General features: G+C 38.3%; 3 protein-coding genes and 1 pseudogene across 12 annotated transcripts; 2 read left to right on the forward strand and 2 right to left on the reverse strand.

Annotated features, from left to right (window-relative positions):
- Positions 1-404: 404 nt before the first annotated feature.
- CDKL2 (cyclin dependent kinase like 2) lies at positions 405-30576 on the reverse strand. 3 transcript variants are annotated; one of them, XM_081133159.1, is made up of 15 exons: positions 30102-30576; positions 27401-27599; positions 24065-24259; positions 21708-21886; positions 20279-20391; positions 18973-19112; positions 17115-17203; positions 14651-14786; positions 12892-13190; positions 12208-12301; positions 9229-9352; positions 8898-9004; positions 6209-6340; positions 3215-3303; positions 953-3083 (listed from the first exon to the last, which is right to left on the reverse strand). In XM_081133159.1, the coding sequence occupies exons 2-14, from the start codon at positions 27566-27568 to the stop codon at positions 3238-3240; spliced, it is 1842 nt and encodes a 613-aa protein (XP_080989285.1). In that variant the 5' UTR covers positions 27569-27599; positions 30102-30576; the 3' UTR covers positions 953-3083; positions 3215-3237. The 3 variants fall into 3 exon arrangements, with proteins under 3 accessions (XP_080989286.1, XP_080989285.1, XP_080989287.1); XM_081133160.1 differs by lacking the exon at positions 6209-6340 and having other exon boundaries at positions 405-3083; XM_081133161.1 differs by lacking the exon at positions 24065-24259 and having other exon boundaries at positions 30102-30300.
- Positions 30577-36807: 6231 nt separating this feature from the next.
- LOC308564089 (large ribosomal subunit protein uL11 pseudogene) lies at positions 36808-37309 on the forward strand (annotated as a pseudogene). Its single transcript has one exon. The product of its transcript is annotated as a large ribosomal subunit protein uL11 pseudogene (transcript).
- Positions 37310-41122: 3813 nt separating this feature from the next.
- G3BP2 (G3BP stress granule assembly factor 2) lies at positions 41123-114664 on the reverse strand. Of its 6 annotated transcripts, none has more exons than XM_081122955.1 (12): positions 114493-114664; positions 57304-57422; positions 54774-54855; positions 53829-54002; positions 53204-53294; positions 52451-52553; positions 51816-51996; positions 50735-50833; positions 46488-46590; positions 45122-45250; positions 44461-44579; positions 41123-44175 (listed from the first exon to the last, which is right to left on the reverse strand). In XM_081122955.1, exons 2-12 carry the CDS (start codon positions 57396-57398, stop codon positions 43903-43905), a joined length of 1449 nt encoding a protein of 482 aa, XP_080979081.1. In that variant the 5' UTR covers positions 57399-57422; positions 114493-114664; the 3' UTR covers positions 41123-43902. The 6 variants fall into 6 exon arrangements, with proteins under 6 accessions (XP_080979081.1, XP_080979080.1, XP_080979083.1 ...); XM_081122954.1 differs by lacking the exon at positions 114493-114664 and adding an exon at positions 70354-70733; XM_081122957.1 differs by lacking the exon at positions 50735-50833 and having other exon boundaries at positions 114493-114652.
- Positions 114665-114732: 68 nt separating this feature from the next.
- Positions 114733-192992, forward strand: USO1 (USO1 vesicle transport factor). Of its 2 annotated transcripts, XM_081160690.1 has the most exons (25): positions 114844-115081; positions 129344-129430; positions 129505-129569; positions 136095-136171; positions 147916-148016; positions 148370-148472; positions 148629-148684; positions 153201-153321; positions 164776-164954; positions 169492-169632; positions 171480-171568; positions 171965-172119; positions 172529-172740; positions 174437-174457; positions 179770-179880; positions 180206-180324; positions 180478-180659; positions 180939-181060; positions 183827-183965; positions 185091-185254; positions 187701-187781; positions 188313-188411; positions 189972-190079; positions 191275-191490; positions 191970-192991. In XM_081160690.1, exons 1-25 carry the CDS (start codon positions 115016-115018, stop codon positions 192054-192056), a joined length of 2901 nt encoding a protein of 966 aa, XP_081016816.1. In that variant the 5' UTR covers positions 114844-115015; the 3' UTR covers positions 192057-192991. The 2 variants fall into 2 exon arrangements, with proteins under 2 accessions (XP_081016817.1, XP_081016816.1); XM_081160691.1 differs by lacking the exon at positions 174437-174457 and having other exon boundaries at positions 114733-115081; positions 191970-192992.
- Positions 192993-237762: the final 44770 nt, after the last annotated feature.

Consider the following 237762-nt stretch of genomic DNA (forward strand, 5'->3'; position numbering starts at 1 on the left):
TAAGTCTATGCCAAGGGAGGAAATAAAATTTCACTGAGAGCAAAGGAAAATAACATTTTATGGATTTTTTGGGGTTATTTTTGTTTCTTGTTTTTTAAAGAAAATTTTTCAATGTGTGATACATTCAATGTCAGATATCCCCAAACATCTATCAACACAAAGCTCCAAATCACAAGTCACACAAGTTACATACAAGTGATGATGAGTGATGTCAAGTTTTGTAGTCAGGTACTTGGCAGAAGGACATGTTAAGGAACAGATAACACATTTTCAAATTACTTCATGTCTAAAGCTATCAAAAGAAAAAATAAAACCCTTTAAAAAGCAATGTGAGAACATAATTTCTCACTCACAAAGAGGAGTGTTAAGGGCCCATTTCTAACATAAAAACACAACACAAAACAATAGAGAAAAATCCATTTAGTTCATTTCACTAGCAGTTGCCTTAAGGCCTTAGAAGCAATGACCCTGGTGTTTCTAATTCTCTGCCAGTGGCTCAATTACATAGAGGAGGTTCTCAGAAAATAAGGCAATCACATTTTTCGATCTAATCTGACTCACAGCTGAGTACAGATCCAGCTTTATATTGTAGCACACTTAAGATTAAAAACCCAATAATGAGAAAGTCACAAGAGACAATGGGTCTTCTACATTTCTATTTCAATAGGAAGTCAGCTATTCCAATCAAGCAAGGGATTCTCAATCAGGAGAGCCAGGTTCTAAGCCCGAGTCTGTCACAACTTTTACCAGGTAGTCTTTACAAGACATGTTCCTATATGACCAGACAGCTTGTATCACTGGCTGTACAAGAAAATTAACTTGCCATCCCTATATCCAAAATTTCCCAAAAAGAATTAACAGATTATCTCAAACATACTTGTTAAATACCACACAGTGTTGTATATATCGTTTCTAGTTTATTAATTAAATAAATGCAAATAAAAAAACTATGGAGCTCAATAACATATAATATTTATTAACTGTAAAACACACATACACACAACAAGCCCATTTTCCCCACCAGTACATATACATATTTCCTTTTAGTATGTGACTTAATCATATCCTTGTAAGGAAAGACAAAGTAACCTTAAACTGCAAAAAAGAGGATTATTTTAGTTCAGTGTCTATAACCCCAATTTGCAAAATCTCTTTTTCCAGGTAGTTCTGCCAAGGTTCTAACCAGATATGAGTCTCAAGACTCAACTTGGACTTATAGTAAATAATTTTTAGTTCCTTAATTCTAAAGTGCACAAATGTTTTAATAGATAAAAGATGCCAGAAGCAAACACAGAATGAAAAGGTAACTGACCCCTGACCCTCAGACATTGAGGTGACCCTCAGACAAAGGTCATTTGCACACTGACCTTTAAATAGAACTAACACTGAAATAAGCTGGACAGCCATTTGGCTTTTAAGTAGTGTCTGTTTTTTATGCTGTGGTGGCTGTTGACAACATTCTTCAAAGTAAAAGTAATGTTTTAATGTGAGGCCTATTAATGCCTATACACTAATTTTGTTCAGCATGTTAGCCATACCTGGTCTAGTCAAACACCTGGTCAGAGGTTAAAGATAAAGCTTCGAAATCAAGAGCAAACTTTAATTGAGCCACTTAAGGCTTTTAAATTGCAGCCCCTTATTTTGCCTCCTGAATGTCCTACTCTTTTGAGGCTCAAGTAGCTATGGTTAGAATTTTGATAGTAAGCTCCACAGCATAGGTAATAGAGAAAAGTGCTAGTTAAATTGTTGGGCTAAGTTCTAGTTGATGTCTTTTGGGAAAAAAACAACACATTATTAATTGGTTAAGGCAAAAAAAACCCACAAAAATTCTGGTCCCCTTAACAACCATTCTCTAAAATGATAAATGCAGAGCATGACTGGAAACCCAGAAACCAAAAACCTAGGGCCAAACTGGTTTAACTCTTCCACCTAAAAGTTGTGGACCAGTGCATTAGAAAAGATGTGTGTGCTGTAGGTTAATAATTTTGCACCTTGGTTAAAAGCTTTTGGGAAGGCCTAAGTGTTTGAGGAGACAGGAATATCTCTAGGATTTTAGACAGATATTCTGTCTAATATCACCTTCAAACTATCAGTGGATAGGAGTGAAGTCCGGAACAATGGACATTCCCTGCCCAAAGCTGTTGGACTTCAGTAGCAATAGGCCCAGAGAAGAGTAACCAGTCTTAGCCAACTGGTAACCTGCTTGCCATCTCCTAATTCTGTATATATACCTCTTTTGTCACTGAAAAGTTTCAACTCCAAGGTACACCCACAAAATTCTCCTTTCACACTCTTGTTCCAATCACGTTCCTGCTCACAGAAACATTAGCACAAGAATCATATAGCACAGAGGACTATCCAGGACCAGCCGTACCAAACCATTAGAAGTGAAAGGTTTCTTTGCGAAATTTGCATTTAGTGTGGCTCTTAGAAGATCAGCAGAGAGGCAGATTCCCATGATACACTGATCAAACATCACCTATAATCACAGAAACCAAAGAAATACGTCTATCCATAGAGAGCAGTTACATATCTTCTTAAAGCCTAAACACAAGTAAGATTCTTAAATGTGTTTTTATAGTTAAGTTAGAGCAAAGGAAACATTTTCTTTGATCCTAGTTTTTTCATTTTCTTCAACTGATTCTAGTTTTAAGCACCCACATCCACCAAACACACTCCTAAATAAATATACACATTAATGCAGGTAATACACAAAGTTCGATGCATAAGTAACATGAACTTTTATAATGTCTCTTTCTCCCTTTTTTTACTTACTTTTAATCTTGGTTAACTTTAAATAGACAACCTACCAACAGTAAATATACACTCATGTGACAAGAACTGTGTCACTAGTCTTTCATTGGGTGTATCTTGAAATAGCATCAGTGGATTTGAAAGGCGATGGGATAACAGTTGGAGAGGGAAGCTTGTTCAGTCTTCCTTTGAAACACCTGGAAGTCTTTCTCTTTCCTTCTGCAAGACCTTTCTCAGAAAATGCAGGCAGTTCAAAACCACGTGTATCTCCTCCTAGGATATCAGCACTTTTGTTCCAAGAGGATGTCATCTCAAGTGCAAAGCAGCACCTAAAAGCACAGGGGGAATACATGCCACCAAACAGTTTACATAAAATCTTTCTAGGTGTCTATCTCACTTGCTTCCTCACACTGTATATGCAAACACACAAAATATTTCCCATGAAAGGCTATAGACCTACCCAGTTCAGAACTGAACTGGCATTCAGTGCTGGTGTTCCACCCGAGGTAAATCAGCCTCCGAGTCCTCTGACAAGGGAGATCCTGGTACCTGGAAGTCAATAATCCAGCATTACAGATACTCAGTCACTGTAAAAGGCCCACTCCCTGAAAGCCCCAATTCTTGTTGTTCCGATACCAGATGTTTAAAATTAACTATCCATAGTTCAAGTTGCTTGCACAGAAGAAGACGAAGTAAGCAGACATGCTTTGGCCTCTTTGTTGATGCATACTTTTGATGTGCCAGGGCAGTGCAAACACACTACAACCCCTCTCCTACTTATTATCAAACAAACAAACAAAACCCTTTGGGGGGAAAAACAAAAAACACCTGAGGATTAAGGAGAGGAGTCAAAACTTGAAGATGTGCCCCTTCACGTGGGGGTGGTTTTCCAATTTTGTTTTTTATTCCTGTGGCTTTGCCCTAGTCCCAGAGTAGTGAGGAAGTGAAGCAGGCTAAAAGTCTGAAGGAAACCCCATCTTTATAGAGAAACCCGGAAAAGGGGTCCCTGTGGGCCAAAAGGGACAGTGGAATTCTGAAGGGAAGAGAGCTAGAGAAAGGGGCCCTCTAATTCTATATATAAACCCACAGAAATCTCAGTCCACCTCCTGAGATGTGCACATGGATAGCTTCAGACCAGCACAGCAAAGGCTTGGAGAACTAAGCAGAGATTTGACTCACCTATGCAAGCATCCTGAACCACACAAGTATAGGACAGGTGCAAACTAGGACCACGACTTAACTGAGACTTGCATGGCCTCTCACAGAAGCTAAGGCAGAATTTACAATGTCAACCAAACTTGGGTGACTTCCTGCTAAATAAAAAAGTCAACATTTTCCAGAGTATTTTAACAGGACCCAAAGGCTACACAACATAATTTCCACAATGTCTTAGATAAAATTCAAAATTACTGGACATAAAAATATCCAGAAAGTGTGATCAATTCAATCAACAAATATCAATACTGAAGTAGCCCAGATGTTGGAACTTACATATATACTTTAAAGTACCCATTATAACTATGGTACCTGAGATGAAAGAAAATATACTTGAAATGAAGGGACAGGAATTCTTAGCAGAAAACTGGGAGCTCTAAAAAATAACTAAGTGGATACAGTGTTTAGGACTAAAAAATCACAGTACTGAAATCTTAAAACCTCACAGGATGGGCTTAATAGCAGAATGCAAACAACAAAGTAGAGAGTCAAAGAACCTGAAGATAACTTTCAACAATAAAAATAAGTTAAAACCAAAAAAAGAGAGAGAACTTAAAGATAAATCATAGAAATGACCCAAGTCTTAAAAATAGAGAGAAAAAAGATTGAAGAGCATGAACAGAGTTTCAGGAACCTGTGAGGAAATACCAAAAGGTCTAACATGTATGGCACTGGAATCTCAGAAGCAGAAAAGAGACTGTGGCAGAAAGAAAATTTTGAAGAAATAATGACTAAAAACTTCCCCGATTTGCTGTAAGTTTACAGATTCCCCAAACAGGATACAATAAAAACAAAACAAAAACTATGCCTAGACACATCATATTCAAACTAATGAACACGAGAAATAAAGATTAAATCCTGAAGGCAGAGAGAAAATGAAATATTACATACAGGAGAATAATACTTCAAATGCCTGAGAATTTCCCCCCAGAAATCACAGAGACCAGAAAACAGAGAAACAATGTATAGTCCTGAGAGAAAAAAGGTTTAAGACAACCTACCAACTCATATTTTACATACAGTAAAATTCATTTCAGGAATGAGAGCAAAATAAAGTCATTCTCAAATGAAGGAAAACTAAAAGAGTTTATCACCATCAGAACTACTCTGCAAGAAACGCAAGAAGGAAGTTTTTCAGGTGGAAAGAAAATACCAGAAAATAAAACTGTACTCTTTAAGGAAAAAGGAAGATGGAACAGACGGATGTATTTCTGAGGGAAGGGGGGTGGGAGGGCTGGAAAAAGATTTACCAAAGAACTTGCATGCACAACCCATGGACACAGACAACAGTGTGGTGAAGGCCTGGGGAGGGGGCAGGGGCACAGAGGAGGGGGTCCATGGGGGGCGGAAGGGGCATCTGTAATACCTTCAACGGTAAAGATACATTTTTTTTAAAAGAAAGAACAAAATTGGTAAGTAGCTAGATAAATACAGACTACTTTTTCTCATAAATTAAGATATTTATGACTGTTTAAAGCAAAAAGTATGACATATTGTGGTGGAGTTTTCAATGTATGTAACAAAATTCAGGTTGGTGGGAAGGGAAATATGTTTGTAAGGTTTCTACATTTTATAGGGGCCTAATATTTACTCTAAGTAGGCTGTGACAGATTAGTTATACACACACACATATATATGTCACAATATAGAGCAATGGCTAAAAATATAATACAAAGAGATATCCACCAAAAACTAACACTAAAAATATTCAACTACTAAAGGAGACTGGAAAGGGAAAACAGAGGAACAAATAATAAGAAACGAATAATGAAAATAATAAAACAGAGCTAGACCCAAACATATGATAATCACCTTAAATGTTAATGGCCTAAATATTCAGTGCTAGTCAGAATTCTAAAGATATCCCCCTAAGATGCCTATCCCTGCTTGGTCAATTAAACTAATTTAGTTTCTGTGTGAAGGGACTTTGCACATGAAATTAATGTCACTAATCACCTGACCCTACGATGGAGAGATTATCCAGGTGGCCCAATGTAATCACATCGCCCTTAAAAGCAGAAGAGTGAGCGAGAGAGACGAGGCAGAAGAGGTAAGAGGTAAGAGTCAAAGAAGGAAAACGATCCAGCCACTGCTGCTGTCTTTGAAGACGGTAAAACTAAGCCATGAGCCAAAGAATGTGGGTGCCCTCTAGAAGCTGAGAACAATCCCCCGGGGTCAGTCAGCAAGGAAACAGGGATCTCAGTCTCACAACCACATGGAACTAAATTCTGCCAACAACCTGAATGAGCCTGGAAACGGATTCTCCCCTAGAGCCTCCAGAAAGAAATGCAGCCCTGCTGACATCTTGATTTCGGCCTGTGAGACTCTTAAGGAGAGAAGCAGCTTGGCCCAGGCTTCTGACCCATGGAAACTGTGAAATAATAAATGGATATTGGTTTAAGTTGGTAGTAATTTGTTAGCGGCAATAGAAAACTGATACACATTCCAATTAAAAGAATTGGAATTGACAGAATGGATACAAAGACAAGACCCTACTTATATGCTGTTGGCAAAAGGAACACTTTAAATATAAAAACCAGATAGGTTGAAAGTAAATGAAAAATAAAAAATACACCATGGAAACATAAGTATAAGTAGGCTGGAGTGTTTATTTTAATCTCAGATAAAATAGACTTCAAGGCCCAGAGCACTGTGAGAGAGAGAGAGACATCTCATAATGATAAAAGGGACATGTATCAGGAAGACAAAACAATTTAAGTGTGTATGTAACTAAAAATAGAGATTTAAATATGTGAAGCAAAAATAAACAGATGTAAGAGAAAAATAGAAAATTCCACAGTCATCGTAAAAGATTCTGACAGCACTGTTTCAGTAACTGATAAAACTGTAAACAACAAAAAAAATCATTAAGGACATAGAAGACCTGAAGAGCACCACCAATCACCTTAATCTAATTTCACATTTATAGAACATTATATCCAACAACTAAAGAATATACATAATTTTCAAGGGAACAAGTTTAATTTACCAATATAGATGGGCTATAAAACACATCTCGATGAACCTAAAAGAATCAAAATCATACAGAGTATATTCTCTGACGACATGGAATTAAATTAGAAATCAATAATAATAAAATATCTAGGGAAACTTGCAAATATCTAACCATTGAACAAACATTTCTAAGTAACTCATGGGTTAAAGAAGAAATTACAAGGGAAATAAAAAAAATGTTTGGACTGAACAATAATGAAACTACAACATATCAAAATTTGTGGGGAAAAGCTAAAACAGCGCTTACAGGAAAACATGCAGCTATGTATGTAAGTACATAATGTGTGTAGGTGTGTAGGGGGTGGGGGCGTGAAGACATTCCATGGATTATGCAACACTTTACCTAAAATCGACCTTACAGATTTTTCCAGAAGGTACGTAATAGATTTTTATAAATGTGAAAATTTTTGTTATGTACAGAAATGAAACAGTTCAATGTATTATGAATACATAAAGTAAGAGTGCAAGGCAAGTCACAGTGCCTGTCAGGTCTTTTGCTTTCAGTCTCCTGGTGTTTCTCTTTCCATTCAGATTTTCCATGCATAAGCTCATGTTATTTTGGTGTTAATTTGTGTCTTTTGATAAACCTACTTTCTCCTTTACTGTAGTTTAAATACAACTGGAAATTAAACAAGTAAATTGAGAGTAAAAGTGCAGAACCAGTTTATATGTATAAAAGGATTAGTTCAAAACAACAAATAAAAATACTGAAGAAGTGTGAAGGCAGCCAAAGCCTTTTCTTCCATTGACTGGGACTAGATTTGGTTATATCACAGCTGAAAAGTGGTTTTGAACAGTAGTGCATTCTCAAAGAGCAAGTGAAAAATTCTGCACCTTTAAAATCCACATTAAATTTAAGTTTAGAAGTATACAAGGAATTTGTTGAGACTCTGTAGATCCTAAATGTAAAATTTGTGACAGTGGTTAATCTTCAAACACAGGAATTTGTTTAGTTTTTATTACGTTGCTACAGGAATTGTTGGCAAGAGATAAGCCAAAGCAACAGCAGTCAATAAACCTTTTTCTCAGTATCATGGGTAAATGCCTCTTAATCCACCCTCAGCAATATTATTCCCCTTGTTTAGAGAGCTCTACAAAATTATTTTAGGAGTAACAATAGAAAAGAGCATCCCCACAGATAAAGAGGCAACACACAGTCGCTCTCTATGAAATGGAAATGCTTAAGTAATGAGGATGGGGAATTTAATTCCAAAAGTTTCCAGCCATCAAGCAAAGGTGAGAAATCTGAAAAAGTAAAGGGAAAGTACAATGATACATATCCAAAGTTTGTAGTGAGTTATGGTTGGCTCAGGAGATTTAAAAATTTGCTGGTTTTCATAATGTAAAAATGAGTGATATGATTGTTGTTGACATAGAAGTAGCAGAAGCATAAATATTCTTAAGAGTTAAGAGAAAAAAAAAAGAAAAAAAAAAAGAGTTAAGAGAAAGAAAAATTATAGAAAAAGATGACTGTAGAGAATAGCAAATCTTTAACATGGATGAAGTGGATCATCTTGGGGCAAAGTATCGAACAGACAATACATTTTAAAAGAATAAAAACAATTTCAGAGTTTTACTCTTTGAAAGATAGATTATAACTCTGAGGCTAATGCAGTGAAATACTATAAGCTACTACAAAACCTGTAGTTATATGAAAGCCATAGCTAGGCCACACACACACACACACACACACACACACGAGCCCGCAAGTGTGCACAAACATTTTTAATTATAAAAAATCGATTACTACCAAGCTGTGAAATGTTAATATAAATATATATGTCATAAAGGTACCAAGTTCAATGAACCATAATACAAAATTTAACAAGCAAAATTTTATAGGTCCCACCTAAGATGCTTGAACAGGAAGTGTAAGAGTCCCAAGTTCCATGTGACCTAGAGTATTTCTGTACCTGATGCAGCGCAACACTGGCAGCATGCGAGTCAATAGCAGCCAGGGAAGGAATTCGAGATTCTGAAAGATTTTTGTTCTCTTTCCTCACTAGCCTGGAATTCCGAGCTGCATAAAAACAACCATAAGCACAGTGGGAAATTAGACATTTTTGTTAGTGCTTCACATTCTACATCTGTCCCCTGTGTGTACCTACTGAACATTAAGTCTGTACATATTTACATCCTTAAATATGTAAAGTTACTATGAATTTTTAATATTCTGTTCATTCAATGTACATTTTAAATAATGTAAACAAAAGGGCTGCAAAAATAAAAGCATCGTAAACATACCTGTGCCTTCCAAGGCTCTCAGTTCAGGGAGATGGTTATAGTTTAATTCAGGCAAATGGACATCTGTCTTCGAGTACTCTCTTCTTTTCTTATTTGCCTGAAGGAGGCTCTTCTCACTAGTGACCTAATAGCATCAGAATGGTTGACACAAATGAATTAGCTCCCAGGTAAGCTGGGCTTGCCCCTTTTCTAACTACTATATTCATATCCTAAAATTTACGGAATTGAAGGTCCAGAATAACACAAAATTTGAAGGACAGCAATAACATAAAACAGTTTATCTAATTATTTCAAACTTCCTCCTCAGTAAATTTATTTAAGTTGCTGACAAGTGGATTACTAGCTGATATGAGTTTCTCCTTCTCTGTCTCCGTCTCCCAACCTTCAGTTAGGTCCTGGCAGTCAGCAAAAGGTTAGCAGATGGGCATCGGGCCAGCAAGGTCAGGCCTTCTGACAAACACTTGTGAGCTTTTCAGCATATAGCTGCTTAATTTTGAACAGTTCGTCTTGCCATGTAGGTCACATGTCCGAGCTTGTTTTTGGCTTTCCCAATGTAATCTTCTCACTCATTTAAAAAATATTTGTCCTTGTTGTGCTCCTCAGAGTTAGCACATGATACTGTCTCCTAGGAACAGTTTATTAAGAATTACAACTTCAATTATTTTCCTAATCTTAGTATTATTACTTCTTAGTTGATAAAGTCTGAAAAGATAATAAAGTGAAGAATAGGAGGGGCACTTCAACTCTGCTCCTTTATGAATTTGACATGTTTCCAATCTGTTTCACTTGAGAAACAGAGTCTATTATCTTTTCCACATTTTCAAAACAGATGATATATAGAGTGTGTGATTTGCTTAAAACAAACAAAAAAACCCTATATATAATAAAATCATACATGTATGTGTATATACATATGTATGTATGTACAATGAAATACACACACAAACACATGTAATGACAGTGTTAAGTCACTGAGGTTCCTTGATGTCTTAGTAACATCCTGTGAATTATGCCACTCTGCCTCCCACAAAGTCCTCAGAAGTCCTGAAGTTAGCTTTTGAGTTTTTTTCTTTTGGATGTTTCTGTTTGTTTTTTTAATAGAATAAGTGCTAAGGTTCTTGGTTCAAATCGGCTACAAAATAAAATAATTAGTTCAAAAAACCCTATCAGCAAATGCAAATAAAACAAAAATAAAATAAAATAAAATAAAAAAGAATGAGTCCAAACTACTAGATTTACAAATTCAAAGAGTGGCAATTAAAATGCATAAGAGATGTTTATAATAATATTTATTCACATCTCAGAATTAGGGGATGAAGCAAGGGAAAGGGGTATTGATCTTCAACCTGGAAGCTGAAGAAAGTTTAGGCTCAGCTGTGTCTCCCTTAATTTCCCAGCTGGGTCTTCCCCCACTCATCTTTACCTCCTGTTTTGATCGCCTCTCCCAAAGAAGGGTAAACAGAAACAAGATCTAAAATTACTAGCTAGTGATGGTTACGCAGAGCCTGAAAGAAGGCTGATATTAATTCCAGAAAAATGGTATTGAGCCGGCTATTTGGAAAAGCCTCACTGAGCAAAATAATCTTCGAAAGCAGACCAGGAATGGAAAACACAAAATATCCACAAAGAAATCAAAAAGTAGGGTATGTCAAAAGGAAAGTACTATGGGTACAGACAGTGTAGGCTAAGAAAAATTAAAAGACAAGCAAATACAATGTCCAAATCCTGAGAGATGAAAAGAAAAGCTATATTTTTCAGCCCCGAGGATAATGAAAAAAGTAGAGAAAAAAATTGTGAGAAAAATACTCTATTGGGAATACGTCCATACCTCTTTCCCTGGCAGAATTCATCAGCATTTCTTAAGCAGTTTCAAAGGGCTAGACACTGATGTCGGTGTGGGGGAGAGCAGTGAGGGAACAAAGCACAAACCCCTGCCTTGGAAGCTTACATTTTAGCTGGGGAAACAGGCAATGTATAAATAAGAGAATACAGAGGATGTCAAGTATATATGCTGGAAAAAAATTAAGCAAGGTGAGAGGAGAGAAAGTAATAGGAGACAAAAGGAGTAATAATATTAGGGAAGACCTCATAATAAGGTTTCATGTAACCCAAGGAAGAGAAAAAGCAAAATTTTTTTGATTATCTGGAGGATGTTTTCTAAAGCAGAGAAAACAAGTACAAAAACCTAAATGTGGGAGCATGTCTGGCCATGTTCCAGGAATAACAAGGAAATCAGTGTGGTTGGAACAGATTGATCAAGGACGAGAGGAGCTACGAATGGGATACATGGATGGGGAGTGTCATTGGGGGACCTAACGACTCTACAAGGACTTGGGTCTTTACCCAGAGATGGAGGCTTTTGAGTGGAAGAGTGATGATGATTTAACTTAACTTTCAAAAGAAGCTATCTTGAGCATGCATAATAACGCTCCTTGGAAGCTTCAGAAGACATATGAACCTTTTACATGCTTCTATTACAATCTGACACTACGATTTAATCAGATGATCCTCTACTAGACCATGAGCTCCTTGAAGAGAAAGATTGACTCATTAATCTCCAGTGTCTTAAACATAATAGATAATCAATAAATATTTATTGAATGAATAAATATACTTTCACCAAAAATCCAGTGTGGGTAAGATAAGACAATTTACCTTCCCCCTACTCTAAAAAAGAACTGATTGCCAACCATTAGGTTAAGAAAAGTTACTGTTGCCTAAAGAATTAAAACAGATGTCATTTTAATGACATCTTATATTTTAACTTCCAGATTTATAATACTTTATAAAACTTACTTAAACTTTAAGAGTTTCACGTTTATGATTATGGCAGGCTGGGAAGATATATGCATAATTAAGGTTCCATTTTATGATCTGTCCCCAAATAAAATTCTCAGTTCTTCAGTATTATATTTAATATTAATGAAAGTCTAGAAATGGCTTTGCTTGCTCTTCTACCACTGAGAACCGTTCACTTACTGGTGTGGTCACATTAATATTACAGATGCCTGACGGAGCATGTTTATTTGGTTTAACAAATGGAATACAATACTTCTTGGTTTTCTCATCCACTCTGTAACAACGACAAAAAATTTAAGTTAGAACCAGCAGTAATTATTTTTCAAGCACAAAACAAATTACATAGCACCAAGTGACATGCAGTTTAATCAGCATTTAATGCCTGTTCTTAAATATACTAAGCACACAGGTCTGGTAAAGACATTCTGTCCTTTACTGTTATACTCATGCCTCCCACCAGTTCCCAACTCCAACCAAATAAATTACCTTCCTTTCAGCAAAATTCCCAAAAGGAGCTTCTTTGTACCACTAAGTGCCCATAGCCATAACATGCAGCAACAGACCTTCAAAACCAACTATCTCTTTTATTATGACAACCTCCTTTCATGTCATTAGACTAAACAACTGTAGATTCTCTTCACCTTAAACAATGCAACCCTACTTTCTTAGGACTCGGGTTAATTTTTTGACCAAATGCTAATAATTTTCATTACATAGGCCAAAAAGTCTTTTGAAACAGCAGCCTGACAAGAATGAAGAGTACCCAGAAGCCTGAGAGCAATACAACAGGACTGAACTGACGACCACTTACAATTTGCAAATATATCCTTAACAACCTTTTGTTCTTATTTTCTTAATTCATACCTGTAACTCTGAACTCCTGGGATAGTCCCCATTCCAGAATTACTACTGGGAGCTACGGCAGAAAGACTGTGTGTCAGTGGGGGAATGGCCGTGCCTGGATTCCTTGTGTGGTCCACGCTGCCATTGCTGCAATCTCTGAGGCTTGTTGAAGGCACTGTTTTGATGTGGCTAGTCCCGTTGTCATGGAGACAGCTAGCATTTGAAGCTCGACTGATTTTTTCAACTTTTTCTCCATCAATTTTTGACCCTTTTATTTTAAATACTCTAGCATCCTTAATTTTGGGATCAGCGTTGGAATCCTGACCAATAATAAAAATGTTAATAACATTCATGATCTGAGGAGAATGAAAAAATCACCTCTGCCTGATAAAGTACTTGTCAACTAAACTAGAATTCCATAGATATCACCCTTCTGTGCCCGTTTTCTTTATTCTCCCTATGGAATTAAAATTAAACCCAAGATTCTGGGTTTAATCAGACATTTATTTATTTTGAATGGAAATGTAATTCACACTAGCTCTGATGTGCACAGGGTGGGGCAAAAGTAGTTTTACAGTTGTTTGTATGGAAAATAATACAGTAATTAATAAATAATAAAACAAGAATAAACTCTGAGTTTCACGTACTCATACCTATAAGCCTACTATTGCCCCACCCTGTGCACATCAGATTTATACTATGTATATAATTTATATTTTAGTGGGAAAAACCTGGAAGAGGTATCAAGCATGCCCACTTTTGTTCTTACATATTTAGTCAGGAAACACAAAACCAACAAGTTTCTTCTTTTGGTTCACTTGAGAAAACGGGAGTGGGTTGGCTGTGGATTTGAATTACCTTACCAAGAACTAATTCATACCAGGAAAAGTAAACTTCAAATAAATTCAATATCCAAATCTCAATTTTAAAATGTTCTACTTAATATATAAAATTCTAAAAATGACATTTTCTTTCCGATCGTTTAAGGGGAAAAAATGGTGTGCATGTGTGTTTGTGTCCACATATTTGTATGTGGGTACACACATAAGGTTCTATCAGGGATGAGGAACCCTTTTTCTGCCACAGGCGATTTGGATATTTATAACATCATTTGTGGGCCATACAAAATTATTAATTTTGTATAAACTTAAAAATTAGCTAACTTAAAAATTAGGTATGAAAAAAGCTCCTAGATTTGTTGAATTTCGAGTCCCACCTGCGGTTGCCTTGGCAGGGCCAGACCAAATGATTTCATGGGCTGAATAGGGCCCACAGGCTGGACATTCCCCATCCCTGGCAATGTTCTTGGACAAGCCCTATTGCAAAGTCTGGTACACAGCAGGCACTCACTCCATGATACATTAAGATTTTTTAAACATAGAATGTCTACAGAGAAGATACGTTTTTAAAAAAGCTAAAAATTCATTTGTACCCCACTCAGAAATTTTTTTATTCTTCATTTTTTTCCCCCTCCAAAAACTGAAGGGCATATTAAATTTAAAATTTAATACACATAAGCCTTGGCCAGTGTTGCTCAGTGGTTAGAGTGTCAGGGTGTGGGTTCAATTCCCCGTCAAGGGCAGGTACCTGGGTTGCAGGCTCAACCCCCAACCCTGGTCTGGGTGTGTTTGGGAGGTAACCAATCAATGTGTCTTTCTTACACGGATGTTTCTCTCTCTCCCCTTTCCCTTCCACTCTCTAAAAATCAATGGAAAAAATATCCTTGGGTGAGAATTAACAACAACAAAAACTTAATACACATGAAAACATGGACATTTACCTGCACCACAAGTGTGTTTCTCTCCTCGCCTAAGAAGTCATCTTTTTCTTTTTCCTTCTTTCTGTTTTGGGATTTTTTAGTTAAAGAAATATTTCTAGCATCTTTCTGTATTTTTAACTGTAGTTCCTGAGAAAACCTGCATAAAAATACATTTGCCAATAAAATAAGATTGTGTGAGAAAGATAAATCAAGGTAAAAATTGGTTTGCAAGATACTGATTGTTAAAGATGGAGTATTAAACTAGGCTGTGTTGTTTAAAATGAGAAAAATTATGGCCTAGATTAGCAGTTCTCAAGAGGTAGTGCGTATACCCCTGGGAATCACTAAGAACCTTTCAGGAGGTTCAAAAGGTGAAAGCTGTTCTTATCTCAATGCGAAGATGACTTCCTTTCCATCCCGTTAACATCTGTGTGGATGGTCTAAAAGCAACGGTGGGTAAAACCGCTGGCGCCTCAACAAGAGCGAAGCAGTGGTGCTGAGCTGCACCAGCAGTCACTGTATCCTTCATAGCCACACATTCTCAGTTAAAAAAAAACCAAAAAGGCAGTTTGTTAAAGGATGTCCCTGATAAAGTATTAATTTTATTAAATCTAAATCCTTGAACACATGTCTTTTTTCATAGTCTGTGTGACAAGATGGGAATATGCAAAAAGCACTTCTGCTGCAAACTGAAGGGCAATGGTTGTCTTAAGAAAAGCGCTGCCCTAGCCTGGCCAGCATGGCTCAGCAGTTGAGCATCGACCTAGGATCCAGTAGAGATCGGGGTTGATTCCCGGTCAGGGCATATGCCCGGATTGCGGGCTCGACACCCCCACCTCCCCGGCCCCCCGGTTGGGGGCGTGTAGGAGGCAGCTGATCAATGACTCTCTCATCATTGATGTTTCTATCTCTCTCTCCCCCCTCCCTTCCTTTCTCTGAAATCAATAAAAAATTTTTTTTTTTTTTAAAAAGAAGAGCTGCCCTAACCAGTTTGGCTCAGTGGTTAGAGTGTCAGCCTGAAAACTAACAGGCCCCGGATTTGATTCCAGCCAAGAGCACATAACTCCTGTGCAGGCTCGATGGGCCATGCAGGAGGCAACCAATCAATGTGTCTCTCTCACATTGATGTTTCCCTCTCCCTCTCTCCCTTCCACTCTCTCTGAAAAGCAATGGAAAAAAATATCCTCGGGTGAGGATTAAAATAAAAAAGAAGAAAAGCACTGTGTGATTGCCTGAGACACAAACTACACTAGCCACTTTTTTCACAGAACATTTTTAGTTGAAAGAAAGACTGACAGAAAAACTATTGTTATTCAGATGGTGTATTTGGCAGACGGTTTCTTTTAACAAATGAACAAAAGAGACTGTCACTTCAAGGAAAACAATTGTTAATATTTGTGTCAATAAAATTCAAATTTTTATGCAAAATTAGAATTCTGGTAAACTTGTATCCACTACTGTGAGCTTAGCAGATTCCCAATACTTAAAGACTTTCCTGATGAGATAGAATGTGACTTTTTTGTATTATATAATGAAATATGTCAACATTTTAAAGATCTGCATAACAGCAAAGCAGTATTTTCCAAATGACTAATGTATGACGTTACAAAAGTATACGTGGGTAAAAGATCTATTCGAAGCTCAAGATGGATTTTCACGTAACAGGGTAAAAAAAGCTAATTGATGTAGTTTCAGATTCCACAACCAACATTTAAGAAACTACCACTGTCGAGTTTTGGTATAGCATCAAAGTTTTTGGTATAGAATCAAAGAAGAATGCCCACAATTATCTGAAAAACTATTAAAATACTCTTCCATTTTCCAACAACATAGTTGTATGAGATCAGAGTTGTTTCATATATTTCAAACAACACAACAAATCACAACTAATTGAATGTAGAAACAAATGGGAGAACCCAGGTATCTTTTACTAAGCTACATATCAATTAGACTTGTAAAAGTATAAAGCAATGTCATTACCACTCATCTCACTTTTTTTTTTTTTTGCTTTCTCAGCTACAATGATGCCAGGAGCTCAAACAGCACGAGAGAACATGCCAACAGCTCTGGCACACCAAGGTCTCCAGCACATCAGCAGTGTCAGCAGGGTCATACGACTGGGTGTGGGATGAGTTTGGCAGCAACAGGAGATGGCACTTTTGCAAATGCATCAGCACTCAAGATGACGGCATCACACAGCTGGTAGCAACATAGAAATCAGTGGCCTGAGTGGTACATGTCACCACAGGAAGACAGAAAGAAAAGCAGGAAGTGACTGCTTCGTGAAAACCTAGAGCCCTAAGTTAGTGAGTACAGAGCCACTCCTACAAATTCCATGGCTGCTAAAGGTGAATGGAGGTAGGGTGGTAAATATTTGAGATCCTATAAAAGTAGGTGGGTAAAGAAATACTGTCTGTTACTGTTACGGAGACCTTACTTCAACTCTAGGTTGGGGTGACCTCAAAAACTTGAGTCAGTACTATACCTCTCAGCAAATCCATCCATATTAAAGAAATCATGGTGCAGGAGCTCAGCACAGAAGGGCCTTTTGTCTGGATCAATATGTAAGCATTTCTGGAAAACAAAAAAATACAGCTCATATTAAAAAAAAAACTGCCTACAGTTAAATTTCTAAATATAGGAAATACATCTTTATAGTCCATAAACTTTAAACATCTATAATAAATGAAAAAGAATAGAGCACACATCTAGACAATGACCACCAACAGTTGCTAATATCACAAAAAGAAAGACCACCGGATATTGTAATCAAGCTCTAGCTCTACTTTAAATTTATAAGAAATACAGGACACAGAGGAACAAGTTATAAGGAATAAACCACCTAGTTTCTTCAACAAATAAATGGCAAGGTTTAAACAAACAAAAAGAAGAGATGAAGATGAGCTCATAAATTAAGAATCTCAATAACTAATTGCTCAATATGTAGACTTTATGTGAACCCTAATTTAAACTATAAGAAGGAATTATGAGAAAATCAATGAAACTTTGAGCATTAGATGTTTTATGATATTAAGAAATCATGGTGAAATTTTAAAATGTAAAGCCCTTGCAGAGTGGAAGGGAAGGACCTGCTCTGTGCTGATTATTGCACTAGATGCTCTGCACAGATGATTTTATTATGATGCAGGTCTTGTTTTGATTAATTGAAACCACTCAGTGCCAGTAAAAATAAAAGGGACTCAAGAAGTAGCTTTAAGTGAACAAGAAAAGTTACACATATAATTAAGGTATCTATAAGTGAGAAATATAATATCTGGGATTTGCTTCAAATGCTCCAGAAAAGGGTAAGGAGGATATAGACAGATGACAGAAGACTGTCGAGAGGTTGCTAATTGTTGAAGTCAGATGACAGGTATATGAGGGTTCACTGTATTGCTATTCTTTCTACTTTCTTTTCTGTTTGAAAATTTCTATAATAAAATGTTTTAGAAGTTATATGATTCTGCTATAAGGGACATAAGCTAAACAATAATTTTATTTTTATTTCCTATAAATCACTTTATAGATAGATCATAAAGCGGGTCTCAATGAAAAATATTTGCATGTGTAGAGAATTATGTAGAGAAGTAGAAATGTATTACTCTGAGAGCTTATTAAAATTAGTTATAAGTTCACTAAACTTTTTTAATGAGCTATATAGAAAACTTAAAAAGCAAAAAAAGATCCTGGATAAATATTATGTGATCCTGGTGTCTTAGAGGTACTTATTTTATCAATACTGTAGGACAATTCTAACTAATAAGAATTCTTTGAGCTAATAATTCCAAAATGTCCACTTTTAGAGACAATTTGATCCACTGAGACTCCTCCTAATATCTTCCTCAATCAAACACAAGGCAAAGGTAATGATAATATGTAAATTAGCTTCAGCAAATCCAGTGGCTAAGCAAAAGCCCCTCTAACTATACACCACAGATCGCTTCTTGGCCTTCTGGCTAACATCAAGTGTAATAATACACCTTAGGACATAATCCTATGCCCTATACTTTAATTTTCCTGCTACTCTACCTTCTTTTTATTTTCTTATCCTACTTTTCTCCTCTTTTCCACTTAAACAGGCTTGGATTTTAAATGTTAAATATTTTAAAAATCATTATGAGGATGTCATCACACTTAAAACATGCTAGATAGCACTAAATGATTTCTTACGTGAAATTTTCAAGTCTTTATCTCTGAAGTCCACCCCCACCCCTCAACACACACATACAGATACATGAAATTGTTAACCTGAAGGATCAACTAAACAAGAACAAAAAGAATAGAAAGCCAAGTCTCAATAATATAAATTCCCTGTCAGAAAGTGAAAGAACAAGTATGGTTACCTTTGCTAAATTGATCACAACTTCGGAGAGCTTGGGGTAGCGTCTTTCAAGTGGTTCCATTTCCTTAATTTCAGGCAATCTTACTCCAGCAAACACGGGGTTTTTATAAAACAGCTCCTGATGCCTTGGAATGAGATTACCTGGAGGGGAGAACAGCACCCATCTCTGTCATTATGCATTGTGAGAGAAATGTCAGAGAGACAGGTGATGTGGATTAGAGAAAAGCGGAACACAGCTTGTGGAACTGGGGCTCTCTGCAAAATCAACCAAAGACAGCGCTCTTAACGTGGTGGCACCAGCAGTCTTTATAGCAGTTTTGACCTAAGTCAACCCAAGGAAATGAACATTCTTATCTCAACATACCCATTTAGAAAAGTTCACATGGCAGTAAACATAGAACTAAAGACATGAGGAGCACAGGAAAAGCAGAAGTAAAGCATTTTATAATTTTTTAAATATAACTACCAGCACTTCATCTCTAACACCAAAGCATAAAAGTGCTGACTAAAGCAACGAAAATATTAAGAGTCATATGGTTAGAATCTAATCTAGATATATCAATCTTACCGTTTAGGAATTTAATTTTTGGTCAACTGAATTTGTAACTATGTCTAAGGTCTGATTTGAACACTTTTATCTTTTTTCTCAACTTCATACCTATTCAAGCATAAAATACATATGAAACCATTATATTGTTTGTTGAATTTCTAACCTACAGACTTAAAATCCAATAATTAAATAGGCCCCAAGTATTTTACCATTGTTTCGATTTTCCAAGCTCTGTCTCCCAACATGAAGTTGATTATTTCAACAAATGTAAGAATACTGTGACAGTCTAGCTTTGACATTTCATCCAAAGCACTAACAACAAAAGTCATGTCTGCAGCAAGATTAAACTACCTTGGAAGTCTCTGTGTCTATCAATTTGAAGGTGAGGATGAAAGTATAGTCATATTACACCCAATGCTTGGTGACCCATAGGTAATAAGTGATCATTTGCATCCTGTCTGTGGGTGACTTACTGAATGCAAAAGTGCAGAGAAATATGTATAACTTTTGTTCTTTAGTTCAGGGGGAAGTGGGGCTCTCTCTGCAAAATCAACCAAAGACAGTGTTCTTAACGTGGTGGTACCCCGCAGTCTTTACAGGTGGGTGAAAGTATGATTAAGACCATATATCACACAGACCAAGGCCAGACTGAAAATGAAGTTTTCCTATTTGCTTCCTACCTTGCTAAATCAATGCAAACAAGCAAAAAACATAGGAGGAAACCTCTAAAATTTAAAATGCAGGCGTATAATCTTACCTAAACACATCATAATATGATATAGCTGATCAATATCAGAATCTCCAGGAAAGAGGGGTTCTCCCATGAGCATTTCAGTTACCAGACAGCCGATGGCCCACACATCGACAGCCCTGGAAGAAAAGCAATATGGGTAAAATCTGGGGTCCTAATGTGTTTACTGTGACTGAATCTGCTCTGCATATTACTACCGAGTATTCTAGGTATTAAGAAGAGTAGTAGCAAGCTTTATCTTACCTATAAAAACACATTTCTCTATAAAATTAAAAGTACTAATTCCCCATTTTATGTAAGTCAGGTTTCCAGAAACTTCAATCATGTGACAAAGGAAAAGGGCTTCTAAAAAATCAAAACATGTGTACTTTATTCTGAAAATAAGCCTTCTGAGTTTCCATTTAGAGCCTACTCATTCTTTGTTTACACATAATTCTAACAGGTTAATCAGTTTATCCTACCCTACACTGAAAACTACCAGGAGGAGTCATTAGGGACACATACAGTAATAAGAAGGAGAACTGAAAGCTAATAGGGAAAAAGAATAGAAAAACTGTCTTTAAAATCAGTTTAGAATAAACTGTCTTTAAAATCAGCATAAGAATATGCTGGCATTGTTAGCATAGGGACAACTATCTTGAAATTGCTCAAGGTCATAGCTGTATTATAAAATGATATAAGCCCAGCCGGGGTGTGGCTCAGCAGTTGAGCATCAGCGTAGGATCCACGAGATCTCGGTTCAATTCCAGTTAGGGCACATGCTTGGGTTTCGGGCTCGATCCCCAGCAGGGGAAGTGCAGGAGGTAGCCAATCAATGACTCTCTCATCATTGATGTTTCTATCTCTCTCTCCCCCTCTCCCTTCCTCTCTCTGAAATCAATAAAGATATATAAATAAAAAAATAAAATGATATAAAAGTTACAGTATGGCAGTAAAATGAGAACTTGAAGTAACCAAAAAAATATTAAATGATATATACTCTGAAAACAGAAATTATAAAAAATATTTTTTAAAGATTTCTGTAAAAGCAGTAAAAGTTACAACCCCCTCTTCTTTGAAGAATTTACTTATGGAAATAATTTATGTTTTAAAAACATTTCTCAATTATTTCTACCCTGACCATTGCCCACTCCACCTCACCTCATTCCAACAATGTCAGACTTATCCAATCAATGATACCTCTCTTTACAAGTGAAAAATAGTATACCTATTTCCGAACCACTATAAAAAAAAGACCACTTGCTCACCTTGATTTCCCTACCTTTAAAAAAAGTATACTTACCCCAAGTTGTTTCACAAGAATATTTAAAGGGGAAGCACCAAAAATTACAAATCAATTTATAAAGTTCCCTAAATTCAAAACTCCCTTTCAGTGTTAGAGGAATTTTTATTATATTAGAAACATATTAACCCCACCACCACCACCACGTCTTACTTGCCATACTTGACATCACCAACCAATAGTTCTGGAGCTCTGTACCATCGGGTTGCCACATAATCAGTATAAACCTCCCCAGGAGCTGCCAAAGTCCGTGCAAATCCAAAATCACATAACTTAACAACGCCAGACTGGGACACTAATATATTCTCTGGCTTGATATCTCTGTGTATGATCTAATACAAAAACAAAATAAAAAACAGAGAATAGCATATTAGCACATCAAGTTAAACAAATTTATTATTTTTTGAGCACCTGCCATGTGTAAGGCAGTGTTTTTGTCCCTATAATGAAAAGAAATAAAAGCATATGAAATTCTTCCTGGCTTTAAAGAACCGGAAATCTAGTTGGGCAAGCAATAACATTTATGCTTAAAACTGTATATAAATAATCAAAGATACTAGATGATATATATATATGTAATTATAAAACCAATTGTTCTGTTCATCACTGCTCTCAAGACTAAGAGAGTAAAGCTGTAATTGAAGATTGGGTGGTCAGGAAAAATTGTATGAAAGGGGTAGGCTCTGAGGTCTTCAATACTAAGTATGACCTGGATAAATGTAGAAATGAAAGGGCAATCCAAGTGAAGGCAACAAACAGAGCAAAAGAATGAAGACAGAGATAGACCAGGAGGCTCTAGAGAAATGTTACTTCTAGAGTAGGGGTTATGTACTAAGGAGGAAGGATGTCTCAACTGCCAGCCTGAGAAGTCTGAGCATCTGCCAAGGCCATGGAAACCCGTGGAAGAGAAAGGACCAATATGGTGTTTAAAGATGTTGGACATAAACAAGCTAAATCAGAGAGCGGGAGTAGAGTCAAGGAACAGAGCAGTGGGACAACTATGAGGTAATAAGGGCCTAAACTAGGCTAGTGCTCAGAGGAATGGAAAGGAGGAGCCATAGTTCAGAAATATTTTAAATTAGGCATCAGTAGAGCTTAGGAAGTAATTTCAGATATTTATTTAAACCTGGGAATCTAAAAGAATGGTGGTTTCATCACCAAAACTGAGAAGTCTAGAAAAAGTTAGTTTTGATGGAATAACCAGTAGTTTAGTTTTAGCCATAGGGGCTTTTTGTGGATTGCTGAGCACCCAAGTGGAGGCATTATTCAGACAATTAGAAATGTAAAGAGGGTCAACAAGTTAAGATTTGTAAAGGAGAAAATATGAACACTGGGAGGCAATACTAAAATTCTACAGCTAGGCAAAACAATATTAGAACTAATTTTCTGCTACAAGTAAACAGTATTTTGAAAAAAAATTAGATATATATATATATTTTTAAACTCTTTCAGGGGATCAGTATCCTAAACGGCAATCTGCCATTGCTGAACATTTTGTATAGGCTAGAAGTTCTATTACATCCTAGACATCCATGGTGAGCTCATAGGGCCAGCCCCACATCTACCGTCAGCATCTATCACTTTTATAATCACACAAAAAATGTCATTTAAAACATTTTGTAAAACCAGAGGAATAAATGTGTTGTTCTCCATTCTGTACTTTGTGTCATTTTACTTAGAGGTGCTTTTTTTTAATCCCCACCCAAGGATATGTTCACTCATTTTAGAAAGGAAGGGAGAGGGAGAGAGACCCGTCGATCAGTTGCCTTCCGTACACACCCCGACTAGGGATCAAACCAGCAGCCAAAGTATGTGTCCTGACCAGGAATTGAACCCAAAACCTTTTGCTGTATAGGACGATGCTCCAACCAACTGAGCCACCCGGCCAGAGCTAGAGGTGCTTTTATATGATATGCAAAGGATATAAAATTACTGTGACAGACTATAGGGTAAGAGTAGGGATTTTTATACTTCACAACTCAGCAAGAGAATCTGAAGTAATATACATGGATCCTTGGGTATATGTATTTGTCAAAACCCACCACTTAAAATTTGTGCATTTCACTCAGTAAATGTTACCTCAAAAAAAAGCAAACAAATGTTAAACTCTAGTTAATATGCATAACTGAAGTATTCAGAGTTGAAGTGTCCTGACATCTATAATTTACTTATGAATGCATAAGACATTAATAAAGATAAGTATATGAATAGATAAGTAAATATATCATAAAGAAAATACAGCAAAAATATTAACAAGTACAGAATCCAGGTGGTAGGTATATGGGTGCTCATGGCACACTCTTTGAACTTTTCAGTATGGCCTAAACTCTTCATAATAAAATGTTGGAGAAAAGAATACATGTATTGTGACACATGGAAAGCGGCAATATCAAAGTAACAGTTCATTTCTATGACTTTACTGGTCCAAACTTTAAATAAGTATCTCATTAAATTAAGTGACTGCTCTCTGGAGATTCAATCATTGGCAAAATAATTATTTAAATACTTACATTGTGACTATGACAAAATCCAATTCCATTAATAATCTGAAACAAATACTTTTGAACTAGTTGGTAGTCTAGTCCATTTGGAAAGAGTTCCAAGTCATCAAGAATGGTATGGTCAACAAACTCAAAGACTAGGTACCATCGTTTTTTTTTCTTACACACCTCCAACAGATTCACCAGATTTTCATGCCTCAGTTGCTGTTACAAAAAAATACAAAATAGTTTTTACAAGATCAAATGACTAGCAATTAGGGACAATCTAAAATAGATCTTAGCATAAGAAGGACATATAAATAAAATGTATGAACAATATAAATTGTAAGTGTATATTCCAGTTTTTAAATTATAGTTAAAGGACCACATTGCTCTGTTGTCCTCCCAGAGAGCACAATAAAACCAATGCAAAAAAGAAATGTAGCTCCATCTTTGATGAAACTAAGTAGGATCTATGACCCCTACCCACAACAAATGAGGTGAAACTGCCAAATGTAGTCAAGGTCAAACAGGAGTGTAGGAAGGTACCAAGAGATCATCTGTGGCCCCAAAGCTGGCAGAGCAGAGTTCTCCAAAGTTCATGACATACCCTGAAAAGGAAAAACAAAAAACAAAACAAAACAACCCAAACCTTCTTTGATATAATGAGAACAAGGTTCCAGAAAACAAAACTAACTTATGCTGATTGTAATCAGGATAGTCATGACCTGAGTGGAGGAGAAAGGCATTAGCGACTGGGGGGGGGGGCACGCTCTGGGGTTATTTTAGTGTTCTCTTTCTTGATTTAGATGGTGGCTACCATTTAAATGGGGTTGTTCAGGTTTTTTTTTATTCCATAGAGATATATTCTTATGATATGTACACTTTTCTATATGTATATGCCAATAAAAAGTTGACAGGAAAAAAAAAATCCAGACATAAAAGAATAAACTTACAAAAGAGCAGCAATTGGACTGACAGCTGACTTCTCAAGAGCCATAATGGAAGCCAGAGGACAAAACAATGTTATTTTCATTTTGTTGAAAGAAAATAATTGCCAACCTAAAATTCTATACACAGTGAAAATATACTTCATGGATAATAACTAAATAAAAGAAATTTTCATGCAAACTAAAATTGAAATGTTTTATCTACAGTAGGTCCTCACAAAAGGAAATCCTAAACAATAAGAAGGGAAGAGATCACAGATAAACAATCTTAGATGCAGAAAGAAAGAACAAAGAAAAGTGATAAAAATAAACTTAAATGAACACTTAAAAATAACGATGTCTTGTGGTATTTAAATATATAAAAAGGTTGATATATGGCAATGTTAGTGTGAAAGATAAAAGGGAATAACCAGAGATAAGTACCACAAGGTTTGCAAGAAGGATAAAAGTGCTGGATACTGTTTGACTTTAACAAATGTCGAGGGTAACCACAAAAAGAGAGAAACTATCTAATTTTCTAATTATTTGAGAAAAATAAAGGAATGATAAATGTAATCAATCCAAAGACAGAAAGAATAAAAAGGAATACAGAACCAGTGAGCCAAATAGCATATATTAAGGTAGTAGATTTAGACCCAAATATATCAGAAACTATATTACATGTAGATGGACTAACTTGCAGTTAAAATGCAAAGATTGTCAAACAGGACAAAAAGCAAAATGTAACTATATGTTCACAAGAGGCACATTTACACAAGGACTGAGAAAAAATGAAAGTAAAAAGATGGAAAAAAGTATACTATGCAAACACTAACCAAAATTAAACTAGTGTAGCCTTATTAGTTTCAGACAAAACAGACCATAAGAAAAAACTTTACTATAATAAAAAGTTATTTCAAGATGATAAAAAATTTGATTCAGCATGAGGATATAATAACTCTAACTATAAAATACTAATAATATGGCCTTTCTGTTTATAAAGTTAAACCTTAACTGAATTACAATGAAAAAAGGAAAAATCAATAATTATAGAGGAAGATTTTAACATATTTCTTCTCAGTACTGGATAGAACAAACACATACGCACACACACAAAAAAAAATTAGTGAGAATTTAGAAGATTTAATCAATGCAAATAACAAAGCTAACTTAATGGAATACTTTTCAAGTTCATGAGGAATTTTTCTTTGTTTGTTTACTGTATTCCAAACCAAAAAGCATGTATTAAGAAATCTCAAAGGAATAAAATCTTACATAGTATATACTCACATCACACAGGGCAACTGTGTCATAATTAAAGAGGAAAATCAAGAAAATGTCCGCTTATTTGGAAATTAAGGGAAATAAGATAATATTTTGAACTGCTAATCAAAATTTCTATGATACATATCAAACTATTGTGAGAAGGGAATTTATAGCCTTAAATGCATAAATGAGGGGGAAAAGGCTAGAAATGAAAGAAATAAACATCTATGTCAACAGCTTAGAAAAAAACTATAAAATAAACTCACCCAAAATAAGGAGGAATGAAATACTAAAAAATAAAAATTAATGAAATAGAAGAGAAATACATAATAGAGAAGATCAACAAAGCTAAACACTGGCTCTTTCTAAAGATAATTAAATTGATAAACTTCTCATGAGACTGATTAAAGAGGGAGATAACATAACAGACCTGAGCCTGCTATCTTTAGATAGGTCTGCCTGCAAGGTGAGCCCTTGGCCGGCACCTGGGAACTTGGATTTCAGGACGAGTCCCTTCAAATCCAGATTGATAAAAATGGTTCATTGCTGAATACCTGAATTCCTTCTGGGAGTCTGGAATTTTGGTAAGAGCCAGGCAGAGGTGCCTACATGACCAGCCACTAATAACAACCCTGCGTACTGAGTCTCTAATCAATTTCCTTGGTAGACAATATTTCACATGTGTTATCACAACTCATTGCTGGAGGAAATAAGTGTGTCCTATGTGACTCCACTAGATTAGGATTCTTGGAAGCTTGTAACAGGTTTCCCTTTGCTGATTTTGCTTTATATCCTTTCACTATAATAAATCACAGCCATGAGTACAACTATTGCTGAGTGCTGTGAGTCCTAGTGAATCACTGAACCTTGAGGTGGTCTTTGGGAACCCCAATACAGATGATAGCTAGCTTAACTCTAGCTAGCTAGGTAGGTAGACAGATAGGCAGATCGATATAGACAGAAGCAAAAATACTTTAAAAATTATGTTTACATTCATGATATATATAAATATGCATATATAATCATTTTGTTTATGGCCAAAAAGAAGAAATTTATACTTTAAACCCTGTTATAAATAAAACAAATATAAAAACAGTAATTTTCCCCCCCAAAATGTAATCTTGATCAAAAAGCAACTTATTTTTTAAACAAACCATACTTATTTACTCACCTTTAGTAACTTGATTTCCCGCATAGCAATTTTTTTAACCATTTTGTCATCATCACTTTCTAAGAACTTCTTGATAGCTACAATTCTTCCACTATCTTTATTCCTGCACTTCATCACCATTCCATAGCTCCCTTCTCCAACCAATCCTAGGTTCTCATATTTTTCCATTTTAATTCAAAACCAGGAGGATTTTTTCTTGCTGTAGAAACCAAAACATAATTAATAATGTTGGTTACATTAATTTTTTTCCACCCCTCCCAGCAAAATTAATTCTTCCCCACTTGTTTTCCATATTAGAGCAGTCACTGTGTTGATGGTTACACTTTGCTGACTCACAATTTCTTATTGTTTCCAATTCTAAGCTATGTTTTCAAAATATTCATATACATTTCATAATAGACAACACAAGTGTAATTGAAGCCATTAACTTTAAATTTAAATTACTAAATGTCATGTTGATGAAATTCAACATATTTTTCATTCAGATAAAGGAACACTTGAACTATCGTACAAAACAAATTGTACAAAACAATTACAGCCCACTTTAGAAAAATATGATTCCTTTTCATGCAAAGATGAAAAAGGCACAAGTGAATTTGGTTTTAGTGAAGATCATGTTTATTTTTTTTAATCAGGATTAAAAGATTAAAGTTGAAAATCTTTACACACTCTCTACTCAACGGGGGAAAATATTTGTTCACAAAATGAGCACTTACCAAGTAAACACTAAGAACCTTCGATAAACTATTTTTCTTTACTTTTCTTACCAAAGTAATTAAATTCTTATGTTGAACTTACAAAATAACAGCAATGACATCACAGTATAAAGGGAGATTTTTAGAAATTAAATATTGCCTGGCCAGCATGACTCAGTGGTTGAGCCTCAACCCATGAACCAGGAGGTCAGGGTTCGATTCCCAGTCAGAGCAATCCTCATTAGGGGACGTGCAGGAGGCAGCCGATCAATGACTCTCATCATTGACGTTTCTATCTCTCTCTCCCTCTCCCTTCCTCTCTCTGTAAAAAAGAAAAAAAAAGAGAGAGAATGATAATTTGAATTTTGTGTTCAGAATTCTTTTATATTCCTATTACATGTCATTTTCTGGATAAAGGCAATCCTAATAAACTCTTTCCTACTTTACTGATTGATGAAGGTCCAACAATCATTCAACTACGTATTTTGGTACAGAAAAAAACTTTTCAGTCCAAATACAGATAGATTTTAATTCATAAGATTTTATTGCCTATTTCAAAGTTAAATTTATGTTTTAAATCTGGTGTTGAAATTAAATTCTAGAACCAAAAAATAAAAAAATATTAATCTTAATCCCAATATGGTTCTAAAAGTTTGAGAAAAAAGTATCTTTAGCCCAGCTGGTGTGGCTCAGTTGGTTGCGCATCACCCCATGCACCAGAGGTCACTGGTTCAACTCCTGGTCAGGGCACATGCCCAGGTTGTGGGCTCTATCCCCATTAGGGGGTATGAAAGCCGCAGCCAACAGATGTTTCTCATTGTTTTTATCTCTCTTTCTCCCTTCCTTTCTCTGAAATCAATGAAAAAACATATTTTAAAAATATCTTTAGGTAACTATATATTCAAATGATTCATAGTTAAAATTTTTCAATCTGACAATATAAAAATACTCATTCATAAAACTTGGGGGGGAAATATTCTCACCTATTACATTGTTTATTTATGGCAACCTAAAACTAATTTACCCAGATTGTGAACTGTGATGTCTTTACCTGCTTCCCTATCAGTACACTGATGACAAAGACAATACAAATATCCTCTTTGTTCTAGCAAACTATGATAATCCACTGAATACATTTTTAGCATTTTACATATGATAATTTAGGGTTCTATTATATAGATATACATAGAAAACCAGATGATTGATCTGAGGGAGTGAGGGGTGAATGACAATAAATCCCAGTCAACACCAACTCAAAGTATTTCATTACTTTACTACCAGCTTTGATAATAGGTTCTACGATAAACTGTTTACACAGCAGTGTCCCATACATTTCCATACATTTGACATTTTAACTTCCATTTAATGCCTATCAACTATTTTCAAATAAAAACTGTTTGAAAAAAATTCTCAATTTAATTTTCCCTCTCCTTTCCTTAATTATTTTTCCTTCCACTAAGACAGCATGCTTTACCAAGGACTAGACTTTAGGTTTATCATGTCAAGGACAAAAACAGATGGACTCCGTAACCTGCATCATTTACAAACATTTTGCACTTGATGTCCCAGATATTTGAAAATGCCAAGTAAACAAAATTAAAATTACTGTAAGCATCTCTACGATGTTCTGAAGCATATCTAAGCTAACGCTGTGTAAGCCGACTGCTCCAAACTTACTCTTGCAGCCAACTGCCCATTTGGTCCCAGCACGCTGAACACACCTATTTTCCAGGTGGCACTGCCCACAGTTACCTTAGAAGTACCATGGTTGAAAAGGCCTCCTGCTTCCCGACGCAGACACTCGTAACTGGAACTTTTCACGCCTCCTACAAACGAAGCCTGGCCAGCTGGCAGCGCGGTCTTTCTGGGCGTGTGCCATGTCAGCGGCCAGTTCTAATGCCAACCATTTAGATTCAAATAATGCTGATGTATTTTGTCAAAGAAACCGAAATCTCTCCTACATAAGAGAGTGAGATAACAGAAGCCTTTGAAGGGATTATACTTACTGCTTCTTTAATATCCTTTCACGTGGAAAGACCCAACGATTTTCAACTTGGAAACAAATTTGCGGTGCAATTCATCCCTCTCCGGTGTGAAAAATGCTGACTAGCAAACGAGCAACGTCAGGGCTGTTGGGGCTCCCGGTGCGGCCGCGGGCAGGGTCCCAGGCGACGCCGGCGGGGCGGCGACCGGCCTCCGACGGCCCCGAGCTCCCGCCCCGGCCCCCCCGGGCTGCATGCTGCCGTCGTCACGGCAACGCCCTCACTCCGTCCCCAGCCATAGGCACCGAGTCTCGAGAGGAAGAGACGGCGCAGGTCAGAACGCGTCCCCGGCGGGCACCGACGCCCGCTGGGGCCGAGGCTGCGGGCACATCAGCCGGGGCGGGCGCGCCCCCGGCTCCGCTCCGACGGCTCCCGCGCCCGGGCTCCGGGACCCGCTGCGCGCCGCGGCCCTGCGCGAAGGCGTCGGCCACGCCGCCGCAGCGGGGCGGGCCCGCCCCTGCGCCAAGCACCCCGAGTCCTGATTGGCCGGCCCCTGTCGTCGTGAGCGGGGATTGGCTCAGCGCCGGGCACCCTGCGCTTCACCTGGGCTCCGCCCGGCTCCGCTCCCCGACGCTCGCGGGCGCGGGCCGCGGGCCGCACCTGCCTCTGGAGGCGGAGGCTCCTTCTGCCGTCGCTGGGAAACCCCTCCGCGCCCGCGAGGGCAGGAGGCGGCTCACGTGCCCACGGGGAGGGCGGGGAGGGAGGTTTGCAGGGTTTGTTGAAAGTGGAAGGGGGAGACCACGCCTGGAGCTGGAGGAAGCGCTGCCCGCAGCCTCCCCGCTGGGCCTCCCGCGGGAGGCTCGGGCCGGGCCAGCCGGGCAGGTGGGATGCTGCCCAGGTGGGCCAAGTGTGCCCAGCCCGGCGGTCTGCTCGGCCAGTCATGCACACGCCGGTCACACAGAAGCAGGGCTTGCTTCATTTGCAAGGAATTTGGGGTTTGGGCCACACCCCTACAGTAAGGAGGCCTTCCGCGCCGTTATTTTCACGTTCAAATCATGAAAACGAAACGTTTGATAATCATATTGGTCTCTAACTTGACCCAGTTACGAGTGTCCTGGATAGCAGGTGTTTGTACCCACAGTCAATATTACGGTATTGGTTCCTTTTTGTGTACTAAGAAATAAACATGCTGGTTTACAAATTATCTTATGTGAGTTTGGTTAGTATGAATTAACCTTCCAGTATTTGATCACCTTGGTCAGACTTAGTTTCTGAACCTGTAACATTGAGGACAAGACCTGGGACCTAGGTATGAACATAATATAATTCTTTGGTTAATCCAAGGTATGTCTTAATATAGCGAGTAGCTTTATCTTTTGCTGTGACCAAGTTTGAGGAAACCATGCCCAATTTTGTTACCTCAGGCTATAACAGAATCTGATGAACTTCTTTTATGTGAGGGGCAGAGCCCCTTGAATAAAATGCCAAATCCAGGTTTGGGGGGGCCTGAAGCTGGACAAGAATACAAAAAATATTTTGTTTACAACTTTATAAAAACATTCAACAAGATAAACATTTTCAAGGCCCCTCTAAGCAAGAGGCCCTGAAGCTTAAATCCCACAGGGAACCAAAAGGTTAAAGACTCAAAATATTGGATTTGGTGACTAGGGAACACTTGAGAAAACAACTTCAAAAAGATGGGAGTTTGAAAGCCAACTGTAAAGGAGACAGGGCGCTCAAGAATTACACATCCTGGGTAAAGTCACTTCCATGCCTGCTAAAGAGGAGGCAGACACATGCACATGCATGTTTCTTTTTAAACTGGGAAATCTTTGTAAGGAAAAAGAATGGAGTGTCTTTAAAAAGGTAAGAGAAAGGAATAATTAATGAAAAGCCAAGGACATAGTGAAGAGAAGGTAATCGAGTATGAAAAGGGCTCAGCCTTGAAGAGGTTTAGCGAAAAGGGGTTTAAAGAAAAACAGGGAAAAGTGTTGGTCAAACACATGAGCTGGCCTAGATCTTCTCAGTTAAAGAACTTGATTTTTGCAAAATAGCTCATGGTGAAATTAAGTCTTAAGGATTTGAAAGCAGAAACTCCTTGAAATAGGTAGTTATGAGAGAAGTCATTTTGGTGTGAAAGGAATTCAAAATAGTAAACTGTGCCCACTTGAAACTGTTTTGTGGGACTTGGCATCCCCAAGGACAAGAACGGGGAAAATAGATGGTATGTTAGCTACCTCTTGGAGAATTTGTAACGCAGATTAAACAAGTTAAGAGAGGGAGGAAGATGAAGGAAACACTGCTGGAATGGCTTGCCGTGGGTTCCAGCTAAGACAGGACAACAAATTATCACAGAAGTTAGCTAATAAATTGGAAATACGGAGGCACTGAGGGAGTGCAAGTCATCATAGGCATGAAGTAGTTTAATCGGATTGAAATAGGAAAGTTACTGTCAAAGAAGTCAATTTGTGACTAAGATCTTAGAAATGGTACTATCTTCATCAACTGGATTTAGTGCTGTATCTCTGAGGATTACTCAATAAAAGTTGGAACATCAGGAACAAAATTGGAACCTCCCCTTTGGATTTTGAAAAACAGTAGAAACATATTATCATGCAGTTCTGTAGTTAAGACACGTTACCTCAGTAATGTCTATGAAGCTTCTGGTAAAGGTTTCTTAGCAGGTTTCTAAACTGTACAAAAACTCCTGCCTTAGAATGGCAGCGGAGTTCTCAGTAACTGAGGTTATTATTTCCCACCGAAAGCTGTGTCAAGTCTTCCTGGTGGGTGGCTGCCCAGGTTTTGCATGAAAGCTCTAAATGACTAAATAACCAAATAACAATATGATTCTCCCCCACTCCCACCCGGCTATAGTTTCCCAATTATCATTTCTGTGTGTTTGCTTAATAAAGTTGTAGCTAGGAAGAAAAAAAATCTTAGAAATGGCACAAAATGATGACCGGTTCTGAAGGGTGGAATGTTTGGCTGTTCCCTTGGGTAACTGAAGTTTAGTGAAAAATGTCATTGGAATTAAGTTTAAAGAAACTTGAGGTCACCGAATGAAAAGTCATGAGCTTTTCATGAAAAAGCGTAATATGAACTACCCAAGTGTGACAACAGAGAAAGAGGTTGAGACATAATCACTAAAGAAAGTGAAAATGTTCTAAAAATCTAAAGAATAACAGTGTGGGAGTACATGAGATTGGCAAAGAGAGAGAGCTTGCGAGATGGTAAAGAATTAAAGATTAGAAGAGACTAAGGATCACATACCCCAGCAATTCCACTCCAAGATATATACTGAAGAAAAATGAAAACTTACATTCCTACAAAAATGTGTACATGAATGAGCATTGATATTCATAATAGACAAAAAGTGCAACTCAAATGCCCATCAACTGATGAACGGATCAACTTTGTTATATCCATACAATGGAATACTGTTCAGCACAAAGGAATGAAGTACTGATACATGCTACAGCATGAACGAACCTTGAACACTATGCTAAGTGAAAGCAGCCTGACATAAAAAGTCACCAATTATATGAAAGTGTCCAGCACAGGCAAATCCATAGAAACAGAAAGTAGATTGATTAGTGGATACCAGGGACTGAGAGGTAGATGGGAATGAGGAGTGACTACTAATGGGTATGGGGTTTCTTTTTGGGGTGATGGAAATGTTCTGGAATTAGTGATGGTTACACAACTATTTTAGTAAATATACTAAAAGCCACTGAATTGCACTTTAAAGGGGTGAATTTAGGCTGGCCAGTGTGGCCCAGTGGCTGAATGTAGACTTATGAGCCAGGTCACAGGTTTGATTCCCAGTCAGGGCACATGCCTGGGTAGTAGGCTCAATCCCTGGTAGGGGACGTGCAGGAGGCAGCCGATTAATGACGCTCTCTCATTGATGTTTCTCTCTCTCCTCCCTTCCTCCCTCTGAAATAAAAATAAAATTCTTAAAAGGAGTTAATTTTTATGTATGTGAACTATATCTCAATAAAAAAATAGACTACAGGAGGATAAGAAATTTTCAGCCTCCCTAGAAATCTGCCTTTTTAAATAATTTATGTATTTTAGCTTAGAGTAGCCCAATTCTCTTCCTCACATTAGCAATCATCTGTTAAATGACTTTTGGCAACAATCATTTTCTACATATTTTGACATCCCCAACAACATGCTTGGGTGTTTTGTGCCAAATAATAATAATATTAAACCAAACCACCTCTCACTTAGGTCCCATGAGATACTGATTAGTCATGGGTTTTTGGCATTACTTCAGTTGAGTCACCAAGTGAATGGAAAGGGCATAAAATCTTCAGACTACAAAAAGTAAGGTTGTTGTCAGTATAGTATATAGGCCATGCAGCTATGAATGCATTCCACCACTCCATTAAGAAAATGGGCTGATTCACTTTAAAGTTCTGGTTCTTTGATGGAAGGACACTTGACATGGAAAAGAGAATTATGTTCTCAACCTAGTATTTGATTCAATGACTACATTACAACATTTTAAAGTGACTAAGACCATTGGAATTTGGAAATCTAAAATGCAATATACCACTTATTTTGCCAAGTTCAACATATACCATGTTTTGATCTAATAGTCACCAACACATCTATACTATAGCAGTGTGAACATGGGAATCCATTTCTTAAATGTCAAAAATAGTATACATTCTGTTTGCACTGGTTACATGCCTCTTATGAAAACTCTTCCTTAACATTCCCTCTCTCTCTAGCCTCTACGATTCCTCTGTTCATCTTCATAGCAAAACTACAGAAAAAAAGTGTGTTCATTTACCTCCAGTTCTCCTGGGCTTTCCTCCTTATTACTTCACTAAAATAGTCTTCCCAAGTTCTTATGACCTACCTCCTCCCAGAGCCATCTGTGGCAGAGATTACTAGCTACAACAAGCTGTTTTGTTTTTTTTCCTGTGTGGCTTGTTTCTTTTGGGAGATCTCCAATGCAGTTAGGGGTGGTCATGTAACCAAATTCAAGCCATATGGGCACCACTTCCAGTCCTGGTCCATAAATATCTCCAAGATCCACTATGTTCCTTTTCCCTTTCAGCTAGCTACAATGACGACTAGTCTCGGGAGGACCAGACCACTGGCCTCTTCATTATCACTCTTCTATTTTTTTTATATTAGGTGTAAAAAACTATTGTGTTTGAGCCATTAGACATCTTGGGGTCTATCTATTATAGCAGTTAGCCACCCTAATTAATCCACTACCTTATTTGACCTCTTAACAGCATTTGACTCAAAAGCCTATTTTCTTTTGAGATAAACTCTTGAAACTTAGCTGTCCACGATACCAATTTTGTCCTATTTTGTCTTCCTCAGTTTTCTTTGCATGGTTCTCCTGTACTAGAACCCTAAACGTTGGGCGTATCGGAGGGTTCAATCCTCAGCCTCTTCTCCTCTGTACACCCTCTTCCTAGATCTCATCTAATCCAATAGCTGCAAAGACCTATACGGACGACTCATAGTACTGAGCTCTCTTCAGAATTCCAAAATCATACTATGTGACTTTCATTCTTGGACATCCATTTGGCATATGCAACTTAACATGGCTTAAAAAAACCTGTTGATTTTCCCAACACAGTCCACTCCTGCTCCTCTCTCCTGCATCAAAATCCCAGGAATTCCTTGAGTATTATCTTTCCCTCACATTCAAAACCCAATCCAGAAGTCTTGTAGGTTCTATCTACAAAATAAGTCTTATTAGCTAACCATTTATCACCATCTTTGCTACAACTCTAATCCAAGCGATCACCATTAGCTGACATTTTGACAGGCCCCTCACTAATTCAGATGACATAACTTTCCTGTTCAGATCCCTACAATCCCCGTAAGAGTAAAATCCAAACTACAAGGCCACCCTCGAATTAGCTCTTACCTACCTCCTGGTATCATCTGCTTACTCTTATGACCACACTGGCCTTCCTGCCCTTAAATACAACTAGCTTTCCAAAGGTACTCTGCATTTGTCCTTCCTTCTTTCTGGACTGTTCCTCCTCCAGATCTCAAGACTGCCTTCTCTCCCCTTCAGACCTCAATTGTACCTCTTCGTAGAGGCCTTTCATTGCCACCCTTGATGATTAAGGAACAGCCCTATTTCCATCACTACTACATTCTCTGCCTTTAGTTCTACCCATTAGCCATGTGATCTTGGAAAAGTAGCTATCCCCACTGTTCTGCAAAATTAGTACTCCTCCTCGAAGGACTGCTTTTAGTACCAAGTTGTGTTGTACCCAGGGCTAATCAAGACTGATAGTACGCACTTACATATTTTTTGCCTCCTTCCCTCAAAAAGAAATACGTTTCTTGAGAGTAGGCTATACCTGTTGTATTGCCAGCCATCATCCAGGAAGGTTTCTGGTTCATACTAGATGCTAATATTCATTGCACGCTATACAAGTCTTTGCCACGTAACAAATATTTGTTATTTAAGTGCCTGCACTGAAACATCAGAGTCATTTCTGATGTCACCATTCACTGAAATCTCTCACGTTTTCTATGCCAAAGTCACTACCATATCCCCATATGCCAGGCAGTCATGGTTTTTACCTCTCCAAGCTTTAGTTCACCTCTTAAAAATTAACTTGAGTTAGCAGATTAAACGATATAACACATGTAAAATGACAGGTCCTCAAAAAATTTTTTTCTTTCGGCTTGCAGGCAGCTTAGGTGCAACTTTCTTCTGTCATCTCAAATCTGGGTTCATATGACACTAGCTGACCCCAATGAGATCAAAGTCGGATACCTGAGGTGCACCCGTGGGGAAGTCGGTGCCAGTGTCACATCTGCCCTGGCTCCCAAAAATCAGCCCCCAGGGCCTGTCTCCAAAAAGGTTGGTGATGACATCACCAAAGCAAACCATAACTGGATAAGTCTAAGGATTACAGTGAAACTGACCATTCAGAATAGACAGGCCCAGAGTGAGGTAGTGCCTTCTGCCTCTGCCCTGATCATCAAAGCCCTCAAAGAACCACTGAGACAGAAAGAAGCAAAAAATCATTAAACACAGTGGAAATACCACTTTTGATAAGATTGTCAACACTGCCCAACAGATGCAGCACCAATCTTTAGCAAGAGAACTCTCTGAAATCATTAAAAAGATCCAGGGGACAGCCCAATCTGTGAACTGCAACGTTGATGGCCGCCACCCTCATGACTTCACAGATGACATCAACAGTGGTGCAGTGGAATGCCCCACAGCTAATTAAGAACTACAAAGGAAAATGTTTCAATTAAAGGTCATTTGAGAACCAAAAAATGTGTATTTTTTCTAATGTGTATGTATATATGCTCAATCCAGAGATTCACAATATTTGACAGCTATTTGATTTCTGTTCCAAGTCTCTACTCTTATTACTTAACACTGTCTCATTACTTAACGCTGTGCTTCCTGAATAACTGTAGTTCCTGATTAAGGGATCCCTAATTTTAGGCCCACTCATGCTGGAGGCTATAATTTTACAATTTTCTAAAATAAAGCCAGAATAAAAATGAATTGCATTTAAAGTTTAAATTTCTGGTGTTTAAATCCCTTTTCTAAAATTACTCATCCTTTAAAGCAGATCAACACTTTGGCTAATCCAGTATTCCAAATCATTTATCCTTTCTGAGCCTCAGTCTCTTTGGCGGTAAACTAGGTAACTATACTTAGCTTGCTAAAACTTTAAATCAGATGTAAAGCTACCAGCAATGACTCATAATATATCCTCAAATATTGCAGAAAACTCATTTTAGAGATAAAAACAAGTGTAAAGATAACTTTTATTGGTTACACTATTTTCAAGTACAAGTGTCTGCTTTTCATTGATTTCTATCTATATGCTAACTATCCAGAACTTGAGTCATTCTCAATTCCGTTAAAGATACCTCCTAAATTCAACTACCAAAAAATAAGCTAAACCTATTTCCCTCCCTCATGTAGGTCTTGAACAACTGCAACGGTTTATCAATTTCCCTGCTTCTATATTTATCCCATCTATCCTCTACAAAGATATCACTGCCATGCTTAATTCCCTTTAATAGTTTCCTATTGCAATTAGAAGAAAATTCAAATTAACTCCTTACCCTGGCCGACTACATGATGTAGTTCCTATCTCTCCTACTCCACCTCTTACCATTTTGCCACCCTTTTGACCCAACTCCACCTATCCCTGCCTCTTATCATTATCTCCCAAGAATTTCCTATTTTACAGTTTGTTTTACATTAGCTGGTCCTTCTGGCTAGTGTTCCCAAGCTCCAGGTCAACTTTAGAATGGGTGATTGAGGAACACCTTATCACTTCACTGAAATAGTTCCCAAAAGCCATTATGACCTACATTCTGCCACTCAGTTGCTTTGTATTATACTAATATTCCCCATAGCATTTACAACTACTTATCTTCATTATCAAATAAGCAAGCTCAGGGAGACCAATGGACTTCTGATTCATTCATATATGCTCAACATCAAAAACTATGCCTGGCACACACAGGCACTCAATACAATAAACAGTTATATAGTTTGTCTTCATTAAGACAATAATTAACAGTATAATGGAAGAAATACGCACACACACCCCCCCCAAAGTATTTATAGGGACCATCAATGGGTTAGATTGTGGGAGTTTGGTCTTGATTACCTGTGTTTTCCTTAGATTTTCACATTTTCACTACCACCACTTAAGCTACTACCGTGACTCTAGTATCATAGCTATTGACTGAAACACTGCAGCATCCTTTTACCTGATTTACTCAATTCATTACTGAACTTGAATTTTACTCTATAGTCAGACATTTGCAAATAAAAGTACCTTACCTCTCTCCCTCCCCCTTTTGCTCAGGGAATAAAGACCAACCTGCTTAAGGCCAGCAAGGCCCTTAATGTCTTGCCACCTAGCTACTTTCTTAAATATGCATTTATTCACTCTTTCCATAGTTACTCTTTTAGTCTGATAGCAGGGAACCTTTTTTATCATTTACCAATAGTAAGTACAGCAGTGCCTGGCACTTAGCAACTCAACAGTTAAATGAGTTGAATGAACCAGTGGGAGTTAATCACAATAGCATGAACAAGTTTTCTTGCAGGCTGAAAACTGGAGAGGAGGGGAGACAAAAACACTGAGAACAGAAGAGATTTCAAACATTTCTAGGTTAAATTGGTCAGAAAAATAGAATTGTTCATCAGAGAGCCAGATATGCATTAAGTTACTTAGAAAGAGTAAACATTGTTTTGGACTTCCAAATTTTACATGATCTAGACTTCAAAAGGGGATGTGGTAAAAAGAATTTTTTAAAAAGATGTTTATGAAACACAGGATAGGTAGACAGTAGAAATGCAACTGAATTTAAAATATTAACTACTTACACTTGCTAAAGGCCGACTACATTGTTTTAGGTGCTTCATATATCAATGCACTAAAATCCCCGCAATCACCCTACCTTATTTGACAAATGAGGAAAACAGAAGCAAAGAAAAAGGGTAACCACTGAATGGTGGAGTTGTCATTCAAGCCCAGGCTATCTCCAAAGCCCTCCTCTTAACCACTATATTGTTTAGCATCTACTGAATGGACAATATATTGAATCGAGACAGTGCCTGGCCTAAATGAAACCACCCAGAGAAAGTTCGTGGGGAAAGAGACTGAGCACAGACGGGACTGGGGAGCAGAGGTCGTTATGGAATAAGAGAAGTACAGAAAACAGGAGTAGTTAAAATATTATGTCACAAAAGTGAAAGCATTCCAAGTAGGCAGCCAGCTTTGTCAAAACTCAGGAAATCAAAGACAAAGAGATCAGTTAATTTGGTAATTAATAGAAGGGTAGTAATGTTTCTGTGAATGTTTAATTCTAAACCAGCATTTGTATTTTGCCCAGTATTTAGTAATGCTAAAAATTGACTATTTCCTATTAATTCTGAAACATGTTAAACATAAGGTGTATATACACTACATAAGCAGAGTAAGTCTCTACTTGTCCAAAATACCCACTTTATTACTTAGGAATTAACTCAATGGTGCAAATGATTTTAAACGATTACTCTCTATATGACCAACTGAAATCTATTACAAAGGGAAATTTCTTTCATGATTTAATAGATGATTCACTTATCTCGTAACTTTAAATTTAGAACTCTGGCATCAAATTGATCAAAACAGTCTACTACTAAATAATTAGAAAAATACTTATGAACACAGAATGAAAAGAAGGGTCTTTATTCATCTGTAGTTAAAATATAAATTATGATGAGGAGGTTTTCCTAATTTAAAGGAAAAGTATCAACATCTAGCCACTAAATCTTCATTCACTTGCTACAAACACTATATTATACATAACAATTGAAATGAAGCATCTTAACTGGTTAAAATAGTCAAGTATTTTGTTTCATATAAATTTCCTGGACCAACAATTTGCTCCTTCAAATATGGTTTTTTTCAGTAGTAGGGAATATACATTTTATCCCTTCTAAAAAAAATGTTTTTCTGCAGCCATGAAGTTAGGTAAGTCATTACATTATAATTAACATGGAAAGTAAGTTTAATATACATTTATAAAAATCTTAAGTCTTACTTCCTCCTCAAGAGTATTTTAAATAATGGTTATTCTGGCTTCTCTCCAAGTAAAGTCTGCTTTAAGGAATCTTCATTGAATATATCAGGAAGAATTCGATTATACTACCATCCCCTTTAACGAAGAAAAAGTGTCAAATTCCAAAATTATGTATGCTTTAGGACTCATAAATATGATTAAATGATTATTTCTCCTTTAATATTCTTTTAGAACTTGACAAATTTGTTTCAATTTCTGAATTGGGTCATGTCATTACTTTAAATAGTCTCAATATTCCCATCCTTTTGCTCCTGTCCTTCTGAGATGTGAGGTAGTAATCCTTTGGAAAACCCAAGATTAAAAAAAAAAAAAAAAAATGTTTAGTAGTCCTGCTTTAACTCACTCTCACCTTCCTTACTAATTATTATTCTAACATTCTTTAACTTGTAAACCAGCTATCCAACTGAACTGGGATAAATCTTTTAACAATGTTCAAATCTTATTTAAATGTTTTACTTTTTACACATCAAATTTCACAAATAATAAGCATTTGGTTTTAAAACAATTCCTTATTTTTACTTAGGATGTGTGAAACGCAATTGGGAGAAAACATTTTGGAACACAAACCTATAGATTAAATTAGGGACATAGATAAATGCTGCAGACATCAGTAGTTTATTGTTTGTTTAGTCCAAACACATTCAAAATGGAAACTGAAAGAATACTTTCCACCTGAAACAAACTAGATTCTACTAGCATATAATGCTTAACACATTACAGCAATAAAGATGGTAATCCATTGTCTTCTATACCTACTAAAGCCAAGATGGTAAAGCCAATTTGGTTGCAATAGTGTCATAAGGACAGAATATTACCATCAAAAAAAATAAAATAAAATAATCAGCAATTAACAGTAATGGTAGATGAGTATTTTTACTCTGGTTCACTGAAAAGGGGACAAAATGTTAAAAGTCCACAGTACTGCAGGTGAACAATCACCATGTAAACTTCTCCATGTGATGTTTTAATGATTTATTCATGGTATGTAAAGACTGAAGCTGAATGGCTCTTTGCTCTAATTTTCTATTACACTTAACATTTGTCATTACTTTTGGTGCCAGAAGTTTTCATGAATGGCAGGGCAATATCTTGGATTAGAAATTGTATATATATAAAATGGGAAGAAATAAATGAGTAAAGGAAAAATATGCTATAAAAAAACACTGACATAAACCACTCATTTAAAAGTAGCTTGAATAAAGGCTTCAAAACTCAAAATTAATTTTCTGGTAAGAACTTCAAGTACTATACATCAGAAAGTGTAAAAAGTGTTTTAAACAGGAAAAAGAAAAATCCTTAAAAGGCCCCCCAAAAAGGAAACTATTAGATTATCTGTGTCCCCAAAATATATGCAATAGTGCAAGATTTTTCCTCAAACATGGAAGACCTCATTCAAAGGAAAAAAGGGATTTAATTTTACTTATATTGCCCAGTACATGAAAAACAAAATATGTGCATCATTTGCTAATTTACTAAATAGCAAACAGTTTTCATAATTCAAAACCAGTTTACTACTATGTCAAGTGCATTTTTGTTTTACCAAGATAGAATGGAGAAGTCTTCCATGCTAACAAGCAGCTTTAAGTGGTCACACTTATTTACCCCACTCCTAGCTTGAAACATCAGACACTAATATGTATCAAATGCTTCAAAGCACAAAATTGAATATCCTTTGCCAAACTTGTGGTTTACTGGAACTTTCTATAAAGACAGACAATTATCCAGCAGCTACAAACTTTGCTCACAGAATTGTTTAGAGATTCATGTAAAAATAAAAGATGTCGTCCCAGACTTAAATTCAGAGCCACTTGGGTGCTGACATCAGTTCAAGAATTGTGCAAAATGAATGACAGTTCCCTGCCCCCCAAATAGAAAATGCAAACACTTAAGAGCTGCTGTTCTTTTCTCTGAAAATTGCAGTATCCTCACTTCAGGTTTACTTGCCATTTATGGAATCTGACTGCTTTTAAAATGTCACTAAAAATGTACATCAAGTTGATTGACTTTTCGAAGCACCTCTCCAGTGATCCGCTTCAACGTTCACATTCATGCTAAGAGAAAAGTCAACAAGAGACTTACTCAAATAACCAACTTCCTCCTTCCCTCTTCCTCCCAAACACACACGACTCCCTCCCACAGAGAACACAAAGTTGTTAACTAAAGAACAAGGTAAATAATTGCTAGTCAATTTTACTAATTTTAAAGATACTGCAATTTTTATACACTTCAATGATTTTTCAACATTTTGCAGCTGTTTGGCTTTGCAGCACAGCAATTCATACACTATACTGTACAAAATTACCAGCAAGACTGGAATGATGTATTAATAGAAGGCACCATCATGCTTATTACATTACCAGAGAACAAAAATACAGTAAAGACAATTTTCACTGTACACAGCTTAAAGAAAGGAAAAAGGGGAGGAGTGTGTTGAGCAGCCAGCCATCCCTGTACTGAAGAGGGGCAGGTAAAAAAATCTTAGATATGGAGCTACTAAATCTGGTCTAATACTCAAGACCACAGCATCTGAAGTTCTGATTTTTGTTATTTAGTTCAAACTAAATGATTTTCTTCTGGAATATACCTGTAGTCTTGTTAAGGTTTGTGTGTACGCACGCTGGTCACGGCAAGCAGATAAAATGCCCTCATCATTTCACAAACTATTCTCTACTGGAAATAAGGATGAAAGGTTCCCCCTGTTGCCTCCTGTTGCAGATTCAATGTAACTGAGTTCAGAGTGCCCACTGGTGCATTTTGATGAGTGCATAACAAGTTTCTGTTGGTTTGTATTTGGGGGGAAAGGGGGAGCAGGAAAAAAGGCAAGATTCTCCAATTGCACTATTTGTTTCCAACATTAACAGGCAGAAACAGTAACACTTAAACAAAATGTGCAGCAGAGGATTTTTTTAACTCAAAGGACCTGAATTCAGTTGGGCATGTCCTCTTAAAAAGTTCATTTTGTTGTAGATAGTTTAAGATATGGTCATTCCTCAGTCCTCAATTCTCCAAGTCTAGATTTATAAATTAACAATGTGAATCCTGTTGTGAAATTGGGGAAATAATGTCCACCTCAATCTAACTCATAACCAAAAGATGCTTTTCACATCAAAGAAATGATCAAAAAGGCTGTGTCACATTCCAAAGCCAAAAAAAATTAACAAGAATGCAAACACGATGAATAATGTACCACTGCCAAGACTTTCCCAACAGTGGGGCTTCAGCGACGCTGTCCTGTGAAGCGGCCTTCCATCTGCCCGGTTCCTCTTCCAGAGCCAAGTTTCTGTGCCATGCCACCTCTTGGAGGAGGTCCTCTTCCATCCCGGTCACGCATCATTCCGCCACCCACTATTCCACGTGGACCACCAGGACCTCGATCATTGCGCCTAATATCTCTGCGATCATCACCACCACCTCTGGTTTCTCGCTCTCTTGCAGCTCTTGTTTTTTTCTCTTCCACATTTAAACGCACTTCCCCTCGAAACATAATTGGCTTTAAAAAGGGAGAAAAAGATTTACATGGGCAGGTTAGAGAGTAATAGTAAAGTACTGCCTTGTGTAAGTAAATAAAAAAATCCTAAGAAACACATTTAAAATGACCCACACCTCAGACTTTAAAACTAACAAATCTTTATTCTTTGCATAAATACCATTTCATAGTGAACTATTTTCAGTTTTACCATTAAAAAAAGATTCTCTATGGTTTAAAAATGCACCAGATTAATGTTATATACAACAGGAATAACAAAGTCTTGAATTATGCCCTTAAGTCACTTACTTTTGCAATTAAGATTCTCTGAACTGGTTCAGAGTCATCAAAAACCACAAAACCAAAATTTGGAAGCTTTCCGCCAACACCTTTGGTATTGATTCGAAGTTCCACGACATTTCCAAAACCTGTGAAAACATACATTACAGCAAGCGTTCAATATTTTAACATAATACTTTGTGGCCTCAATTGTTCAGAATAAATATACCTTAATCTCCTTGATCCACCTCAAAATAAAAGTTGCAAGTGCCAACGTCCAACAACTAAGGTACATAATTCACTCATATAGGTCTTTCATCTAAGATGCCAACAACTAGTTGGACTGTTTGTTTTGTAACCCTTCAGCACCTTCATTAGACCTTTCAAAAAGAAAGTTATCTACATGGTTTTAGAAAGACAATGGTATTTTCTATTTCTGAATTGTATTTGCCAAATTTAAGACTGATTCATCCAGCTTTCTCCTAACCTCTAGAGAACCAGGCAAGTCAACACTAAGTACAGTCACTGAGAAACATCTGATATAGCCTTCTACTCCCTTCTGATAAGTGATTGGTACTTGGAGATATACCAAGTATACAGAGAGAGATAAATGAAAAAATTATAATTACACTACAGAAAAATCTGTTTTTCTCCTGCTTAATTCTAAGATAAAGCAAAATAAACCACTTACTCATGAAGAACTCTTTCAGTTCATTTTCATCAATATCATGTGGCAAGTTACCAACAAAAAGTTGATGACTATCTGGGTAGCGAATTATTCTACGGTTGTCAGATTCATTCTGTTCTATATCTCCTCTGCCTGAGAAAAGGAATAGAGCAGATATTAAAGTCCACAACATCTTATAAAAACTAGTTCAAAGCAATGAATATAAAAATCACTTAATCAATATTCCTGGTTTAGTTTAATAAGATAGTGAGTTCCCTGAACAGAGGTGGAAGTGCCTATTATTAGTAGGTTAGTTAGAAAACATGTCAAAGTGTAAAGTGAAGGTATTGACTACATGGAGAAAGTCCCTTCTTCTAGATCTACTCATCTGATTATATGAAAGTCAAATGTTAGTAGTACAAGTATTCCTCCTTAATCAAACTCTTGCCATCACCCAGCCAAATAAATTTCAGATAGTAAGATATATTTGTACTAAATATTTGTTTAGTATTTTGAAATACAGAAATTGCTTAATCTTTGGTTGTATGAAATTACAGCCAAGTCAGTAAATTTACTAGCAATACTTCATGTATATAGCCATATATATATGTTAGGGCATTCATATACATTTATACACGTATATATAAATCTTACTTGATCCTCCCAGTAACACAAAAAACAAAGGCATACAAGAAAGGCATTGCACAAGAAAAATTTGTGTAATAACTGAATGGCATAAGAGAAGCAAATAATTTAAGGGGGGGTCTCACCTAAGATCATAAACTCAATCAGTGGCAAAGCTAGGACAAACCCTAGCTCCCATGACTTCTGGTTTAAAGCACAATGCTTGTATTTTACTTTTGTGGAAAAAAATTACATATTCTAAATTTGATGTATACTATCTCCCACCTCCTCCCAAAAGCAATCTAAACATACTTATAGAATTCAAATAGAGTTGCTACATGTATTAGCTAAAAATGGAAACAAGTCAAAAATTATGGCAACTTACTTAAAACCTAAGACAATCAAAATAAGAAGAATCAGGGTGTGCTTATTGTTTATCTGTGAAGAGATAAGAGTGCTAAGTAAGAGAGTAGGTTATTGGCAGCTCGGTTTTGAATTCTTAGAACCAGTGACAATAACCAAATAATACTTATCTCGAAATTATTTTATGTCTTCAAGATACAAGTCTCTATGGCATGACAACTAATCCTCCCCTAAAAGTTAGTTGTTTTGCCCCAGACTGAATTTTAGCAAGTTACTTAAACTTTTAAGCATTTTGAAAATAAAAGAATTTGGGTATAAAAAACAGTTTTCAAGTTCAGTCTTTTCCAACTTTTCAAGAACTAAACAATAAATTCTAAAGGCTACAGAGGAGGGACTGACTCACCTGGTCTTGGTCCTCTAGGAGGGAAACCAGGTCGTTCTCTAGGTCGCTGTTCACGCACACGAGGTGGCTGAGACTGAACTTCTGGTTTAGCTTCAACTCTCGGCTAAAATACAAGGGAAAAAAACACATTATAAAACGCAAGGGAAAAAACACGTTATAAAGAAACACATTCCATAGGAGAAAAAGCAACTAAAGCAACTACCAAAAGTCACTAACAGGCATAATGGTAATTTTAAGTTTAGAATGCTTTTAACACAGTGTCCTATGTACATAAAAGATAAATTTTTATAAAGATATTCTGTACCAATCTAGGACTGTAGGGTAGGTTTTGTTTTCCCACTCAAGGCCAAAGAACTCACAATAAGCTGTTTTTTACAACTACACTTCAAAAATAAAGTTACATACAAATTGAGACAGCATAAAAGGTATTCCTACAAAAATCACAAAAATGCAAGATGAACCAGTCACTCCATGTAAACACATATACAAAAGAAAAAGCCTTATCTTTATTTCAGGAAGACAAGAATATATGACACATACCTTCTAATTATCTAGTTTGCTGCCCTTCAAATATAAGTGCTCAGGAATATCCTCTAAACCTCACCCTATGAATAAATCTTGAAAATCAATTCTTTTCATAGTTCAAAATATACAACTTAGCTTACTCTAGCACCTAAAATACTACTTTTTAAGTCAAAATGCACATGAGAAAACAAGATAGAAACATGTATATAGTAAGTCAAATAGTCAAAGTCCTTTAACTTTCTATTTTTCTTCTTTAGGGGAAAGGTGTGCATTTATTTAAGGACTGATCCCAACAATTTTCCTTAACTGTTTCTTGGGGGATAACGGGAAGGGAGGATGGTAACGGGACATTTAAAATGCCTTCCAAAAGTTTCTGCTAACTGCTGAATTAAACACATTCAATTAAACTATTTTAAAAACAAAATAACACCCACATCTATTACCTTTTCTCTAATACAATGGCATTTTCAGTAATTTCCAACATCTTCAAGTTATCTACTGCCTAAATAATTTGTGGTCCAAGGAAGAGAAAATACATACATCTTCGAAGGATGCTGAAAACACTCAGCAGGATATGAAGAACATGCCCTCAAGTCAGAAAACGAGTAATTTCAATGATGTCTTTATGGCTGCTAAGGACCTCAGTCCGGGCAGTGGCTCAAACTCTTTCATCATTTATATAACTATAGTAGTATAATTTGCAAGGACAAATTTTGATACAAAAAGTTATGCTTCCTTCACCAATGACAACTGTGACCACTGTAATTTCTATCCTAGCATTTAACAAATTTGCCTGACTCTTCCCAAATTCTATTTTCTTCCATGTAGATTCCCATTTACTCCAAGATCAAGTTGTTTCCCATGTTCTAGAATTTTGCTAGTTAAAAATTTTTTAACTCTTCAGATTTTTTCAGTTATTTATATGTATTTATTTCTATAAGGACCATATCTTAATTTATTTCTACACCACACAAAGAATCAAAACCGTGCTTCAAGATATAGATGTTTAATAACTATTGATTCACTTAGAATTTATTCACATTTTTAGTTCTCTAACCCAAACATGAAAAAGAATGTTCCATGCTTGACAAGGGAACCTAAGTTACAGCCCTGGGACCACTGCTATCTTTAGTTGGAATTTAACACTGTAAGATAATTTGACGCATGATCTGATGCCTGAAAAAGGCAGTTATTTAGAAATTTCAACTTAAGGGGGCCTAAAAGCGCAACTTAACCTGAATATTAGACTGTAAAACAGAATTAAAGAATAGATGTACTGTAACAAAATTTTGATGAAGCTAGTGTATTTAGCAAATTCATAAAAATAGCAAATGTACGCTTTAATTTAAAAATCTCAGAAAAAACTCAGACTCATTCAATCCAAATGTTATCAAAGAACTTGAGGCACCCTAATTCAAATTGTTTTCAAAACAGATTACCAAAACAAAACCACAAGTAGAGAAACAGAAAAGTTATTTTCCTTTTAGAACTTCAAAGTAAAAATTATTTAAATAATCTTCAACATCTCACAAATAATTCATAACATTGATTTAGCAAGCAACCTTTTAGTATATATCTGATGATACTAATGCAAGAAAAATGAGACAAAAAAATCTAACAAAATCCTTTCAATAACTGATTAGTATGTTAAGTAAGCCAGCTGTGTAATTACAATTCTCAGGCTCAATTTCATGATTAAAACTACTTACTCTAACTATATAAAATGGTTAATATGCCACATATTATTTTAGGGCCTTAAAATTATTTCCATGTAACCAGAAAGTGTGCTCACATGACAAATCCCACAAATGAAAGTCAAATGAAGTATGAGATAAAAATGAAACCATCAAATCAAGTAAGTAACAGCAGGTAAAACCACAACTAACAAACACATCCTTCAATTTAACATAAGCTATTTAGATGAAATAATTTCCACACAAAACCTTTTTACCAAGAAATTAACTTACCTATTTCTAAATTAATGCCTACCAATACCCTAGAATTGGATTTGACTCTCCTTTTATTAATAACCTATGCTAGTTAAGGAAATGAATAATACACCAAAGTAACAAAATAAAAGTGAACGGTTTATCAAACCAAGTGGAAAAATCACGAATCCATTCTAAACATAGCCTAAAGAGATCAGAAACGTCTTTTAAAGCTTAAATTATAAACATTTAAACATTTTGTTTTAATAAGGATGGGAAATATAATCTAGTCTCCTACAATTCAAAAACTAACAATTTTTTTTTTCCTGGGCAAGAAGCTAGGATATAATGAGATGTAATTTAGACATGCCTTACATACAGTACTTTTCTTCTTAAATGTATAGAGATACATTCCCCTCCAAAGGGCTCAAGAATCCTATATAGGTTTGAATGAGTCACACATGGACTCTGGTGTCCATGGTGTCCAACTGCATGAATTCAAAGCTTAGCCCTACTATTTATATACCTGTCTGAGGTACTACTCTAGGCCTCAATTTAATTAAGTGGGAAACAGGAATAATAGTAGTTAACCACCCTCATACAAAGTGGTTATGAGGATTAGATGAGAATATAAAGTGCTTTGACAATGCCTGGTATTGTAAGTATTAACTATTTTAACTTTTAACTAGTAGTAAGTTTTTTAAAAAGTGTAGCCAACTCCCTGAAATGAAGAAACAATTCAAAGGATTCCTAATGCAAATCTGATAAATCAAGCATTTCAAAGCACATTCAGAAGTCACCTATCAGGTCTTCAGAGGAGTTGAAAAGCACAATCAATATTTTGGTAAATTAATTTTCTTTGAGAATCCTGATTTGTGATCTGAGGCAACTACTCAATACTTCCTGAATATCTAACTGGAAAAAAACCCACAGGTTATCACGAAGCCATGATGTACCTGGTTATGTGTACCAACACCAGAAAGACTGTCTCATAATTACTAGCAACTTTTGAAATCTCAAAGTTTCACTATTTAGAGCATATTAAGAGGTGTATACAAACAAACAATTATATGTGCACTAACCATTTTAAATGTAAATTTTCTAGTGGAATGAAGTTTAACTCAAAATGTAGGTAAAAGAATTGGACATTCTTTTAAATTGTGCCTATAAACTTAATTTAAATTTCATTATTTCTAAAGTATACCTAATATAGTAGACAGTGTCTTATTTTCAATGTTTTGAAAGCTCTGAAATGGGTATGATGACCACAGACAAAAAGCAGAATATTGGAATGATCGGTTAAGGTGAACACTACAGTCATAAGTTGGTACAGGCTTCGATTAAATGGTATGAACCACTTACAGATAAAGAGCTTAGGCAGTATATTTTCAAAAGTATTCTATTTTTTTTAAAACAGTGATTCTTTATAATGCCACACTATTTTGTGCCTTTCCAGATTTTTTTCCTTAAAATATGTTTGCTAAATAAAATTTTAAACTTTTTAAAAAGAAAGTTTTTGGTTATTTTAAGAAGCCTTTTAAATGACAATATTATATATATATGTATATATGTAAAACCAACTTAATCTGTATTTCACACACCCAAACCCCAAATACCACCTGTGTAGATGATGAATGGAGATTTGGCATTTAAAGTGGGTGCACTGACATTTAATACAATTTTTTTGTATAGTTAATCCATAATTTCTGATTGACTCATTTAAAAAAGTATTAAAAAGATAAGCAATTGGCAATGTAACAAGGATACAATCCAATGTGTTCACAGATTGGTTACCTGTGAGACTGGTGCTTTAACATGGGGTGGAATTCCAGAGGAAGAAACAGTACCACTAGGAGGCAGGTTTTTACTGGTCACTGAAGCCCAGGAGAAAGCCTGCAGGAAATGCAACAAACCTAGACTACTAATCATGGAAAACCACCAACATTCCTATAGGGAAACTCCCAAATATATATTTTCTTTTCACTTCTGAACTATTGCTCTATATTGGAGGACTCCTAAAAGAAAGGCACACGTACACATGCCAGTCTATGTGCCAGCCTTCATAATCTCATTATGCAAGATTATTTGATGTTTATTTCTGAACTACTAAATAAATCCACAAGCAAGTTCCTATATGTCCTAAGTAGATGAGCAAGTGGCACAAAACCACTAACACAGGCTAGAAAAGTAAGAGCCTAAAAGAACCAATTTCTTTCCCCTTTTAGAGAAAAATAGGGTGTGTGATGGTGTTAAGGGAAGAGGGGAAGGATAGGAAAGAAGAAAGCACTAGCTGGAAACTTTAACAAACCTTCACAAATTGAACAAGGAATCTTCTCTCACTACCCAAATATACTTTAACCTTCTACTTTTACAGAAAGATAAAAGATGTACTGATTGGCTTAAATGATACATTATGGTGTCACTCATCTTTCCAAGATAGTTTATTGGTGTAATAAGGAAACTGTTCCCATTTAAACCAGAAATAAGAGGTATCTCTTCTTTTAATAAGCCAACTTATGTAAGTTGGGAAATTGCAAGACTCCTTGCATCCGTGTGTAGAGGACTTAATACAGAATGGAAGAGCAACTCTCAGCTTTATAGATGGACCCAAATAATTTCATGTAAGGTACTAAACATTGTATAGAGACAAAGATTAATCTTAAATTTCACTCTGAGGGGTTTGTGTTTTTTTTTGGAGGGGGAAAATACAATGAGATTTTCTCGGGATTACCAAAAAACCCACAGCTTCTTTCATATACACAAAAAAGTATAGTTTACTATATGAAATAATTTAACAGAACAAAGGTCATGCTTCATTAATGGCATCAAATATGAAAGTGTGATGTTACAGATTAAAGAGTTCCTTTCATCTAACCTTCGGTGGTTCTTGTGGCAGAGAAACAGGTTCAGCAGGAGGAGGAGAAGTAGACTTCTCCTCTAACTCTTCTAAGTTCTTCTCTTCCACTGGTGGCTTCAGCTCTTCAGTCTTTGTTTCAGATTCTGGCTCAGGTTCAGGTTCATGAGAGGATTCTTCCAAAGGCTCCTCTATGCCATTACTACAATAACATATTTTATTTCCTTTTCAGTATGAGTAAAATGATCAATTCAAACAAGATAAAATTCAGTATCTTTCTAATCTAATGGGCAAAAGTCCAATAAGAACTAGAAAGCAGAAGGGAGTAATACTCTTAAGCAACATTTCTTCAACCCCACTGTTCTAAAACTGGATTACTAAAAATGTTTACTTTAGTACTAACTATAAGCAAACCCTATATTTATAAAAATAAAATGCTCACTCTGTGTTGTCCCAAACACAATCAGTAAGTGATCACTGTTTCAGGCCAAACCATGATCAATTTTTTAATTAAATAAAACAATTATTTCCAAAATTTTTGCAAAGTATTCAAATACTGCCCTAACAGGTAGCTTTATCAAAACTTATTTCCAACAGTAATTCTAAGAACAAAAACCACCTGACAACAAATTTAACTTTGTAAACACTATTCTTACGTCACAGGGTGAGCTTCATAGTATCCACTGTTAGCATTTTCTTGTACAGGTTCTGGAGATGGTTGCCTTTCTTCTTGTTCCTCTTCTACTTCATCTTCTGATTCTAACAACACATAATACATCACATCATTTTTTAAGAGGCTTGACACACAATTTGATATACATATTTTTAATGATTAAGGCAGTGATGTGATAGTAAACAGTCAAAACAATGGCATGTTTATTACAAAGGCAGGTATTTGCAACATTCCGTATTCTCCTAAACTGAAGAGCAGCAAGACGAAATTTCGTATTTACCCTATTTTTTTTTTTAATCTATTAGTAAGGAGTCAGAAATAAATGATAAAGCCATAATTCAGTTTCCTTTGTCATATCTATTCAATCGATGAAGTAATGATTTTAAAAAATCATGTATATCAACAGATCAGTTAAATTAGGGTACAGCTAAAAAATTAACAGTCAACAAAGGTATTAAGTGAAAAACAAAAAGCAAGCTTTAAGCCAAGTATAGGATCCAATAAGATTCTGTAACAGGCACTAAACTCTTAGTTATCTACAAAGGATGAGATTGAGAATTTTTTTCACTTTCTACGTCTGACTTTTTCATAATTTCATGAACACCTATATCGTTTACAATAAAGCCAAAAAGAGAAAGCGGTTTTGACTCAGTTGCCATACAGGGAAATTTCTGTAAGTCCATACGTTTCCTCAAAGAGTGGTGAAAGAACCCCTCTATATTGAAAGTAACCTCACCTTCATCAAGTTCTGGTTCAGAATCACCAAATACTTCATCCTCATAACGAAACATATCATTGTGAACGTAAAACTTATTCGGAACAGATCCCTATAGGAAAACAACATCCAAGTATGTCTTAAGTACCCATAAAGGTGGTATAACATAAAAAGAACAAATTACATGGCATATGCAATTTCTATTTTAATACTATAGAAATAATGTAGACTAAATATAATTTTCCAAAGTTGAACATGCTATATGATGCTAATAAAGTAAACTACAGAAAATCAATCAAAGAATACTGGAACTAAAGTAATGTCTACCCAATGTCAAAGAATCAGAACGAATTAACAAATGGAACTTTTCCATTCTGTTTAATATGTAACCTATTAAAATATAACATACTTTTTGTATTATTTCTGTAATCTCAATCATCTATTTACACATTAGTATCAATATCTGTATTTTACCTCTAGTCAGAGTGCAAACACACCCACACAAAGCTCAAGTAAATTATATCAACAGGTCCAATACAAATTTCTCAAAAAAGCTATATGTACATATAAACTGGTAAGAAGAAACTCATTGGCTACGTCAAGCAACTAGTAAGAGCCAAATAAAATCATATAAATGAAAACTTACTTCAGGAGCCAGAACAAAGGTTTGCATAAACTTCCTCTCTGGCTGTCCACTGTTAGACAGCAAGCCCATGACCTGGACAACTACTCCATCACTCAAGGTTGCATGAGCATCCACATGACGAATTTTAGTATGACATTCACTGAAGTTCAGAGATAATACTTTGTGGTGTATATCCTTTATTAGGAGAAGGGAGGAAATACAAACTCTTGTGATACTGCATTACCTATACAATACAACAGAACTTCACTGATTTCTTCCTCACAACTTGCAGGATATTTACTTAATCCTTCTGCCTCACTTGAATTCATTCCATCATACTATGTGTACTGTCAGACTGTTATTCCTAAACCACCATTTTCAACATGTCAACTCTCTACGCATAAAATCACAATGGTTTTCTCTTATTATGCAGTAGTATGGGCTTTATACAGCTTTCTGCCAATATTCCATAGTAGGCATTTAGTCATTCACACAAAATGTGTTGACTACTCCTTGACCTCACAGCTAATTTTATTTTACTGCATGTTTACTGAGGCCATTTCTCCTACCTTCAATTTCCTCTTGTTTGATAAGGCCAAATCCTGTAATTCAGAGTCTAGCTGATATCCCACATCCCAGTCTCTACAAAATCATAAGAAGCATACATAATTCTGTGCACTCCTGTTTAAAGTAAGATTCAGCCCACATTTGTATAAAATACATCAAGGATACAAAACATCCCACCTTCTCCTTTGTATTCACCCCAATGTAATACCATGTTTTATACAAAATGGATGATTTTAAGAACTCAAAGCACAATTGACAATTATTGTAACATAAATTCTAGTTACAACTAATGATCACATTCAAGAAATTCATGGGCACAAGAAGGCTATTTTTCATATCTCTATCTTAATGTATACACACACAAGAAAAATCTAAAATGTATATGAAATTGATACTTACATTTTGGCCATAAACAGCCTCCTGGGGCTTTCCACTAGCATCTACTCCACCATGAACATAGGAAGAATTCCTGCCATAAAACCTGTAAAACCAATGATAATGGTTAATATTCAATTGTCAAGAGAAGTCTAAGAGACAGCAGAGTTCTGGTGTCAAAGAGACCTAATTTCCAGGTCCACTCCCTCAGTCATTAGTTGTGTAATTTTGAGCACATGTATGGTATTTAAGTTCACTTTCCTTGATTATAAAACAGTACAGTGACTACCCCACAGGGTTTTTGTAAGGATTAAATGAGTAATGACAAAAAATTCTTAGCATGCCTAGCACAATGAATATACCATATACTCAAATCATTAGCTATTCTCATCTAATTCTTATTACATCTATTTTTTTGTTAAGTGTAAAATGAGGTAGTCATACTACATTCTACAGACTGATGTTGCAGTAATTGACCCATTTCTTTTCCTTTAGATACAAAATCTCAGTTAGTTCATTTGTTTGGGAATTAGATGCTGTTTAACATTCTACTCTGAGTTCCAAATGATTACTAACACTTGCAAAGGCTTAGATGAAATCAGTTTAAATTTAAGTAACTGAAATAATTCAGAGACTACATAAAAAATCTACATTATTTCAACATCCAATTTCTCGCTAATATTTTTATATTGCTCTTAAGTACATGATGTCTCTCTGGCATTACCTAAAGCAATTAGAACCAATATCTTTCTAAATTAAGGTTATCAAACATGCAAAGTTGACTTTTTCATAAAGAGAACTCAAGTTCTATCATAATAAAACATGTTAAGACTTCCTCTATGCCAAGTAATGTTCTTAGTGCATTACATATATTGATTCATTTAACCCCAAAACCACCACCTCATGAAATAAGTACTATTATCTCAATGAATAAACTGAGATTCATAAGAAGTTAAATAAACTCATCTAAGATCACACGCCTTTCAAGTGGGGCAGCTAAGACATGAACACAGTCTGATTCCAGCATCCATGCTTTTAACTGCTACCCGTATTTTAAAGTTTATACTATTTCCTCTCATGTAAAACTGGCAAGCATGTAAACTGCTATTATTTTACTGGAGGACAATATGGCTCTAAGTGTGCATAAGAAAAGCCTTTGGTTTAACATTTCGACTTCTAAGAACTTATTCTAAAGGTGCACAAAAAGGCATGTGTACGGATATTCATTACAGTGTTAGCAAGTGGAAAATTACAAACTGAATTTTCATTACTAGGGAAATTGGTTACATAAGTATAAAACAGAAGTTTGCACTGTTATTTGAAATGATGGTGGAAAGTCTGTTTTAAATTTTACTTTTTTGTCACTATAAAAAAAGTTCCTTGTGAAAAAACTAAAAATGTTAATAGCTACATTGTAAGATGACTAAATTTCAAATTATGAAAGGCCCTATTAATTCTATTCTCCCTCCACAAACACTATCAACAAGAATGCCTTTATTTTTATAATTAGGAAAATGTACAGGTATTTATTTTGGGGTGGGGGGCTGTTATATAAAAATGTCTCCTGCCCGGCCGGGCGTGGCTCAGAGGTTGAGCATCAACCTAGGATCCAGGTGATCAGGGTTCGATTCCCGGTCAGGGCAAATGCCCGGGTTGTAGGCTCAATCAATGACTGTCTCATCATTGATGTTTCTATCTCTCTCCCTTTCCTTTCCTCTCTGAAATCAATAAAGATATATTTAAAAAAAAAAAAGTCTCCTGGGACAACACAGAATATTACTTATTTAACAATGCAGGGCATATTGCAAAATCTAACTTTAGAATAACCAGCATCCTTATAAAGAGGACCTATAGATAATATACATGTTTACCTTTAACTCACTTGGCTAGCGTGTTCTAGAACAAATATTTACAAAGCCGAATACTTACAAAAGTCTCACTTATCTTCCACCTGCTAAAATATACCAGAAAGAACAAAAACTATAAATACTATTCATAATATAAATCAATTTCACTTCACTCTCTGGAAAAACTAAGCTTACAAATGCCAACTTTTACCAAAATAGTAAACAAGGCTCCTGTTGCTGTTTTACCAAGGAAAACTATTTTGCAAATCAATCAAGAAATTTTCAAATGTATAATCACTTAATGGACTCATTTCCTAACACTGCTATAGAGAACTTTAAAGAGAAGACTTAAGCCCAGGATTTCAATTTGCAGACTGCAACTCATTAGTTGCCAAGCCCAAGGTGGTTGTTTTTTAAATGAAACATAAAATACCAGAATATATAATTTTGTGCACACGCATAAGTGTGGGTAAATGTGTTATGTAAAGTGTTTTTCTTACTGTGGATTTCATAAAAAAAACAAAACCAAAACCCCCAAAAATACTGGTTTTAGCAATCAGATGGTCAAAATATTAAATATGGTTTACAAAGATACTGTCAAGACATGAAGAGACAGGAAAGACAGTATGTTAAGTCATATTCAAGAAAATAAAACTAAATAAAAAAGATAAAAAATAAAAAACTAAAATAATCCATTTAAAATTTACCTGTGTAGATATTCTGGAGCTTTATTCAGCAAAGTATAATATTGCCTCACAAACTCCCGCCCTACAAGCAGCGGACTGGGCTTCTCCATAACCATTTCTTTGCTGCACAATGTCAAAATCTAAGGGGGCAAACACAGTAAGTATTAGAAAATCATCTCTGTAAACTTTCATGAAATAAATTTTCTGAGCCATACAAGTGGTAATAAAGAAAATTAATACCATTTATTAAAAAGTAGTTTACAATGGCAAAAGAATAAATTCCCAACAACTACTGGTAACCTTCAACATCTGCATCTCCTATTTCTATTTCTTCAATCTCCCTATCCCTCAAAAGGGGGACGCAGCACAGTTCTTATTCCCAAGAGAGTCCAGTGCTGCCTCAGACTGCAAGGACAACATAACCAAGTATTTCCATTCATAGCACCTTTTTCCCTTTGGAGACCATTATCTCCTATGTTCATGAATTCATTTTTAAAAAGACAAAGGAGGTATAGGGGAAGACTGGGAGATTACACTTATGGGAAAAGTACTGACTTGTGTCTTCTTCATATTTTCTCTCTTTCTAGGAATTTATTTCATTGTTCTCAAAATAATGATTAGCACTAAAAATCAGCAATAATCTCAGTACTCAAAAATCATTGTTTTTTACATTTGGTGTTAGTCACTCCAATCTTTCTTTCCATTGATTAAGCATCTAACAAAAGCCATGTATTACTGTTTATAGTACAATGAAATTTACTGGGGAACATGGTAAGAGACTAGCCCTCAAGGAGTTTATAGTCCATCATGGAATTATAAACAAGCAAACAGAACAATGTCAGGTGCTATGCTAAAATTACTTTTATACTGAAAATCTCAAAGACAAGATCAAGAAACACAAATACAAAATAAAATTAGAAATACCACCTCTCATCATCTAAAATGAATAATTTATATGTTTATAGCCCCAGAACAGTCAAAATTATAAATTTAAGAATTAGAGAGGGGCAAGGCTGAATATTACTTCTTAAAATAATTTATATATATGTATATATATGAAAGCAACCTTTCTTATTACACTTAAAAGTACAAAAAAAAAAAATCACAATATCTGTGTATCTATTGCAAAAATCAGGATGGGACTTAAATTTCTGTCTAATAAATCTCAATGTAAGTTTTTTTTGTTTTTGTTTTTTAAATATATCTTTATTGATTTCAGAGAGAGGAAAGGAGAGGGAGAGAGAGAGCTAGAAACATCAATGATGAGAGAGTCATTGATCGGCTGCAGCCCGCAACCCGGGCATGTGCCCTGACCGGGAATCGAACCCTGATCGCCTGGATCCTAGGTCCACGCTTAACTACAGAGCCACGCCCGGCCGGGCTTTTTATTTTTTGTAAGAGAGCCCACCAGTCATCATTATAATTATGCTGTTTAAAAATATATATATATATATCAGATATCAACCACAGTGAAGCCTACAGATAAGACTAGCTCTATATAATTCTAGTGATTCCCAATTCAACTTTTGTATAATGCTCTATTAGCTTCCCCGTTTTTCCTTTTGTAACTGTCCCCAAACTCTCAGTCTATAAAAACTCTCAAAATATTTTTAAAAATTTTTATAATGCCTCACTTGCTTTCAAAAATAGTTAATTCATTGCTTCCAGTGTGTCAGGGTATGGGGAAGGAGAAGTAGCAAGAAGCTCCTAAAGCAGCCCAAGGAGATAAGAGAAAGTAAGGCATAAAAGGACTCTCATTTGCTACATTTAAAGTAACAAAGCTAAGCAACATAGTATTTTTATTTGGAATGATGGAGAAGGGTGAAGAACAGTAGACTTATCTAATAAAATTTTATAAACTAAAATGTGGAAATTACACACTTTAATATTGTAGTAACTGCTGTTAAAAATTAATACTAAGACATAGAAAGAAACTACCTTACCCTCTGAATAAAAAAATTATGTTCAAAATAAGTTTTGTTCAAATGGTTAAAGACAGAAATTATATTAGGGATTGTTTCTGGGATTAGGGAATCTCATTTTTTCCCTTCTCCTCTTCTATATTTCAAGATTTTCTACAGTGACACTTTGTCATTTATCCCAAATCTCCCATTACATTTTTAAGATACATATTCACCTACCATTTTTCTCACTTACATATAACCAAAATAAAAAAAGATACTGAATGCACCTATCAATATCAAAGAAAGGGTCAAAATACACTAAAAACTTATTGTAACAAAGTTCAAGAGGGGCTTCAAATTACCCGCCACTTAGAAAGTCACTAAAATATCATGATCAGGGTATCATCAGTTTAGATTAGAGTTAGGCAAGGAGATAAGACAGTGGAGGTAACTTTTACTTATTACTCAATAAATTATTTATTCAAAGGGGATAAACTTGAAATGGTAAATGAGAAAAGGCAATGCTAATCTGGTAAAAGCCTAACAAATAGCTATACATAAAAGGCTATGCAGAGCCTCTTTTTTAAGGCGCAGGAGGCACCCACAGGGATGATAAAATGAAATAAAGGTGTCACTCAGAGGATGGTGTTCAAATCAATTATACTGACAAATATAACTTAAAGATCAGTTACTTCTTTACCATAACTCTGATTTGAAGTGAATCAGAATTTAGAAGGCTAAACTATAACTGATTGATAGAAATCAAGCAGAAAGTAAAGGTACTGGTGACTAATCTCTTTTTTAATGACAGACTAATTTATGTGTTCTATATAAGCAACTGCCATCTCTTCCATCTTCCTATTTCCCCCTCTAGAGTAGGGAAATTAACAGTTCAATAAATAAGAAATGCATCAAAGAAGCATTAGGGATAAATTATAGATGAACCACCAAACAAGGTAGTTTGGGACTTGGGGAAAAAATGAGTAATATAGTTTGCGTTTATTATTCATGCACAGCCAGTGTATATAAGAAGGCCAAGAGGAAGAAAGAGCCAAATTACACATTCAGAAAAAAAAGGCATGAACTTTTTGGATCTCAATTTCCTAATTTACAAATTGAGATGTGATCTCTGGTGAAGCGTACAAGACTATGCAGGTCAATAAAGATAGCCAAGATAGTACAAAAAAGATCTTCAGAAGGTTGTTAGCCTCTAGCACCTTAGAAGAGCAATTATCATCTAATATCTTTTTAGAGAAAGTGAAATTCCCCATATTTAACTCCACTTGAGTGTGGGGATTGCTGTCAAACTGAGAAGCACAAGGTAAAATTTATTCTTTCCTTGTCAATTAAAAGCTATCAATCCTATTTATTCATCCAGATGCCAGCATGACTATACTCAGCTTCCTTATTTACAGAGCTGTCAGCTACTTTCAGATTTCATTCAACTGACCAACTATGTCCATCACATTTAAAATCCCTGTGTATCTTCATCAATATCCTTTTATTCATTCCTGTTTCTTAAAATGTTTCCTTCTCCATTTGCCTAGGCTAATTCCTGAAGCACGTATCTAGGGAAACCGCTCTGTATATCAAATGTCACCATTTTTTCTAATTTTTAAAAAATATATATATATTTTTTATTTCAGAGAGAGGAAGGGAGGGGGAGAGAGAAACATCAATGATGAGAATCATTGATTGGCTGCCTCCAGCACGCCCCCACCGGGGATCGAGACCACAGCCTGTGCTAGGAATCCAACCATGACCTCCCGGTTCAGAGGTCAACGCTCAACCACTGAGCCACGAGCCAACCAGGTGATCATTTTTTCTAAATTTCTTAATACCCATAACCCATTGTGAGGGACCCAGAGAAGAGGAAGAAAGTAACCCATATACACAAACAAGATAGTCACACTCGGCTTCATATCAGTATCTACAATATGCTCAGATTTCCTCAATTTCAAAATGAATACTTAAAAAACACACACAAAAAACTTAAAACACAAACCCTTGCCATTTGACCCAGTGATCCCACTTCTAGTAATATATCCTAAGCAGCCAGAAACACAATCAGGAAGAATATATGCACCCCTCTGTTCATAGCAGCGTTATTTACAATAGCTAAGATCTGGAAACAGCCCAAGTGCCCATCCAGTAAATGAATGGATCAAAAAAGGCTGTGGTATATTTTCACAACGGAATACTATACAGCTGTAAAAAAGAAGGATCTCTTACCCTTTGAGACACCATGGACAGACCTGGAGAGTATCATGCTAAGTGAAATAAGCCAGTCAGAGAAAGACAAGTATCACCATAATCTTATTACTATGTGGAATCTAATGAACAAAACAAACTGATGAACAAAACAGATCCAGAGACACTGAAGCATGCAACAAACTGTAGTATTGGGGGGGGGGGGGGGGAGAGATCAACCAAAGAGCTTATGCATAACCCAGGGACACAGACATTAGTGCAATGAAGGCCTGGGGAGGGGGCGGGAGCATGGTGGAGGAGGTTAGTGGGGGAAGAAAGGGGACACCACTAATACTTTCAACAATAAAGATAAATTTGTAAATAAATAAAAAAACCCATTATCAACCAGTTATCTCCCTCTATTGATTTCATGACTAAAACTTCAGCTTTTAGTTAAGTACTTAGGTTTTTGTTTACTTTTTAGTTAAAAGTCAGTGAATTACTAGTACATAATGGAGCTGTCCCTAAAGCAAACAACCTCAGGCTAGTATGGGTGTAATGTCAAAAAACGAGATGACAGTTCTACTTTGTACAAATACTGGTTGAACAGTAAATGGAAATTACAGAAAAGTAGATTTAGGTTCAATACCAATATAATGAAATAACCTAAAAGAGTTACTTCATGAATAGCCAGTCACTGCAGGTATTTATTCCAGAGACTAACTGAACAATTTAGCAGAAATACTGCAAAACTAGTCATATGTGTCTAACAAAGATTAGATTACTTCAATGCCAAGATTCTAGAAGTCTATTAACAAGAACTAATGCCTTTGACTCCTTCTCCAATACTCATTCCATACCTTTCTAATGACTGAAATCCTACGCATTCACATTTAGGTCCAGCTGAAATACTGTCCCCTAAAAATCTTTCCTGTTTGCCAAACAATTATAATTGTCGTTCCTCTGAATTCTCAACTTTGGGTCTTTATCATGGTACTTTATTAATTATATTCTGCCCTAAATTACTAAATGTGTATCTGTCTTAGTCTTCCTCTTCTCTACTCCCTTCACATATTATAATCTCAGCTTTCTCTTGAATGTCATTCTCTAGAAAGTCATGATTCTTCTCAAAAATCCAATGACCTCTCTCCTCAGTTCTCTACCTGTCTGCATTATCACTGTTGACCACCTCCTTCTAATGCGTCTAGATTTCTATGATGAGGTAGTAACATACAACTAAACACCCATAATAATGACTAACATAAAAATCTAAAAGTACTGTTTACAAGGATAGGGAAAATTGGTAGGAATGAAAAAATGTTATAGACACTTCTGATAACAATATGGAAGTTTCTTATATAATTAAACATACATATCCCATATTACCCAGCAATCCTACTCCTCCTACATATTTACCCAAGAGAAATGAAGCATATGTGAAAGACATGTATGTTGTTTATGACAGCTATATTAATAATCACTCAAAAACTGGAAACAAAATGACCGTTAGCCAGGTGGATGAATAAAGAAATTGCGGTGTAAGTCCATGCAATTTAATACTGCTAAGCAATAAAAAGAACTTACTGACTTATGCAACAACATGGATGAGTTTCAAAAACATTATTCCAAGCTAAAGAAATTAATCCTATATAATTCCATTGATAGGATATTCTGTAAAATGTAAAAATTATACAGCTAAATCAGATCAGGGGCTGGAGGCAGAAAGGAAACAACTATAAAGGAACATGAGGAAACCTCAGGTGATGGAAATAGCTTGTATCTTGATCGTGGTGATTACATGACTGTGTGTGTCTGTCCAAAGTCATATAACTGCAAATGAAAAGAGTAGTTTTTACTGTTTGTAAATTATTCCTCAATTACTAACATTTAGCAATGCAATTATGCTTCATTACGTCAATCATTTCACAACCATTTATGGAGAATCTCCCACATACCAAGCACTTGTAAGAGAAACATGGTACCCTGAAATGAACATTATTCAATGGTTCAAAAAAGGCAATTTATTCAAAGTTGCCATCTTTCACCTACTAGGATTAACAAAAATTAAAATGATTGACAATATCCAGTACTGTTGAGAGTGTGGGAAAACAGGCTCTTTCACAAACAATATTGGTGGAAACAGAAACTGTTAAAACCTTTTGGAGATTTAATTTCAGTTTTAATCAAAGTAATAAAAATGAACACATACACAGTAATCGCACTTCAAGACAAATCACAAAGAAATACATGCACAAAGATATGTATTCAAGGTTTTTCATTGCCACAAAAGAAAAAAGTCTAAATACCCATTTAGAGGGAAATGGTTTACTAAATTATGGTACAGCTATAAAATACAAAATTATACACTTAATAAAAATAGGGAAAAATAGGAAACTTATACTCACTACATTGTCAAAGTATTTAAAAGAACATATATTGACTTTGTAGTTTTAAAAATCACATTTTAAATTTTTCACTGAGTTTCTGATAACAATCTAACAGATATGAGTTACTGGTTAGGAAACATGGCTCTAGAATAAAAGTTGAAAGTGTGAAAATTCATTTAGCACTACTAGTTAATCAAAAAAGTACTGACAGTATGCCTACATTAGTGACCAATAATGGTTAAAGTCTAAGTGTCAGGCTGAGATGGGAGAAACAGACCAGTAAACACACCATGCTAGAATTAAAAATAAGAGCTACATAGAGAAAGAGTGTAATGAAAAATCTACAGCCTAGATTATAAGGCACACTCTGCAACTTCAAAGTTTCCAAGAGGTAATTTGAAAAACACTTGTGCTTACCTGATATAGTACTATTTTTTCAGATAACCTCATATTAGTGGTCTTAGGAACAAAAAATGTAATAAACTGAACCCCAACTGTGAAACATCAGTTCATGTGTAGTCCCTATGTCCGCTTTCACCACAACTATTCAACATAGTACTGGAAGTCCTAGCCACAGCAATCACGCAAGAAGAAAAAATAAAAGGCATCCAAATTGGAAAGGAGGAGGTAAAAATGTCATTATTGTAAACCCTAAAGACTCCACCAAAAAACTGCTGGATTTAATAAGTGAATTTGGCAAAGTAGCAGGATACAAAATTAACATCCAGAAGTTGATGGCATTTTTATACATTAAGAGAAACTAAAAAAACACACAACAAAACCCTATTTACCACTGCAACAAAATAATAAGATATCTAGGAATAAACTTAACCAAGAAAGTAAAAGACTTGTACTCAAAAAACTATATAGAGGAAAAATAAAGAGGAAGATACAAACAAGTGGAAGCATAAATTGGAAGAATTAACAGCATTAAAATGTCCATACTACACAAAACAATTCACAAATTCAACGCAATCCACAGATTCAACGCAATCTTAATTAAAATATCAACAGCATATTTCACAGATCTATATTCCAAATATTCCAAAAATTTATATAGAAACAAAAAAGACCCCAAACAGCCTCAGTAATCTTGAGAAAGAACAACAAAATTGGAGGGATCACAATACTGGATATCAAACTTTACTACAATGCCATTGTAATCAAAACAGCCTGGTACTAGCACAATTACAGGCATATAAACCAACGGAACAGGACAGACACCCCAGAAATCAACCCACGCCATTATGGCCAATTAGTATTTGACAAAGGAGACAAAAGCATACAACAGAGTAACAGTAATCTCTTCAATAAATGGCACTGGGAAAATTGGACAGGTACATGCAAAAAAAAAATGAAACCACCAACTTACAACACATACAAGAATAAACTCAAAATGGATAAAAGACTTAAATGTAACTCACAAAACCATAAAAATCCTAGAAAACATATTAAAATCTCAGACATCTCACATAGCAGTATTTTTACCAATACATCTCCTAAGGCAAGAGAAACAAAGAAAAAAATAAGCAACTGGGACTACATCAAACTGAAAAGCTTCTGCACAACAAAGAAATCATCAACAAAATGAAAAGAGAACCCACTGTACAGGAGAACATATTCACCAATGATCCATCTGCTAAGAGGTTAATTTCCAAAATATATGAAGAACTCATACAACTCAACAAAAGGAAGACAGACAATCCAATTTAAAAATGGGCAAGGGACCGGAATAGACACTTCTCCAAAGTGGACATACAGATGGCCAAGAGACATACAAAAAAATGCTCAAGGTCACTAATCATCAAATCAAATTAAAACTACAACGAAGTATCACTTCACACCTGGTAGAATGGCTACCACCAATAAATCAACAAACAAGTGCTGGCAAGGATGTGGAGAAAAGGGAACCCTGGTACACTGCTGGTGGGAATGTAGACTGGTGCAGCCACTGTGTAAAACAGTATGGAGTTTCCTCAAAAAATTAAAAATGGACCTGCTATTTGACCCAGCGATCCCACTTCTGGGAATATTTCCTAAGAATCTGGAAGTATCAATCCAAAAAAATGTATGCACTTGTCTATAGCAGCATTACTTACAATAGCTAAGATCTGGAAACTACCCAAGTGATATTTATACACAGTGGAATATTACACAGCTGTGAAAAAGGATTTCTTATCCTTTGCAACACCATAGATGGACCTGGAGATTACTATGTAAGAAAAATAAGCCAGTCAGTCAGAGTAAGACAAATTCCATATCTCATTTGTGGAATCTAATGAACAAAATAAACTGACGAACAAAATAGATCCAGAGGCAAGGATGCATGGAACAGACTGACCTCAGAGGGGAGGGGATAGGGGAGAAGAAAAAAGAATAACCAAAGAACATATATGCATAGCCCATGGACACAGACAATAGTGTGGTAAAGGCCTGGGGAGGGAATAGGGGATATCTGTAATACTGTCAACAATTTAAAAAAAAAAAGAAAAAACTTTAAACTAAAAAATAATAAAAATTGTCAAAGACTATAAAACCATGGGGGGGGGGGGAACACACTGAAAAACAGAGCATAAAATTTGTAACAAAGGTCTGATTTCAATAATGTACAAGGTATGCACTTCAGCAAGACAATGAATTTTTTAGATCTACTACTATAGCAAAATAATTTCAAAGCAGATTTCAATTAAAAAAAGTAATTTTGTATTCCATCAATTCTTTTTAACCTTAGGTATCTCAAATGACATCTCCATTTTAAAAAAAATATGTCTTTATTGATTTCAGAGAGAGGAAGGGAAAGGGGGATAGGAGGAGCCAGGGAGGGGGGAGAGAGAAAGACAAGTCAATGATGAGAGTCACTGATCGGCTGCCTCCTGCATGCCCACCACTGGGGATCAAGCTCGAAACCCGCGCATGTACCCTGACCTGAATAGAACCACAATCTCCTGGAGCAGAGATTGATGCTCAACCACTGAGCCACACCAGTGAGGCAACATCTCCATTTTTATTAAAGAAACCGTCTATTATTCATATAGTGATAAAATAGCTGGATCTACATATAATCATAAAATCTAATTTCAAACACCTCACTGCAACCACCACCACTATATACAAGTATCAAAATGCACAATCAAAAAATTCACTCCCTGAGGAGTCTGGAGTGTCCTGACCACCATCTATTAAGAATGATAAGAAATTTGGCATTTTTGCTCAAATAGTTCTGAGAAGGAAAAAACAAATTCACTCATTGCAAATTACTGACATAAAAATTCATGTCACACATTGGTGGCTATTTCAATGCTTAGAGAAAATGGCCAAAATGAAAACTGCTAAGAAGTTGAGACACCATGTCATCTTATTTAAAAAATGAAACAAAATAAAAAGACCCCAAAGAAATAAAAAAAAAATCTACAAAAACTTTTTTTTCAGCACTTTAAAGTTATATGTAGTATATCCTGCTTATGAAAATAAGATTTCTACCAATACAACGCAGCTCTTTTTACCAGAAAAAAAACTATATTACCAAAGGCTATGTCTGTGCTAGCTTCTCTCTATTGGATACTTACTCCCTTTCTCCTCTAGAGCTCCTCACTCTGGGTCCATTCAAGTCAGACCCAGGCCCTTTCTCACTGAACCATTCTCAAAAGCTAATCCCAAATTAAAACTAGAACCTTCCGAAATTCCAGATGGGTCTTTGTTTAAAATTACTTTACCAATCAAACAGCAATGTATCTCTGTATCTCTCGCTCGAACAAAAACCTTTCATTTGTTGTGGCAAACCACAGAATGAAAGCATCACAATCAAGTCCAAGTACCAGTGGTGGAAATAAATAATAGCAGGTAAGGATGCAAGTTTTGAGGCTCAGAAAATATTATAAGTGACCAAAGTATTAAGAGAAGAAATGCTGACCAACAAAAATAAAAGTATGTATTTATATAGTTTAACAAGTAACCTATATGTTCCTTTATCTCCTTAAAATAGATAGGATATTAGCTTCACTTACAGAAAAGGAAACTGATGTTTAGAGAGCCTAAGAAAAGGAAGAAGTTCAAAGTCCCTGGTTATAGTTATGAGAGAGACAATCTGAAAGCCGGTCTCCTGCCTCTGGTGATGTTTTTATCACACCTGTTAAAAACAACCACTTTGGAAGAACAGGCAAGTACACAAGAAAATAAAAAATTTTTCAAGTCCAGCTGTTCATTTGATATTGCTGGTAAAGCTAAAAAGCAGGGGACAATAACATGATAGGAAATCTGAAAGAGGCATCCCAACATACTACAAAAGTATATCAAAATAGGGTAAAATATATAGAAATTAAACAATAATAAGCTGAGACACAGCAGTCAAGAAACTGATATACTATTGCTTCTGAGCCAGTCCAGAGTTCTGGGAGAAGAACCAATTTGCCTTATCAGCTCTTAAGTGTCCACCAGTGGAGAGTAACTAAGTCATGATTATCAATTAAATTCTACTGAATTTAAAAGTTCAGAAACAACCCTTAAGTTTGTAGCTATCAAAATCAGACTTGAAAAGTAGTCATTCTCCACCTCCATACTCCCCCAGCATAAATTATGTGGGAAAAGTCTTACTTAAAGCAACCTAGGAAAAAATTTTCAATCCTGATAATGGGTAATCAACAGCAATAATTCTGCAGGATAAGGAAGCTGTTAAAAATCTAAAGACACTATTAGTAGTATTTATAGATTTTCAATAACTGAAGAAATTTTCATTTTTGATTTCTCATAAATGAAATATAGATAATGAATGTTTCCTGCTACCAACTGTGCTAATATTATTCAAACTCAAGAGTTGCCTGCTGGCAAATTCAAGTGCTCAGCTACTTGCAAAATGAACACTCAATTGGATTACCAAATTATTAAAGACTTATTTTTTTCTCTGCTGTTTTACTTTTGATCCCCATCTACCCCACAAGTATTCTGCTTCTCTCCACTCTTAATACTTGTACACAACAGACTAATATTTCAACCTCGAATATTCGCAATAGGAACAGGTCTTAGTAAGCAATCCACTTGCGGTCCTTTTCCTACCTACAATCCCTGATAACTTTTCAGAATTAAACAGCATTTAGAGATTAAATCATAGAACTTCTAAAAATTTAAGAAAACAGAAAGGTAATCAATATCAAAGAACATATCATTCAGTTCTAAAAAATTCAAACTAATCATCCCGTCTATTTTTTAAGACCAGGAATTTTGGCCATAGAAAGCACCACTGGATATTAACAAAGCCAAATGTTTACTTAGAAACTTTGCTCACATGCCTAAAGCTATATTAACTGCCAAATATGGAGCTGGACAAGGAATTCCCATCTTCTTACCCTCTAGCACACGAGGCTCCCTTAGGGCAGTAAGTGGTTTATGGAACCAGGTACATGCAATGCTAACATTTGGGAGACTAAAACGAGGTGTGGAGTCTTGAACCAAAACCAAGTATTTTAAGCCAAGTTAATATCACAGCTATCATGTGGGGGGGGGCGGCGGTTAGAGGGGACTACTTTGCTGTTATTGCACCTTCAGCGCACGTGTTTTGTTTTGCTTAAGAGAGCAAAAGCACCTTTCTTCCAAAAAAAAAAAAAAATTGCTAAAAAATTAAGTAGACCTTGAAGGGGTAAAAAAATACTGATCAATGCGGAAAATTATAGAGGCGAATCTATATTCACCCCAAAGCGGCACATGTGCGGGCCATCTTACGAATAATGCTTTTAGAGACGCAGGTAAAATTCGACCAGATTCGACTAACAAAATCAACACTCTAGGGAAGCGTAGGTTCTTCCCCTTGACTATCCTTCCCGCACCCCTCCCCCCAAAAAGTGGGGTAAGAGGAAGAAATCCATTCCCCAAAGCGCTCAAACATCTTTTCCGTTCCTGGGTCAATAAAGGATCGTTTACATAAAAGGGGCACGGAGAAGCGTACGTCACAGACAGCTCCAGTTTCTGAACACGTTGGGGATAAACCCGAGGGGGGGTCAAAGACCGCGGAACACTAGGGACCGGGGAAGCCAGCGGCGGCCGCCTCCAACCCCGGAGTCGGTTTCCGCGCACAGAAATGGTGCCCGCAGGCCTCCACTTTCGCATCTGCGTCGCTTCTGCCTCCGCCGCCGCCGCTCCTCCCCTCCCCCACGGGCGGGGCGGCGACCGCCTCCCGCTCGCGTGGACCGGGGAACGGGAGCCGCAAAGGAGTCGGCGATAAGGCCGGGAGCTCCCCACCCGAAACGTCCCCTCGGGAAAGCCCACCCCCTCGCCGCCCGGCGCGCCCCGGGAGACGCCGCGTCCCCCCAGCGCGCCGCCGCGCCCCCACACACCGCGGCGCCACCTGTGCCCTGCGCGCCCTCCCGCCGCTCGACGCCGGGCAGTCCGCCTCCCCGCCCACGCGGCCTCCCCTCCCTCACCTGAGAGGAAACGCTCGGCTTCTCGCACGCGTCCGCGGCGGCCGGCACGAGCAAAGCGCCCCCGCCGCCAACCCTCCCGCTCCGGGTCCGCGCGCCGGAGGGTCGCCTCGAGCCGCCCGCGCGAGGGGAGAGCCCCCTCCGACCGCCGCACCGACCTCCCTTCCCGGCGCCCTCACACACCTCCAACCAACAGCGGCGGCGGGTGCGTCGCGCGGAGGTCGGCAGGAGAGGCGCGGAGCACCGGCTGCAGCGGACGCTTCTCCTCGCCGTCCCCGCCCGCCGGCGCACGTCAAGCCTCGGAAGTCGGAGCGCCCCGAGCTCGCGCCCTCAGCCCGCTCGTCCCCGGCGCCGGGCGCTGCGGAGAGCTCCCAGGAACACGGACGGCCCGCCCCCTTTGCCGCCGCCCCCTCTTATTGTTTTACCCCTGCCGACAGGGCTGGGGAACCCCCCGGCACGGCCGCAGCCAATCGCGCATCTCCTTCGCGAGCCGGCCCCAACCTTCTCGCGTCCCTCTGCGGAGCACGCGCAGAACGCAGCCGCGCTCACGTCCTCTCGCGCCCGGAAAGCCGGGGAACCGGAACCGGCCTCGAGCCGGGGCGAGAGTCCGCTGATTTGACGTCACAAGGCGGCTGCCTCTCTCCAGCCGGCGAGCGCCGGCCTGGCCGCCCCGCGAGACCGCGCCGGGCCGGGAGCGGGGCGGGCGCCGGGGCGGGAGCCGGGCGGGCGACGGGGCGGGCGCCGGGCGGGAACCGGGGCGGGAGCCGGGCCAGGAACCGGGGCGGGAGCCGGGCGGGCGACGGGGCAGGAGCAGGGGCGGGCACCGCAGCGGGAGCCGGGGCGCCGGGCGCGCCGTCGCTGCTGCGCGGTTCAGGAGGCCGAGGTTTCTGCTCGCTTTATTACGAACGTTAAAAGGCAGGGAATGGAGTCATTTCTTTGCGAACTAAGCGCCCGCAGGTGGTTTGCTGCTCTAGGTGAGCGGAAGACGCAGACCGTGGATTCAGGGGCTTGCTCTCTGACCTCACCTGTATCGTTCATTAACCCATCCTAGGAAATGGAGGCTTTAAGCTCCACGGGGAAGAGCAATTCACCCCAACAGCTCACAGCAATATACACACACACAGACACAGGACGTCCCCCCAAATCGTATACACACTTGTGATAATTATAAAGGCAGTGTTTATTAAAACGCATTTCATTTTCAAAACTGAGTGATTTCTCTGGGACACCCTATATACTACCGGCCTGCTGGGTGCTAGGCCCTGGCATGCAGAAAAAATAGGATGTGGCTTCCACAGAAGGGGAAAGTCTATTTCTTTGTGTGCCCGTTTTGTATTTAGGTGTTGCTAAATACATACTAAGAATCTGACATACCAAGGCAGCTAAAAGGCTGAAATCCCAGGAGATATCAGGATTACAGTCCTGGCCTAGATCTAGACACAGGCTTGGTCCCTGGGCATTCGCTGGGAAAACAAGAGATACTGACTCTCTCGACCTTGACTAATGGAAAAAGCCAAATCTCTTTACAGTCAAGGAAGCCACTTTGCACCTTAGTTCTGGCAGAATTTCTCAAAGAATATCAAGACAGCAGAAGAACTGTGGAAGGAAGGGCTGAGGGACTGGTGAAAAAAATGAAAGGACAGTTAGAAAAGGAAAGAACACATTTATTAAATGCCCATGTACCAAACATAATGTGGGCATATACACTGCATCAGTTTTCTTCACAATTCTATAAGAACAATTTTTTTACCGGTTCACAGAAGCAATATCAACATTTGAACCTCTGAAATCGACATAGTTTTTACCTTAGGCTGTTTAATCATTTTGTTATATGCAAAATATATAGGCAGACCATCACTTTCATGAAATGAACTTTGACACGTTTTTCCTTAAAGCGTCATAAATGCAGATTGCTCAAATACTTATGTACCAGGCACTCTTCTAATTACTTTACATAATTGTTTAAGCCTCACAATAACCCCATAAAGTCGTTAACTATTTTATGCCCATTTTACAGACAAGAAAACTGAGGCTTAAAGAGGTCAAGTTAACTTGCCCAAGGCCACACAGCTACTATTTGGTAGAGCTGGAATTCAAATTCAAACACAAGCAGTCTGTTTTCACACTCCATGCCCTGAACCACAAGTTATAGAATACTTTCATTGTATTAAATGCCACAATTTATCTCTACTGCTGATTGACCTTCGGTGGTTTCCAGTTTGGGGCTTTTATGTACCACACTGTTATTCCTTACCATGTATCCTGGTGCACAAGTAAACAGTTTCTCTAGAGCGGTGGTTCTCAGAAATTAACATGCATTGGAGTCACCTAAGGAACCTGTTAAAATACATATTGCTGGGTCCCATTCCCAGGGTTTCTAATTCAGCAAATCTGTGTTGAGACCTAAGCATTTGCATTTCTAACAAGTTCCCTGGTGCTGCTGCTGCTGCTCTAACAGCAGTTAAATCACACTTTTAAAACCACTGATCTACAGCATAGGTTGGCAAACTTACACTGTAAAAAAACCAGATAGTATCTATTTTAGATTTTAAGGGCTGCAAATGGTCTCTGTTACACACACACCCCTTTTTTATTCCTTTAAAAATGTAAGAAATATTCTTAACTTAGCTCTAGGACTAGACAAAAACAGATCTCAAGCAACCCCTGCTCTAGAGTATAAGTAGACTTACTGGGGGGAAAAGATTCAGCTATCTTCAATTTTAATAAAATAAGAAAAAGAAAAAAACAAAAACCTAAACTGTTTTCCTAAGTGGTGATTTTTTACTTCCTAAATGTCTCTCAAGTCTGTGCCTTCTGAATGCCTCTCCATACCTATAGCCTCTGGGCAGATTGGGGCCTCTTCCTTCTTTCCAGAATAATTGCAGTAGCCCCTAACTAATCTCCCAGTCCTTCAAAGATAAACTCCATGAAATAGCCCCTCCCATGACAGACTATAAAGCAGGGAGACAAGTGTGAATTGTATTCACTCAGTCGCTCAAGCCAAAAACTTTTAAGTAACCCTTGACTTTTTTTCTCACACCACACAGCCAATCATCAGCAAAGTTCTACTCCCTCTACCTCCCAACATTTATTCTGGATTAAACACTTCTCATGACTAGTACTACTATTATTGTGTCCAGGCCACCATCACCTACTGCAACAGCCTAGATCACTATGTTTCCACTCTCATTCTACTATAGTCTGTTCTCACAGCAACCAGATCCTTGGCAGCTATAAGTTAGGTGACATTCTCAAAACCTTCCAAAGGTAACATAATAAAAAAATCCCAAGTCCTTACCATGGCCTAACAAGGCCTACTTAATCTAGACCTTACCTATTCTACCTCTTTTCTTACCACTTTTTCACTTATATACCCCAGCTCTTCCTTGGACACTACAATCACATTCTCAACCCCAAAGTGGGCCTTGAATGTGAACCTTTATCAAAAGTCCGTGAAAAGTCAAAGTAAATTGTATCTATTGATTTCCCCAAGTACTCATACTGAAACATCTCAATCATTCTAAAGATGAGTTAGGTATGATTTTCCCTTGCACAAACCACACTTCTTAGAATTTCAATCAACCTAATACTGCTTAAATAGTCTACTAGCTTGTCTAAACTGTATTTTGTGGTTATTTTGTATTATCTATATATTATACAGTTTCTAGGTTCTTTTCTAGATTGTTTTTTATCAATAGAAGTCAAATGGTAATCTACAGGTTGTCTGGCAGACTGTCCACTTAATAATAGCTTATAGGATACTTTAAAATTCCTGGATTCATTCATTCAGTAGCCACCATTGAGTGCCTATATATCAAGCAGGCTCAGGATGAGGGGGGAAAAACTGAAACATAATGTCTTCAGGAAATTGGGAGAGGGAGGGAGGAAGGGGGAAAGAGAGACAGAGGAGTAAAGAGAGAAAAATAGAGAAAGACACGGAGAACAAAACAAAAGGCAACTACCCAAATAGAAGATATTTGCAAACAATACCTCTGACAAAGTACTAATATCCAAAATATATAAAGAACTCAGACAACTCAACAATAAAAAAACGTTCGATTAAATAATGGGCAGAGGACCTGAATAGACACTTTTCCAAGGAAGATATACAGATGGCCAATAGACAAATGAAAAAATGCTCAACATCACTAGCTATAACAGAAATGCAAATCAAAACCACAATGAGATACCACCTGAAACCCATTAGAATGGCTATTATCAATAAGACAAGAAATAACAAGTGTTGGAGAGGATGTGGAAAATAGGGAATCCTCATACACTGCTGATGGGAATGTAAATTGGTGCAGCCACTATGGAAATCATTATGGAGTTCCCTCAAAAAATTAAAAATAGAGCTGCCACATGACCCAGCAACCCCTTTTATGGGTATCTACCCCTCAAAATTTGAAAACACTTATTCATAAAAATATATGTATCCCTAAATTCATTGTAGCATAATTTCCAATAGCCAGAACATGGAAACAACCAAGTGTCCTTCGATGGATGATTGGATAAAGACAATGTGGTATGTGTGTGTGTACACACACACACACACACACACACACACACACACACAAATGGAATACTACTCAGCCCTAAAAAAGATAAAGTATTGCTACTTGTGACTGTGGATGACTCTTGATAACATTATGCTAGGTGAAATAAGTCAGACAGAAAAAGATAACCATATGACTTCACTCATATGTGGGATATAAAACGAAACACAACAAACAAATAAAACAAATAAAACACTCATAGATACAGACAACAGAGTGGTGGTATCAGAGGGGAGAGGGGTGGGGGGGACGAAGAGGGTAAAGAGGATCGAACACAAGGTGAATAGAATAAACATATGTTGTATCATAAAGTTGTATACCTGAAATTTATATAATGTTATTAACCAATGTTACCCCAATAAACTTAATTTAAAAAAGAAAAGGGAGGGAGATACAGAAAAAGAGGGAGACTCAGAAAGACAAGACAGAAAAGAAGGAGATTCTGAAACAGGAGCGAGACAAAGACAACAGAGGGTACTGTTATGTTACTTTAGGCATGCAGAACAGCACTTCGTGCTTCTTCATAAAACTGACTGAAATTTTAAATTTATAATTTAATACCTGATTCCTCCCCCACCCACACCGTCAGTTCCACGAGGAAAGGACCGTTGTTCGTCTCTCTGACCCAGCACTGATACTGGCACACTGCTCCCTAAGCTGCTCCATGAATTAGCTGACTGGCCGTACTAAGGGCACAGAGGAAGGGCACAGCAGTCTTTCTCATGGGCTTCTAGCATTTTTTATGTTCTTGCTCTATCTTCTAGAACAACATATGGTTTGTTTATTTTTATTCTTTCTCAATTAATAATAATAGTTTTTAAAACTGTGATTTTCCCCTTGCCTATAGTTTAGGCCACATTCCATAGGTTTTATTCACTACTATTGTATTCTAAATAGTTTGGAAGTGTAGTTTAGATTTCTTTTTTGATTCAGTTATTGGTTAGAGAGAGTTGATTGAGAATGTCTAAGTGGTTTGAATTTTTAAATTTAAACTTTTTATTTTTACTTGTTTTAGTATTTGTAGTCTGTGAGTGTGGCATGTACATTTCTGTACTTTGAGAAATTGTTGAGATTTTTCTTTGTGGCCTAATCAGTTACAAGTATTCCAAGTTTTCTATAAAACTCTAGTTATTGAAATCTTCTTTTACTGTGTTAATATTTTTCTTTATAATAGTTTTTACAATACATTTTTAACTTTGTTTTTAAATCCTCACCTGAGGATACACTTTTATTTTTTTTAGAGAGAGGAAGGAAGAGAGAGTGAAACATCTGTGTGAGAGAGAAACATCAATTGGTTGCCTCCAATATGGGCCCTGAACTGGGATCAAACCCGCAGCCTCGGTATGTGCCCTGACCAGGAAGGGAACCCGAAGCCGTCTGGTGTATGGGACGGTGCTTCAACCAGCTGAGCCACCGGGCCAGGGCTACATTTTAACTTTTTATTTTTAAATAATTTCATAGATCTTGAGGTTGCAAAAATAATAAATGAATTCCCACATACCCTTCACCTACAATCTCATTAATATTTTCTTTCCCCCATCTCTATCTCTATCCCCATCTCTATCTCTCTCTATATCTCTCTCTATCTCTATCTCTCTCTCTATCTCTCTATCTCTATCTCTCTCTATATATCTCTATCTCTCTATCTCTATCTCTATCTCTATCTCTATCTCTCTATCTCCCATAGGGCTGTCAATTCCCTGAGGACACTACATTTCCATTGTTTTTGGGTCATCACTCAATGGTAAGAATAAATCTAGGAGTTCCAAAGAAACCTGTAAGTAGTTATTATGGATACTCTGTCAGACAACTAGTAGATTCGTGACCTCTGTCTATAATAAACCTTGAGACTCTAGTTTAAATTTTTTTCTGACATGATGTTCCTTTATTTTTTTTATTATTATTATTATTATTTATATCTTTATTGATTTCAGAGAGAGGAAGGGAGGGAGAGAGAGACAGAAACATCAATGATGAGAGAGTCGTCACTGATCGACTGCCTCCTCCATGTAAGCCCGCAACCCGGGCATGTGCCCCAACCGGGCATCGAACCGCGGTCTCCTGGATCCTAGGTGGATGCTCAACCGCTGAGCCACGCCTGGCAGGTGATGTTCCTTTATCCCTAAACACTTCAGTGTGTATTTCTTAAAAGATAAAGACATTCTCTTATATAACCACAATAAATTATCAAAATCAGGAATTAACATTTATATAATACTATATAGACATTCACATTTCAACAGTAATCCAACTAATATCCTTTGTATCTAAAGGAAAAAAATTGTTCTCTGGTCCAAGATACAACTCAGAATTACAAATTCATTCGGCTATAATATCGCTTTACTCTTTTGTAGTCTAAAGTAGTCCTCAGTAGTCCTTTTTTTTTTTATGGCCTTGATATTTTTACGAGTACAGGACAATTATTTTGAAGAATGCCCCTGAACTTGGTAACATCTGATGTTTTCCATACATTTAGATATAGTTTATGTATTTCTGGCAAAAAATACCAGAATACAGAGAAGTACTGTTTTGTCCCTCTCAGCGTGACATTAAGAGACACATGATATCCATTTGTCCTATTACTGGTGATGCTAGCTTTCATCTCTTGGTAAATGCAATGTCCGCCAGAATTCTCAACTGTACAGTTACTGTCTTTCCCTTTGTAGTAAGTAGCTTGTGTGGGGTCATATTTTGAGACTATGTACATATCCTATTTCTCATCGACTTTCACCCATCAGTTTTAGCATCCATTCATGATTCCTGGACAAATCAATTTTTGTTACAGTGGCTGCCACATTGCAATTTTTCTAATTCCACTATCCTTTCTACCTTTATTTGCTGAAATGCTACTATAAGGAAGACCTTTCCTTCTTTCCCATTTTTTAAAAAAATTCTTATATCAGTGTGAACTCATGGATTACTATTTTATAATCCATTACTGTCAACATTTATTTTCATGCTCACATTGGTCCCAATTTGGCCAGTGGAAGCCTTACCAAGTTAGCTCTCATGTATTAAACATTTTAAGTTCACATTATTTGGAACATAACAATGAATTAATTTATCTTTCCAAAAAGTGAAAAAAATAAAAAAGTAACAAGGGCCTAAGAGAAGGCAATGGTAAGGAGAAAGAAAAAAAAAGAAGCATATAGCTGGCCAAAAAATGTGGTAATTAACTGGATATGGGGAGTAAGGGAGAAGTCTAGGACAGGATGCTTTGCTGATTTTGTCTGGGTGACAAAAGAGCCATAGGTAATATTCACTGAGAAGGGGAATACAGAACTTTGGTGACTGTTCTTCCAAATGTTTCTCTACCCATATGCTTATGTAAAATAACATATCAACTGCCTCATCCCATACTTTCTGATCTAATGCCACATTAGAAAATTCTTCTCTGACCACTGAATCAAAAGGAGCCCTGGTTACTCCATTCTTACCCAGGTTTTTAACAATTGTTGACCTCCCCAATAAACTGTAAGTTCCATAAGGACTCAGATTTCATTTGTTTTGTTCAATGCTATATCTCTGCCACAAAGGAGACATTAAAAAATAATGAATGAATAAATGTGTGTGTGTATGTGTGTGTGTGTGTGTGTGTAGAGAGAGAGAGAGAGATCGAGAAATGGCATCATAATTAAACAGGATACTCCCTTTTTCTCTTAACAGTATAATTTGGACATCATTTTATGTTAGTACATAGGCCTGCTTCATTTTTCCCAGTGGTTACATAGATGAGGAATGACTTTCTAAGCTTAGAGGCAAAAGAATAAATTATAAAGTTATGAGGATGTAACCAAAATAAATATAAACTATGCACTTGCATATTTCTGCCACAATATTGAGTCAGAGGACTAATAAAACTTGCAAAGAAATCAATATGAAAACCTAATCAATAAACTCACAAAGGATGTCTAACATATAAAAAGAACATAGTATTAGTTAAGCATATATGAAGAGCTATTAAACTGAAACAATGGCAAACCATAAACAGGCAAATATTGTTAAAGGAAAACATTCAATATGCAAAAAAAGCCCCTTTGTCTATTTCTGTTGCAAGTAAATATTAATTCATCCTTTTAAAAACGGAATTTGGCAACATATATCAAAGCTTTAAAATGTTTGTACTTTTTGTGCCAATAATGCCACTTCTGGGTATTTATCTCTCCTAGGATATGTGCCAAGAAGTTCATTGTGATGTTATTTATTATTATTTTTAAAACTTTAGGCATTTAAATATCCAATAATAGTGAATAGTAAATAAACTAAGATATATATTCTTGACACATCTCACATCTAAAGCTGTAAATTTAAATATTTAAGATACATTTTTATGTCACATATTTATGTTTCAATCTTAAGTCAAACATGTTTATGATATAATCTTAAGTAAAAAAATATGGTACTACATTTTCTATTAAGTAGGAACATGTTTCATGTTTTTGATGGACTTATTGTTTTCCTGTACATCCTACTTTTCCACTGCAATATGTTACTTTCACAATAAAAACATTTATTAAACAAATAAGGCATTACCTTGGTGCCTGAAGGAAGGCAAGATTTTAATTTTATATTCTCCCAGCTCTGTTCCCCTTCTCTCTCATTACATATAAATGAACATTTATATCATCTGACTAGAAGTATCAAATCAACACATCAGAAGATACAAATGATAAAACGAAATAAATGAAATGAATAAAGGAGAAACCAGACAAGTGAAACAGAAATCTACCAATCGATGACGAAGAAAAAGATACTGTCAGATATATCATGGGATGACTGATAATTTTTTCTTAATAATAAATATATAACACAAAAAAGAATCAGATTCAATCACCGCAGGTAAATTTTTTAAAAGAGTAAAATTACTAGAATTATATTAGCTGATTTCCAATTTTTATTACAGCACAAAATACTTGTCTGACATTTAATTTACAAGGCTTTTCTTCTACACTCTCTCACTGGACCATTTTCAACCGTAGTAGTAGATCTTAAAAGACCAATCAATTCCATTACCACCATTTTGCTGATGAAGTAAGTGTCTAAGGCATGACTTTACCTGAATGTTTAAGGGCCATACACCCCATATAGTAAGGTTTATGTAAGACCCAAAAATATGAAGACTAGGCATTGGAAGGGAGTCAAATCCAAATCCTTAAAGGATACTCATTTCTCTTGGAAAGTGTCTTACTTATCACAATTTTAACCTTTCAAGATTTACATAGTATTTATCCTTTTGTGACATGCATAGCAAATGTCTAGGATCTAATACCAATTTAGTTAGTAAGGATTATGCTGACAGAGCAGTGTGGCTGGGCTCTGGAGCCAGGCTGCCTGATTTGCATCCCACCTTCATCTCATCACTTATTAGGTATATTACCTGAGTATAATTACCTAGGTTTGTTACCTTAGGCAGGATGCTTAACATTTCTGTGCTTCAGTGTTTCTCATCTGTAAAATGATGGTGAAAATAACATCTACCTTATTAGGGAAATGTGAAGATTAGATGAGTTAATACGTGTAAAACATTTATAACCATGCCTGGCACATGGTAAATGCTCAATAAACATTGGCACTTAATGTTTGGTGTTTGAAAATGTATATACAGCCATTGTGTTCAACTGATTCCTTTCCCACTGCTCACTGCTTTGCTCTGAAGTAACAACTTACATTTGCGTAGCCTTTTATAGTTTTCAAAACATTTGCAAATACATTATCTCATTTCATTTTCACAAGCAATTCACAAAGTAGGCAAGCTACACCGGGCTAAAAAGGGCCAGTTTAGAAAAAGACCCAGAGTGCCCCCCGGCTCATGCTGTTATACCAACTGCTAAATGATGACCCTCTTTATCTTTGGAGCAAGCCCTGCTGATCGAAAACCCAGGGCTCTCTTGTAGCAGACTCCTTTACAAAGCTTTTAATGCAAAGAGAAACCTGCTCCTATGAGTAGGATAAATCCACTCCTTTTAGAGCAGGTGATGAGAATGGCTATTATGGCCGAAAGAAAGAATCAAATGTTAATTCCTCCTGAAATCTTTCCAAGCATTATCTTGGTGATACTGGGACAGGTTAGGGTCTAAGAAGAGGTTCTCCCTCTCCATTTGAGAGTTGTGTGTGAAATATGTCACACGTCCGGAAAGATGCATAAAACGCTTGCAAGGCTGCCCATTTGTGGTCAAGCATAAAATGTAACGTTATGTACAGGGATGAAGAGTACAGCATAGGGAATACAGTCAATAATATTCTAATAACTGGTGTATGGTATCAGGTGGGTACTGGACTTACCAGGGGGATCACTTTCATAAGTTATATAAATGTGTAATCACTATTCTGTACACCCAAAACTAATATAATATTGGATGTCTACTGTAGTTGAAAAATAAAATAAAAAATGTTATGTAACAATATGAGTGACTAAGGTGGTGGTTTTTAGCCATGTAACTTGTTTTGATCATGCCTATTAAAGTCTTCAAGTACAGGAGACCTAAATGCTACCAGAGCTTGAGAGCATAAAGGCTGCAAATGTGAAGGAGGTCACTTCTTTAGAATTTAGAGACAAAAGCCTCATAAAAAATCAACACCCAAAGAATTAGGTTATGGGATTATAAAAGTAACCTACCATGAATGATGGTTTGTAAATTCTAATAGATTCTATCCAACGCTCGGCTAAAATTACCTCAGGCCAAGAGATCTAAGAGATACAGCAATCCTGGAAAGTGTAACAACTAAAGGTAATGTAAATAAAAGAGGATTCAACTGCTCTGAGCTGTCCGGAGTCCAAAAAATTATGACTTTGGAAAGAGGCAAAACTTCACCATGTTTATCTGGCACTGTCCAGGGTAGACTAAATTTGGCAGACACAATTATTCTAGCCATTACTGGGCTACAGAGTATGTTGAATTCTTCAAGCGTTTACAGTCTGAGTAGGAGACGCTGTGAGGTTATCCAGTTCTCTCCTCTCTGATTTTAATGCTCACCAAGCCCTCTGACTCAGAGGAAGAAGCCCTGGTCAGCAGATGACTCTGTATATTGGGAAAGGCATAGTTCCCTCTGTAAAATGACATCTGGTGGGTCACTGATCAGTTTCAGAGGAATTAAGTTAGTGTCCACCAGTGTCCCTGAGCCACATTTCCTCATTTGGGGGGGGGGGGAAGGTTATACTGTAAGAAGCCAGAGCTGAGGAGCAAATTCTCTATGTAAATATAAGAGTAGAAAACACATGGGATCAAGTCCCATTTTTCTTCACTAATTTTGTGACACTGGTTAGGTTAGTTCACTTCTTTGACCTCTAGTTTCCTCGTGGATAAAAAGCCAAGCTTAGGGGTGTGGGGAGGATCACTGATAGTGTTCGGCGCCGTTTCTGGCACAGCAGGTGTGCAGGTGTGACTGCCGTTAGAGAGCCGAGGCAGGCCTTCAGCAGCAGGAGCCCCCAGCTCAGGGCTGCAGAGCCAGGAACGGACGCCGGCCCAGGGCTGCCCTCCGTCCTTCCACTCTCCACTCTCCTTCTGGGTCAAACGCTTGCTTTAATAGTGCAGAGGAACCACGGCAGGAGTCTTTGTCTTAGACAGTCAAGCTCAGAAGGAAGAGGGATAGGATATATACCTCTGAAAGCAAATGTTTCACTGGTCTCTTTGATCAACCAGGCTAAAAAAAATACTTGGGGTAATAAAAGACCAAGCCCATGCAAAATATAAGGCATTCATCAGCAGACAGAAAACTTAGAAGATGGTAGAACAGTTGTGAAACTTCTTCTGACTGGAAAAAGATCATAAAACATTACACAGCTGATACAGCGAAAGCATTTTGGCTTTCTTCTACCTTGGCCAGTTCGACAGCAGAACACAGCCAATCCCTCGTGCAAAGCGTCAGCATCAGCCCGTATTGCCACCCACCCTTTCCAGGTGTAACCACTCCCTTGTAGGTTCTTCCAGGCTAGCTAATTCTGGATCCCCGCTCCGCAGCAACAGGATACTTCACTGAGCTTTACCTCAGCAGGAAGCATACAAGAGGTTTATGACTAAGGCAAGAATCTTCCTCAGAATCAAGATTCATCCTACCCTTCTGATTAGAACATAGGCCTTTGTTTTTTATTTTTTGTTTTTTTCAGAGAACGGTTTATTTATTATTGATTTTTAGAGAGAGAGGGAGAAAGAAAAAACATTTTTTTGTTGTTCCACTTATTTATGCAGCCATTGGTTGATTTAAAAAATAAATAAATATGTTTTTATTGATTTCAGACAGAAGGAGAGAAACATCAATGATGAGAGAGAATCATTGATCAGCTGCCTCCTGCACCCCTAATGGGGATGGAGCCTGCAGCCCAGGCATGTGCCTGACAGGAATCCAACCTCGATTTCCTGGTTCATGGGTCAGTGCTCAACCGCTGGGCCACGCCAGCCGGGCCATTGGTTGATTCTTGTATGTGCCCGACGGAAAATCAAACCCTAAATCTTGGCATATCGAGTCAATACTCTAATCAAGTGAGCTACTCAGTCAGGGCCCATGTTTTGTTTTGTGTTGTGTTGTGTTTTGTTTTGTTTTTTAATATCTTTACCCTCCTGCTTCCAGATTGCTGCTCTGACCTACTCCTTGTTGAGTCACACTATCAGAGAGAGCCCTAGCCGTGGAAATATATTTCCTGGCTCCTGGCAGATGGCTCGCAACTGACAGGCCCTCCCAACTACATTCTCGTACTAGATGGGCTTCCAAGATCCCAGGCCTGATCCCTAACTCCTCAGCCATGGACCCCAAATTACCAAAGTTCTTGGTGGTGACCTGAAAAGGGAAAGACATCTGAAAGTTGTTGACCAAAGGCCTTTTGTGTACAAGAAATCAGTCCCAGATCAAATGTGATTACAGGAGCAATAATGTTGAAGCAGTTTTTTGTTTGTTTGTTTCTGCAATCAACCAAGAGCTGTAGAAATATCCAAGGAACTTTCAGCCCTGTAAGAAAAAAGACTAATAAGAGGGTTTGGGGGGCTTTTCTATAAGTGGAGCTGAAAAAAGACACACACACCAAAAAAACCCCTAATAATTGCTAGAGTTTCCAGATTTAAGTAAATGAATTTACTCTAAGCCAGAAGTCTTTAACCTGTGGTCTACGCACATTTTGGAGGTGGAGATAGAGAATCTTTGTGAAACCATGAATTTGTGTGTATATGCCTTTTTTGCTGAAAGGTCTGTATCGTTGCCTTCTAAAATGCATTTATGTCCTAAAAGAGTAAGAACCAAGATCTAAACCACATTCTTCCTCAATGTATATCATGGGAATAATGTGTTTACTAGAATAAAGGCTTTATACTATAAAGAATGCTATTTCATTCAAAATGCATATTTAACTAAAATTCTGTGGGAATCAATAACCTCAGTTTACCATAACTATGGCTGTGAAACCCTTTCCTGGTTTTGACACTGGACTACTGTTATGCGGGATGTTAAATCGGTGGAGACGGGGTAAAGGCTGCACAGACCTACCCACCTATGCCTTTCCAACTTCCTATTAATCTACACTCACTTTATTTCAAAATAAACAATTAACAAATTTTAAATCTTAGGTTCTGGAACGTGGTAGGATTTGGTTCTGAATCCAAGCTCTGCATTTAAAGCTTGTAAGATGCTGGGCAAGTTACTAAGTTCTCTGAGACTGTTTGCTCATCTGCAGAAAGGCCCACGGCAGCTCCTACCTCATAGAACTGTGGCATATACCGTTCTGAGCAGAGGGCCTAACCCACAGATCATCATATAAATATAAACCATGATGGTTTCTGTCAGGCTGCACTGCTGGCCACAGCCTAGACGTCACCCTTCACTGGGTGACAGGTACACGGCTTTCAGACGCGGTTCTGAAATGGGAAATGAATGGCCTCCTTCAAGGTAGTCTTGGAAACCCAAATCTATAAAGTTAACAGAAAATGTTATAAACAAGGACCTGCCCTTTGGAAATATGAAGAAAATCTAGTGTAACAGAGAACAGTAAGGGGTTAATAATGGAAGAAAGGGAAGCACACACACACACACACACACACACACACACATGCAGCAAAAGCAGGGAATGAGACCATTGTTTCAAATGGGTATTCCAGTCCATATTTGCTCAGTATAAACAGTGTGCTTAAGGACCCTTAAAGTTAGATAGAATTTTCATCTAAATTGTTTCAGTTTAATAGTAGACAAAATAATGATAGTGTGCATTTCACAAAGCTGCATGTTTTCCATTAAGAATTGTTAACTAAACCCAAAGTTTGGAAATGGGCTAATAACATGATTTTTAAAAGAAAAATAAAAGGATGGTCATATAATTAATAATTTTTATTAATAATTTGCTTTCTGGGAGTGTATATGCTAATGGGAGAGACAACTTTAATATCACTGTAACGAAATAAGGTTTAAAAAAGATTTTCATGGGGGGCAGTGAAAACAGACAGAAGGGGCAATTACAGCAAACCAGAGGTTCAGAATTTCTGGAGATGACACCTGAACTGAGTCTTGCCGGTGAAGTAAGAATGAGCCAGTGAAGAAAATGCAGTGATGACAACAGCTATCCCAGGCAGAAGCAACAGCAGGAGCAAAGGTGCACCAGCAGTGACAAGCAGGTTGGTATTGCCACAAGTTCAAAGCCAGGCATATCTCCGAAACGGGGTGGGGGGGGAATAGCATTTACAGAAAAATCTTCTTCAAGCTTTCCCACTGCATATAAATCCTAGAAATAATATTTGTGCAAGCACTTTCATTATAGAACACCGATTTCTGTGATGAGCAAAGATGGCAAGACGTATTACATCTTGGAAAAGCTGGACTTAATTTCCATAAACAAATTCCGCATTTCCTATTTTTCTTTGCAAACTAAGAAAATATACAGTTTTTAAGCATTAAAAACCAGTACTTTTTCCCCCCATTGGAACTGGCAGGGGTCTGATGACCTTTCTTATAAAATGTGGGGCCTTAAGGAAAGCACAGGGGAAGATGGAATAATCCTTAGTCTTAGTAATCTGTAGAAGTGATTGATTTCTGCCTGACTGCTTAGGGATCCATTTTTGGAGCTTTCTGGTCTGAAGACTAAGCACCATTGCTAATTGTATGGGAACGGGGAAGTAGTAACTAGTGAAGGAAACACATTTACTGGTTATTATGTTTGTGGTATGTGTTTTAAACCTCACAGAGCCTCTGTTTTCAATGACTCTGATCTGGTTGGCTTCAAACCAAGACACTGACCTCATACCCCAGTTTTACTGAGGCTTATTTTGAGGAAAGACAGTACAGTACAAAACCTCCCCCCCTCCCCAAACCACCTGAATACTCAAATACATTAGGAAAGCCTGATTCGAGAAGACCTTCCTTGTGCTTCATTCTGAAAAGCAAACCTTTGTTGGTCCATGAAAAGAAATTCCACAGAACCCCTGCTGGGTGGCTCAGTTCATTAGAATGTGGTCCTGTACACCAAAAAAAAAAGGTTGCAGGTTCGATTCCCAGTCAGGGCACATACATAGGTTGAGGGTTCCATGCCGTCAGGGCGCCTATGGGAGACAACCGATTTGTTTCTCTCTCACATCAATGTTTCTCTCTCCCGCTCTCTCTCTAAAATCACTAAAAAGACATATCCTTGGGTGACATTAAAAAAAAAAAATTCCACAGAGAACAAATTTCTGTGCAAAGTACTTTTCCATGTTTAGCAAACATTCTACTAGCTTGCTTGAGTGTGCAGGGAAACAAGAAAGTGCTAAGGAAACTAGGAGTAAATTAAATGGCACTTTCTAACACTTGGGTGTATCAAAACACTACTTCATCCCTAGCTGTATGTTTGGTCTTATACTTAAAGATTCCTAGGTAAAGAAGGGGGATAGTCTACAACATTGGATACTAGATGTGAAAGAGAAAAAGAATTTTAAATAGGAGGAAAAATCATAAGCAGTTCCCAAAGACATGCCAAAATGAAAGGATCCCAGGAAGAAAAGACCTAGATAAGAAATTCAACCTCTTGTGCTTGTTAAATGTTTATAAACATTCTAGTTTATTCAGTTCAAGTTTAATGACTTGCCCAAGTAGCTCTGCAAAATCAAAATGCTATCATTTGCCCTCAACAACACTAATCTTCTCAATTTAAGTTCCCCCCAAAATCCTTCAGGAATGGATTATTTTCATACTGAGCAAGGGAGGTGGCTTATTAAATAAATCACCTAAAGGATAATTTAGCATCTCAATAAACCTGTCCAAATAATTTACTCTAAAGGAAACTGAGTGAATTTAATATCAAAAGATTATCTACAGGCAATAGCATGAGTGAACTTCACAAACATAATGTTGAATAAAAGAAGCCAGACAGAAAAAAAGGACATTCTCTATAATTTCATTGGTATAAAGTTCATATGAAGGCAAAACTAATCTATGCTTACAGAAGTCAGAAGAGTGGTTACCCTTGAAGGAGGAGGGACACAAGGGAAGCATTGGAGATGCTGATAAGCTCTGGTTTCTTGACCTGAGTGCTGATTCCCTAGTAGGTTCAGTTTGCAAAACTGTATTGAGTTATAGATTTATGATTTATGCTTTTCTAGAGGTACATATGTTATGCTTCAATACAAAGTAAAAAATAAATAAAAATAACATAGATCATTATGGCCCTTCATCAGTGAAGCTCTTCGGTTAAAAACCAATGTTTGTGTCCACAACAGGTAAATCTATAGAGAAGGAATGTCAATGAGTGGTTGCTTAAGTTTGACGGTTGACAACTAACGGGTATAGAGCTGGATAAAAATGTTCTATTGGGGTGATAGTAGCACAACTCCATGAATATAATAAAAACCATTGAACTGTGCACTTGAAAAAAAACACACCAACATTTGGAGAACTATTATTTTATACTCTTTATTGCTCAGTCCCTCTGACTGGTCCCTATTTATTCCCTAGACTCCCAGCCTTGGTTTCTGGTTGTGGAATGAGTACAGATGTACACTTCCACTTGAAGAAAGAACTAATTAAAATAACACTACTTGAGTTCACTGACCTTCCTGACCTCTGCCTCTTCACTACTTACTGCTTGCTTGTCTCTGTGAGCAATGCCCAGCGGGGATCAATATTATAGGAAGGACACAATGGTTTCCCACCGTGGCTGCGCACTGGAATCACCTGTGGAACTCTGAAAACTAATGATGCTTCAGTCCCACCCCTAGAGATTCTATTTAAGTGACATGGGCTCCCACTTTGGCATCTGAATTTTTTAAAAGCTCCCCAAGGACTAAACACACACATTCACACACACACACTAACTGAATTCTAAATTCCCGCTCTGCCATTTCTTAGCTATGTGACATGAATAAGCTATATAATCTCTCTGAACTTCAGGTATGACTTTGAGACATACCTAGCACCCACTAGCTTTAAAAAACAAAAAAGTTAGATACCCTTCTTTTTTCCTTCCCTTAAAAAACCAGAGAATTGTATTTAAAAACAAAAACAAAACTATTGTCTTGTGACTATTATTACAAGTTCCATTCTGATCTTTGGTGTCCTGTGCCTTGTATTTGCTCAGATTCCTTAATCCAAGTTACTGAGCTTCTTGTCCTCTGTCTCCTTGTTCCCTAGACCTGTAGATTGGGAATCTGATCCCCACCTTGGGTGACCTCCCTGGAGTTGGCATCTAGTCCACCTGTCAGCCCGTTTCTGAATTGCCTTCCCGACTTGCTCTGTATTGCTGCCGAAAAGTCAAACATGCATGCCACACAGCAGACCTTGAGTTGAATATTAAAGATCAAGTAGGAGTTAGGATTTGCCCAATGGAGAAAACCAGATGTCCAGCTTCTCTTGAAAAAAGATGAGAATTGGACAACACTGGATCCCCACTCCCCATGGAAACCAGGGGGATCAGGAGCTGCTGCTTGCTGATACTAGAGCATCCTCTCTCTAGTCTTCTGCAGTCTCTACCACCTCGTGCTTCACCTCTCCATTTGCTGGCCTGCCTTTCTAGTGTTCAATAATAATTTAGTCAATGAACGAATTAGAACGAAGGAAGAAAGGATGAAGAGGAGGAAGAGGGGAAAGAGTCCCATTAATAACACTAAAGAGTTATACGAAATCCTCACACTGTATACTTTAAACTTGTGCAATGCTTTATGTCAATTATATGTCAATAAGCTTGAAAAAAAATACTACTGAGTAACCGTGAAAGGCCTCAAAGAGCACACCAATAAATGTGGACTGTGGTCTGGGATGAAAGGTACGAGAAGGCATTTTCCCAGGCAGCAACATGATCGAGGTGTTTAAAATATTTTAGGTGCAACTTTAGCTAGCATATATGTCAAAAGAGTGCTTACCGGATCTTATGGGACACTCACAAAGCTAGGCCCTCCAATCTTTCACATGATACGCAGGAGAATAAATAATTTTAAAAAAAGAATGCTAATAAAATTAATAATTTTAAAAAGCCTACTTTAGAGGCAAGTATATCTCTATACTGCACCACGTTCCAGGAAGGATTTAAGACGGCACCAGAAGGCAGGATGAGCTGAAGTGTGAGGACCGCATCCAGAAGTTAACAGTGCGAGGGATTTTCAGTAATTTGGAGCATGAAGTAATAGAGGCCTGAAGGAAGTTGGGGGCAGCAGGACACAGAAGAAGGTGGGATTTTAAGAAGGAGTAATGGTCAAGACCTATGAATGTCTCGAAGAATGACCCTCAAGGCACAGCACCCAGCAGATTCTGCCAGTGAAGGTTGAGACATAGCACTAGTGGGCTAAGAAAAACAAAATAAAATCAAAATGGGATTTGATTGTCTGGGGACAGACATGGTGAAATTAATCAACATTTCAGGGCCTCGGCAAAACAGGCTTCACCCCTTCCCACCCCCAGACCTGGGCAGCAAAAGACAGTAGCACGCGCCTGACTAATGGTCACGCAGCCTGGACTTTGGCAGGCTAAAGATCACATCTTGACCTAAGTTATGTTTCAGCTCCTGAGCCCTAAGGTGGAGGGACCCCCTGGCTATTTTCCTATAAGACCAGACAGGAATGCTGGAAAAGACCACAGAGCTGTCCTCAAGACCTGAAGAAATGATTTATTACCCTAACCGCACCTCCGATCAATCAGCTCCCAGCATGACCCCAAACCCCTAACCCATGGTGTCTTGTGATTTTGCCCTATAGAATCTGCAACCTCCATGCCATTGGGGAGTTCAGACTTTTCATGATTAGCTTCCCATTCTCCAGGATGGCACTGTTCAGGAATAAAATAGCCAATATTTCTCCACTGCAATTCTCAGTGTCTAATGTTCGGCTCTGGTAGCACCAGTGGATGAACTCATTCTGTTCTATAACAGTCTGAGCCTGGAGGTGATGGGTGCTGGTGTCCAGGGCCTAAAGTTCAAGGCAAGAGCTGGGCTAAGACGTGTGAGGTGAGCAAAGATCAACCTGCATATCCCCACAAATCAGGAAGAAACATGGCTGGGAACTCAGGAAAGAAGTTAGGTTTGAAATAAACTTTTGGTAGCAAGAGAATTCAAGCCACGGAGTGCTGAGAGAGAGAGAGAGAGAGAGAGAGAAACATGGGTGACTGTCAAAGCCTACAGAGGAGCCACATTTAAGGGATGAAAAGCAGCTACCAGAGTGGTCAAAGATTCATAGAGAAAAACCTGAGTAGAACAGAATCATTTAGCATCACAGAAGCTAAGAGAGCAAGAAGTTTAAGTAAGGGGGCTGTTAACAGTCACTTACTAAAGAGAGAACACAGAGGCTAGAGCCTGAAATAATGTCTAGGGTCTGGCTGGTAACCTTCAAAAGAGATTTGCAGGAAGCATGAAAACCAGACTGTAAAGGGTTAACAGCAGGAAGTTAGAGGGTGCCACACAAACCCATTGGTATTTCTGGTAGTCAGACCTGAGTGGTGTTTGTTTTGGCTGTGGAGTTGCTAGGCTATGACAAGCACACACTGCGCTCCTGCCCTGCCTTCCCCTTTCCCGTCTGGAAATCTAAGACCTCACCTGATCACCTGTTCTTACCTAGTCCTAAGGAATAACTGTACAGTACTTGTTGCATGCTTTCGTTTTCAAGTAGAAGCCAATGGCTCTCTCGTTGCATCTGTGGTTGCCAAGAGCCCACACAGTGTGGGCTGCATGAAACAAAGGACTGCGGGGCTCATCCCTTTGAGGACGTGAAGGAGTCACCAGGCAGCAGGCTGACTATGAAGACGGGGATCTGGTCTTTCCCCCCATTTTGCATATTTGTTTTTACTTTCCCGTGCCCAGTTGCCTTGGCAAAAAACACTGAAATGTGCAAATGATACAGCCACGGCAGACAATTGCCAGCCGTCCCACAGTTGTTCCCTGTCACCCTGTCGTCATGGAAAGGGGGCTAAATCAGGAGTGCAGACACCAACGGGCAGCCTGCTAACTTCATAACCACAATCCTCATATTCAGTCCCCTGTTCACATGCACCCAAGGGTGACAGAAAGTTGAATTCACAGCATTTTCCACATGGGACGTGTGCAAATATACTTGTTTAAGAAGTCAGAAAATACTCATTCCTAATTTTAAAAAGGAGTTTTTAAAAAAGAAAGCATAACTTCCTAAAAAGGTGTAAAAACTTATAGTCAGACTTTATTTTCATCCCCCTTAAAAAGGCAATGAATTGGACTTTTGGATGCATGGCACCAAAACCAGAAATCTTACAGAAACTAATTTCATAATTTAAATTTTCTTAAATTAATGTATTTTGCTGAAATATTTATGGATAAAATTATGTGATTCTGGGATTTGCTTCAAAATAATAAATAATTTAGAGGAAGTGGGTAAGGGTATAGATAAAATAAGATTTTAATAAGCCTTAAATCGATAATGATTTAAGTTTGGAGATTTAACATACTAGGTCTCTACTTTTATTTGTTTGACATTTTCCACTATATAAATTTTTAAAAGTAATGTACTTTTGTAAGTTAGATAATATAAACAAAATTGAAAGGCAAGCAATAAATTGGAGGAAGTAAGCAAAATGCTGACTATTAAGGTTTATATCCTTAAGAGAGAAAAAGTTCTTACAAATGAATTATAATGACTAACAGCTAATAGGAAAAAAATGTCACGAATGGGAAATTCACAGAAGAAGAAATACTAAAATCTAATAACCATATGAAACATATTCAACTTCACTAATTATGGAAGACAGAATAATGTCACCCCCCTCCCCCAGGATGTCCATGTCCTAATCCACACACGTGTGAATACTGTTACTTTATAGGGCAAAAGGGATTTCACAGATGTAAGTAAGGACTTTGGGATGGGGAGATTATCCCTGATGGTCCAGGTAGACCCAAAGTAAGCAAAGGGCCTTCAAGAGAAGGAGGAAAGCAGGTTAATGTTAGAGAGAAAGCGATGTGACAAAGGAAGCAGCCAGTGAAGGACATTCAACAAGGCTATGTTGCTGGCTGTGAAGATGGAAGAAGGGACCTTGAGCCACGAAATGCAGGTGGCCTGTAGAAACTGGCATAGGCAAGGAAAACGATTCTCCCCTGGAGCCTCCAGAAGGAAGCAGCCCTGCTGACACCTTGACTGTACCTCAGTCACTGTGTCTGGAGGAAAACACAAAACAATGCCACCTGATCCCACTTTAAATTCTTGCCTACTGACTTACAGTGACTCTGCTCCACCACCACCGGCGCTATTACACAACACTTCCTATCAATTTACTCTCCTAGTTAAGTATGTCACAGCTCCTCTGCTCTCAAGTTTCCCAATGACTTCTCCCCACTTATCTTCCCAGTGCATTCCCGTGGCTTGTGCTGTTTGCCGGAGGAAGTGATTTAATCTCACAGCAGAGTTAAGTGCGATCAAGACACTTTCAAACTCTCCCACCTCTACCTGTTCCAGCATCTGTACCCACCCACTCCTCTGTCCCACTTGTTAATTCCCATATACTGTGCTCCTCCCTAAGACCAAACCTCCCCTTTCACCTACTCAAGAACATCACTCGTGCAGTTCTCCATCATCACCAAATTTTCTCTCTTCACTGGATCATTAACATCAACGTGCAAAAGTGCTTTAAAACAATAACAAACTTCCCCTCTAGGGAGGACCCCACTTCTCTGCTTCTCCTTAGAGTAAAACTGCCACTACTTGCTGTCTTTTCTACCCTTTTTGAATCCACTCGATTGGCTGTTAATCCATTCTCGGCACAGATCTGCTACAGTGGGGATCGTTAACTCCATTTACAGAAGAGGGAACTGAGTCTCAGAGAAGTTGGGCAACTTGTTCAAAGCCACACATCAATTAGCAGCCAAGACTGAAAGCTGTGCCTTTCCTGTTCCCTGCTTCGGCCTGGCTCTCTTACTTTCTACTGTATACTGGACAAGTCAACCAGTCTCCTATAATATTGGCCTTATTTACATGTCTTATAAAGTATTTATAAAATTCTATTCCAAATATGAGTCACCACATAACATACTGATTTTTAAAACTAATATATTTCGGATTTCGTCTGTTTCATGTCTTACACTGAGATAATGTTTCCTCTTGCAGTTATTGATTTTAGGAAAGATTCCATGAATATTTCCCTAAGCTATGAAGCTACTTTACTATAATCTATACCATATCACTTATTCATACATTTATTATTTTTATTTTAAGTAATACCTAGTCAATACAAAACTGTAGAAAATGGGAAGCAAAAATATATCAGCCATAATTACAACACCGAATACAAATATTGTTACCACTTTATTCCCTTCCAGGTTTTCATGTGTGTTTTTTCTAGTTATAATTATAGCAAATATGGAAAAGTAATCTTGTGTTATCTATTAAAATATGCAAGGAAATCAACACAAATACTTAGGAACATATGACTCTTTAATTCAGCTTAGAAAAAAATAACGGGAAATAAATTACATGTCTATCAATAAAAGAGTAATTACATAATTTTCTTACTCTTCTGTAAAGTTGAAATAATACTAGTACTCCATTGGATTGTTCTACTCCATTGGATTGAATCAGAAAATGTATGGAAACCACAGAGTATAATAAATGGCAACTGCTCAGAAAGCATATTATTTTTATAACAGCTTATCTCCTCAACCCTGTAGTCTCTCAATTCAGCCTTTTCCAGCTCAGGTCAAAGTTCTCTAACCTGGCACAATATTCTAGAAAATCTGATTACTCTTTCAATTTCTAGATTCCAAAGAGATGAGGTTATTCTGTCAACCAAACAGATACCAAGGAAATTTATTCCGTGTCCTACTTCCCACAGAGATAAGTTCCACGGCATTACTTTGTAGGTATTGAATTTGTCTCTCTGATGGACCTAAATAATTTCTCCAGCTTCAGCCATAATTTACCAGCTCTAACATTTCAGCAGTTAGAGCTGCTTGGCCTACATCCCCGGTTTTTTCCTTTCTCTTTTGATGGCTACTTCACCAGAGTTTTCAGGGTACTGAAAATATACTATTAGAGTTTATTAATACCACCCTTAAATGGGAAAAGACTAAATAAAATTGCACCAATAATTTTAACCATTTGGTTTCATTAAAATCTTTTTCTTATCCCCCTTAATTTGTTAAAGGAAATCTAGCTAAGTAAGCAATATTTTATACTTGGAACAAGTGTCTAATCTGGATCCAGTAAATAATATCCTCGTCCCTGTGTTTGTTTATATTTGTTTTATATTCTAGCCACTTGTTTGAAAGTTTTGGGCTCAAATGCAAATACTGATATAATTCTGGAGAACAATTTCATCCAATTATCTTCTACCCACTGGAATACTCTAGAGTATAGAGATAGACCATTAAGGGGTCCAGAATATGCCAGTACAGCACAAAAATTATTTTGAGCAGAAGGCACTTGAGTTCCTGAAATTTCTTATCTTCCTAAAAGCAAAGCCTCCAAAAAACAAACAAACAAACAAACAAACAAAAACTCAAAAGAATCCAATTGTCATAAATCAATCAGGGAAGATTGGTTCTTATCACCAGAGATGTTGAAAAGTCTCCAAGTCACACCTAAACATAGTCACACAAACTATCATCTATACTCCTAAGGGCCCATTTATCTTTCCAGCCCCGCCCCCCCATAAATGCCCTTTCTCCCCTCTCCTTATTAATCTTTTGTTTTCTTGTAAGTGTTCTTCTCCCTATTCCCTTCCCCCATTGAGATGGTATATAAGCCCCAAATTCTAACTGCCCCTTTGAGTGCTTCTGTACAAACATTAATAAAAATATGTCAATAAATTCTGTCTTTTCACTTGCTAATCCGTCTTTTGTCAGTTTAACTCAAAGGCCAACAACAAATGAACCAAAGAGAGCAGCGGAAAAGTTTTCCTCCCTGACAACTTTATGATCTAGAATTTACAATACTTCTTTGCAAATGCTGAATGTTAAAGCTTCATTATGTGCCCCTATGAGAGTAAGAATGTATGGTTATATTAGCAGCACTATATTTGGAAGCTACAAGCAAGGTATTGCTGCCCGGGCTGCCCCTGCCCACTCCACCCACGCTAGAATTTGGAAATAAGATAGGAATTAGACACAGCAAAGATGTCAAGTGACCCAGAAGAGACTTCCAAATGCTTCCATGAGGTAAACCTGGGCCATAACCAGACTGAGCATGTAATATATCTACAGGAGTCTGAGGTCAGTTGGTCAGACTTGGAAGGATTGAAAAAAAGCAGCTTAGGGCACCATCTCTGGGCAACCCCTGCATTATCTGGGGCTAGGGTCAAGTGGCCACGACACTGTAACAGTATGGTCTCCACGGTATGGAGGCGCGGTCTCTCAACTTCCTCAGTGAAGACAGTCCCTGACCTCACAGTCTTTTGTTCCACACTGAGTAGGTACTCAATAAGTAGGTGCATACTGAATGAAGGAAGGAAGAAACAAGGCTCCCACATGCACGCTTCAAACTGCAATCTGGCCCGGCCAGGCGTGGCTCAGTGGCTGTGCATCCACCTAGGATCCAAGAGATCAAGATTCGATTCCTGGCCAGGGCACATGCCCGGGTTGCGGCCTTGATCTCCAGTCGGGGGCGTGCAGGAAGCAGCCCATCAATGACGACTCATCACTGATGTTTCTCTCTCTCTCTCCTTTCCTCTCTGAAATCAATAAAGATATATTAAAAAAAAAAGAAGAAGAAGAAAGAAAGAAAGAAAGAAGAAAGGAAGAAAGAAAGGAAGGAAGGAAGGAAGGAAGGAAGGAAGGAAGGAAGGAAGGAAGGAAGGAAGGAAGGAAGGAAGGAAGGAAGGAAGGAAGGAAGGAAGGAAAGAAAGAAAGAAAGAAAGAAAGAAAGAAAGAAAGAAAGAAAGAAAGAAAGAAAGAAAGAAAGAAAGAAAAGAAAGAAGAAACTGTAATCTGGCTTCCCTGTAACTTCCTGTGGGGAGAAAAAGTGCTGACAAGGAGTCTCTCTCTCCCACAGTCAACATTTCTTCTGACACGTTAACAAATGAGCAAAGGAGGGAGGTGCGAGGTTGGGTTAACGGAAGCTGGTTTCCCAAGGTTTCAAGCAATTTATGGACCACTTATGGGGACTGACAGCACTCAGTGACCTGACAGGGAGACATAGTATCTGGGAGCAGCCTCAGCCCACAAGACTCCACCTCTCAGTACTTCCCATCCACAGCACTTACCAGTTATGCAACTTCTACTGACCCAACCCCTGCCCCATCCTTTCCTTCAACAACGATTTACTAAGTGTATACAAGGGCCAAACACTAAGCCGTGTGTGGGCCTGTGAAGCGCGGTGCGTGGCCTCCTGAAGACTGAGGCCTGTTTATCTGGGTATACAGATTCGCGAGCAGGCAAGGTGAGCACAGTGGGGTAAAATCTTGGGAGAGGCATATGGGAGCACCAGGTTCTGGTGGAGGGGGAGGTGCCTTCTAAATTAAAAACTGATGAGTAGGAGGCAACTTTGTGGATGGGAGGTGATCCAGGAGAGGGTAAGCAGAGGCAAACCCCTGGAAGTAAGACCATTTAGGAACTGAAAGATGTTTAGTGAAGCCGGAGTTTAAAAGAGGCAGTGGGAAAGAGCAGAGGAACTGGGGGTGGGGGGAGGCCGGGGGCGGGGGCAGATTTTGAATTCTGAAAGGCCTTTGTAAATCAAATATTTTCAATTTTATCCTGAGGACAATTGGCCAAGAGAGAAACCAGATGAGGTTTTCTTCTTAAAATTTCACACAAGGTACAGCAAGAACAAAGGAGGGGGCAGGAGGAAGACAGAAGGAAAGGAGCACCTTTAATATCTTAGGCAGCTAGCATAAGTTACCTTTCATTCATAATTTCCTCCCTCTTTTGCTAATCGTTTGATTCATAAGATGTCCTCAAGATCATTTCATTTTCTTATTATGACTTAATTAAAAGATAATTTTAACCTAAATGTAATTTCATTTGATGGCAACGTTTGTTGTCCGTCTCCGAGTAAATGCTTCTCTTAATAAATTCTGGATCTTAGGCAAAAATGCAAAGTCCTGTGTAACTTTTCTATTTATTTATTTATGTATGTATGTATGTATGTATGTATGTATTTTACTTCTAGCCCTACCCAGAGATCTCCTAAACTTAGAGCCAAACTTGGGAAGGAAATGCGCAGAGGGGATGATCCCAGGGAAGGGGCTTCCGGCACATTTACCTGTCTGATGTCCCACCTGGAGTCCCTCAGCGATGCAAACTGCCCACAGCAGGAAAGAGAACCTCCACAAAAGCCTGGGCTGCACCTTCAGGCTACCTGGGAGGTAAAGACCCAGCCAGAGAAAGCAAGAGGTGGAAGTCTAAGGTAAATTGTTTTAATTCTCCAAACACAGAGGCAGAGGCAACTGGGGACTCCATTTTACCATTTCAACAGAAGTCAGGGATTATAGACCAGAGCCCAAAGAAGTCGCCTGTGTACTTCCTCATGCATTTTCCTGCGGATGGTCTCCATTTCCCTGTAATGATTAGCTATAAAGCTTATTTAAAAAACAAAAGGCCTGTGCTAGTCAGGACAGCCAGGTTGGGAAAGCCGCTGAGCGCATTCCACTCAGCAGTAAGCCTGAGGGAAACGGGTCCCCGAGAAAGAGTCAAAGGCCAGGAAGGCAGGCTGGGAAGGAAGGAGAGTGGGAGCTAAAAAGTGAAAAGCCCCCCAAACCTGCAACCCTTCTAGAGCTACTTAGAAGAGGCTCCTAAATGAGGGGGTAGAAGTGAACAAGCTCTGTGGAAGGGGGCAGTGAAGAAGGAATGGGTATAAAAGCTTCTCTGTCTACAGATCACTAGATATCAGAAAGTTTTACTTTCAAAACTAATGGATAATAGTAATAATAGCTATCATTTATTGAACACAGGAATAGTGCTTAGAAAATGAGCACTTGCTAGAAGCCAGGCACTGTTTAAGGTTTTATGCACACACAGACACACACACAGGGAGATGAGAGATGGTCCAGGTATATAATATAAATAAATACACACCGCTACTCACTTATTTAATCCTTACAGCAGTCCTATCAGGTCAGTTCTATTATTCCATCTTATAGACGAGGCAACAGTCTCAGAGGGGTTATATATGTAACAAGATATAATTCACATGTGAGTCCTCTGGAAACTCTGCTAAGATACTACTTACTCTTGAACTTCAGCTATTCTCTGTCTCCTGCTAGCTGTGTGACTTTGCCCAAATAACCACAGAATGAACATACCCTACACTGCCTACTTTATAGGGTAGTTTAATATAAGAAATATTAGTTAAAACATGCAAAATCCTTAGAACAAAGCCTGGAACACAGTAAATGTTTAATAAAAGTTGGCCACTACTAAAGGCCCACATTAGATCACAAAGTCGTGAATTAGAGAGCAAAGGACCATTCTGCATAGCAATGGGAACTGAAAGCTAACAACCTTAACAGCCAATGAGAAGTGCAAAAACATAAATAACCAAGTACATAAGCGGAAATGTGTTTGATGGGAGAAGAGCCTAATAAAAGACAGGTGTGTCCATGACAGGTGACCCTGGAGTTCTATACATTCGCAACCAGGTGAGGGTGAAGGAATGGATGCAAGACAATCTCTATCACATTTAAGACAATTATGAAGTTGGTGAATAAGGGTGCCATTCACATTTCTTCTATAAAGGATCATTATTGGTTAGCATAATTATAATCCTGTAGTTCAACAAATCAATTCAGAAAAATGTTGATTGGGCCCTAATCTTGTCAAACATAAATTTTATAAAATTAAAATCAACTTTACTTTTCCACCTTTATGGCATTATCCAGAGCAAAATAGGATGTAATGAATGTAGAATCTGTTATTCAATATTAAGTGTTGAATGCTGAGAATAAAAATGTAAACACAGTCCTAACTGAACAAATTAGCTAATTGGTTTTCTTAGGCTCTTACTATTAACAGCTGCCTTTCAGCCAATGTATACATAAAATAGAAATTTATTTCATAGTAAACTCAAATGTGTATGTAACAAATGGACCCTCTATTATTGAGTGTGTGCATCAGTTAGGACTGTACTATGTGCTAAAATGAAGGGAAGTATTCTAAATTTCAAACCAGAAAACAGGCACTGTAAGAGTGGGTCTAAGGAAGGCTGTTAGGGCCTCTCCCTTGCCCTGCCTCTTGGCCTGGTCTTGAGCAATCTAGGTGAATACCCCTCTCCCTACTAGGCTTGGCTTTGAGAAGGGACCTTGCATTTTGTTCTGCTCCAGTCCCTAGCACCAAGCCTGGTAAATGATTCCTGGACGTTGGGAGTAAGAGGGTCCAATCTGCATCAATAGTCCAAGAGCTAGGAAGACAGGATCCCCAGTGAGCTGCAAGCTGAGACTCAATAAACTCTCGTTATAAACCAGATTATCTAGATTCGCATCACTCCCACACTCAAGTGTTGATTTCCCTGTGGTACCCCCTAGCAGACAGAACCTAACTTTAGTTAGGCTCAGCTGTAGGCTTAATTGACAACTACCAGCAACTGGTCCACAGCCTTGGAGAGGAAACAGTGCCCCCTGGAGGCCAACATGCTGGAGGCAGCAGTAATTTGTGAGAGACCTAAAAAGGTACATTTCAGAGAACAGAATAATATTATGATCCAGTCGATCCTCTCCACTGGGATCTTCTTCAAGTTTAAGGGTCATTTTTATTTTAAAAGTTTCTTTTTTTTTTAGCAGATTCATCTCTTCCAAGAGTTGCTAACCTGTTAATCATGATTTTTTTTTTAAATTGATTTTTGAGATGGGGAAATGGAAAGAGGGAGAGGGAGGGGGAGAGAGAAACATCGATTTGTTGTTCTACTTATTTATGCATTCACTGGTTGCTGCTTGTATGTGCTCTGACCAGAGATACAAACCTTGGCATACAGGAAAGAGGTTCTAACCAACTGAGCTACCCGCTCTGGGCAATCATGATTACTTTTAACTCCATCAACTCACCTTTGACTCTAAGTTGGTACAACAGTCTGGATATTTGTGTCCCCCCCAAAATTCATATGTTGAAATCCTAACACCCAATGTGATGGTTCTTTAGGGATAGCCTTTGGGAGGTTATTACGTCAAAAGGGCTCCAAATGGGATCAGTGCCCTTATAAAGGAGGCCCAAGAAACCTCTCCTGCCCCTCCCGCAACACAAGGACACAGCAAGAAGATGGCAGTGGGTGAACCCGGAGGTGTGTCCTCACCAAACAGGGAATCTGCCTGGGACTTGATCGTAGGCCTCCAGCCTCCAGAACTGTGAGAAATAAACTTCTGTTGTCCGTAAGCTGCCCAGTCTATGGTATCCTGCCGTAGTGGCTCAGATGGACAAAGCCACTTGGGTGACAACACAACAGTTCTGATGGCCACCGGCTTCGATTTTACGAGAGGATGAAAGCTAAAGTTGGCTAGTTAGGGTCAACCGGGGGGAAGCTTACTGAACGTCCCGCCACATAAACGGATGCTGTGCCGGGTGCCAAGCGCTAAGCTATTACTGAACATCAGAGGTAGCTTACGTAAATGGTAGAGTGTACTGTGTTTGGGCTACTTCTTGATGGATGGTGGGTGACCCAGCAAGAGAGCAGCCCCTCCTTGCTTCCCTATGTTCTGGCAAGATCACAGCTTTGCCACAGACTGGAAGCAGCTGGGTGGACCTCTGTAACCCACTGGCTGGTGTTCCTGTCTTGTGAATTAACTACTTCTCCAAAGTGGGACAGCTTAGCCAGGGAAGTAAGTACCAGAGAATAGTTATGGCAGTTGTCAGAAGCAGCCAATAACATGACTATGGACTGGTGTGGAAAAGCAGGAGAGAGCACATGCTCTGAGAAACCTCAGATCAAATCCCAGGCACTGACTGAGCTTTGTGCCCTTGGCAAGTTACTTCACCACTCTCCTCCAGTAGTTTCCTCTTACATAAAGGGTTGGAAAGTAGGAAGGTTGAAAGGCTTAATAAAGGTGACATATGTAAAGTGCTTAGCACAAAAAATGGTCAGTAGTAATTGTTGTTGTTGTTATGAAACAATGCCAACTACCACCACACATTCAGGTAAAATAAAATATTCCAAAGGGTCTTCACAACAGCACTTACCAAATCTCCTGTCCTTTGACCCCTCTTACGCTCTGTAAGCCAAGATAAAGGAGAACACAGGCAATAATAATGAGCAACATTTATTAAGCGCAGCTCCTAACTGGACCAGGATGGACACCCGACCCAAGCTGAGCCAATTGGATTCCCAGAGTCATCCTGAGTGGATTACAGGGAGCTGAGCTACAGGTTGTGTTGAGTTTGGGCTGGGGGCTGGGCAGTGACAAGCCAACGCTACTTGCCAGCTTGGTAGCATAGAGGCTGTAAGTCAGCAGAGAAAACAGGCCACAGCAAGAAGCAAGAGAATGAAACAGACTCACTGGGAAAGCAAAGACAAGAGGCTATGAAACCTCACACACACACACACACACACACACACACACACACACACACACGAGCACCTGCATGGTGACTGGGTTCTCATGAGGCTGGGCTGCACTTCCTGAAGATTTCCTTGCAGATTCCCCTATGTCCTTACAATAGACCCTTCTTTCCCTGAGCTATTTTGTAAGACTTCCCGTTTCTTTAAATAGGACGGGCCCTACACTCTCACAGAACTTCTTCATACCTTAAATGATGTAATTTCAGAATGAAAAAAGCAGAAGCACCACCCTGGTAGAGGGAAGGGTGAGCCAGAGGGAGGGTGTAGGACATAGACATGCAAGTACAAATGGCAGCAAAGCCTCAGCATCGACTATTTTAAATTTAACTTAGAGGCCCAGAGGTCTCTGACAGATAGTGAACTGTCATTTAAAAATGTGATCAAGAGGCAAGCTACTGCCCTGGCCAGGTAGCTCAGTTGGTTTAGAGCACTGTCCCAATACACCAAGGTTGCAAGTTCAATCCCCAGTCAGGGCATATACAAGAATCAACGAATGAATGTATAAATAAGTGGAACAACAAATCAATGTTTTTTTCTCTCTTTCTCTAAGAATCAATCAATCAATAAATTTTTTTAAAAAGAGGCAAGCTACTGAGCGAGCAGAGGGCGTGCATTGGCACATCAAAGGGGAGATAATTAATTCTTACTTACTATTTATTTATATAAGTTTGTATATATGTATGCATTTATGCATTTATTTATATCTTACACATTTTGTGAGAGAGATGGCACATTCTAGCAGTATTTGACAATGTGAGGGATTTAGGAAGTCCAGATGCATCTCTCAGGAATGTCCCGGTTCTAAGGCACTCTTCCAAAAAACCTTGGCTATGAAGGGAAGGAGGAAGAGTGGTACCTAAACCTGGTAAGACTTCTGGATCTTTCCCCAAGACAAACTCATATGTTAGGGTGAAATTTGCTCCCAAAGTCCTACCACTGTTCTTTTCTTTTTCATTTTTCTTGCCCTTCTTAAGTCACCTCCTGCCATGAGACCCTCCTACTGCTAACTCTGAAACCCACTCAAGTATATGCCTCCTGGAGAGTACCTAATGGTCCTCTCTTCAACTAAAAGGCTTATTCTCGTAAAGCATGGCTCTCATTTAGCTCCTGAGGTATATGAGATAATTAATTCACACAAATACATAAAGGACTGTTAATCCTAATGATGATGCACTCTTTCCATTGATATCTGCATTTTGTAAAAAGATGTTGTTGAACCAAAATGCTAAGTCCTTCGTGGCATAATTTTATGCATTATGACCATCTGGTTGGGCAGAAAGTTTTTTATCCAAGGGTCTTTCTGGGACTTCCTAAATCACACTATCTTCCCCCACTAGAATATAAGTTTCACAAAGGCAGTTTGTCTGTTTTTAATCATTGCTGAATCTCCAGTGCCTAAGACAGTGAATGGCATAGTAGCTGCTCAGTTAACATTTGTCAAATGACTATATAATGATGGATAGATTCAAATCCAAGTCTGTCTGGCTCTAGAGTGTAATGTACTTTCCACTGTATCAAACCGCCTCTTTCTTATAATCTCCTCACCTACCTTGCAGTAAGAAGAAAAGAGAAAAGAAATAAAGAAAAGAAAGAATGAAAGGGAGGGAGGAAATAGCTGGTACCAAAGTCATGAAATGAAATTCAAGTTTGGGCATCAGCTGCAAGCAATATGGAGCCCCTTGGGCCTCTCCTCCCAAGCACACTAATAGTTTTGTCAGGGCTCCAGATACTTCTCTTCTGAAACTGTTTCTATTTAATATATTTACTAAATTTATTATTTGTGATTATTTTTTTAAAGGTATGCTTGTTAAAAAAAGAAAAATTATCCAGTGTTAATTATGAAACAGTTAGAAGAAGAAAACACCACCCAGATCCTTCCACCTAAACATAACCACTCTGAATTCATACCCTACTACATTTCTTTCTAGGCTTCTTCCTATGCATACAGTATTTTAACCTTAGCTATGATCATTTGGTACATATAATTATGTATCCTGATTTATTACTTTTCTATCATCATTTTTAACTTCTGTCAGGTACTGATGATATTATTCTATGATGTTCAGGGTAAAATTCTCAGTTAAATGAAGTGAGATTTTACTGCCAATGGATATTAAAATTTCATGTTCTTTCATACTGATTCTCTGACAAGGGAATTTTAAAATTCTAATTCCTACTGTTGGCAGGAGATGAAGATTTTTACAATTCTCTCTCTCTTTCTGTTAAATATTTTTAAAACTGTAAATAATCAATAAAACATGCAGTTGTGCTTATTTATAAGGCTGAACAAACACTGTCATTCTCTGACCATTTACCCCTCCCAGATATTTCTAGATCATAATCCCTAAGGAAATTAATAGCCATTGTCCCAAAGGAGAACTGCCTTAGACTCTATGCAGATGAACATGCCGAAATATAAAGAAATTTGAATCAAGTATAAATAGATGACAGACTGCTGTCTTTATCTAGTAAATAGAATCATTTCACAAATTGATGTGTAGATTATTATAGTATAGAGGTAGTTTTAGTTGTACAGCTGAATAGGTACCAAAAGATTTAAGAGAATATCTAGAATTTCTAAAACCAGCAAAGGGAACTATGCTGTAGTGACTAGACTAGGGTTTGCAGACCTGGTTTGTTATTTACTAGCTATGTGACCACAAGTGATTAAAAAAAAAAACAACAACACAAAAAAACAACAACAAATAAACAAAACCCACAGATTGGGGAGGGATATTTTTAAGTATCACCTGTGTTACAGGCTCTTTGGTAGATGTTTTACAAATATTATTTAATTTAATCCTTATAATGATACTATTGGGTTGGCAAGTTGCTTACCCACTTCATTTTCCCCTCTTTACTAAAGAGAACCCGAATTTTATTCAGAGTAGCAATATGCCCATACCAAAACAAAACAATATAATAATGCATTTGCCAGGCATTCTTGCAGCTAAGGCGGGGCACAGTTCTTAATAAAACAGGTAGAAGTCGAAAGATGGAGCTTCCTGGAAATGACTCAGGCAAGAATATCAGCGGATGCTGAAACAGGAGGTGAAAGTCTAATGAGAAACAGGACATTTATCAGTATTAACGCATATCCTCCAAATAATAATTATTAATTTCAAACTGTGCAGTGGAGAAGTTTGGCAGATAACACCTTAAACAAATGATCAAAATTAATATCATTAATAGTGGGACACAGAGATGGCATGTACCTCCTGAGATGATGCACTGAGAGAAGGACAGCACTTCTGTGATATTCCTGCCAAAGATGTCAAAGATGCACAATATGAACCTAATCATGAAGCAAGATCAGACAAACCCAGTTGAGAGGCACTCTCCAAAATATCTGACCTGTCTTGTACTCTCCAAAATATCAAAACCATGAGTGACCAAGAAAGTCAGAGGACCTGTTCCAGATTAAAGGCAACTGAAGAGACATCTAAATGCAACAGGTAATCCCGGGTTTGATACTGGACCAGAAAAATTTTTTTCCCCAAAAAGGAAATTAGTGGAACTTCTGGCAACATTTGAAATAGGTCTGGTAGGTTAGATTATTGCAATGTTTTCAGTGTTAATTTCCTAGCTTTGAGCATTGTATTACATTATTTAAGAAAATGTTTTTGTTGTTAAGAATAAAACACTTAGGTATCTGAGGGGTAAAAGGGAGATCATGCCCATAAATTCTTCTCCAGATGGTTCAGGGGGAAAAGGTATATATTTGGAGAGAGAAAAAATGATAAATTGGATGAAACGTCCGAGGAATCTGGATGAAGAATGCATGAGAATTCTTTGTACAGTTTTTGCAACCTTTCTGCACTTCTGAAATTAATTCAAAATAAAAGAGAGGGATGGGTGTCAGTGATAGGTAACTCTGTCTTCACCTTGGCCCCCTTCCTTCCCACAATAAGGGTTCCATGCTGGAGGAGAAGCAGCCAGCTAGTCGCCAGAGATGAAGGTCGCAAGCCAAGGATGGCGAGCAGAGGGTTCCAGCTTGACCCTAGCTGGCATCTGAGAGCCTCTGCCTACCTGATTCATTCAAGGCACTCTGGTTTTCTGTTGCCAGGCATGGTAGTCACAGTGGACATAGCAACGCTGAGTAATGTGCCCAGCACTACACAGTCCGCAAGTGGCAGGACTGGCATGGAGGCCCAGGTCTGCCGAGGTTTACAAACAAAACATGCCTTTGTGTTCCATACCATGCTGAAGCCCAAGCTTCTCTCTCTCTGAAATGGGAATAAGAATTCCTAGCGCTCCAGAATGAGATTACGCCTGGGAGAGTACCTACAGCAGAGCCTGGCACAGAGCACAGAGACTCAAGCATTTGCTGAATCAGCAGTTCAAGAATCCAAGCACATCTGTGGTCAGTATTCTGCTAGACCAAGCTATTTTTAAGTACTGAAAAAAATAAACTGTATTAATATGGGTGTAATACTCTAGAGCTGCAGATATTAGTCAGCAGTTTCATTCAGTTTCTTGGATCTTTCTTGCCACTCTCTTACCTTCCTCTTCTTTCCTTCACAGAAGTCCTAAAACCTTCTCTGTACCCATCAGCTCCTGCAGCTCCATTTAATCATTCCCCCAGGCCCCTGTCTACCCACCCACCCCCAAAGGAAGAAGGGGCTAAGCGTGGATCCTGTTAGAAAGGCTCTCTAAGAACAACTTGGCTCATTCTGTTTTTTTATTTATTTTATTTTTTTTTTAGAGAGAGGGAGAAAGAGAGAGAGAGAAACACTGATGAGAGAAAGACATCGATCGGCTCCCTCCTGCACGCCCCTACTAGGGATCAAGCCTGCAACCCAGGCATGTGCTCTGACCAGTTATCGAACCAATGAACTCTTGGTTCATGGATTTATGCTCAACCATTGAGCCACACCAGCCAGGCACAACTTGGCTCATTATGCTGGGGAAGGCAGGAATTAGCCAACAGGATAAGCCATCCTTCCCAGGTTGGCAGAGAAAAATAAAAAAGAGGGAACCCTAGCCTCTGGCCAGACCTGAGCAGCTACCCAGAGGCCGAGATTCTAAAAAGCTCTGGGCAGAAGAACTAAAGGTGCAGGAAGGCACTGAATCTGGAACAGATCAAAACCATTAGTTGTATAACTCTTCTGAAGTTGAAGGAGACACAGCAGACTTTGGAACGGCCAATTTCTATTAAAATGAAATGTGTTTAATATAGTATTTGTTTTAAATGGTATGAATTTTGAGCTTTTAAAAAACAAAGATCTTGATACTTATTACATCATGGAATTAGTACCAAATACCAGCATAGTCATTTTGCTCTGATCCAGACACTAGAAGAACCAGACCTAGAAGGCAGCACCCTCCCAGGAAGGAGACTGGCCATGACAAGACCTATCGAGACCTTGGATACTGAGCTATTTAGGAGTCATTATTCACATACCTGGGAGAGAGGGAGCAGTTTCAGAGCTTGGGTCTGGGTCACTTTGGGTCTCACAGATGGTGGCCCTGCCAGGGAAAGGCTAGGTATGCATGCAGGTATTGGAGGTGGGGAAAGGGTAGTGGGGAGAACAGGCTGGAGCTCTTCTAGTTCTTTATACTATATACAACTAGTGTGGTGTTTGTGAGGTCCTGGGCAAGGTAGCACCGGGGAAGAGTCAGGCCAAAGGGAAGACTGCTTTGCCCCTCTGTGCTCATGATCTTCTCATCTTCCATTCCTCTGCGCATGGACTCCTGAGCTGCTGGCAGAGAGTTATGTCCACACTCAACTCCCTCTTCTTTCCTCAAGCCACCTGCCTATGCCAGTTCTAGATACTCCACCTAATATCTGCTAGTTACTGAGCTCATCCCAATTATCTGTGTAGTGTGTTCACAACCACTGACCACTGGCACCGTGTAGTCCACTTCATTAAAGAGCTAGAACTGGGGAGTGAGGGGACCTTGGAGGTGTGGGCTGGCTTTGAAAGTTCTGGTCCAGGTCTGCCACCATCCTGCTGGGCATGAGGCCCAATCTACCTTAATCTCAAGAGAAAGCCTACAGAGTCCCCTGCCACCCCATCTCCCCACCCATACTCACTTGGGCCATAGACTCAGGCAAATGAGATAGATCAGCTGCAACTGGCTCTGGGATCATGGATTACTGGTGTAAGTGGCAATGACTCCATAGTAAATCATCTTAAGCTTCCATGGAATCTTGGCATCAGCTAGTAATGTGAACTTCAAAGGATCTGGTCTAGCTGTGGAATGGGACAGTAAGAACTTCAATCCCATTCTGGCTATTCAGGACCTGCCTGCTCAGCTAGCTGAGAGGAGAAAGAGAGTGGGTGTGGACAGGTGACAGTCAAATTCCCCACAGGGGCAAGAGTGCCAGGGCCTGGATCTGATAAATCTGCCCCTCAATAAATAGTTTTATGAAAAGTCCTTTGAAAATGAAAATGGAGTTTCCTAATTTAGGTGTTTCATAAGTAAGCAATTCTGTTTATTGTATTTTCTTAAGAATGGAAACATAAGTGGACTGTACTTTCTTTAAAAGCTTTGCTTGCAGATATAAATACGAAGCAATGTAAAAGTACGTCTATTAAATAATGCAATATGATCTTTTGAACCTTTTGCAGAGCAACAGAACTGATGCTGGTAGCATGGCTGGAAAAATACTTTTCAAAAAATTGGCCAGCAGTCAAGTCCATTAGGAGATACATTGAGCATCTATTGTTTTTTTCTATCCTGATAAACTTTCTCCTGGCACAGTATTCCAGCTTTTCTTTGAACAAAGTCCCTGTTCCCCTGTTCTTATGCCATATCCTTTGAGATGAGGGGATGATTCCCACTGATTACTTTAGAGGTGGGCATGTGAGTCAAAGCCAATCAGAGCATCTCACACACTGGACTATAGGAATTGACCCAACACATGGACAAATGACCTAAGTAAGTCAGAAGGAGACTTTTGCTGAGACTAAGGAGAGAGGTTAGGAGTCTTTCTTGATGAACTTGGACCTGGGAGATTATAGGACTGCAGATACTGACAGCCACCTTGACCTTGTATGGAAATCAATAAAAAGTGTAGAGTCCAAAAACAGTTAAAGCCCAGATCTTGGGAAGACTGCCTTGGTGCACCAGATTGAACCATATGTGAAGTAACAGACTTTTCAGTGACATGAGCCAATGAAGTTTGAGTTGAGTACCATTATGGGGTAATATTTTTAAATATTCTGTTGTTCAGAAATTCATGATACACACCAAAGATGATGTGGGCCTCCAATCTAACCTTTAGTGTGTGCTTACTATGTTTTATGTACTAAAGTTCTAAGTACATTAAAGCTATCATCTAATAAAATCCTAATAACCATATCAGGGGGATATTATTATTGTTCCTTTCAAAACAGGTAGAACAGGAATTTGAACCCTGGACTCTTTAGCATGTGAGACTGACTGACTTTCATTTTCCAAATCCCTGTCTTGGTCATATTTCCTATCTCCTAAGAGAGGTGGCTGTCTTACATTTTAGCCTGTGAATCTTTTCAAATGAAACAGGAAGTATAAACAAACGAAATCAATCAAAGGGAGCAGGAGAGGGGTGGCCAGAACCCTCTTTCTTGCACCCTCCTCTCCCAATGAAGGGCTTCAAAAAATGCTTTGAAAAGCACTTCACGGAACACAATAAGAATGGTTAAGAAATACCTCTTTTTGTATAGAACAATTTCCAAGATATATTAAATGGGGAAAAGTAAGGTGTAGAACTGTGTGTACAATGTGCTACATTTATTTGTTTAAAAAAAATAAAGAGAAATTATATATACTTATATGTATATCTGGAAGGATAAACAAGAATTGTTTATATTAATTGCCTGGGTGTCAAGGAATCGCAGGGAGACTTTTCACTATATACCCTCTTGTGCTTTTTATTTTAACCATGTGGATGTATTACCTGTCTTAAATAGAAGGAGAAGAGGAAAGAGAAGAACCACTGCGTAAGTGTAATGAATCTCAAACCAAGGTGAGCTGCCCCTGGCAGGTTAAAATGGCTATCTGATCCTAAAAACATAAGTCCTTTCTTCCACAGTCGTTTATCTTTATATATGACTAAATGTTAATTACTAAGTTGATCAGCAAAGACCAACAAAATATTCACAAACTAAAACTAGGTAATAAAATTTTCTGAGGAGCCAGTCTGGCTGCTGTGCAATGCTTAGCAACACTGCAGAATTTCTGTTCCCATGCACACAGCCAAAAGTGGGAATTTCCTTATTTGGGGGATTCATTCATCCACTAGAGAGTTACCAAATGCTTACTATGTGTCAGAGATACTGTGTTAAGCACTGAGGATAAAGCAGTTTACAAAACGACTAAAATCCTTGCCCTTGTGGGTTTACATTCTGGTGGTGGTGGGAAAAGAGACAACAAACAAGATAAAGATTTAAAATATATACTAGCCCTGGCCGGTGCCACAGTTGGTTGGTGCATCACCCCATACGCTGAAAGGCCTCGGGCTTGATTCCCAGTTAGGGCACCTATAGGAGGCAACCGACCGATGTTTCTCTCTCAAATCTCTCTCCCCCCCCTTCCTCTCTCTCTCAAATCAATAACCTCAGATGAGGATTTTAAAAAATAATAAACTACATACTATATTCCATTAATCTTACAATAAACATTGTTTCACATTTTATAAAACCTGAAATTTAGATGCATCTATTGGTAGATGGCTTCTTACAACCTGACAGGTGTGGTTTTTTTCTTTCTGAGGTACACTTAATGTTGTCATAGATCTAATGAAATGTGGGAAAAGAATATATATGTAAGAATAATGCATCAGACTAATACAGAGAAGGGTAAGCAGAGCAGAGGGAGAGGGAATATGCGGAGATTGCAACTTAGGACAGTCAGGAAAGGCCTAAGTCACATCTAAGCAGACTTAAATAAAGTCAAGGAGTGAGCCAGTCCTCTATGCGGATGGAGTAGAAAGCATTCAAAATATAGGAAAGAACAAGCGCAAAGGCCATGAGGCAAGAACAAGTTTCAGAAACACAAGAAGACAGTGGCTGGAAAGGAGGGAAGATGAGATCATGGAGACAACAGAAGGGCCAGATTACGTAAGGATTTGTAAGCCACTTAGTGCAAGGTCACTGTCTTAAGTCTAGAGAGGTCACATAGCAAGTACTTAAGAGCACAGGCTTTGGAGCCAGACTGCCAACTTATGTCCTAGCTCTGCCACTTCCTAGCTGTATGACACAGCCAGGTTACCCTGCGTGCCTGTTTTGCCATCTGTAAAACGGGACTGATAACTACCAACTTCATAAGGTTGTTGTGAGGATTAAATAAATTATTGTATGTAAAGTACTTTGAATAAATAGAGGCTAGCATATAAGGAGCACAAATGTGTTTAATATTGTTATTATTAATTGGTTATGAATTTCAATTGCTGCTTCATCATTATCGATTTATTTTGCTGTGTGTTGTTTGGTTAATGAATAGTAATGCATAATTGTATCAACAATATTTTTGGAAACCAATTTTCCAGTAACTAGTCTTTAAAAACCTGTAAGTGGCTGTTTACAGGAGACTCACATCAGCAAAGGACACAGACAGACTGAAAGTGAAGGGATGAAAAAAGACATTTCATGAAAATGAAACAAAGGAAAAAAAAGCTGGGATAGCAATTCTTATACCAACAAAAGACTTTAAAACAAAGGCTGTAAACAAAATAAATCAGGCTGAGAATTATATCAAACTTTGAGTGTGGCTACTAGCACATGGAACTATTTGCAATCAGAGCCTACAAGGTTTTTGGAGAAATTATATAGCTGAATGTGGAATTAAAAGCCTTTTACCATTAAAAAAAAAAAAGGTTATAATAAGAGACAAAGAAGGACCCAGCAATTCCACTTCTGGGTATTTATCTAAAGAAACCCAAAATACTATTTCAAAAAGACATATGCATCCATATATTCATTGCAATATTATTACAATAGCCAAGATATGGAAACAACCTAAGTGTCCATTACTAGACGAGTGGATGAAGAAGTGGTGCATTTATACAATGGAATATGACTCAATCATAAAGAAGAATGGAATCTTGCCATTGTCAATGTTGAGTTTGCTGCTAGAAAGAAAGAAAGGGTGGAGAAAGAGAGCCATTAAAGAGAACCAAACCAGGGGATTATAAGGAAACGGTTTTAAAAATGAATTTCAAACCAATGACTTTTGTTAGTTGTTCTATTTTCAGGCTTGGTTTAAGAAAAGAAAAATCATTTTTATTTACTCAAGTTAAAATTTTGGACCATGTGTATTTTATTTTATCTTTACCCGAGGATATTTTTTCCATTGCTTTTCAGAAAGAGTGGAAGGGAGAGAGAGAGAGACAGGCATTGATGTGAGAGAGAAACATTGACTGGTTGGTTGCCTCCCACACGTGCCCTGACTAGGACGGGGACCCAGCCTGCAACAAAGGTACGTGCCCTTGGCTGGAATCGAACCCAGGACACTTCAGTCCACAGGCCAATGCTCTAAGCAGTGAGCCAAACCGGCTAGGGCTGGATTATGTGTGTATTTTAATGATTCACGGCATTCTTATCCTGACTGTTTAGATTTATGAAGGCCCATAAGTCAGGCAGTCACAATTTTTTCATGTTTTCTCCTTTATTTAAGAAATGGTTCTTGAGCATCTATCATGATAAAGGAATTACACTAGATGATTAAAGAGTACACATAAGAACAGGGCATGGTCTCTGACTTTTCTCTATAAAATCAGTAGAAGCAGATTCACATGTAACCCCCTTTCTCTTAAATGAGTGCATTTCATGGCTGTTTTGTAGTGATGATGTCTCTGCTTTCTTTTCAGACCTCAAATGAGGGACAAATTAGCCACTGTACTTTCTCTGCCTCCTCTTGAGCCTAGAAGTAACATGCAGCTCCACCTTCCCCAGACATCAGGATAAAGGCAAGACTAAGAGGTCAGAGGAAGTCTGGGGGCTCCACCCACATCTCCTCTGCACCCAACTGTCCATCCCTCCTGCCCATAGTCCTTCCTACCCAGTGGATGGTGTTAAGGAAGAAAACAGGTCAAATGAAGGGCAAAATTACAGTGACCTACTATACTCACCAAAATTTAAAACAAAGCTGGGCATTTTGAAAAGGCCAGCGCCTTAAAACAATTTTGTTAAAATGTCAAGGCACTGCTTTTTATTACCAAATAATATATGTAGTAGACATCCAATGAGTCCCATTCCATCCTAGAGCTTTATCCCTCATGATGGGGTAGAGTAGGACACAGGGAGGAGGTGAGAAGAGGCTCAGGGAGGGGTGAGGCTTAGGGACTTGGTGAAGTTCTTTGCGCACAGAAGCTGAGCATTTATTGGTTACTTTTTTTAGGCTGCAACAAAATGCCCCCATGGAAAATGTCTGATGTAAAATGTCAAGTGTCTAGTTTTAAAGCAGGGAACAATGCTTAGTGCACAATATTTTTGGCAGTATGATTCCCACCATTATCTAAGTCACCCAGGCTTAATACCTTGACACTAGGAAAGGAAATTTCAGTATAGGCTTTGTGATATGTGTTATCTACAATTCTACCTTACAGATGAAAAAAGGACCCTCCTCCTCAGCATAATATTCATATATCCTTTAATGTTTTCTTCATTTATCCATCAATATCACCTCTTATGAGATAGTGCTAAGCCAGAGATACAAAAATAAATAACATAGTCCTACCCCTTAACAGCCTGGCTTAACAAGCATTTATAGAGTTTACCACATATTAACAACTGCAGAGTGCATATATGTAAAATATATTTGGATTTCAGGGAAAACTTTCAGAAGATGCCAGAGTTAAGTCTTAAGGAATGAGCCGAAGTTTCTTTGATGAAGAGGAGCGAGGGAAAGGGCATATACCCCGAGGATGTGGGGAAGGCAGGAGATGTAAAGATAGGCAGGAGCCAGAACGTAACGGGCCTGTGTACTAAGTTAAGGAGTTTGGATTTTATTATGAAGAGAATGGGCAACCACTGGAGGATTTTAGTAAGAGGACTGTCATGGACAGATGTTTTGTCATTGCTAGGCTCAACCAAGGGTGGACTGGAGACTGGAATAGAGGGAAGTCAGGGTTTGAATAATGACAAATTAGTTAGCAAGCTACTGCCTTAACCTTGGTGAAAAATGATGGCAACATAAACTATCTCGGAGGCAGAGGTATGGAGAGCAGGGCACCTATTTGAGAAAGACTGCATTCTATAAAGAGACATGTCAGAACTTGACTACTAGCCATGGGGTGGTGGGTGAAATCCAGAGTTTAAGAGTCTTCCCATCTTCCTCCTTGTAGCTTAGGCAATTATTTGCCTAGTGATACTATTGATCGTTTGGCAGGGCACAGGAAGCATATTGATTTGTTTCTCTAAGGGAGGCTGGGGAATCTGAAACCTGTGGGGCATCCAAGTGGAGAGGTGTATGAATCAGTTGGCTAACTAGACCCTGCGCCTTTTAGGCTGAAGAAACCCACAAGGCTCCTTCAGACGCAGATGTGCCTGGCATTCTCATGCTGAAAGGAACAAGGCATGCTGATTTGACAAACGACATTTTCATTCTTTAAAAAACACTGAAATGCAGGGGTTGAGATTTAATAACAAAACATGAAGCTGCTGGCTGCCAACCTGGCACCGCAGATCAATGTATTTTCTCTAGCGCGCTAAATGCGGGGTCGGAGTGGTCTTCTCCTCGCACCACTTGAAAATAGCGGTGTGCCCGGCATTTAGGTCTGGGGATTCCTTGTAACAGGCTCGAAGAGCAGGGTCTGAGACATGCGCCCTCCCGTGGCAGCGGAACGAGGGGGCTCAAGCACCTTTCTTACCGCCAAACAAAGCCCTATAAAGAAACACAATTTGCGGGGATCAAAAGCCCACAGCGCCGGTACCGCTCCTCGGCAAAACCGAACGAACCCTCCCAGCGGCGGGATCCCTTACCTGTCTGGTTGGCAGAAGGGAAATTTCACTTTCGACTCAACACAAAATACGACACCAGATTTGATAGGTGGCAGCAGTCGCGCTCGGCGGCTACCAAGAAACCCGCGAGCCCGAGCACGTCCGCTGCCCGCAGCCTCTCCCGCCTGCAGGGCCGGGCTCCGACCACGTGGGCAGCCGCGCCGCCCAGCCGCCGGCAGGGGCGGGCAGGGGGCGTGGCCCCGCCGGGGAGGCGGTGCCTGCGCGGTGGGCGGGGCGGGGCGGGCCCGGCGGACCGCCCGGCGCCTGCTTTTCCCCGTCGCCTTCGCCCTTCGAGCCGCCACGTAATGCCACGTTTCCGCGCATGCGCACCTCCGCGGCTGGTGTTTCCGGGCTTAGGGGGCTGGAGCGGCCGCCGATCAGGAGGCGGTGGTGGCGGCGGCCGCGGAGTGCGGAGTGCGAACTCGGGGGCCAGGCCCTGCGGAGGGCAGGGGAAAGTTATCTTCTCTCCGGAAGGGGCCGGTAGAGGCGGTGGCTGAACGGCAAGATGAATTTCCTTCGCGGGGTAATGGGGGGTCAGAGTGCGGGACCCCAGCACACGGAAGCCGAGACGGTGAGAGGAGCGGCGGTGAGGGATTGGGAAGGGTCCGGGCAGGAGCTGGGACGGCGCGCTCAGGCGCGGAGACCACGGGGCCCACGCGCCGCCTCGCCTTTGGCCTCCCCGTCTCTCCCGAAACCCCCGAGTTGTTCCCCGCGTCCCTAGCGCAGCCCCCGCGGCGGCGGCTCGGCCCCGCGGACAGCCGCCTCCCGACGCTCCGCAGGCCCGGCGAGGAGCGTGGCCCGAGGGGGTACCGCCGGGAGGGAGCGATGCAGGCGGAGGCGGCCTGACCCGGCTCCCACGCCCCCGAGGCCGCGGGCCTCTCCCTCCTGCCCTGGGCAGCCCGTGTCTCCACTGCCCGGAGGACCCCGAAGTCCTCCCCGCGCGCGGTCCGGAGTGGGCACTGGGGAAGCCGGGGTCTAAAACCCAGCTGTTGACCAGAGCATATGGCTAAGAATAAAAAGACAGTTTAAGGCACAAAGCCACCTGCTCCTGTCCCGTCAACTGGAGGAAGAGGTGTCATCGTTTCGGACCCCTTTTTCGGGCTCACGCAAATATATGCCATTTGGGAAATACTTTGACGTTGTAGGGATCTTCGGTGCTCAAACAGCTTTGGGGACACATCCCCCAGCTTTCCCTTCCACTCACCCCATTCACAAGTCTGAATTCGTGTTAACACTATTTTTGGCATCGCTTTAGAAAAATTGTTAGCCCCTGAAAACAAACAGTCTGATGGTTCGATTTTAGGTTTACGATAAACTTGCTTTGTGAAGTTTGGTTAGTGTCTATTAGAAATGAATGTGTATGACTTTTTTAAAATAAACTTTTTATTTTAGGTCTACAGAAAACTGACAAACTATGAAATTTTAAAGGCAAATTTTGGGTAGTGTTCATACACATAACGGATGTCTATGAACATAGATCCCATGTTCTATGTTAGTGTAATCCTGAAGGTTAATAATAACTTTTAGAGTCATGGTCTTACCTTGTGCCAGGTACTGTGCCAACCTCCTTAAGTCCACATTCTCCTTGAATCCCTAACCACCCTGCAAGATAGGTGATAGCATCCTTACTTTACAAATAAAAAAGTAAGGCTACTAGTAATAGAGCCAGGATTCAACCAAGGGTTGCTTTACTTCAAAGCCTAGGCTTTATTGCTGGTGCCCGTACTTTAAAACTTATCTAGGAATTTTGGAAATTTTTAATAATAATATATATTTTTAAAATATATCTTTATTGATTTCAGAGAGAGGAAAGGAGAGGGAGAGAGAGAGATAGAAACATCAATGATGAGAGAGTCATTGATCGAGCCCACAACCTGGGCATGTGCCCTGACTGGGAATCGAACCCCGATTGCCTGAATCCCAGGTCCACGCTCAACCACTGAGCCACGCCCGGCGGGGCAATAATATTATTAAAAGTAACCTCACAGATCTGGGTCAGAACTGTTTAAAGCAGAAGTTGAGCACTGGTGAGTCTGTTTTCTTTCCTTTGAAAATCAAGAGCTTTCACACACAAACATACAAGTGATATTTGGCGTCTCTTGTTGGTTCCCACATGGCTACGAGGCAACTAAGCTCCCCTGTTAGAAGACCACAGTGTCTCAAGATTACCGTAGTCACAGCCCACCTCCACAGCTTTTGTTCTTTTTATTTTTGTCTGTCTGATATTTTTTGTTTGGGACACCAAGTTTTAAAGAACTTGCTTTGGAGTTAGACCTTGATTTGAACCCTTGCCTTGCACCCCTAATTGGATTGGACAGATAAAAAGATGGCTAATACCCTGAGTAAAATAAGGAAAATGCCTGCTCTTATGGGTATAATGAGGATTAAGTGAAATAAGAAATAGAGCCTGACACTTAGTATGTGCTCAACAAAGGGTAGTTTTTATTACATATTTTTAAGGGAAGAAGACTCTCTTTTCTTGTTATAGTTGGAAGATGATGCACAATTGAGTGTAGGATTTTAAAGCTGGAAGGCCCTTTGCAGTTCTTGCAGGTTGAACCCTCTCAGTGTATAGATTAGGAAACTGAGGCACAAAACACTAAAACAACTTGCACAGTATTGCAGAACTGAGACTAGCATACTTTGATCTTGCCATAGTGAATGGAATAACAACATACTTTTTATATCATGATTTCAAAATGAAACTTGGCTATCACCTGAGTGTATGTTGTATTTATAAACTGAAAGGAAAGTGAAGATTCTTGTTCTTGCCTAACTTTGAGCATGTATACTCAGAATTGGAAAACTAATTTGTCTTTGGAAGAGAGCTAATCATTTATTCTGAGTTTACAGTATGAATAAAATTTGTTTCACCATCTCATTCCACCAGGAAGTATAGTAGGTATAAGGGGTCATGGCTCACTAATTTAAAGTATTTATAGAGCATCAGATTGTGTGTACAATATTAGATGTTTTCATTGGTGATTTGATCTGGCCTGGATATTTCAAGTTGCCAGAGCTTGGGACAGCTATCTTCTATATTATTATTTAGTATTTTGTAGTTTTTATATTTCTGCAAAATTAAATTATTTTCATTGCAGTTTTCCATTTTTCCTGCTTTTCTCATCTTTTTCCAGTGCAAAGCCTCTTTTTTTTTTTTTTTTTTTTTGTCTAAAGCATACCTGTCCTTTAAATCTATCATCAGTGCATTTGTTAATCTGTACCCTTTACTTCTTTCCACCACCAAACGTAGATAATCTCTTTTCCCTCTGAGCAGTCTTCACATTTAAACTAGATTGTGCTTCTGCCATTTATATATGTCGCATCTATTCTAGACTCTTAAGTGTCTTGCAAGTTGCATATGTATTTTAATCTTTATTTTTCTATAGTAGTAGTCAAGTATTTGTTAAATGAATGAATTATAGTGTTATATGAAAGAAATCACAGCTTTCAAAGTAGTAGGTATTAAAACAATACTTTTTAAAGACTGTAGGCCCGGCCGGGCATGGCTCAGCGGTTGAGCGTCGACCTAGGATCCAGGCGATCAGGGTTCGATTCCCGGTCAGGGCACATGCCCAGGTTGTGGGCTCGATCAATGGCTCTCTCATCATTAATGTTTCTATCCCTCTCTCTCCCTCTCCTTTCCTCTCTCTGAAATCAATAAAGATATAATAAAAATAAATAAAAATAAAGACTGTAGGATTCAAAGTTCTGGAGCCGTTATGTCAAACTTTTTACTTAAGGGATTTTTCAGATTTACTGTGTTTAGACTAGTTTCCTGATTTTTCTTACTAAACTTAAGTATCTTTTAAATTTGTGAGGATTATACTATTGATTGTATAGTATCTAGTTTTTCATATTCTTCGTTAAGAGTAACTTTGAACTGGTAATAAGATGTTCTTCAGCCCGGCCGCGCGTGGATCAGCAGTTGAGCATCGACCTAGGATCCAGGCAATCGGGGTTCGATTCCCGGTCAGGGCACATGCCCGGGTTGCGGGCTCGATCCCCAGTCAGGGGCGTGCAGGAGGCAGCTGATCAATTACTCTCTCATCATTGATGTTTCTATCTCTCCCTCTCCCTCTCCTTTCCTCTCTCTGAAATCAATAAAGATGTATTTTTTTAAAAAAAGTAAAATAAAAAATAATAAATAAATAAATAAATAAAAGATGTTCTTCAAACACAAAGTAGTAAATATTTGTATTTGAATCATAGTCAATAATCCTATAAAGTTCTGAATATTTTATTCTAGAATTTCATTCACATTTTAGAGTAAAAATTTTGTAAATTTTATTTCTCTTTTTTTATCTTAGGTAGAGAAAGGCACTGATTTCTAATGATTGAAGCCTCCTAACCCTTGACATACTTTGCTGGGTGCAAATAAACACTAATTATAGTAAAAATGCTACTTTTTTTTTTTTAATGCTTCCACAGGCTTAATTTTCCAGCTACCTTCCAACCAATGCCTTTTTAGAAGCTAGTTTATTCAAAGTCCCAAGACAGGTGTTAACTGCATTTGATGATAAGTGATAGGGGAGTTTTCCCTTTGCAAGTTATATCCCAACGCATGAAAATTGGCTAAAGTCCATGGAGGTATGCAGAATTAAAATACTGTTAAGGCATCTCTTTTTATATCAGACTTTGATCAGCTGGCTTAAAAAGCAAAACGGCTAACAATATAGACACAGCTTTGCTGTCTTTTAATAAAAATTGAGTGTGCACTTTAGACATAGTTTTGGTTTGGTCAGGCACATTTTATACCACGTTACTATAAATGTGTAGTTTGAAACTCTTTGTTTGGGTTAGTGTTTCATATTCTACATTAATAACCAGGCCAGTGTCATATCTGTTTTCTCTCTTGGCTCTCTTGTAATAAATGTCAGAGAATAATGATTTGTGTTTGATCACTTCTATATCTAACCATAGATGTCTCTTAAAATATTTTTATTAAGTAGTATCTGTTGAAAACTACATGGCTTTTTAAAAAGTTTATTATATTACTTAGGGTGGTTCTGAAAAACTGGTATTTAAATTTTACATGCCCTAGCATTACCAAAGTATGTTCCAGAGAAAGTGAGTAGAGGAACTTGAAGGACTTTTGTTACCAAAGAAGTGTGCTGTGTGATGATGAAAAATGAAACAAGAAAACAACTAATATTTATACAAGATTTATTAAGCAAGCACTGTTATGTTTTCAAATATTTTCAAGATGGAGATATAAAGTAAGTTGTTTGCCAAATTTATTTGACCAGATCCTTTTTTCCCCCCTCCAGGAAACCTTGTGGGTCTGATGTTCTGAGGAACATACTTAGGGAAAAATTGTCCTAGAGGATATATTTTTAAAGGAATGCTGCATTTTAGAAGTTCTTAATTATCTTCAGCATATGGAGTTCATGAAGTATTTCCCTTTGAATACCTAAAAGCTAAAATAAGTCCTGATGATTTATGATTTGAGAAATAATTGTAATCACTCTTGAATCTGATTATCTCTCAGGAGAGAATTGAAGAATTTCTTATATAAATTGTTGATATCAAATACCATTTCTGTCTTTTTAAATATTTACCTCTTATTATTTCTACTGTTTTGTTTGTTTGTTGTCAGACAAAAGGTATGCTTATTTTTTATATCCCAGGCAGAAACTCATAAACATTTTTTATATAAAAAGTTACACACCTTTAATTTGGAAACTTGTAGTGTTAAACTTTGAGATGCTAGTGTTTGTGATAGGTTATTTGGTAGACAAGTTTCATTTATAATGCCTTGCTTAAAAGTATGTCCTTTTGGAGAGCATCATTCATTTCTTAGAGAAAGCATGAAGAATAAATTAAGCAGTATATTACCTAGGTTGACTTATTGGTAATTGCAGTGGAAATAGATTGTGTTAGATTCATTGGATTTGTCTTCAGAGAGGCTAGTGTTTGGCTTTGTAATGGGTTCCCACTTTTTTTTAGATTATAATAATTTAGGTAATCTGAAAATAAAACTGACTTTTACTTTTTTTGTAAATTCTCACTTATAGAGTTCAATTTAAAACAAGTTAAGCCTGTGGCTCTTTCTTGTATCCTCAAACAGTAATGTTTTTTATTCCATTTAAACAATATAAATGAATTAACCATTGGTTAACATGAATTATTTTAGTACTATAGGAACCAGTCATGGATGGGAAAGTTCTCTCCAAGGAAGGTATAACTATGTGTTAAGCTTCATGAAGGCAGAGTTAATCATCAAATAAATTGGTATTAGGGCTTGATAAATATTTGTTGAATAAATGACTGAATTAGATTTCTTAAATTGGAATGCTTGCCCTTCACTTTTGCATATCAGTTAAATAGTTAGTGAATACTAAAAAAAATATGTGTATTAGGAATTGTAAGAAAATACTGCAAACCACATTATGGCAATGTCCATTAAATTTTAAATGTTCCTTCAGCATCCTAGTTTTATTGCACCTTCATTTTATTTTCTTTTTACTTTTCAGTGGTTTTTCATTTTCACATTCCTCATCTCACCTTTTGCTTTCCTAGTCTCTCCTATTCCCATTGCTTCTGTTTTGGTTTCCTTTGTGTATCGCTGAATAAAAAAATAAATGGCACCATTGGGTAGAAAAGCAAACAAACATTAAAATCAGGTTATTAGGTAATAATTTTGATTATGAATTACAAGTTACCAGTTGTTAGTGGGATTATTTGTCCTTTGCACATTTTTCTTGGTAAGTGGAATTGAGAATCTCACATGGCAATTATTGAAACAAAGAAGACTTTTGATACATAATCACCTGCATTTGCTGCATTATACCTATTTTATTGATAAAGCTTTTAATTTTTTAATTACACAAAGTGGCAAGTAATACTAATAAAGTCCTCTTTGACTACCGTCTCCAATTTCAGTTCTCTTTCCAGAAATAATCACAATTCTTAGTTGGTGTAAATCCTTTCAGAACATTATGCATATGCATTTGTGCAATGTGGAATTATATATGAGCATATTTATCTCTTTCTTCATAAATGATACACTTATAGTTTTCTTTGGTTATCTTTTTCATTGATTGATATGTCTTAGAGAACTTTGCATAAAACATAGAGCTACTTTATTACAAATTATTTAAAATACCAGATTTTCAGTTATTTTTATTAATTACACTACACTGTCCTATAATAGACTATAAAAGCATCTTTTTAAAAGTTTCCATGAGTGATTCATCATTCTCTCCATCTCAGAGCCCTTCATACCTAGTTACATAATATGAATTAGCTGAAGAACTACTGTCTCTTGAGTTTTCCTTATTACCCCTTTCTGGTCCCTCTAAACAAAACTAATTCTGGATTAAATTTTACTCAAATATATGTTTTTCTCTTTAAAACTGCTTTTTGTTAATATATAATATTCTGTTGCTTAATGTAAAAGTCACAAACTCAAATCCTAACAGTGGCAGTTGGGTAGCATTATTGTTCAGTGAAGCAGGTTGGATTAGAGAAAAGAGCTGAGGTCTGCGATGAAACTGGAGCCTGCATATCCTGACTTGAGAGTGTAGCTAGTGCTGAACTCCAGCCATGTGTTGGCCTCTGGAAATGAAGGCCCAGAGATATAATTAAACCAAGGGATTAAGCACTCAAACTGCTTGGCTTTGAATGCCATCCCACCACTTACTAGTTTTGTGAACTTGTACAAGTCACCCACTGTGACTGTTTCCTCAGATCTAAAATGTGGATAGTAATAGTGTCTATCACATAGGGTTTTTGTGAAAATTAATAGAATTAAAAATACAAAGAATTTTTAGAACACAGCACATAAGTGCTATATACTTCAGATTTTGATGATTTTAAGATGCACATTAGCATTTAAACATCTCTGAAATCAGGTTGCATCTTGTAATTATAATTAGCAGTGTTTCTTTGTTTTTGGTGATACATTTAAAAAGTGACTTATTGTTGGCTTCTTAAATTGTATGAGAAACAGTATTAGCAATCATTAGCTATCAAGCTGAATTTTTTCAAGAAAAGGTAGAAATCTGGATTTTTATATGAAATCTTTAGGTTTGAAATGTTGACTTAAAAATTATTTTAAACACTACATTACAGTGTTTCCCTACATACCAAAAAAATCTCGCAGTCCCTATTGTACCTGCAACAGGTACTCAAACTAACATTTCTCTGCATGGGAGGCAATATAGGATAGGAGGCAACCGATCCATGTTTCTTTCTCATATTGATGTATTGATTATCAGTGTCTCTCTCTCTCTTTCTGTCTCTCTCTCTATATATATATACATAAATATATATATAGTTCTTTTTAGGTATATATATCTAAAACATATCCTCGGGTGAGGATTTAAAAAAAAAAAAGAAAAGAGATCAATTAGCTTCCTTTTAAGAACTTGACCTGGAAGGTACTGGCAACTCATTGGCTAAAATGTAATCACTGCCTAGATGTAAGGAAGGCTTGGAAAGTAGACTAGGTGGACAGTCATGTGCCCAGCTAAAACACAGAGGGTTCTAATCATTAAAAGAAAAAGAATGGTGCCCAGCCAGGCGTGGCTCAGCCGTTGAGCGTTGACCTAGGATCCAGGCGATCAGGGTTCGATTCCCGGTCAGGGCACATGCCCGGGTGGCGGGCTGCAGCCGATCAATGACTCTCTCATCACTGATATTTCTCTCTCTCTCTCTCCCTCTCCCTTCCTCTCTCTGAAATCAATAAAGATATATTTTAAGAAAAAGAATGGATAAAGAGGCCCAGTTTTACTGCATGGGGTTGGTTTTTCAAGTGTGGAATAAATGGAATAATGATCTTTAAGATCTGCAATTTTTGAATATTAAATCAAGCGTACTTGTGTGCTTCAAAATTTTTGCTTGGTAAATATCAACTGAAAAATATAGACCTGTCTATATTTGGAATATATATGTTTTTCTTTCATTTGGTTTCAGTTGTCTGTCTGTAAAGAGTAGCAACTTAGCACTTTATTATGGAGAGATCATTTATGTAGAAACTTCAGCCATCTGAAATATTATCAGGAGGTAATAAGGCTTTCACATAGCAAAGCAGAAGTTGCAAAGCCCATGTACTCAATCTTGATTTCAAGTCTGAGTAATTTTTTGTTGTAGGTATGTTACTCTCTTGCTTAAATTATCAAATTTCTTAGTAGCAGATCAAAAACTACAAAGTGTAAGTAGTCTGTTAGAAACATAAATGATGAAAATGACAGCCAAAAGTCCAATAAGAGAAGAATGATACAAAAAAGTCATAAGAAGCTTGGTAATAATAATGTTTGTTAATATTTTAGTATTTATAGGTACCCTGTACTATGCAAAGACTTTTATATTAATTCATTCAACACCTAAGACATCCATATATGTGGTATTGGAAAGGACTTAGGTTTAAGTCTAAGAAAGCTTGTAAAATTATGTTCTTTAAGAAGACAGAGAAGCTTGTAATTAGTTTTAGATTACTGTCAGAAATCACTAAAATGAAAAGACGGTTTTGGTGCCTGACAGAAGGTATCTGAAATAGGTCAGTCATGATTCTGGATAAATAAGTTGTTATATTCACTTTCAACTCTCATTGGTTTTCAATATGGTTGACTGATTTGAGTTTAATTGTCTTAAGTCACTAGAGAGAAAGTTCCAATAAAATCCTCAATTGGAAAGAATATGTACTTGCCATTAAAACCCAAGTTTAATAGATAAAATGCATGTTTATATTATTAAAAATAGTCTTGATACATACCCAAACTCAGGAACTAATGGATTTTATTTCTATAAGTATAAATAGTATACTTTAAATAGAGATTAATTTTAATATTTTAAAGGTGAATTTTGTAATTACCTAAAAAAACTTATAATTTGCTTATTAATCAGAGCCTATTGAGGCAGATACTTTGACTCATTTAGAAAAGAAATCTATTTTTAGCTAAGTTTATATTTTCTTATTTTTCCCCACATTATTTTAGATCAGTCATTTCCAGAAATAACAGGTATTTAAAATTATTATAAAAGGAAATGCACATATTTTAGGAAGTCTCCTTTGGTATATTGTTTTAATAAAACAAGTATATATGTGTATGTGTGTAATGTAGACATTACTGTTTGGGTTCATAGATGTATACACATTTAGAAACTCAGTTTTCTTATTTTGAATATGAAATGCTATTTTCTACGTTGAAATATGTGTAAATAAATGTAAAGTAAGAAATCATTTTCTGTGCCTGGAATTCCTTCCTCATGTGATACTTATTCTTAATTTTTTACTCAAGTGGCATTCTTAATATTTCAATCTTAAACAGTATCTTAGTCTGCTATAACAAAACTACCATAGACCGAGTGGCTTAAACAACTTATTTCTCACAATTCTGGAGGCTGGGAAGTCCAAGATCAGAGTGCATGCAGATTCTTCGTCTGCTGAGGGCTTGCTTCCTGGTTTACACACAGCCTTTCCCGCCGCATCCTCATAGGGAAGGGATAAAGCCCTACCTCTCTAGGGCTTCTCCATAAGGGCACTGATCCCATTCATGAGGGTCCACCCTCATGACATCATCTCCGACACGCCCCACCTCCTACTACTAGCACATTGCGGGGCTAGGATTTCAACATACCCATTTGGGTGAGGAGGTTCTAAACATTCAGTCTATAGCAGTTTTCCTTTCATATAAAATTGACTGATTTTTTTTATGTGCCTGCTTTACTCAACATACTGATATACCTTTAACTTGTTATTATACTTTATTTACACAACTGTTTGCCTGTGCAAGCTCCTGTGGCCAGAGACCAGATCTTTATTTTGGTTAGCACTACAACAAATGTGTATGTGTAGTCATTGTGTTTATTGACTGAGTAATGACTGTGTAGTCTAATCTTAAAAGTTTGTGCTTTATCCTATAGGCAACAGGGGCCAATTGAGGATATTTTTATTATGGTGGTTTATTTTTATCAATTAAGAGCTGATTTCATGCTCTTTTGATCAGTAGAGTGAAAATAGCATCTTTGAAAGATGAATTGTCAGTCAGGAAAATATTCTGGAAATCCCAATAAAACAAACCATTTCACTTTATTCCATTTTGCTCTTCTCTGCTTATTATCAAAATTCAAATATCTGGGTAGTGTAGAAAATGAATATTTTCAGCAACCCACTAAAAGACAGTATGGCCCATAGTCTTAAGTGGTTTATTATTAATGTAATTTTAAACCAAAATGAGCTTATGTTGAGCATACTATTTGTTGTTTTCTTTTTTCCATATCTTTGAACATATCTTCTTATTAGTATATGTGGGTCTGCTTCATTCAGTTTAATTAGCTGCATAGTGTATAGGGTGGAGCAAAAGTAGGTTTAGAGTTGTGAGTACGCAAAACAAAGTTTATTCTTACTGTATTATTTGCCATATGAACAACTGTAAACCTACTTTTGCCCCACCCTGTGTGTGTACCATGTGTAATAGTGCACTGTTCTCTTACTGATGGATGCACCTTTAGATTTTGGGGTTTTTTTTTATTTAATAAACAGCAGAAACTTACTGCTCACAGTTCTGGGGGCTGGAAATCTGAGATCAGGGTGCCAGCATAGTCAGGTTAGGACCCTCTTCTGTGTAGCAGACATTATTATATTCTTACAGATGGAAGGTAGGTTTCCTTTTCAGGCATTAAAAATATTGCTACAAAGAACATTCTTGTATATAACATAGTATAGTTGTGGGCTTTTTTTCTTTTTTTTCTTTTAATCCTCACCGAAGGATGTGTTTAGAGAAAGGAAGGGGGACAGAGACAGAGACAGAGAGACACTGATCAGTTGTCTCCCATACACTCCTTGACCAGGGATCAAACCTGCGATCTAGGCATGTGTACTGACCAGAAATTGAACCCAAAACCTTTTTTGGTGTACGGGATGACACTCCAATGAACTGAGCCACCCAGCCAGGTGCTGCGAGCATATTTTTAAAGGATAAATTCTAGAAGTAGGAATGCCTGGCTGAAAGGGTCTGAACATTTTAAATTGTAATAGTTTTTGCCACATTGCCACTTTTTTAGGTTACCTTCCTTCTGAGAGAATATAAGCAAGTTCACTGTTTTATATCTTTGTCTATCCTGGATAGTTCTATTTTAAAAATTTTATTGAAGTATATAGAAAATTACATAAGTGATATATGTAAACCTCAACCTGAACATACTCAGATGTATTCCTCCAGATAACCAACACCCAGATCAAGGAACAGAACATTACTAGCACCCCTGAAGCCCCCCCTTTGTGCTTCATTCAGTCCCTGCCTGCCCCCATGAGTAATCACTGTCCTGACTGCTAATAGCATAGGTTCATTTTGCCTGTTTTTTATTTCATAAAATAGAATCATTTGGAGCCCAGCTCATGTGGTCAGTGGTTGAGCATGGACCCATGAACCAAGAGATCACCAGTTCAGTTCCATCAGGGCACATGCCCAGGTTTCAGGCTTGATCCCCAGGAGGGGCACTGCAGGAAGTAGCCCATTTTTCCCTTTCATCAGTGTTTCTAGCTCTCTATCCCTCTTCCTCTCTCTAAAATCAATAAAAATTTTAAAAATTGTTTTTAAAAATCGAATAATTTGGTATGTTCTATTATTTTAATTTTAATGTAAATCTATTGGATAAAAACCTCATTGCTATTTTATTTATCTTCATAATAAGTGAGATTATGATCTTTCTGTATATCTAAAAGCTTTTAAAAAAACCCCACTAACAATGCTGAAATGTTAGCATTGGACAGAAAATAAATTACTGAAAATAAAAACAAAGCAAACCCCTGAACTCTAGGGTTATGATCATCTCCCTCCAGTATTCCTAAAGCTAAGTCCACCACCATCAAATAGCTTTCACATTTCCACATTCAACAGATAATGATTGAGGAGCTTTCAGACATGGAAGTTTGTATTTTGACATAAGTCTCGCTATACATCAACTAAAGATGGGGCTGAGGCTAGAGTTCAAGTCCTACATGGTACTAGGACTAAGTACTACAGTGGAGATGTAAATCCCAGATGGAATTCTCAGATCTGGAGACAGCCTGTGCTTGAGGTCTAAGATTAGGAAAAAGCAGAAGTGCCTACAAAAGATTTCCCAGTCATAATATCAGCTATAAACTACCTAGAAAAAAATTTAAAGATATACAAAGCCGAAGTAGAGGAAATTACAGTCATGCTTATTAGGAAAACACTTTTTGGCCTAAGAAATTTTTTCGGCTGAGTAAGAAGGTTCATGTTTTCAAAAGATAATTATGTAGGTTTTTTTAATGGTTAAAAAAACCCACAATTATAGTAGGAAAAATATCAACCAGTTACTTAATAAAGAGAAAGTTAATTATTTCCATTTTGGAAAGTGAATATAATTATTATGAAAGCGAATACAGTTTAAGGTAGGAATAATTTCTCAATGTGAGCAGTTAGAATGAATAAAATCAAAAAGTAAAGCTAGGCTTGCTTATACTGTATGTACAGTATGAAGAAATGCAAATGAGCATAGTGAAGACTTAGAAATCCTGCAGTGCAGAAACCTATTTAATTTTGTATAACCTTTTTTCCCACTGGTTTTGTGATCATAGGAAGTCTATTACTATCTTCTGGGACATAGAGTCCTACAGAATGTAATTTGGAAAACACAATGTGTTTAAGCACTATTAATTCAGATACATAGGGTGCAAAAGTTTGAGTAATATTCCAAAATCTTATTTGTAGATTTTAGTAAGAACTGTCATTAAAGAATGAGTAATAACTTAAAATAGTAACAGATTGTTAGCTCTGTGAAGTACCTGCATATAGTGGTTTCAAAAGCTGTCCTTGACCAGATGTTTTCCAAATATTTTCATCCGGTCTGTAGTTTATCTTTTCATTCCCTTAACAGTACTCTTGAAGAGCAGAAGTGATAAAGTAACAATTTATTATGTTTTTCTTTCATGGATTGTGCTCTTAATATATACCTGAGAAACCTTGCCTAATTAAAGGTTACAAATATTCTCTCCTATGCTTTCTTCTAGAAGTTTTATGGTTTTAAGTTTCCAAATTCTTTTTTAATGAAAGTTTACATACTCACACAGTTTGGGACTTTTGCTTCAGTAGGCTCACAGTTTACATATAGTTTTACCACTTGCTTTTTTCCCCCCACTACTTATTAAGTCATAGTATTTTCATATCAATACAGTAAATTTTTTTTAATAGCTGCATAGTATTCCACCAAAGAATGTACCACATTTTCTTTAGTTTTTCTTCTCTTTCTGGACAGATAAGGTGTTTCCAGTTTTTTCCTATTGTAAATAATGTTCAAAGTTTATTTTTAAATTCAGTTTGAATTTTAATTTCTGTAAATTTATTAAAAACTTTTATAATAGAAATTTTTTATCCTTATAGATTATGAGGTACATTCAAAACTTAAAATTTTTGATATATAGTTCTGACGTTTCTTGTTTAAATATAGGGTGAAATTATGATATAAACAATTATTGTTTAAAAATGTTTTGAATAACTTCCCATCTTCTACCATAACCCTAATGGATTATGCTCCCCTATTGATTCAAACAGTCATAATTGGCATGTTTAGAAAACTCTTGTTCTACTAATGATTTCTCTTAATTCCTCAATTTATGTGACTTATTTTATTTGACTTCTCTTTCACCACTTTTATTTTTCAAGTCTGTGAAAAATGATCTCTGTAATGAGATTATATTACCTAAATAGTTATTTAGATTTGTGAAAGAACATTTCCATGACATCCCACTTGTTGATTTCTTTTTTTTTTCTTCCAAAATTAGATAGTATAAATTTGGGAGAAACTTCATGTTTCTTTTTTCTTCTTTCTCTTCTGTTAATGCTGTTTCATTTTTCCATGACAGATTCAAAAGCTTTGTGACAGAGTAGCCTCATCTACTCTACTGGATGATCGAAGAAATGCCGTGCGTGCTCTCAAGTCATTATCCAAGGTCAGTAGCACTTTGTTAGTTATTAAGTTTATTAAGTTGGATATTAGTTTTTTTAACATTTTTCTTTTGTGCAGAAATATCGCTTGGAAGTGGGTATTCAAGCTATGGAACATCTTATCCATGTTTTACAAACAGATCGGTGAGTCTCTTTAATTTTTCTTGAAATTTTAATTAATCTTTCTTCCTAATTTTTCTTGAAATTTTAATTTGTTTTAGAGTCTCTGTTGAAGAAATGATAGACATATTAAAGCCATTATGCTTTTACTTGCATTCGTTATTTCAATAAATATTTATTGGTGCAAACACTGTACTAAGCATTAGGACAAACAGTCTCAAACCTCAGGGGTTGAAAACTTATCATATAAAAATCTAATGAAGCAACTGTTAATTAAAGGATTAAGATCGTGAGTTTGAATGGGCAAATGGATGTTTTGATGTTCACTTAGGTATACTATAATGTACTAATCTATAATATATACATATTATGGAATATCATTTATCCAGACTTGCTATTTTTTGGAGAAATAAACTATTAATAGAGTGAAGTGTTAAATCTGACCATGACTTAAAAGAAAGATCACTCAGCCTATTTTTAGCTCTTTAAATTTCTCTTTAAAAGATTATATGTGCATCTTTGGTTTTAATTAATAACTGTATATGGATACCTTTCAAATCTTACCTCTAGTTAAATGTATCTTACACGCTTTAGCTGCTCAGTGGACATTTCTACCATGTCAAAATCTTTCACAAATACCTCAAATTCAAAATGTTCAATAGGTAATTTATCTCTAGTTGCCCTTCTCCTAATTGCCTTCTTTCCACCCCCTGCATCCCCTTCAACTGCCTTTTGACCCAAGTTCATCCCAGTTGATAGCACCTTCCATTCAAGTAAGAAAAGAGGATTTGTACTGAACTCACCCGTCTTCTTAACCCATTTTCTTTGCCCATCCAGACCAAATACCGGCTGGAATCCATGAATTTCTCTTAGTTTCCTTTTTGGTCTTAGTTTTGGCTCTTAATATCATTCACTTACATCATTTTCATAGCCTCTGTATTAGTTATCTTTTGCTGCATAGCAAATTATCTCAAAACTTAGTGGCTCAAAATAATATCTCACCATTTCTGTGGATCAGGAATTCTGAAGTGACTTAGCTAGGCAATTCTAAATGAGGGTCTCTCATGAGGTTTCAGTCAAGTCAGCTAGGAATGCAGTCATCTAAAGGCTTAACTGGAAGATCTGATTCCAAGATGGCTCATTCACATTGCTATTGGCAGGAATACCTCACCATGTTACTCTCTCTGTAGGGCTGTGTGGGCATCCTCATGATATGGCAATTGGCTTTTCCAAGAGCAAGTGATCCTAGAGAGAGAACCAAAGGAAAGCCCCAATGACTTTTAGGACTTGGTCTCAGAAGTCATATACCATCAATTCCACCACATTGTATTTGTTAGAAGCAAGTTAATAAGTACAGCCTACACATAGAAGAAGAATTAGGTTCCCCATCTTTTGAAGGAGGGGTATATCAAAGAGTTTTTGGAATTAGTTGAAAATGACCACCACCTTCAAAGTGCATTCTTTGCTTCTGATCTCTTTGACCTTCCATTCATTCTATATATTGCAAGAATTATCTTTCTGAAATGTTAATCTTCTGTCACTCAACTATTTAATGCATTTCACCAGCTCAGTGCAGTGTGGAGTCCAAGTTCCTCAAACAAAGCAAAGCATATACGCTTTTTAAAGATTTCAGTACTGCCTGTCTGTCTAACCTGATAGCCTCGTTTTCAGTTATATTTTAGTAATGCCCAGCCGATTGTTCATACTAGTTAGAACCTTTTCTCTTCTCCTCAGAAAGTATAACCCACATTGGTTACCTTTTCAAAGCCGACTAATTCTAATGCATTTGAATACATGCATTGGATGTTTCAGGACATTCTTATTAACACCAGAGTGGGTAACTATGGTAGGCAGAATAATGGCTGCCCCAAAGATGTTCACATAATCACCACAACCTGTGAATATTACCTTTGATAGCAAAAGGAACTTTGCATATGTGATTAAATCAAGGACTTTGAGATGGGGAGATTGTGCTTCATTATTACACAGGTGGGCCCAGTGTAATAATACCAACACTCCTTAAAAGTGGAAAAGTAATGCAAAAGAGAAAGTCAGAATGAGGTGATATGAGACTATCTCCACCTGGTTTTGCTGGCTTTGAAGATGAAAGAAGCTGGTTTCTGGAGCTGGAAAAGGCAAGGAAATGGATTTTTTCCTAGAGCCTACAGAAAGGAAGGCAGCCCTGCTGAGACCCTGATTTTAGTTCAGTGAGACCCATTTCAGACTTCTGACTTCCAGAATTATAAGATGATATATTTGTATTGTTTAAACCACTAAGTTTGTGGTAATTCGTTACAGCATCAAAACTAATACATTAACATAAGTTAGTTGTCTGCTTTAAACAATATTCCAAGTTAGAGAAAATGAATCGGAGATAAAAAACAAAACAAAACAAAAAAACACACTTTATTATGGTGATTATACATGCATATAATCTCTTTTTCATTCCATGTATCTTTATTCCATGTGTCCATGTTCTTGCTGAGTCTTAAAAATTTAGTAATGAAATGACTAATATCTCAATATGAAAAATAGAATGTAGCATTTGTTATTTTTAGTGCACAGCAGAAAATAAATATACAGCTACTCATGGTATAAAGGTTAAAAAATACATTTTTAAAAACATTTATTGCACATTTACTATGTGCCAAGCTTTGTGCTTAGAAGTAGAGTATATCATACAGCTTTGTGAATGTATGAACTAATAATTGTATCATGTTAAAGGTCGCTGGCTATTTTATTGTGCCTCTTAGACAACAAACAAAGCCAAAGTTCTATGAGCCTTCTTGTGCTTCATTCTCTTGTGCTAAATTCCCTTTCCATTTGCCTCCCATACTTACCTATTGTCTTCTGTTTTCAAAGTGTTTTTTAACTTCATTCAATGCAAAGGTCTGTGTTCTGCAGCCGTCTCCTTCCATTTCTCGTCTTCATTACTATTTTATGCTTCTCCTGGCCTGTCCAGCTAGCACACTCAGAATCCTCCCACTGGATCCCCTTCATCGCTAGCTGCATCACAGAGAGCTGTTTCCTTTCTTGGCATGGCTTGACACTCTTCATCTGTCCATGGGCCTGCTTCCCTTACAGACACCTTGAGAAGAGCGGCTTATTCTCCTAAGTCTCACATTCAGGGCCTGAAATTTGTCTGTTTCTCACTGATGTTTCCAAAGTATGACACCACAATAGCTTTTAAAATTGAGATATAATTTATATACCATAAAGTTCACCTTTTTTAAGTGTACACATCAGTGGGTTTAGTATCTTCACAAATTTGTGCAATTATCATCACTATCTAATTCCAGAAAATTTTCATCACTTCAGAAGAAATCAGGTATCCATTAGCTGTCATTCCTATTCCTTCTTCCCCCCACTGCCTGGCAACTACTAATCTACTTTCTTTCTCTATAGATTTGATTATGTTGGATATTTTATATAGATGAAATCAGAATATGTGGCTTTTCTGTCTGGTTTCTTTTATTTAGCATAATATATCAAGGTCCATCTATGTTGGAACATATATTAGTATTTCATCCCTTTTTTATTGCTGAATGATACTCCATTGTATGGATATACCATCTTTTGTTTATCCATTCATTAGTTGATGGATATTTGGGCTATTTCCATTTATTAGCTATTATGATTGATGCTGCTATGTACATTCATATACTAGTTTTTGTGTGAACATGTTTTATACATAGGAATGCAGTTGCTGGGTATCTTTTGTGTTTAACTTGGAAGAATGGCCAAAATCTTCCACAGAGGCTGCACCATTTTACAATATTAACAGCAGTGTATAAAAGTCCAAGTTCTCTTTGCCAGCACTTGTTATTTTTCTTTTTTTTAATGGCCATCCCAGTGAGTATAACTTGTTATCTCATTGTGGCTTTGCTTTGCATTTCCCTAATGACTAATAATGTTTAGCATCTTTTCATGTACATATTGACCTATTTGTAATAGCTTTTTTGGAGAAATGTCTATTCAAATCCTTTGCCTAATTTTAATTGGGTTACTTATCTTTTTTTATCGTTGAATTGTATATATATATTCTGGATACAAGTCCCTTATCACATACATGATTTGCAGATATTTTCTCCCACTCTTTGAGGTGTTTTTTCACTTTTTTGATAGTGTTCTTTGAAGCACAAAAGTTCTTAATTTTGACAAAGTTCAGTTTATCTGTTTCATCATTTTCTTGCGTATGCTTGTAGTGTCATATCTAAGAGATCATTGTCTAATTCAAGGTTTTGAAGGCTTATACCTGTTTCTTCTAAGAATCTTATAGCTTAAGTTCCTTATATTTAGGTATTATATACATTTTGAGTTAATTTTTGCATATGGTTTGAAGTAGGGGTCCAACTTCATTCTTTGGCATGTAAATATGTAGTTGTCCCAGCACCATTTGTTGAAGAGACTGGTTTTTCCCCATTGAATGGTCTTTACATTTTTGCCAAAAATCATTTGAAATAAAAGTTAGGTCTTATTTTTAGACTCTGTATCATATTGATCTGCATATCTGTCCTTATGCCAGTGCCACATAGTGTTGATTATTGTAATTTTGTACTGAGTTTTGAAGTTGAAAAATGTGAGTTCTTCAACTTTGTTTTTCTTTTACAGATTGTTTGGCTACTCTAGATCCCTTGCATTCCCATACGTATTTTATGTTCAGCTTGCCAATTTCTGCACAAATAACAGCTAGGATTTTTATAGGGATGTGTGAATCTGTAAGTCAAGTTGGGGTATATTACCATCTTAACAATATTACATCTTTCTATCCATGAACACAGAATGTCTTTTTACTTGAGTTTCAGGTCTTCTATATTGAGCATGTAACCTTCAACTTTGCTGAATTTATGTACTAGTTCAAAGAGTTTTTTAGTGGATTCTGTAGGATTTTCTGTATACAAGAATGTCATCTGTGAATAGGTATAGTTTTATGTCTTACTTTCCAATCTGTGTGTCTCTTATTTCCTTTTCTTGCCTAATTGCTGTAGCTAGAATCTACAGTTCAATGTTGGATAGAGGTCATTAGAGGGGACATTGCTATCTTGTTCCTGATCTTAGGGGTAAAATATTGAGTTTTCATAGATTACATTTTCATAGATTCCTTTTATCATTTCCAGGAAGTTCCCTTCTATTCCTAGTTTCTCAAAAGGTTTTTAAAAGATGTCCCTCAAAATTTCTCAAAAATAAAATGATAAATAATAATAATTTAAAAACCCACTTCATTTGAGATTTACATCCTCTCATTGTGACCCCCTTTGTCCCTCATCTTTGCTTTCATGTATCATTCCTAATCACTTCTTCATATTTGCTGAATCTTTGTGACTGGTATCTCATTCTTGCTTTTCACTCTTATATGCCATCATCATCCATCGTGCTTTCAAAATTTGTGTTTATTAACGACTACAAAATATTGTACTTCCTGATATTATAAATAGTACATGTTTACCATAAGATTTTCTTTTTTTAAGAAAATAAAGTATAGAGCAGGTAAATAAACTTTAGGAGTACAACTAGAGATAACACTATTAGTTTATATAAACATTCTGTATATGTGTCACAAAGTATATATATAAACATACACACACTCATAAAATTTCCTGGGTTGAACTAATTTTTGCTGGCTTTAAAGTTGGATTTATTTTATAAATTTATGAGATCTTTTTAAAATAGAAAGACATAAATGTATATTTTTTGCTAGATGGGATCATTCTGTACATTAATTTTTATATTCAATATTTTCCTACTGGCTTCTGTATGTTGGATTTACCTTGCTATTTTTTGTTTGTTTTGTTACTGGACACTTAAGCTTGCTTCTAATTTTTCACTATTATAAATAAACCTTTATACACTCTTTTTTTTATTTTTTTTATTTTTGTTTAAAATATTCCAAATGTCCCTTTTTCTCCCCAGTGACCCACTCCACCCCATCCCAACCCCTCCCCAGTCCCTCTCCCCACCATTGTCCGTGTCCTTGGGTTGTGCATATATGCATATAAACTCTTTGGTTACTCTCTGCCCCTCCACCCACCCACCCTCCTCCAACCCTCTGACATTCGTCAGTCTGAACTATGCTTCCATGTAATTGAATCTATTCTGTTCATCAGTTTATTAAGTTCTTTAAATTCCACGTATAAGGGAGATCATGTGATGTTTGTCTTTCACTGCCTGGCTTATTTTGCTTAGCATAATATTCTCCAGGTCCATCCATACTGTCCCAAAGGGTACGAGATCCTTCTTTACAGCTGCATAGTATTCCATTATGTATATGTCCCACAGCTTTTTTATCCACTCATCTACTGATGGGCACTTGGGCTGTTTCCAGATCTTAGCTATTGTAAACTGTGCTGCTATGAACATAGGGGTGCATATATTCTTTCTGATTAGACCTTTACACACTCCTTATAGTTGCACTCTCATGTTTCCTTAGAATAAATTTTTAGAAATGGAATTAATATTTTATACAGTCTTGCTAAATAATTGTCTAAAAATGCTCATTACAGTTCACACTCTAACTAGCAGTGTATAAATGTAATAATTTCTTTTTTCCAGTTCGGATTCTGAAATAATAGGTTATGCTTTGGATACACTATTTAATATAATATCTAATGATGAAGAAGAAGAAGTAGGTAAGTTTCTTTTACTGTGTTTTTTGTACATAAAGTTAACTGGCTTGTACTAATTTTGCTGGTTTTAAAAGTTGAGTTTATTTTATGAATTTATTTTGGGGGGGTGTTGTTTTTGTTTTTTTGTTTTTTATGAATAAAGGAAAGACATACTCCAGAAGAGTATCTTTAAAATGATTGCCTTATGTGTAATTTGGAGATAGAATTAAATTCTTTTCTTTTAAAAAAATGTTTATTCCTCTGTTCGTATTTGGTTTTAGTTAAGCAATATGATTATTAGTAATCTCTGGATTAAATAATCATTTTTGGCTATTGATTAAAAATCATACTTTTTTATTTATATGTTATATGGTGAGCAGTATGAAGGGTTTTTTCCTAATAAATAAACTTTTAACATAGGACTCATGTTAACTTATAAAGAGCAACAATTTGTTAAATTCAGAAAGTCTTTTTTACATTGAATCTGTTTGGTGTGACATGATATGAATCAGCTTGGAATCCACACATTTCTCTTGTACATCCTTCCTTTCCTTTTTCTGTTTCAAGTTACTTGCATACTTAAAATGAGGTAGTCTGTCATTTACTTAATTTATTTTATGACAATACGTGAAACACTTGACTGGAAGTCTGTATACATTCTGTTTATATATTGTAAAAAAACATATGCATTTAATAACATTCACAATGCTGTTAAAGAGTGCATTCTGACCATATTGGCTGTTGCAATAGGACATAGTGGGGTTTTCATTATTCTAGACAGTCAGAAAGATGGACATATGCGTGTATTTTATAAGTCTAATTTACATTGAAATAGTAGGATCTTTCAAAATTCTGAGTAAACAAGTCATAAAGAAATGTAGATAATACTGAGTTTACAATATTTTTTAAAATAAAAGTACAGCAGAAATATATGTAGATATGCACTTCATGGAATATCAGATAGTAATGGGAACATTTGAAACTGGGTTATGTTGAATAGTCACAGTTTCTTGGACTTAATATCCTTTTTTTAAAATTTTTATTTCTCTTTGATATCTAGCTTACAACTAACTTGATTAATTTCTCAGGGATGAAATATCTTTAGAAAATGTAATTTGGTACCATGGGAAAAGAAGCTGTCACTCACATGACAGTACTTAAATACAGTACACACAAGAACATACTTTGAAGAAAAAGATATTGTCTAGTTATTTCTCTAAGAAAATTAGATACAACACACATGTTATAATATGTTAAAAGACTCTCTTTGCTGTTTCAAATTAGAACTTTATCTCTTTTTGTAGTTTATAATGGATGATTTTTGTGTTTTAAAAAAATTGTATAGCAGCAATAATTTTTAGTTAGGTCGTTTTCCTTTGTTAGAAATTTATAATAAAATCATGTTCAGAGTCCAATTTTTTGTTTCTCTTTATATATTTGGACTCTTTACTTTTAATTCAACATCTAAAAAGATCCTTTGGCTAAAACAAGATAAATGATTCTGTACTAGAATTGCTTTTTCTAGGGAAGATTAAAATGGGAACTTAAACTTGCACCAAAAGGTAATTCTTATCGGCCCTGGCTGGGTCGCTTAGTTGGTTAGAGCTTCGTCCCCGTAAGCCAAGGTTGAAGGTTTGATCTCCAGTCAGGGCACATGCAAGAATCAACCAATGAATGCATGAATGGGTGGAACAGTGGGTTGGATCGATGTCTCTCTCTGTCTCTCTTTCTCTTTCTCTCTCTCTCTCTCTCTCTCTCTCTCTCTCTCTCTCTCTCTCTCTCTCTCCCCCTCCCTCCCTCCCCCTTCCTCCCCCCTCCCTCCCTCTGTCTCTCTTTTAAAAAGAATCAATAAATGAAGTTGGGGCAGGGTAATTCTTACCTGACACAATGGACCTCATTTTAGAGTTCTTTACCTAGGAGATACTTTATAACCCTTTAATGTATTGAAAAATCTGTCTCATCATCCTGACTATATAGCATATGCTGTATCTCTTTTGCTATTTGAGTAAAATGAAATATGAGTCTCTTCTGTCAGTAGATTATATTACTTATTTGACATTTTTAAGCTCTTATTTATTGTGAATTCTACATAAGAAACTATTTTCTTTATCGGTCACTTTTTATGTATGTATGTATGTATGTGTGTATTTATTTATTTATTTATTTATTTTCATGTACCTTTTCAGATGATGTTGAAGGTAAAAGGTTGTATTTACATATGCATGATGCTTTTAAGCATAATTTCTGGTAATATAAAAGGACACTGTCAAGTGACATTTCTTCTGGCTGGTAGATTGAGATTTGTTTCACTGTATAAGAACTCCTTTATTAAAGAGCAATATCTGATAATCTTATATTGCTTTTTTAAATTTTTATGACTGCTAAATCTGCTTATTGGCTAGAACACAGAAAATAGTCTAGTGCATCTTTTAACAAAATTAAAGCTATTTCTCTGATAGGACAATCTATTTGAATTCTTTTTTGTGTATTACCTGGAAAAATGTGAGGCAATTTTTAAAAAAATAAAAATAAAAATAATATTTGAATATGTATACATAAACATGTATACATGTGAATTTTATCAATATTCAGTTCAGAGAATATTTAAATGTTGATATTGTCCCTTTAAAATAATGCATGCACAATAATGTCTGGTTACTGACATTTTTTATATTAATTCATAGAACTCAACAATATTGTCTTTTTTTCCGGTGGCCTGTTTCAAGTTACATATGCCTTTAACCTTGATATTTCTTTAACTCATAATTAAAGTTACCAAGTTTTATTTTATTTTGCTTTACCGTTTTTTGAGATCCTAAACTTTTTAAAATAAGGAAGGGAATATCCTTATCTAAAGGAGGTTTAAAATAGTGCACAACAAAGTTGCCTGTACCTAACAAAAAGCTAACAAGGAAACTAACTTATTAAGTTGTATAGCATTACCTTTTGTGTCATTCGAATCCCTTGTTTGAAAGCAGAAAATACTGGAGCATTACGCCTTGACTCTTGTGACAATAAGCTATTCCCTGTTGGGTAGTACAGATCAGTAGTTGTTTCTATTATTGTTTCATCGTACTTATATAGAACATTAAAATTTACAGTGCTTTTATGTCCATTATCTTAATTGATTCTCGTAGCAGCCTTGAGGTAGGTGCAATTTTTCTGTTTTCTAAAATTGGAAGCCCAGAAACCATATAACTTCTATAGTATCATCTAGTAAGTAGAATAACAATATATTTTTGGATACATTCTTTTTTTTGGGGGGGGGGGGGTATTCCATAGATCTCTGATTTAATATAAACGTTAAAAAATATAGTCATACTTGTTTAATTTACTTGATATTCCCTCACTCTGAGTTAGGACTACTTTTGTTAGAATATCTCTTTTTGTAAAGTAGTTTTGTCCATAACATGGGTTTTGAACTTGATATGGAATGGAGTTTTAAAGGGCCACAAATATTTTTGAATATTATTTATACCTATGAAAAAAATACAACTGTAAATACACTTGAAGAATAAATGTATATATACATATTTAGTTAAAAGCCAGTCATATAAATAGGCATGAAAAGTGTTCAGGGGTATATAAAGACTTCTTAAAAAAAGCAGTTTTTAATTTTATATTCCTGTCGTAGGTTTATTTTCTCTATAATAACAAAGGGCCATTTAGTTCTTATTTTTTCATTTATATTACAATAGTCATTTACTTTTACAGGTTATAATAAGTATAGCATATAAAATATAGGATGTAAAAATAGACTTAGCTCTAGGAGTTTTTAAGTATATTGAATGAGAGAGGATGCTTTACTTATCTCATATCTTTGGCTGCATGTAAAATGGATATAATTTTTCATGGGTCTAGTTTTGGTTTACAACTTGTAGATATAATTAATGTAGTAGTTTTAGCTTAATTTACTACTACACCAAAATAGCTTTGTATGTTACTTTAATTGCTTAGCTAATTTTTGTGGCACTCTACATTAAAGTTCAGAAGTGCTATCTTATACTTAAATAGAGTTCATCTCATTAATAGCTTTTTAAAATTGACAATATTAAACCAGAAGGAACCATTGATCTTTGGAACAGGGTCATATTTTACTAGTTCATTTCAAAACATAGGTCTTAATTATATACTGTTAAGTTACAGTATTTTATACTTTAAAGCTGCAGAGTAAATCAAATATGTTAACTCTCCTTCTTGCTAAGTCATTAGCTTATGCTCAGTGCAAACAGGAATTAAACATTTTCTTGGGTTAAACCCTCATTCCTTAAAGTGTAGATGTGTCCCAGAATACTTTGTATTAAAAGGGGTCCATAATTAAATAAACAGAATATACTATATTGCCTTCTGAAGCATCACAAAATTTAAATAAATGTAGTAAGTGCTGAGTATCCTGTAGTAAAAAAACCTATTCATCTTTGTTTAATCCAACTACATGTGTGCGCGCAGGCACCTGCTTTCCTCAGTTACATATTTACACGCCATAGTGTCCTGCATTTTGAGAAATACTAACCAAGGCTTAAACCCCCAGCTTAGTTGTTTGCATTTATCCACATAAATGTTTCAGCACTTTAAAAAAACATTTCATGGAAAGAATTCATCAAGTCTGTATGTGCTTTTTTTTCTGCTTTAGATTATTTTACAAGTTTTAATAGTCTCCTAGTGTCAGTGACTTTTATTTTGAGCTTCTCTTTGACAGTCACAGTCTTTTGGCCCATAAGCATTGTCTGTCTTATAAGCAAAATTGTTTGACCTACTTAGTATTTTAAATAATTTAAATAAGTTGCAAGTATTACAAATTGGGAGCTTTCACATCGGTTTTTGGGTCTTAGACTTCTTTTTAAAAATCTGAAGACTGATGACACCTGGGCCTGCATTCTCACATGGCAGCAGTCAGCTGGAGCTGAGTAACTGCTGCTTCCCTTAGACAAGGCACATACTCTCCATGCTCCCTGTTGTCTTATACCAGCCAGCCTCACTCATACAGTATTCCCCTGCCCCTGGAATGGAATTTATATTCTCTACTATAATAACCTCATATAAAAACCATTATATAATAAATTATATTTCAGAAGCATTATTTAGTTATATGTACCCAAGTATTGTCTCATGCAACAAATATGAATGTATGTTAATGAAAGAGAGTCCTACAAAGCAACTGCAATTAGGTCATCACATTGCTGTGATCTTAATTTCTAGAGGGAGATAATTCTAAGAGGGAGACAGTAAGTTACATAGGTAGATTTCTCATGTATTTGGAGAGCTATTCACTTGATATGTGTTCCCCATAGGCCACTTTTTGTACAGGTTTTTTTTTTAATGTGTTTTTATTGATTTCAGAGAGAGGAATGGAGAGGGGGAGAGAGAAACATCAACGATGAGAGAGAGTCATTGATTGGCTGCCTCCTGCATGCACCCTATGGAGGATTGAGCCCACAGCCCTGGCATGTGCCCTGACCGAGGACTGAACCATGACCTCCTGGTTCATGGGTCGATGCTCAACCACTGAGCCACACCGTCCGGGCTTTGTACACTTTTTTAATCTGTTTTTTTAATCTATAAAATTTTATTGGAATTGGGCTAGTTATTTGTTCCTGGTACCATCTCACACATACCCATGGTTTGTTAGGGTTCTGGGGTGACTTAAAACAAGACAGACTCCTTAGCCCACTGAATCTTACGGTATTTTATTGTCTATGTGACATTTACCATACATACCCTGAGAATCAGGGCTCCTATTTATAGCTAATTCCAAAGAGGGAGATTTTTAAAAGATTTTATCACCTCCCAAATTCTCATATTTTCCAATTTCTTTGTAATCTTCCTTTCCATAATTACATCAACTTTTAAATAAAAAGGGAAGAGTTTGTAGTTCTTGCTACTTACCTGGTCTTATTTCTTTCTCAGCTCCACTGATAAATTCACCTTTGACTTTGAAAATCACAATTTACTATGCAAATTTTTACATTCAGAGGTGTGTGAATAATTAGGGCACAGAATTTTATCAGCTCCCAAAGGAACAATAGACAATCCTTTAAGTGCATCCATGACATGGAATGTCCCTTGAGCCTACTCTAGTTATGTTTGAGTATTAGACTTCCTTATGATTAATATGCCTTTGTAGCATCAAGCCTCTGTCATCTTAACGTAATATCCTTAATGTATCAATGATTGTGCAGTAACATGATGATTGCTTTTAAATGTTGTTTTTTCATCCCTTCATCCCCTCCTCTACCTGTTTTGTTTTTTCTGAAGTGGAAATAGTGACTGCTTCGCTAAACAATTCTTCTAAAGGCACCATTATTCTAAGATATCAAATTTAATGGGTTGAATAGAAAATCAGCTGTTTGGTAAATTTAAAAAAATATGCAGCGCCTGGCCAGGCATAGCTCAGCAGTTGAGTGTTGGCCTAGCGTCCAGGAGATTGTGGTTCGATTCCCGGTCAGGCACATGCCTGGGTTGCAGGCTCTGTCCCCAGTTGGGGGCGTACAGGAGGCAGCCGATCAATGACTGTTATCATTGATGTTTCTGTCTCTCTCCCCCTGCCTTCCTCTCTCTGAAATCAATAAAGATCTATTAAATAAAATAAAATAATAAAATAAAATGCAGCAAATTTATTTTTATTTAGCACCCAGTCATAAACACAAATAACTACTTTTCTTGATTGATTGCATGTAACTTTTATGAGAATGAGATAAATCAATATCAGGACTTATTTATAGACAGTCATGTTTCTGAGAGTATCATAGGATATACTTTTTTTAACATCTTTTACATGTTGGTGATAATACTAATTAATGGTAACTTACAAGAAACTGAAATATTTTTCTGAATCATCAAAAGAAGATTGTTATGTTTAATTGTAAAACTTGATGATACATATACATATATAGCTTATATCTTAAATCTTGGGGAATGCAACTAGCATCTTGTGGGTAAAGACCAGGGTTGCTGCTTAAAGTCCTACAGTGCATATGCAGCCTCCCACAACAATATCAATGTCGATAGTGCCAAGGTTGAGAAATCCTCTTAGGCATGATGATAATAATGTTGATATTACTACTTACTGAGCATTGATTATCATCAAGCACTATGTTAGGTATTGTACTTACTTTGAATCCTCAAAGAAAACTATGTGAAAGACATTGTCCCCATTTTACAAATAAAGAAAGTGAAGTTTGATATTTTTAGGCTCTCTGACCAAAGTGATGCAGCTACAGTGGTTGAATATGGGTTTAATTTGACTACTCCATGCCCTCGCCATTCTGTGCATAAACAGAAATTACCTCTACCTGTGTTAGCAGTGCTACTTCCTTTCTTGATCATATTAAGTTCAGAGATAACACTTGACCTGTCGGCTTATTTGGTAGTGAATCACTCTTTTTTCCTTGAAACACTTCCTTCACTTATTTCTCAGTCTCCCCAATCAGGGAAGCCCTGTTTTTCTTCCGGTCTCACTGAGCTACTATTCCTTTGTCTCCTTTGCTGTTTTCTTTCTCACCTCCCCAACCTCTTAACATTGGAATGTCCCATGGCATAGATTTCTCTTTTTCTCCATTCTTTCCCTTGGGGATCTCATCTAGGCTTGTGGCTTCAGATATCATTTATATACTTGCCACTTTCACATGTATATATCCAACTCAGACCTTTCCACTGAAGGTTGTAATTGTGTATTCACATACTTACTTGATATCTCCACTTGGCTTTCTACACACACACACACACCCATAGCTTTATTGAAGTATAATTAAAATAACTGCACATATATAAATGTACAATTTTATGAGTTTCGACATATAAACCCATGAAACCATTACCACTACCACCAAAATAGTAAATATATTTAAAAGTCTTCATGTACTTATATATTTGTAATCTACCCTTCCTCCTCCTAGTCCCCATTCAATCACAGATCTGTTTTTGTCACTGTAAAGTACTTTGCATTTTTCTAGAATTTTATATAAGTGAGATTATACAGTGTATACTCTTTTCTATTTTGTGGGGGGTTTCGGTCTGTTTTTTTTTCAACATAATTATTTTGATTTTCATCCATGTTGTATATCAATAGTTCATTTCTTTTTATTGTTGAGTAGTATTCTGGTGTATGTATATACAACAATTTGTTAATCCATTCCACTTTTGGTGGGCATTTGGATTGTTTCCAGTTTTTAGCTGTTCCGATTAAAGTTTCTATAAATAATCATGTATAAGTCTTTATGTGGATATATATTTTCATTTCTCTTGAGTAAATGCCTGGAAATAGAATGGCAGAGTGATAATAGTAGGCGTATGTTTACTTTATAAGAAAATGTCAAACCATTTTTCAAAGTAGTTGTACCGTTTTACATTGCCACTAGTAATGTGCAAGTCCTAGTTCTTCCACATTCTCTCCAATACTTGGTAATGAAATGGTCAGTCTTTTTAAATTTTAGCTGTTCTAATAGGGAAATGATATTTCATGGTTGTTTTAATTTGTATTTTCATAATGAATAATTATATTAAACAACTTTTCATGTGCTTATTTGCCATCTGTATATCTTTCTTCTTTGGTGAAGTGTTTGTTCCAGTCTTTTGTCTTTCTTACTAGTTTGTCTTCTTTCTTCAGTTGTAAGAGTTCTTTATATATTCTAGATACAAGTCAGTTGTGATATGTATTTCACAAATATTTTCTCCCTGACTTGACTTTTCATTTTCTTAACATTGTATCTTGAAGAGCAGAAGTTTTAACTTTTGGTTAAATTCAGTTTTCTTTTATAATTTAGGCTTTTTGTTTCCTATTTATAAAATCTTTGCTAAACCTAAAATCACTAAGATTTTCTCCTATGATTTTTTTGAAAGTTTTATAGTTTTAATTCTTATGCTTAAATCTGTGGTCCATATCTACTTTTTACACTTAGGTCTTTGATCCATTTTGAGCTATGGATCTATTTCTGGACTTTATTCTATTGGTCTGTATTTCTGTCCTTTTGACTATGTGACACTGTCTTGATTACTATAACTTTATAATAAATCTTGAAATTATTTAGTAAGACCTCCAACTTTTTCAGTCCTGTGTTCTTTTTCAAAATTGCTTTGGCCTATTTAGGTTCTTTGCAGTCCCATATCAATTTTAGAATCAATTTGGCAATTTATATTTTAAAAACTGACTTGAGATTTTGATTGGGATTCTGTTGAATCTGTGAATTGAATTAGGGAAAACTACCATCTACACAATATTGCACCTTCTAGTACAAAAACACAGTATGTGTATATATATATATATATGTATGTATTTACATCTTTAATATTTCTCAGCAACATTTTGGAGTTTTCAAAGTATAGGTCTTATACATCTTTTATCAAATATATCCCTAAGTCTTTAATATTTTTGGTGCTGTTTCAAGTGGTATTGTTTTTTAAACTTCAGTCTCTAATTGTTCATTGCCAGTACATAGAAATATAGTTAATTTTGTATACTGACCTTTTATTCCCCACAACTTTGCTAAATCCACTTACTAGTTTGAATAGCTTTTTTGTAGATTCCATAGGATTTTCTACATAGACAAACATGTCATCTGTAAATAGAGTTTTACTTCTTCCTTTTAAATCTGCATGCCTTTTATTTCTTTTTCTTGCCTATGGCACTGACTGAGATTCCAGTACAATGTCAACCAGAAGTGGTAAAAGTGGATATTCTTGCTCTTTCCTGATCTTAAGTAGAGAGCATTAGTGTGATGTTAGTGGTAAGTTTTGTACAGATGCCCTTTCCTATCCAGTCTTGTGACTTTACATATCATTTATGTTTACCATTCTGCTATATATATCTAACCCAAACTTCTCCACATTTATGCTTGTATTTATCCAACTGCTCACTTGATACTCCTTTCAGATTTTTGTAAGGTCTCTCAAATCGAACACCAAAACTAAACTTCTTCCTGTACTCTCAAGTTGCTTTTTCCCACAGGGTTTACCGCCTCAGGAGCTGGCAACTCCATCTTTCCAATTCAGTTCCTCAGGCCAAAACCTGGGAATCACTCTTTTCTTTCTTTTTTTTTTTGGTCTTTCATACCCCTCTATGTACTGTGTCAGCAAATCCTATTCAGTTTTCATAAAGTTATGACCACTGATGTCTAAGCCCTCTTGACCCTGATTTTATCTTCTTTCTGTCGCCCTTTTTTCCTTGCTCCCTGACATTCTATGCTCAGCACAGCAGCCAGAGTAATTCTTTTAAAACTAAAGTATATTTTGTTTTAAGTAATGTAGTTTTGAGATTCAGAAACAGTGAATTCTTTTATGGATACAAGAGCTAAGAGAAATATTTCTTAGAGTTTTTGAAGGATAAACCCAGCATATTTGGATGTGTAATCAGTATTGGATAACATTTTATTTCCACTTGTAGTCTCTTGTTTCTCTTTCCTCTACAAACACTGATGCGATTATCACTGTCACTGTTGGATTGCTTTGCTTTTTTTGTTATCTGCTAGTGTTTTGGGGTGTGTTTTTTTTTCATTTCTAAAGTACATTAATATTAAACTCTTATATTTAAAAAAGAAGTGTTTGAGGGATAATAAATAGGTTTGATCTTGATTGCCAGCGTCATTGGTTTATAGTCACTGCAGTTGATGCTGTGATCAGTTGGCTGTTTCTGGTGTGGGTTAGGAAATGGGGAAAAGTGTACTTGCCATCTTAAACTGTGTTTATAGTATAGGCAGATTTTAAATGATAATATGCTTTGGCAGTTGTTGCTTCAGTAGTTTTTAGTGATCCTTTATGTTTTTGACAGAGTGCATTGAAACAACAAATAGTTTAAAGACGTTTAAGGACAAATATAAAATTCTTTAAAGAATAAATGAGAAATTAAATGTCAAGTTCTAATGTTATTGCCAAATAACTGTAGATATATATGTTAACTTTTTTTAAAAAAAGATACTGAAAAATCCACAAGTAACTGGTTAATTTTATAATTAAATTATTTAACACAGTAACACTAACAGTAAGGACATGTTCAATAATGTTTACAGGGCAGGAGGTTTGGAGGCATAATTCACATATAGTAAAATTTACTTCTTGGGGCTTTATAATCCTTTGTGTTTGGACAAATGTGTACAGTAGTATAACCACGATCACACTAGAGAGAGAATGTTTCCATCACCCCAGTAAGTTTCCTTGTACCCTAATTAGAAGTTTAACCTAAAAATGTCCTCAAGAAATATCTTTTGTTTATTATATTTAAATAGTTAAAGAATAAAACTTTGAAATTGCCATTTGCAACATGGATGGATTTTGAGAGTATTATGCCAAGTAAAATAAGTCAGATGGCAAAGGACAAGAACCACTCATATACGGGATAGAAAGCCAAAAGCAGTAAACGAATGCATAAAACAAATAAAAAACAAACCCCTAGATGCAGACAACTGAGTGGTGGCTACCAGAGGGTAGGAGGGGGCAGTGAAGAAGGTTAGAGGGTCAGGTGATGGCGACAGAAAGAGACTATGCTTCAGCTGGTAAGCGCACAGTAGGGTGTACAGATGGATTATAAAGTACACCTGAGGTTTGTGTAATGTTATTAACAGTATTACCCCAGTAAACTTAATAATAATGAAAAAGTAAACATTTATTTAAATGACTTTGAAAATTGTTTTAAGGATATGATTTTTGGCATTATTGTGATATCACTACCAGCCACACTGTTCCAAGTAAATTATCATTTCTGCTTAGCTCCCTCAAAAAAAGCGTACTTTAACATAAAATGGCATCATATTGAAGTGCTTTATCTTTGAATATTACAGAAGAAAATTCCACAAGACAGAGTGAGGATTTGGGAAGCCAGTTTACAGAAATTTTTATTAAGCAGCAAGAAAATGTCACTCTCCTGTTATCTTTATTGGAGGTAAAGAACCTGGGCATTTTGTTATCTTAATAAGCTTCTTTTGTTACCCTTTTGGGTAAAGCATCATATACATATCTATACATATGTCTTTTTAAAATAGTGAAATTTGTTGTATCATTGACTATAAATAATCCTGTTAAAATGCTAAGCTTACAGTATTTCCATTTTTACAAAATACTGTTTTATCTAGTTAGTAGCAATGAATAAGTTTGATCAATTTATATCAACTACTTTTTTATTGTTTTTATATTTCTTAAAGTTTGCTAAATTTTTCTTGTGGCTTTTGGCACCACTATTAAGTTGAAAAATGTCTTATTTTGAAAATGTAAATATTTTAAATTCTTATGTTGCAGGAATTTGATTTCCATGTCCGCTGGCCTGGTGTGAAGCTTCTTACTTCTCTTTTAAAACACCTAGGGCCTCAGGTGCAGCAAATTATTTTAGTCGTTCCCATGGGTAAGTGACTCATCTTCCTTATATCATTTTTATTTAAAAGTCAGGATTATTCCTAAAGAGGGGGACTGAAATGATGTGTTAATAAATTGTTTATAATTTGAATCACTACTTATATTTTTGATCTGCCAGTATTTTTCACATGGTTGTGTGTTGTAGGTGTGTCAAGACTGATGGACTTACTAGCGGATTCCAGGGAAGTTATACGTAATGATGTAAGTTAAATTTGAAAAAGCAACCTAAGAATATGCAGCTTTTGTTTTCTCTCTTCGCAGATTAAATATTTGTTGACTCTTAATCAGAGTCATGAGGAGTTAGATATGGAAAGTTGGGATAATGCCAATCTTTTAGACATTTTTAAGTTATGTACAAGACCACATTATTTCGTTTCCTGCCTACCCAGTATTTTGACTTAGACAACTGATTTTGCTATTCAAATTTATGTCTTCCACAAGTTTAGGATTTCTTTCATTCTCTTCTGAAAGTCTACATCCAGAGTAAAGCTTGCACATTGAACTGTGTAAGCTTGAAGCATCGCATTTGTAATCCTCACCCTCATTTGATTGAATACATATTTCATTGGATTTTCCTTGTAATCTCTGTTTAACTATAGAGCGTGATTTGCTCGGGAGTTATTTTCCATTTTTATTTTAATATTTGCATATAAGTTGAATATTTTGTATTGATGCGATATTTTTTACTTGAATATTTTTCTCTGTTATCTACAACTTGATCAAAACTGTAATACTTTAGATTGCAATTGGAAACATCTTTTTAAAATTAAATTCTAGAGCTGGGAGATTATATCAAACTAATTCAATCTCCAAATTTACACAGAGATGCCCAAAACTCCTGGAAACCAAGTGACTTCTTTGTTAGCAATGTCTTTCTCATTTTGTATTTGTGGTCCCTGTCCCTGTGCCTTTCTCATCCTAAGCGCTAGTAAATATCATTTGGATTGATCTTAGCGTCACAACTGGTTAGTGGCAAAGCAGAGAAAAAACTGGAATGCTCTTCACTTTTCTATTCCATTTAGACAGTTTTTTTTAGCTTTGTATTTAACATTTTTTGGTATGTTTTGTCAACGCAGTACAGTAAGTGGTGAAATAACATAGTAATGTAGCTCATGAGAAGGACATGTTGTATTATTTAATCTTCTTTTAAGAATTATCTTATTTAAATGCATACCCATCTAGGAGGAATTTTGAGTTCCTTTCCTTGATTAAAATATTACTATATATCTTAAACCTAAACTTGTTTTTCTGCTTTTCTCTTGGTCTTCAGTTTACGTAAGACAATACCATACAAACCATTTAATGAATGCTTCCTGGATTGCTATTAGTATCATTACCATTTATTTTCATTTTCAGATATAATGTGTGTGTGTGTGTGTGTGTGTGTGTGTGTGTGTGTAAATTGCAATAACCTGGTTCTTAAATATGCCATTTTCTTTAACTCTCCACTGTTTTTTCCCCCTGCTCCTAACCTTGTTTATGTTGTTTTTCATTATAATTAAGGATTAACATATTTTTGTTGTAACATCTAAATTCTTGGTTTTTACATGTTTTACAGCCATCTTTTCTTTTGATTTCAGTAAACCTGTTTATTTAAATATTTTTGTGAATACTCACTGTCATAACATTATGTAATGTTATATATTACATCAGCGATTTTCAACCTTTTTCATCTCATGGCACACATAAACTAATTACTAAAATTCTGCAGCACACCAAAAAATATATTTTTTGCCAATCTGACCAAAAAAAGGTATAACTTTTGTTCATTCACACCAGATGGCAATTTTTGTGTTTATTGTTGTCATTTTTTTATTTGACAATCTAAGGGAAAAGAATTCAGTGCCCCTAACTAAATAGTCAGGAATTGCACGTTTTCAAATTCTTATGGCACATCACTGTGACGCTGCACGCCAGTTGAAAATCGTTGCATTACATTATAGAATGCATGGTAAGCCATAATATACCACAGTTGACACTAGCATCCAGAGCCAATGAACTGAAACCTCTGGCAGTTATTAGTGTCACTCTGTGACTACTTGGAATAATATACTACTTTTCCCCCCTCTTTTGTGTCTTTTGTTTTCTTTAGCCTTCTTTAAAAATTCTTTTTTTCTTTTCCTTCTTCCTTTTCTTTTTATCAAGTTTCTAGTTTTACTCAATGACAGCTGTCAACACTGACTGATTTTTAGCCCCAGTTTATTTTATATTTAAAACATTGATTTTTTTATCTGGATATATAGAATTAGTTGTCATTTATCATAGGTGCACTGACACTATTTGTTACTTAGTGCTTAAAAATTATCAAGAAAGGTTGAGAAAACTCTTATCTAGGAAGTAGCTATCGGCTCAGTTCCAAGTGATAGACTCTAATTTCATTCTTTAATTTTTTATTATTTGTTATGAGAAAAGTAGAGAGAACACAGACAAACCCACTCCTAAACCCATCAGTTTTCAAGATTTTGTTACACTTGCTTTATCTATGCCTCTCTTCACCACTCCTTTGTTTTTGACTGAAGTATTTAAAAGCAATCAGTCAATACAATTTTATCATTACCTACTTTAGTATACATGTCAAAAATATATATAACTACAATGTCATTGTCACATTCAACAAGTTAACAGTGGTGTTTTAGCCCTTAGTTTGAGTAAGATAACCATTCCCTATCCAGGTTTCTCAGTTGTGTCAAAAATGTCTTTTACAGTTGCCTTCTTCAAATCAGGATTCAAGCAAGGTTCTCTTATTACAGTTGGTTGTTATGTGTGTTAGCTTATCTAAAGGGCTTGATTAGGTTCTAGTTCACCTTTTTGCTAGGATATTTCCTAAGTGATCAGTGCACTTAATTTTGCAGTACATCGGGAAATGTGTGATTGCTGGCTGTCTCACTTCTAGTGATCAGTGGGTTTGATTCAAGCGGCTACAGCCAGACCCCTTCATTGTAAACCTCTTTATCAACCTTACATCACGTTCATCCATTACATCTGATTATCCATTAACGATTATTGCCTAAATTGGTTAATTTGTTAAGAATTGCAGCCCTGGCTGGTGTGGCTCGGTTGGTTGGGAATTGATTTCCAGTTTGATTTCCAGTCAGGGCACATGCCTGGGTTGCAGGCTCAATCCCCAGTAGGGGGTGTGCCGGAGGCAGCCAGTTGATGTTTAGCTCTCACATTGATGTTTTTCTCTTCCTCTCCCTTTCTCTCTCTTTAAAAAAACAGTAAAAAAATCTTTGAAAAAAATGCAAAATGATGATTTTTATAATTTTATAATTATTTCACATTTATTAAGCTATAATCTTACACAAAGAACTTCATCAATTGGTCTACTTTATTTATGCTGAAATACATTTTATACATCAAAGGCCAGATATATAAATCAACCCTTGTAGTTATCAGTTTTTAAAGGAAGGAATTGGTGCCCACTTACTTTCAATGACCAGTGAGTATACTTCCATTATTAATAGCATTTTAGTGGATACGTTTAATTAGAGTAATATATTTCTTAATAGGGAAAAGAAACACATATATTGTGAACTTAAAAGTAGCATATACATATGTACATAGTAGGTTCTATAGAAGTTATTTTGTGTCCTGTGTCCTTATAAAAAGTGACAAAGATATTACCCATATTTTACATATATATGCACTTATTGAGACTCAGAATTTATGTAATTTGCTTAAAGTTGCAACTAGTAAGTAGGACAGCCATTTTTAAAACCCACTTTATGAAACTTAGAGCCTCAGTATGCTTTCTACTGTATTCCTTCCTCCCTTTGTTAGCAGTTAAACTCAAGTTGGCAGCATTAAGTAGGAAAATTTCACGTCTAAAAACAATCACTTTTGTCTTTCTCTTCTTAATGTTGAGACTTGACAGGAAAATGAGTAGAACAAGCCCAATAAGGCCATGGACATGTTTTGTCTTATATGAATACTTATCTGCCCAGAACTGGTAGCAAACAGCTAATTTGCCTCTTTGGTACTTTAGAACTACCTATTTGCTATTCCTTTTCCTCTTGAGTAATACCTGCTTTTTTCATAAAGTATTTGTGTCTCTTTGAACATCATGGTGTATTGTTGGGCTTTTAGGGGCTCATAAAATACTGGTTTGATAGTAAAAGAAGCAGAAATGAGTGATAGTGAGTTTTTCTTAAGTGATAAAAGGTTGCAGAATATGTAACAAAATCCAGTATAACAGGAGCTGAAAAAAGCTAAAAGTCAGAAGCAAAAACTACTGCAAATTGTCTCACGTTGTATATGCCATTCATGAGGTATGAATTCTCATTTTTTCCATAAGAATTGAATTTTGGGAATTTGGGAATTGTAGGAATATCCAAACTTTCTCTGCTAGAATGTGATGATGTTGGTTGATTTATATTCTTGAATTCACAATTTCATGTAATTACTATTGTGAAGCATGTGCAGAGGCATTCCTGAGACAGATCTAATTATTCTCAACTCTTACACCACCATGAAAGTTACATAGTGATTGATGAATATGCAAGAATTATTGTGTATTTATATTATATGGTGAAAAGAGAACTGAATTAGGAATTGGTAGACATGGATTCAAGTCTAGGCTCTGTCCTTTTTTTCCTTATAAATTAAAGGGATTGTGAAATTCCTACCACTTCTAAAATTGTATGGTTTTTTTAAAGTAATTTTTAAATGTCTTATAAAAGTTGTACTCCACTAAACCATAATCTTTCTTCTCCATAAGGGTGTGTTACTACTACAGGCACTAACAAGAAGCAATGGAGCAATCCAGAAAATTGTTGCTTTTGAAAATGCTTTTGAGAGACTACTGGACATTATTACAGAGGAGGGCAACGGTGATGGAGGTACAATATGAAAAGATTGATTTGAAAAGATTTTTTTTTGTACTCACTAAATTGTTCACTTCTAGAAAATACAATTGGAGGGAGAAATGAGGATTCTTACTTTATATTCTTTTCTTTCACTATGATGTGTTGTGTATGGATTTCTTTTTATTTACTCTGTTTGATATTTGTTAGGCTTCTGGAATCTAGGTTGGTGTCTGTCATCACTTCTGGAAAGTCTCAGCTATATCTCTTCAAATACCGCTCTGCCACATTTTCTCCCTTTCTAAACAGATTCAATTCTCTGTCGTCTGATTTAACTCTCATCTATCATTTTACTTTTTCTTCTGTTATGTCCATCTTTCTGTCTCTCCGGGCTTTATTCTGGATTATTTCTTCTGACTTGTTTTCTATTTTAACAATTCTCTCTTTACCTGTATTTAATTTGCTAATAAACGTGTTCATTGCGGTTTTTTCCTCTAGTTTTATTGAGATATAGTTGACATACAGCACTGTATAAGTTTAAGGTGTACAGCATAATGATTTGATTTACATTTATTGTGAAATGATTACCATAATAAGTTTAGTTAACAAACATCCATTGAGTTTTGTTTGTTTTTTATCCTCACGCAAGGATATGTTGTTGGTTTTTTAAAAATTTATTTGAGAGAGAAAGAGAGGGAGACAGACATCGATATGAGAGAGAAATATCACTCAGTTGTCTCCTGTACACACCCTGACTTGGGATCAAACCTGAAACCTAGGTATGTGCGCTGACTTGGAATCAAACCTGCAACCTTTTGGTGTGTGGGATGGCATTCCAGCCACTTGAGCCACCCGGCCAGGGCCATACATTGAGTTTTTCATGTTTCTTTTCTGGAAGTTCTGTTTGGTTCTTTAGTAAACTTGCTGTGTAATTTTTTTTAATATAATTTCCTTTTCTCTGCTGGCATTTTCAACTATCTTTTATTTCTTTGAACATGAGAAACATTTATTTCATAGTCTTTGTCTGATAATCCCAATATTAAGTCTCCGTGGGTCTGGTATTATGGCTCTGCTCATTCTTGTGCCTGGTACAATGTTTTCTGAGTGCATGGTTATCTTTGACTATGTGTTGTGTTGTACTTAGCAAAATTATTTCTAGGAATTGAAGCCTAGGATGAAGGTAATTTCTTTCAGAGAAAACATACGTTTGTTTCTGCCAAGCCTTGGTGCAGTTTAATCCAGATTACATTAATCCAGATTTAAGACTTGAGATTTCCTAGACCACTCAGGCAGTGCAAACCAAGGCTGCAAGATCTGTGAGGACTAGTTAACTCTTAGTTATTCTCACCCTGAAATAAAGCCCTTTGAAGTCTCAACTTACTAGGTAGAGAGTTTTCTGTTTGATTTCCTTCCACCTTGTGTATGCTCATGGCTTTGATTTATTTTTCCTCTGCTCTATGAGACTGTCTCCATGAAAGTTTTAGATTTTTTTTAAGATTGAGAAATCTATTCCCAGCCAAAAAGTACTTTATACTTGTTTACCTCTTCAGATATCTATTTTCTCTTCAGTTTTAGCCTGTTCAACTGTCAACTCTTCATTGCTCCAAAGGAGTTTTGTTTTGTTTTTTCCCTTTTGAAAATGAGTTTATTTTTATTCACTGAACTGAGATTAGCCAATAGAATAGTATAGTCCACAGCTGGCTATATGGATCTGGAGGAGAGAGCCAGTCTGGAGATAAATATTTGAGAGCCTGTAGAATACAGATGATAGTTAAAACAAAATTAGATAAGAAAAGATTAGATGTGTCGTTAGGGTAAGTGAAGAATGAGAAGGGAAGTGCTAGGACAGAACCTAAGGTATGCCAATAGTTATGGGATAGTAAAGGAGTAGCAGAGAAAAGAGGCAAGAGGAAAACCACAGTTTTAGAAGGGCCAGTGGAGTAGATAGCACTGTTAGATGTTGCTGAGCTATCAAACAAAACAAGGGCAGAAATGTATCTATGCAATTTAGAATATGGACATCATTGTGACCTTAGGAAAAGCAGTTGTGTATAGTGTTTGCCTCAGAGTTCAGATTGCAGTCTCAGAGGAGTGAGTTAAAAGTGAAACATTCAGGGGTCAGTCACTGAGTGCATAAATAAGTGGAACAACAAATCGATGTTTCTCTTTTGCTCTCTCTCTCTCTCTCCCTTCCTCTCTCTCTAAAATCAATAAATAATTTTTTTTTTTTAAAAGAAGTGGGAAAGTAGAATAGTAAGTAAAACTCCTACCAGGAATCTGGAAAAGGAAGGGGAGAGAGGTAAATAGGAACTAGAGGTTAACACACTTCGTATTTATGTTCTTAAATTTTTTATTGACATGAAATATTTCAAACACAGAAAACAATAGAAAATAGCATAACAAACACTTGTGCATCTACCATCCAATTCTATTAAATGCTTACATACATTAGATTTTTTTAAAGAAATAAACCACTATAGACAGTTAAGCCCTTTATATAACCATTCTAATACATTCCTCAACCTTTCTTCTCTAAGATCACAATATTCTGATTTTGTTGTTTTTTTCTTCCCATCTGTGTTTTGATACTTCCAATGTGTATTTGTGTGAGTCTGTATACACACACTATACATATATATTCATAAATAATACATAGTATTATTTTGCAATATATAGTATTATATAGATAGATAAAAAGTGTCCTGCTGAATATAATTTTACATCTTGGTGTTTTTATTCAACATTTTTTTGAGATTTATTTATGTTGATACATGTTACTCTGATTTATTCATTTTAAGTGCTGTGTATCATTCTGTAGTATAAATGTACTGTGATCTATTATTTTTTTATTGAGCTGACAACTAGGTTGTATCTTGTTTTTACTAATATACACTGTTGTGGTCTTTATGTATCTACTTGTATATGAAGTTTCTCTACATTATATACCTGCAAATAGAATTATACTTATTTCATCTTCACCAGATATTGCCAAATGGCTTTTTAAGTGGTTTTATCAATCTATCCACCAGCCATGTTTCCAAGTTTCTGTTTTTTTCACATCCATGTCAATTCTTGTTTGCCAATTTGATGGATGAATGAGATGGTATCTCTTTGTGAGATTAAGCATATTTTCATGGGTATGTTTACCATCTTTTTTTTTCTTTGTCTGTCTTTTACCCCTCTGAACTACCTACTTACCCATTTAGTCTAAGACCATTTTTCCTTTTTTGGTTGGTTACCAGGAGTTCTTTATGTATTCTGGATACTAATCCTTTGTTGATTATACATCTTCTAGTCTGTTTATAGTGTTTCTCTTAAAGTTTAAAATTTTAATATAATCACTGTTTTACAATTTATGTTTTTGTGTCTTAAGACATCTATCTCTAACTAAAGGTCATAAAGAGAATTTTTATCATTTTCTTCTACTAAAGACTTTAAAATTTTGTCTTTTACATTTAATTAATATTGATTTTGCATTTGAACAATGGTATGAGGTTTGTAATTAAATTTTCATATGTGTGAAGGTCTGTTTATGAGTTCTCTGTTCTGTTCCAATAGTCTATTTGTCTATCTCTACACCAAAATAACACTCTTAATTGCTAAAGCCTCATAATAGTCTATCTATTAGAATAGAGGAAAAATTTCCTATCTTGGCTCTTTTCAGAATTGTCTTAGCATGCCTTTTCTTTTTTGTCCTTTCATTTGAATGGAAGTTGTTTACAGTCAAGCTCTATGAAAATCCCTGTTGAAATTTTGATTGGAAGTATATTGAGTTTACAGATTTAGGAGAATAATCATGTTTACTGTATTAACTTTTCCACCCATAAGCCCTGGGGGGGGGGGGGGAGTGTATCTTAATTTATTCAGGTTTTATGTCTTTCAGTCATGTTTTAGAATTTTGAGCAAAAGAGTCATACTTTTTTTATTAGATTCATTCTTAGGCATCTTATAGTTTTTGTTACCATATGAATGGGTTCGTTTTCTATTACATTCTCAAATTAGTGGTTACTACTTCATTTTTGTATATTGATCTTCCCTTTTTTTGTTGTTTTTTTAAATTTTTTTTATTGTTGAAAATATTGCAAATGTCCTTTTTTCTCCCCATTGACCTCCTCCACTCTTCCCCCACCCTCTCCCCTCGCTATTGTCAGTGTCCTTGGGTTGTGCATTTATGCATATAAATTCTTTGGTTAATGTCTTCCCCTCCACCCACCCACCCCACCTTCCCTCTGAAATTCGTCAGTCTGATCCATGCTTCCATGTCACTGAATCTATTCTGTTCATCAGTTTATTAAGTTCTTTAGATTCCACATATAAGTGAGATCATGTGATACTTGTCTTTCTCTGCCTGGCTTATTTCACTTAGCTGTATATTGATCTTGTATCCAATCACCGTATTAAACTTTTAGTTCTAAAGGACTTTTTGTGTAGATAGTCACATTTCCTACAAATAAGAGTAGAATGGAATCCAGAGTAGAGGAAGGAATTGACTTTTAAGATAAGAAAAGAAGACGAATTGAATGAAGAGTCATATTCAAAGAGTGAAATAATTAAGGAGGTTAAAAAATTATCTTTTGGAGAATAGGAGAGTTAGTTGACTATTTTAATTAGGAAATTTCCAGGCAGGGATAAAGGCCTCATTAATGGTGTTTATCATGATTTTACAGCAGTGCAGACTGCTTGATTATGTGATTCCTGCCCCTTCTTCAGTACCCCAGATACTTAGCTACCTAGGTGAAGATGTAGAAAAAAAGCCAGGGAGGCGATTTTTCACAGTAGTTTTCCAAGATGGCGCTAGCTATGAAAAGACGGTAAGACAAGAGAGTTTAGCATATTATCTATGGAGTGGAAAAAATGAAGATCTATATAATCTTATTCCCATAGGGAAGGAAATAAAAACAGAGGAGGTTTCTAAAAAGGAAGAAAGGAGACTTGTTGATAGGTTGAAAGTCTCAGGGAAGCTATAGAACAGATACATTAAGAATACTTGAGCTGGAAAGATAGGAGATTATAGTAATAGAGTGAGACTTACCTCTGAAGATAACACCAAGGAACTGAGAGGTCCAGATATTAGATTGGTTGTCAATGAGCTTTAATCAAGAATGATAGCAAACTTGGAGGAAGAAGACTTTGAGGGAGATGCCAGTGATGTTTTCAGTGAACAGAGTAGTGACCACAAATTTGTTACATAATTATAAGAGATGCTGTAGCCAGATGACCTGAGCCTCAAGGGAACAGGAGATTTTTTTGAGAGGGCAGAGGAACTATGATCTCTGGAACGTACACTGTGCTGAGAGGATCATAGATTCCATATCCTGACTCTAAGGTACATGGGATTGAGCATGAATTGCCTTCACTTGAGAACATTCCAGAGGAAGGCAGGTTCTTTCAAGAAAGGCATTTCATGAAGTAATTGAGGATATAGGTTTTATTAACCAATATTTGGGAGTTTGAGATAGCATCATGAAAGAGTTTGAAAGGAAATTAAGTGGGAAGCCCAAAGCATTCTAAGATGAGAAAATGAAAGAACATAGATGACCAGAGGTTCATACTTTCACAGGAAAACTGGATTTTAAGGCAAGGTAGAATTACCTAGTCTTAAGGGTTGCAAAGATAGGTTCTAGTAGCTCCTTCTAACTGGTACTGGCCCTCAGGTCTAGAATTCATTTTGCACACTGGAAGGAAGGCCTGCCAGTTATAGTGAGGGCTTTGATATTCTGTTTCCTCCAGAGCCTTCAGATGGTCCTAATGGCAGATCTTATTTAATAGAGATTTATGGTCATACATAAGAGACAGATATAGTGGTTCTTCCTCATGAGATGAGGATCAGTCACATGGTTCAGCAATATGAAGTAAGGAAGCCTCCAATGTGGAGAGATCAGGACTCATTAAATTCGAGATTCTTTAAAAGTATTTAAAATGTGCACCGTAAACTTTTTTTTTTTAAGTTAAATGTAATTAAATTTTAATATACATTTTTATACTGATCTTCTGAGTTAGAGCCAGAACTTTTTCTTTGAGTATGGGTCTGCTGATTGGAGTTTTTCACCATCTTTCTTACATATGTCACACCTATTATACATCATGTAAGATTTGCATTTTGGTTTATTTAAAATGGAGTATAGAATCTGTTTGGGTTTTTAGAATTACTTTCCTTATTCTAGACTTGTATTACTCCTGCATAACAGAAGTAATTTTTAATGACTTGCCTTTATTGAGCTTTGTCAAGTGCAAACTTAGTTTTCATAAAAATAGCTCTGTTGTCATACTTACATTTTTTCAGTTTATATAATAGTTTATTAATAACCAGTGCAAATAGCATGATACATTTGTGAACAAAAGGAATTTATTTTTAGATACAATATCAAAAGCATGATCCGTGAAAGAGAAAAATGATAAGTGAGACTTCATTAAAATTGGAAATTTCTCACAAAACATACTGTTAAGAGAATAAAAAGAGACTTCTGGTTAAGATGGCGGTGTAGGTAAATGCAGTACTCACCTCCTCCTCCTACAACCACATCAAAACTACAACTAAACTACAGAACAACCGTCATTCAGAACCACCTGAAACCTAGCTGAATGGAAGTCCCTACAACTAGGGATTTAAAGAAAAAGCCACATCAAAACTGGTAGGAGGGGTAGAGATGAGGAATAAGCTAGTCCCACACCCACATGTGGTGGATAAAAATCAGGAGGGATATTTCAGCTGTGGAGCTCCTCCTGAGGAGCGAAGTTCTCAGCCCCACACCAAGCCCCCCAGCCCAGGATTTCAGTGACTGGAAGAGAATTCCCCATAACTTCTGACTGTAAAAACCAGAGGGGATTGTGGCTGAGGGAGACAGGGCTTCTGGATTCGCAGGCAGTTCCTCTTAAAAGGCCTGCACACGGACTAACTCGGACTCACTCCTTCTGAGCTCCAGCACTGGGGCAGCAGCTCGAAAGGCACCAGGAGGAGAGCTGGGGGGTGGGGCCGCTTTCTGCCAGACAAAAATGCTGGCAGAGGCCGTTTTTCCTTTTCTGAGCCCCCCAGCAACAAAGCTGGCAGGTGGGCACCATATTGAGTCTCTGTCAACCTGGCCACACCCTGATTTCCTGAAACCCCACCCCACCCAAACTTGGTCCGCCCAAACTGTTTCCAGTGGCTTTTCCATATAATGGCCTATCATGGCTCACACTTCAGACTTTACTAAAATCTCTCCAACAAGCCACATCTGGCCTTGGTGTGTCCTATACCTCTAACTAAGTTGGCCCCAGGCTAGCACTAGCAGTAGCCGGCCTTGGTTTATACCTTGGCCTCTCCTGGGTACCTCCAAGCCCAGCACAAGTAGCAGCCACCTGCAGATCGCTTTGTAGTTCATGCCAGGTGGCCTCAGGCAGAACACACCCAGTGGCTGACCTTGCCCTGCACCTCCCAGTAGGTCCCAGAGCCAGTGCAACCAGTGGACAGTTTCAGACCATATTGAAGCACCACCCAACCACCTCCACAAGTGACATACTCAAAGGATGGGTTCAATGGGCAGCAGAGTAAGTCCTGCTATGTGGAGCAGACCCCTGCACAGCTGATCCTCCATGATGGTTGGTGGTCACAGCCAGTCCTTGCAGCCAGTCAGCCTGGGGGTGAATCCTTCCCATTAATGTGCCAGCAGCAACCAAAGCTCAACTACAACAATAGGGTGTACACAGCCCACATTGCGGGGCACACATGGAATGCCCAGCTTGGGTGAACAGGGGAGGCTGTACCACTGGACCCTACAAGATACCTACTATATTAGGCCACACTACAAAGCCCTGGAGATGCAGCAGCTCTACCTAATACATAGGAACAGGCACAAGGAGGCTGCCAAATGAAGGGACAAAGAAGTGTCCCAAATGAAAGAACGGAACAAAATTCCAGGAAAAAAAACTAAACTAAATGGAGACAAGCAATCTGTTCAAAGCAGAATTCAAAACACTTGTTGTAAGGATGCTCAGTGAACTCAGTGAGAAACTTGAACACCTTATAAAAGGACCAGTCAAAAATTAAGGATATGGCCCAGCCGGGTGTGGCTCAGCGGTTGAGCATCAACCTAGGATCCAGGCGATCGGGGTTCGATTCCCAGTCAGGGCACATGCCTGGGTTGCGGGCTGCAGCCGATCAATGACTCTCTCATCATTGATGTTTCTATCTCTCTCTCTCCCTCTCCCTTCCTCTCTCTGAAATCAATAAAGATATATTAAAAAAAAAAAAAAAAGGATATGCCCGGCCGGGCGTGGCTCAGCGGTTGAGTGTTGACCTAGGATCGGGCAATTGGGGTTTGATTCCCGGTCAGGGCACATGCTCGGGTTGCGGGCTTGAGGCAGCCGATCAATGACTGTCTCATCATTGATGTTTCTATCTCTCCCTCTCCTTTCCTCTCTCTGAAATCAATAAAGATATATTTTTTAAAAAAAGAAATTAAGGATACACTGACTGAAATGAAGAATAATTTACAGGGAATCAACAGTAGAGTAGATGAAGTTGAGAATCAAATCAGCGATTTGGAATATAAGGGAGTAAAAAAGCACCCAGTCAGAACAACAAAAAAGTATCCAAAAAATGAATCTAGTGTAAGGAGCCTCTGGGACAACTTCAAGTGTACCAACATTTGCATTATGGGGGTGTCAGAAGGAGGAGAGAGCGCTCAAGAAATTGAAAACTTATTTGAAAAAGAATGACAGAAAACTTCCCTAACTATACAAGTCCAGGAAGCACAGAGTCCCAAACAAGATGAACCCAAAGAGGCCCATACCATCAAAATTGAAATGCAAAGGTTAAAGACAAAGAGAAAATCTTAAAAGCAGTAAGAAAAAAGCAGTTAGTTACCTACCAGGGAGCTTCCGTAAGACTGTCAGCTGATTTCTCAAAAGAAACTTTGCAGGCCTGAAGGAATTGGCAGGAAATATTCAAAGTGATGTAAAGCAAGATTACCCAGCAAAGCTATCATTTAGAATCAAAGGACATATAAAGAGCTTCCCAGACAAGAAAGAGCTAAAGGAGTTCACCACCACCAAACCAGTATTACATGACATGTTAAAGGGTGTTCTTTAAGAAGAAGAAGAAAATATATAAAATATATGAACAATAAAATGGCAATAAATACATATCTATCAACAATTGAATCTAAAAAAATATGCAGAACAGAAACAGACTCATTGATTTTGATAGTTGCCAGGTGGGAGGCGGGCTTGGGGAATGAGTGAAAAAGGTAGAGGGATTAATAAGTACAAATTGGTTGTTACAGGATAGTCATAGGAATGTAAAGCACAGCATAGGGAATATAGTCAGTAATCTAATAACTGTGTATGGTGTCATATGGATGTGAGATTTATTGGGATGATCACTTAGTAAGTTATGTAGTATCTAGTCACTGGGGTATACACCTGAAACTAATATGATACTGTATGTCAACTATAATTGAAAAATTAAAAGATGATTTAAATAAATTTTTTAAAGAGCGAATGAAAAGAGAAGCCACAGACAGGAAGAAAATATTTTTAAAACACATATCTGAAAAAGGACTTATATGCAAAATATACAATGAACTCTTTTGAGATTTAACAGTAAACAATCAACCCAATTAAAAAATAGACAAAGTAAACAGATACATTACCAAAGAAGATATATAGATGGCAAACAGCATATGAAGAGATGGTCAAAATTATATGTCATTAGGAAGATGCAAATTAAAACAATGAGATACCAGTACACGCCTATTAAGATGGCAAAAATCTAGAACACTGACAACACCAAAAGCAGGCGAAGATGTGGCACTGCAGAAACTCTCGCTCATTGTTAGTGGGAATGCAAAGTGATACAATCACTTTGGAATACAATTTGGCAGTTTCTTACCAAGCTAAACATTCTCTTATCATTCAATCCAACAATCCTTGGTATTTACCCAAATGAGTGGAAAACTTACATCCACACAATATTCTGCACATGAATATTTGTAGCAACTTTATTCACAATTGCCAAAACTTGGAAACAACCAAAATGTCCTTCAGTAGGTGAATGGATAAACAAACTATAGGACATTCATACAGTGGAATATTATTCCACAATAAAAAGTTAGCAAGACATAGAGGAACCTTAAATGCATATTGCTGAGTTAAATAAGCCCATCTGAAAGGTTTCACACTCTATGACCTAACCAACTGATATCTGAAAATGACAAAACTATAGAGAAAGTTGCCAGGGATTTGGGATGGGAGGAAAGATAAATGAATAGGTATAACCCAGGATTTTAAAGCAGCAAAACTGTTCTGTATGATACTGTAATGGCAGATACGTGCATTGTACATATGTCAATCCATAGAACTATAGAACACAAAAAGTGAACCCTAGTGTAAACTATGATCTTGAATAATGTATCATCATTTGTTCATCAGTCACAACAAATGTGCCACACTAATGCTAAATGATAATACTAGGGAAAACTGGAAGGGAGAGAGTATATGGGAATTCCCTTTATTTGTTGCTCAGTTTTTCTGTAAACCTAAAGCTGCTTTAAAAAATAAAGTCTATTAATTTTTTTAAAAATTGATTCTTGTAGACATAAAGCTTAACTAATAGGAGCAAAAGTATAGGTGTACTCCACAAAGGAGCCTTCTAGCTGTGAGTGTCCAGCATCATCCATATGCTTCACAGAGTGAAATAGAGATCATTGGTTAAACTAGCACGTGATAAAGTATAGGTCAGTAGTTGGAGAGCTTCAGCTGTGATAAGTATAACCTGTCATATGGATGAAACTACACTGGAGAGTGGTATGTTGTAAGCAAAGAAGAAAAAATGGAGAACAGAACCATGAATGATAGGAAGGAAGCCTCAGGAGTGGCCAGAGATCCCTAAGGAAAACCAGGAAAGAGCAAGTGTTTTAGAAACCAAGGGAAGAGGGAGTTTCAAGGAAGAGACAGTGTCTAGCGCTTCTTAGAAATTAAGATATGATTAATTCATTCAACAAATATTTAATAGTGACCTACTATGTGTACACCTGGTATCTTGTCTCTGTCTTTGCTGAGGATACAGAGTAGGTGACTGTATCCTAGTAGGGCATTCACAAATTCTTCTCTTCATGAATTATAATCGGTGGAGAAGGCAGATACTACATCAAAATAAAAGGAGCAGGCTACTGTGCAAGCATGTAGCTAGTGATGCTAACTAACCTAGTCATTGGGTCTTGGTAATTATTCCTGAAGAAATTGTTTAACCTGGGATTTGAAGAAAATATTTGAATTACGTAGGTAATTCATATGTGCATAGTTGAACATAGAAGTCAAGAGATCATTAGAGGACCTGAGAAAGAGCACACAGATTGTGGCCCTCAGGAGTCAGAGCAAGCTCTCTACCTTGCCATACTGAAGAGATGTTGAACATGGAGATTTTTCTTCTTTTTCTTTTAATGTTTAGAGATTGTATTTTCCTTCAGGTTTTATCAGCCTTTACACTTCCATTTTACATTCTTTCCTCAGGTATAGTAGTGGAAGATTGTCTGATTTTGCTCCAAAACTTGTTAAAAAACAACAATTCCAATCAAAATTTTTTTAAAGAAGGCTCATATATTCAACGTATGAAACCTTGGTTTGAAGTTGGAGATGAAAATTCTGGCTGGTCTGCACAGAAAGTAACGAATCTGCACCTAATGCTACAGGTATACTGAACTTAGACATAAATGTGAGAATTTTGACAGTGATCCTTTCAAAGAAAAGCAAACTGCTCATGTTTGATAAATTCAGGATACTCAGTAGATTTCAAATGGGTTTTTTAAAAATTTCCTTTTAATATTGAGATTGATCCCCTTCACCCCTCTACACACATACACTCGCACGCACACACACACATCACTCAGCTTCAATAATTACTACATCTGGCATTTGTTTGTTTTTGGTTTTTTTATTCCCCTCTCTTGCCCTGCAGGATTATTTTAAAGCAAATGCAAACATACAGTTTCCTGATGAGTTTTACAACAGAGGATAGTTGGTTATGGTGTTGATTTGCATTTTTAAAATGTGCATTATTCAATTAAGGCTCTGATATAAATTTTAATATTCAGAATATTAAGTTTAACAAATTCATTCAGTAAAGATTTACTGAGAGCCAGGCACTGAATGCTAGGAAGTAAATGATAATGTCCCTGCCCCCAAAAATTGATAGTCTGAGTTTTAAGTCCAATACAAGTTAAATGGACAAATCACCTCTAATTTTATTTAAGCTTTATGGTCATAGTAAATAAAAGTGAAGACAGTAGGACCCCAAGTTATTTCTGCATCAGAGAAAATTATTTAGTTCTTTGAAGGATTTAACTCATTCCTTTACTGAATTCCCCTACTCCAAACACTTAAGTTTAGACCTCCTCCTAACTTACTTACTCCGGTGAGTCTTATGGGTCTTTGAATGTCTCTGAATTGTGCCTGCATCTGTGAAGGTGTGTTCCACAAAACTAGATTATTAATCTCTCTAGTAATTAGAGCCCTAATATTGTTGCATTCCCTGGAGTTGCCTATATAGGTTTGATTGATAAATAGGGTCACCATATACCTGTTTGCCAGAACAGTATTCATTTTGTAATTACTCACAGTGTCATCTTTTGCTTCAAGTGTACCAATTTGGATAATAGAGTTACCAAAATTATATAGTTACCCTATCTAGAATATGCCTAAACACTGAAAATATTTTACAGGAGAACATGGGCAGAATCTTTCTATTTATACTCCCAACTTCATCATTTCTATTTTCACATGTCACTATTACACATTTCAAAACTTTATTAGTTTTGTTTGTTTAATATATCTTTATTGATTTCACAGAGAAGAAGGGAGAGGGGGAGAGAGAGAGAGAGATAGAAACATCAATGGTGAGATAGTCACCATTGATGGGCTGCCTCCTGCACGCCCCCGACTGGGGATCAAGCCCACAGCCTGGGCATGTGCCCTGACCGGGACTCAAACTGTGATCTCCTGGATCCTAGGTCGACGCTCAACCGCTGAGCCACGCCACACTGGGCAAGACTTTGTTAGTTTTTTATGATTTTTTAGAAATAGTGTCCCAAGTGGTAAGCTTGATATCTTTGCCCAACACTGCTTTCTTGATAAAGGAAATTGCTCTAGAAAAATAATTTTCAAAATGTGATTAGAGATGGTGAAGGGATCGATGATGTGCAAAGACTTACATTTTCACTGACGGGAAATGTATCAACTGCTTGAGGCGCCTGCTCGTGTGTTATAGTTTAGGGTACTATGTGAAGAATTATTTTTGAAGACAGTGTCACTGTGTAAAAAATAAAGGACTCTTTAACCCCCCACCATTTAGAATAGGGTGTGGCACGTAAAGAGGAAAGTACAGCCCTGGCTGGGTGGCTCAGTTAGTTGGAGCATCGCCCCATACACCAAGTGGTTTGGGGTCGATTCCTGGTCAGGGCACATACCTAGGCTATAGGTTCGATCCCTGGTTGGGCTTGTATAAGAAGCAACCCATTGATGTTTCTCTCTCCTCTCCTCTTCCTCTCCCTCTCCCTCTCCCTCTCCCCCTCCCCTCTCCCCTCTCCCCTCCCCTCCTTCCCTTCTTCTCCCCTCCCCTTCCCCTCTCCCTTCCTCTCTCTGAAATTAGTCAAAAAAAGAAAAAGAAAATATAAAAAGTGAATAAACTAACTAGATACTAATCTTGAAGAGCATAAATTTCAAAATAAAGAAACTGAGTTTAATTCACTTTCATATATTCTCTGCCTCAAAGATTGAGTAGTTGATGCATTCATGACCTCACAGGCCACAAGTTATCTTCTGCCTTTCACTCTATTAGAATGTTCTTTCTTTATAGCTATATTCAGGGTTGCTTGTATTTCAGGCAAATGAAAATGCATGGTAAATGATGATAAACAATACTATTTGGATAGATACACCCTAACTGGAATTATTCATTACAGTTATAATCATGATGGAATTCCAGGCCACTAAAAGTTGAAATTGATGTGCTTGAGGATATTTCATTCAAATTTTGCAGATTAAATTTGGGAGAAGCATCTTTTTGAATTTTTTTAGTCATAAAACATCTTAATTTTTTTTGGAATGATAGTTTAATGTGTAGCTTTGCCTCTTCTCCCTACAGGAATCCCTTCACTGCCATTTTAGGACAGATACTACCAGTGACCCTCAGAAAGCTCATTACCTTATGAGAGAATCTTTTTCATTATTGAGTAGTTCTAATTATTAAAAACTTAATGAAACACCAATCAGAAAGAACATATGCACCCCTATATTTATGGCAGCATTATTTACAATAGCTAAGATCTGGAAACAACCCAAGTGTCCATCAGTAGATGAGTGGATAAAAAAGCTGTGGTCCATTTACACAATGGAATACTATGTGGCTGTAAAAAAGTAAGATCTCTTACCCTTTGCAAGGGCGTGGATGGACCTGGAAGCCATTGTGTTAAATGAAGTAAGCCACTCAGAGGAAGACAAATATCACATGATCTCACTTCTATGTGGAATCTAATGAACAAAATAAACTGACGGCAAAATAGGTCCAGAGGCATGGATGCATGGAACAAACTGATGGAACTCAGAGGGGAGTAAGGTGGGGAGGACAGGAAGAGATTAACCAAAGAATTTATATGCATATATGCATAGCCCAAGGGCACAGACAATAGTGTGGTTAAGGCCTGGGGTGGAGTGGGAGCTGTGTGGAGGGAAGAGGGGGAGGGGGGGAAATAGGGAACATCTGTAATAATGCCAACAATAAAAAACAAACCTAAAGAATGAAATCCTGACACATAATACAACATGGATGAACCTTGAGGACATACTAAGTGAAAAAAAACAGTTACAAAAGGACAAATACTGTAGAGTTCCACTTGTATAAGGTACCTAGAGGCATCAAAATCACATACAGAAAACAGAATGGTGGCTCCCAGAAAGTGGCAGAGGGTGGGAGTGGGGATGGGGAATTGGTGCTTAGTAGGTACAGAGTTGCAGTCAGGGGTGATGGAAAAGCTCTGGAGAGGAATCATGGTGACCGTTGCCCAACTATGTGAATTACTTAATGCTACTGAACTGTACACTTTAAAATTATTGAAACAGTAATTTTTATGTTATGTATACTTTACCACAAGAACAAAATTAATTAAAAACAAAGCAGAAAAATAAAACTTAATCCGTACAATGAGCCAAAATCTGCTTTCTTATCCTTTTAGTACTCCCTTTTTTTTTCAACCATTCTTCCTACTTTTCTGTCATCTAGAAATTTGATAATTACCTTGTCTGTATTTATTTCATCAATAAAGATATTGTTGATTTTGTTGGGTTTAATAATGGCTTGATAGCTGTGTTTTCAAAAATCCATATCAGAGATACTTATAGAAATATTTGTGGGAGAAATAACATATAGCTTGATATTTGCTTGTAAAAAATTTTTTACATATAACCCTAAAACCTCTCTTTATTAATCAACCCTCTTAATAAAGTATTATCATAAATATCTCATTTATCCTGTTACACAAGATTTTATACACACATACACATATAACTAATTTTAAAAAGCAAGCTATATCTAAAATTATGTTGAAGATGTAACTGTGCTGAATACTTGTTTGGGGTGATGTTTTTTGTGTTTCTGAAATTTCCTGTTTAAGTTCAAACTAATCATAGGATCCAAATTAAGGACTTAATTATCATTAACAAGCAATGAGGCCGCCCCTTGCCTAGTGCATGAATCTTCTGCCATGTCTCCAGTTGATAGTTTTACCCTCTCTTTAAATATTTCCAGTTTAGGATGAGTTTAACACACCTCAACCCATTCTGTTTTCAGACCTGCTCTATAATTAGGTTGTTCATCCTTACTTCAGTAAGAAATCTTAGTTTGATAAAACACTACTCTATTACCTATTCATTCATTTGTTGAATATGGACTGTGTTACAAATACTGTGCTTTTTGTTTGGGATACAAAAATAGCTGAGGTAGTTTCTACTCTCTGGGAGTTCACAATCACTTGAAGGAGACAAATTTAACACTAATGTATAATATAACAACTATTGCCATTATAGCAAAACAGAAAGAGCACCCAGACCTGGCTGGGCAGGTGAGGGAGTCCTTCACATAGGTTTTTTTTGTTCCTGTAGATTAAATTTGCCTTAAGACTTTTTGAAAGTTTTTGATCTTTAAAAGACAAATTTTGTTTTCTCTTTCTTTCCTAGCTTGTTCGTGTCCTGGTATCTCCCACCAACCCTCCTGGTGCTACCAGTAGCTGCCAGAAAGCCATGTTCCAGTGTGGCTTATTGCAGCAGCTCTGCACTATCCTAATGGCTACTGGAGTTCCTGCTGATATCCTGACTGAGGTAAACTGAATGAAGGCAGGGACTGCTCTGTGGAAGTGGAAATCCTAAGAATTATTAGAAAGAATTAAATGTCAGCCTGAAGGAAAACAGTAATAGTTAACTATTTTTATATGTTAAATTTATTATTGAGTCTACTAACTATAATTAGTATAGTGATGACAGTATCAGTTCCAAAGGGTGGATTCATTCCTCAAGTTTAATAATAATGTATAAATAATGTTAAAGCTTAGAAGATCTCTCATTAATTTTATTGTGTTCAAAAGGTGTGAACAGTATGATTTATGTTTTCGATTTTGAGAACAATATAACTTAGTCAAGTAAGACTTGAGTCTTAAGTAGACTTACTTACTCATACAATAGTAAATTCTTTTTCCCTGACATATGGCATTTTCTATTTCCTACCTTTTAAGAAAAAGAAGTTAATGGGAAGAAAAGAAAGATTTAAGTTTAAAGTATCTTTTTATTCTTCTCAATACATGCACATTAAAAGCACAGATAATAATAAAAGTTTTGTAACAAAATCAGCTGTCTTCGGCCTTACTCCTCGGTACGTTAAGTCCCACTACCCCCCTGTATAACCCTCCCACTTTACTTCCTCTTGTCACCCCGGTAATTTAATTTAATAATCAGGGTTTATAGTTTTACCACTATATTTATACTGTTCCCTGCTAAGCCAAACAGAGCCCTATATATTTTTTTTAATATCCCTTGCTCTTGTCTGTATTATAATAGTGTCCTTTTTTTCACTTCATTGGTTTTCTGTGTGTCATAATAATTTTCTGGTATGCATGTTAATACCATGATATGCTTAATACATCGTTCCCTGTCACAAACCTTTTTCTGGAAGCCTTCCATCACCTGCTCTAATACGGACTGGTTATTCTCTACTTCTAATGCACAGCAGCTCCTGTCCTGGACTTGCATTCACCATTCCTCCTAGGATTTCCTTTTATTACCTCTCCCTTGACTTAGATTAGATTCCTCAGTTATGGATTCCATGTATTTTTCCCTCCCCCTCATTTCATTATCTTATTTTACTTAACTTCTTGAAAAGGATTAAATGGCAAAAGAATATGTTTTTAGTTCTGTTATTCCTCTAGCTTCCGAGTTAATTTGAAGTCTGACTAGGTATAGAATTCAGAATTGGAAAGTACTAACACTCAGCTTTCAGAACATTACTCTAGTGTTGCAAAGTCTGAACCCATTTTCACTCTTAATCCTTGTTATAGAGCCTGCTTTTTCTCTCTAAAACTTTTGGGATCTTTATTTACAGTTTTCTGAAATTTACTGATGATGTGCTGTACTGCAGACCTTGTTTTCCTCTATTTGAAAGGGCCCTTTCAAGCCGGAGACATGTCCTTCAGCTCTGAGGATGTCTTTTGTATTCCTTGATAATTTCCCCTTTTCTGTTTTTGCAACTCTATTAATAGGTTGTTGGACTTTCTGGACCTAGTTTGTTTTTTTATTCTATTTTTTTGGAGACTTTTTTCAACTTCATTCTTAAATTGAATTTTTAATTTGTTACATTTTAAATTTGTTCTCTGATCTTATTTTAAAGCACCATTGTTTTGTAAAAATAGATTCTATCTCTTAGGGGATTTTATTAATTTTAGTTTTAGTTTTTTGAGGTTTTAAATGTATGTGTTATTTTTAATTGGAGAACTACACTTAATTTTTAAAAATGTTATCTCAAAGAAGTATTGGAAGATTATATGCTGTCACCAATTTTTTTTGGTGTCTGAATTTTGGCATTGAAAAGTAAAAGCAGAGATATAACAGTTTCTTCTTTTAAAAACAGGTTTCCTTCCTTGACTTACTTTCTCTAAATTATTTTTCCCCTTTCATAGACCATTAATACTGTATCAGAAGTTATTCGAGGCTGCCAAGTAAACCAAGACTACTTTGCTTCTGTAAATGCACCTTCAAACCCACCAAGGTAGGAAAAAAAAATGTTGAGATTCTGCTGAGGAAGTAAAAAGTTACGTTGGGTTTTTAGTATATCTCATACACATATCTTATTCTTTTAAGGAGCCCAGTTGTGTGTTTTGAAACTAGAAATTATCTGACAAGATAAATATATGTTGGTATTTTAAAAGAGTAGTCTTTAGTACGTATGCATTTGGGCTCATTTATCACCTCTTCCACGTTCTAGCTACAAGCAAATAAATCATTCCACTTCTCTAAGCTGCAGTTATCCTTTCTGCAAGTTAAGATGGAAATACTTAACTTGCTGGTGTTCTGGTTATGGTTTTTCAGTCAACAAAAATGACTATTGATTTGTGCACTTGTGTTGCAATGTTTCTTTCTGTTCTTTTCTTTTTAAATGCAACAGGCCGGCAATTGTAGTACTTCTCATGTCCATGGTTAACGAAAGGCAGCCGTTTGTACTGCGCTGTGCTGTTCTCTATTGTTTCCAGTGCTTCTTATATAAAAACCAAAAAGGACAAGGAGAAATCGTGTCAACGCTGCTGCCTTCCACCATCGATGGTAAAGAATTCACTTCTGATTCTTGTTTTAAAAAGTAAATAATTGTCTTTCCAGCTTTTAATGGTAAAATATATCATAAATGATAAAGGACCCTGGGTGTAGTAGAGTATTTAAAATATGGCATTTCCTTGAATTTCCTTTAGAAATGTAGTGTTTAATTAAGGTAAAAATTGTCTGGAATATTACCATTATCAATTTGATACCTAAAGTATTCTAATATTTCTTCTGCATTTTTCTTCCAGCATCTTGTTTTGATCATCTTTCATTTTGTTTTGAAAAGGAGACTTTCAAAAATGTTACTTAATACTACTAATTAACACATTTTTAGATAGTATTTTATACTGTTTTTCTGTGTGTGGAAAACATAATGAATGTTTCTGTTATTGTCATCTGCCTTTCGTCTTTGTAGCAACAGGTAATTCAGTCTCGGCTGGTCAGTTATTATGCGGAGGTTTGTTTTCTACTGATTCACTTTCAAACTGGTGTGCTGCTGTGGCCCTTGCCCATGCTTTGCAAGAAAATGCCACCCAGAAAGAACAGTTGCTCAGGGTTCAACTTGCTACAAGTATCGGCAACCCTCCGGTTTCTTTATTGCAACAGTGCACCAACATCCTTTCACAGGTAAAGCCGCCAGCGAAACTTCTCTAAGAGTGTGGGGGAGGTATGTTTGGCTATATGTTTTGATGCCAGTGCTGTAAGAATTTAAGGGTGTTCTTAGATGCAGATGAAAAAGGGAAGAGGCAAAGACTTATCTGCTTATTAGCTCATTATAACCAGAAATCGTTTTGTGGAGAAAAAGCCATAAATATTCTTACAAGAATAGTTTTGCCAAGTAGTTACTAAGGTCCGCGTCATGATGGAAACACATACTGTAGACAGAAAGGTGTTAATTGTTTTGTTTTCTTTTTCAATCCTCTGCAGTGTTCTTGCACGTCATTTTCTGCCTCTGCTCAGTCGCTTGACTCAGCTCAGTTTAAGAGAGGGAATAGAACAAAGTGGCTCGTAGCTATGTACCGCCCTCTCTCTCTTCCCAGAGCAATTGATCTTCCTTTCAGAAAATGAAGCTAGAATACCAGCCCATTGCTTATATAGTTAACCTGCTTATATAGTTAACCCCTTGATGTTCGTGAGCTCCCATATTCTCAAAACCTCAAGGCATATAATTTACCTAGTAAGAAGAGAAAAGCATAATTTAAAATGTTTGCATTTCTTTAGGCTACTGATAAGAACAGTAGTCTTAAAATATGGATGCTAAGGCATTTAGGAATACACTTACTATTAGATGATTTGTCCACAGGTGCCAGCCTTGCTGTTGAACAGTTCAAGTTCATGCTTTAGCAGCAGCATAAAAGCACCGACATTCATAGTTACTTGTGGGTAGCAAACATGTGGATAAGTCTAAATTGCTGTATCCACTGGAATTGTCTGACTCCCTCCCCATGATAATGTGCCATGTCCCCCTTAATTTTTAATTTTGCTACATTTATGGAATGGTTTTATTGTTAGCTTTAAAGAAACATCAGTGCCATTCATAGGAATTGATAAATGAAGCTTAAAAATTAACTGTGGCCCTGGCTGGGGGGCTCAGTTAGTTGAAGCATCATCCCGTACACCAGAAGGTTGTGGGTTCCATTTACAATCAGGGCGCATACCTAGGTTACAGATTTGATCCCTGATCGAGGTGCATATGGGAGGCAACCAACCAATGTTTCTGTCTCTCACACGTGTACAAGTTCTCTTTCTCTCTCCCCACCCCTTCTCTCTCTCTAAAATCAATAAAATCATATCCTTGGGGGAGGACTTAAAAAAAAATTAACTGTAAATGAAAAGGGAATTGAAAACTCCCTTTGTTCTTTAAAATTGCTTTACTTCCATTGAAAGTTTATTTTAGCTTTGATATATCATTTATTTCCTATTGTTTAAAAAAAAAAACTATCCAAAAAATTCATATTTTTACTTATTTAATACTTGGCATTTTCATGTTGCTGTCAGTTGAAAACAGCTTTTTTAAGCCAAACAGTAATTAACTGTCTAACCACCATCACTACAGACTTCGCTCTAACATTGTAATCACAATTAATGCATAATGAGAAATCCGTAGATAGTGATGTCTTCCCACTTTTAATAGTCACAGTGCTATAAAATTACTCTTTCTCCTCTAAAATATATATGCATTGTTATATAATAAAAGATTAGAACTGTCCTGTGCCAAATTATTAGTTTGAGTTTGTAGAAACTGTATTAGAGGGATTTTTCTAGATTTAATTTTTTCTAAAGCAGTAATATTTATGAATAATTTTTAATGTATAATTTACAGGGTGATAAGATCGACAGACGGGTATGTATCATCTGTGTAAACTTAGGCATTTTCCTCTTACAGCAAGGCTTTTCTTTGTCTTGGGTTTGCCGATTGTTTTTTAACTGCTTGTTTGAAGTTATACTCTACTCACACTTTTATGTGCCAACAAGTTGATCTCTGTCCTAAGTGGCTCTCCAGTGTTTCTCCTTGGGATATTGTAGTGGTTTTTCTAAGAACTGTGGGAATGACATTCTGAAGCTATACTGTGCTTCCTCCGGGGATGCTAACACTTTCAGAAATTACTTGGTTTTGGCTTTTGGTGGTTTTTTCTGTTTTTTCACCCAAGCTTGCTTCTTTATTTCCCCTGAAACTATTTCAAAGGTACTAAAATCTAGGATTAAAAATTTTGCCTTTAGTTAATCAGTATATGAAAGAATGTTATGGTTTTTATATTAATTAGGTTATTGAAAATGTCCAGTAGTAGTAAGTATAATTTTGTAATTTGAAAGCTTTTAAATTAAACATTATGGGTTATTCTGGGTATAACCCATATACTACATCTACCGTTGGGATTAGTTTATGATGTGTGTGTGCACAGGAGTGGGAAGGTGATTTGTTGGTTTTGATTTGTTTTGTTTTGTTTTGTGGAATGTTTGGCAGAAAAAGGAATGTACCTTAATGTCCATATTTGGGCATACGTTCACTTGTGTGAGTGCTAATAACTGAGATCCTGTTAGGAATTGTATCTTTGTGTATGAGCATGATTTAACATGTTAGTAACTCACATACAAACATATTTGACCTGCAGAATTTTTGACATTAGGTAAAGTATTTTATAAGTATACATGTCAGTCATTTAAGAGGGAATTTTTTGTAGGTGTAATTTACACAGAGTAAAATGCAGACCTGAAATGTTCAATCTGATGATTTTTGGTGGTTGAATATGTCTCTGTAACCACCACCCAAAACAAGATGTGTAACATATTCATAGTCCTAGAAAGTTCCATCATACCCCTTTCCTATTAATTCTCTATCCCCAGAGGCACCACTGGAAAAATGAATCTTATCATAATACTCTAGAATCTCACTTTAAAACTTTAACACTAGAAGTTTAAAGTGTTGGCTTTTCATACTTTTTATAAAGAATGGAAAAATACTAGACTTGAAATCCACAAAGTAGGAATAAGATATTTTTACTTAGAAAATATAATAGGGGAAACATAATAGCTTGTGTTAAAGATCAGATGATTCAGCTTCAGTTATTTTGTTTGTAGTTCTATTCCATCCTGTAAAATATGTGATTTCTAGTAACTAAACCCTCAGGATGCTCCAGAATTATAATTTCAATATCCATTTGTCTTTCCAAATATCTTCAGTGGTTCATACACTCTGGGGGCTTAGGAAGAGATATGTACTTTTACTTAAACCTGTAAACAAATATACAAATGTGTAAACATAAACAAAATGAATAGTTTTAGTCAGAAAGTAGAGTGTGGCTTTCTTTTAGCATTTATCTTGTAAAGAATTCATCAGATGATTGGAGAAAGTAATAACAAAGGATGTTTTGATAGCTTTTAATGCCCAATTTCTGATTTTATTTTCAAGGAATAGAGCAGCTTGAACAGGATTTTATTGGATTGATCTTATTTTTAACATTTTATGGTGATACACTGGAGAAGTACTGTAGCATTTTTGCACTCGTTAGGAGGTGTTTGTGTTTTTTTCCATTTTGAAAAATTTAGAGAAATAGAAAATGGAGAGAGAATAATTGTTCCTCATTCTACTGCCCAAAGATAACTAGTGGTAAAATTTCCATCATTTTTTCCTGTACTGTTTATTTATAAGGCAGTGATCATATATTATTCCATTTTATGTTCTGCATTTTTTCTTACAGTTATCTGCCATGTTATTAAACACTAAATCAACACCACTTTTTGTGATTGTATAATATTTCACTAAATTGATATACTATAGGTTAGTTAACCATCTCCTTATTTTTGGACATTTAATTATCTCCCATTTTTCTATGTTATATATCATGATTTGATGAACATCAGAATAATATAGTCTGCATAAAAGAGCATTATTACATAGTCCTCACTTTGCATGTTTCAGTATGCATGGGTTTCTGTTAACTCAGCAAAGCAAGGACTGCCTGTATTTCACTAAGGTAAAAAAAAAGAATTATCCCAGCAATTAATATTACTTTTTTCTTTTTTCAGTTTAAACTTTATTCTGCCATCTATTTTAAATTTGGAGCATTAGTTCTACCTTTAATATGCTAGTAGGTAGAGAGTCATAGAATTTCGGAGCTAGAAACTAGGATGATAACCGTTTACAACATTTGTGGAGCACTTACTGTGTGCCATGCACTGTTGTAAGTTCTTTACCTGTGTTGAATCATCTCCACAACCCTGTGAGAGGTATTAACTCCTGCACTTATTTAAGTGTGTGGACGAGAGGTAAGGTTTTATGGCTGCTGAGTTTTAGAACCAGGGTATAAATCCTGGTATCCTCTTAATGAAATCATTTAACCCAACTGCCTCTGTTTACTAAGTGAGGAAACTGGGGCCCACATGGCATATTGAGCTTGTGCAGTAGATTTGCTTCTTCCAGTTTCCAACTAAATGTCCTTTTCACTGTTACCGTACTGCCACTCTTAGAAATAAAACTTCAGTTCCCTAAAAATACATGTATGTCCTTTTGAAATGGGTAAGACATGATTTAGAAATCAAAATGATACAAAAAGGTATACAATAAAAAGTCTTGGCCCCACCCCTGTCCTAGTTCCCTGCCTCCTATTATTCAAATGATTTCCCAGGTAAAGGGCATTTCTTCTCTATTCTTCAAGTGCTTTTTATGCATATCCATTGTTCTGCACCTTGGATTTTTTTTCACTTAGTGTTATTTTACAGTCCCACTAGCAAAGCGAAATAAGATTGCAGTGTACTAGATTTTTAGATTATCTGTTTCCCCACCGTCAACAGCATGTTGTCAGACTTGTATTCTTGTCGATCTGATGAGTGATGAATGTTACCTTGTTGAGTTTTAATTTGCATTCCTCTTACTAAAAGGTTGAATCGCTTTCTATGTGTTTGCGTACCAGTGGAAGTTTTTCTGTGAACTCTTCTTTTTTATATTTCATCTGCCCATTTTTCTTTTGGGTTGTTAATCCAATTTATTGTTTATAGGAACTTCATTTTATATTAAGGAATTCAGCCATTGTGTGTGATAACTTACAAATATATTTTTCCTGAGATGTCATTTATATTTTGACTTTGGTGTTTTGTTTTGGGTTTTTTTTTCTGTATCACTATTATTTTATTGTTATACTTAGAAAGGCCTTTCCTACTTCAAGATTTTAAGGAATTTTCCCATATTTTCATCTCCTAATTTCTGGTTTAACTTTTTGCATTTAAATTTTTGTTCCATTTTCTTCAATGAACTATATGACGGAGGGATCCTCTGATCTTTTTCAGATAGCTAGCTAGTTGTCCCAACATTTTTTAAGTCCATCTGTAACCCACTGATGGTTATATGCTGGATGTATTCATGAATTAGTATCACTTCATTGCTCTTTTTTATCTTTTTACAGATTCCCTAGTTATTCTCGCTTGTTTATTTTTCTATATGAACTTGGGAACAAGGTTGTTTAGTTCCAGAGAAAAAAATTTGTTGGTATTTTTATTTGGGTCACATTCATTTCATAAACTTTATTTTATAAATTAATAAAGAATATCTTCATGTCTTGAGTTTTCCTATCTAGACATGCATTCTTTCTATTGATTTATATCTACTTTTGTGCTCTTTAGGAGTGTTTTTAAATTTTCCTTGTTTAGGTTTTATATAGTTTTGATTAGGCTTTTCTTGTGTACTTTATGTTCTTTTGTAGCTGATGTGAAGGAGATGTTCCATTCTCTCTTAGTTATAGTTGACTTTGCTCCTCTTATCGTGCAGTTAGACCTCTAAGGACATACTTCGAGAAGATTCAAATTTAAATCTAGTTCCACATTTATTTACGCAGACATTAGAGGTATATTTGGCACCTACAAATGGTATTACAAGTAATACTAAATTTTTTACATATAACCAGGGAAATCAATGAAACATTTGCATTTATGACTTGAATAATTAGTTGTAAGTTCTCTAAGGCACATCGTCAATTGAGAATAAGTGTATATATTTTAACTTTTCAATTTACTTGGGTAACAGTAAGATATGTCATGGGCACGGTAATGACTTAGAGGCAAGGAAAAATAATACAGCATGTAAATTCACGCAAATTAATGCTTACTTCCCAAATCATTTGAAGAGGTCTCATTTGAATTTGTTTAAATATTAAGTATACTTGAAAATAGATTATAGAAAGGCCAAGATATTGACATCAAGATTCATTAAAATAGAACAGTCTGGGTGCTAGAAATTTTTCAAAACACAGTGATGGTTACTTTAAATTCATTCCTCTCTAGATCTTTGAATAATTGTACTTTGGATATTTTCTGAAATTACTCCCAAAGTGATGCATTAATGTGCTAATTTTTATTATTTTGTTTCAAACAAGTTTTGTTTGTCTTAAAAATATATAGGCTATATAATATAATATTGGCCGTGGCAATATTATCAGCGAACAGAATTTCCCACAAAGGAGATGTAAATGTGTTCTATCAGAATTTAGGGAACTGTAATTTTGATGGACATGCTAGTGTTCAGTATTGTTTAACTATACTTTGCAGCAGTTAGTGATTTTGGCACTTAGCTAACTTAAGTATTTTTCTCTTTCATTATGTGTGTGATTTCTGATTGTCTGGCATGTTGTCAGTGAATTTGTAACATGGTTTGTTTATTTTCCTGTTAGAGAACACATTCTCTAATGGAACTTGACTAAATAATTCAGGAGATTATTTATTTGTATTTTTCTTGATTTTTTTAAAAGAGGTAAAATTTGTCCTTTTATTAGAAACTTGTTTTTAAAATTTTAATTGAAACATCAGAAATTTGCCTGGCAAATTATTTTTTTTGTAAAGTGAATTAGGATTGGTACTTTTTTTTTAAGCATCTACATCATACACTTCCTCCTTAGTAGACCAGGTTTTTCCACTAATAGTAATTTAGGTAACCTGATATATGCTTATGAACATGAACCAATTCTGATTTCTTCTCACTGTTCATTTTGGGAAGTCCAGCCCATAGAGAACACAAGAATGCACTCTCTCATTCAATTTTTTAAGTCTGGATTCCTGACACATCTTTTATAAGATGTTAAATATCTTTATACAAATGGGAAGGGATCTTAGGACAACTTTAAATTTGAAAAAACTAAAATGAGGTTTCTGCTGACTTATCTATTTCAGGGAAGCAAAATACAGACAAGAGTTGGATTACTAATGTTGCTTTGTACCTGGCTAAGTAACTGTCCCATTGCAGTAACGCATTTTCTTCACAATTCAGCCAATGTTCCATTTGTATCCTTTATATTGCTGTAAGATACATATAAGTATTTATCTGTTATCATTTTTATGTCTTCCTCTCAATTAGAGGTAACTCTGTGCCCAAAATATTTGAATTTTCTTTATGTGTTTTAACTTTTTAAACTGTTAAGGCAGTTATGGTGCTTGCTTAAGGGTGTGTGTGTGTGTGTGTGTGTGTGTGTGTGTGTGTGTGTGTTTGCTAGAACTGTATGTAGAATTTATTATAGAAGCTCTTATATGAAATACATGTGAAATTCCAATTATAAAATAAAGTACTCTGGATATTGTGAACCATTAGTCTCCTTAACAAAAAGTTCAGCTTACAGGACAAATTGCAGAAAATCTTGGAGAGGAAGAGCAATTGGTCCAAGGCTTATGTGCCCTTCTGTTGGGCATTTCGATTTATTTCAATGATAACTCACTTGAGAACTATATGAAGTAAGTAAGGAGGAAACTGCTAGGGTAAAATGTCTTGCTAATGTCATTAAGAGAAAATGATAAATCTTTTTTGTGCCAAAGTATAATGTAGAACCAAGTTTTATGTTTCGTTATGACTTTTTCTTAAGCATCTCAATATGCTTATCTCTGTAGAGAGAAACTAAAACAACTAATAGAGAAGAGGATTGGCAAAGAGAATTTCATAGAGAAACTAGGATTTATTAGCAAACATGAGTTGTATTCCAGAGCATCTCAGAAACCCCAGCCCAACTTTCCCAGTCCAGAATACATGATATTTGATCATGAGTTTACAAAGCTGGTCAAAGAACTTGAAGGTAAGAAAAGAACATTTATGCTGGTATTCATGAGAAAGTACCTGTGATTATATTGTGTATGTTTATCCTGGACACGTGCAGACTTTATGATAAGCCTCAAAGTGGGGATTTTTCTAGCTTTTGGTATGTAGTCTATTCAAGGACTTTTGGTCTTCAGTAAGATGGTAAAGATTAGTTCTTATTTCTGTGTAGTTAGGCCGTATGTTTTTACTGATTAAGTCTTAATAAAATAGTATTTTAAATATTTAAAATAAATTTTAAGTTAGCTTTCTTTTATAGGTGTGATAACTAAGGCTATTTATAAGTCCAGTGAAGAAGATAAAAAAGAAGAAGAAGAGAAGAAGACATTAGAACAGCATGACAGTATTGTGACTCACTACAAAAATGTGATTCGAGAGCAAGTACGTACTGATAAACTCTCTGCCATACTGGTACTTTTCAATATTTAGGGAAGATTTTTCCTGGCATTTCAAATGCAAGAGGATACAGAAAGTAAAAATCATTATTTTCCTAAATAATTCAAAAGCATCTGAGAGCTTCAAATGTTTTACGCTTTGTGCAGGATGTCCTGGATAAAGACATGAATCAGACATGTTTCCGTATCACAGTCTCATGGGGAGACAAACCTATAAATAGATGGTGTGACACATGGATTATAACATATTAAGCCTAGTGATAGAGATAAACAAAGCTGTATGACAGCACTGAGAGGCACCTAACTTAGCTAAGTAGGAGCAGAGGCTTGGAGAAAATAGAGAAGCCAAGTCCTAGAAGGATGCCTAGGAGAAAGCTAGGCAAAAGGAGAGAGGAGAAAGAAAGGCAGGAGTTGTAACTGGCATGTGCATAGAACACTTGGTGGCTGTATAAAGGAGAAGTTTAAGAGGCAAGGCTAGAGGGAGCCCAGGAAGGAGGTGGTTGTGATGGGCTAGTGGAGAAAATTGGAGCCCTGATGATGGCCATAATGATAATAGCTGCCAGTTTTTCTTTATTGTTTCTAGGTGGTCCCTAAGCACATTTTAAACACTGTCTCATTTTGATTTTCACATCAGCCCTACAAAGTAGTTAATATCTTCAGTTTTCAATAAAGAGGGATCTGAGACAGAATTTAACCTTAGCCAGGGCCACTCACTGACTGGAGGAACAGAATTCAAATACATGTGTTACTGGGACTCTAAAGCTCATACTTTGTGGTATAGAGCCGACCTGGAAAATGTGGAAACTAAAGAAGATAAAACTGGCAGGACTAGGTAATGATTGGATGCAGGTGTGAGGGAGCAGAAAGGGTCAAATATGGTCCTTCCTGAGATTGCTGTCTTACACAACTGAGTAGCTGATACTGAGTTAGAACAAGAGAACAAGAAAGGGAGCTGATTTATTTGAGTGGAAATTATGAATTAAGTTGAAACTATGTTTTCAAAATCATCAATTGACATTTTCTTTGCAGGATACCAGAGAAGCTCCATATTTGCATTGTGTTGAGCACCTTTAATCTTCCGTTGTGTTCCTTAAAAATACCTTTCTTAGTTTTTTCTCTAATTTAATTCCTCATCCTGGTACCTTTATTGGAATCCTAGAAAGTGCTGTAGTATTACCTGGAAAGTGAGATTATTGATGTTAAAATTCCAGTGTCATAAATTCCTGTACACTGTTGGCAGTTCATGTAGGACGCCTTCTGCCCCCTGCCACTGTGCACAGCCTGAGGCAGGTGTAGCAAGTAAGAGCTTGGGTTGAGCCCTCTGAATGAGAACTGCCTGTGTGTTCTTTTCTTCCCCATAGTCTATATTGTTGAGATTGAAATTGTAAGAAAGAATAAAAATAGTAGTATATTTAACATTCAGTATAAGCCTTTCAGTTTATAAGCAAGTCAATAAATCAGAATCAGCTTGGAATAATCCAAATTTGAATCATTAAACTACCCATGGTTATTAGGATTTTTCATCCATATCTTAGTACAAATATGGAGTCATTTCCAGGTGGTAAAATGTAATGTCTTTAGAGCACTGGAAAATAAATACTTGGAATGTGATGCCATAGCCTACACTTGGACCTGATAAATATGGTTGATTTGGAAGAAAAAAAGAGGGATTTTACACAAGTACTATAATGACTCTTCTTTAGAAATGTTACTTTTAAATATTCTCACCATTTAAAATGCTATTTGGCAATTAGGCAACAAGCATGGAGAGCTATAAAATTTTTATATACACATTTGAGAATCCATCCTAAGAAAATTCTTCAAAATTCAGGAGTTATATGGACTAACATATTTATTGTAATAATATTTATCATTTAGAAAAATGGAAAGCAACCTCAGTATTGCTTTTGAATATAAATCATATTGTATCAACTCATTAGATATTAAGTATTAAAAATTATGATCATGAAACTGTTAGCAATATGGGGAAATTATGATTGAATAATAAGTGAATTAAAGGTTACAAAATGATATATGGACTGATTATGACAAGTTTAAAAACTTGTATTGGAAAAAAATTGAAAGAATATAAAGAAATAGATCAAGTTCCTACTAGTTATATTAGGGTGGTGAGAGTTGGAAGCTCTCTTTTCAGTCTTCTAAATGTTCTGTTACATGATTGTCATTAATGTCAACAGTAATATAAATGCATATGTATACATACATATGTTACCTTTCTCTTTTTTTAATATATTTTTATTGATTTCACAGAAAGGAAGGGAAAGGGAAGGAGAGAGAGAAATATCAATGATGAGAGAGAGTTGTTGATCGGCTGCCTCCTGCACGCCCCCTGTTGGGGATCGAGCCCGCAACCCTGGCATGTGCCCTGACCAGGCATCCTAGACCATAGGTCGCTGCTCAACCATTGAGTCACGCCAGCCAGGCTCTACTACCTTTCTTAAATAGTTTAAATTTCTTAAATGGTTTGATGGACCGTAAGGTTTTTCAAATTGATCCTCCACCCCCAATAGTTGCAGTTAGGTTGCAGGGTGTACCATAGTGCTGATTAGTGGGGTTTTATGTTTTGCCTTGGTGCATATATTGATGTATTACTGCGTAATTATTGAATGGTGTTGGAAGTGTGGAGTACTTTAACATCCTGACCCAAAATAATCTCTGATTTTTAATTTTTCATCTTCTTAATGCTAATTGGTATGAATTTACAACACTTGAATTATATTTTGTTTCACAGGATCTGCAGCTTGAGGAATTAAAGCAGCAGATTTCCACTTTAAAATGTCAAAATGAACAGCTCCAGACAGCAGTCACACAGCAAATATCTCAGATTCAGCAACACAAAGATCAGTATAATCTTCTTAAAGTACAGCTAGGTACGTGAGCTGGCCATCACTATCGCATTGTCCCCAAGAGCTGGACAAAGTCAAACAGATTATTCTTGTAGACTAGTCTTTCTCTAATCTTAAATCAATCACTGTGACAAACATGTAAATCAGATTTTGAAGTTCAGCCTTCTTGCTACCTGTTTGATTTTCTGATCCATTGATTTTCAACCTTGGCTGCACATTAGAATCTCCTGAGTTTTTGTGTGGGGTTTTTTTTAAATAGCACCAGTACTTGTCAAATGGGTACTAGATTTATCTAATCACTTTGTAAGTTATATAAAGGTCTAATCACTATGTTGTACACCTGAAACTAATACAATATTGTATGTCAACTGTAATTGAAAAATAAAAAAATTAATTAAAAAAGAAATAGCACCAATACTGAGACCCCACTGTATTTAATTTGTCAGGGTGGGGTCCAGGCATCAGTAATTATTATAAGCTCCTCCCCAGGTGATTCTAATATATAGCCAGTTAAGAATGACTGATCTAACCTTTCCATTTCCTCATCTGCAAAGTTGAGCTGATAATAGCATCTGTGTCATCTGGGAATTAAGTGAAATAATATTAGTAAAATTCTAGTTTAGTGCCTGGCACATGGTAAGAGCTCAAGTTTTTGTAAATAGTATCATCCTATAGTGCTTATGATTGGAATTCTAGCTACTTAGAAATGTAATTAATTTATATCAAAGTGACTAAAATTTTCAGGGGAAAAATATCTCTTTTATTTCCTTTATTTATGACAATAATTTGTCAGTTATTTTAGTCCATATAGAAGGCTATTCCTTTGGGGAGATTTTTTTAAAGGATTTTATTTTCTCTTATATTGACAGAATTGGAATTGAAACTACTATCATTCTTAATCTTAGATCACCAAACCATGAAGTTTAGTCTTAATAAACTATGCTGATTTTCCTCCCAGAAAACCTGAAACTATCATCAATTAACTATTTTTATCAAAACACTATTTTGCAAAAATTAAATTTGCTTACAAAAGTGCTTCCAAAGTAATTAAATTAAGCAAATTATATATTTATATTTGAGTCTTTTAATTCAAAATATGAAAAATTTAAGTTTTATGCTGGCTTTTCACATTTTATGCTTGTCTAATAGGAAAAGACAATCAGCATCAAGGTTCTCACAGTGATGGGGCTCAAATGAATGGCATTCAACCAGAAGAAATTGGTAGGTTGCGAGAAGAGATAAAAGAATTAAAAAGTAATCAGGAACTTTTACGAAGCCAACTGGCTGAAAAGGACTCTTTGATTGAAAAATTGGTAAGTAAATGTTAAAAACTTTTTTTTTTTTTTTAAATTTTATTTTTGTTTAAAATATTACAGATGTCCCTTTTTCTCCCCAATGACCTGTTCCACCCCATCCCTTCCCCCTCCCCAGTCCCTCTCCCCACCATTGTCTGTGTCCTTGGGTTGTGCATATATACATATAAATTCTTTGTTACTCTCCACCCCCGCCCTCCTCCATCCCTCTGATATTCATCAGTCTCATCTATGCTTCCATGTCATTGAATCTATTCTGTTCATCAGTTTATTAAGTTCTTTAGATTCCACGTATAAGCGAGATCATGTGATATTTGTCTTTCGCTGCCTGGCTTATTTCACTTAGCATAATTTTCTCCAGGTCCATCATACTGTCCCAAAGGGTACGAGATTCTTCTTCTTTACAGCTGCGTAGTATTCCATGGTGTGAATGTCCCACAGCTTTTTTATCCACTCATCTACTGATGGGCACTTGGGCTGTTTCCAGATCTTAGCTATTGTAAACTGTGCTGCTATGAACATCGGGGTGCATATATTCTTTCTGATGAATGTTTCAGGATTCTTAGGATACATTCCTAGGAGTGGAGTCACTAGGTCAAACAGCAGCTCCATTTCTAATTTTTTGAGGAACCTCCATACTGTTTTCCATAGTGGCTGCACCAGTCTGCATCCCCACCAGCAGTGTACTAGGGTCCCCTTTCCCCACACCCTCGCCAGCACATGTCGTTTGTTGATTTGTTGATGGCAGCCGTTCTGACAGGTGTGAAGTGATACCTCATTGTGGTTTTAATTTGCATCTCTGATGATTAGCGACGTCGAGCATTTTCTCATGTGTCTCTTGGCCATCCCTATGTCCTCTTTGGAGAACTGTCTATTTAAATCCTTTGCCCATTTCTTAATTGGCTTGTTTGTCTTCCTCTTGCTGAGTACTATGAGTTCTTTGTACACTTTAGAAATTAGCCCCTTATCAGGTATGTCCTTGGCAAATATGTTTTCCGAGGCTGTGGGGTTCCTTTGTATTTTGAGGCTGTTTTCTTTTGCTGTGCAGAAGCTTTTTAGTTTGATGTAGTCCCATATGTTTATTTTTTCCTTTGTTTCTCTTGCCCTAGGAGATATATCAGTGAAAAGTCCACTACGTGGGATGTCTGTGACTTTACTGCCTATGTTTTCTTCCAGGATTTTTATGGTTTCGTGACTTACATTTAAGTCTTTTATCCATTTTGAGTTTATTTTTGTGTATGGTGAAAGTTGGTGGTCTAGTTTCATTCTTTTGCATGTATCTGTCCAATTTTCCCAGCACCACTTATTGAGGAGACTGTCTTTTCTCCATTGGATACTCTTGCCTCCTTTTTCAAGTATTAACTGACCATAGTGGCGTGGGTCTATTTCTGGGGTCTCTGTTCTGTTCCATTGATCTATATGCCTGTTGTTGTACCAATACCAGGCCGTTTTGATTACAGTGGCTTTGTAATACAGTTTGAAGTCTGGTAATGTGATCCCTGCTACTCTGTTCTTTTTTCTCAAGATGGCTGCAGCTATTCGGGGTCTTTTTTGGTTCCATATAAATTTTGTAAAATGTTAAAAACTTTTAAAGAAGAGGTCAAGAGCAATCCTCATTATCCTGCTTGTTTATTTTTCTGGATTCCTGGAGCCAAAGTATCATATTAAGGTTTTAGAATATGAACTGTGTCAGACTGTCTAAAGTTTCACTGCTTCCTAGCTAATTAAATTTAAGCAAAATTAATTTCTTTAAAATTATTTCCTGATCTATAAAATGGTGGTTTTAGTATCTATTTCATTGTTGTGAGCATTAAATGAGATACTCAGTATAAAGCTCTTTTAATACGTGGAAATCACTCAAAAAATACTTGCTTTTATGTTCTTTCTCCATATGACATCAGGTAAGTGCTTAGATTTAATAAATTATTTGGTATAAGTATAAATTTTTTACCTATGAAAAAAATTTTAGACAGTATGTGCTATCTTGAAATTTTACCAAAATTAAAATGGTGGGCCATGGCTGGGTGGCTCAGTTGGTTAGAGTGTTACCCTGTACGACAAAGGGTTGTGGGTTCGAATCCCTGTCAAATACATCTAGGTTGTGGGTTTAATCCCAGGTCGGGGCACATATGGGAGGCAACCAATCAATGTTTCTCTCTCACATCAATGTTTCTCCCTCCCTGTCTCTCAGGTGAGGATTTTAAAAAAGAAAAAAATTTAAATGTTGGTATGAAGTCTTCTGGTAAACATCTACAAGACAGCTTAAACAGGGGTGAGCAAAAGTAGGTTTACAGTTGTAATACAAATAAATAATACAAGAATAAACTTTCACATACAACTGTAAACCTACTTTTGCTAACCTCTGTATGTGTACAGTTCTGTTTTGTTTTTTTCCTGTCTCTTTAGACTGAATTTGTTTCATAGTTTATTTCTATGCTATTTATAGAAATCTTCCCAAGCATCCCTGGACGCAAATGAAGCAACAGCTTCAGCTAGAGATTCTGAACAAATTGCAGAATTAAAACAGGTAATTTTCCAGTTTGGTCCAAGTTCTGTTTTGTCTTGTTTTAATTGTAATAGAGTAACCAGCTTTCAGTTCCATTAATCTAGAGCTACTTCGTCAGGTGTAAGTAAAAACTGATAGTGACGGCAGCCATGTGCAAATCCAGAAGCTGTTGTAATTACACAATAATGGTATTTGCTGCTTATTGTGGTTTTTTATTTTTTTAACGGTGATCTTTTTAACAAATCTCAGCATCTCACCAGATAATTTGTAGATTATCAGTGAACTAACCATTAAGAAAAATATAAGTATGTTTATAAGCTACAAATATGAATATATAAAATCTTATGCCTAATTCATACAGTATTGACCATGATAATTGCTTTGTTCAGTGTATTGGCTATTTAAACCTTTCTGTCCAGAAAAATAATGGTTTTTTGCATTGAAAAGAAAAAAAACAGGAGGTAAACTCATGTGTATGCCCTGTAAATAGACAATTTCTTGATGACATTAATGCCATTTAAGGTTACACCTCAACTGTTTTTTCTCTCTTAGGAACTGGCAACACTGAAGTCTCAGGTAAACTCACAATCCATGGAGATCACCAAACTACAGACAGAAAAACAGGAGCTGTTGCAGAAAACAGAAGCATTTGTAAGTTAATTAATTTTTTTCTCCCGAAAAATAGTAAACACAAGGTTGAAATGTTTTTCAGCCACTGTGGAAAATAGGCAAATTTGTCAAAAAGTACCTTCCGTTTAGGTTAGTCACTAGCCAGAGTTCTAGTCACATCAGCTTCTTGTCCATGGCAGCAGCCATATTATAGTCAGGCTTATCAGATCGATTTAATCAGTTACTGGTTCATTTTGCTAGTATTTTATATTTCATCCTGTCTGTGTAACCTTCAGTCCAAGTTAGCAGGTTTACTGCTGGTATAAAATTTTCAAACAGCTTGTTGGCAACCTATGCAATTCACAGGGGTCAAGCCATTGGACAAGAAGACCATCCTAGATCCTCCGTGGATAACCACGTCTCTATTCCAGCTTCTACTGTGGCGGTTGATTGGTTCCATGAATCACACAAGCAATCTCTTTATAAATGGTTGTCCAGCCACATCCTTGATATTTCACCAGAACATGCCTTGTCATTTATTGCAATAGGCACAGGCTGAGAATTTTCTAAATCTTCAAGTGTTATTCCCTTTGGCTTAAAAATTCCTTCTTCAATTTATCTCTCCTCCACATTTAACTGTAAGCAGCAAGGAACGAGGTCATGCCTTTAACACTTTGCTTAGAAATCTCCTCAGCTAAATATCCATGTTCATCACTTACAAATTCTACTTTGCACAGACACAACCCAGCCAAGTTCTTTGCCACTTTATAACAAGAATTGCCTTTCCTCCACTTTTCTTATTTCCATCCTAGACCTCAACCAAAACCACCTTTAACATCCATATTTCTCCCAGCATTCTGTTCATGATGAATTTGTTTTCTCTAAGACCGTAAAAGCTTTCTCTACAGCTCTCCGTTTTCTTTCTGAGCCCTGACCAGAATTGCCTTTAATGACCAGTTTTCTGCCAACAGTCTCTTCAAAGCAATTTAGGCTTTGTCTACCATGCACCTCAGAACTCTTCTAGCCTCTACCAGTTCTGAAGCCCTTTACACATTGTTAGATATTTGCTATACCATCACCTCGCTTCCCAATATTTTGTAAGAAAAAGGCAGAGAAGGACTGAAAGATTGATTTAAGAATACTTCCTGTAGCACTTAAGAAAATACATTTCACCAGTTAATGGCGTCCAGCTCAATGTCCCCACCTGTCTCTCTGAGATAGAGATGATTGTGCCAACTAAACTCACAAGAGTTTTATGAGGAAAAGTCTTTGAAACATATTCCCTGCTATTAAATGCTCTCTTATAGCTATATTAGAGCTGTCTTGTTGATTGCTTTCCTGGTGTGAACTTGAGACACCATAACCCAGCCTTCCCCATCCTCTGCTGAGATTTGATGCCCCACCACTCTTGCTTCAGCCTTCGACTTCACTGTAGGAACAACTCATCTTTCTAGGAGAGTACTTTATTCATGTAAATATGTAAGGGAATTATATTTTCTATTATTGGAAATTTCAAAGTAGCAAGAACATTAAGTCATCTTTGGGATTTCATATTGATCATAACTTTAAAGAAACTGTTTTTCCCCTAATTTCTACTTTCAGGCACAGTCAGTTCCTGTACCAGGAGAGAGTGACACTGTAATAGCTGCAAAAACTACTGATGTAGAGGGAAGACTGTCGGCATTATTACAAGAGACTAAAGAATTAAAGGTTGGTTTTGGTGCAGCTTTTATTTACTGCATATTATATGAAATGAACTCCAGGAAATTAGAGTTTATTTCATTTAATTTCTCAAATCCTTAGATTTATAAAGAAAGCTAATGGGGTGTGATGTTATCTGATAACCTTTCTATTCTGTTACTCAGGATGGCACAAATGAAGATTTTTTTAAATGCCTTTTCAAATAATTGTATCAAATATGTAAAATAAGAATGTATCACAATGTACTTTGAAAGTAAAAATCATTGAAAATTGTTTTCTTATCAATCTCTAATCACAATAAGAAACAGAACTACAAGTATGGCTCAACCACAAGCCACTATGTAGGCTTTCTATCAGCTAAGGAGCAGTGAAATCCTGTGGCCTGCTGTGTGGCATAGAAATCAGAATAAGCAACATGAGGAAAGGAATGAAGTAATTGTAATAAAAGCAAAAGGCATGAAAGAAAAATGGAAAAAGGAAGATAATGTGGTTGTGCCTTTTGGATTGTGGTCAAATTATTTTTTAGCCATTGGTTTTATTTGAAGCTATTTTTTTTCCCGGCTTTAATTGTATGTATGAAGTTGGGATGAAAGATTTCTTTAAAAACTTGAGTTCTAATTTTGATACTAACCAGGCTTCTGCTATGAAATGTTTTGTGTATTTATTCCTCTCATTATGTGAAATGGTATTATCTCTAGGGATTTATTGAGCAATAACTGATTAAAACTATTTTTTGGGTGTTAAACTCTAGTTTTCACAATATCCATCTTTGATGTGTAGCCTAACTTAAATTCTCATGATACTGGATGAGTGTCTGTGTGCTTTAAACCTCCTATCACCCTGGCCAGCTAGCTCGGTTGGTTAGAGCTTCGTCCTTATACACCAAGGTTATGGGTTCAATCCCTGGTCAGGACACATGCAAGAAGTAACCAGTGAATGCATAAATTAGTGGAACAACAAATCGATTGTTTCTCTCTCTCCATCTCTCTCCCCCTTCCTCCCTCTCTGCTCTTCCCCCAACTCTAAAATCAATAATTAATTTATTTTTTTTTAAATTTCCTCCTATCCTCTCAACCTCTACCCTTAAACTCCACAGGTTGGACAACAACAGTGATTTATCATAGAAAGAACCTATTTATTAAAAAAAACCTGAGAAGAATGAATACTAATTTTAGATTAGTGATTTTCACCTTTCTTTTTCTAGAATGAAATTAAAGCTCTGTCTGATGAAAGAACTGCTATTAAAGAGCAACTGGACTCATCTAATAGTACCATTGTCATTTTACAAAATGAGAAAAACCAGCTTGAGGTCAACATTACGGATTCTAAAAAAGAACAAGATGATCTCTTGGTGCTGTTGGCTGATCAGGATCAGAAAATACTGTCATTAAAGAATAAACTCAAGGAACTTGGTCATCCAGTAAGATTGAAATGTTTCCAAAAATGTTATATATGATGTTTCTTTATAATGTACATTTAAAAATTATACTGTACCATGGAAATGTACCTATATATCTATATTATGGGCATAGATATGTTGGTACATGAGTTCAGTGTTCTCTACACTGCTCACACGGTGCTCACCACATTTACTTAAGACACAGATTAGGCACAGTTTCCAGCATTTGTTAACTGTTCTCGTTTGGGCTTTGAGCTTAGGAAGTGAATTGGTTGCTCCTGTGATAACAGCTCTCACCACCTAAACGTGCCATCCTGTGTTGCCATCCGTTAGCAGGTTAACCTGGTGTATGTCTCACCCCATTAAAAATGACAAGGAGCCTTGAGTGTTAAATCGAGGAAGTGAGACGGTGTGTAGTCATGTGACCGCTGGAATGGAGCCCTGTCGCTGCGCTGAGTGTGAGGGGCTTCCTCGGTGTTGAATGTGTGCTTTCCGTTTAGGAGGAAGAGGAGGATGAACTTGAGTCCATAGACCAGGAGGATGACGATGATGATGACGACAGGAGCCAGGGCGACAACCAGCTTTAACGTTCCCAGGCGTGGCAGCAGCTGCATCGCGACTTTGAACGTGGAGTCTTGAAACAGTGCTTGGGTTTGCCTCCCCAGAAAATAAAACTTAAACTAAGTGGGAAACATTCACTAATGAGACTATCGATATATTTTTTAAATAATGCCACCCATGTTGAAAACCCTTAAAACTCTAACTTTATGCAGAACACACATCTTTTACTGAAATTCATCTGAATTGTCCCAAAATATACTTTTTAAAGAGCTCCAGACACCAAAAATATACCATTTTAGGGCATGTGGTGGCTGTGCTATTTGCCTTAGTTCATTGGTTGTTTACATAAGTTCTGTATTTGTCTATTTTCACTTTTCAGAATTTGTGGCTTTAAGTACTAACATATTTGATTTAATGTGTATTCGAATCACTGTTTCTAAATTCAGTATTGGAGTTCTTAGCTCATGATTTCCTTTTAAAGAAATGAAGTTACTTAAAGGCAAGGTAGCGTGGGCAGGAGGCGGGAGATAAGGCAGATCATCAGCCCTCCCTCCAGGGCTCCTCCTGAGAGGAGCAGGACGGGGACCTGCGGTTTGGAGTGAGTGCCTTGACGGCCGGAGAGGCTGTGTTCGGACCTCAGCCAGGAAGCGGGATACTGACCGTGGTAAGGAAAGCTTTCTGAGAAACTCTTGCAACAGTGTGTTAGCATGTGGTTGGTTTTGGTTTTAAGCTAAATGTTAAAATACAAGTTAACCACTCATACAATTCAGATTTAGTATTGTTTGATTACCATAAAGCATATTATGTTCCTAGTTTTAAAAAGACACAAACTATGATTTATATAATTTATTGGCATTTTTGCTGCATAGGTTTAAGTCAGATAATAGATTTTTAAAAAGCAAATGAAGCAATGTGTCAAAATTTAATGTTTTCATAATAAAAATAGATATTATGGTCACTTAATCCCTGGTCATGGTTTCTTTTTCTTAAGATTTTGAGAGAAGTATTTTATTCTTAATAAAAGGTAAGGCAAGTGGAAGTGGAGTTCTTCTCTTACTAAAAGTACATTATTGTATCTGAATGTTAACGGCTTCCGATTCAGAACTAATGGTTAGGATTGCGTAAGGCTGGAGGGGACTCATTGGAGCAGAAGCAGAAGAGGTTGGAGAACAGTCTAGCATTGGAGTTCTTTGCAATGATGTTCCTTTAAACAGGTAGGTTTACTTAAAGCAAGACAGCAAAAATTGGAGGACAAAATATATCATCTGGCTCCTGGCTTCGGGAGTCTTTTGAACAGTCCACTAAGGGACACAAAGTTTTGAAAGAGAAGATGTGTCTGCGTATTTGAAAAAGGAGATGGCTGTGTGTTACAGAGCACTTGTGAACGCAGCACCGTGCCCCTGTCCCCTCGCACCGCTACCACCACCATCCTGCAGCCGTTGTCGTCACAGAACTACGTGGCTAAAGTTGACACCACATACTAATGACTTCATTTCAGGCTAACATTATAAGGATAAAGAAAATGGGTCAGGAGTAAGAATGAGACGTCCATAGATAATGGGATACCAAAGATCTCCAGACAGAAACATCTGCAAAATCAGTGATAGTTTGCCAAAGCTCAGTCAGTCGGGCTGGCCTGCAGGAGAGCAGACACGGGGAGGCCTCGAAGCCGCACAGTCTAGCCTGGAGCCCAAAGGGACATCATTCTAACCATAACAATAGTTTATTGCCTGGCTCACTCTGGAGTCTCCTAAACTGGTCTCTCTCCCCCTCCAATCTAGTGGTTGCCTCTCTACCACGCTCTCCCATCACCCTTCATACTCACCACAGGAGGCTTTCTAAACCACAGGTAGGAAGAGAGATTGCGGTGGCCTGATGTCCGGAGTCCTTAGCCAGGTGGATTAAGGCCCTTTGTGCTCTCTAGCTTTATCTCCCTTCAAGTATATTTTAGAACCATCCCAAAATACTTGCTGTTATGGCATATATCCTGCTTTTTCAACTCTCACTTTGCTTTTGCACATGCTCTTTCCTCCACCCATTTGTCAGCCCTCTCGTTAAAGGCTGTCTTTCCTTGTATTAAGAGCTATAACAGTGGAGCAGTCATCATAAAGCATAAAACATTGGTCTTTATGATCTGAAATTTTATTCAAGAGTTTCACCTCTAGCACCTTGAGAATCATCACCCAGAGTTACTGTTAAAGGATACTAGTCTGAAATTGTGCTGATTAAAAAAGCAAACCCTTAAATGTAAAAGTTCTGTTGCAGCCAGGTCAGGGCCTCATAATGCTAAACTGTATTGTAACAGCAAAATTATCCCATGAATATTGAGTGTACAGTGTGCTGGGTACTGCTGTAGACACGGGATATAGTAGTAAGTAAGACAAGAGTAAGGTAAGTCCCCATAATGACTCAGATTCTGGAGGAGTAACAAGTACAGAAGACAATGTCAAGTACTGTGTAGCTTCTGAAGGTGCTTGCAATTTATCCTGAGCTTGATGGGAAGCCAGAGGAGTGATTAGATCTGATTTCTGTTTCATAGATTATTCTCTTGATAATTATGTTGAGAATAGTCTAGGGCAGAGATTTTCAACCAGTATGCCACAAGAATTTTTAAAACATGCAATACCTGACTATTTAGTCAGGGGCACTGATCCCTTTTCCCTTAGGTTGTCAAAAAAATGACAACAGCCAACAAAATAATAGCCGTCTGGTGTGAATCAAAATTATACCTATTATTTTTTGTCAGATTGGCAAAAAACATTTTTTGGTGTGCCACAGAATTTTAGTGGTTAGTTTATGTGTGCCATGAGATGAAAAGTGTTGAAAATCTCTGGTCCAGGGGGAGGAGGCCAGGTAGGAGGAGGCTATTGCCATTGTCTAAGCAAAAGCAGACGTAGTCACACTGCATTGTAGGGGTAGAAGTGTCTAAAGTAGTAGGGTCTGGGGTGTATTTTATAGGTAGAACTGAGGACTTGGTGAATTGCAAGTGTCTAGAGAGTAGGGGAGCAAGAGAGGTCAAGAGCAATGCCTGGGGAAAGGTAGTGCCACTTTGCTGAGTTGAAGAAGACAGGTGTGGGTTTGGGATGGTGATCTGGAGTTGTGTTTTTAGGCCTCCTAAACCAGAGACCCAGTAGATACACTTCCAATAGGCAGGTGCATTTAGAAATTTGGAGCTCATTGGGGCTGAAAAAAACAGTATAAAGATGGTCTTTACCATCTTTAGTATAAAGACCGTCTTTATAAACTAAGTTCTTACAGGGAGTGAGTGTAAAGAGAAGGCAGCCAAGAACTGAGCCTTTGGGCAACTCAGTTTTTAGTGGTAGGGGAGAAATCTTAAGCAATAATAAACGAACAATGAAATAATATTTCCCAGAGCAAATTTGAGCCTTGGAATTAAGTGGAAAACTGAGAAAGCAATGACGTTTGAACTGATCTGCTACTGCAATTTTGGAAAATGAAAAAATTCTTTTTGCAACTGCTTAAATGAAACATTATTCAAGACTAGTTCTTTACTAGTGAATCTAATTACACCTGTTTTTTGAGAATTCTGCCCTGCCAACCGAATAGGGGATAAGTATTTGAAGAAAATGTTCATTTACAATTACATATCACTTTGAAACGTGTTTTAATGCAAGTTATTTTACCAAATTGCCCCTTTTGTGGATTTGCGAATTGCTTCTCTGCCAGAAACTCTAAAGAGAAGTTATTCTTGCAGTTTTGTATGTCCACAACTCAGAAACTTAAAGATTTTCTATAACCTTTCAAAATGAAAACTAAGCCAAAGGGGAAACATTAAGGTGTGACACATATCTATCTTAAAATGTGGCTTCCCTTCCTGCAAATGAACTCATTTTGTCTAGACATTGGTTTTTTCTATACCCACTCTAAGCAATTGTGACTAGTTGTTTTAGTTTCAAAAAGCTTTATACTTCAACCTTGCTACAATTACACATCGCTTTTGGTTTTGCTCATTACAAAAACATGAGATCACTTTGTAATTACATTTTCCACCTATGAGAATGTAAATACATGAATCTCTAATACCTGGTTTGGTAGTCTTTTTCCGGCTCTGGCTTTTAATTCTAGATTATCTAAATAAATTCTCTGAATCTAGTGGGGTATCTGTAGTAATAGAGCTTGCCATTTTGTGGCCCTTAAGTTTTCACCTCTCTGTGACATTTCATGCTCCTAATACTCCCGGCGAAACAGCTTGTTTTTGACCCAGAATGAGGCTGCATAAATAAAGCCTATAAAACAAAAAAAAGTAGGCAACTGTCTTGCAGCACAAAACGGTTAGCATGTTTCAAAATAGAATGAGATGAATAAAAACTTAAGTATTGCTTAGGTTTCTGTAGTCTTACAAATTACCTCAGATTTAGAGGCTTAAAACAACACATTTATGACCTCACAGTTTCTGAGTCAGGGCTCGTCCAGGTTGTTGGTAGAATTCATTCCCTTATAGCTGTAGAACTGAGGGCTTCAGTTTCTTGCTGGCAGTTGGCTGAAGTCTGCCCTCAGCAACTAGTGGTTACCCCTAGTTCCCTGCCATATGGGCTCCCTCAACAGGCTCACTCACTTCATCAAGCAGCAGAGGGGATCTCTAGCCCATTCAGCCTGCTGGACTGAGTCATAAATACAATAGTATCATCACGGGAGTGACTTGCATGGCTGTACCATGTTATTCTGTTGGGTAGAAGCGAGTCAGGCCCTGTCTACACTTGGGAAGGAATGTCCCAAAGGCATGAAAACCCGGAGGTGGAGATCATGGGATGCCACATACTGTTCTTGAACCCCAATTCTTTCTCAGATGTTTTTGAAATACAGTGTATGGGCAGGGGCAGGTGCAATTGGAAGGGAGTAGTAAGTTTAACAGCAAATATTTGTGTTAAACTCCACCTTATTTAATTCTAGGCTTGGGTCCTTGCAAATGGAAAACTAAATAGGTCAAAGTAACTTCACATTGGTCAATATTTTAACAGTATGAAGCTACCAGCCACAGCCTAGACATTGGTGTCACCAATTTAAATTTTTGGGCCAGTCCTCTGAGCTTCATATCCACCTCATTGTCTCCCAGTTGGCATCAGAAAGGCACCTCGATGCAGCATGTTAAAAACCCAGTTCATGTACCTCCCCTCGTGTTCCTAAGCCAAGTCCTCTTGTAGGCTTATCTCAGGGGAATTAACACCACCCTTTTATCCAATTGCACAAACAAGAAATCTTGGACTCATCCTTAGTACCTATCTCTCAATTTTAATTTTAATCCTCAAAAAGTTTTCACCTCTGACTTCCCAGCGAGTTAAAGCAGCCCCACCTGGGCTCTCCTGTTGCTTCTTCTATGGTAAGCCCTTCCTTGTTTCACTGTCCCCAGCTTTAATAAACATACCCTCAAAATAAAAACAAAAAAATAAGACTAGAATAATTAGAGACAAGAGACATAGAAAACTCCTTTCAGATGTTTTGCTATAATGGGGATTAGAGAAATGGGACATAGCTGGAGTAGGGATGTGGGGTCAAGTGAGAGATTTTTAAAATAGAAATACTGTCCTGGTCAAGTGGCTCGGTTGCTCGGAGCATTGTCCCATCCACCAAATGTGGGTTCCGTTCCCAGCTGGGGAGCACACAGGAGGCAACCAGTCAGTGCTTTTCTCTCACATTGATGTTTCTCTCTCTCCCCCCACCCACCCTTCCTCTCTGTAAAGAATCAATAAAACATATCCTTGGGTGAGGATTTTAAAAAAGGAAATAGTAAAGGCTGTGTGCGGATGGTGAGCAGCGAGGAGGGAGGGTTACAGTTGCTAAAGCATGTCCCTGAGTATCCAGACGAGCGGGCTCAGGCGCTGAGGCCAGGGGAAGGTGTGGGCCCAGCGCGGCGGGTGGACAGCAGTCCACAGCGGAGCTGTGGGGAAGGAGGGAAAGCTTGGCAGGTGAGGGCAAAGTGTGAAAGTTCTTATTGCTTCTGTTTCGTCAGTTAAGTAGGAAGCAAGCATCAGTTGACAGTAAGAACTGGGGAAGGGTGTTGAGGAGAGCGGAGAAATTGGGAAGATCAATGTCTCCAGTGGAGCTTGGGAAGCTAAATGCTCCAGGAAGGTGTCGTTCAAGCGTCCATGGCAGACACAGAAGTGTCCGGAGAAACGAGACGACCGTCTTCTGCTTCCCTTCTGAAGAGCCCGAAACCCTTCCCTTGAAGCCCCAGGCCAATTTTTTCCTGTGAAAAAGGAGTAACATTAGGCCTGGGTCTCCCAGCAGATTGATACCTCTGGGGAAGGTGACCTTGGCTCTGCCTCCTCAGCGCTGTTTCCTTGGCAACTGCCACCTGCAGCCAGAGGAGAAGGCTTCGTGCGGGAAGCTGTCGGGGGTCTGCTGTGAAACCTCCCCTGTGGGACGGCACCTGCACAGAGGCGGGGACTCGGCCCCGGCCCCGACACGCTGCTGAGAGTGCCATCAAGGGAGCCCAGCGCCCCCTCTTCCTTAGAGGCCAGGAGCTGGAACACGGGGGAGCCCCTGAGGCCCCGATGACATGACGGAGCTGCACACTCAGCATGCCTGTCTCGTATCCCTCTGTAAGGTTAATAAGTGAAGTACTAGAGTAAAGTCTACTGTATCTTACGAGCTTGACTGATCATCAGAACCAGTGGCTGCTGCTGATGTGGGGCACAGTGGAACAGGGAGCAGGATGGGCACTCCGGTCCCTAGCTCACTTTGAATCTTCCTGTATCCTGGCCAGAACTGGCTCACGGATTCATTTCCTGGCAAACCAATTGCCATCAAAGGAAAGACGACCACAGTGATCGTCTTGACTGGTTGCGACTCACCCTTGGGGTGTTGTGGGTGACGAGGCAGCATCTCTTAAAGCACAGAGCTTTGTGGGGTGGGCAATACTTGAACAAAATTAAGGTGATGTTAAGAAGAAGGAAAGACAGAAGCCAGAGTTTACAGGGAAAAGATATTGGGCAGGCGATCAGTTGCATCTGTTGTGCATATATAAGGTGCCCACCCCCCAAAGTATGCACACACTCTGAATAGCTGTAAAGGCAGTGTTTATTAAAATGCATTTCATTTTCAAAAGTGAGCTATCAGCTGTTAAAATGTGTATACATTTGGGGGGCACATCCTGTATAATGCACAGGATAAAATAAAACATTTTCTTGGATCTTTATAGCTATTTTCTATGACAGAACAATTGGTATCCAAAAGTCCTACTTAAAATTTGACTATTTCGTGTTAGACATAAAGTATATCACAGACCAGATATGTAACTCAGGCACCAAACTGAATCTTCCCATTTTCTAATACAATTTTCATATTTATATGAAATTCACATTTTTACGGTTTTAAAATTTTTTGAATGCTAGTAAGTGCCATCAAATAACATCTATTAAACATATTTTGTGTGATTACCTGCCATGTATAAAGTCCTGTAAAATCACCAATGTCTGAAGGTTAATGAAAAATTTGTTGCATTACATCAATGTCTTCCTAAACTTTTACTTCTTAACTCATTGATTTTTTTCTTAGGAAGCAGTGACTCATCTGCAGGCTGAGCTCATTAGAAACTTTGTGTTCCACAGCTGACGAGCACTGATGTCAACTTGTTTTCCTATTTATACTATATTTAATATGGACGAGCAAACAGATTCGATACTTGAACAGACCAGGCAGACCTAAATCCAAACCCTTGCTCCTACATGTCTAGATTTCTGAGTCTTTTAGTCAGCTCAGGCTACCGTAACAAAACACCTTACACCGAATGGCTAAAAAAACTATTTTATTGCTCAGTTTTGCAAGTTGGGAAGGTAGGTTTCCCTCTGAGGCCTTTTCTCTTGGCTCGTGGGCAGCTGCCACCTTGCTGTGTGGTCACAGTGACCCCTTCTGCACATGGAGAGAGACTGGGAGAGAGGGAGAGAGACAGGGAGAGAGATGGGGCGGGGCTCTGGTGGCTACTACAAGGACACTAATCCCATCATGGGCTCCACCCTCATGAATGACCCGAATTGCTTCCCAAAGATCCCCACCATCACATTGGGGGTTAGGGCTTCCACATATAAATGGGGGGAATACAAATATTCAGTCCATACTACTGAACAGATTACTGAAACTATGAAATCTTAGTTTCCTCCAGGAACTAATTATACCTACCACACCGAGTATTGTGGAGATTAAATAAAATTTTAATACGTATGTATGAGTCTGACCAAACTAAGTTATGCTATAAAAACAAATGACTCCAGCCCTGGCCGGGTGGCTCAGTTGGTTGGACCATCGCCCCATACACCAAAAGGTTGGGGGTTCAATTTCCATCAGGGCACATAACTGGGTTGCAGGTTTAATCCCCAGTTGGGGCATATGCAGGAGGCAGCCTATCAATATTTCTCTCTCACATCATGTTTGCCTTCCTCCCTCTCTCTCTCTCTCAAAATCAATAAAAACATGTCCTCAAGTGAGGATTAAAAAACAACAAAATAAAACAAATGACCCAAATTTCAATGACACAACACCCAAGGGGGCTTGTTCATGTCCATGTGCTCAGCATGTCAGCTGTGCTCTGCTCCAAATCTTATTCCAAGAGCCACACTGAATAAGTGGCTTCTGTCTGGGACTGGCAGGTCTCATGGCAAAGGGAAAACAGAGGTGGCAGACCTCACGGTGGCTCTCAGAGCTGCTTAGAAATGCCATCACTTCCATTCACTTTTCAACGGCCAAGCTAATGCAAAGCATAATCCTTCCAAAGGGACAGGCCTGAGAGTGAGGAGTGATCAATATCTTAGCAGTCACACAATCTGTCACAGTATGTAAAAGTGTAACCAGTAAATGTCAGTGTCCCTCCCTTCCCTCTCTCCCTTACCGATCCTGCTGAGGAACACGGTTGTGGAGCACGCAGGGGCCGTGTAAAGCCATAGTTAGCAGTCTAGGTTCTGGAGACAGACTGCCATTTTCCAGCTGTGTGGCCCTGGGCAAGTTATTTAACCTGTGCCTCAGTTTCCTCCTCTGTAAAATAGGAATCATAATAGTATCCATGCCATAGAGATGTGGATTGAATTAGTTGATGTATCTAAAGTGCTTAGAACAGAGTAAACCCTATATAATTAACTGTTGTTACTGCTGCTGTTATTGTTATTATTCAAAGAAACTTGGCTCCAAGTCAAAAGACTTGATTCCAGCTAATCACTCTGTTAGTGACCTTGAGCAAGTCACTTAGTTTCTGAGTACTGATCATTTCTTCACCTGTAAAAGTGGAATAGCACTCACTTCGAGAGAGGCCGTGGGGGACAATGGTTAAAACCATGGACTTCAGAGCTGGACTACTTGGGATCAGACTCCAACTACACCACTTTCGAGCTCTGTGACTTGGGGCAAATTACTTAACCCCTGTGAGCCTCAATTTCATTACCTGTAAAGTAGGGGTAATAATCACACCTTATGTTCATAGGAATGTTATGGGAATTAAATGAATGGTTTGCGTGTAAATGTGTTAGGACAGCGCCTGGCTCTAGGGAAATGACCAATAACTGGATGGCACATAGAGCAAGTGCGTAGGAAGTTTCACTAGTGTTCTTTCCTCACAGGGCTTTGAGGATTGAGTATATAAATAGGCATGAAAGTGTTTATATAAAGTACCGGTCAAGTGTGAAGACTCAGGAATCTGCAGTGTGGACGTCTATGGCTGTGTAATTAGGATTAAGCAGGCTCAGCATGTCTGGGCAGCAGGCTTTTCTTTTGAAAGTCTGTCCAGTACAGTGACCCCCTTCAGGGCCTCCTTTAGGTGGGGATAGGCCCTGGCTGCTATTTTCTTAACTTGTGAATTATAGAAGCAAAAGCTGACACTTGGCCCTGATTCCAGTATGACTGAGCTCTTTGCACCTGAGATAAACCAAAAAGATTGAGGTCATCCTGACTGGTTCTGATCTCCAAAATAGTAAAGCCTTGAATGTTTCCTGTAAACCTGGACTCGCTAACCAAAAAAAAATTTATCCCTGATTTTTGCTATGCTGACATCTACAGGCACATCATGACCTTTATGAAGCTGATTATCATGTGGGAAAGTTACTGTTTTCCCACCATCAGCAGACTAATGTAACTGTCATAATCTTGGTAATTTGAGTTTCTTTTAAAAAAAAAATACTTAGGGTTTTTTTTGTTTGTTTTTGCTTAATTTGGGAAGTCTGTTCCCTTGTACTCTTTGTAAGCAAACTTTATCTTTCCTTTTCTGAATGTTTCTGTCTTGCCTACAGTTGACTAGACTAGGGGTTGCCCTCCTGATCCAACATGGGCCAAATCCTCCCTCCAGGAGTTTCTATTTGTTTTGTTTCTCAGCTTCTTAAACCACGAAGATGGGAACTGGAGGGCTGTGGGGTAACCATCTTCACCAGATACGGGCAGAGAGGTGGAGAAAGTTCATCCTGCAGAGCAGAATAAAGCAGAGACAAGATGGGGTGGGAGTGAGAGAGGGATGGGGGACAGCCCTGTCACCAACACCCCACGGCCTCCATCCCATCGCTCTGCTTCATTCACTTCATAACACTAATCCCTGTCTACACATGTGTTTGTTTGTGTCTGTGTAGCAACAAGAATGAGTGTAAGCGCTGGGAGGGCAGGACTGTCTTGTCCATTATTGGCTCCCAGTGCCCAGATCAGCACTTGGTGTAGAGTGGAAATTCCAGATACTGACTGGATAAGCGAATCCTACTTACTTGTTCATAACCAAATTAAAAACTTGAGAACTTGTGTCCCACTGTTTCAAAAATCATGTTATCTGCTTTGAGTTTTTACAACATGAACAGAATTGAGAATAATGGCCAAATAATAATCTCATGTGGAATAATTTTGAAGCCTGAAACTAAAAATAAGAGCCTGCATTCCGTGAAATGGGTTGCCCTGTAACATCCCTTCAGGAAGGCCGAGCCTCCTGGCTCATCGCGTAGAGTGGTCTGCGATGATTCCTCCCAGCCGAAACTGGAAATGATGAGCCCTTAAGAAAAGGACAGGGGCAATGTGTCCTGTTCCTGTCTTCACTGCAAAATCGAAGAGCCTATAATTGCTTGGTTTTATGTGTGACTTATAAAGAATATTAATTATGCAAAGGAAGTTTCCACCAACTTGCATTGTCTTCTAAAATGTTCAAAGGAATGCCCTTTTAAAGTAGCTAATTAATGTGGCATTTTTGTTCAATTTATGGTAATAGATTAAACTTTTCTTATATTATCCACCAAGTGCTTGTTCATGATAAATCTGTTTTAATCATAATGAGTATTTTTCTCTGGTTAGGTATTTAATCTTTGTTAATATGGAAATAAGTAATTCCCCATCTTAGCTAAGGAGTAATATGAATCTGTATAGTTCATTTTTGTTTGCTGTCCACTAACTTTACCTTTCCTGAGTTAAATTTTTTTTCTTTGGGCTAAAGTGCCATTTAATAAACTTAAGCACTCCTTGAACTCCTTTGTTTACTTATTTTTTTCATATTTAAGTCATCTTTACTTATAAAATACTATCCTGAGAATGTAATTCCCTTAAGTTCCAATTCGAGCATGTGTATAATCACTTAAGTAAACAGCGGTTACTTAACTGAAAATGAGAGAAATCAAAATTACTTTTGAAGAGACCAAAAATATTGTCAAGTTTCTTGTGGTTCTGGATGTTCATTCAGCAGTAGGCTCCTGTGAAGGCAGAATCAACCCTGATGTGAACTCACACCCACTTTCCTCTTTCATTAGTAATCGAATGGTCCTGAGGATTCCCTGGGCCTCTCAAGCCTCTCCCTCTCCCCCTGGAAACAAAGGTGAGGGTCTCAGTGGACCCTCCAACAGGAGAAAAAAGCTCTGGTTTCAGATGAAGGTCGACCCAATGGTGAGGGATCTTATGGGGAAAGCTCTCTGCCAAATGCTGTATTTGGAACATCAAGCGCATAAGGATCTTTTTCTAAAAGTTCAAATTTAAGCTCTGTTTCAGTTAACTTTTGCCTGAGGTAAGAATTTTCTTTCTTTAAATCATTGAGGTTTCTTTCAGGAGCCCAAGCCGCCCACCAATTATCATGTGCCTTTATTTCATGGAAATGATCTGCTCTTCCTAAGAATGAATGGTTCCCTCCAATTCTTCAAGATCTTTGGCTTGTTTCCTATATAGGTCTCCGGCTATCCCACTGCATGGCTTATCTTTCCATCTGCTTTAGAAGGGTTTTCCTCTAACTGGTAATTTTCTTCTACTGTTAATTTCCTGTGAAATATCATTTCATTTTCTTGATACCGTTCAGTCATTAAGTTTGTGCTGAAGCTTTTGACTCTCAGTTTCAAGACGTTCATTTTCTTTTCTTTTTTTTTTAAATATTGATTTCAGAGAAAGGGAGAGGGAGAGAGAAACATCACTGATGAGTCATTGATTGGCTGCGTCCTGCAGGCCCCTCACTGGCCAGCAAGATACGTGTTTTCTTACTACAAAGACACTGGTTTCCTTTGTTTCATCTACTTCAGTTAATTGAGTGTATATTTGGCTTTTTTCTCCTTTTAGGGTTTTTAAAGAAGTCTTTAACTTAGTGTGTGCCAGCTTCTCCCTCCAAAGCTCCTTTTGGTTGAGTAAGATGCACCATTCTCTGAATCCCTCTTCATTTCCAAGTCCAAGTTACCACCCGCAGCCTTTCCCACCACTAGGGCCCATCTTGCATCTTTGGCAGGCATTCAGTCAGGGACTTGATCTGCTTTTATCACGTAGAACTTGCTTTGCATATACTTTGGAGGCTTCAAATATTATTTTCTGTGTATTAAGCCCACCCAGTTGTTCCTTCCATTCTTCAGCTTCTTGTAAAAGCTGTTTCTGGCCTTCCTGAAGGTGGGAATTTCCACTCAAAGCATCTTTCGTATCTAAAGCCGTTCTTCATGCATTTGGAATATCTTGAAGGATGCTCTGGCCTCAGCTCCTGTAATCTGAGCGATTCTGATCATCTGAGGACTGTATCCTTCTTGAAGCATCCCCCCCGTTCCTCCCGTTCAGGACGCTTGGACTGCGCTCCCTTTCCTTCTGGAGAGAGCGCCCATCCTCAGGTTCAGGTTTGGAACTGCGGGCTGCCCCAGGCCCCTCCCGCTCTGCGCCCCGCTCCTCCTCGAGGCTGGGACCCCCGGGCTCCTCCTGGAGGCTGGGACCCCCGGGCTCCTCCTGGAGGCTGGGACCCCCGGGCCCCTCCTGGAAGCTGGGACCCCCGGGCTCCTCCTCGAGGCTGGGACCCCCGGGCTCCTCCTCGAGGCTGGGACCCCCGGGCTCCTCCTGGAGGCTGGGACCCCCGGGCTCCTCCTGGAGGCTGGGACCCCCGGGCCCCTCCTGGAAGCTGGGACCCCCGGGCTCCTCCTCGAGGCTGGGACCCCCGGGCTCCTCCTGGAGGCTGGGACCCCCCGGGCTCCTCCTCGAGGCTGGGACCCCCGGGCTCCTCCTGGAGGCTGGGACCCCCCGGGCTCCTCCTCGAGGCTGGGACCCCCGGGCCCCTCCTGGAAGCTGGGACCCCCGGGCTCCTCCTCGAGGCTGGGACCCCCGGGCTCCTCCTGGAGGCTGGGACCCCCCGGGCTCCTCCTCGAGGCTGGGACCCCCGGGCTCCTCCTGGAGGCTGGGACCCCCCGGGCTCCTCCTCGAGGCTGGGACCCCCGGGCTCCTCCTCGAGGCTGGGACCCCCGGGCTCCTCCTCGAGGCTGGGACCCCCGGGCCCCTCCTGGAAGCTGGGACCCCCGCGGCCCCTCCTGGAGGCTGGGACCCCCGGGCCCCTCCTGGAGGCTGGGACCCCCGCGGCCCTCCCTTCGTGCTTTCGGTACAAGGCTGCATTTTCCAAGTCGTTCACATTTTTCTTCAATTAGTGTAGAAAGTTCTACAGCGAACTTTTCCTCTCTTTCCTCATACAGCCAGCGTCCAACCCCCTGGAAACCTCCCCCCCCCCCCCACGCGCACACACGGACGCAGCAAGACACCCCACAGCAGCTGCGGGGATCTGCAACCCCGGCGCCCAGCCGTGGGGGCCGGGCCTCTCCCGCCCCTTCGGGGCGCTGCCGCAGCCCCGCGGCTCCAGGCGCCCCGGCCCGCGCACGGCTGGGGCAGGGACGGGGGGGGGGGGGGGGGGGGGGGGAGCAGGGCCGGGCGCCTGGGGGGGGGGGCAGGGCCGGGTGCTTGGATCGCACGCCGCAGCCGGCCCTGCTGAGCCACCAACAGGGGCGCGCAGCCCAAACCCGCGCTGGAAACCAGGCCCGACCCCGCGGGCCCGCCGGGAGGAGGGGGGAGGGGAGGGGGGAAGGAGGAGGGGGGAGGGGAGGGGGGAAGGAGGAGGGGGAGGGGGGAGGGGAGGGGGATGCTGAGGGGACGCCCCACGGCCTCCAGCGCCCGAGTGCCCGCCCTGGCGCCTGGGCCCCGCGTTCCGCTTGGCGCCCCGACGGCCCGGGGGCCCAGGGCCTCCGCACCCCCCCAGCCCGCGGCCCGCGCTCTGCACCCCGGAGCCCCCGCCTGCGCCCCGCGCGGCCCCGAGGGCGGGAACCGGGCCCCGCAGCGCAGCTGGAGGACGCGGCCGCCCCCGTCCTGCCCAGGCCCCCGGAAAGCCGCCGTGAGGTCCGCGGGCCCCGTGTCCCTGGCGGGCTCTGGGCGCTCCGTCCCGGGCGCGGGGGCCGAGCTCCAGGCCGCTGCCCCTGTGGCTTGCCTGGCGCCGTGGGACAGCGCCCGCGGCCCGGCAGGACTCACTGCTCCCCCGTCTGCTCCCGGTCGGTCCCGGGGCCTCGCTCCGCGGGGGCGCGCCCGCTGCAGCCCCCGGCGGCTTCCTACCCCGCGTCGTCACAACCGCCCAGCCCGCTCCACTGCAGCGGAATCGCCGTGGGGGGGCGCACGTCCGCGGGAACGAAGGCTGCGGTCGGGAGCCCGAGCAGAGGGACCTGGGCGACGGCCGTGCCCCGGCCTCCGCGCCCGTCGTCCAGGAGCGCAGACGGGGCGCTTGTCCCGCCAGCGCCTACGGGGGCGAGCGCGGGTGTATGGTTCCCGTGCACAATCATAGAATCGCTACTGAGCAACAACGCAAGAATAAGCTGCTTCGTGTGCCCACGGCCGTGGACCTTCTCTTCCCGCCCCGTGTTGCCGCCTGAGCCTCACCGGTTGCCTATGGACTGTATCTAAATGATGGAAATTTTTTAAAGGCTTGAACTATAAATGGTTCCTGCTGGGCACACGCACAGAAGCTGAGCCTACTGTGAACCACCTGCTCATCCAGCTGCCTTTAATGGAGATAAAATAACCATTAGGATCTTTTCCAGGTCTGGGGGTATTAGATGAGTTTTTTGAAGTCCCTGCAGCCGTAAGTTTGACTTTAAGCAGTTGGTTACTTTCTGCAGTAGCAGATTAAATGATTTCTCATAACCACATGAAATTTTTGTTCAGTTTCTGGGGGGCTTGTTTGTTTGTTTGTTAGGTCTTCATTTATTCAAGGTCTTCCTGATGACTTGCCTCAGCCAGAATTGGCTAGTAGGTTTCCCCTTGTGTGACAACTTGGTATACTGGGTTGAGATCTGGGACGTTTTGCTCAGTGAAAAAGGTATCCTGCTCAATTGGTGATGTCTGCCACGGAAAAATAATGGATATGAGTGATGGGCTGTGCATCCGCCACCAAGTAAGCACAGTAAAACCTCTAGGGAACCTTTGAAAAGCCACTGCGTTTCCTACCTTTAATGTGTCGAGAAGGAAACTTTTCCTCTCCCTCTTAGGTTTAGTGAACCTGGTCTGTGAATTTAACTGACAAAAGATTAACAGGAAGAAAGGAACACAAATTTATTAATTTTTTATGTGCACAGGAGTTAGAGTTGGGAGCTTATATACCATCTTAACAAAAGAAAGGGGACTTGGGGCTCAAGAGACAAAGTGTGAAGAAGTGACTAGGAAATTCGTGGAAGAACTAAAGAACGATAAGGGTTATTTTAGTAAAGTCTGTTTATGCAAACTCAGATTCTCAGCACCAACTCTCTTGGCGCAGTGCAGAAACACTGTGACCAAGGGAAACGTAGCCCTGCCCGTAGGCAGATAGGGAGAGCGCAGAGAACCCTTTCGTTAGCTCTCGATCCTTGGCCGCCTTATGCTCAAAATAATCCTCATGCCACAGTGGCATATTTTGGGGCGGCACATTCTGACCTCCTTCAAATGCTAACCTGTTTTTCAGAGTAGAAGACTGCAGTGCAAGAAAAAAGTAAAAGTAATTGTTTCCCCAACTCCTTTAACTTTGATTTTGAAAATCTTTTCTCCTCTCAAATTACCCTTGAAAGTCAGCAAGTCTATTATAAAGTGAATGAATTAACTCACATTTCTGGGTTTCCTTTCTCACAGCAGGAGCTTTTGTGTTTAAGACTCTGAAGGACGAAGAATTATTCCAAATCGGAGAAGGCCGCCTGAAGCCTCTCAGGTTGCTCTGTTGGCCCAGCTGCAGGTCTCCTTCCATGCCTGCACGCTCCGGGGATGGCAGCCCGTCGGTCTGAGAGTTCCCGTTTCCTGTTTCCTCCCGGATTCTTCGTCAGTGCGCGTGCTTTCCCACGCAGTACAGCGCGGAAAGGTCCCCTGAGACTTCCCAGCGTGATCACCGGGATTTCTACTTCTCCTTTATTTTACAGCTTTCCTTAATGTTCCCGTGCTACGTCTAGAAATACAATAATGTACCCATCGTGATATTGCCAGATGCCAGTGTCTGCTGCTTTTTGCCTTCCGATTTCATCTTCCTGCCTAGTGATGTCTAGAGCTGAGTGTTGATTTGTTGGGGATTTTGTGGCCCAGTTTGTAAACATGGCCACCATCAAAAACTATATTATATAAACTTACAATTAAATAAATTATATTGAAAACAAAGGTAATTACGCTACACGCATCACTTTTTTATTTTACTTTATTCTCTGTGCTCCTAAAGGTATTTATGCCCATTATCGCCGTCTGCATGGAGGAAACACCCTGCACTGGTGAACGCTGCGCGGCCTTCCCGACTCCATGGTCAGCGACCTCACGGTGGAACTACAAATCAGGGGAGCCTGTAGTTAAACATCTGCTGGCTCACCACTGCCCCAGGCCACGGAATGGAGCCAGGTCACGTGTTGAGCTTCAGTAACGTCATTCTTCCTCCCTCCAGGGTCAGGACCTGGGCAGCCAGCTCGTGGAGGTTCCCATCCAGTCGGATGCCCCGTCCTTTCAGCCTCGTCTGAGCAGAATCGCTTTCACCCTCAGGGTAGATGAACATCCCTTTTAAAAGCGGTCAGCTAAGTGCTGCCCTTGGAGTCAGCTCTCAGTTCTTTGTTTCTTTCGCTGCACACACGACCCCACTAAGATCTCTGAGCGAGGCTCCGCCAGTCAGTCCACATCAAACCGAATAGCTGCCAAAGCTTTTCAGTAACAGTCGTCTGCCTAGTTGGCTATAGTTTTAGTTTCTAACCTGCTCACTCTTCCAGTAGCATCTCTCCCAGTTCACTCTCTGAAGACCCTTTATCAGTGCAGTTATAGCCACGTGGAGGAGAAACTGTTTGATTTAACTCTGAAGAAAACTGGTGCATTTTAAATTTTTCCTGCTACAACAGTCCCTTTCTGAACTTTTTCCTTTAAGAAGGTTCCAGTATGGAATTATTCTGTTTGTTTCATTCTGGGCTGTCTCTGTCAGGCTGGAGTCCACAGCTCAAGTGTTGGAAGCCAATGGATGACATCAGGATTATAGGAATAGTCTGAAGAACTGTAGGAATTAAAAGTGTAAATGACCAACATCAGAATCTCTACAGATTTGGTAGAAACAATTTGAGAATAGCAGATTCCAATCCCTAGGGCAGGGTAAAAATGCAAAAATATAAAGACAGGAGAGGGCAACCATTGGCAGATTCCTATGGCTTCCCAATTTTGTTTGTAATTGGCTTTTGAAAAAAATCTTAAAAGCGCAGAGCTGATTTAGAAGTTTGCTGTTTTATTTTTAGGTAGCAGTAAGAAATTGCCTCAGAGTCATGGGGCATGTGCCAACATCACTTTCCTGGGTCTGAGAAGCTTCTTTACGGAAGTTTCATTCCTAGAGCAATTTGGTGACTGGGGTGAATCCATAACAAAAATAGGTTGACAGGTTACATTACCATGGCTGATTGATGGGACCTGGCAGGTATGGGCCTGGGTCTCCTCCCAAGAGGAGAGGACACTAAGCACTTCAGTTTACACATCTCCTCGGGGCTCCTTAGTTGTGGGCACAGTGGGGGTGCTGGTGCTGTGAAGTGCTCCCTTGGTGGGGAGACCTGGAGTAGTCAGAACTTGGGGTATCAGGGGAAACCTGGTTGACATGCCAAAGTAGGTCCCCAGGTTCCCACGTACAGAAGTCTCTCCAATGTCCTCCAGTGTCTTGGACTGGGTGGGGAGTGTGAGGACAGGGCCTCTCCGAGCTGTGCTCCCCAACACAGGAGGGGTCAGAGTGGATGAGCTTTGTCTAGGAATGGCAGGCGCTGGCACAAGCTGGAAGCTTGCCACCACGTTGACAGTGGGTCTAGTTGTATCCGGTGCTCCAAAAACATTGGCAGTCCGCAGAGCTAGCAAGTCGGCTGCCTTCCTGTCAAAAGCATTCTCTGGTTTCCCTTCCAGTCTTTGGAGTGGCTGCGAGGAGAAGGGCAGAGACCAAGTTAGAGAGAGCACTTCCCGGCTGGAATTCTCGGGTGGCACCATGCCAACTGACAGAGTTGGGCCTGAAAGAGCCTGGGGAAGTTAGGGGGGGGGACCATGCACATGTAACTTCTTCAGACGATAAAGGGGATCCTAAGGCTGGGGTGACGTGCAACAAGTAGATGTGGTTGAAGCTGGGCTAAACCAGAAGACTAGTGGCTTTTGCTTGAGTTGCCTAAATTCTGAATGTCATCTGTCCCCTCAGATGCAAACTTAGAGCACAGGGAAACAAGCCGTGGGGATGGGTCCATATCGTAGCCATGTAGAAAGGTCCTAAAGTATCCTTAGACCCTGGCATATCCTGGTCACCAGCAACCACCACCTGAGTCCTTTCCATGCTGGTGCTTTGACTAAACAGTTAAGATGGGCTAGATGTTTTCTGTCCTTTTGTTTTATTTCCCTCCTTTATTATCAATGTGACACAATGCTAGGACATTTTCAATAAAAGTTCTTCGGAGCACAGCTGTGCCATATTACACATACTCCAGTACAGATCAGTTTGGCCTAGTGTTTTTATATCTCTGTTCACCTAGTTATCATCATAAGTCATATGCCTGTTAGAATAGTTAAGTGCCACAAGCAGATGTGAGTTAAGTCAAAGTTTTTCTTGAGCACAAGTTCTGTTGGCTGTGCTAAGGGAGCCACTGAGCCTTTTAGGCAGGAGTCAGAGGCCACAAACATCCTGGTCGTCATGCCCTGAATGACTAATTGTTTTGTTGGTGGTGGGTGCTATTTTAGTCTTAGGATTTTCTTCAGGATGGTACTAGAATTCAAGTGGTTGGTTTCAACTCTATAACTTCTAAACTTAGCACAATACTGAATTTTTCTAGAATGACAGAGGTATTGCATATGAAAAGAAAATCTTTTTTACTGAGTTCAAAACATTTCTTTCTATTTGGGTTCAGTACACAAGAGTTTGAAAAATTCAGATAATACTCAGATTTTACCAGTCCCTCAAATATTACCATTGTACTAACTTTCTACAATTCAAATATGGACTTATTTTGTAAATTATCTAAAGCAAGCATTCAATACCAGGGGCAGTGCCCCCAGAGGTCATTGGCAATGTCTGGAGACATTGTTGGTTGTCATACGTGGGAGGTAGGGCATCTATAGGCGATAGCCTAGGGATGCTGCTAAATATCCCACAACACACAGGACAACCCAACAACAAAGAATTATCCATCCCCAAAGAAGTAGTTCCACGGTTGAGGAACCCCAATCCAAGGTAACTCAATTTGTTTTTTAGGAGAGGCAATATGCTATTGACTTACCAGCAGCTGAAATATGTAGTAGCTTTTTCTGTGCCCAGGACGGCTGTCACTGCTCTCGTCTGACAAACCAAGCGCCCCTTTCTAGAAAAGAAGAATGAAGTTCTTAGAACCCAAATTTTGTTCAGTCTGTGGCTTCCTTTCCTAAAACAATGGTTGGAATACTCCATGCTTTCAAATTAAGGTATAGAAACATCTGTCTCTGCACTCTTCGGAAATAAGGTGATCGTAAATGATTTATCTAGTTTACAGACTCTTATCCACACTGATATTTAGACATTTTTTAAATTGTTTGGAAATATCTGTAAGTGTTGCCCAATTCCAGGCTATCTTAACTAGAGCATACTAAACACAATTTGCATTTTACTTCAGGCTTCTGTAAACACCGTCTATCCACTGCAGTCCTGTGACAGCCCCAAGCGGATATTCAGGGTTAAGTCCATTTGCCCCTGCTCTGAGTGATCCTAAGCTGAAGTTCCAAGTCAAACGACGTTTTGGTTTGTGACGGGGGGGGGAAGGAAGGGGAGAGGTGTTGTGTTATGTGTTGCATGTGTATATCTGGTCTTCTAACAACCAGAAGCTCTGGCTATGGATTTACACAAATATTTATGGGGCATAATTGAGGAACCCTTTAAGACCAGTGCCAGTAACCTAAGTGAACATGTCCAGTAAGAGTTGATTTGATTACAAAGAGTGAAAAAAAGGAATGAAATATGAGATGCATAATGCAGTTGGTAGACAAGATTCTTAAAACATCAAACCTCTGGGTGAGGGACAGCTAGTTGTAGCTAAAAGGCAAAAAAAGGAGTCCCTGGTAGCCAAAAGATTGAAAATATTGCTTCCAAGTACAATTTTAACACTAATATTCTAGGACTCTATGATTGCATTTTCACTGAGGGGTTCCAGTTGCAACCACAAGCAATCAACACCCTGTTTTTCTAAGAATTTAGTGTGGCTGGAAGAAACTTAAAAGCAGAAAAGAGTATGTTTATGTATATGGGGGAGAAGAAAATGAAGCAGAGCCACAAACAAGTAGAAAACACGCAATTACTATGGATCTTTTTCCTAGGGGAAATATAGAACTTGATACTGGAAATGCTTCATATTCAGTGCCATAGATGAAAACAGAACAAGATGTCACTCAGAAGGGTCAAATTTTTAAAAAGGAAAGAACATGGCATAGGACGTGTGTGTATGTGTGTGTGTGTATAAATTACTTATCTTTTACTTCATAAATATAAAATGCTCATTGCATATAAATGACAAAAAGATACAGATATTGCAGGTGGTTTGTGTGAAAAACGAGAAATTGGAAAGATATTTTCTGGATTGTTGGGATTCCAGGAGTGGGGAAAGTTATCGATATTTAACATCCTGGCATTACCCTGACATCGCAGCATCATAAGAAAGAGAAATCAACGGCCCCCATTCCCACGCAGCCTCTCCTGCCCTCCCTCCCTCCCCCCTCCCTCCCTCCCTCCCTTTCTCCCTCCCTCTCCCTCACGAGCCCTAACGAGGAGCATCTCGTGCAGGATCCCTGGGCGCTGGCCACGCTGAGATACCTCACTTTCGACACTTAGAGAGTAAAGCAGCCGACTTTTGTGGCCGCTCAGAGCGCGGGCTGGAGGCTGGAAGGAGAGTCCTGACTTGTGAGCTGGGACAGGGAGAGAGTGTGGGCCTGAGCACCATTTCTCCATGTTGCACTGTGGGGGAGTGGACGGCAGTTGGCCTTTCCATAGGGCAGCAGCCCTGAATCCTAGAAGTCCATGCACTTCTAGAAGGTCTGCTTGAAATTTATGCACAATGTTCATGTGGGGGTGGAAGATCCACATAGATTCTCAAAGGGGCACGACTCCAAAAGAAGTGAAGACGGGGGCACGGAGCGTGTCAGATAACCCTGGTCCTCACCGTGTCCTTAGACCCCGTGTGTGTCCCCAAAGCACTTCCTGTTGAATCCTGCCATGCCGACTAGGATGAGGGGCTGAGCCCCGACTTGACACTAGCGAGGGTTCAGTGAGTGAATCCACGAAACAGCCAGTGCTGAGCTATCCAGTTCCACCACTTACCCCTTACTTCTTCATCTACCAGAAAGAGGCGAGAGATCTGTGTTTTATTTCCTCTGTGACATTAAAGGATATTTTTAGAAAGAAAATATAATATTTCCATAGAAACATAAAAGGAACAAGTGTCAAGGATTATATTTAACTCATTAATTAATGAAGGAACTGGCAAGATGTTACAACAGATTTTAAAAACCTCAAAGTACCACACATTTATACTCAGGCATAGACTGTCAAAATGAATCTACAAATAGTGCAAAACTTGTATCCACAAGGCCATAGCCAATTGCATCCCACCAGACACAGTCTGCATTTCTATGCACAGGATTTAATGACTTTACTATCAGCTTTATACAAGTTAACTTCTATCTCTCCAGAGCGCTCAAATCCTCACAGACAAAGTCAGAGAAAATAGGGATAAATGTGCCAGCTAGAGCATCACTGAATTGCATCTTTCACAATTTTTACTTACGGTGCCTTTGTTCTTAGGTTATTTTCTTTGAGACAGGCCTTATATGTCAGTGGGCACGAATTCAGTGTGATTTGGGAGACATTGAGAAGATCCTTTATTATCACCCGAGTCTTTCTTACCTGTTTGCCAGGTACCTGAAATTCCACCTTGGGAACTTTAGTCTTTGAGTGGGCCTTGACTTATGCCATGCAGAACACCCCCAACAGTAACGTTTATAAGGTGCCTTTGAGCGCACAGAGCACTTCCATGTTTATTAACACATCTGATTCTCACAGCAACTTATTTTATAAATTATGATACCTGGAGTCTTGCCCGAGGTGATGGGGACCTAGTGAGTGCGCACTGGGGACTTGCACCAGTTCTGGTTTCAGAAGATGCCCAGTTCCTGCTAGGCTAACTTGCCTTAGAAGGCCAGTGCTTCTGGGAGAGGTTCCCCTGAAGGCAGACAGAGGCACTGGAGAGGATTCACACTTGCTCACAGAGGCCCTTCAACACCATCCTTGAAAATGGGAAGTTCATTCACATTCATGCCTCACCCATGTATTGAGTGCCTACCTTGAGCCTGGCACTGGGGTCATAGTATTGAACAAGGCAGAGTCCCTGTCTTTGAGACCTTAAGTTCTAGTAGGACAGACATCCATCAAACAACTATCTGTGCTGCAAATTACTCAGGACTGTGAGAAGTGCCGCCCAGACCGCAGGAGGCATAGTGAACATATCTGGGGGGATCTAGTTTCGGTGAGGGGGGAAGAGGGTCAGGGAAGCACTGTTCATGCCGCGCTCTGGGATGACTAGATGTTCATCGTTGTTGGGAGGAGGCCGCTCTGAGGGAGAGGTGGAAGGAAAAGTATTACAGGCAAAGAGAACAGCGGCATGTTGAAGCCCCAGAGGCAGATGCTCACATCTCCACCCTTCTCCTCTTCCATCTCCCTCTGTGCCTTTGGGCTCTTCCTGCTTTATCATGAAACAAAAACTTAAATGTTCCCCTAGGCGGAATGTGTTGAGGGGATATTCTTGAGCAGAAGGGCCTCCCCCTTATTCAATTCAGACTCCCTCTTTCCCCACCTTGAGAAGAAGTAGGGTCAGTAAGTTAAACATTGTTTCTGAAACTTTACTGACTCCTAAGTAACTTATAGTCACCCTCATTTTACCAAAAATGAATTTAGATCCTTTCTTTTTTTTTTAAAGGCTTTTTTTTTTTTTTTTTTAATCTTTATTGATTTCAGAGAGAGGAAAGGAGAGGGAAATAGAAACACCAATGATGAGAGTCATTGGAGACTGAGCCTTCAACCCTGGCATGTGCCCCGACCGGGAATCGAACCTCGATCTCCTGGATCCTAGGTCGACGCTCAACGGCGAAGCCACGTCCAGCCCAGCATAGATCCTTTCTTAAAAGAGGGAATGGATATACAAGGGTGCAAGAATGGGGAGAAATTGACCTAGTTAATCTTATCTCCAGAATATCAGAAGTCTGGGTGCCCTGCAGACCCAGCAGCGCTTGACTCTGTTCCTCTAGGTCAGTCTAGAAGCCCGGCCAGGGCAGGAAGCAGGAAGGCACAGCATCACTCACCATCTGAAGTGTGAGGACTCCGTGGAGGAAGACCAGCAGACTCACGCACTGGGCCATGCCGAGGCGCTGAAAGCACAGGGAATACTTTTTTTTATTCATATAAACAAACGTGTATGTGTACACATACATGATGCCTTGGTCATTCAGTCTTTATCCATTTGACAGCCGTGTACCGGGGAAGCAGCAGTGCACAGAGGTTACTAGAGTAGGCTGGCTTTGAAATCCTGACTTTGACACATGCTGGCTGTGTGACCTGGGCAAATTATTTAACCTTTTCGTGCTTCATTTTCCTAATCCATAAAACGGGGATACTAGTGAAAGCTATTTTAAGGATGGTTATGAAATTGAACAAGGTAGTATATATGAAGCATTTAATATAGTGCACAGGCCATGGCCAGGTAGCTCAGTTGGTTAGAATGTCGGCCTGATATGCAAAGGCTGCCAGTTTGATCCCTGGTCAGGGCACATACCAGAATCAACCAATGAATGCATAAATAAGTGGGGCAACAGATCAATGTTTCTCTCTCTCTCTCTCAAATCAAAATTAAAAAAATAAATACATAAAAATAAATAAATATATACGTATATAAATAAATAAATAACAGTGCACAGAACACAGGTGGCCCTCCATGTTTTTAGCTTTTATTGTTACTACCATGCTCTGAGCAGGGGACCAAATAGATATAGAGAAAAATAAAACAAAGACTTGGCTATCAAGGAAGTCATAGTCTATTTTAAGAGATTAAATAAAAGGAGCAGACTTCTGCCTCCACTTCCTAGTCCTTACATTGGTTACTCATAAAATATTTGCTGAGAGAATCCATAAAGTGGATGCAACTCAGGGAGATTTTGATACGAACAGTGTCCTGCACAGCTGTCTAGGTCAAAGGATGGAACTTTCCAAAACAGAAAATGCCTAAAGCAGAAATAATTAATAGTCACATGGGTCTCAGAGAATCAGGCTCTGGTTAACTTGACACCGTCAACATCCGGGCTGCTTCTTGACCGAAATCACCTCAGCCCATTGCAGGGCGGTGGACACCTTTAATTTGTTGTCCACGGAGGCCCTTAAGGTAGTAACCAGGGATCCTGACTCAGCAATGTGGTGGCTGACTCTGCAGCCTCCTCCAGGAGACCCACTGAGCTTGCTGACTCGAGCCTGGAAACAGAAAATGGAGGATGCTCCCCAGCTGGGCTTATTTCCTGGTGGTGGGGACGCCCTGCAGGTTACTCCTTTGGAGGCAGGAACCACCTGAAGAGCTCTGATGTGAGTGTTTGTTGACTATGGAAGGGGACCAGAACATGCCACCCCAGAATGTGCCCCTTTGGCATCTGAGTTATTTTGAACTAAGACCATTGAGAACCAGCAGATACAGGAAAGATTCTGAAAACAGGGCATAAGTTTTCCTCATGTAAAGGAAATACCTATTTCTGAAAAGTGTGTGCCTTTCCCTGCCAGGAAGAGAAGGACTCCTAACAACTCTAACGTAGAAGGCACTGACTTGGATCTGTATATTAAGCCTTACTAAACAACCCTGTTACCTTTCTCTCCCTTCACATAACTCTCCTTCCCTGGCCTACAAGCCCCCAAACCCCTTTTTCTTTGTTTTAGCCTAAAATTGTTTATGAGCTCAAGTTCTAACCACCCCTTCCCATTGCTCATCACTGGCTGTGCCCAGGTGGACATGCATGGTGGACTTGTGAATAAACTTCCGTTTTGTTTCTCTTGTTAATCTGTCCTTTGCCAGGCTAATTTACAGGGCTCCAGCTGAGAACCTATGATAGGCAGAGGAAAAATTTTTTCCTTCCCCACACTATTTCATGCCTATCCATCACCCCTAAATCATTTATTGAGAACTTCCTATAGTCCAGGCCCTGTGTAGAGTGCTTTACACACATTGTTTCACTTAATCCCTGCAGTAAATGCATCAAGTGAGCGTTTTATGTCTATTTTATAGATGAGGAAGTCAAAGTGTAGAAGAGTTAATAACTTCCCCAGGGTGGCACCAAAGTAGGTGGTAGAGTCAGGGTTTGAATGTCTGTCTAATTCCAGTTGATTCTTTCCAAGTGACTCAGATCCCTAGACCTGTTTCTTGACTCTTTGGGGTGAGACAGGACAATAGTCACGTGTATTTTATCACTTACACAGTGCTTTTTTAGAAGCGTCCTCCCAGTCCATGGTATTTTGTTATAGGAGCCCAGGCTGACTAAGACACAGGCAGCCCACTGCACTGCTCCCGAGAGTTGACCTTCAGGCTCCTTAGCTCTGCATGTGGTACATGGTACAGTTCCAGGGTTCGGGACACCTCTGCGGCTGGGAGCTGACTCCCTGCCATGGACAATGATACTGTCTACTTCCATTTTCCCATGAGGGCTAGGGTCTTCCTCCAGCATACCCTTGACCAGCACCCCTGCCCCAAATGCTGGGCCTTTCTCACCCTCCAGTCAGACTTCTGTATTGAGGAAGGAGGGCAGCTGGACAGACTTTATGTAGACAGATTAAGCTGACACTCTGTAGTATTGTCTGAGGAATAGTAAACCCCAAAGCTTTCCTCTCCACCCCTGCCTGTGATATTGTCTCATAGTCTACCTTTAGGGAGTCATTTTTAAACTTAAATTACTGCCTCTCCTAATAATTCAGTTAAATTCAATAAATGTTTACCGAGTACTGTGCAAGGTGGCAGGGACACAAAGAGGAAAGATATCACCTTTTACAATTAAGGCTTGTCAGGCCTGCTAGTCACGCAGCCCTTTCTGAAGGAAAAGCACCCTGGCCAGTGCAGCGGACTGGCCGCGTTCCCAGGGACCTGCTCCATAAGAATGCTCCGTCTCAAAGGAGAGTTAAGCTCCTGGTTTGGTCAGAGACGATGGGCAGTGAAACCAGGCCTGCCGGCGAGCCCGTCAGAGAGGGTAAATTTCCCAGGCTCCCAAATAACTCCAGGCACCCAGAGGACCACCTCAAGGAAGCCAGGCCAAGTGGGGAGCTATGTCAGACAATAAAATGCAATAATAATAATAGTAAGACAATAATAGTGAAGCTAATCCTTACTAAGCCTTCGTGACAGGCAGTGACATATGCTCTCATTTCATCTTTATCAAGCTCCAAATTAGACTTCGATGACCAGTAAATGGTGAAATTACCTGCACTGTTAATTTTTTTTAAAGCTTGGCTAAATGACTTTAGGAAAGACACAGTAAACAATGTGAGTAAAATGCCCTTTGTCCAGTAGATGCTAATTTTTAAAACAGATCTTGCAGGCATGGGGTAGTTTGTGTTCTTACTTCAGCTCTTCTATTCAACTGCACACTCGTTTACAGGTTCAGCAAAAGGAAAACATACATCAGGACTATAGTCGTATCATTTCAAGTTCAAAACAACAAAGAGACGTAAGGAAGAAGCTTCCCCAGCTGCAGACTTTGCTGATTCTGTCACTGCCGTTTCTCTACAGCAAAACTGCTCAGGGAGATGATGACAATGAAGGAGAAAGAACTGGAAACCTAGGGACTCATCAACAGGATCGCTTACCTCTCAGATTTCTACAACCGTGGGCTTCGTTTGTTTTTGTTGTTTTTTTTACCATGCATATCATCAATAAAAAAAGTGTGAGCTTCTACCCCTTATATATTTTTTATCATTTAATTTTTTATCTGTTTTCAGCATGTTCTGCATATGTAAAAAGTACATTGTAAGACTCACTAAAAATAAGTCTAAACGTATGAAATTTCAAAATACAACAATTCTAAAATATTGTTCTACCCCAGTGGTTCTTGTTGTCCACCACCAGGCTACAAACAGACCACTCTAGTGAACATCGCATGTTGCCACATCCACCAGCAATAGCTCCAGCACCATCTGCTGCCTGAAGGTTCACTAAACCCCAAATAAATCAATAAACCAGAGGGTAGGCATTTCCCTCCAGACCCCTCAGGACTTACCTGCCGCCGCCGGAGTGCTCTGAGGCAAGCAGGAGACTCCATTAGGGAGTAACAAGGCATTCTCTTAACCCTGCAAAATGCTCCTGGGAAATAATTCTGTGGTCTGGGGTGTTTTTGAGACAGGGGCCTTGCAAAACATGATGTCAGATAGGGAGCCACAGTCTGTTTTCAGGATTTGTTTTTGAGAGAATTGCTTACTCCTGGCTTTGCAGCCAACCAACCGCACCCCCCACCTCGCACATAATTATACTGGAGGGGGAAAGGCACTTGAGGTAGGCGAGGCCAGAGGGGTCTGAACACACATACTCATGAATTCCTAACCACCAGAGAACCCCTCAGACAAACAGAACCAAATACTATAGACAAGTAACGTTTAAAATGGTGTGCGTGTCAGTTTTAGTTTTTCAATCAACTGAGTAAGAACTTACAACTGTTGGAGAAAAATATAAGGTAGATGGCGAATTCTAAGGAAATGAACCTAAGCATATCACGGCACATCTCCTTTTGTGCTGGCCTTTGTCTCAGACGTTACTTTATTATTCAGAGTTCAGCATCTGGGTGGTGCTCGCTGTAAAAAGCCTTCCACTGCAGGAGGTGAACACACTTGCTTCTCACTGTGTTCCTTCCAGCCGATGCCAGGAAAGCACGAGGCCTGGTGGGCACACAGAGATGAACCGGAAAGTGTGCAGCTCCTGCAAGGGAAGCTCATTCACCAGAGCTTCCCAGCGAGCGAGCGAGCCTGCGTCCCGGCGAGAGTGCGGGAGACGCAGCCGGTCGCGAGCAGAGGGAGCCGAGGACGCCGGGAGGCAGCCCTGCTCCAGCAGGCTCCCGGCGGCAGCAGGCGGCATCCGGCTGTCGGGAGCCTCTAATGGCTCCCCCGCCACACCCCAGGCTGGGCACCTCTCGCCCAGCCGTGCTGACCCCGGGCTGCTTGCTGAGCCAGCCTCTGCGGCCCTCAGAAAGGCACAGAGCTTACTTCTGAGGACTCCTGCCGAGCAGCTACTCTCAGGCCTGGCTGCGCGTGAGAACGACCCCAGGCATTTTTTAAATGCTGATGCTCTGCTCCCTTCCACAATCAGAAATTTCAGTTCAGTTGGTCTGGGATGGGGCTTTGGTATATTTTTAAAAGGTCCCCAGATGATTCTAAAGTGGAGCCAGGGCTGGGACGTTCTGGGCCGCATGTCCCTCCAGGACCCAGCTGTCAGGATGAATAGGACTGTGTCTTTTATTAGCCATGTAAATATTTGTTTTGCTAAGTACTCTATTTGTCCTCAGTGCTTTGGTCATAAAAATGTAATTCCTAGCTCCTAAGGTATCTGCTATACATTCAGATATGTTTTATTATTTTTCACAGCCATCGGACCAGGTGTAGCAAATACTGCTTCTGCTAAAGCAGGGAGAAGCCAGGAGGACAGGGGCCCAGGCTCTGTTCTCTTGTTTCCCTAGTGCCTGGAACCAAAAAGATACGTAAAAATTATTTGTTGAATGGGTAGATAAATGAACAAAGTTAAGACCATGTATGGACTACTGAACTCAAATTTATTGAGTGACAGAATCTAGATAAAAAATACCTGTGTGTGTGAGAATGCTGAGGTGGGTCTAATCAGGTAAGTGATAACAGAGGTAAATGTAAGGCCCAGTTCTTCAGTCCAATGGGACAGGTGCAAAGATATCAAACATGTTCTCAGCGATACCTAGAAAGGACTTACTAGTTACCCAGGAAGATAATTATAGTCCCAGATCATATTAATCGACGTAGAATCCGGGATGTAGGAGGCAATCATCTCATTTCTGTCATTTTCCAGATCACATCTGTGGTATTGTGTGCAGTTTTAAAAACTATCATATGTAAAAGCTAGAGAATATATGCAGAAAACTCCTAGGATGCTGGGAGAAATCAAACCATGTCTCAAAGAGAATGATTGGAGAAGTGAAGAATTTTTGGTTGGAGAAACTTGGGACTATGAGCATTACTTTTATTTATTTGAAGGTTATCATTGAGAAGACCATCTAGATTTATTCAATGTGACCCGAAGAGTGAGACTACGATCAAACTTTAATTCCACACAGAGAGTGGTTTTCCAAGAACAAAGATACCAAAGAAGGATTGTGGAAAGGGCTGCCTTGCATAGAGTGAGTTCTTGTTGCCAGGGGATCCAGGCAGATTGTGCGTCAGGCAGATGCCTGGATGTGATCTTGCTTAGATGCAGGCCCAGAGTGGAGCCTGATCTTGTCTGCTTTTCTAACAGGCTCCCAGGTGATTTGATTCAATGGCCTTTAAGGTCCTTTCCAAGTCTGAGACTTTGGTCTCTAACAAATAGATGCGTGTTCTCTCCTATGCAAACGCCATTCCCTTTGATTTCTAGGTGTGGCCCTGTTGCAACCAGTTATAAAAATAAAGCTTTGGGAAACTTTCCAAATGAGGCCAAAGTCCCTCATGAACAACATGTAGTGACTTTTCCACCACAGAGGAGCTGAAGGGAGTAATAGACTGTGATCACTGGTCTTAACTGAGAGGTGAAGAGATGCCCAGCTGGTGCTGCTCAGTGGTTGAGCGTTGCCCCATGAACCAGGAGGTCACGGTTCCATTCCCGGGTTGCGGGCTCGATTCCCCAGCGTGGGGCGTGCAGGAGGCAGCCCATCAATGTCCCTCTCTCATCATTGTTTCTATCTCTATTCTTCTTCCTTCCTCTCTCTCTAAAATCAATAAAAACATACTTTTAAAAAGAAGTGCAAAGATCATGCCATCCTGTATTCTGAAAAGCGGGCCACATATTTGTAGATGGAGAGTGAGCAACGCCTGTAAAATCTTCCGTGTTCCTTTTCGCTTTGTGCATCTGTGTAGACAGATTAGGAAGAAGCTTGTCACTTTACCTCCAAAATAAAACACAAGGAAATTTGAGTGCCTTTCCCCAGGGCTTCATCAATTTCCGTCCTAATTAAAAGGGTCAGAAAACCCCCTTTTCTTGCTGGAAACATACCAGCAGTCTCTTGTGGGGCTTGAATGGAGGCTGGGGACAGACTCCGTCTGTCCCCGGCCACCGCCCCAAGTTTGGCAGAGACTGCAGGCTGCACGCCCCTCCCCAAGACTATTTTTCTTCTTTTGCTAGAGAACCTCTGATTTTTACTGAGGCATATGACTCCCCAAAGAAAAAAAAGATCCTATTTCCTAGATTACTTTGCGTATCCTCCTGATCCCCCTTTCAAATGCTAACATTGATAGAAAAGGACATTCTATTTGGAAACAATACAGAGATACAAAAATTTTCAATAAAGGGTTGTCATTTTATTCAACATAATGAAAAAGGCACGTTGTGATGTGAGGGGCAGTGAGAGAATATGTCTGAGCTTCCGCTGTGGTGATGATGCCCGAGGAAAGACGCTGCGCTGGCCTGTGACGTTCTAGGAGAATCATTCATCGCCCCGGCCCTTGGTGGTCAGGGGCACTGGTGGCCGAGGGGTGGAAAGAGTAGCGTTTATTTCTGGTGGAAATGCTGTCATAGGCATCACGGTAGTTCTTCCGTTCATTGGTGGGTTCCTCTGATAGAGCAAAAATCAGGACAAAAATGCATTTATAAATATTACATAGCTAGTATTACTGGCATAAATAATTTTAAGTTTATATAGGAAGGGAAGAATTTTCAACCAATATTACATTTTTAAATTTTTTTCATTAACTTATTACCAACTTCCTCTACTTTGTGTATGACAATCAATGAAATTTCAAATGTTCTCATTTGATCTATAAAAAGATAATCACCTGGCGGGGCCTGGCTCAGCTGTTGAGCGTCGACCTGGGATCCAGGTGATCGGGGTTCGATTCCCGGTCAGGGCACATGCCCGGGTTGCGGGCTCGATCCCCAGCCGGGGGTGAGCAGGAGGCAGCCGGTCAATGACTCTCTCATCATGGATGTTTCTCTCTCTCTCTCCCTCTCCCTTCCTCTCTCTGAAATCAATAAAAACATACATTTTTTTAAAAATTTTCTTCTCAGATACTTTTAGTAAGAAACATAGTGGAAGTTTAAGAGGACTATTGGTTAATAACTGTCTTCAAGAAATTAAACATTTTTCAGACAGAGTCACAAGTTTTGTTCTTCCATTAATTAACAATTTTCTTAGTCTGTGAAACATTAGTAATTTATAAATAATGATTTAAAGTTTTTAAAAAACATATAAAAAGCAAAAGCAGCCAATATAATGAAAACAAAACTCTCAAACATGATTTCACATTTCCTATCTTTCCCTTATTTTCCTGAACTGTCACTCCTCTTTCAAGTCTTGATAACGATAGAAAAATAACAAATAAAAACTTACACAGGCGTCCAAGTGTTTAAGTAAACTTTGAATTTGCTGCAAGAAAAAACAACAACAGTTACATGACATTTAACAGTTAGGGAACTTTGTTTCAGTTCAAATCTATTTCCAAATGTTCTGAAGAAAATAAAAACTTCAAAGTCAAAATTGCGCAATTGCTTTCAGCTCTGTGATTAGTAAAGAGGCTTGTTGAAATGTAAATTGGACAATCATGTTGAAGAGAAGGGAGCTGGGAGTGAACTGAGATGAATAACAGTGTAATAATTTTCCAGATATTAACTCTAGTGAGAAAACAGCCAGAGGCCCCGGACCCAGAGTGATTTATCTCTGCCTTTCCGCTGAGACCACGAAGGCAAGGGAAGGTGAGAGCTCAGGTGGAGGGCAGAGCGGCGGCTTTGGCAGCCTCTCTGAGCAGAAGCCCGAGCCTGGGAAGACACCCCATCCCCTTCAGGAGGCAGAGCAGCAGGCACTGCTCCAAGAAGCCACAAGCTGTGGATCAAAACCTACGCAAATGATAATTACTGAAAATAAGTATCAAATTATCTCAGAGCTTGCTTGGAAAAATAAGTAGTGATCTGTCAGTTGAGAAAAATTTTCTGAAAGGAATTAATACATGTAACATTTTATGAGGAATTCTGAATGTTATGATGGGTGTATTTAACAAGTTTACAATGTGATACATTGATAGTCTACAGGGGATCATTCTTCAATGGACTCTTAAAAGGAAAGACAAAATATTAAGTTGCAAAAAACAAAATATTCTGGTGAGTTCTGGGTTCTAGTTAATTGACTTCAATTTAAGTCAGACTATGTTAAACTTATAAAAGAAATTTCATGACTTATGTCATCCCCTTATTTGCTAAAGAGAAGTATCTAAACTAGTTGTCTATTGAGAAAGGTGGTGTTCACCCAAACAAGAGGTGACTCAGGGCTGGTGCCAACTTCCACAGGCCTGGAGAGGGTCTGTTTCCCTGCAGACGATTCTCCCAACCGGCAGGGCTGCCTGCAGAATTCCTGGCTATGTCAAGGCTATTTCCTATGCTTTCTACCTTAGATTTTTAGTTTTTGCCTAAGAGCACATCTTATAATCATACCTTATGTTCCTGAAAATATTACTTCTTAAAAATGTCAAGTATTATCTCCCTAAATCAAATAAATCTTTCTAGGAGACAGCAAACATTTTTAATTTAGGTTGTTTTTTAAAAAGGGAACAATTACCTTCCAGATGAAGAAATGATATCGATGTCCATAATGAAATTTTTGTACCTGTGAAAATTAAGAAGCAGACTATGGAGACTGAGGAAATTGATAGTAATGATAATAAGAGTAATGAATTAGGAAATTTAGACTGAATTCCTTAAAGGCAGGGGCTGTGTTTTGTCACCTAAGTAGTCCTGGCACCTAGTATGACTGCCCATCTCTTATAGATATTCAAGAAAAATTGGTTTATAGAACTAGTGAATGAACTTGCATATGTTAACATTAGTCATTAATTGTTTTTAATACCACAATTATTACCTCAGGTAATTCTTTCAGCCTATTCAAGCTCTTCTTTGTTCACAATAACAACTTGAGCTGCAGTCTTGCTTCACCTGCCACTGGGCTACTGACTGTCGTAAAGTTTATCAAGGGCTTCTCCAGAGCAATCGCTACTCCGGCTGCGTGCCCCTTGCTCACAGTGATTCTCAGCCTTGCGGCCCCGTGGAATAGTCACCTGGGGAGCTTGTAAAAACCCTGAGGCCTGGTCACAGTGAGCCCAGCCCAGCTAAGTCAGATTTTTTTGTGGGGGGATCCAGACATCAGGATTTTAAAAGTTTCCCAAGAAATTCCAAAGTGCAGCCAAAAATGAAAACAACTGCTCTTCTCTGGGGCCAGGAGAGCTTTCCCACTGCGCTTGATTCAAATCTCTTGCTTTTTAAGAGGCTCTTTTAAGAGAGGTTGAAAGAGCTGCTTTCTGCTCCAAAGAAATTTAAAATGGAGATGATCATAGATTCCAATGAAAGACTTTTTTTTTTTTTTTTTGAAGATTAAGTATAACTAAAAATCCAGAAAGCATGAACCAGGACTGGTTTGCAGAAACAGACATTAAGGGGTTACTTACTGGTATGGAGTGAGCTGTGACCAAAAGGAAAGTGAGCAGAAGCACCGCTTTCATCTTTTGAGGCTTCTACAAGTAAAACAAAAGTATCATTTCTTAACTGGGAAAATATGGAGCCCTTTCCTACTTAAGCAGCACGACACTGGCTGAATTTTATTAAGGAGCTTGGCTGAAGGTCATGCCATTGGGAACCAAAGGATGTATAGATATTAAAAACTGGAATAGAGATTATGATGCGAATTCCATGAGAATGGTGTGTGCCCTAATTCAGGATGTACATCTCACACACACACACACACACACACACTCATGCGGCAAAAAACATTTAATACTTATTAGGAATGTCTCCCCAGCGAGTTAGAAAGAACATTGGTCTATTCTAGTAACTGCTTGTAAAAACACAGCTTTAAAAATATTTATCATTTCATTGGATTCTTACAATGACTTTGATAGGTAGCTATGATTAGTAGAATAGCCACTTAGGAGTGGGTATTTTTCCTGTCTACAGACCTATATTATAATGTAGATTGTTTATTTGATGCATTAGTAAATTCTCATAGGTACAAAAGATTTCTGTTTTCTACTGTATCGTGGTGACTTTTATTTTATTTCAACCATTTTCATTTTCACAGAAACAAGAAAAATGTCAGTGTTAATACTACATCTTTTAAATGATATAAAAAATGCCTGTTTTGTTGTTTCAAGGGAAAAGAAGAGAGATGAGGCATCCTGAAGATAAATGTAACTGCTATATTTCTTCATCAGCAGAATACTATAGTTTTCATAAAGAGTATACCAATTGATTCATTTTTGTAAGACATGTGATTTATGGTAACTGTTTATTATAAAAATTAATTCTGCCATTTGAAATACTTTTTACAAAAAGGGCTATAAATATAATATTAAAACAAATCAAGACAGAAAATAACATATCCAACCATCTTAGATCTGCAAAATGCCATAAAAGGACACATTCTGAACCAAATTGCCAATGGCTGATTAAAAAACCCATCTTCAAGGTTCAACAGTATTTGAAATGAGAAGAGAGGCTTCAAGAGAATGATGTGAAGACCAAGTTTATGTAAATCACTGCCTATTAGGAAGGCCTACATCTCCCGTGTTCCTCTCTTATAAGTGCTGATTTCCCCTTATTTTTCCTTACAGTTCTAAAAATATGGAGGAGAGAAGGACTGTACATTTGCAGAAACTTTTTAAAATTCCATTTATGTAGAATGTTTGCCACTCTTCTTTTTCTATAATTTGTTTTCAGTCATTACCTATTTTAAAGTCCTACTATAACCCAGAGCAAACATCAAAGTAACATATTCAAAATAAATATACGTGTGAGCATATAAAACAATAAATAAAAACATATGCCAGACTCTAAAAGTGAACTAACGTTAGTCACCACATTAAACTAAAGTCTTTAATTTGCCTATGTCTTTAACAAGATAACATAATTTATAACCAGAGGGATACTACCTTGTACTCCAGGAAGAGTGAAATGTCCAGTAGTCTTAATGAAGACTTCCTCTGAAGTTTCGTTTCCAAATGATCTGGCTGATTAAGAGCTATTTATACCTGTAGATATTAATGGCCTATAATATCAGCACATTACAAAAATGGTATCTGCTGACCCTCATTTACATAGGGACGGGACAGGGATTTCCTATCAATGCCTCCTTCTTTGTGGGGCTAAGACCCTTGTCTTTGATCATAATACCCTTGTGTGGTTATTTATGAGACATGAATAATTCTTTTAGGAGACTCTCAGGTTTTGCTAATGAACCATGAGGACAAATAATTGCAACAACTAGGAAAGTACCTTAATGAATTCATAGTTTGGTTAGGAGCTACACCTTGAGAATTTCAACTTAAAAGATTTAAGATAAATCCATGGAAATGCATGAATCACGCAATTACGGAGGAAGTCGAGTTTCCCCATGTCATTCTGTGGGAAAACAGCCTTTTGACCTGGGCAAAGGGAGGGTGCAGTAGCCTGAGAGTCAGCCCCCACTCTGCAAAGAAGCGTGTTTAAGTGGAACAAAACACAGTAAGGGGGTATTTGAGCAACTAGTGTCTGGTTAACCCATTAGGAGACCCCAAGACTTAGATAGTTAAGCGGGAAGAGAGGTTTGAGCACAAGAGAAACTGTCTGGTTCTCTTAGTAGTGCGGACGCAGACAACCAGGGGATGGGAATAGGGATCCTGACTAATGTGTTAGGACGACCCAACCATGAGGAGACTTTCTCTTTACCCCCTCAGAAAGGCAGGGATGATATCATCAGTGTAACTTAGAAAGCTCTTGGGTGATTGGATTTTTGTTCTGTCAACACTTGGAAATCCATTAAGAGAGGCATAGAGTACTCAGGTCTTTGACTGGTCTCTTCCTGTGTTAGATTGTGAGTGGATTTAGACTGGTGTTATAATCCACTGGATGCATACTTGCTGAGGCTGGCACAACGGTCGGTTTTCTTGAGGTTAGTAGATATGACTAAGTCAAGAAGCTGGCCTACATTGCTAATCCACATTTTTTTCAAAAAAAAAAAAAAGGTGTATTTAAATTTTTAAAAATATCTTTTTATTGATTTCAGAGAGAGGAAGAAAGAGGGGGAGAGAGAGATAGAAACATCAATGATGAGAGAGAGTTATTGACCGGCTGTCTTCTGCACACCCCCAACTGGGGATCGAGCCCAAAACCCGGGCATGTGCCCTAACTGGGAATTGAACCGTGATCTCTTGGCTTATAGGTTGATGCTCAACCACTGAGCCACTCCGGCTGGCATTGCCTTTCATTTTTTACACTATATGGCAACTATGTAAATACAAACTCATTGTAAACACTAATTTTAATAGATGCTTAATAGTTTACTAAAGATGAGAATGAGAGAAGGGAAAATAGTGTGTGATGAAATATGGCAGACCAAAGGACCAGGAACAATTTTCTAGTCTGCTACCTAGTTCCATGGTTTTCCCACCTGGCCAGATTCTTACCTGTAAGAAACGAAGGCTGTCCTGTTGAGACCTTGATTTTAGCCCAGCAATACCTGAGTTCGATTTCTAACCTTCAGAACTGTAAGATGATAAATTCATGTTGCTTTATTTGTTATAGCAGCAATAGGAAATAACATCACCACCTGCAGGTTCTGAAGCCCCATCCTAGGTGATTCTGATTCATCCTTCTTTTAAAAGCTGGTATTTGTACAAGTTCTTGGAACATTATTTAGAATATATCTTTTAATCCACTAAGGAGAATGGATTTAAAGAATATAAGTCATGTCGGTAAAATATTTTGCCTTTGGAGGTGTCATTTGTCTAAAGCATGTTCAGACGAATACTTCTCCTGATAGAGGGGAGTGTAAGTACAACCAAGTGACCAGAGAATCCAGAAATCAAATTTTAATCCATACTCATTTTAAGTGAATTTGGTAAATGTGTTATCACTTTTGCTGAATTCTGTTATGTTTGCTACCTACTTCATGGAACAGTTTATTTTTGAAATTCTCTTTTGTAGTTAAAACCCTTTTTATTGCAAAATTCAACACATCCATCGGGAAGCTGGTGAGCATTTCCTGTGAATGACACACACTAAACGTCCCGTTCCTCCAGGTCCTTCCCCCCGGGGCAGGTCAGCAGCCCAGGGCTCCCAAGGTGGCCATTGGCTATTGGTTCTGTGCTCTCACCTAAGAGCCAATTATCTTTATTCTTGTGGTAAACACACTAACAATATGATTACAGTTGTTAAAACTGCTGCTTAGTTCAGACAAGTGTTCATATTTTGTCATAAAAACCTTGGAGCCTTATGTTTTGTGATGATCATAGCTCCAGCCTCTGTCTCCAACTATAATTTTTGCTCTGATTCAAGTAAAAACAAAACAACACAGAAACCCTCTAAGGTAGAGATTTTCGATGTGGCCACACATTAGACTGACTTAAAAATAGTTGTTGATGTCCTGGTCCCACCCCCAGACACTCTGATTCAATTGATCCGGGATGGGGCCCAGGCATCAGGATTTTTTAAGACTTTCACTTCATAAGATTATTCTAATGTGGAGAAACCCTGTTCTAAGGGACTTGACCCCTGGAGTTCCTGTTCTGCCCCCTTCCTTTTGAGACTCGAGGCCCCTGAGAATCCTGCTGCAGGGGCCTGCTGGGCTATCCCACCAGAGCAGGGGCCCGCAGCAGGCACTTTGCCTCTGCAACGTGGTTCCTTCTAAAAAAGCTCACAGGACAAAATGCTTTCTTTACTCTTTTGAGTGGAGTTAAGGATGGCCCAGTGATCCTGTGCTTGTTCCCAGTGGCTGGGGAAATGGGATTGCTGCAGAATACTCCGAGGAAAGATGTACAGTAATGACAGCCCAAAGCTTAAACGTGCAAGAAGTTCTGGTGCAGGAAACAGCTGCTGGCGAGTGCACTGACCGGGGCCGTGTGCGCAGCTCGCAGGACAGGCAATCTCTCCCCAGCTCACGAGGGACGCCCGTGGAGGGCTGCTGATGGGGCCATGTTGACAGTGCGGCTCACACAGTGCAGCCGGGAGCTCCCAGCTCCCTCTTCACTTGCCCATAAACGTGTTCACTTGCCCAGCTAAACAGAGGCTAGAACTCCAACTAATGCTGTCGTGTTCCACACGCAACAGACATGGCAAAGCAGTTTCCGTGGGTCCCGCCGGTAAGAAGGGAGACACAGGGAAATGCCGGAAATGCCCCTCCCAGGCTGGGAGGAGGCCAGCATCCAACGGGCCAAGCAAATGCTCCCTAGTTAGGCTGGGGGGCCTCCCTTTAGCCAGGACCGTAAGCATAAATGGGGAAGGCGCAGCCTCAGTTCACCTGGGAAGGATTTGCTTGGGAGATTTGGCCTAAAAAAAAAAGAAAAGAAAAAGAAAAAGTGAAGAGGCCCTCAAGCGAGGTCCTACTTGCTTACTAGAGACAGCCCTGTCGGCCGCCCACCTGTCATCCACCAAGCCAGGGCGTGTGCTCTAGATGCAGGACCAAGTGCTGTCCCTGAGGGGTCACAGAGACGGGGCATATGGAAGTGCCACATGCAAACGAAAGTGCAATACGAACTCGATGGTGGTTCACGGCCTTGCCACTCAAAGTGTGGTCTCCAAACCGGTAACGTCAGCCTCACCCAACAGTTTGCTAAAAATGCTACTGAGTGCACTTTTGTTAAAAAAAAAAAAATTGTGGTTAAATGTCCATAACAGAAAATGTGCCATTTTAACCAATTTTAAACGCACAATTCAGTGGCATTAAGCACATTCGCCTTTTTTCGCAGCCCCACGCTCCATCGCCAGAGCTGCTTCACCTTCTCACTGAGCTCTGTGCCCTGCGTGGGCCTTCAGGCAAGGCCTCCGGTGACACATGACACGGAAGCCGGAGAAGCCTGGTCTAGGAGGCTTCTGGCCGTGGGTCCCGCAGTCAACGTAGTCGGTTTACTAAACGCGGTGCGCGAAGCGTTTTTTATCTCATTTAATCTCTCTCAAGCTTTGTCTCAATCCTGCCAGCGCCCTTGTGAAGCGGGCACCGCCGTGAACCCCGCTTTACAGGCGGGGGGACGGTTCGGCGCTTCCCTCCAGGCCGCATTTCAGGTGCGGGAGCTGTGCTGCCGCCTGGCACCCGCGTCCAGGGCAGCAGGTGCACCTGCGGGCACGTGCGGAGGCGGAAGGAGGCCTGGGTGCGAGGGCAGGTCCCGGGGACACCTTTGCCTCCCGGGGTTACACCGCGCACACCTGGGAAGGGACCCGGAGGCCTGGAGCTCTGCTGTCCCGGCATCGCTTCATTGTGTCCCTTCAGACACTACTCTCTTATTCCAGATTTCCCCCCTTTCTCAGGGACCTCAACCGATCCTGTTCCTCTGTTTACAGAACCTTCAGGAACAAAGAGGAAGATGAGCCAGGAAGCTGCCGCCGGGGATCCGTGCTGGTGGGATGCGGGACAGGCTCACCGTCTCCGCCTCCAGCCCGGGGTTTCAGGGCTCAGCGCGACTCAGGGGTGCAGGCTCCGGAAGGTCTGCCTTGTAAGGTGACTCGGGAACTCTGACCTGTCTCTCTGGCTCATATCTGAAACTGGGAAGGTCACAAAACACAAAACCCTTTATAATCAGAAAAGATAAATCTTCCATCAGGAAGGAAAACCTAATGGAAAATTCCACGAGAAATATCTGAAATTGCCTGACTCTTCTTGTGTCAGCGACTGTGGGATCGGGTGTGGCCAGGTGGGCACAGTGGGTGTACAGCTGGACAGGCCTGTCCTGAGGAGTGAACATCTAGACAGCACCTCTGGTCATTAAAAGTTGCTTGAGAACTACATCAACCAACACCCAGTCTTCTTAATGATTGCTCAGATCTACTCATTGGTCGAAGCTCAATTAGACAAAAGGTTGACAACCCTGGCTGTACAGGGGAATCAATCACTTGTGAAGCTTAAAAAAAAAAATCCCTAGCCCAGGCCTGTGTGGCTCAGTTGGTTAGGCATTGTCCCATGCCCTGAAAGATTGCTGATTCGATTCCTGGTCAGGGCACAAGCTGGGGTTGGGGGTTCAATCCCCAATAGGGGGTGTGTAGGAGGCAGCCAATTGATGTTTCTCTCTTGCATCGATGTTTCTCTTTCCCTCTCTCTTCCTTTCTCTCTAAAATCAATTTTTAAATCTTTTTTAAAAATCCCTATTCTACTAATGAACAAAATAAACCTATGGACAAAATAAATCCAGAGACATAGAAGCATGGAACAGACTGACCAATCTCAGAGGGAGGGCAGGGGTGGTTGCAGGTGGGGAGAGATTAACATAAGAATTTATACGCATATATGCATAACCCATGGACACCGACAATAGTGGGGTGAAGCCTGGGGGGAGGGGTACTGGGTAGAGGGGATCAATGAGGGGAAAGGGGACATTTGTAAAACTTTCAACAATAAAGATAAAATTTTTTTTATATCCCTATTCTAGGACCCACACCTAGAGATTCTATGTGTGAATAAATGAACTAGTGTTATCACATAAACAACTATTAGCACTTGGGTAGTACTTTATGGGTTTCAAAATACTCTTTTATACGATTCTCACAATTAAATCTATGACTCCCCTAGAAAATATTCTTGTATGATGTCCATTTTACAGATGAGCAAACTGAGGCTTAATGAGATTAGGTGATTTCTCCCCATACCAAATTCCAAAAAACTAATGAATGAACTGTGTTTATTTAACTCTTGTCTACTCTGAAGCTTAAAGATCGCAGTGGTTCTCATCGGCTCTCGTTGTGCCCTGACAAAGTCGCTTTGTTTGCTTTGTCAAGTATGTCGTTTATTCATCCCACCTTAGCACTGACGTCTCATTTTAAACAATGCTTATTATTTAAAAATTCAAACCAATAAAGTAAAGAGGACATTGTGATTAACCCTCACGTCATCATCACCAGCTTCAGGAAGGATCAACTCGGGGCCAGCGTGATTTCATCCAAACCCTCACACACCTGCCCCCTATTTTGGAACAAATCCCAGTAATGTTTCAGTATGTTTCTCTAAGGACTTAAAACAAAATAACTTCAATATCATTATCATACCCCAAAAATTAACAGTAATTCCTTAATACCATCAAACATCCAGTCAGTGTTTACATATCTTTGATTATCTTTTTAAAAAAACTAATAATTTCTTTGATTAAGGGTCTAAGTAAGTTCTATACATTGCAGTTGCTTCACATGGGTCTTAAGTCTTTTTTAATCTGTAGAATTCCCCTTTATCTCTTTTTGTCTCCTTGTAATTTATTTGTTGAAGAAAGCAGGTCATTTGTCCTGTAGAGGCCCCAGTCTGGATTTTGGGTTACAAACGCTTGCTGACATTTAACACATTCCACCTGGGCCTCAGCTCTTATCATTTACTGGGTAGATCAGGAAGCTTGATCAGATTTGGGTTGGGGTTTTTTTCCCCCAAATTCCTTCCTCGGTGCTGGAAAGGTTTTGTGTGAAGATAGCAATTTTGAAAACAAAACCAATTTTCCAAGCTAGTCCGCCAGCAAACATGAATTCCTGGCTCAGAATTAAGGAGCTTGCCTTTGGCCATGCTGTGCCCAGTTTCCGCTGGGAGGATCCCTTTCCTAACCCTGGGTTCGGGTTGAGTCCTGTCCCTCAGACACGCCGCCTCCACCTGTCTGAGCCTCAGCCTCTCCTCCTTTCCTGCACCTGCAGGCATTCTCTGGGAGTCGGCGTTCCCCGAGGCCAGATAACTCTGCCATGCTAGCTGGTGAGGGAATCAGTGTTTTCTGGAAGCTACTGTTACCACACAGAGCATTTGCTCAGAGTGACATCTAGTGGCTTTAAAAATTACTGATGTGTACTGGCCCTTTTTATTTTTTTAAATTCTCACCTGAGGATATTTTTTCCATTGATTTTTAGAGAGTGGAAGGGGGGGAGAGAGAGAGAAACATCAATATGAGAGAAACCCATTGATTGGTTGCCTCCAGCACGAGCCCCGACTGGCCAGGGCTGCGGTGACCCTTTTTAAACAGGAAATCAAATTGTAGATTGGTTTCTATATAAGTGTTTTATTGCATTTTTATTTTTATTTTTTCCCCATTGCTTTTCAGAGAGAGTAGGAGGGAGAGAGAGAGAGAAGCATTGATGTGAGAGAGACACATCGAGTGGTTGCCTACCGCACGAGCCCCGATCCAGGCCAGGGATTGAGTCTGCAACCGAGGTACGTGCCCTTGGCTGGAATCGAACCTGGGACTCTTCAGTCTGCAGGCCGACGCTCTAACCACTGAGAAAACCGGCCAGGGCGGTATTTTATTGTATTTTTAATAACAAAAGTATCCCATAATCATAAGAAAAACCTCAAAAGATACTGAATAATAGTAGCTTTGGCAATTAAATTTGTTTCCAAAATTTCACTCAAAACTTTCCTGCAGCACCATGTAAATAGAAAGTGAGAGTCCCACATAAACCCACACCCAAGACTAACCACAGCTAATGGTAAATTATTTTCTTTAATATCCACATATTATTTCATAGAATTGGGGAAGGTAATAATTTATTCATCCCATCCCTCATTGGTGGTCTTTAGAGTAGATTCGTTTTTTTGATATTACAGACAATGCTGCCAAGAACACCTCTATTCCTAGAGTTTTTGCACTCCTGAGAATTTTTCCTGGAGATAGTCATCTAGAAGTGAAATTACTGGGTCAAAGGGAATGAACATTTTTGCACCAGTTTACAAGTCAACCAATAATGCATGAGGGTGCTTATTTCCCCACATGCTTACACGACTTAAATGAAAGTCTTGTGAAGCTTGTTTTTTATCTTTTTGTTAAAAAAAAAAAAAAGAAGAATTTTTTGTTGCCATGACTAGGTTGGATTCTGTGTGATACAGTTTTTTCTGACCATTAAAATTTCTGGAGACAGTGTATACTGAATTTGTAACCTGGTGGTAGATTCCAACTTAGAAACAAGGATATATATTTTTTACCCTTATTATTATTCATCGAACATTCATCATACTCAAATGATATCTATGGATGCCAAACTGTGTGCCTGGCCAGGTGACAGAGACGCAGTGGAGAACCGTGAAGAGAGCAGAGGCGGAGACTGGCATGTAAGCAGTCACGCCACCAGGCTCCCTGGAAGGGACCCAAGGCAAGCTGGTGGCCCAGGGAAGGAAGTGCGGACGGGTGGACCAAGGAAAAGTGTCGCAGAGAAGGCATGTGAGCTGAGTCTTAGAGGATGAGGCCAACCCAACCAGGGGAAGGGCGAGTCGGGGGCAGGGAACCAGCGAGTGAAAGGTCTGGCAGAATTGGGGTGCTGTAGGAAGGTCCAAATAGCTAGAAGGGCTTGGTAGGCAACTCAGATCTGAAACTGTAGAAGTGAGCACAGGCTACAGCAGAGTCTGGACTCAGTCTGCGAGGGTGATGTTGCTCAAAGCCCGGGCACTTTCATTTTCAAAGAAAACACTATCTCAATAGCGCACTTGAAAAGCCTATTTCATTTGCCCTAAGATACCAGAAAAATAGAGTTACTATAAAAGAAAGAAAGAAACCGAGTACATTTGCAACAGCTTAAAATTAAAATTAAACTATATATAATAATGAATTTAATCTGTTTACAAAAAACACATGCCCAAAATTATCTTCATCTGAGGAAAAATTAGTTTATGATCAGTGAGTAATAAAGAAATCTAACTCTGTATCATTTTGTTTGAGACTAAGATGAGAGCTGTATGAAGGCAGTTCTGTCTTTGCTTCCAGGCTGTCTCCAGGGGTACATCACGTTCTCCTTGGAGCATTCCAGCAGACCCCTGCCAGGGAAGTGGTTCTGAGTTGTGTTTAATGTTGAAAGTCCCTTAGAAATCTTATGAGTCTCTGGGAAATATGTCAAGACCCTAACCCAGAGATTAAGCACTTTCCGCCTTGCCCAGCTGGTGATGGCTCAGTTACTGAGCATCAGCCTATGGACCGGGCAGTCACGGTCCGATTCTTGGCTGGGACACATGCCCGGGTTGCAGGCACGATCCCCGGTGGGGGCCTTGCAGGAGGCAGCCAGTCGGTGATTCTCTCTCATCACTGATGTTTCTCTCTCTCTCTCTTCCTTTCTCTCTCTGAAATCAATAAAAACATATTTTTTTAAAAAAGAACTTTCTGCCTTTCATTTAATCATTAAAATACTGATAAAAAGAGGTTTTGAGTTCTACAAAAATAAACATTCAAATTTAAAGCAATGGTTCTTAGAGATTCGTGGAACCATAATTATATCTGCACGTGAGTTCTATATCCAGCAGCAGCAGTAATTGTTTAACACACACTTATCACACACACCCTAATGTATGTCAAAAATCCCAAAACAGAAAGACTTTCATGACTATTAGCATATTCTCCGTCTGCCTGATCTTTGAGCTGGGACATCGTCGTCTTCTGCCTTCGGAGTTGGACCCAGACTGGGACCACATCAGCAGCTCTCCTGAGTATCCAGCTTGCTGACTGCAGATCTTGGGTCTTCTTAGCCTCATAGTCATATGAGCTAATTTTCAAATAGTAAATCTCTTTATAGATTAATACAACACCCTTAGATAAAGTAATCACATTCCTGGAATTTGATCCTAAGAAAATGCATAATTTAAAAGATTTTTGCAGAAGAAGCTATATGCACAAAATCACTAAACACAGTGTTATTTATAATAAAGAAAAACTGGAAACAAGACACATGTTGAACAATTGACAAATGGCTGACTAGATTATAGTGCACCCATTTGAAAGAAATTATGCAGCCATTAAACTAGTAATCATGAAGACTATGGAGCAACATAGGAAAGTATTTATAATTAGATGTGGATTTATTTTTTAAAAAGCAAAACATTAAATTATATAACACT

The sequence above is a fragment of the Miniopterus schreibersii genome (genome assembly GCF_964146895.1).
Source record: "Miniopterus schreibersii genome assembly, chromosome: 1".
NCBI classification, from domain to species: Eukaryota; Metazoa; Chordata; class Mammalia; order Chiroptera; family Miniopteridae; genus Miniopterus; species Miniopterus schreibersii.

Excerpts from the sequence above, each read along its gene's own strand:
- USO1 (XM_081160690.1), top strand. The coding sequence starts at position 115,016 with ATGAATTTCCTTCGCGGGGTAATGGGGGGTCAGAGTGCGGGACCCCAG. Across the intron at positions 129,570-136,094 it reads CATGTTTTACAAACAGATCG|TTCGGATTCTGAAATAATAG; the intron begins GTGAGTCTCTTT and ends TCTTTTTTCCAG. Across the intron at positions 172,120-172,528 it reads GCTGCCTTCCACCATCGATG|CAACAGGTAATTCAGTCTCG; the intron begins GTAAAGAATTCA and ends TCGTCTTTGTAG.
- CDKL2 (XM_081133159.1), bottom strand. The coding sequence starts at position 27,568 with ATGGAAAAATATGAGAACCTAGGATTGGTTGGAGAAGGGAGCTATGGA. Across the intron at positions 24,260-27,400 it reads GGGAAATCAAGTTACTAAAG|CAACTGAGGCATGAAAATCT; the intron begins GTGAGTAAATAA and ends TTTTTGTAACAG. Across the intron at positions 21,887-24,064 it reads GATTTTGTCATAGTCACAAT|ATCATACACAGAGATATCAA; the intron begins GTAAGTATTTAA and ends TTTTTGTATTAG.
- G3BP2 (XM_081122955.1), bottom strand. The coding sequence starts at position 57,398 with ATGGTTATGGAGAAGCCCAGTCCGCTGCTTGTAGGGCGGGAGTTTGTG. Across the intron at positions 44,580-45,121 it reads ACTGAAAGAGTTCTTCATGA|GTTTTGGAAATGTCGTGGAA; the intron begins GTAAGTGGTTTA and ends ATGTTTTCACAG. Across the intron at positions 44,176-44,460 it reads AGAGAATCTTAATTGCAAAA|CCAATTATGTTTCGAGGGGA; the intron begins GTAAGTGACTTA and ends CCCTTTTTAAAG.